At 35.6% G+C, this 260731-nt stretch overlaps 5 protein-coding genes and 1 pseudogene across 5 annotated transcripts; 3 read left to right on the top strand and 3 right to left on the bottom strand.

The window, feature by feature from the left end:
* Window positions 1–28440: 28440 nt before the first annotated feature.
* On the bottom strand, window positions 28441–47365 carry LOC124363295 (integumentary mucin C.1-like). The gene is made up of 3 exons (XM_046818520.1): window positions 47234–47365; window positions 36909–37028; window positions 28441–29160 (listed from the first exon to the last, which is right to left on the bottom strand). Exons 2-3 carry the CDS (start codon window positions 37000–37002, stop codon window positions 28913–28915), a joined length of 342 nt encoding a protein of 113 aa, XP_046674476.1. The 5' UTR covers window positions 37003–37028; window positions 47234–47365; the 3' UTR covers window positions 28441–28912.
* On the top strand, window positions 32354–36577 carry LOC124363294. Its single transcript, XM_046818519.1, has 2 exons — window positions 32354–32503; window positions 35787–36577. The coding sequence occupies exons 1-2, from the start codon at window positions 32441–32443 to the stop codon at window positions 36414–36416; spliced, it is 693 nt and encodes a 230-aa protein (XP_046674475.1). The 5' UTR covers window positions 32354–32440; the 3' UTR covers window positions 36417–36577.
* A 14472-nt stretch (window positions 47366–61837) lies between the features above and the next one.
* Window positions 61838–69475, top strand: LOC124363293. Its single transcript, XM_046818518.1, has 3 exons — window positions 61838–61959; window positions 63338–63724; window positions 69046–69475. The coding sequence occupies exons 1-3, from the start codon at window positions 61878–61880 to the stop codon at window positions 69321–69323; spliced, it is 747 nt and encodes a 248-aa protein (XP_046674474.1). The 5' UTR covers window positions 61838–61877; the 3' UTR covers window positions 69324–69475.
* Window positions 69476–85529: 16054 nt separating this feature from the next.
* On the top strand, window positions 85530–92542 carry LOC124363292 (glycine-rich cell wall structural protein-like). Its single transcript, XM_046818517.1, has 3 exons — window positions 85530–85716; window positions 87954–88392; window positions 92455–92542. The coding sequence occupies exons 1-3, from the start codon at window positions 85656–85658 to the stop codon at window positions 92465–92467; spliced, it is 513 nt and encodes a 170-aa protein (XP_046674473.1). The 5' UTR covers window positions 85530–85655; the 3' UTR covers window positions 92468–92542.
* Window positions 92543–101366: 8824 nt separating this feature from the next.
* Window positions 101367–210032, bottom strand: LOC124363291 (solute carrier organic anion transporter family member 74D-like). The gene is made up of 9 exons (XM_046818516.1): window positions 209607–210032; window positions 134903–136161; window positions 123401–123526; window positions 121208–121274; window positions 119913–120075; window positions 117937–118162; window positions 116594–116722; window positions 112931–113088; window positions 101367–110754 (listed from the first exon to the last, which is right to left on the bottom strand). Exons 2-8 carry the CDS (start codon window positions 136143–136145, stop codon window positions 112934–112936), a joined length of 2109 nt encoding a protein of 702 aa, XP_046674472.1. The 5' UTR covers window positions 136146–136161; window positions 209607–210032; the 3' UTR covers window positions 101367–110754; window positions 112931–112933.
* Window positions 210033–219487: 9455 nt separating this feature from the next.
* LOC124363290 lies at window positions 219488–247048 on the bottom strand (annotated as a pseudogene).
* Between the last annotated feature and the right edge of the window lie 13683 nt (window positions 247049–260731).

The raw sequence follows: 260731 nt of genomic DNA, 5'->3' as shown, positions 1-260731 counted from the left end.
TTTGTTGTTATTGTTCTTTGTATTGTTATATTATCTTGACTAGTCTGTAAAAGGTTCTAAGATCTCTAATGTCTTTCGACTACTTCAAGTCTCCACTAACGTACGGTCTACCATTACCATTATTTAACTAAATCTGATTACAACCGATTGTTCATATTTAATGTTCAACTCTTCGATAATTCTTGCAGTGCACTCATTCACTGCTTAGCTAAAATGAGTACAGCCAATTTTTACAAATCTGTAAAGGGTGACAATCAGTAGCGTAGCCAGAAATATCGTTCGGGGGGGGTCCGAAAACCCGGGGATCCGGGGACGTTTTGTGTGTTATTTGCCAATGAGTTCACTGGTAAAGGTAAATACCAAACATATGGAGCTTTAGTAACTACTACGCCTTATAGAAAGTGGAAAGATGTAATAGGCAAATTAAAATCTCACAGCAACTCTAGTACCACAAATCTTCTTGTATAGCTACAGAAACTTTACGAAGTTTCGATTCTGGCCGAATAGAAGGCACCAACGTGAAGTTGGATTCACTGGGTAAGAAAGAAAAAGAACAAAAACAGAGCTTCACTCAAGCGTATAATTGACACAACTATATTCTGGGGAGAAAATGAAACACCCCTTCAGGGACAAAGTCGTTTTCCTAGCTCCGCGACTGGGCTTTTTGCGCTGCGTGCTCCGTGCTCCGTAACTGACAAAACCACCGGTTCTCTGTAAACCAATGGAGGTGTCTTCCTAGCTACGCGTTTGCGTGCTTAAACCTTAACCGCGCTGCGCGGTCTTTGCTGCGCGACTGGGAGCACTGCCTCGAGAGCAGTCAATCACGCACCGCGCAGCAGGGCTGACGACTTTTTATTGTTTTGTTGAAGTTCTCAACATGTGCGACAATCATATTAATAGTTTTTCTAATACTAATAACATTAGTATTAATTAATACTAACTAATTGATCTTGTCTCCGAATATGACATAATATGGAAAAGATGAGCCATCCCGATTTCAAGAATAAGCCGAAAAAAGGGGCAAATTTTGGAATGTGATCGGCCAAAAACTTAACAAAACAGATAAGAAAATAAAAACTATAATTTTCACTCATATTAATAATAATAAAGTATTTTATTTTTCGAAAGTTACTATACAGTTACATTACATTACCAGAACAGCATCAATGCCTTGAGAAAGCATTCATAGTCCATCTTTGCGTGGGAGGGGATTCCAGTACACTTAAAGGTCATAATAGTTCTTAACATAAAGTCACAAAACGTCGTCACACACACATATACACTTCATGTTTAATTTGAACAAATGTAGACTAGATGAATCAAATTAATACTTATAGTGAAAAGATGAGATAATGTACAAGTTCTACTGATGGTAATGCAAATCTTTAAATTTGGCGTTTTTAAACCTGTGGTAGTGAACATTAAAATAAATAAACTCTCTTCCCCTTAATTACTAAGCTACAAAGTTTACTCACATTACAAAGTTTTTTTTCTGATACAGAGCTTTCATTTTATTTGAGTAGTAATTTCCATTAAAGTAATTCAGCAATACTGCTTCTTACTTTAAACCCTTCTGCTTTAGCACAGACTCCGACATAAGCCAAAGGGATCATGTTTTGTATAGGAAAGTTCGTGCTGCGGATGAGTCGCTGCTCCTTTGGGGTTGCGTGCAATAAAGTCATCCCTGATCCAGTTATGAAGACAGTAACTTACGAATATGACTAAGTCGACTGTTTCTTGTTTCAAGTTTATTGGTGTGAAAAAATTCTGAAAATGTGACATAAAATACCAAATACATTTTACTCAGTTACTCTTCTAGCACAAGTGGCGTAGTTAAAGTGTCGTTTATGAACATCTACGATTGCTTGTTTGTGCGTGTAGGGTTTCATGACATGATTATCCTGTTTAAATGCTTCATCTCCTACTACACACAAATGGTAGCATAATTTCAGAAGAAGGTAGGTTTTCAGGAGGTGGGAAAATAGTTCCTTCTTGAATCAATTTCCTTCCCCATTTTAGACTTATTAAAAGAATCCAGCATCTCCTTCTTTGCCGTATGCTCCGACATCGATCAGTACAAAATTGCAGTTTGCGTCACCCATAGCAAACAATACAATGTAGAGAAGTTCTTAAATTTGTGTAAAGGGGATCCTGAATGAGCTGGTGCAACTAACCTCACGTGTTTTCCGTTTATTGCAGATATACAATTTGGGAAATCCCAGTTGTCCAGAAATTCTTCGGCTTTCTGTTTCCAATCAATCTCCGATGGTAGTGGCAAATGCACATGTTCTATTTTGTCCTTGACAACTCTCAAAACGCCAGGGACAAACTTGGGAAAATGAAGATTTAGTGACCAGTGATCTAGTTGATGCCACCAAAACAGAAAATCCGGCCGTAACTTGAGGAAGAAAGATAAAAAACATGAACTGATAGTTTGATCTATTGCAGCATAGGAAGGAAGAAAAAAACAAATTAGTGAAGGGTGTGGAAAAAATGACTGATATGGAAGAAAAGTACTCAAAAGAAAATGAAAATTACTTGTTTTTTAAAAGTATGGCCGCCATTGTGAACAAACTAGACAAGAAAAAACCAAGCTATTGCAAGGAGCAAGGTTTTCAGAGTTGTCAGTGATTTGGAACTAGCCAAATATACAGCTCCTTCCTCCGTATCTACCACACCATCCGGGTCCTCTTTAGCCTCTTGGACACCAGCACCGGCCTCCTTTGAATGTGATCAATTTCGGGACAGTACATCACAGCAGTATGTGTGGATGGGTGATGGTGATCACCTTTTCAATGGTGACGGCAAGTTTAATTTCTGCTGTTATGGGTTCAGTTACCCTATTATACTGCTTCACAGGTATTTCCTCCTCTCACCAATCCCTGAAGAGTGAAGAACTGGTCCCGTGTGAGTCTAAAATACTCCTTAAATTTTCCCTCATTATCTATTAGGTGTTTCGTTATCAAAACATTATAAGCACCCACCGTTTAAACAATTCACTACAGGAACCGCGAGAAGAAAGAAGAGTAACAGCAATGTCGACATCGTCGTCCATTTCCTCGTCTGCGAAGAGCAATAACCTTGCCAAAAACATTCCTTCTCCGGTCCATATCAATGAAAACTGTACATTTTTTCAGAAGATGAAACTGGACGAGGAGAGTGTTTAAGTTGCGCGTTACGCTGCGTTAAAATGACAAATCCTAGGAAAACACTTTTGCGCTGCGCAGTATTTAAGTGCGCTTCAACAAAACACGCTGCGCACTTGGCCTTAATTACGTAGCACGCAGCAAGCCCAGTCGCGGAGCTAGGAAAACGTAGCTTCAGACGGCCGAAAACCCTCTAGAAAAGGAGGGCAATTTTAGCGTTGCTCGGGTACAGATCAAACTAACGGTCGGAAAATGCACAGAAAAACTCTACTAATTAGAAGTTCGGCTACTTTGGCTTTCACTGCTTGAGGTATTTTGAATGAGTTATAGTGACGATTTTTGTATCATTACACTGTAGTCGAGTATATAATTATCGGAAAAAAATAAAAAAATCACTTTCTGTCGGAAATAAAAATACACCTGAAAAAACTCTAATGATTAGAACTTCAACTACTTCGGACTTCGGTTATTGAGGTATACGTGGTATTTTTGATTGAGTTAGGACGACGATTTTTTGTTATCATTAAACTGTACTCGACTACCTATATAATTATCGAGAAATAAATGACTTCCGGTCGGTAAATACCGAAGAAAAGCTCTCTACTGATTCAAGTTTTGACAATTTTGGATTTAATTGGTTGAGAGTGGTTGAAATAAAAGTAGAGTACTTATAATTATGTTAGGACATTGATTTTAGGTATTAATTCAACGCCGACTAATAAATATTTAGTTATCGAGAAAAAAAACAAAAATATCACTTCCGATCGGAATATATTAAGGAAAATGAAATAACATCTTAGTCAGTGAAATCCAAAATAGTCGGAACTTTCTTATCAGTAGAGTATTTCCTGTGTATTAATCGACCGGAAGTGATTTTTTTCAATTTTCCTTCTATAATTATATAGGTATTAGTCGGGCGTTCAATTGATACCTAAAAAATCAATGTTCTAACATAATTCTAAGTACCTCACTTTTAATCTCAACGACTCAACCAATGAAATCCAAAATCGTCAAAAATCTGAATCAGTAGAGCTTTTTCTCGGTATTTTCCGACCGGAAGTGATTTAATTGTTTTTTTTTTCTCGATAATTATATATGTATTAGTCGGCGTTGAATTATTACATTAAAATCACCGTCCTAACATAATAATTATTATAAGTACCACTTTTACCTCAACCACTCAACCAGTGAAATCCAAAATCGTCAAAACTTGAATCTGTAGAGAGCTTTTCTTCGGTATTTACCAACCGGAAGTGAATTTTATATCGATAATTATATAGGTACAGTGTACAGTCTAATGATAACAAAAATCGTCGTCCTAACTCAATCGAAAACACCACGTTTACCTCAACCACTGAAGTCAAATCAGTAGAGTTTTTAAAATGTATTTTCGACCAAAAGTGATTTTTTATATTTTTACGATAATTATTTACACGTTTACAGTTTAATGACATCTAAAATCAACGTCGTAACTTAATTCTCAGCAGTCATTTTACGTCCTCAAGACGAATTTGAACGAAGTGGTCGCTAATTTAAACTGTTCGCCGTGTTACGGTTCAGGTTACTTTGCGACGTCACGTGACCCCGCGCCCTATAGAAATACCGTGATTACACTACACTATCCGAAAGGCCGAGCCCAAAAAGTATCGTTTGATACTTTATGATTTAAAGAAAGGACAATTATTATTTTTAACAACGGTCACTTCAATCAATTAAATCAATCAATTTAATGTTTGTAGACAAGAGTAATGATAACTCTCCTTTTTTTACTCCTGCTCCATGCTTTATTTTTTAATATGTCTTAAAATTTCGGGGGGGGTCCGGACCCCCTGGACCCCCCTTCGCTACGCCACTGGTGACAATGGAGTCTTTAAAACAACTGTTTATCATTTTTTAAACGACAAGAGATAACACAACCCAATTTGGAATACCGTTACTGGTAGTAGTAAGCTATTTTCTCTATACATGGTGATCGGATGTGCAGAGGGGAACGTTTTGAACACCTACCTACTTTGAAATTAGTAAAGTATTCCCTTTAACTTGTAACAGATACAGTACTAGTTATTTCTTACGTACAATTTATTAAACATTTTTTTAACTTTAAACAATTATTTCTTCCAACTAGATCGATCTTTTGGAATCCGGTTTGCGGCATTGTTTTCAGTTCAAATAGACCTTTACAATGATCTACATCTCAACATAGGCTGTTAATATGGGTTTTTTTCTTACCCTCGATGGGCCGTCCCCTAAAGGTGACATCCAATGTTCACAGAAACACAGCTCACTATTTACCAGTAACGGTATGCCGAATTTGGTTGTGATATCTCTTGTCGTTTAAAAGTTATAAGGTCGTCCTAAGTTTTAATTGTCATCCTGTACAGCTTATATAGTTTTGTATTCACTGAACTCACTGCGGTTCCAAAAATAATTACTGCTACAACTGGATCGGTCGTGAAAGTCAGCAAAGCATAATGAAATTCTTTAACATTTGTAAATCAGTTTTGGCTTACAAAGGAAATATTTCAAAGGAAGCAAGGAAATTTTAACATGAAATTCTAAACAAAACCATATGCCAAAATTTCACGGAACTAATATATACCTTGATTATAAATATTGATGTAACTGGCATATAATATAAAAATAATAAGAATAGCCTGTACAGAAGTATTAAAGCGCTCACTTTTTTAGATACAAATTTGTGTTTTCAACCAAAACTCTTGCTTAGCTCGGATATTTATTAATACTCATTATAAATTCTATAAATTCGAATTCCTCATTATCGAAAAGAAATTTGAGAAGCAAACCTTTATCTGACCTATTTTAAAACAACCCAGTGTCTGGTTTATGGTACGCCATTTTAATTTATGTAACACACATTTTAGACCAAATCTGGATTATACCTACTGAAGATGTTTTCCTTTGGACCGTTCTCATTATCGAAGATTCGTCCACAGCTCACCGAGTCCTCCTACCGCCACCAACCCTCCTCCTACCTCCTCCTACCGCTGTCCCTGGCTCCGTAGGACGCTGACCGGATGTCTGTCATGGTCACGTGACGCAACAACCCACATTCCGCCATTGTTCCCCAAGCAAGGTCATTATAACTCGTTATCATTCTTCCCTGGTTCTCCGCAAATACTCGAAGGCTGGTATGCAGAATCTGCTCATCTTTCGCTCAAATAATTTGGCGGTACTCCAGACATTTAAAGAGCTTTCAGTCGCGATAAAACAATCGAGTTTTCTGTTATCAACCACGAACTTCAACAGACTCATTGGACAAAAGATGGTGCAATAAATAAAGTGATCATTGTGCGAAAGACAACAAAGAAAACAACAAAAGTCTGTTTCTTTTTTCCTGTAAGAATTCAACAACCTTAACAGCACTTGTGTGAAGGTCTTTCCGAACCAATACCGTTTTAGGACACCATTATTTTCCACAGTTACTATACAAGTTTCTCGAAGATAATATGATCTTTTAACTATAAAACAATAGTTAGAAGGTGATTATCATAATTACCTCTTATAACGTGTCATCAGGTTGCCGACTAAATTGCTGTAAACATATTGTTCAAACATGTAATTTGCCCTTTTTCAATAATTGAATAGGTTGGTATCGGCTTGTAAATTCTGAATAAAAAATGGCAAGTTAGAGACATTTGGTCTATGGTCAGTCATAAGTGAAAATAATTAATAACATATACACATTCGTTCTTTAGCGGAAGTAGAATAAAATATAGTCTTATTTTGATATGCCTTTTTCTCAAACCACAGAACGAGTTGAAACATTTACTACAGCGAAATAACAGAACATTGTAGTTTTCAATAATTTTATCCAAGTATATAGATTGATTTATCTGTATTTTTATCCAAACTGTACAAAAACGCATTTAGTTTGTGTAAAATAAGTGCATTACAGCAATATAAAAGAACATTTAGTTCTCCCTTTTAACAATAATTATGTTTCTGATTTCCTAAACATGGTTTCTGGATCCTCTTAAACAGATTAATTTATCTGTACTTTTAGGTCAAAAACCCATACTGGACCCACTCATTGGGCTATCAGCCTACTATACAGAATCGGTCAGGAATATAAATAATTATTAATATTATTATTTTATATAATTATTATTAAGCAAATAAGTTTGATTGCAAAAATATACTTTATTTAATGCACTTCTACTAATAAACTTCAAAACAACAAATCAAATTTCTTACCAGAGTTGTTAAATCTAGCTTGTTCATTTCATAAATAACTTTAGTTCTATAATCGTTCGGTATCAAACCTGTCACTTTTTAAATCACGAATTTGTGGTATATTCATAATAGAACCCGGTTTTTAATTATTATTTAACCAATAGAAGAGTATTATTTATTGATTGTTTATAATCTAATTTATAGCGGTACTGATCACTTTTGGAAGGCTCCACTACTAATAATTAAATACATTATACTTGAAAATATGGTGCTACTAGCTACGTTATAAATAAAAGGACACAAGTTTAATTTTAAAACAATCTATTACATTTCATTTTAACCAATGTATTAACACGTAATATTCAAGCAAACGTACAGTATAACATTATCTAATTATAATAATAATAATACAGTATTTAACAGTTAAAATGTACGTTGATCATTACGCAAACATTTATCAACACTCTAAGTCTATCTCGAATTTAGTTTAACTCAACGTCTACTCTATTTTACTTATTAACTGAAGGATTATTATAGTCGAAAAGTCGAGAGACAATTTACATTGTAACCTATAAACTCACAACCTGGTTGTTTTCTTAAAATTGGTAGAGGAATTTTGCTTAAGAAAATATTTAACTGTCAGCAGTGCTATTTCAGCGTCACCAGTGCTATTTCAGCGTCACCAGTGCTATTTCAGCGTCACCAGTGCTATTTCAGCGTCAGCAGTGCTATTTCAGTGGAGGCAGAATTGGAAGGGTGTCGAAGGGGTTAAAAACTAAACGATATTGTTTCTATTCCTGTGTTCTATACGCATTAATGACACTTATATTATCGGCGGACAACTAGATAAAGAGACTGAAAGTTTTCACTTTAATGGTCTGTATATCATTAACTGAAGCTGATTTAAAATCTATTTACATGCCTGATGGTTGTTTATAAGGAGGGGGGGAGGGCAAGCTAAGAAATCTAGGATCTCAAAAAAATTATCATTTCATAATTTTAAACCATTTTAGGGTCTTTTTCGTTTAAGGGCCAGCACCTTACAAACATGCTATACCTGACTGACAGTGCATTTAATCGTTTTTTTTTTGGTGTTATTAGTTCGTAGGGCAGTAGTCCAGGTACTACTTCTAGTATAAACTCGTCTTATCTCATCAGTGATAAACGCGCGCCGCTTATCTTTTGCCTGTAATGTAACCTGCGTTAGTTCTGTCTGAGTTTTAGCGTGGTGAGTTGATCTGGGCTTGGACTTTGCAAGCTCGAGTTAATTTTTTTTTCTAAAAGAGCAAGCAGCGCAAAGCGCTGCGCAGCGGGCAAGCATCGCGTGATCGAGTTTTGAATAGGCAAGCTAGGGTCTTTTGTGCTGGCCCTTAAACGAAAAAGACCCCCATTTTATACTCGACAATACTTTTAGGGAAAATTCCTCTATTAATATCAAGAAAAACCACGTTGTGTTCTTGTACTGTGGAAATTGGCTCTGGGCTCTTAGACTATTAGGTTAGAATGGAATAAAGCACTGAAAACTCTTCATCCAATAACTTTACTTAATCACACATTAAGGAGTATATAATTTATATACCGTACTAAAGATGATTCTCCCTCTTGGGTCAACACCTTTGATCAGATTGTTATCATAAAAAATACATATTTTAGAATACTTACAATTTAAGCTTGTGTGTAGGCTTGTCCTGTCTCGCAAACATATGTTTAATGTAAGACGACTGTAATAAATATGACATTGTTTTATTGAACATCAGATTAAATAACAACAAAAAAATGGAGGATGTGCATATTTTATTCTTAGTTCTTACAAGAGGAATTTCATTCATTTGGGGGGGTTACCAGGAGTGGGCACCACCAGAAGACGGGTACGGCCCTGTCGCTCGATGGGGGAGGTGGGGCTCGTACGCGGCCGTACGTTCAGGTTGGCGGAGACCACTATCTCGTCGAAAGCTGGGACGATCGCAGCTGAAACAGATAGAACTTATTTGTAGAGGTGTCGCCAACTAGTATGTCAACACATAACGCAGCTATGGTGGGAAGGACCGATTCAATGTGGATGTTGAGTTTAGTTCCAGTTCACCTTCCTCTTACGTGCCGCAGAAATCTGAAGCTGATGCTGACTTGACTCCTGAAATCTGTGTCTGATGTCGAACGAAGGGTGGGAGGGTTCGTTTTGGGCTTCTTCGTTCTTCGTCGCCGACTATTGTTGGAATCCTTCAGACGAACATGAATCCAGATTTCAGAAGTCTGCAACAGCATCAGATTTCAGATGCTGCACTTAACAGAGAAAGGTGAACTGGAGCTAAACTAAAAATTCGCATCATATGTCAAGGTAGTTAGTTCATACTTAGTACTGGGAAAGAGGAGTTTTACATATTAGCCTCCACCAAACCACTCTCAATGTTTTATAAGGTTTGTATAATTTTTAATATTTAATCGCTCTTTCAGCCTTTTGTTATCAGACGGTCCAGAGTTTTATTCTGCTATGCGATAAGCACTATCTCAAGCGATGTTTATTTTTCATCTCCACCAGGTGTTCTGCACTGATACTGGATGCATTGGTAGATAAGGTACGATAAGATAAGATAGGAACATTACCCGACCTCTAGTCTTGTAAAACAGGGTAAATTATACTTCAACAGAATATAAAACATAGTTAGTTAATAACGATTGCAGTGTGAGGGTTGAAAGGATTGGTGGACTAACAAAAAATCCGGAAAGATTTTGTGGGTCTTTGCAATTATCCTCGTTACACCCGTTTTATTGTACGTTACTGCCTTATTATGATGATTATGAACAGAATGAGTTATAGTGATGGTGAGTAATTAATGATATCATATCCAGTGACGTATGTAGCGAGTGAACATGAGGGGGCAACACCTCGTGACTTAGACGTTTATACAAAATAACAAATATATATATTATAAATACAAAACAAACAATAATATAAACCAAAATTCTTTTAAAAATTACCTATACTATTTAAAAAAAAACTTGTTTATTTTAGTACGACAATTTTAGGTATCTAAAACTAATTTTTATCTACATATTTGGTATTAATCTAAAGTTCTTATTTCCTACATTTGCCTTTGTGTATTTGATATATATCCGACTACAACGCACAGGTACAGCTATAGTTTTTTTTATGATAGTTTTTTAATTTGTTTATTTAAAACTGCTGATTATAATTGTGCAATTCAAAACAATAAAATTAAGCAAGATATGTGTTCTCAATATTTTAATAAATAATTCTGGCACTGAACACTTTTTGTGGGCTGTGAGGAGAAGGTTAGGTATTTTTATTTTCAAAGTCTGTATAATCATCCAAAAAACATAAAAATACTCCGCCGTAAAATGTTTAACAATATTGAGAAATTGCATTAGCAATGTTAGCTAACTCAGTTTTCAGCTAATAATAGTTAAGGTAGGCTACTAGACTACATGTCACGTAACAGTCCTCGCTGAACTCGCATGCAAAATTACATGTTTACAGCTCATTTAATTCTACAGATGTCCTGCGGGCAGACAGTCGGCCAGACAGCAGACAACTTTTGCCAGCCTTCTGAGTGATAGAACGCTCAGCCAAATCCCATGAGTAAACACACTGTCATCGAACTTATTCTTATCTATGTGAAAAAGAAGTTACATGAACAGTTTCAAGTTCATAGCTCAAGGAATTTTGCCAGAACTTTATTGATAGCAAATAAAAAAGATAAAAACAAGTCAATTTATTTTCGAGACATTTTTCCTTTGATAACGCTCAGCCAAATCCCATGGATGGACACGCACCATCGTCGAACTCATTCTTATCTATGTAAAAATGAAGTTACATGAACAATTTCAAGTTTGTACCTCAAAGAATTTTGCCAGAACCTTATTGATAGCAAATAAAAAACAAGTCAATTAATTTTCGAGACATTATCCTTTGCTAACGCTCAGCCAAATGCCATGGAGGCTCATACGCCATCATTGAACTCGATCTTGTTTATGTACAAATAAACATATTCAAAGGAGTATCGACAGATCCATTAGAATGTATCGAAAATCTTACCGACCAATCCAACGAAGTAAACCCATTTCATTTGTTATGTGTTACTGTATCATAATATGTTATAATAGAGTCTTCATTGCATAGAGACCATTAGCAATTAATTGCATGTGTCAACAGAGAAAATTTAGTAAATACATAATTAAATTACGTTTTGTCTACATAAAAATGTACAATTCTTGTTCTATATCAGAACTGGATGGTTTCATGTTTCTTAATATTTACAAAATATATAGAATTTTCAACCCAGCGGCTCTTCGTCATCAGATTGAAACGCTTTTGATACCCGGAGGTTGTTTCAGACGAGATTTTTTTATTCATTGAGTTGTTTAATATCATCAGGGAGCCTATCGTCTGACACCATCTTGAAACGGCAAGCGTTCAAAAGCTGTCGTCCTGTGTTGTTCGATTCGAAAGTTGCCTCTCCTTCTTGTTTTGTACTAACGGACATCCCTACTCAGTACAAAGTCAAATTTGTGTCGACAGAACGGAACGACCTCGAGGATATAGAGGCAGGGTAAAGTCCCTAAAGGTCCAAGCAAATCCAAGCTCCATAAAGGTTTCTTTGAACGACTCTCTGAGGTTTAAATTTAAAAGAATTCTGACAGCTTTTTTATATTTAAAAGTTAGTATTCAGAACATCTACCCTATAATCTTAAGCGGTAAGACAAATGTGGACGTATTAGACTGTAATAGATAATTCTTAATACATCCTTAAAACAAAATTTCTCAAGGTTGCTCAGGACATAATGCTCAAGGCAACCTTAGAGCGAGTGATTTCAATGTGGTGGTCCCACGTCAGCCCTCTAAGAGGGTGCATTCTAAGGAACTTGATGGGATCAGCTTCTTCCACAAGAACGTCGTCCACCATTACCTTGGGTAGAAATTCTAGCTCCTGTTTCTGGTTAAGATAAATATTCATTAAGTTTAATTTTGGTGTTAACATGTGATTGTGCTCAGTTTGTCTAAAAATTTGTTTGGTCTGAGATTTTCTCGTTCCCATAATGGTTACCAATAAGACTAGTGTAAAGATTTCCGATAAGCGTTTAGCTACATACCATGAAGTGATATGCACCTGGTCAGTTCGTTCTCGAAATATATTTGGGGAGATAGAAGTCAAATCAACCTTCAACGCCATTTGAAATGAGGTATGGTGTTCCTCAGGGCTCCATCCTCAATCCAATTCTTTTCTTGGTCTTAGTCAATGACATAGGGTCATCACTACTGCACGGAAGACTCATGCAGTATGCTGATGACACGGCAGGCTCTCTGTTTCAATGGAAAGTCAAGTTTTGGGACCACAGGCTTTTGTTGGCCTGAACAACTGCGGCCTATACTTCCAAAGCCCCAATCTCACAACAAACGCCTCAAAATCCAACTTTTTTGAACTTCTTTTTGCGAAGTGGAGGTTCTGGGTGTGGCCCTGCCATTATGTTGGCAGACTCCGTTCTAGAAGAAACACAATCCACCAAATTCCTTGGAATACACCTTGATCAAGGGTAGACATGGAATGTTCACATCGACTCAGTTTGCACTAAATTAGCCTTAGGTATGTGTGTTTTGAGGTTTTTAGCTAAGTACTGACCAAGCCAAGTACTAATTTTGGCATATGGTCTGATTTACCCACACCTTGCCTACAGATGTGTTGTGGGGGCACTTGCGCAAACAATCAATTTTTAAGAGCGTTTGAACTTCCAAAGAAAGCGATTCGTATCATTTCCAATAGGAATTTTCGAGAGTCGTGTCGACCAGACTTCAAAAACTTGCAACTGTTGATTTTGCCCATCTCTACATCATGAGAACAGTATGTCCAAATGTACCCCTAAAAAGCGTGGTGAGTTTCACGGATACGAGACTAGAGGCAGAGACACCTACTAATTTAAAAACACACAACGGTAGTTTACGAAAATTGCAAGCAGATGTCCTTTTTATCAACAGATTGGCAGCTTACAGTAAAAATGCACCGACGTCTAAGGTGTAATTTTTAGCGACTATGGCATTTTACAATGTCGGCGAGTTTTTATCATGTAGGCCTAACTGGGAGACCAACAATTTTTGAAACTGACCCTGACGTTGAAGATGTGAAAATTGGCGAGTGACTGGAATGAATGAGTGGAAAATTTGTATGAGTGAATGTTACACTGTGGTATACATCCAACATTTTATATAAAATGCCTGACTTTTGTCATATAGTGTATATTGTTTACGGCAATAACATATTTGAATTTGAAGCTGACTATAACTAGCTGACAAACCGAAAAAGGAGGGAATAAGTATGTGGTACTTATTATATAAGTCTGCTTGGTTTAAGCTCACCAACTGCGTTTGTTCAAGACATTGTCTATTTTCACACAACGCCACATTGGTGATGGATAACAAATCGAAAGCACAACTAAAATTTTTAAGAAGCAAAGGAAGATAAATCAACTGCGAACTGATAGTGAACAATAGCAAGTAAATTAGACCGCATGGCTTGCGTAATATACAATCGTATTTCTGGTTACTAGCGATCGATAAGGTTTTTATCACCTCATTGTGGAAGTTATTATCGTTCTGTTTACTGCCGTTACTGAGAGAGATATTGCTGGAAATGCACTAGTCGTAAATAAGATTCTGCACATTCAGTTCAAATCTGAATTACAAAGCTGAACTTAGCCTTTGTTTTGAGAAATTCATCAAATAATTCATGCTTATTTGTTGTACTTTGATTCAATGTTATCTCTATTCTGCGTACTTTTGAAATTAGAAGTCAAATTGTTAATGATTATATGATGTTGTATCCAAACATTGTGTTTGTTTACAGTTTGTTACTGACGATGGAAGGTTTGAAAGGATAACAGGATTTCGGACATAGGTTATAAAAGGTATAACACAAACGTTTCGAAGATTGGAATCTACCCTCTTCGTCAGGTGTAGGAGATATTAATACAAACAAAAATAACGACCAGAAAGACGTAAAGAAGGGAAACAAAAGGGTTCCTTCTTTCTGTTCGTTCCTTTTTTGTGTGTATTAATACCTCCCCACCTGACGAAGAGGACATTTTCCAATCCTCGAAACGTTGTGTTATACCTTTTATAACCTTTAACGATAGCAAATGTCCGAAATGCTGTTATCCTTTCAAACATTTTGAATGCGTTACTTGATACACTTTCTATTTTGTAAAACGCCACATCATGTTTTCCTCATAAGTACACAACTACATAAATAATCTTAATAATCGTAATAAACCTTACTTCTTTTTTATATTTATTCATAATGTGAAATTAATTTTTTTTAATTAGCTAACTAAAATTTGGATTCACTGGTGCTGTATGTTATAAGAAGTAAACAATACTTAATAATATTGGTCAAATAATAAGTATTTAATTAATATTAACAAACTTTACTTGGTTTGAATTCATTTTATTACAATTTATAATGATGAAAATATACATAATACTCGAATATTTAAATACAAATGTATAATTTTTGTAAGTTACGAATATATTATGTTATAGAAAATTTTTTATAATTTTTTAGAAATGATTTTTAACTTTTGATGGAATTTAAGAACTATGAAGTGTAACATAATGTACAGATTATTAGAAACTATCTTAATATATTTGCATATCACTACTTCCTACTTATCTTGAATATGTAAGCACTTACGCCTATCGGGGTAGGCGGGGGCGGCCCAGGCGGCGGTGGAGGCGGCAACCAACATCAGTGTAACGGCCCACATCGCATCTCGACTAGCTCGCTAGTGATCTGCAACAACTGACCGTGGTCAGAGGGTCAGAGGTCAAGGGACCTTTGGAGATAAGATGTCATGAGTCATCGTCAATGACGACAGTTGGGTTAAAAAGATGAATACAGTTCCATGATCAATTAAAGATTCATCCAGAATATCATGATACAAAATTACGCCATTCTTAAAACTGAAGCGTACAAATCGATAAACAAAGTCAGGTATTTATACATAAGAGACTTAATGCTATCACGCTCTGGCATAATGTCAAATTGAAGAAGTCATGTATTCCATAAACACTATCACTTTAAAAGAGCATACATTAAGGGTTTCAACACAACAGTTTACACGCATGAAATATTCAGGATGCGTTCAAGGGTATCGTCTTATGGGAAAAGTATTTCTCTTGGTAAACACACTGGATCATTATACTATACATTACCTTCAAATGCCCCTTTTCATATTATTTTCAAGTATTATCTCATTTCTCCCCTCTACGGTTCAGTAAGTCATTTTTACAATTCTAGTTATACATTGTGTTTACAATAATGTTCTAACGGTGACAATTTTGTATGATCAAAGTTGGATAAAGGTGAAATGAACTGATTCTGTAGTCACCAACTGGTTGTTTGATTGCTGATTGGTGACTAGGAAAGGCCTGGACCTTTGCTTCACAGGGATTCACAAACTTTTGTTCCATAGCACGTCCAAATCAAGTTTGGCTAAAATCACAGGGATTCACGAACTATTGTTCCATAGTACGTCCAAATAAAGTTTGGCTAGAATCGCAGGGATTCACAAACTATTGTTCCATAGTACGTCCAAATAAAGTTTGGCTAAAATCACAGGGATTCACGAACTATTGTTCCATAGCACGTCCAAATTAAGTTTGGCTAGAATCGCAGGGATCCACGAACTATTGTTCCATAGTACGTCTAAATCAAGTTTGGCTAAACTCAATGCGATGCCATGATTTCTGTCCATTGTTGTTCCTATCTTCATCACATTACCCTACATAGTTAGTACACGTTCATCCTTTTCATTCCAAACACTTAGTTTTCCAAAGCTATGCCGTGTTGTTTCTTCTTATACTAATACACAAAATTTGAAGAAACTCTTTCTCTGCAAGAGGCCTTACACGGCAATGGATACCAAACAGTGTACTGGGTGTAATTTCTGGATGACTTGTGGAGAGAATCGAATTAATTCAAGAAGTAAATTTGAATACATTCTTATATAAATGTCCACTGTTAATGGAAAGACGGCAAGAAAGATTCAAGTAATCACATTTTTTTCTACTATTCAGAGTACAGTGCATTACACTACATGAGTAACTGCAAGATGGAAGGAAAGTTAGTATTGTAGGTATAGCCAATTGGGAAACGCAGAAAAAGGAGGGGATATATTCTGGGGAACTGGAAGCAGAAGTACGTGGCAAACCGTCTGTAAGCAATACACCCTCCCAGGAGAGTTCCCTTCTGGCTGGTTTATATCTTCCAGTGGAACATACACTGGTACAGCAAAAACCGACGTGTTACTTAAATCTGGGCAACCTTATGGATGTCTAGGAACAGTACATCACTAACTGTAAATGTCGAGATTCTGGGGTGTAAGAGTAGATCGATAGGTCTAGTCTACTGCGGGAGATGACTGTTGGAGTTTGTGGTGCTCCCTAAGTGTTAAGGGCTGTTGCTAGCCTAGCCATAAGAACATGCCACCCCTTTGACTGGAGAGGCTGGTACAGAGCTGACTTCCCCTTCTTCCAAGGAGACATGACTTGTGGACACTTAGATCCTCAGAAGCGGCACTTGTTTTCCTTATTAGTTTATAGAGGAATGGTAGTTAGGCTATAATTTACTTTAAATTTTCCTCTTGAATCCAAAATTTACTTCGAAAAATTAAACAAAACTACAGGTTCTAGCTTTGATAATGGATTGATTTCACAGTTTAATTTTCATTTCTTACGTATTAATGTGTATGTTGAAAAGATAACGTTCAAAGTACAAAAACTCTAATATTAAGAAAGAAGGCATATAGACCGAGCATTCTGGATTGAATGATTCTTCACGTTCACACAGATTGATTGATTTCACAGTTTAATTTTCATTTCTTACGTATTAATGTGTATGTTGAAAAGATAACGTTCAAAGTACAAAAACTCTAATATTAAGAAAGAAGGCATATAGACCGAGCATTCTGGATTGAATGAATCTTCACGTTCACACAGATTGATTGATTTCACAGTTTAATTTTCATTTCTTACGTATTAATGTGTATGTTGAAAAGATAACGTTCAAAGTACAAAAACTCTAATATTAAGAAAGAAGGCATATAGACCGAGCATTCTGGATTGAATGATTCTTCACCTTCACAGCAAGAAATATTTATTATAAATACTTCTTCAAGTTTATTAGAAGCCATGAAATGAAACAGCTATTCCAGCTCCCATTATTAGCCATTTTTATAATTCCTTACATGTTAAATCGAACATGAGTTATACAACCTTCGACCTATAAAGTAAAAAACTCTGCATTAAAAAATGCATCTGCATTCATTCTATCCAAATATGTAAAAAAACCATTTTGACCAAAATGTCAGTTATGGGGTTTTTAAAATTCACGATTCAAATCGAATATGAATAATACAACTTTCGACCTATAAAGTAAAAATCTATGCATTAAAAAATGTCATTGAATTTTATAATAAAACAGAGGCACAAACATGTACAAAACATGTAAAATTAAAGGTACCGAATGTAAAACATTTTGAGTGATTATTCATTTTTGTCCATATAATTGACTGGTTTCTCTGGAATGTTATTTATATAATCTAGATTTTCTTCATTTAGGTTATAATATTGATCCACAATCACACTTATGATCTGAAAATACAATTCTATTTTAATACTTCTGGTATACTTTGAGTTATACTTATGGTTCACTTACTCTAAAAGAACGCCATACGCAATGAAAAAGTATTAATTGTTAATAATGTAAGTGTTTAAAAGAGGTTTAATTAATAAAAATTCAAATACCGGACAAGATACATTGTGTAAAACAGTGTACGCTTCAATGTTCAGTTAGCCATAGTATAATAAAGTTGTAATTGGTATAACTATAATTACTATGTAAGTTGTCAAATTTACATAAGACAACTCCAAAAATATCATTTGCTTCCTTATAATTTACCAAAAGGAGAACAAGTGCCGCTACTGAGGTGTAAGTGTCCACACAGGTTACCATTTGATGGGCCTGTGTGGGTTAAATATAACCAACCCCATATTTACTATTTACAGGTAGAGAAGTGAATCTCTTTCGACACCTAGTAGCATCGGTCCTCCCGCCTGCAGTCCCCGCGGCCTGTGTATATATGGCGACACTACACGCTCGCACTCCACCGAGAACTGAAAGTTAGAACTCTTGTTTTTAAATAAGGAATTAGTAACACATCATGCTCTAATTCATATATATCTTTATTTTACTCTTTTTATTGGGGATGTTTGAAGTTATAAAAGGCTTATAATCCAATTATGTACTTAACTATCTTAAAAATCTAAACTTAGCCTTCAAATTCTTAGAAGACGTGGAATAAAAATATGTATTATTTATTAGAAAAATATTATAATCGTTGCCTAAATCAGGTAAGGAGAAGACATTCCTTCATTGATGTCTAATGTTATGAATGCTACATTTTGAAGGCTACGAAACAAAAAATTTTTGGAAGATTATAAATGGAATTTATATGAGCCGGAAGCACCAAACGTGTCTCAGTTGAGAGATATCAGTTAAAAATTAAAAATAGTTAATATTTCTAAAATTGTTATAACCTATTTAAAACAGCTGATGTCTATCAAAAGTAAAAATTTGCGCTGCTCACGGTTTGTGAATGCGTACATTTAAAGTGGTCGTGCTCGCTTATGCATTGACGTGTTTTGTTCAAACAAGGAACTGTAATGAAATTTTGAAATGGTTTGCGTGTAGTATATATTTTATTTACTACATATTATACTGTTTTTTTATTTAACTTAAAACTTGCTAACATACATAATTTTTTTAATAATAAAGAAAATAAAACCATTAAAACAATATTTTTTTATTTGTTTAAATCTAAGTGAACAATTTTGTTTCTTTAGCTTAACTTTTTTAAAGATAATAATAATTTTATAAAAAAAAAATACAAAATGCCGGTTAGCGGCTGGAAGAGACATTTCTCGACCTATGTTTATACGTTTATTTGAAACGATGAGTACTGTACACACAGAAGTTTTTGAATCCTTTTGTGAACACCCTGTATTGCAGTAACATAATATCTTCAATATCTTTCATATCCATCCAGGGAAGCTTTCAGTAATAGAGAGGATTTATTGACAAATACCAGCAGATTGGAAGGAAGCGCAAAATGAAGGGGACTTTATTGACATATCAAATTCAAAGTTTCCCTAAAACATCATGTCCTTGACCGGGCCTACTACACGGTTGAAGAATTTTTAAACGAGTAAAAAAATGTAATTTTGAGTTTTTTTTCACCCACAGCCACATATATTTTAAGTTAGTACCTATAGCCTCAGAATTTGTAAATGATTGTTTTGCTACAAATGATGTAATGTTGCCAATTTGACGTTTCATATGTTTACTTGAGCGTAGTTCATTTTTGTAGACAAAACTGAATAAACATGTTTGAATTTCAGTTTGAATATCCGTCCGGTAAATATCTATATTTATTCAGATAAGACTCCTTTTACTTCTGTTTTATAATTGCAATTTGTTTTTGTTGTTTGTAATTTGTTAGTAGTTCAAGATACCCATTAGTAAATACTATGTTTCTACATTAATAAAACATTTAGTGCACTAACTAATGCTAGGTTTAGTATTACCTTGGCCGTTTTTATACAATTTAGTCTTTATTTAATTGATACAAAAATATATTAAAATATTTACAAACCTTAGATTTAGTAATCAATGAAAATATCTAATATATAAAAATAAAACAACAACAACAACCGAAACAATATAATTTAATAAGGCTATGCAAACAAAAAACCCATTTAAAGAAAAGATGTAATTAAATTAATACAATTTATTTCAACTACAAATTAAATACATGTTATTTGTTTCAAAGATGTAAGTAGTTATTTATAGTCTGGCATGCCCATTTTTTTAAGAAATGCATTAAAAAGTGATTGACAGGTAGCCCTGCTACTCTACTCGTGAGCACCATACAGTAGTTTAATTGTATAATATAGGAGTGTCCGGGTTATCAGTATGAAAAAATTATCTAATAACTCAATAAGGGTTATTTTGTGCTAGGTTTAGTGTTACTTTCAACGTATTTTCTTACCTATTTTAATTTATTCTTCTGTACCGGGGTCACTTTAATGCTGTTGATGTATACCTTTGAAAACTAAATAATTGAACGAGACATATTAACAACAGTTCACATTTGCAAACTTTGTTTAATACCCTGGCAATATGAATTAGTGAGCACGCTAAGGTTTCAGTTCTCGGTGGAGTGCGAGCGTGTAGTGTCGGCATATATACACAGGCCGCGGGGACTGCAGGCGGGAGGACCGATGCTACTAGGTGTCGAAAGGGATTCATGTCTCTACCTAGAGAATGAGTCCCTACCTTAGTTAATGTCTACACACCCATACAGGACCTCATTAATGATGAATGGCAACCTGTATGGGACACTTACACCTCAGTAGCGGTATTTGTTCTCCTTTTTGCAATTTTATTTGCACATTTTTTGTGTATTCTGTGTAAGTTTCTGTAATAATAGCGATGTAAGGTGTACATAATTTTGTATTTTTGAGGGAGAGTTGTCTATCTTTTCTGTAAAATTTTTATTTAATAAACTGTATGGGTTATGAAAAGATCCGACAGAACGCAAAGATGTTTAAATGTTCTTTTAACAATAAAATCCAACAAAAGAAAATCATTTAATATGTTGATAACTAATTGAAAAATTTCATACGATTAACCTTCAAATTTAACCAGAATTTTACGAATACGTCTGTCCTAAGTTTTTCTCTCTGCTATAGCGTGTACATAAATATTATGTAACATGATAGAATTTTATATTGAACTTTGATTTTGAGCTACTGCCCCAGAACCAATAGTGGCAAGAAGATCCTTTACGAGTTTCAAGTCTGAAGAACTTTTTTACCATGAATTATCACATAGACATTAACAGAAACGACGCTATTTTAAGAAACACTTGTTTGGTTCTCCGTAAGTAATTTAAAATACCAGTCCAGACTAAAGGGTCTGGCGACCTTGCTGGTCATAACAGAGGCCCAATCCTACCGACCTAAGGACCATGAATATCCCTGACATCGTAAGGATATGTCAAGGTGCAAGCAACCTTTCTGGTGTAGTATTTTTCTGACATTTTTGGGAAACAAGTGACAATTATAGGTTTCAACTTTTATTATGAATAATTTCAATGGTTTAGTACACATTTCGGGTCTTTTTCGTTTAAGGGCCAGCACCTTACAAACATACTATACCTGACTGACAGTGCATTTAATCGTTTTTTTAGTGTTATTAGTTCGTAGGGCAGTAGTCCAGGTACTACTTCTAGTATAAACTCGTCTTATCTTATCAGTGATAAACGCGCGCCGCTTATCTTTTGCCTGTAATGAAACCTGCGTCAGTTCTGTCTGAGTTTTGTGTGTGTAAGCATGGTGAGTTGATCTGGGCTTGGACTTTGCAAGCTCGAGTTAATTTTTTTTTTCTAAAAGAGCAAGCAGCGCAAAGCGCTGCGCAGCGGTCAAGCATCGCGTGATCTGAGTTTTGAATAGGCAAGCTAGGGTCTTTTGTGCTGGCCCTTAAACGAAAAAGACCCTACATTTCTTAGTTATGCTACAAAAGTGGGTAATTTTTAAATGTACAGATGAGTAACTTTGAAAATACGAAAACTTTGGAAGTGTATTAAAAGATATGACACATAGACCGGGCAAACTGGAATGAAGCATACTGCACGTTCAAAGCAGTCAGAATGTGAAGTATATTTATTATAAGCTCTGCTAAGAGTTGCTTACACGACAAAAAATTACCCATGAAAAAAACAGTCATTCATACACAAGTTATTAACTGGTGTCTTACGTCTCCTATATCTTAAATTAAATGAGTTATTCAATTTCTACCTATAAAGCAGAAACGTATACGTTAATGAATTGCTTTGAAATTGATTTACAAATCGGAAGGCGTCAGTATAAAACATGTTAAATTAAAGCTACTGAATGTAAGTTCAACTAAATCAGTAAACCATGTTTATGACGATTATTTTATTTTCATACCATTTGAGTGCTTTCTTTGGAATGTCATTAAAAAAAACTACTTTTTCTTATTTTGGGTCAACAAAGTTTGTACGTAAACAAGCTTGTGCTCTGAATATACTATTAACTTAGAAAATTGTATTTGTACTTCTGGTTGAAGAATTTTCTTTCAAAGAACGCTATTATTATTAACAATGAGAGAGTATTAATAATAATACATAATATGTAAATAACATATTTAATGATCGTTCATTTATGTCCATAAAATTGACTGGTTCCTCTGGAGTGTTATTTAAAGAATCTGCATTTTCTTCTTTTCGGTTCACTTTCACCCAAAAACATGCTTATGATCTGAAAATAAAATTGTATTTTAATTTATAGTTATATTTCTGGTTCATGATATTCCTCTTAATTAAAGAACGCCACACGACAATGGAAAAGTATTAATTGCTAATAATGTAACTGTTTAAAATAGGTTACAATGGATTTAATTAATTAAAATTCAAATACCGGACAAGATACATTGTGCAAAACAGTATACGCTTCAATGTACAGTTAGCCATAGTATAATAAAGTTGTAATTGGAATAACTATAACTACGTAAGTTGTCAAATTTACATGAGACAACTCCAAAACTATCATTCGTTTCATTATAGTTTACCAAAAGGAGAACAAGTGCCGCTACTGAGGTGTAAGTGTCCAAACAGGTTACCATTTGATGGGCCTGAGTGGGTTAATACAATATCTCCATTATTACTATTTACAGGTAGAGAAGTGAATCTCTTTCGACACCTAGTAGCATGGTCCTCCCCGCCTGCAGTCCCCACAGTCTGTGTATATATGGCGACACTACACGCTCGCACTCCACCGAGAACTAAAAGTTAGAACTCTTGTTTTTAAATAAGGAATAGTTTAACATATCATGATCTAATTCATATATGTCTTGATTTTCTCTGTTGTTTTATTAAAGGGGATTGAGGTTATAAATGACTTGTAATCAAATTCATTTACATAATTAACAAATCTAAACTAAAGCCTTCAAATTGTCCGAAGACGTGGGATAGAAATATGTATTATTTATTATTAATTATTATAATCGTTACCTAAGTTTAGTAAGGAGAAGACATTCCTTCATTGATGTCTAATTTTATGAATAATACATTTTGATGGTAACGAAACGAAAACATTCTTTTGAAGATTATATATGGACTTTCTATGATTTCTTTCCTAAGGCATTGGGGATATTGTGCAAGATATCTTTGATTTTTATGGATAAACATTCTTAAAATGTAGTCAAAAGACTAAACGTTTAAGCAATGACACAGCACTGAGGGATTGTGTTTCTGGTTTTTTTTTTTTTTTTTTTTTTTTTTTTTGTTTCTTTTACTTTTCTACTTGTAATGTGGCGTGATTAAAAATATAAAAATGTATGTCAATACATTAATTTTCGTCTAAAATTACTATATACAGTATGTAAAGGAAATACACCGACAAACTTTAGGAGGTTGATTCTTGGGGTGAAAAACAAACCAAAAAGTTACTATAAATGTTTGTCCTAAAATGCATAATTTCCTGTCTGCCCGTCTGCTTGTGTTTTTATATTGATTTTTTTCCAAACAACAATCAAAGGTAGAAATTTCAAATTTTCGACATTGAAAATAATTGAAAAATGTAGTCAACAAATTTCAAAACGGGACTTGTTAAAATCTTTGCTGGCAAATTTATTAAAAACCACTTCCACTATAAAAAATGTACTAGAATCACAAAATGTCTTGTAAATGTTATTCTAAAACAAACGGTACCTCATTTATTGAAATCGCTCAAAAAATAAAAAGTTTTGGCATTATTTAACCTAGTAACATATCATATTTGCAAGTTTTTCCAAGTTTAAGAAAATTAAACGAAGAAAAACGAAATCTTCAATAAATGCCATACAAAGAAATTTATGGGTTTTACACACACACACACACACACACACACACACACACACACACACACACACACACACACACACACACACACACACACACACACACACACACACACACACACACACACACACGAAACAGTGTCATTGTTTGGATAACTATATTGCCAGATCTTAACCCCTAAATTTCGTTATATAGAATCTATCGAATATTTTGTATATCAGTTAAGAGTGTAAAGATTACGGGAACTAAGACATCGGTTTGTGAAGTTGAGAGGAACGCCAGAACGCTTGTGGGCATCGATTTGACTGCGTGGGAGTGACATATGATCACATAGAACTTTACTAAGTAACATATCAATCTTTGTTTGTATTACAATTGATGTGTAAGCATAGTTTTTCGATAATAGAAAGTCCATTGTTGTAATTAATGTGCTAGTTATTTGTTGACACCTCTAGCCCGGAAATCCGGTATTCTAAAATACCTATGAACCCGACAGGTATAAATAGTGTCGTTATCTGTCTGTCTGTCCGTTTATACAAAAACTCTTGATAAAAAGGTTCCTCGGACTTAAAACTCGTAAAGGGTCTTCTTTCCCAAGGAAGAACATTATTGGTTATGGTATCAATAGATCAAAATGAAAGGTCAATATAAAATTGTGTAATGTTTACAGGAGTAATATGCAAACACGATAGCAGTCAGAACAACGTGGAATAGAAAAGAATCATAAAACTGGTTATATTTTTAGGTTAATCATATGACATTTTCCAATAAGTTACTAACATATGTGTTGTATTAAATACATCACATAGTTTATATCTTCAATTTGAAAAAAAAAAAAAAAAAAAAAAAAAAAAAAACCACTTTAACTTCGTTACGTTCTGTCGGATCCTTTGATAATCAGTTTTTATCGTGTTTTTAAAGTAAATATTTTACTGAAAAAGATAGAAAACTCTTCCTCAAAAATACAAAATTATATACAATTTACATCGCTATTACCACAGAAACTTACACAGAGTAGAAACAAAAATCTCAACTAAAATCGCAAAAGGAGAACAAGTGCCGCAACTGAGGTGTAAGTGTCCACACAGGTTACCATTAGATGGTCCTGGGTGGGTGACAATCTTTCTATTATATATTTACAGGTAGAGATGTGAATCCCTTTCGACACCTAGTTGCATCGGTCCTCCCCGCCTGCAGTTCCCGCGGCCCGTGTATATATGGCGACACTACACGCTCGCACTCCACCGAGAACTGAAAACTTAGCGTGCTCACTAATTCATATTGCCAGGGTATTAAACAAAGTTTGCAAATGTGAACTATTGTTAATATGTCTCGTTAAATTATTTAATTTTCAAAAGTATACATCAACAGCATTAAAGTGACTCCGCTACACAAGAATAAATTAAAAAGGTGCGAAAATACGTCGAACATAATACTAGAACTAGCACAAAATAACCCTTATTGAGTTATTTATTTCTTGATACTAATAACCTAGATAATCCTATATTATAAAACTACACTACTGTATGGAGCACACGAGTAGAGCAGCCCAAGGAATGATCCCTCCGCCTGTCAGGGCTCCCTGTCAATCACTTTTCATGCATTTCTAAAAACATTTGGCATGCCAGACCATAAATAACTACTTAATTTTTTTAAACAATTAACATGTATTTAATTTGTAATTGCAATAAATTGTATTAAATTAACTACACCTTTTCTTTAAATGGGACTGTTTTATGTATGCATAGCATTATTAATCATATTGTTTCCCTCATTGTTCTTTCGGTCTATTTTCATTGATTAGTAAGTCTAATGTTATAATTTTAATATGATTATAACATTGTTTAGTACTACTCATTGTATTGCTACTTTTGTAGTTATACTTTATTACGTACTTTTAAACTAAATCCGTAAAAAAGGTATTGTTAAACACAAATAAAAAATAGTAGGCCCATTTTAATAATTACTATAAATTATGGAATTAAGTTAAATAATACGTACATATTTCGATAGGCACTATTGATATGTTAAACATATGACAATCTATATATATATATAAATGAATGTTTGTATGTTTGTTCTTTATGGAATCGTGAACTATTGGACCGATCATGATGAAAATTTGTACGTATATGTATTTTTCCACGGAGAAGGTTTATAAGCTATGCCCATCCCTTTCCCGATTAAGGATTCCGCCCCACTGGTTACAGAAATACCCATAAGAAATGCATTGCAGCAAACATATGTTAACGTCTTTTCAAATTTTTAATCAGCTGTTCTTTGTAAACATATATTACACTTATAGTTTTAAAGCATAGAGTAAGCTTAAGAGAATAGAATAGAAACGACAAATTTTGTTTAAACTGTTTCTGCAATCACTGTTAAACATAGACTTTACTATCCAGATAATACAATTCAAATTTGACGTAAAAATTCACCTTTAACTGCAATATTTATTTAATATAAACCATGCTCATGCTTGATCAGAAGAGCAATGCAGATATCATAATTACTATCTTACGTTGGCTACAAATATAAAGAATGTTATAAAATCAACCTTAGTTGTTTTTTTTGACAGAAGTATGGTTCTCAAAACTCCGTGTGTACATATTCTCTCGATCGAGACAACAAAGCAAGCTCAATCGTGGCATCGGAGATATAACTAATTTAATCTAAAATTTATTATAGTAAAAAAAAAATTTACTAAGTAATATAAGGACTTCGGTTCTTAAGATTTGCGTGCGAAGCCGTGGGTAACAGCTAGATAGAGGCAGGAATATGGTACATACCTTCATAATACGCCCAAGAGGCTCACGATGGAACGACTATCAATTATCTCAGCAATGTTTAGAATGTGATAGAAAAAGAATAAGTGAATATAGTGTACTGTTTTCAACGGGAAATTGCGTGCGAAGCCGCGGGCAACTTTTGCAAAAAATTATTGAAATGCGCAGCAAAGCGCGCCGGGCCCGCTAGTTATCTATAAATTTCGAGATTTTCTAAATTAAGAGTACTGTTTAAATAATACACCAGGTTAACTATAGCCTACTGTTAACGACGACTAAAATGACACTCTTAAGATGAATCAGGCTCATGTACACAGTGCGACCAACGAGGTGACACTGTGGTAGGCTGGCATTACGGTAAGGGGGGGGAGTATAGAGGCATGTTTTTGAAATGGCTGGTTAGAGGAATTCACTAGAATCTACCCCGCTCCCCCGTACCCCTTGCTACACAACTCTTGAGCACCATACAGTATATCGTCATATTCCACAGTTACAAAGCGAATTTCCCATCTCCTGAATAAAATACGTTCTTTCTTGATTGCAGAAATGTTATATTTTAATTTTGCCATTGCGGAATTTGACGTTATCCACAGCAAAAGTACAAAAACGTCAAATATAAACTACAAGTTTCAAAATGCCCATTTCTAGTATGCTTATTAGTAGTTGGAAGAAATAACAAATTATTATTCTTTGTTTTAAGTTTGTTTTTGACGATGGAAGGATTGTGAAGGAAACATGATTTTTCCGGACATTTGCCATCGTTCAGTGATACAAAAACTCAGTAACACTACGTTTCGAGATCTGCAATCTAATGTCTTCTTCAGGTAAATAACTAACATACCACATAATTACAATGTAGGTTAAAATAAACTAAACATACCAGAGCGTTGTGACACGCCTAAGTCAGGAATCACAACCACCATGTTGTGTGTCAATTTCACTAACTCTAAAACATGCACTTAATAAACAAACTAAACACAACACTAATTATTAAAACTGAACTACAGAACACAGGCAACGATAGGTCTGCATTCGTTGATTAACCACTTACGGCCAAATTGTTATTGAGCAGACATGTGTATAATCTCTGTACAAGTGGCATAAAACTAATTAGATTATTAATTAGACTATTACTCAAGTACTCCTCCCCATACGCGATCCTTGGTGTGCGTAAAACACTAAAAATATGGGCCTTCAGCTCGCCAGTTGATGTCTTAAATGGCCGAGACTGATCAATCATAAAATAAACTCGCTTTTTTGAATGAATATTGTAATATTTATGAAGGACTCAAGGTCAGATGCGTTTGAATAAATAAATGAATACATCAGCACAAATATTTTTAATAATAAAATATAAACATTCTTTTAGTGGTGTAAATTACAATGTTTAAAACGTTTTAAGGTTCGATTTTACTGTAATATCATACAAAAATTACTATCCATACAAACAAAGTAAAGTTGTAGAACTTCAAACGACCTTACTGCCTAAGTCCATAAAAATTCTTTACGATTAACTAATAATAATAATTACAGTTATATTAAAACTACATTACAAACTTTTTACTCTTTTGTGTCACCAATCAACTTTATTTTTTAATCTTGCGCAAATTATAGAATAATTGTATACAAGTAAAAAGTACAGCCATAAAGTTAATAATATCTAAATTAATTAACTTGATTAAGAAGATAATTTAATTCGCTAATATATGTTGAATCTGGTAAAGCATCTTTAAAACAGTAATTCACATTTTATAATGTAAGTTTAGACGAAAAATAATGATTGGGAAGACTCCCTCCTCAGGATTTCTCGGTGGTTGACGTTGTTGTAGAAGACGTTGTGGTGGATACGGTGGTGGTGGTGGTGGTGGTGGTGGGGTCGGTGGTGTTGGAGGAAAGTGAGGTAGAGTTAAGGGGGGTGCCGGGTGTGGGCACCACTAGTAGACGGGTACGGCCCTGCCGCTGGGTGGGGGAGGTGGGGCCCGAGCGCCCCCGCACTGTCAGGCTGGACTCAACCACTATCTCGTCAAAAGCGGGCACGAATGCAGCTGAAACAGAGAGAATTTCCTTTAGTCTTAGGCTTTGCTCGCGGTTGCCTGCGATCAGCCAACTCGCGATCGCTCGTGTTAACCTCTCCAACTAAATCGCGCCAGAAACGATCGCCGCAAGTCGCCTCAATTTTGCATGCGCAGTCGATTAAAGGAGGCTTATGGCAACTCTGAAGAATGTGACTTAGAAAGTTACACACATATTATTTAATTAAACAACTAAAGTTTTACATAACCACTAAAAATCGTTGTACATTCTTATATCTGTATACATTTTTATCTTTCGAGGGTTTAATTGTAATAGATTGGCAAACGTAGTACTGCAACTGGTTTTGTAAACGGAAATTCACTTATAAGTTAAGTTTTGTAGCTTGTTATATAATCTCCAAAGACCCTGAAAGTATATTTATCATCTGGTTATAAAGGCAGGCACTGGAAAAACCTGTTCTGAGATTTAATAATGGAAGACATTATAAGATGATGAAGAAGATGGGGCCGGTACCTTAGTGAGTTGTCCCCAAGCGAAAATACAGTATATCGATCTTGTTAGTGATGAAATAAATGAAAATCTTGAGGTGCCTTTCCAGTGAATTTGGATAACTTAACATACTCCCTTCTCAACCAATTCTTCTCAAGCATGTTCCTCTATTTGTTTTTGTAGTTCATAATGAATTTGAGTTCCTAAATTGTAGAGTCATTTAAAATAATGCTTCCTCTGTTTTTGGGTATTTGTTACCTGGTAGAAGGACTGCATACTAATAGTAAAAAATTTCTTGGATAATCACGAAGTTGGGGAGTGCTTGGAAGGGTGGATGTAGCAAGCATCTCATGTGTTTAGACTGTACAGTTATTGTTAACTTTATTTGTGAAGTTTGTTACTCTCAAATAAAATGTTGTGATTATTGGATAATGCAGGAATCCAAACTTTATTTGGAAAAAATGGAGAATAGCTGCGATAGATATCAAATGGTGTATCCAAGAGAAATTTTTCTGCAACAGCAATACCATATGGTATTCATTGTTGTCGTCTGCAATCGCAATCTGTTGATTTGATTTTGGAGTAGTTTTTTACAGTCGTTTAATTCAGATGTGTTTCGATTCATCAGCATCACGTCCATAACGACCAAGCATTTTTTTTATAAAACTAAGAATTTTTAATCCCATTACCTGTTTAAATAGGATTTAGAACTCTCAGGTTAAATTTTTGCACAAGCAATGGTTTAATATATATGTTTCAAGATTCGTGGAAGAACCTTTCAAGATGGTTCTAAAAGTTAAGTTTCAAGATTGTTGCCGTAAAAACATACAATAACTTCAATACAATACAAGAAAATACGTTAGTAATATTATTAGATAAAACAACTAAAATAAGTGCACATTTTTGAAACCATATATCTTATTAAATCTAGTAAGGTTCCAAAATGCTGATAATTATTAGGTTTTAAAGTATTACATTAACAAGCCAACCATTAAAATGTCGACACTCCATCAGTAACGAAAACACTTTAATTTGATGTATAAAGCTGGCATATCCAAATTATTTCTACTTTTATTCCGAGTGCGCTGAAAGGGATTTTTTAAATGAGCGACTACATCAATTTTAAACCAGCAACGGAGTACAGTGATCTCAAGCGGTCCACCCCAACTCTTAAGATTGTCTATACTTCAAAAACGCTTACTCAGATCACTAGGTCTCGGCAGTATTATCGTTTACTGTTTTCTGCCATGGAAGCGATAACAGCAACCAGCTGGTCTGCCCAAACTCAATCTCCAACCACTGGACGATAGATGTCTTTGTCCAAACCTTGTGATAAATTATATTTCTCTTACACCAACTATCATTACAAAAAAGGAAGGGAAAGAAGCAAAAGAAAACGACGGGTAAACAATGTAAAGGAGAATAAAGGAAGTAAGTGGTACAAAATCCTGATCTCTTCATCATCTCCCAGTAAGTGAACGTTAGACAAACCACATGTCCCTATACATATAAAGTTCATACAAGTTCTAGTAGTCGTAGCAATTTTGTTCAATTTGCTAAATTTCATATGGATATCTTCAAGTACCATGGGAAGATTCCTAAGGCTTTAATTGTCCAAGATCACAGCTCTCTGAGACAAGATTCTGTGGAAAGATATTTGGACAATGTGGGATGACCTTGCTGAGATCTTCATTTTTTACAGATAGCTAAACTTGGAATCTAACAAACTTCGCATTACACGCATTCTGGTTACCTCTTGAACATCAATGACTAGTTTAAAGACCATTTTAAACCTTCTTCATAAGAATGTGGATTCAGGCAGAAATTCACTTTGACTGACATGGATGGGTTGCCTCACACTGATAGCTGTTGAGACGTGTTGCAGTAATTGGATGTTTGCTATCCATGCCTCTCATCTCTTTATATAAACTTTGACCTGTGCTATGGGAGTAAGTCTCAATGACCCATAAACTTCTTAAAAGAACTTGTCACGATTCACTGAGCGAACATTAATCGAAAAAGATATGATTTTTTTATAATCTACTTTATACTCCTTTATCCACTCCTATCCAATCCCATTTTAACGACCACCACATTTGTTTTCACTGAAACACAACATTCATAACCCTTAGAAAAATATTTTAATTTTCACCATCGCCACATGTTCCAGAATGTATAACACGACGTTTCGAGAATAGAAATCTATCCTACTCATCAGATGAAAAGTAATTAGTCCATTACAGAAAAATAGTCTATTAGATTAAAAGAGGAGAAATGAAATGGGTCGAACATACTCGAAAACTGCTTGGAGTCCAGAAAGGAGAAAATGAACCCAGGCGTTGTCACTGCAAAGGATGCAAGGCACGAGCACAGGTCAGGTATGTTTGATCCATTTTCTTTATCTTCTTCTTACCTTTCTTTTTTAATAGACTCTTTTCTCACCTGGTGAAGAGGATAGATTTCGATCCTCGAAACGTTGTGTTATACATTGTGTAACATATAACGATGGCAAATGTCCGAAATCCTATTATCATTTCAAACCTTCCATCGTGAATAACAAACTTTAATCAAAGACTTTTCACCGGTTATGACAATATATAAAACATAGACATTGATTCAGTAAATGGTTTTGCCTATAGCGCAACCTCTTTGTGATTGCCTCGGGTCGATTGGCGAGTGAACAAACAAGTTGTGCAGTTCTAATCTCATTCTTGACCGCGCATACCCAAGAGACAATGACCCAGGCAGTGCCCTCGGTCCGCTATATAAGTGACCCGGTCATCTGCTCTCCACTTCCACACCATGGTCGAGTTCGCGGTCTTCGTCGCCTTCCTGGCGGTCATCGCCCCTACGGTGCTCCCTCAGGTAATATTTACCCTTGAGGATTGAATGAAAAAGTCCTAGGTATGTTTCAAAATTATAGAAACCTATTTAGCGTTGCAAATGTTTTAAACAAAAATGTATATTTGATAAGTCACCATACTATCTTTTGATAACAAGTATTAATTTTACATTTTTTCTCCTACAGGAACAGTTATCCTTTACTTCACTCCACTATAATGGGCAATAAAACGAAACATCACATAAAATCATGTATAAAGCAATAAATCTTTTGAAGGTTGATTTTTCCAAAGTTATTGCTTTGAGGCTCGGTATAGTATATAATACGTATTGTTTTTTTTTATATTTCTGGATCCCACCTTATTCAAAACCAACAAGATGCAAACACAGAAGTGGTTTATATATTATAGAGTTTGTGAAACACTAGAGTTTCAAATTAAAAACAACACAAAACTACTTGATTCGTGTAATATTGAAAAAAAAAAAAAATAGAAGAGAAAGTGCTTTCCCCCTGTATGTTCAGTTAAAAAATCTTGCCGGTAGAACATTTGTATGTATATAAAGTATTAAGAATTTTTTATTTGCGCAGTGGGAATGTTGGAACAAATGATTTGTTGCACAGGACCAGAAGTATAAATAACAGAATTTTCAGAATACCAAAAGTAAACAAAGAATCTTTTAGGAAATCCATTCTGTACATAGGACCAAAGCTTTTTAATCAAATTCCAAGCGAAATAAAATTATGCAATGTCTTGAATTGTTTTTCTAAAATGCTGAAAGCTTGGCTTTTGACACATCTTGATATTGGTGAATTGACAAATGTTTTGAGCTGAATATTCGACTTTTTAATTTTTTCAAATAGTACCAAAATTCTTAATTTATTTTATTTTACCAATATTACAACTTTTTGTAATTTTTCCTTGTAATTAATATTAGCCAAACTTGTAATCAATATATCAGATTTATTGTGATTATAGGTTAGTGAATGGTAACTTTGTCTATTGTATTCTATATTTATGTATACTATATGTATGTATGTATATATATGTACTGTTTATCATTATATGGCTCTGGACGTTTTAGCCAGATACAGACGTCATGGAGAGCAGCTTGTTGGCTGGAATATTGTTTTTTACTACGAAAGGACTCTTTTTATTTTATTTTGTAAGTTGTTTTGTTTTTGTTACGCTGACCAGCTACTGGTTTTTGGTCAGTGTATTTCCAAAGAATGTAAATTGTTTTGTATTTGTCTTGTAAATGGTGGAAATAAAGTATATTATTATTTATTGTAGTATCACTAGATAAAGGAATACAACATTTTCCAACATATTTGTGAAGTGCCTGATGATGGAATCTTTGATTCAGAAAGGCCTTGCACAAAATAAAAAATTATATGTTGGAAAATGTTGTATTCCTTTATCTAGTGATACTACAATAAAACAGTTTTTCCAATGCTTCAAGATTCTACCTATATATATATATTTTTTTTTTCGATGTTAAACAATCTAATTGGTTAGTCTATATGGGAAAATTAACGACAGAAGGTGTTTAAAAATTGTAATAATTTTCCACCATACTGAAACGTCTAATTGGAGATAATTCACTAAATGGTTTAGGCATACTAAATACCGTTATATCAGATATTACAAACTTCTGGAAGTATTATCAGGTTACCATTTTGGGACACAAAATTTTGCAAATAATTTGAGGTTTTTACATTATTTTTTAAGTTTTACTCTTTAATGCTTAATAGTTATAAAATAGCTTATGCATTTTCAGAATGTTTCTTTCAAATAATTTCTTTTTTTCAAAAGTTTTCTCTTTTTCTTACTTTTTGTTCTCTTAGGACAAGAAACTTACAAAATTATACCTAATCCTATAAGTACATTAGCGCTGCTTCCGGAGTGACAAGATATTCTGGATGGTTAAGGTCCTGGTAGGGGCCGCCTCCTGTCGAGATTCACGAGGGAAAATTTAGGGCATTAATCTCAAGTCATGTCCCTCCGGAAGAAGGGAATATTGACATTTGCGGTTAATGATGTGCAGCTCCTGGACATTCGAAAGGTTGCCCAGATTTAAGTGACACATCGGTTTTTGCTGTACCCAGTTTGGTTTCAAAAGTGAACCCTCTGGGGTTTTTACTGTTTAAAAAAAGTAACTGAGTTAAAAAAAGTATAGCCATAATGAGAGTAATGGGACGGCCATTTTGAAAACATCAATTACAATAGATTTGCTAAGAAAACTTATCTAGACGTGTGTAAGTTTAATATGAAGAAGTAAAAATACGGCAGTGATCGAGTTAGGAAACCCTCATTATGCTATAAAAGACCATTTTCGACGAATGTTGTATTTGAAAAATGCGTATTAAAACAGCATATACATACAAATATTTTTAGTAGATGTTACTAAAACCTATAAAAATGGTAATTAATTGCTATCAAAATTTTTAAAAGAAATATACTTTTACATAAAACAGATACAATAAGGAGCTGTGTGTTATGAGTTTTTATTATTATTGACATAATAATAAGAGAATGTGAATGAACAGTTGTGTGCCAGTGTAAAACTATCGATAAAGTTTTCCGGTTGTTTAAACCGTTTCGAGATATTGCTAACACGATTAAAATGACAATAAGCCTTTTTATACAGGAACATCTAAATTAAGAGCAATAGTACTGTACATAGACGGTTTTGTTTTGATTTTAATATTGTTATTCATAATATATTAGCAGAGTATACTATTTTTTAAGAGTAATATAATACAGTATTGGGTACAGTATAATATTGTTCAGCTCCAAAGTTTGCCCACTTTCTCAAGGATTTTAACTGCCAGCTATCATTACTCTTTTTGCAACTCTTCTCTGTTCCCGACAAGGAACCAAGGAACGACTTTCGTGTTTCCTCCTGTCTAGGTTAGGAAATTCGACGGTCTTAATATGGTTTTTTTTTTTCCTTATTTAGTAGACCAACATAGTGCAATTACGAAGTGATTTTTAGTATGTGAGGAATGGATTTTTCGTTGGAATAAATAAATAAAATAAAAAAGATAATATAAATTGAAAATTTGGCTGAAACTTTACACTTAGGATCAGGAAAACTAGAGAATCTGAAGCAGTCCGCCTGCCCGACCATTGGCTGAAGTTTGGAAGTCACCTTAAAGCCGCTGGTCCCCAGGTTGTATCAGACACGGCATCTTAGCCCCTACTTCGCCTGGTTATTCCTTAACTTTTTATAATGGAAGTGACTTTTTATATTACTATGTAGATCGTACAGGCACATAACTACAGAGATAATTCAATTTGTCCAGGAAGTATCGAGCACTGTGAAGCCTGAAGTAGAAGGTGCTGCCGACTTTGACTACTTCAGAGCGGAGTCCAGATGGACAGCTAACGCACTTCAAGCAATGTTTGACGAAGTGGACACTCGATTGGGAGATTTTATTGATGAACTGAAGGTCTCAAACAACGCTTCTTCAGCACTGAAGAAGTACAGCGAGGCCGCAGAAGCTGTGAAGGACTCCCCATGTGTCACGACCAGCGAAGAGTTCAGGACAGCTCAAGATACTATAGAATCTGTTATAGCAACTTGTGTAGACGCGGTACCACAAGAAGACAAAAACAAATTCAGATCCCTCATCAATGAATCGATCAATAAAACGCGGGAAATTGACAACTCCTTCCGGCAAAACTCCATAGTCTGCACCTCCCTGAGACTTCCCCCACCCCCCTCTTGCAAGGCAACCGAGAAGAAACTCCTCGCTGACATTGATGAAATCATGTCCTGCAATGAAGTTGACACCTTCAACTACCACATCGCTGTAACCACTGAGAACGCTAAGGACAGTATCAATGCATGTGTAGAGAATGGCGCGAAGGATCTAATCATCAAGTTAGAGACAGCATTAAAATCCTTGGAAAGCTGTCAGTCAAGATCATGAGGTAATAAAATAGCAAGCATTAAAAGTTCATATTTTTTACTACCTCGAGCTTGTCTATACCTGCAGGTCTATTAAACTTAATCTAACTAAGCAAAAGATAAAATGCTTCTTTTTTAGAATTACAAACATGCATATCTGCAATAAAGTAACTCTGGTTCTTATATTTCTTTACTCCCTTGTAACATTCCCAAATTCTATTTTTTACATAGTGATCTCGTCAAAGTTACAAAGTTAGGGTTTTGTAACGATAGTGTTCACAAATACATTTTTCATATATACAGCCTACACGTACGCTTTACAATACATTAAAGCACGTCTATTAAGGGGTGTGTTTGATTTACCTTTAAAAATGTTATGGCTAAGGTAACGCTCATAAGTTCGGAATTTTAAGATATCTCTACTCTCGCCATATACTAGATGAATAAAGAAGATGGGACATGGTTTCTCAAAGTTTTGTTGAAGGGTAGTATCATGGTGTCCATTGGTACTCACATTTATTGGGGGTGGCAGGGGCGGCTGTCTGGGGGCCGGGGGCGGCGCAGACGGCGGTGGAGGCGGCAACAAATAACAACGACACAGCCCACATCACCACTCGACTTGGTCGCTGGTGATCTGTAACATTCATTCAAGTATCTGTAACAATCTGTAACAATCAATCTGTAACATTCATAGAATCTTCAAAATAAGGTGTGATGATAGGTTACCTCCAGTGACGATATTTGTATAAAAAAGAACATACCTTTATTATTTCTGTATGGCAAGTCCTTTCTTACTGATTCAAAATGAAGTTTGCAAATATAATCTTTAGATGCACAATATCCTTTTAAATGCCAAGCAATGACAGTACCTGAAGATGATTTTGATTCATTCTAATAATCAGAAAGTCTTATAATACCCATTAAAATATTAGTTATAGTAGTTCTCCAAGGTAAGCTGTTTAAGAGAACAAATGACTACCGTACTAAGCTTTCAGAAACAGTGCAGACTTATATTACTCATCCTCCTAACTCGTGTGTGCGAAGACAGATGAGATGAGAAGAGATAAACATCTAAAATGTAACGCGCATTCCAATGATTCAGATTTTTTTATGTCTACGAGTCATTTTTCTCCAACTGTGTCTTTCCATCATTCTCTCTCCTCCAACTCCTTTCCCACTAATCATTTATCTGTCATCCCCATTCCGTCATGTCCTCCACTGAAGAGGAATTGTAATCTCTCACACCTTCTCTCCATCATTCATACACCAATCCTTGCCTAACCCTTCACACTTCTCATTCCTCATCGTCTCGCACATAATCCTCTGCACATTCCCTCTCTGTCACTCTCTCAGACGAAGAATATTAAGCAGAATGCTGAGCTTCGACGGCGCTCCCCAGGTCACCCCAAAAGAATATTTTGACAGTCGGTCATTTGTAGATGATATTAACAAGATCCAATCATTATATTCGGATCCCTCAGTTGACTTATTTTATCCAACTACACCATTACCTGCCCCCTTCATACTCCTGTAAATCCGATGGAGTTTGGATGCACAAACTGCTACAGAGGTTTTGAAGCCAAGAATGGAAGAAAAGCACATTTTGAATAGTTTGATGCATAGATTCACGCTCAAGAAGGTTCAAAGGGGAAGATTTTCAATTTATTTTCTTTGCCACATTAATAAATCAACCCCTACCTAAAACTTTTCTCGTTCCTCACCATATACCCCATTCTTCTCTTCACATTACTGATGTCAATCCGATGTCCCCATGGCTCATTAAAAAACGCTGCAAGCATTTAGTGAGACCCTTAATTGAATTAGTAAATTATTCATTCCAAACAGGAGTGTTCCCCTCTCTCCTTAAAATTGCAAAAATTTGTTCCAATTTTAAAGAAAGACGACCCAGCCTCTATAAATAACTACCGGCCTATCTCAATTTTGCCAGTATTCAGCAAAATTTTTGAAAAGCTTTTTCTTATAAGAATGCTTCACTTTTTAGGACAAATACAATCAGCTTTCAAATGAACAGTTTGGGTTCAGAAAGGGTAAATCGACAACCGACGCAGTCGTTGATCTTGTCGATATGATTTTAGAGGGGATTGAATGTCGGAACCACACAATGAGTGTGTTCCTGGATCTGTCCAAAGCATTCGACTGCGTTGACCACAATATACTGCTCGACAAACTTGAGTCCCACGGCATTCGAGGCGTGCCTTTTAAATGGCTTAGCTCATTTCTAAGCCACAGATCCCAAGTTGTCCAGATATCAAATAAATCATCCAAACCAATAGATCTTAGCTATGGAGTCCCTCAGGGGTCATCCTCAGTCCTGTGCTTTTCCTGCTTTATGTCAACGACATAGAATCATCGCTTCTGCATGGAAGAACAGTGCAGATTGCAGATGATACGACTCTTTTTTTTCAATGCAAGATCAAGCGAAGTTTTGGAACAACAGGCTTTTGTTGATATCAACAACTGTGTCCAATACTTCAACAGCCTCAACCTCACAATAAACTCTTCAAAAACCAACGTTTTAAATTTTTCTTTGCGCACTGCGGGCAACCAGTGCGGACCTGCCATCGTTGATGGCTGACTCCACACTGGAAGAAGTCTACTCTTCAAAATTCCTTGGAATGTACCTTGATCGAGGACTGACATGGAATGTGCACATTGATCATGTTTGCGCCAAAATCTGCTCAGGCATCTTTGTTCTGAGGTCTTTAGCAAAATACTGCTCGAGTCAGGTACTGATTACGGCGTATTATGGCTTGATATACCTCCCACCTGGCCTTTGGGGAGCTTGCGCTAACACTCAGTTCCAAAGAGTTTTCAGACTCCAAAAAAAAGCAATTCGAATCATCGCAAAAATCAAATTCAGAGAGTCGTGCAGGCAAGTTTTCAAGAAATTGCAGCTGTTGACTCTGCCATGTTTCTACATATTGGAAACAACTATGTTTTGTGTGAATAAATTTGCCTTAACCAGAGGCCAAGACATACACATGTATGAGACACGTGGCAGAGCAAACTACCGAACTGGTAGACACGGAACGGTGGTTTATGAACGCCTGCCTTCACAAGCGGGTGTTCAATTCCTCAACAGACTGCCCAATTCAATCAAAGATGCTCCAACGCCAAAGACGTTTAAGACTCGCCTAAAACGCTTCTTGGTGTCTCAAGCGTTTTATAATGCAGGTGAGTTTTTGGCTTTCAACTGGGAGGCCGCCCAATTAGAAGAATGACAACCGCTGTTCGAAGTGGGTTGCATTGGCGATGAATGAAAGAGGTGTTATTTTAAACATTGTATGTCTGTATGTGTATTATAGTATGAATGATTGAAATTTTAGGATATTATTATTAATTGACGTTTGCCATACGATGTATTATTGTCTCAGCAATAAAACAAAAAAAATTACATCCCTTTTCTGTCATTTCCTATCCTATCACTCTTTAACGGACTCACCTCTTCTTACTATGTCTTCTTTTTGAAGTTGTTAAAGAAGTGACACGAGCTTTAACAAAACACTTTAAGGAAGCTTTGACAACTGGGTATTTGTAGATGAGATTAACAAGATTCATTCAAGATATTAGAATCCTTTCATCGAGTACTTCTCCCAAAATTCAGGCTTGCCTTCTCCATTCAACCCGTTGGAGATCGATGCAATTTAAATGCCCGAACTACTACATAGGTTTTACAGCTAAGATCGGCCTTATTTATATCCTTACACCCATCATTCTCATTACGGCCAGTTCAAATAAAAAAAATATATTGTAGTGCATTGCTGTGAAATACGTTGATTGAAGTTGACGCAGGTTCTAGTCCTAAAGTCAGTACATGACTAGTGTCGCAATGAACGGTTCAAGGAAACAGTTACTCTCGTAGCACGATCTGATTATGTATGTTTTCTTGGATATTGTCAACAGACGGTTGATGACGTGTTCAAAACAAGTTGATTGTGAGAAATTCCGATGTTTTCAAGTCAAACAAGAGCCATTGTCTTCCTTGCAAGAAGGCAAAGTCTGATTCAGGTGCAACTAAATACATAATTCATTACAAGAAGGCTATTTGGTAATTAGTTGGGGAAACCCTACAAGCCCCAGGACAAAAGGGATATTTTAAACCAGCTCAGGTAATGCTAATTGCGCTGTTACGTTGTTTGGCACTGGGCCGGGCATGAACAGCTAGCCAGCCAGACCTCTGGTGTGTGGAGGTCGCAGAGGATGGGTGACAACCGGTCCAGCCACTCACTGACTTACATCATTCTTCAGCACATGAAGATTCGGTGTACCCCAGACTGTAACGGGTAAAGAAAATACTTTTTTATGCGATCTTATATAAAAAGGTTTCAACAATTGCCAGCTAGACCTCTGGTGTGTGGAGGCCGCAGAGGATGGGTGACAACCGGTCCAGCCACTCACTGACTTACATCATTCTTCGAGCACATGAAGATTCGGTGTACCGCAAACTTTAATGGGAAAAGTAAATACTTTTTCAGCGATCTTATAGACATGGGTTTTAACAATTGCCAGCTAGACCTCTGGTGTGTGGAGGCCGCAGAGGATGGGTGACAACCGGTCCAGCCACTCACTGACTTACATCATTCTTTAGCACATGAAGATTCGGTGTACCGCAAACTTTAATGGAAAAAGTAAATACTTTTTCAGCGATCTTATAGACATGGGTTTTAACAATTGCCAGCTAGACCTCTGGTGTGTGAAGGCCGCAGAGGATGGGTGACAACCGGTCCAGCCACTCACTGACTTACATCATTCTTCGAGCACATGAAGATTCGGTGTACCGCAAACTTTAATGGGAAAAGTAAATACTTTTTCAGCGATCTTATAGACATGGGATTTAACAATTGCCAGCTAGACCTCTGGTGTGTGGAGGTCGCAGAGGATGGGTGACAACCGGTCCAGCCACTCACTGACTTACATCATTCTTCGAGCACATGAAGATTCGGTGTACCGCAAACTTTAATGGAAAAAGTAAATACTTTTTCAGCGATCTTATAGACATGGGTTTTAACAATTGCCAGCTAGACCTCTGGTGTGTGAAGGCCGCAGAGGATGGGTGACAACCGGTCCAGCCACTCACTGACTTACATCATTCTTCAAGCACATGAAGATTCGGTGTACCGCAAACTTTAATGGGAAAAGAAAATACTTTTTCAGCGATCTTATAGACATGGGTTTTAACAATTGCCAGCTAGACCTCTGGTGTGTGGAGGTCGCAGAGGATGGGTGACAACCGGTCCAGCCAGTCACTGACTTACATCATTCTTCGAGCACATGAAGATTCGGTGTACCGCAAACTTTAATGGGAAAGGAAAATACTTTTTCAGCGATCTTATAGACATGGGTTTTAACAATTGCCAGCTAGACCTCTGGTGTGTGGAGGCCGCAGAGGATGGGTGACAACCGGTCCAGCCAGTCACTGACTTACATCATTCTTCGAGCACATGAAGATTCGGTGTACCGCAAACTTTAATGGAAAAAGTAAATACTTTTTCAGCGATCTTATAGACATGGGTTTTAACAATTGCCAGCTAGACCTCTGGTGTGTGGAGGTCGCAGAGGATGGGTGACAACCGGTCCAGCCACTCACTGACTTACATCATTCTTCAGCACATGAAGATTCGGTGTACAGCAAACTTTAATGGAAAAAGTAAATACTTTATTAGGCGATCTTATAGACAGAGGTTTCAACAATTGCCAGATAGACCAGATAGACAACCGGTCCAGCCAGTCACTGACTTACATCACCCTGCGAGTACATGAAGATTCGGTTTACCCCAGACTGTAACGGGAACAGCACTGCACGTCAAAAATAAATACGTTTTACGAATGTTTAGTCATTTTTCTGTCTCCTACGCAAAATGGAAAAACGGAAGAGTGTAACTCTACATTTTCATATTGCATACTATATCCAGTATCCCGAAAGATTAAGGAAGACAAAATACGGAATACAGTGCCGTGAATCAATTGTATAATTTCTTATTTTGATTTATTGTTAATATTAGTCCTAAAACCAGGGCTCAAGTCTACCTGCCAGTGTTAAGGAAGCTATCCATATTGGTCAAAGATATAACATATTCAACTCTGATTGGTTGACCTTCAGCCAATCAAGATTACACATTTCTATAGTGGATGTGCATTACTGGCTCTGTCAGTTTCGGTTTAACATTTGTTGACTGATCTAAGTAGAGACGCCGAAATATCTCAATATTTAAATTTTACTCGTTGAAACCTTAGATAACAGTCATAGCACCGTAGCGTAAATTTAATAACTACAATTGCGTATTCGGTTTTTCACTATCGGATTTAATTTTGATTCTGACAGTTTGTCTAGTCAATCAATCAATCAATCAATTCATTTATTGCCAAAAACATAACATGCATAGGCATTCGTCAAGAAAATTATAATATCCTAACTTAAAGTATAGACTACTGACAGATCAAACACTCAACAAGACCAAATCAATATAACAGGAGTGATCTACAATTTATTATCCTCAACGTATTCCCGGACACTGTAATATTCTCTCGAAATAAGAAATTTTTTCAGACGATTTTGGAAATTCCCTATCGTCCACAACAATTTTTCAAGCAGGATGGCAAAGAGTTAAAAAGGCGGCATGCAGGAGTAAAGACTTTGTTTTTCAAAAAAAGATGTTTTATGGCAGGGTAGGATTAGGTTGTTTCTTTTTCTTAAGGAGTAATTATGGGCTGGATTAACGTTGACTGAAAAAAAGGTGGGGATACTTTTTGTAAAAAGAAAGACACTGAAGGATATAAATGGATGGGAACGTAAGGATATTATTACTGCGAAAGTAACCTCTACAAGACTGGGAACGACTCAACTTGAAAATGATCCGTATAGCTCTTTTCTGGAGACGAAAAAAACATATTGAGTTTTCTTACTCTCGTATCCCCATATAGAGACTCCATAGCAAAGGTAAGGATAAAAACAGCCATAGTAAGTAAGCAAAAGAATTTCCTCACTAGCAAAACAGGATAGTCTATACATCAAAAATATGCAGCTGCTTAGTTTTTTCGTGACTTTATCAATGTGACTAAAAAAAGTTTAGCTGATCATCCAAAACAATTCCAAGATATTAACATTCAAAGAAGGACACATTTCTGACTCTCCAATCATAATGTTTTGAGATTCAATCAACGTTTTAGCAGACTTTCTAATTCCAAAATCAAGAAAATTGGTTTTTAGATGTATTTACAAACAGAGAGTTTTCACCCAAACCACTGCAGCAAATTACTGGCCTGAACAAAGGTTTGGATTTCAAGCTCGGCTCGATTGCAACCAGAGATGACCAAAGAGGTATCATCAGCAAACAAAAACAACTTGGAACCATTTCACGCTTTCGATGGATGTCATTTTATGAATAGTAAAAATAATAAAGGACCAAGTACGGAGCCTTGGGGAACTCCAGTGCGTACTTCTCGCTCCTCAGAAAATTGTTTTCTTAAAGCACCCTGTATCATCAATAAAAGGAATTTCAACAATCTGTCTACGGTTCAGGAGATAAGAAGCAATCCAATCAAAAGCTTTCCCTCTAATACCCAAGTTTTCAAGTTTTCTGAGCAACAACCCGTGATCCACAACGTCGAAAGCCTTCGTAAGATCCAAAAATAGGCCAAACACGTGATTCCTGTTATCCAATGAGTTTGATACCTCAGTTAGAAGACTAAAAATTGCATTGACTGTAGACAACCCCTCACGAAAAGCCATATTGATGGTCATGTAAAATTCCATTGACAGACAGGTAGTTGGAAAGTCTGGTCAGCACAAGCCTTTCAAGAACTTTTGAAAATGTAGAAAGGATCGAAATGGGGTGTCGGTAATTGCTAAGTTCATTTGGACTTCCTTTTTTCTTAAATATAGGTTTTACAATTGAGAGCTTCAAGTGTGATGGGAACTTCCCAGATTCAAATGACGAGTTCGCAATCTGTGCAAGAGGATCAGCCAATATATCTATACAGCTCAACAAAATCCTGGATGAAACTCCATCAAATCCTGCTGAATTGCTTGTTTTCAAGGACTTTACGACTGAGATGATTTCATTCTTATCAGTTGGAGCAAAAAATATAGAGGAACTCATACTTGATGAAGACAATGATCTAGGGAGGAACAAATGAAGAATTACCCTCAGAATCTCTCAAACTTGGCTTATTTCTGCAAAATGGATGTTGAATTTCTCTGAAATCATCCTAGGATTGTTTCATCAGATCGCCATTCTCGTCATTAAGCGTAATATGTGTGAAGGCATTAGCTTTTCTTATCAGGGAATGAGATCCTTAACCACATTCCAAGCAGCTCGCTGTTTATTCTGAGCCCCGCTGATGTAGGTCAATACTTTTTTCGCTTTGGCGGAATGGATGCGATTCCTAAACTCCTTCTTGGTTTGAATAAAAGAAACTCTCAAAGGATGAGAAGAGTCAAGATGCTTAGACAGCGAGTAGAGAAAACAAAAGGCGATTATGAAGTTTTTTTTAGATCTTCATCCAAAGGAATCCTCATCTGAGTGCCCCATGTACCGAACTTAGTCTTTTTTGTAGGAAAAACACAATCAATATAAAATGACAAAATTGCAAGAAATGAGTCAAACATTTCATTCAACATCAGCGGCTCCAAAAAGCTCATGCCATGATTCACCCTCCAGAAGACTCCTCAAGACCCGAATGCCGTCCGGGGTGAAGCACCGCTTGAATGTAAATTTAATAATATTGTGGGTTGAAGGAACAAATGAGGCAATGTCTCCAATTTGCGCATGATGATCGGAAATTCCAGTAATTAGAATAACCTGAGGTGAAAAACATATTCTTTGGAATATTGCTAAAATATGTTGTTGTCAATGAGTGAACTGGAACCATTAAATTCTCGAGTGAAAGTGTCTATTGTGCTCACCAAGCCGAACGAATTCATCAGATCGATAAAAAATTTTAGATGACTGACTAATGGTGGGAAAAATCTATATTGAAATCACCAGACAAAACAATCCATCTGTCAAGATGGATACAGGTTTCCAAGCAATGCTGAATCGATAGAAAAAAAAAAGTAGTACAGATTCTTAATTCTTTGAGAAGCTTTAAATGCATAGAACGTATACCCATTTTTCAATAAAGGTTCCAGAACCAAGATTAAACGTTAAACTAGCGACCTCCAACAGAAACATTATAAAACAGTGATTACATTTTGCCTGACCACAACATGAGTCATGACAGTATTGTTTTACAGGAACGACATGATTAAGCTGTAAAACAGTTGTAGAAAATGAACAATTTTAACGGAGCATAATTTGTTATCACGCATTAGGGCCCCTTTTATTAACACACATCGGGACTACGCGAAGGGTTGAAGTAATTTAGATAAAATGCAGTTTCAATTAAATTTTTCTGGCACAATCGTGTTTTAAAAAAGTGCCGAAAATTGCAAGCTTAGAAATATACAGCGCTCTTCTATTTATAGCACCTGGTATGATTTTCACCTTGTCATCAATGTGATGTCATCACCTTAATTACTACTATTCCCCTCTAATTATCTATTTTATGTTTACAATTGTGTTCGCACCTAAGTGTAATTGTAAGGAGACCCATTATATTTGTGTGCATGACGCTAAAGTGAGGTATCCTTCCTGACTATCCCACAGAAATCGAGCACTGAAACAACACCCAAACCGAGCGGTATTGTAGGCGTGAACGGTTGAGCGGTTGTGGCGGTTACGGCGGTTACGGTGTTCGGTAGGTTGTACTGTGTACTTGGCTTGTCCGCAAGTCTCCAGTCATTAGTATGGTAATGAAGTCACACCTCAAGGTCTTCACGTTGTTGTCAGGTTTGGCCACTACGTGCGCTGCAGTCGACAACACGGACCTTGCTCTCAATTAATTGTTCTTTCTCCTTGTTGCAAATATTAAATGATATTAAACACATATGAAGCATAAGGAAAATATCACTCGCACTAACAGAGCCATCTTATTAACACATTACTAAAATCGTAGTAAATTCCATTAGGCAAAATAAGCAAATTTGGTAGAACCTTTACTTTTCTTGCGAGAAAAATAGTACTTAATTCATATTTTTACTTGAAAATATAGTTCTTTTATATTGACCACTTTATTTATAAAACAAATAAACCATAATGACTATTTAATGTACAGCTATAACAGGAAATATGATGATTAACTCTCCAACAGTAAATCTATTTTAAAAACTGGAAGAAATACAGTTACTGTTGTATCACTTAATAATATTAAATATGGGAATTTAAAATATTCTTTTCTAGATTAAATAAATGCTTTCGGTTTATTAGTAAAAACACGATTGTGCAAACATTAATATGAAAAATAAGTAAACTAAACTTGATCCCTGGGGTAGTCCAAGCACAATAAATGTTTCTGGTTTATTAGTAAAAATACGATTGTAGAAACATTAATATAAAAAATAAGTGAATTAAACTTGATCCCTGAGGTACTCAAAACACAATAATTGTTTTTGATTTATTAGTAAAAGTACGATTGTACAAACATTAATTTGGATGATAAGTGAACTAAACTTGATCTCTGGGGTAGTCCAAGCACAATAAATGTTTTTGGTTTATTAATAAAAAATACGATTGTACAAACATCAATATGAAAGATTAGAGAACTAAACTTGATCCCTGAGGTAGCCCAAACATATTTTATTTTGTGATTGTTTACAAATACATATAAGCATGTCTATTACTACATAAATCAGTTATATTATAGTAAATACAATTAATTTTTATATATATGCTGGTTCTAAAAATAGCCTAAGAAGTTTATTCGCATGAATGGACTTACCGGAGTTGACAAGAGGCTGTTGGTGACTGAGTCACTTTCCCAGTGAAAGCTCCCTGGCCACCGCACCTCCGGGGTCTATCGAGCACGTCTCGTTCAGTCGCGGTTTCCTTTTTGGGAAAAAACTATCGCAACAATCTGCCACTTGTAAACAACATTCAGACTTGTTCGTGAATGAGCCTAGTCCGTATTCGGTGTATACATTCTAGTCAAGACGCAGATATATCTACTTTCGCTCTCTATTATAATTTTAGGCAAGCGATATCAGGTTAAATGACTAGAGTTCTCAGGTAAAAAAGAGTACCGTCATAGCTATTGGGAGCTGCGTACCGTCAGGTAATTCTTCCACCCGGCCTAACTTTTGGGAGCTGGGTGAATTAAAATGGCTCGGTGTTATCGTACCAGTGCCCTCTCCATTATCAAGGACCCGGCATGTTCTCTTAAAATCGAATCGTTGACTGCCCATGTGTGCAATAGTTCTTGATAGAAAGGTCATATAGACTTGTCACTTAGTACATAGGTTCCAAGTAAAAATACGATGTACAAACATTAGGAAGGAAAATAAGTGAACTAAACTTGATCCCTGCGGTAGTCCAAACATATTTTATTTTGTGATTGCTTACAAATACATTAGTAAAACTGCAAAATAAGCTCTTCTTGGTTCAAGGAAAAACCTTATTAACTTTTGGGCCAAGAGGTAAAAGGGTAGTCCATCCATCTGTCTGTCTGTTTGATAACTTTTTTGTTACGGTCTGATAGCACCTTAGATACTACGTTGTATAGATGCATGTTATAACATATAGTAATAAAGCAAAATAACTATACAAAGTGTCCCTTAAATCTCTGGACAAAGGTATACCACGTTATTTCTCAGGTCAAGACAAACATTTCACCAATATCAACATGGGTCCTCCAATGCTTAGTTTCCCATCTTTTTTTTTTTTTTTTTTTTTTTTTTTTTTTTTTTTTTTTTTTTTTTTTTATCTTTATAAAAAACTAATATCTTCAAATATAATCAATTAAATTAAATCAAATCTTGGCTGAAAATAATAAGATCAGTACCTTTAGTGCCTTTTCTAAAATATTCATCTCAAACCACCAACATCTCGTACCTACTCCAATAAATGAGTCGTTAGGCTCTCAAACTAATCGTAAGTAAACCAAAATCTTTTGCATTGGGACAAATTCATCATAGAATATTTGAAGACACGGCAGAAAGGTCAGAACCCAGTATGATTATGGGATATTTTAATTTATCACTTTTGCTCAATAAATTGGAATTCTCTATTAATGTTCTCTATATTCCTTCATCAAACTGAATGATTTAATATGGCGTGGTCATAATTCAGTAATCCCACCAGATACTCATGTACGGTACAAGTCCGCTATAAGTAATAAATTAAAACTAAGTTCAAAATTGATCTAAAATTATTTAAATAATAGCAGTTACCCGCGGCTTCGCTTGCAATGGCGTAGACTTTGCACCTGTGTGAGCACTTCTGGTTCGAAAGAATTATATTCCGACGCCAATATCGGGTTTGCCTTGTTGCCACGATAAAGAAAATCATTCAAAAAGTGTATATTTATGGCCATTGCAATTTACTCCGGTCTTAGTATTGTTAGATCCATATTTGATTTTGCCTTGTTTTCCGATCACGAATAAAATAAGCCTACTTCTACAACGTGACAACTAAGAATAGTTTTAACATTCTTTACATTTAAAAGGACTGTGAAGGAAATGGGATTTTACGGACAATTTGCTTTCGTTCAGTGATAATATTAACATAGTTAAAATCTGTGTTAGGTTAGTTATGTGCCTGAAAAAGAGATCAGATTGCATATCTCGAAAAGTAATGTTACTGATATTTTGTATGTTTATTATTATTGATTTATGATTAAAATATTACAAACTGTAAACTTAATGAAGCTCCGAGTCCAGAAACTATTTATCCTAAAATCCCGTGGACATTCCTTATCTGGTAAAAATTCTTTCTTAAAGTTAGGTTTGCCTAGGTTAGGCACTCGTTAATACTGTAAATTCGCCTGAAAAAGAGATCAGATTCGAGATCTCGAAACGTAGTTTTAAAATGATATTTTAAATCTATTATTGTTATTATTATTATTATTATTATTATTTATTTATTATGAAAATATTAAAAACTATAAACTTAATTTTGAAGCTTCAAGTCCAGAAACTATTTATCCTGAAATCCCGCGACCATCTCTTATCTGGTAAAATTTATTTCTTACAGTTTTGCTTGCCTAGGTTAGGCACTCGTTAATACTGTAAATTCGCCTGAAAAAGAGATCAGATTGCAGATTTCGAAACGTAGGGTTACTGATATTGTTTTATTTATTATTATTGATTTATGATTAAAATTTTAAAAAACTATAAACCTAATTTTGAAGCTTCAAGTCCAAAAACTACTTATCCTGAAATCCCGCGGAGATCCCTTGGCAGGTAAAATTTTTCTCACAGTTTGGTTTGTCCAGATTAGGCATTCTTTAATACTGTAACAATTCCGTGCTACTTCACTTGTAACACTATGTAAATACATTGAAATACAATTCTTCGACGTAAATGCAAACACTACTGATGCCCCAAGCATCAACAATTTGCGAAGCAGTAAATGAAATCACGAGGAAATTGTTTACCGCCCCAGAAGAATGCTCCCCACTTGGTATTCCTGCAGACTCCTGCAGACCAGATGTCGCTCACGATGCAAGCCGCGCCCCTCAGCTTCCTGTACGCGATTTATGCCCGGGGGATCTGCCAAGGATGGGAGGACGTGTCCCAGTTGTGATCTGCGATCGTCACCACCGCACGAGCTCTGTGACATCACCGATTCCACGGGGTGGCCGTCACAGACAATCGAATCCGGCTCCGCCAAAGATGCGCTTTTGGCAGCCTTCGGCGATTCCCCCAGAAGCATAAATTCTCGCTTTAAACCGGACGGTTGAGCTGAATCTGAATGAGGAATCCTGCTCGAGGATCGCCCGTACGAGCTAAGGACGCTCCTGTGACCTCGATTACCTCCACTTCTCGCATGTTTATGTGGGTTCACCACCAACGACGGAATGGTGGAAGTCGACCGAATCCATGATGTACAAGGAATCGACAAATTACTTGCCCTTACTTCACCATACACAGTTTCTTATCATACAAATAACAATAACAGTTTTTTTTATTTTCCCAGTTTTTTACAAACAATAATTTCTTAGAAATCAAGTCTGATCTCAAGAATAAAATTATATATACTTATATAAATACTTACATACAGAACATGAATCAAATCATCTAAAATTTGTAGACAAAAAAGTAAATACAAATTTCAATTAATCACTAATTCTACAAGTAAATATTAATATATTACTGTACATAGTTTTAGAAAATGTAAGGCTAAGCCTGTTCCATCATTAATAATAAAATTTTTAATGTGAGATCAGACAAAATTATACTTTTTTTATAAAGCGGTCTAAAACTAAAAATAAATCTATGCCATTTATTTTTAAAATTCCATCCACCTGTCTGTGTGAACGATAGCTCTTTTATTACGTTCTCTTGTTTCCTGCAGTTCTCCGTTTTATCGGTATATTTATATGTTATAACATATAGTAATAAAGCAAAATAACTATACAAGGTGTCCCGTAACTCTCTGGACAAAAGTATACGAGTCAGGTCACGTTATTGCTCAAGTCAAGTCAAACATATTTCACCATATAAACATGGGTCTCCGATGCTTAGTATCCCATCTGTCTATCTGTATGTGTCTTTTATTAAACAATTAATACCTTAAAAAATTATAAATTAAATTATACCAAATTTAGCCAAAAGTTTAAAAATAACAAGATAAGTTACTAAAAATATCATGAAATTATCTTTGGTATTTTCAAAATGGCGTTCAATAAAACTATTAAACTTAGAATATCATAAAAACCAGCAATTTTTTCAGTAATTACAAATACAACAGTTTTTAAAGGATTTTGTCACAAATATAATGACACCAAAATTATTTAAATCGAATAATAAGTAACAGATTTAGAGCAGATTTACGGTGACAAGACGAATCCATGACGTACAAGGAATCGACAAATTAATTGTCCTTAACTTCACCATATGTTATTAGTTCCTTATCGGACTAATAACAATAATATTTTATTTTCCCAAATATATGTACAGTTGTTTCACATACAATAAATTCTCAGAAACCAGGTCTAACGTCAAGAATAAAATTATATATGTTTATATAAATACTTACATATAGAACATAAATTAAATCATCTAAAAGTTGTGGAGAAGAAAGTAAATACAAATTCCAATTCATCATTAATCTTACAAGTAAATATCTATATATACGGTACATAATTTTAGAAAATTTAGGGCCTCTAAGGCTAATAATAGGCCTGCCCCATCATTAGTAATAAAATGTTTAATGTGCGCTCAGACAAAATTATGCTTTCACTTTTTTTATAAAACGGCCTAAAACTAAAAATAAATCTATGCCATTTCTTAAAAAATATATATTCTTTTATAATGTAAAACATGAAATAATAATAATAACAATAAAATAAGATTTCTTCCTTGTACTACTGTTTTATAGTTCACTTTACCTTTAAAAGTAACTTTATACCTTAAAATAAATCTCAATACTTAATTATACAATATATACAATAGTGTATAATCATTGCTGTATGAGCAGTATTAGTTCAACATCAGTTTCAAGCAACCATTTTTTGTAATTTCACAAGGACTTTTTAAAACTTGTTTAAAACTTTTAAAACATTCTAAAAACTTTTACTAGGTGAAGTTTTTATGTTTTCTGACAATTTATTATAAATTCTAGGTAGGCCTCCTTTAAAGTTAAAAGTTTTTGTAAAAAATGTATTGTTTAGCTTAGGAACCGTATAGTTCTTACTGCACAGATAACAACTGTTTTAGACATTTAAGTTGGTCCATAAAGTGTTTTACTTTCCTCATGACAAGGATGTGAAAAATAAGCTGGCACACAGTTCAATTTTGTTTAGTGCGCTAACCTCAAACCAAGAGCGTACCCAGGCCTAAATTTCGGAACGGGCCTAAGTTTAGTTTACCATTATTAAAAACAGGATATATTGCCTTTTAAGAAAAAAATGCAATTTTAGAAGGAGATTTAGAAAGGAGAGAGAGGGGGGGAGAGAGAGAGAGATAGAGAGAGAGACAATTAGAGAGAGATTCTTTATTTAGAGAGAGACCTAGAGAGAGAGACAGGCCAACAAAGAGAGAGAGAGAGAGAAAAGAGAGGGAGGGAGGGAGGGAGAGAGAGAGAGAGAGAGAGAGAGAGTGAGAGAGAGAGAGAGAGAGAGAGAGAGAGAGAGAGAGAGAGAGAGAGAAGAGAGAGAGAGAGAGAGAGAGAGAGAGAAACTAATAATTACTAATAATAACTAATAAACAGTGACGTGGTAGACTGGCTTTCTGGTCTTTCTACCGAAATATAGTTTCTGTGTAAAAGCTTCAAAAGCTTAAAGATTTTATATTATATTATATCATTATAATATCTTTAATTTCCTCTATACAAAAAGACATTTTAACTCATTTTCCTTTTCTCTGTGGAATTGGTTTTACAAAAACTTCCAAAAAAACATTCATTGTGTGTTGAAACACTGATTATTACATCATTTTTAGAGTTTCAATTGTATTATACACTAATCCTCAATATGGGCTCATCTTTAATTTGTATGAACTATAAGCTAAAGAGCTAAGCTCGAATGGCACAGGCTTAGGTGATGTTTCTTAAATTGAAGTACAATTAATTCAGTCTTGCAATAATTTGTGCAAAACGTTGTACTGTCGTAGCCTACATAAATACGTTTTATAAGAGATAATGTAAACATATTTATTAGTATTGTTGTATTTTACACTTATAATACTTAATTCATTCGATAATAAAGCACTAGAGTTTCAACATAATTAAATACATTTATATTAATTACTACAGCGAACTACGCGAGCAAATTATAAATCGTACTAGTGAAGCCGTTGCTCTAAATGAAGCAAATTTCGGGATTTAGATGACCCCAAAATTTTTAATAAATCTAAAAATAGATCCCCCAAATCCCCACTTCACTTCCCACGGCCGTCTCCTCGACGAAGGCGCTTGAAGATTATTGCGTAAAAATTAGTTGAGATAGCCGTATAACATTGTAAAAATTACCGTTTACCGATATTACCGTTAACAAAACCAAGCTAAATCGAGACGATGTTATCTACATGCTGTGAAAAACTACAATAGAAACTAGCGCTTCTGTGTAAAAAATTCTAAACTTTTGAATGCTCTATAAGATTAAGAAACTGAAAATGCTATTGCGTCGCCAAACCAATGCCACCTTGATACCAAGGCCTGACAGCTCTGACGTCATGTGGCGTTTGAGTAAACAAAGATCCATTTAGGTTTTGTTTCCAAGTAAGGATGTTCTACAAGTTTGTTTCCAAGTTCTGCAAAAATATCGCTAAAAATACACTTTTTAGATCTATAAATTAAATATTTGATGATTTCCAAATATCTCGACATCATCAATGAAAATCAATCATTTCAAACTTTTGGCGAATTCATGAGGGAATGCGTAACATGATTAATTAAAAAAAGTAAACAATATTAGGACCGGCTTGTGTTCTTCCACCGAAGTAGTCTTAAACCTTTTTAAACTCAATTCTAATAACTATATCTATAGTATGTATTCTGTAACTAATAACTGTAACAAAACTGTTCAAAAGTATAGTATTATTAAAAACGTAGACTTTTTAAACATCAACTCTTAATGTGGTAATAAAATAGTCAAGAGACTGTTGAGTTTAGCTCCAGTTCACCTTCCTCTTAAGTGAAGGTTATGGAAATCTGATGCTTGCAGACTTAACTCCTGAAATCTGAAGTCATGTTCGTTTGAAGGGATCCAAAAACAGTCGGCGACGAAGAACGAAAAGGCTCAAAACGAAATCCTCCTATAAAAATATTCGTATTAGAAAATGCAGTCCCTTTTACACTATCGACAAACCGATCAGTCTAATCACAAAGGAGGTCGCCCATTTCCTACAGAAAGCGTACTCTCTGGAATGACTTAAAGTTGCATTCATTTAGATTTTTCATCTTGTTTGCAGATGTTCCATGATCTGCAAATCTGCATGAACAAATGTTACAGTTATATGGCTATGGAATGTAAAGTTTGTGCATATTTTGCGCTTCTCCCATGAGCAACGAGCATAAAATCAATGTCTAACACGAGTCCTTAAACCCAAGTAAGTAAACATAAAATTTTTAAGTGTCTCTAATTAACAAATTCCCAAAAGTGAAAGTAGCATGTAATATGAGATTAAGTTGTCATCATATTATGTCATTGTAATAAAACGTGTATAAACGGGTAAAAGATAAAAATTTAGTAAATAAATAGCAAACCTTCGCAAATTCACTGTTGTAAACATTGACTGTTTGCATGTATTCTATATTGTTCATCTATTTGAAAATACTGGTTTTAAAATATAACATAACAAATAATATAAATTAACCAAGAATACAAAAAAGGGTTGTGACCAATGATCAGTTCAAAATACGTTACTTAAGAATGTATGTAACGTTACTTTGTTGTTTACGAATTGTTGCAAGCTATATTGAATTCTTTAACTGAACTTTAATTTAAAGTTACAATGTTTAAAACCTTTATACTACTGTTTTTATTATTAGGTATTATGGGTTTTGATCCTGTATTAACTGAATGACAAAATTTAACTTTTTTAATTTTTTAGCCAAACTGAGATCATTAAGATGGGTTTTTGACGTGACAACATCTTAAATTAGGTTGTGGCTCGGAGTCACTCATGAAAAAGTGTAACGCCCTGTAACGTTACGATGCCCGTCCAGTGGGTCCGCCGCACGGGATCCGCACGGGATAAAGCAGTAACTGTGGGTCCGCCGCACGGGATAAAGCAGATAACTATGTTTATTCGTGAAAATGTGGAGTGCTTAGATTCGTCATTTACAACAACTACAACAATAAATGTAAATAATTGTACACTGATATTTCATTATCGTAAACTATGATTGATTGATTAATTGTTAGATTGACACAAAAGTTGAGAAACTGAGTTTATAGGTTATGTCATACTATTGACAAATGTTGATAGTGTTAAGTAAATTATTAGTTTAAATCACTCTGCAATCAATCGTAATTCAGTCGATTGCCCAACGAACTAAACCGACCAATCACCACGCGCGGAGTTAGAATTTAACTGTGTTTAGCAAGAATTTCAAATTCCAATTTTAGTAAATGTTTTATTCAACTTTACCATTTACAATAACAAATTTTAATTAATTTCAAATTATGTACAATGTTTTAGTAAACAAAATATATTTCTATAGTTAAAATTTGTGCAATTCTTATTTTCATTCAATTCCTTGTTCCTATTGTGCAATTTAATAATATTCATATCAATAAATATTCTACCGAGAAAAAGACGTTGTCACGTAAAATCTTCGCCCGTAAAACCGACTTTACAGGCAACCATAATTTTTTTTACATTTTAAGATTTTAAAATAATGGCCCCACAATGTGTACATAATATTTAATTTGTTTACACTACTTATATGTTATTATGATTCTGGTATTAGGGGCCCACTCCTACAACTTATGTCAGTTTTGGGTACCTTACAGGTGCACTAATGTAAACCAGGAACGGTTTGCTATTTTTGCAAACAATGGCCATTCTGTGCTATACAATAATTGGCAGGATTCTCGGGTGGCAGTTACCACGTACAGCCCGTGTCCCGATCAGATAATGCATGTTTGACACTGATGGACACAATACAGGCAGGCGCGGGGCGGGGCGCATGCGCGTGGCACGACACGGACTCTCTGCGCATGCGTAATGCTCAATAATCCGTTCAGACAGAACTCGCTGGACAACGTCTAGACGACACGCCCTTTAGCGTTGCAAAATACGTTGTCTTCTCTCATACAGATGTTTAATACGCCTTACAACTGCGTATTAGCAAGTTCTCTAAAATTACAGCTGTCCTCGTAGCAACACCCAGGCTCGGTAGGGTGACACTTGTTACCCTTAGTAGCCACGACTGTGTTAAGGGTACTAGTACAGACCACGTTTGTTCCTCAGTTTTGTTCAATTTTGGCACACCTGAGCTATAAAGCAAATTTCATCAACCAGACAAGGTTAACCAAAATAGTTTTTGAGAGATTAATTTACAACAATTCCTTATTCAGAATATTTAGCATTTTGATTTTAAATTTCAACATTTTTTAACCCCGTAGGATTTTGATCATGAATGTATTGTGTTAGTTTTTATCAAATATTAAACCATAAATAAAAAAGCTGGCCTAACAAATCTGATATCTCAGTGTTCCTAATGAATTAAAATATAAAATATATACTTATAATATGTTTTAAATTTGTTTTTAAATGTTAATACAATATACATCTTTATTCATGGTTGGTGCTGACCACTCTTATGATACTTATATGAAGTTCATTATATAAATTTTGATACCTATATAAATAGAAATATTTAACAAGTGTTGTATACCAGTCAGAAGCTAAAAACTGTTTTATATTTTTTTATTGTTTTATAAGTAAAGTTATAGAGTTTTCCAATTATAATTCAATTTTTTTGTTCAATGTATGACCAAAAATATTATTAGTTCAGTATAACATAACAGTATCTATAATACTTTTACTATAACAAATATTGGTTAACATTCAAAATTTTATAATGGCTAATACAAATGTCTTGCGTTTTGTACAATATTTGTAAGTTTCAGTATACAGTAACATTAAAATTGTTTGTATAGCATACTTTACAATTTCTTATAGATTATTTTCTATAATTTGGCCACTTATTATTCTAAAATGTTTTGGTACGAACTAGGGAATCCAAAAGTTGAAATTTTGAAGTCGACATAATTATGTATTGTTGTTTTTTTATCTGTTCATGATATAACCAACTTCATTTTATGCTGTAAAATACCCTACTGGGCAGCAGAATTTTAATTAAATTCAACATGTCTCAATATAGCTTTAAGAAACTCAAAATCAGCTCAAACAGGCCTGTCAGCACATGATAAATACGAGGCCAGAAAACATTTGGATTTTGATTTTTAGTTTGGTAAAAACAGCGCATTGTTTAAATATTCAAAAAAGTCCCCCAAATCTTCAAATTTTGCAATTACTTTTTTAGCAAACGATTATTATTATTTACATAAATCGGTGTTACTGACATGAACTGCTGAGAGATCGTTCTCAACATTAAAACGGATCAAGAACTTTTTAAGGAACAAAATCGGGCCTCACTCTCTGTCCACTACAGGAAAATATCAATTGTCTGGACCCCCAAAACTTTCTCTGGCTACTTTCTTGTCTGGTAGTAGTTCCAGTTTGTAAAATATTCAGTTATAGAGAGGTGACATACAACAGCAGCTGCTATTGTTTCACATCCTATCCCAAACCAGAGAGTCAGTACAAGTTATTAGACCAAACAACATTTTGGAACTTTTCTCAACTCTCAAACTAAGGTCATGTGACAGAAATGTTTGTTCAAATCTGCTTAGTAAAAACATGTGGAATACACGGATAAAATACCGTCCAGCGGTCTCTTTTGACAGGTAGTACAGTATATCGTTCATTGCTTCTCAAGGGATTAACACTATGATACAGTGTTCTGTGAACCGTTCCATGTGCTCATGTCATTAAAATGTTTGGGTCTAGTAATATGTGATTATTATCAATTGGGTGATTGATTACGTGTCCCAATCTATTACAATGACCTCGTATTACAATAATGTATAACCATAACTCTGACCTTTAATGACTTAAAGCTTGTATGATGGTGCTTGACAGGATAACAAGATTTCGGACATTTGACATCAAAACACATTTGACATAATTTGTGTTATAGTTACAAAAGGTATAACACAACTTTTCGAGGACTACAATATATTCTCCTCGTTAGATGGCGGAGGTTTTAGTACATACAAAAATAAAGAACAGAAAGAAGAGAAGAAGGGAAAGAAAATTATTCAAACGCACCCAAAAAATGCTTGGAGTCTAGTCCAGACGTTGTCACTGCAGAGAATTCAAGTCCCGAGCACAAGTCACGAGTACGAGAAACACAATCACGTTTCATGCCGGCACGTATTAAAGAAGGATCCCATGCCTGATACTAATACCTCCCCCACCTGAAGGAGAGGACAGACTCCAATCCTCGAAACGCTATGTTATAACTTTCGTAACCACAACTATGGCAAATGTCCGAAATCCTGCTATCCTGTGAAATTTTCCATAAACAAAAAGAAACTTTAAAGTTTGATTTTGTTTAAACAAAGAAGTAAAGTTTGGTAAAGATCAATTTTCAATTATTGTAGTTTCGCTCTCCTCATCCATCCCACCTCGCTAAACTATAGCCCAAATTTGGTGAGCTATAAAATGTATTTTTGTGCCTTTGTGACATGGAGGACAAGCTTTGTTTATGCCAGTCGTGGAAAAAGTCAAATGTACGAGTAAATCACACCCTAAACGACATATACGAACTCACTGAAACAATCTCGGATTCCGATAGAATTCCATTGTCTCATCTGCATGGCAAAATGTCAATGAGCATCCCTAAAGACGTTAGAGGCAATTACACATACCAGTATTACCATATTTCTACTTCAACTGGGTGGAACTAAACCCAGATGATCAAAATGAGCTTGACTATGACTCTCGTCTGGTTTGCAACATCTCTGCAAGTCTCGCAAAGTTGGTAACTCTCGCCTCTTGCTCGGGTAAAATTTACACTTCCGGTTTTGTTAATAAAAGCACTTACCTTTTGCCCGGGCAACATTTACGCTACCGGTTTGGTATTTAGGAATGATTACCTCTTGCCAGAGCAACATTTACGCTACCGGTTTGGTTATTAGGAATGATTACCTCTTGCCAGAGCAACATTTACGCTACCGGTTTGGTTATTAGGAATGATTACCTCTTGCCAGAGCAATATTTACGCTACCAGTATGGTATTTAGGAATGATTACCTCTTGCCAGAGCAATATTTATGCTACCAGTATGGTATTTAGGAATGATTACCTCTTGCCAGAGCAACATTTACACTAAAGGTTTGGTTATGAGGAATCATCACCTCTTGCACGGGCAATATTTACACTACCGGTTTGGTTATTAGGAATCATCACCTCTTGCACTGGCAATATTTACACTACCGGTTTGGTTATGAGGAATCATCACCTCTTGCACGGGCAATATTTACACTACGGTTTGGTTATGAGGAATCATCACCTCTTGCACGGGCAATATTTACACTACCGGTTTGGTTATTAGGAATCATCACCTCTTGCACGGGCAATATTTACACTACCGGTTTGGTTATGAGGAATCATCACCTCTTGCACGGGCAATATTTACACTACCGGTTTGGTTATGAGGAATCATCACCTCTTGCACGGGCAATATTTACACTACCGGTTTGGTTATGAGGAATCATCACCTCTTGCACGGGCAATATTTACACTACCGGTTTGGTTATGAGGAATCATCACCTCTTGCACGGGCAATATTTACACTACCGGTTTGGTTATGAGGAATCATCACCTCTTGCACGGGCAATATTTACACTACCGGTTTGGTTATGAGGAATCATCACCTCTTGCACGGGCAATATTTACACTACAGGTTTTGGTTATTAGGAATCATCACCTCTTGCACTGGCAATATTTACACTACAGGTTTGGTTATGAGGAATCATCACCTCTTGCACTGGCAATATTTACACTACCGGTTTGGTTATGAGGAATCATCACCTCTTGCACGGGCAATATTTACACTACCGGTTTGGTTATGAGGAATCATCACCTCTTGCACGGGCAATATTTACACTACAGGTTTGGTTATGAGGAATCATCACCTCTTGCACTGGCAATATTTACACTACAGGTTTGGTTATGAGGAATCATCACCTCTTGCACGGGCAACATTTACACTACCGGTTTGGTTATGAGGAATCATCACCTCTTGCACGGGCAATATTTACACTACAGGTTTGGTTATTAGGAATCATCACCTCTTGCACGGGCAATATTTACACTACAGGTTTGGTTATGAGGAATCATCACCTCTTGCACGGCAACATTTACACTACCGGTTTGGTTATGAGGAATCATCACCTCTTGCACGGGCAACATTTACACTACAGGTTTGGTTATGAGGAATCATTACCTCTTGCACGGGCAACATTTACACTGCCGGTTTGGTTATGAGGAATCGTCACCTCTTGCACGGGCAACATTTACACTACCGGTTTGGTTATGAGGAATCATCACCTCTTGCACGGGCAACATTCACACTACCGGTTTGGTTATGAGGAATCATCACCTCTTGCACGGGCAACATTTACACTACCGGTTTGGTTATTAAGAACTCTTGAGCAACTTCTGTACGAAATTTTGTTATTCTCTTCCCTGTGTTATTTTCATGCCATTGTAATGCGACTTCGTACCCGCCTATTAAGGAGATAAGCTGCAACATTGTTGTATTGGATGCATTAGCCAAATACCGAGGGTTTTTTGTTTAAATTTAAAGCTAGATAATAATTAATGGTGTTAATAATAAACATGTTTTAGATAGAAATCTTACATTTATTTAATGCATAATAATGATCACTTACTTCTTTCAGTATTGTAATAAATTAAATTGAATTGCAACTAAATAATTTATTATTACATTACATGTATACAACATAGTAAATGTCTTTTAATTTTTTATAATAGTCAGCAATATAAATTCCCATTAGAAAAACAGCTGTATGACAAAGTTAACAACCATGTACTGGTTATTGTGCAAACTTGCGTCGCAACATGTGAGTTAATCCCCTTGTTATGTTTGCATAATATGCTGATATAAACTTTACATACGGACTTGCTGTGGTTAATGCACTAATGCACCTTTCCAATAAGTTTGTCTTAGTCAATGGGGACAAGAACTGTTAGAAGACAATTTCTCAATTATAGTTGTCTTTATGATCAACCCTGGTCCAGCATTATACATGTCTCGACATTGCCTACATATTTTGTATTTTGACAAATTGTACACTTGTAGATGTATTAAAATTTAACTTTGAACATTTTAATCTGCCACGATTTTATAATGAGTACCTGCAGAGAGTTAATATTTTGTACCATTTTGTAGCTCAGTGTGACGAAGGTTTCCAACGAGACTCATGATTGTAATTATGTGTTAGGTTAGTTATTCACCTGAAGAAGCGTTCAGATTGCAGATCTCGAAACGTAGTGTTACTGGTTTTTTTTTTTTTTTGTATTCCTGAACGGTGGCAAATGATATCCAGTATGTTTTATAAATATTCCTACTTAATAAATCATTAAATATATTTAAAATATATCTTTTTCGCTGTTGGGTTACTCACTACGCTACTGTTTTCTCAATAACTGTAATTTTCGACCAATCAATCAATTCCTCCAGCAGCAGCACACAGCCTAGTGCTGGAGACTCTGCCAGTCACATCCGCACCCTAGTCACGTCCCCCGCTGTGGTGGGGGCTCTATATAGGCGAGCCCTAGGCACCCCGTGTCATGGAACCCTAGGTACTGTACCGCAAGCATCATGGTACCCTCTGTGGTTCTCGTGCAGCTAGCTACTCTCGCCAGTGTGCTTGGCTTCCCTGTCATAGACACCGTTCTCGGAGGTAACCACCGCTTCTTTCTGTCTTTGCTAAAAATGTTTTTCTTTTAACACTTTATTGTATTATAGTAATTATTTCGAAAAGGCAAATCTTTAAAACGTAAATTAATTTTTTATTTACCGAAAGATAAATCAATTTTTTACAATATGTTGCTTGTTCAGTCGTATTAGACAGGTATGTTAAACTGTATATACTAAACTAATCGTACTAAAGCAATAAATAAAATATTTAAACTTTTCTGGTTATGTGATGAAAACGATATTTTTATGGTGTTTTACTGTTTTTTTATCTTTTATTTCCGAGAACTAATTGCATTGCGTGGGCTGCTTAACGGAATTTTAAATGTTGAATACTACAAAACTATTTAACAAAATAGTTCATTCGTGGTCAACATTTTTCCTGAGTTATTAATTATTAAAAATAAATAATCAATGTGGTTTCAGTAATGTTGATGAGCGTTCTGCATTTTTTAAAGTTATACTTACGTAATATCATCGGTTTTGGCAATAACTTTGACTTGATATCAAGTTTTAAAATAAATTTAGTTCAAATTGGAGTGTACTTTTCCTTAAGAATAATATATTGTTCACGTTTAAGCTTAGTTGGTCAATATTTGTAGTAACACAACCAAAACAATATCTTTTAGTGTCGAAATTAAACTAAATTTTAAAATAAAATAAAAATAAAATCTTAAGATCCAAGTTGTACAACCCTAAGCATGTAATTCTTCTTCAACGAAATGAAGATTTCTGCTTTTAGTTCTGTATGTAGTAATAACAAATTTGGTAGTATTGTTCTAGTAATCGAGAGTGGATTTGCCCTGTATAAGCAGTCAACCTGGTTTTTCTTGAAAATCTTAGAGGAATCTCTCCTAAGAAACAAATCAATCACCAGCCGCACTAGTTTTGGCAGAGGTCAAAATGTGATGGCACCGAAAGGGTTATAAATATAAAACAATATTTTTTTCCTCGTATCAAATTTTCCTTAGCATGAAATAGAACCGACTATTACACATAAATAATAGTTGTCAGCCTTAAAAATAGACCAAAAGCTACCACTTTAACTCAATTGGTCGGTATGTATATTGTTAGCTGGCCTGATTTAATATTTATTTTCTTGTTTTACAGTTGATTAAGTGTGTCAAACTAAAAAAATAAGATTTGTGAAATATTATCTTTCTGTACTTTTAACCCTTTTGTTCCCTCTCATTATGACCTCTACCAAAACTTGTCGTAATGAATCGACCGATTTCCTTTTTTATGGGAAATTCCTCAATCAATCTCAAGAAAACCCAGGTTGTGTGTCTATAAAAAGCAAATAGGCTACAGGTTCTTGGACTATAGTTTAATTTTTGGATTTTCACCCGACCGTTGCCCGGCAGATATGAACGCCGCCGTCCTGGTCAGGGACAAGAGGGACCCCAGTCGTTCCCTGACCTTTAGCGGGTTCTTGCCGGGGAGTGGAATGTCTGCCTTCGCCTCCAGCGCTGACTACAGCCCTTACCCTCGATCTCGGCGGCCATGGGGTCCCCAAGTCCAGGGGGGCGAGTACCCTGAGGAGCCGTCCCCAGTGGAGCAGCCGCCGGAGCGGGGACAGGCCCCCTGGCCGCAGCCGGAGGAGAAAGAGAAGGATGACAAGGAGGAGGGAGAGGAGGAGCTGGAGGAAGAGGAGGCTCCTATCACCCGACCACCCAGGAAGAACAAGAAGAAGTACTCACCTAAGGAGACGACCGAGGATGAAGAGGAGGATGACAAACCCAGCAGAGGAGGTCAGTTCTAACATAGTCCTGTAGGGGAGGTTCGTTATCGGTGCAGAAGTTATATTTAGTAGGAACTCAACAAATATTTAAGCCATAGACAGAAGAGCTTGCAATTACATGTTATCCCGTCATAAACACTTCCCACCATACAAACCAAAGTTCCACAATTAATTTCAGTAATAAACTAACTTTTTCTAAAATAATTTACCGTATTATTATACTTTCGTACACTACTACATATTATTATTAAATTCTAATAAGCCCACTCTATCATCAAGGTATAAACCAGAGATTTTGCTATGCGTGAGCTTGCAATGTCTTCCACTTCTGCTTTGAAAATGTCTGAAAATATATTTACTTCAGTTAGTACAAACCCAAACACAGGAAATTAGTGACATCTAATAACAAAAAAGGTTTTTACGTTTGCGGTGACGTCTGTTATAGTCAATTGTTTTGCTATGGACGATAATGTAACGAGCTTCAGTGTAAAATAAACGCGGATATTTTATCCCAACATAGTTTTACTTTTTACTGTTAAAAGAAGCATTATAAAATCATATACAAAAATAATAATCTCGTTACTACGTTACAGTTTGCATCGTTATAAACTCTTGCATTTTTACTACATTTCGATTCGTTATAACACCGTTGTATTTGACTTGATAACAAAGAACTAGGTAATAAAACGAGGTAAATACTAACTAATATTGCTTTATTTTATATAATCGAATTATTATATTAGATTCCTAATTATATTATTTTTATTTCAGGTATTTAAGAATAGAATGTTTTATTTTGTCACAACGAGCTTGACGTAGAGAAATAATTCATAAATGAGGAGTAATGTAACTTTAAAATATTGGGTAGCATTAAAATAAAAGTTAAACATTTAGTATTTACGCTGCATAAATACATAGGCCCGTTTTATTTGGAGAAATATTTGGAACTAATTCAGGATCTTCGCGCTTCGATTCCCTAAAACGTAAAAAAGAAATAACTTTTGAAATACGTAAAATATTTTCAAATATGTTTTATATTTAAAACATCTAAAACTGCGATATATTTTGTTCCTACCTAAAAATAGCAATATTTGTATAGCCAGTTGTCCAGTTTTTATGTTAGGTTTTTGATTGAATTTTTTAGTTGTACAGTTCTAATTTGAGATTATTTTATGGATTTAATAGCCTTTTTCTGAAAATTATTAAAATATGTTTTAAATAAAGTATCTTCAAAAAATTGTTTCTTAAAATCAAAACTCCAAGATTACTTGTATTACCTTCAAAAATTAAATTTCCTTTTTTGTGATGACATTCCCTCTACATGAGCTTCCCATATGGTTATTGAAAACATTTTGCTCTCTACAGGACCAATTTTAGAGCTATGAGTTTTTTCCACACCTAAATTATAATTTTTAATTTTATATGCTAGATTCAATATTTAAAACGGGTTTCTTAAATTGGTTTATTGCTGTATTTTTGAGGTTCAGAAACCAATGGTTCTTAAATTTCTCCATCTCCATTCGAGTTTTATGGACATTTCCTAAATAGCAATTGCTTATCTATATTCCTAGAGGAATGTGTCTTTCCAAACAAAATTAAGAAACAAAAAAGGATTAAATATGTTCACATCTGTTTTAAATATGATTAGTTTTTTTTTAATAAAAACCATCGCTATTGTTATATATGATGAATTAATACTTATGGTCAGTGACGAATATTACGAGGACAATTTTAACAGTTTTTATTTTAAAATTGTTGGGATTTAGTCTGCTTTTAGTTGACCAAATCTCTATTATAACTCCTAAAATGTTTTGTGCCTGAAAGGTAAATTGAAATCACGTTTATATATTGTGTCTTTGGTTAGATAATACAATATGTTTTAATCCGTTTCTCAAAAACTTACTCGCAATAAGTAATTTTCCGAACAAATTTCACTTTAAGATTTTAAATTAGTTTTAATTTTTACTATATTCATTTTTAAATATTATACCTATTAAAAGTAGGTACTATAATCATTGGCAACCTCTTCAAGAAATATCTGTTAATATCTATCAAGATTAAAATCCATCACAAAAAATATGAGGAATATTCAAATAAGGAATATTTGACAGGCATTTTATACCAATTGATAAATATCAAAGTAACATTAGATATCGCTTTGTCCAAGTTACATGTAGAAGTGGGTGAACTTGCAATGATTATTCCCTCAGTAAAAGTTTTTGCAAATCTCTGTAATGTCTTTATTAAATTTTTTATTTTTATGGTTAAAATCCATTTTATTGCTTGGTACCTTGTTTATCTTTGTATAAAATTCATTAGGATCGGTATCGTATTTTTTCAAGCGGTTGTAGATTTCATAAAGAAATTAAAGACTAATTGAAATAATCGAGTTTTTTGGTGATGAATTTTTTATTTATTTGTAGGTTTATGTGAAAAGATCCTTCAGACAAGAGGCAAAAAAAATCGGAAAAGTAGTGGCAAGGCCGATGTTTATTTTACCAAGAAGGATAAACAGTGAATACGAGTAGATAATACTGAAGGAAACAGGATTTTTCCGGACATTTGCCATCGTTTTCACTTAACGATGGCAAATGTCCGGAAAAATCCTGTTTCCTTCACAATCCTTCCATCGTCAAAAATAACCTTTAGATAATACTGATGTACTTCAATTATTTTATGGACTTTATGGAATCCGTAATATAGACATGATTGCAATTACAGTTTTATGGACGACCTAGTTGAAACATTCTAGCTATAGAATTACTAGCCTTGTGATCGATCAATTATTGTCTTAAATACGCCATATTATAATAAACTTAAAACTAATATTATAAGTCATTAAGAACACTAACATAAATCAAATAAAAATCGTTTGTTCTAAAGAAAAATTCACAAAAGATACATAATTCACAATTGGCAAAAGATATTTTTTTTTCTTAAAAAATATATCATTAAATTAAATATTTGATTTTTTTAGTGTAATGTGTAAAATAAATTTTATTTCTAATTTAATAATAATAAAAATAGACGTTTGATTTATAAATTATGAATCGATTTTCTACAACCTATAAACTTTAAATTGTATAGGCCTACTATGCAGATCACGGGCTACACCATATTGTGTAGATTTTATAAACGAGCAGTCCACACTCGACATTCCCTCCCTACTCAAAATCTTTGGACACTGAAAACTTAAAATATTAAAATTTGAAATATTGGAATTGTCAAGTAGGTGTACAAATAATTTCATTGCGAAACTATTGAATCCCGTATTTTTTCAGGATTATTTTATTGCTCGTACGCAAGTCTGCTTTATTCCTTGGACTTTGATAGAAATGTGAATTCAATCTGATTAAATGAACGGGATGTAGTAATAAATTAGCATTCTTCTTCCCGTACTCTATCCAAGGCTAGAAATTATTATGGTATTCGTATTTTATAACAATGAACCTAAGTATTATTTTTGTGTACGTGCGGCTTCTGCGTTTTTTTATTTGCCGCATTTCTAATTATTGTGTGATAGTACTTTAAGATTTCAACTGAACCGATGACTGCTGTATAGCTTATTGGGAGGTTAATAATACTGAGTGTTACTTATTACTTACTGAGTATTAAACATCTAAAAATCTCAACTAATCAAACCTCGATTAAAACACCTCCTGGTGTCAAAAGCGTTTTACTCCGTCAAAGGGTTAATGATGGGCCGCTAAGAAAATATTTGAATATTATAATTGATAGTGAAAGTGAAATGCCAGTTCTGATATCTAAAGCGATGCTCAAAGCCTTATTGTTGGCGTTGTAGGAATCGTTTTATCTCGTATAGTAGGCCTAGTATTGACGCATGTTATGCTGCTGTACGACTATTGATGCAATAAAGGATATTATTATTACGAGCGTATTAGTATACGTCTAGAGCCGCAGTTAATGTGTTAAGAGAGAAAGAGAGGAAAGCAATGGTAACTATTTCCTTCTTGCTTTCTCTCTTAATATCGGGGTTATTAAAGATCTTATAATTAAATTCGATCGTATAGTAATATTCTCCAGTTTTAGTTCATGTAAACTGTCAATGTTACAAGATAGATGATATAAAGTACGGTACGTAGCAAGGTGTTGAGATTGCATCCATTATATTCTTCTCAGACAGGTGTAGTGTACCTTAGCTTTCTTTGAATTGATTTGTCTTTGTTCTTAATGTTACTAGTAGGTTAAAATTGAATTGTAGAGCAAACTACTAACATTACTAAACTAACATTAAAAAATTCCTTTCAGGTTCTGAATATCTCCAGCTACCCATATTTAGTCATAGTAATTCCAAAAGAAAAGTTGCGCTACACTTTAATCCATGAATGACCCCTTATTTGTTCCACCCTTAGACATGCCAGGGTCAAACCCATCCTTAATTTGACTATTATAAAGCAAAATAAGACAGATTTCACACTTCATCCCTCTCCTAATATTTATTTTAGGGTTAATATAATGTATGGCGAATGGTTTTGACTGACGAGTATGGAGGTTATCCCAAACCACCCGAGTCAAACTGTAATGAGCGTGGATGACGCTGAACGAGCCAGCCATTTCTTGGACGGTTTTTATTTACACTAAACCGGGCTTTCTCTATGACTTTCCTTAGTTGCAGTTTTTTAGTCTGGGGTTACACGGTCGTGAAGAAACATAATTTTGTGAACAAAATCTGCTGCGGAACAAATCAGGCTCAGCTCGGCGATTAAGGTGGTGGCCTTTTCATATTTCGACAATCCCTCACTGGTCTTTAATGTTGCGAAAAAATATCATATTGGTCTTCAAGTTGCGATAGAGCAGCAAATATTAATTGACATTTAATCAACTGTTCTGTGCAAACATTGGGTTATGGCATCACAACAAAATGTTAAATTATTGTAACCACTATTACTAATTTGTTTATTTTTAATTTTAATTAAGCTTGATCACAGTAACAACATTTCTTATTTTAACCTTTTCTAGAACCGTTGTTGGGCACAGAGTAAGAAAAAATCTAAATAAGAATATTAGAGATGTTGGTAAAATTATATTTTTAACTGTAAATTTTAACGAATATTACGTATACAGTGCTTGGTTATTGCTGTAATGCAGATATCAAAGATAAACTATAAACTTAGACTGTTAAACTTCCATCTTAGCTGTCTATTGACAGAAGTATTTTATATTTTCTTGATCGGATAAACAAGACAAAACTAACAGTGGTGTCGGAAATATAATTCACTCGAACCAGAAGTACTCATACTCGTGCAAAGCCTACGGAATTTAGTGCGAAGCCGCGGGTAACTACTAGTTATATGTATATGTATGTTACAGGTGGAAACGCAGCAGCGTCTTTCAACGCCTGGTTTCCAATCATGTTGGGCATGTTTCCGAGCAACGGGGGTTATCCTTGGCAAGGGGAGGAGGGAGGTTACTCCCGGGGAGGTCAGGGGCAAGGGAGGTACCCCCCGGCCAGCCACACCACCGTCATAGCCAACAGCGTGAGTCACGGCCGCAGTGGTGTAGCGTCCAGCCATGCAGTGGCGTACGGAGGCGGGGGGTCAGGCACCCCCCATAGCTCCCCTCACAATTCCCCCCCTCACAGACGCTGATCCCTCCACCCCACCATACATGTAATCTTGTACAGACCCACCAACACGTTATCAGATATAAATAAGTGTAACAGATGTTTATAAGCATAGTGTTTAAAGTTTATATACTAGACGTATTAGTTAAGATGAAAATAAAAAGCGTTTTAAAGATTTGTTGCGTTTATTATTTTTCCAATACTTCCTAAATGTACAGTAATCATAAATGAAAGACAGTTACATGCAAGCAATACATATTTATAGTATAGAAAATAAATCACCCCCGTTGAAAATATTAACGTTCCTTGTACTGTATTTTTACTCCCTGTATGACATGCAAACTATGGTATTTCACCAAGATTATGCCGCATATATTCAAGTCACTACCATTAATATTTCATATTTTCGTTTTGATAAATTTAAATTTTAACATGTACGCTTTTCTTTTGAAGACTACGATGTGGTTTAGTTATTCTTATTTCTTAGTCTTGCGATGTCGATATAATAACATGAAAGGTTCAAAAAATTTAACACATTTAAATTAATAACAAATTTCTGCCTCGTTGTAGAGAGCCATTTTCAGTCAAGATATAGTTAAGCCGAACTTTAAAAAAAAGTAGTAATACACATCCACTTATACATGTGACTTTAAGGGAGTGAAGCAATAACATATTGGTTGAAAATAACAACCAATATGACCATACAACGAATGACTAATAAGACCAAAAAACCATCAATGACAAGAACGTAGCCAGGAAAAATATTTAGGGGTTCAGAAAACTGATATTTTCCCATATTGGACCCATTATCAGTAAGGCTCCATTTTGTTCCTTTAAAAGTTCTTGACCCGTTTCTTTGTTGAGAACGATCTTTCTGCAGTACATGTCTGTAATACTGAATTATTTAAATAATAATAATCGTTTACTAAAAAAGTAATTGAATGCATTGAACATTGGGGAGGTCCGGACCCCTTGGACCCCCTCGCTGGATACGTCCTTGATCAATACAGATTCTTTATCACTGGTTGTCAGCTATTTAACAATTTAATTCAAACTTTCTTCTTGAATAAACGAGATTAAACGTACTGACACCTCTAATTCTTGGAAAAAAAATTGTAAACTTCGGTTTTGACGTAATATTACGTCATAGCGATTAGAAAATTATGCTACCGACGTAATATTACGTTATACTATTCCTGTTTTACTCTTTTGTTTGCCGTAATATTGCGCACTTCCATGATAACCGCGCGTCGCTCAAGTAACTCTAGCGTTTTCTGCTAGATATCAGCACTCCCTTTGTTCTCTCTATGAGCGTTTGCACCTTGGTGAGTTCTCTGTAGTGATGCGCGATTGCGAGAGGTTAATACAATCGAAATGTTCCTTCTCGAGAGGTTCTGCTTAACGATTGTTTCGATTGCTTAGCGAGAGGTCTTTACAATCGAAAGGTTTCTCTCGATTGTTGCATTCGTTAAGCCAATTTGTTATTGTTTACTTTTCACGAGCCTGTCTCAAACTATTTTTCATACTTACGTTCCATATATTGGTTTGCACCACTCTCCTCTCCATTAATTCCAGTAGTTTACTTTATAGTGTCTAGTCAAAATGTAAATTATAATTCTTCAAGCATTAAGATTGAGTATATTATCTTGAATTATAATAATAAATAGCTTTTCTTGGTTATTATTTTAAAATATTAAATGTTTTTATTTTGTACCATGTTATTTTTTGGATGTTTTACCGTTCATACGTCATTATTGTAACGTGAATAAGCGTTTAATGTAATATAATGTTAAATGTAGCTGCTAATATAATAATTCATTAAATAAACTTGGAAATCAAGTCAGTAAAAAAAAGTAACTGAATTAATTAATATTTCAGTTAAATCCTTCTGTCGATCGGCAAACATATCTCCCTTAGAATTTCTATTGCCTAGTTAAAGAATGGAATAGATCGTACACGTAACGAAACAATCGCTAGAAACCTCTCGGTTGGAACCTCTCGTCAAGCGTGTATGGTGTATCGCAAAAACAAAGTTATGGATCATGGAATCAAACATTTCGTTTTCAACATTTCGTCAAACACTTCGAATGCCCGGTACGAGAAGAGATGTCGTGTCGCAATGAAACAATCGCTAGGAACATCTCGGCAAAAAACCTCTCGGTAAGAACCTCTCGTTAAGGGAATCACAATCGAAATGTCTCGAGAGGTCCAAAACAATCGAAACGTTTCGATTGTAACATCTCGTAATCGCGCATCACTAGTTCTCTGTAGTACAGTGCAGACAACTAAAGAGTATTATTGTATGTAACTCCTCCTGGAGTATTTTATGATTTTATTTCTAGTGATTGTTGAACAATTGAAATATCCAACGCACAAATAGACTGTTGGCTTTGTTCGCGTGTTGATAACACGGACATGGATTAAGATGACTTAGTGAACAATATTTATAAAATTAAAAAATTGTAAAACGACACTAAAAATAAACTTTTTGCAGAAAAAGGATATATATATTAACCCTACAAACCTGTTTCTGTAACAAAGCAAACACATTCAGCAAAACGTCATAGTTTAAGGAAAAAATAGTAAACCGCTAAGAGGTTGTAATAAAGAAGATAGAATCAAACTATCAAAATCCTGGCAGTCATAAAGAAGCTGTATTGATCTCTGATAGATTTAGATTCAACTAATCACAATTTGGTTCAACCCGTCTAAACTGTATGTTTACAGTACTCTGAATGTAGATTTGTTGGGTCTACTGCTTGTTTTGGATACCGAGTCCAAACACAAATCCTATTCAATATATGATCTAAAATCAAACTCTAACAAATCAATAATAAATGAGAATTTCTAACAACACCATAGTGGTAAGCATCAGAAACGGTGCCAGAGAGTTTGTTTCTTACGTTGTTAATAAATACATTTCTAAATGATCATACTACTTTAAAAAGACCAGCTGGAATGTTTTGAAATCAAATAAATTTTCTAAAAATTCAAAGATTTTTAAAATAACCAAAGACCCCATTCTGGGTAATAAAAATTAATATAGATGTCTCCTGTATGGTTTCTTGATATGATATTCTATAAATTTAGTACATTGAAACTAAAATCAAATAACCACATTTATAGGATTGTTAAGGTGAATAGATCATGCAATCCAATCCAGAGGTGTACATTTTAATCGAAATTTATTTTTTAAATCCTTCTTTATAAGTCTAAGTTGATCAGTGGACGACATCCAACGCCCGCATCAAAATATTAATAAGACTTCTACTATTGCAGTTTAAATAAATATATAAATGTAAGACAATTTTTCCCCCCAAAAGTAAGGTTATTGGCCGAAATTCCCAGTTGAATGTTATCAGCTGCTCGGAAAGCATGTATTTGGAAAATTTGAAGAGATGCTAGTAGAAGTCCGTAAAAGGTCTCTATCATCTGTAAAAGTTTTTGACACATCTGTAAAGTTTATTGCACCTTTAAAGAGGGGTTTTGGGTCTAAGAGAGTATGAGGGTTGAGCGTCGGTGAGGTGAGTCTATTAAATAATTAACTGGTGCCACATTGTCCTGCAGATCCTCTCTAAGATCTTTGACGAACATATAGTGAGACTACACCGGCTATCCACATTCATTCTTCACACCAGTCATATCATACAACAGGTTTGAACTGTAATATGTAAAAAACGTTTATTGCCACTGTTTTTTGTTGTAAAAAACTGTGATGTTTACATGGAAGAATGTTGTCATCTGCAATTATTTGATCATTTTATCATTGTTAAATCCTAAAGTAGAGAGAAACAAAAAAAATCTGAAAATATTTATTGTTCTATATAAATACATGATCATGTATACGAGAATATAAACAAGTTATGAACACCTAGTGTGTAAATTAGAACTAAAAAACTAAAACAGTATTTAAGAAACCAAAAACTATTCAATTATTTAATTTAAAAATTATTAGAAAATAAATCCTGATACGTACAAATTTATAAATAATAAACTAAAATGGAACAATCATCTCTAGGTTGAAACAAACCTGTTCTTACCCAAAAAGGAAGACTCTTCGGCCGATTTTGACCTTATTCAATATACGTGTTGATTTATAATTTCATCAGACTGGCTTCGTTCGGTGACTCTTGATAACTACTTACCAAATAGGACAATATACTCAGCTAAAATTATTCAACGATCAACTTTAATTCTTACAAAAAATAATTTCTTAGCAAATATAATTAAAACAAAACTGTACCTTTTAGTAAAAAAACTCTCAATCAAAAAATGTATAATAATTTACTGCTACGTCCTGTACAAAATACATGATTTTTTAAACTATATAGAAGGTCCTATCAAAAGGTATTACTAAACGTTTTTGTTTGATTTGGCATGTTATCGAAAAACTTTGGTGCAGGATAACAAAACAACTAGTTAAACGCTAATACATTTGGTTTAGGGACAAAAACAATATAACAGTTTCTCAGAGTTTTCGATCATCATCCTTTAAGATAACTTTCGTATCCTATCCTTTCCACTTTTATTTTTTAACCATTTTAATACCTTAAAAATATATGAGTTTCTGAAAGGCAGAATTCTTAGATCTCTAAAGAAAGGATCACTATGTAAAATATTCTTCCTCCCTAAATTAATATTTTGGGCTTATCAACGCATGATGTACTGTTTTTAAATCTCTTTCTTGCAAACAGACTTAAGCATATAGAACATTTTAATATATTTAAATATTTGAATATTGAGTTTAGCTCCAGTTCACCTTCCTTTTTATTGCAGGGTCTGGTATCTCACGCTATCTCAGACTTGACTCCTGGAATCTGGAGTCATGTTCGTCTCAAGAGATAAAATAAAGTCGGCGACGAAGAAGCTCAAAACGAAACTTTACATCGTTTCGACATCAGAGACACCTGTGAATAGGCGAAGTTTGAGCTTCTTCATCACCGACTTTATTTTATCTGAGCTGAGACGAACATGGACTCCAGATTCCAGGAGTCAAGTCAGAGACAGCGTTAGATACCAGATGCTGCAATAAAAAGGAAGGTGAACTGGAGCGAAACTCAACATTCAAATTGAATTAACTCTTCGTACCATAGCTGCGTTATGTGTAGAAAACTCGGGTGCTCCACCGTGCTTAGAGATCGTGGATCAGAATTGTAGTGTGCTTAATTGTGCAACTGATGAGGAAGTGAGACTGCCACTTCACCTATGCATCAAGAGTAGTACACCTCATACTTACGGACACATGCAGGGCGTGTACATTATAATTTGTGTTATCTTATCTTGTGTGAAGTACCTTATAATAATTTGATTTAAAACAAGGGAGTCAGCTTGAAGTGAGTGTGTACATCACTTCAATTCCACCTCAAGGAATTTGCCAACAGAAGACTAAAAGAAAAGAAAACATAGGAAAACTTGTATACAATTTCAATTATCTCGATAAGAAATCATTGTCGTGTAGTCAAAACCCAACTTCTGAAACATTCACTAAAATTACATCATTCACGTGGAAGTGGGATGGCTTAACCTACCGGAATAATGCTGTTGGTGAGTTCGCTTTTACTAAAAAACATCTCTCCTGTATTTATCTCTCCTGTATTTATACGTTTTAACGAGGTAGGCCACACCTTGTGTCGCGTAACACTTCGCTAAGGTTGCATGCTAAATTTTATGTTCATAGCCATTTCAATAGGCAACATGTGTTAATATGCCTCATGTTGAAATGCCAGATGATTGTACTCTGGTTGTGTTATCATGCAAATTTTACCTTGCCATCATGATTTCTCACCAGAATAACTAATGTAAAAATGTTCGCAAACGCTCAGAAAAATCCATGGAGTGACATACACCATCATCGAATCAATGTTTCTCATATAGAAAATGAAGCTTCATTCGAAATTTCAAGTCAATAGGTCATGTTTTCTCGAGATGGCGTGAAGATACACAAACAGACAGAAATAACACTATTCAGCCCCTCGAGCTATAAGCTTCGCTAACGCTTAGTCAATTACGAACACGTTGTTACATATCACTGACTAAAATGTTAGGAACACAGTAAGGTTTTGGTTATAGTAGTTAGTAGTTGATTTATTTATACGATCACAAAGTTCTTGTTCCGTAATTCTTTGCCTTTACGGTGAGTGTTACGAGTAATATTTAAATACGTATTCGTGACTTACAAGTTTTAGATAGTGTAGTCAAATGTTTTTTAATTTGGTTCCATTTATTTTAAATCCACTTCTTCCAACCTAAAGAGTAACAGATACCGTTTTACCGAGCTATTTATAAATATCTAAATCGTTTAGTGAAAATTGGCGGAAAATTTTTTAAATCTTCAGAGTACGCGTAATATGTTTAATATGTCATATAAATAATTATATAAGTGATTAAGTCATCGATGATTATAAATAACATCGATAATTACCAATGAATTACTTGAACCTTATCAAAGAACCCCCTTATTAAGGGGAGGGAATCCCTATTAATAGAAGTGGTCCAATTACAAAAACCTGTGGTACCCCTCAGTTATAGAATGAGACTGCAACGGTAATTAGGTATTAACTCACTTTTTACTATGCACCAGCATCTACTGGATTATCTGTATTATCTGTAAGTACCGCAAATTACAAGAATGTCCAAAACAAACAGAAGTCCAAAAATAGCCAACTCATAATTAAAATAATAGATGATTTTTCAACTATGCTCTGGATAACAAGTATAGATGTACAAGATGTGTTTAAGCGTAATCTGATTATTCAACTGTGTCCATAAAATATACAACCACATGTAATGTTATTAATTGTTAAAGTAACCCTTATCATGGTTCATCGATACACGAGAGAAAACAATTCGTACCAATTCGAAAACCATCTTAGTAGGAAAGGTCACGGAGGTTGTTATAGTAAACCCAGGTACAACTGGAGGGCCAAGGTCAAATTTTGAAAGAATTATTAACTGAATTGTTTTAAGGCTTTGCCGTGAAGCCAAGTTCTATTTGAATTTCTCATCTAAGTTCTATTTGAATTGCTCATACACGTGCAAAGACTACTATATTGCGTGCTACGCCGTGGGTAACTGCTAGTAAGCAATATTCAAGAAAGGAAAAAGTCAATGTAATTCTAGTCTGGACCAAATGAAACACCCCAGAGGTTAATTTATCTCCATAAGGTAGTAATAGTGGAATTTGCTTCGTCAAAATTCAAATTCAAGATCGCCATTGTTCTTAGTATATTTCTATGTTAAACCAAATTGAAGAGATTTTGATTGCATCATGGGTAATTTTATGGTTATACACAAAGGAGTAAAAATAAATTTATGTCGCCAAATTATATTTGTTTACTAAAGTTAACACAATATAATAATATTTCATTTTGAGTGCCTACTGAATCGTAACAAAGTCGTGGCCATTAAAAGTAGTTCAAAATGCCGAATCATTTCAGTTGTTATTGAGTTTTTGATTCGGTTAACGAATCAAACAGTCGAGCTGGTTGAATAAGTCTTAATCATGTTTCAACTCAATTAAACCTGAGGATTGCGAATTTTACTCTCGAATTTCCTCTTTGAAAATTGAGCAAAAGATATGCCAATCTGTAATCACGTGCGTGATTACAAGCTGTAATAACATGATAGAATCCTGTTCCATACAAATTAGAAAGCTGATGACGTATGAACAACTTTTTCGCCGGAGGATATATTATTGGCGAGTGCTGTGCTTTCTCGTGGTTTTGAATTCTGGCAAACAGTAACAGGACTGCAAAGCGTTTGAAGATATTATTTTATACATCCATCAGCGTTATTAAACCATTTTGGAATTTAATATAGTACCAAATACTCGATCTTTGAATTTCATCACAACCCGTCCACCGTCCGTTGCCAATTTTAGATTTTGTTAAATTTGAAAAAGGTTATCTTTCGTACAGTCCAAAATCTGCAAACCATACACACGCCATACTTGTGAAGGCCATCTGAAGTTCATCGGCCTCAAGGGGTCGGAGCCGGCTTCTGTCATAAAATGATACATTATGTGCATGAATAGTGCATCCGACATCCCTGAGTACGTGAGACAACCTCTGAGTTTCTGGCAGCGTTCGTTGGTCTTTGGAGACCGCACATTTACACTTTGACGCGGCACAGACACTTGGGTAGACCTGTCGGAACGTGCCTCGAATGTGCTGAGTGGCCTTCGGTCAGTTGTCCCAAGCGTCTTCGCATTCCGACTGTAGCAGATTGTAATTGATGGATATATCACAGCCTCTATACCTCTATGATCGCTTAAAGATGAATAGTTTTTAAGGACAAGCGGATCCCCTTTTTCTACCCGTCCTCATGGGCTTCTGCAAGACAAACAAGAGCAAGAATACTGATAAAAAGTTCTACAACCACGTACAGGATTTCAACCCGAGCTATGTCCAACTCAGATCCAAATTCCAACGTCTTATAGCGTGCGGCCATCGGGTCACCCAAACCAAAATACTGTTGCTTGGATCAATATTCAGTCGCTTAGATCAAAATCCAGTCGCTTAGATCAAAATCCAGTTGCTTGGATCATAATCCAGTTGCTTAGCTCAAAATCCAGTTGCTTAGATCAAAATCCGGTTGGTTACATCAAAATCTAGTTGCTTAGATCAAAATCCAGTTGCTTTGATCAAAATCCATTTCGTTTACCAGGACATATAACTGGATTTTTGCAAGATTTGAATGTTAGATTGAGTTAAAGAGGAAATGATGACGAAAATGATCTTGACTTCTTGACTTCTGGAGGGAAGAATCTGCCAATGGCTCGTCAAGCGGTGCACGGAGCCCGGGGGAATCACGTTCCGGAGATCAAGGACGAGCTGAGCGGCTGGGTCAGGAAGAGGTTGTCGACCGTATTGCCAATATACGAGATGGCCATCACTCTTAGATGAACATTTAGATGAAAATGATTCAGTTATTTGTTTCAAAAAAGAACAATGATGCGAATATAATGGTGCAATAATAGTGAGTGAAAGATGCCAAATGAGAAACCTTGTTGCTTTTTCTCCCTACTTTCACAGTAGGTTTAACCTTTGATTGTATTACTGACACGATAGACTCATCCAATGGTAATAATTGAGCCACGGAAAGATTTAGTGCTCGGATTGGCAATCAGAGGTGTGATAAGCTCATGTAGCACAGTTAGTAAGCATTTGAATGGTAAAAATCAAAGTTATGTGGCGTAGCTCTAACGGCGGACCTCAGAACTAAGTGAAGTTCCCCGGAACTTATCACACCTCGTCCTAATAAATTATACTTTCCTATGTAACTAATACAATTCGCGATATGTCCTAGATCACTCTATAGCATATCATTATATTCAACATTCATTTGCAATAATCATTACATTTAGAACCTTTACTCAGACATACTTTTGTCGTGTTAAAGAGATTAGTTCCGACGATTTGATGGATCGATAAAAGTTCCATGAAATATTGAAATTTAGTTCAGTTTCCTCAGATAAATTGAGTCCTGAACGTTCGTTCAAATCCAAACTACGCAAACTACAAACAAAGGCGTATTTATTTATGAATCATCATCATCATCAATGAACTTACATTGATGATGCTGTCTCTAACGATCCAGTTTTAAATCCACAAACAAAGAGTATTCAACTGTTCCACTGTTATCATGACGTCTCTTAGTCAACATCATACAGCAGAGCACAATACAACATTCAAAACAGTGAGCGTTGATTCATCACTACCTCCAATAAAGAATCCCTGACGGCGATGACGCACGTCTTTGGCTCTTGAGAGTTTGACAGATGCCGATTCTGTTCTCCGAAGCAGACAACAAGGCTGAGGGAATCTGAGAGTTTCAGCCAAGGTCAAGGTCACTCTGCTGGCTAGGGACCTACCGGTTTTCCTGTTGTGGAAGAAGACGCGCTAATACTCGTGTTCACAGCCCGGAGTTCCCAGCTCGCTGTGAAGGTTGGTCATTCATGTAAATGAAGCACTGCACTGGTGAGTCACGCCACAGGAAGCAAGGATTGTAGTAATTAGCTAATGACATGTGCAGGCAGTAGTAGTAGTACTTTGAAGAGCAGTTGGATTGTTCTCTAAGTAAAGTGGAAATACCAGGACATTTTTTGCTGAAGGTGACGAATCACACTTTTACGTGCTTGTAGTAACTCCAGAAGTTAAACGCTTCAAACCGGATACTGGAAAAATCCAATAATATTAAGGCCAACTACATGTTATTTCACCACTGTGTAAATCCTTTGGTTATATAAGTTATTAAGTATCCTAGAGTACTGCATATGATTATTTCTCTATCATATATCTTGCTGTAAATGAATTAACACGGGCTTGAGAAACCTCTCCAGATCAATTTCTTCAATAGTATTCCAAAAAGGACTGTTTCAATATGTTGAGGTCACACATTTCGAACAATCTGTCACTGAAGTATTACATCTCAAGATTTGAAAATAACAATATTCATGAATAGAATTTGAGCAGTCCACGGTTATTTGAAACTATTTTGTACATCAAACGAAATACACATGTCATAAAGTCGTCCTTCGGAAGTTTAAGCGTGGGTTACGTCCTTTTAGAGGACATAAACCACAAAATGTTCAATTTAACGAAGATTCCTCAAAAATTTCATTGAGATCCGATCTATTCATATAAAGAAAAACTTTCTACCAGCTCTAATCCATGTATAGTAGAGCTCCACCCAACAATGTTCTAATATTTTTGACTCAATATACTCGTACTTTACTAATTTATAAAATTGGATGAAGACCTGGGGAAGATATACTATGTACCAAAATAAGCAAGTTTTAAGACGTAAATACGATGTCAGAATGGTTAAGCTACAGAGAATCCAGAAGGAAATTTCTGGATTGTCAAAAACTGTAAACTTTACTCTGTCTTTGTGTGCTTGAACAGAATGTGCTTACATCCGGGATATCTGTATTACCAATAAAAAACGAGAAGGGTGACCAAGGTTATACAAAGGGCTTTTAACACATATCTGCGGCACGAACAACTCACCTTCAGCATCTCAATATTTAGTGACAAGTTAGAGCTAGGAAATCTCCTTGGTAGTAGAGATAAAACATTTCAATGCCAAAATTTAATTTAATTGAAACTTTGTCTTATACTATCCATCCAAACAGCCTATTTTGTTGATTATATTTGCTATTATCTTCTTTTATTCATCTTCTTTGTCGAAATTACTTTTGTCTCGGTTAGGCCTATTTCTACAGTTTCTCTTACCATATTTTAATAGATGTACAGAATGTTTGCTAAATACCTTTCTTTTGGCGAAACATATTGCATCTTGGATTGGAACTTGTGTACTAATGCCGATTGTACTATCTGCATGATTTTCTAAAGAACCATATATAGAGTTCGGAATAGTATGAATGTTCATCACTGCAGGAAGGCACTTTGTCACTGCTCCAATGATTAAAATCAATCGTTATGGCTTGACTTAGATGGCACACAGATGTGACTTAATACAAGTTTTACATCTAGGAGATCCTTAGCCGGATATGGAGTCTAAAAGTTACTTGGGATGGTGAGAGAGAGTGTTGCCATACTTAAGACGTTCGCTCTTTTGATCAACATCTTTTTGAGGTTGTTACTTTGAGCATATCTTGATGCAGTCAGGAATGTCAAATTTACTTCTCCTCATTGAAGCAGCAACCCAGGACGGCTGTAGCTATTAGCGAAGTATATATAAATATATCACACAGGAAACAGTACATATTTCCTCTCCTTTCTTCATTCAAATGCTTTAGAAGTCCTCCCTCGGCAGCCTTGTCGTGTGTCTAGTCGTAACACATAAATTTCATCTCAACAAATCCTTAACGCAACTTGAGTGAAGATTAACTTTATCCGTGTATCTTCCACAAACAATATTTACTTTATTTCAACACCTTAGACTTGAAAATTCTTCTTCTTCTTTCCTTGAAACGTGACATTGCTTTGTAAGAGCATCGATTCCTGTGGTGGCTACCTCCGTCAAGGGATGTTCTTATGGGTTTTATCATGCTACCATTCAGGAACATCGACTTGATGTACAATGCCTGGCTTTCATCATACCCGGTTTGATGCTTGGGAGGCCGCAAAGTTTGAATTAGACAAAATGCCAACGGGAAAATTGAAAAATAAGGATCTGCACAGTTGTGCTGAGTTTGCATACCATTGTATCTAACTCTAACTCTTGGATTCACAAGTAGGGTACAGTACGTTCACCTATCAAGGACGTACACGATGAGTACGTAACATTGAATGTTTAGTGACGAATATCACGTGTAATAAACAAAGATGCGATCACGTGATTTAACGCCCTTTATCCTATGCTCATCGGATTGAGACATAGAAGCCTTGCTTGACACTGAAAAAGGATACTATATAAGCCTGACATGATTTATAAAAAGAAACAAGGACTTGGGTATCATTTAAACTCAGTTGGTAACTAGAGTACATGTGTTGAGTAATCGCATGTTGTGAAGGTGATAAAGTATCTACTCATTGAGGCTGGCGCTGTCTCAGAAATATAATATTGAGGCAAGTGAAATCGTGTTCTCGTTTTGCACGATTATTTATAATGAATATGGTGAACTCAGGGCGCAAATCTTTTGGCTACTTTGGGCCAAACAATATGGTGCAATATATGAAATTCAATCCCATGGAAAAAAATAAGGGGAGTACCTCAGGGTTCAGTGCTGGGACTACTATTTTTCATTTTTATTTACCAATGACATGCTAGTAGGCAGTATGTATTTATTGCTTAGACGAATCTCCACCACGGTTCTCCAAGGTAGGCATATAGACACAGGCAATACGCTTACCACCTGTATCTCGCTTTTTTGTCAGTTTTATTGGTACATATTGGTGGGGAAATGGCAACCAAAGCTGTAGAGAATGAGCGGACCGGTATTGAGGTATCAGCAACCATCCCTCACTTAGTTTCTTGCTCCTAGTTATTTCTTTTCCATTTCGTGTTTTTAAAAGTTTATCTTGAGCTTTTTTATTTGGGCATACTAAAAATGCAGTATTCCTTACTTGGAATCTCTTGTGGAAAGATTAAAATATATTCTTCTTTTTGGTCTTCAGGGGAGTTATCGTATATCGCTTTGACTAACTATAAAGTATTGTGCAGGCATATCCTAACCAAAAACCAATTTCACCTTCTGAAATAAGTGTTTAGAATACTATTTATTTAACTATAATTAAAAGTAAAACAACTTAAATATCATTTTATAAAAACATTAGAAAAATTTTACAAAGAATAATATATTGTAAATAATACTTTCTTTTATTATTTACAATATGTAGGTAAAAAAATTGCTATACGCTAATTGTAGAAATAGAGTGAAGAAGATTAACTAGCTGACGAAATTGCATTTAAAATGTTGGCATATTTTCACCTGTATGACGGTGTAATTGATTTCATTTTACCAAAGAGTACGTTCTGTTCCATTTCTCCTCATTTCTCCCACCACAACTCGACGCCAGACTGCTGAACCGATACGTGTGTCATTAAAATGGCGGATAAGCAGACACAATGAAACATAACCTAAAAACTAAGTACAAACTATCTAGATTTGGGTTGTTATATTTAGTTATTTAATTGGAAACCAATTTAACATTTTATAGTAATGGTTTACAGTAAAAAGTGGCTGACTTAAAAAAATTAAACGAGTCCCAATAATGAACTATTCTTGGTGGTAAATATAAAAGTTATAAATTAAAGCATTGTAAGAAATTGATGTAATTTCATGAATAGAGAATGTGCTCCAAATGTCACCTGTACTACGAAAAGGTACACAGCTTACGTTACATATTAAAATGTATCATGGAATGCGCTAGTTTTTTGGAACGAGGCTATCAATTATTTTGGTTACAATATGCACGTATACGGTAATAAATTCCTTGTTTTCCAAGCCACATTTCAATCAGAAACGTAAGGCTAAAACTAATTTCACTACCATGAGGGTTTAATTTGGGAAACGAATGTAGTGAAAATAAAATAAATTCTATTTGGTCTAAGACTATCCCAGCTCACTATTCATTATTTTAAGTGTTGTTTTGACGAACATATTACCGACGCTACTGAGATAAGCCATTCGTTATCGGTAAGGACATAGAAGTTTGTCGAAATCTTATTCCATAAAGTCCACACATTCGGATTTTGGTAAACAATACTTGCTTAATTATACGAAGGTTGACCTTGCCCCCTCCCACGCCTTCCGCTACCGTACATCTCCATGCCAATACGCGTATTCATCGTACACTTCCTCATTACTGAGCCAAACCAAGCTTCCGGACGAAAATAAACCTGATCTAGGGTATAACTTTTATCAGATAAACGGACGAAGATAACTCTTATCTATGGTATATCTTTTATCAGACAACCGGACGAAGATAACTCTTATCTAGGGTATATCTTTTATCAGATAACCGGAAGAAGATAATCCTTATCTAGGGTATATCTTTTATCAGATAACCGGAAGAAGATAATCCTTATCTAGGGTATATCTTTTATCAGATACACTAAACAATACGTCCTCAAATATTATTTCTAGAGATCAGTGCAATATATAGCAGTAAATGTTGCTATATAACTTAAAAGTATGTTCTCTAAAACTAAAATATCTAAGCATAGTTATAAACCTTAATTCACAAACATAGATTTTGAATTTTCATACTTTTGTTACTTAACGAAGAAGAAGCTCATAGTTTTATCTCATTAAGCTCGGCGTTACTGTCTCATTGTCTCATCAGGGGAACACCACTACATCTAGATTGCATTTGTTTGTAGTCTAGGTCTCTCTGATGTCAAAACGATGGAAAGAGTTCGTTTTTAGCTTCTTCGTTACCGACTGTTTTGAATCTCTTCAGACGGATATTGATTCCAGATTCCAGGAGTCAAGTCTGTCACAGTGTTAGGCTTCAGACGCTGTACTGGGTGGAAGGTGAATACGATCCCAAGTTGGGAATTCCTATTAATCAATCATCCCCACCATTGGTCTACGTTATGTTTATGCAACAATTATAACATATTCGATTAAATTTGGGCATTCCCCTCTATAAATTCAGCGCTTCTAAGTTTATGAGTATAAATTAATTAATTCTTTAAGGTTTTTCCACACCTGAAAAAGAAAATACGTATATTCCAATCCCCTAGTGTTCTTGTTTTGCAACATCAACAATGGCAAATGTCCGAAAATCTGTAACGATAACAGTCGTTCGAATGCAGCTCTTCTGTGTTGTTGTGCTCCTAAGTTGTGCTATCTTCAGTAAAGATAGATATATGATACGGATCAATGCGTACTTTGATCGGCGGTTCAGAGGCACTTAGCGATGAAGAGGGAAGGGAAAGTCAGGGAGCCAAAGCATCTGTTAACACGTTGTTACACAGCATTCTGGAACATACTTTTGAAATGATTCGGACAGTGTTTTGGAGTACGAGGGCCTTAGCCAATTCATCTTTGGCCGAACTCCCCTAGAGTCTGATTCTGCGAAAAATCATGATAAGCCATCCATAATATATCCACAGAACAAGCGTTGGCAATATTAAGTCACTCTTGAACATACTTGTTTGATTGGATCCTCCTAAGGAACCTGGTATGTTCTGCTTCCTCAGTGAATTCCTCATACAGCTATTTACAGCAGCTCTATCTCAAACCTGTTGTTGGAGGTGAAAGTCATGAAAAGTGGTTGGAGTTGTTTTTGTGACGATTCAGTTCAGGAATATTAAGTCAACAGAATGTATCTCATCTTTTCATATATTGTCGAGAGCAAGGCTAATTGAGCATTGCTCTTGGTTCCTTGAACAAATGAATCTCAAACGCAAAGATAATGCTTCGCGCTGACTAATGGTTGAATAGACTATTGATTGACTCAGTCGCGGAAATCCAGTAGTGTCAATGATATCACTCACATTAAAGCTTTTACAGCTTCATGCCTTGCAATCATCATAGTCACCAATCATCGTAGAAAACCGGCATCGTCCCGCAAATTGCCCTAACCTCTCGATCTTTTCCTCGTCCATAAAGGGAGAGAATGACGTCAGTCACAAAGTGGATCCAACGTATATTTCACGATCCCAAGGCTAAATTGCAAATTGATCCGGATTTTTTGCTTTTTCTGCAGAACCTAATGGCCACTCGAGTTCGAAGACGATCCTGAAATAGCAGTGGAAGCCGTGACGCACTCAGAGAGTCACGTGTAACCTTGAGCGACTCGCGCGACTGCCTCGGAGTAATGGCAGAAGACGGACGGACAAGCAAACCGGTGTGTGGATCACCCAGAGAGGGAGGAAGTGCTCAGGACCCTGCGATATAAAACTGCTCCCACACCTCCAAGCCTGGTAGTCCACCTGTGCCATGAGGGTGTGTGTAGTGTTGGTGTTTCTCGCGGCAGCCGTAGCCTTAGCCTGGGCTCAGGGTACGTTCTTTACAGTTCTTATACGATAAGTTAGTTCTCTAACTGTGTCGTTTTATCACACGAAAAGAATTTTTCTCATTTGGAGTGTACGTAGTTCTTTAGACTGCAATACTTGTCAACGTGGATTGAATTGGGTGTATTTAAGATGGTGCTGTTGGCTTTTGTTTGGGTTGTTGTAAATTTGGCATCGTCCCAGCCTTTTAACTTTCCCTTTTTTTTAAGGTAGAGATAGTAAAAATATTTTTAACGGCCCACAAAGAACTGCAGGTATTTCAAATAGTAATTGTTGCCAATTTTGTTACCAGGCCTACTGTAAACGTCTGAAGACAAAGGTACTACTAAGTCTGTTAGGGATATTTGTGAATTAAACTAGGCGAATTATATAATATGTTTTCTGATTTAAGAAGATGATATAGTTTCAAACGAAATACAACTTAATGAAATCTTATGTTGTTCATACAAAAACCAGCAATATATTTCATACCATCCGCCAGCAATATTTATGTTAAAACGTAAAAAATCATATCCTTATTTTCAGTCATTTTTCCGCGGTCCAGATTACTATTTCAAGTGCTTCGTGGAATTATATAAAAAGTATATTTCTGTTTGTTCTGTCTTCAGAGAAATCGTCTTAAGGAACTAAAATTTTAAAAAAGTTAAAACCAATGGAACCATCTAGTATAGAAGGAATTAATACATGACGTGTGTTCAAAAGCAATTACAAGTTTGCCAATAATACTGCTTAAGAGGTCGTTTCAGAAGTTCAACCACACAGGAAACTTATCTTTATTCCAAGTACCCGGGATTTCTGCTACTGGAATCACCTGCTCACCACATTGATACAAATAGTTGATAGTCTAGTGTGTGTGCATAGCACCTTTAAATAAGAAACAAGTCAAAGATAGTACGTTTTTAAATATATTGTAAATATTGATTATTTATTTAAGTTTGTTCCTTAAATGGATCACTCTAGAATTACTGATTTACTTGAAAGAAGTGAAAAAGACGTCCAAATCCAATGAATATGGATGGCTCCTAATCAAACTCAATCACTGTGTAATTAAAAATGTAGAACTATCACATTTCTTCCTAATCAAGCTCAATCACTGTGTAATTAAAAATGTAGAACTATCACATTTCTTCCTAATCAAACTCAATCACTGTGTAATTAAAAATGTAGAACTATCACATTTCTTCCTAATCAAACTCAATCACTGTGTAATTAAAAATGTAGAACTATCACATTTCTTAATATACCAAGATACAATTAACAAAATAATTACTATACCATTGCAAAATATACTCGTAATATTAAAAGTCAAAATTTTTAAAGATGACCAAACTCTTCTTTTACATGTTTTGTTGTTTAACCTTACCATAATAATCTAGAATTAGCATCGTTTCTTTAGATAGTTTTAAGATTAGATATAACACTCTGCTGATTGAAATCCAAACATCGCCTAGCACTCAATAACTCAACCATGGACATCTGACACTTAACAAGAATGTAAATTAAGCAAAAACACATCACCATGAGATCATGAGAATAAAACAACCATCTGTCTCCATCTCGACTATTTATGTATCCTTGAAATTAATTCCTGGATACACAAATGAATTCACTGATGTAATACATAAATTTAGCAAGCAGACACTGAATTCTCTGTCCGAGGACGTTGTCTTTTTAACTGTAAAAAACAAAAGCAGATCCATTATTGAACGCCGAGTATAAGAACCAAACATTTAGAAGACCCAACTGTCTAATTAGATACAATTTTCTTTTAGTTTATGAAAGAATTGTAAGACATTAGCAAGGATGATTGTTCATGCAAAACCCAATATAATTGCTTCGGAAATATTTTATCACGAAAAAATAAACATATAAATGGTGATTCGTTTTTAACAATCATTGAGAAAGGGTTTAGTTAAATTCTCTCAGAATTTGAGACAAAATAAAAGTGTATATTATGTTTGATAAACAACTCTTTAAATATGTTTTTCTTTCAAATTGAATTTGAAAATACCTTAAGCAAGCTTGAACTCAAATCGACTTTGATTGGAATTCAAGTAACAAAAGTCACTTTTCTTGTACTCTATTAAAGTGGTATTCTGTGAAATTCACCAAGTTCACTCCTTAGACCGTACAAGTCTATTGTTTGGAAGAAAGGGCAAATTTTGTATGACATAACAAAGAAGACCAATAATTACAAGATCTTTAAAGGTATTTCATTTTCCAGCTCGTCCCGCCCAGCAGCGTGTGGTAAGGGCGGCGGAGGCCAAACACCGCAGTAAGGCATATGGAGGCTACCCAGGGGGTGGGTACGGAGGGTATCCTGGCGGTGGCTATGGAGGCTACCCTGGTGGTGGAGGTTATGGAGGTGGCTACGGAGGTGGCTACGGAGGTGGCTACGGAGGAGGTTATGGAGGTCATGGGGGTCATGGGGGCCACAGGCCCAGGCCTAGCCACTACAAACCTGGTGGCTATCCAGGAGGAGGCTACGGGGGGTATCCAGGGGGTGGATATCCAGGAAGACCCTCCGGATCGCAATCTCAGAGTCAGGCGCAGAGCTCGGCTCAGAGTTCCTCCTTCGGTATCAACACACCGATCGGACCCTTCAGTCTCAGCCAATCGCAGTCCCAAGCCAGTTCCTCAGCAAATTCGGGAGGATTCGGAGGGTAAGGCAGCTCTTATTTACCTGATTTTGTGCCTGGAGTTTAGTTCTTTTCAAAAAGAGCTATACCAATACAGAATGATTCAGTTCCAACATTCTCAATCAATTGCGTTTAAGATACAATTATTAAAAATGTTTATTTATTTTAAAGAAATTATGTTAACACAGTAGTTTAAATTTAATCACAGAATGCTCCAAAAACAATGTCTAATATTTCATTCTAAAAATAGCTAAAAAAATAGATCATCTGGTACTTATTTGTATGCTCTTTTTAACCCAAAATATTAGTCTAATGAGAAAAAGTGTTGTTACTTCTCTTTGTTACAACATGCTAAAAATATTCTATATGATTCTCAACGTCATATAATTTAATACAACGTCAACTAAAACAAAAAATATTGCAATTTTTATTAAATAAACTTTTAAACGATGCAACACATACTTAATCATGTCTTCAAAATGTGTCCATCTACTTTAGTAACATGAATTTGATATTAGGCTTTGTCAACATGAAATTTTTTAAATTCACAAACTCTTTAAAACTAAATTTTCCTTGCACGTTTAGTAAAAGATAAAAAAAACAAAAATTTTTCATTAATTTTTCTGCAACATTTTTTTAAATTTTTTTATTTACTGTAGATTAAACCAATTTGGAAAAATCCTTTAACGATATTTTCAATCTATAAGACTTATACTTCATTGTGCAACATGAGAAATGTAAATATCTCATTATTATCAATCGATAATAAAAAAAAAGTCTACAGTTAATGTTTTATCAAAGCGGTTTGACGCTTAAAAAATGATGTAGAAATTAAATTAAATGTGTTTATAGCAAATATCAACTCTAAAAAATATAGCTTAAGGTAAATAAAACTCTTTTTTAACATTATTGAAAAATATTACCTAAGTTTGCATTGTACATTTTTGCTAAACTAACTCAATTTCTTGTTTTTGGAACTGTCAGTAGTTTATATTTGTTGAAAATGTTTCCAAATAATTGTGAAGGAATTAATATTCCCATCAATCAAAGATGTTTAAGAATAAGTTAAGGAGAAGCTATTAGTCAATGCTTTTTTAACAATACACATATCGTGATCATGGCTCTGTGATCTGGCACAACTTATATAACTATCTATTTAATGCTAGACAACATTTCCTGAGAAACATTCTTACTGTTTTTGCTAGTTGAAAACCACAATATGCTAGCCATTTTCCTTATTGAGGAATGTTATTTCCCTCCTACTGTGTTGTAGGATGTTATCTGCCAGATCTCGTAGTCACTAATCCATGAAATTATGCATTAAATTAATCTCTGTAAAGTAGCAGTTTTTCCTTATTGCTTCCTCTAATATTCTTGTATATTCCAGTGATTAGTTTATTTTATTTAATTCACGAATTGCATGGATAAAAACTTGTAGGAATTGAGAAGTATTCAAAACAATAATTCACAACAACAATTAAATTCATGCATTTGAAAAACATTGCAAATATGTTTAACCCTTATAGTGCCAGAGTTTGTATATGAAGACTGTGAGGAATACCGAGATAGTATAAATTACTGTTAGATTTTGGCACTCAAGGTGTTAATCTAACTGTTGAAAGAATGATATAAAAATATTTCACACTTTAGCAGTATTTGAAGTGAAATTATTCAAAACCTGCAAACTTTACAAACAAATTAAATTATAACATTTACTTTAGTGCATACGTTATTGTATGAAAAAATGAATTGTTTTATATACAATGGAAAATTTATTTTTATATTGAAGATAGAAAAGTACATTAAATATTGTGATATTTCTCCATAAACAATTTTTACTTTTTTTGTTAATTTTGTTGTCATAACAATCAAAATATTTATTTTATTAACTAATAAATTTGAAATTTGTTTTTAATTTTATAAATGCATTATTTATTCAAAAGCTTAAATGCTTTATCTTAAGATAGATTAGATTTTAGTACCAATTAATTATCTTTCATCTATATTGCTTTAGGACATAAGTTCATGTACATAACATTAACCTTGTACCTTAATCTAAAACTTTTATATAAAACTATTTCTGTAAAAATCTGTCAGTTATGATCTACTCTAATAATGTGTTACTAAATGATGTTACTAGATTAATTAGAATTAAATTTACTCTGAAATTATCACCAGTGTAACTTAAAAAACTTGAGTTACTAACTAAAAAAACTAATTTCATATACAGAGAGTTCTTCTTCTTCTTAATAACATCATATAGCCTACATCATGTTAAGTGCATGCAAAATATATACTTCTGTTTAAAAAACAAAATAGAAATTACTGTTTGTTCGCTCAGCTCAAAAATTTATATTTATTGGTTTATCAACAATATAATATCCCATTAGTTTTATTTGTATAACAGATGTTATACAATTACAACATTGTAATTGCATATTGTTATAACATTACTTTTATAATTGTTTGAATTACAGATATTAAGATTATGTTCCATGTTTAACCAGTTTTGAGATACTGTTACCAAAGAACTAAATTTGTAACCTTTCAACATTATATAGGATTACCAGTCATTTTTACATGATATATATAGGTCATGACTTCTTCATTTCAAATCCCTCATAGAGACAAGAAATTTTATAAATAAAAATAATGGATTAAAACAAAGGTGTGCAGATTATGATTTAAAACGTTCATTAAAATTATTAGCCAGCACAAAATAATAATACGTTTTGTTAAAAAGTTTAAAACATTATTTGTTTTCAAATAATACATATTTGTATTAATAATATTTTTTAACTTATTAATCGTCCAATAAATAAGGTTAAATATTTTATATGTAAATACTTTTTTAAGTATAATTTATAAATTACTACTCCAATTTATAATTATTAAGTATTAAGTTTGTTTTCTTTCTAGGAATTTTAAATTGGATGGGAATTGGATATAGCATACTTTAAGAAATAGATACATAAATATGTTTAAAAGTTATAAGCAAACCATTTAGGAAGAGTAATTCAAACAATTTAAAAATGTGAATGGATATTGAGGGAATATGTGGTGTTCTAGAATAAATCAATAATAAAATGTATAAAAGATTTGATAGAGTAAAACAAATACTGCTCTTAAAAAGTTACATTTTTGAGCATGATAAGTAAACAAGTAGTCCAAATAAGAAGAGTATGTTTGCACAAAAATTCTTCATTTTGTACAAGCTTTCAAACAGAATATTACAAGGCACAGATTATGGTTTAAATCTTTTTAAATTATGGCTGTAAATTATGGGGGAAAGAGTACGATCATTTCTTATTAAAAAATCTTTGTTGTCTAATATTTCATAATAGTCTCCGAGAAACAAAAAGGGTGTTTTTCAAAATTGTAACAAACATCGAATTTGGATGTATTAAAATACACCCTGTTATATCAGCTCATTTCTATCATTAATCAAGAAGGCTACTAATTTAGTTCAATCCAACATGGATAAAAAAGAGGATAGAACATTATCCAGAAGCTTTACGTAGACACTTTAGTTAAATTAAATAGCTAATTATTGCTGGTATATTGTAATGGTGGGTGCACCCTACTTGAGCTCTGACCTAACTTGACATCATCTTAATCAACGTGAATCAGTAAAAATACATTAGTTCCACAAGGAAGCCTTTGAGATTTTATTTATTTTTGTGAATGTCAGAAAAATGTGGATACTGTTGTATTTTAAATAAATTAAAATTCTTTAAATTCACCTCAGTCTAATTTTTTTTATATTTTAACTATGAATTTGTCAATATTAACTGTCTGGTAGATTGGCACATAAGAATGATAAGATAAGGATGATAAGATAAGGGCAATAAGATAAGGGTGATAAGATAAGAGTGATAAAATATATTCTGTGTTTAAGAAAAACACCAAATTTATATATATAAAGAAATTGGTCCTCATGAGAATTATAATTACTATTTTTGTAATTTTGATAATAATACAACTGGATAAAAAACCTTTATACATATCACTAAACTATTTTAAGAATATGTTACTGTAATAACCTTTTTAGTTTTGAAATTTACACTAAAAATATTTTTGTTTCAGTTTGGGTCGATGATTCTCTTGGATTTCCTCATCTGTCTACTCAACTCTTCTAAAATTCTCTTTATTTATAAAACAACTTTTTTACAAATATTTGTATTTTCATTTTTAGAATCCCAGTTATTTATCTCATTTTTATCTCTTATCCTATATATTTCCTATTGCCTATCCTATTTTAGGATTAGATTATGTTATCTGTCACAAAAGAATTTTTGAAAGAAGTTAGGTGACGTTATTATGCATGATTAGACTCTCTGGAATTATAATCCCTTACCTGACTATCTTAAGGGGATTTTTTCATTTGCTGCCATCTAGACTTGAATGAAATTATTAAATAATACTTTAACGTCAGTATAATGTCAGTGACAGTATTGGAATGAACATTTTAACTTTTTATTTACGGTTCATAAACATAAGCCGTGAATTTAGAAGCCTGCATTACAATACAATGTAACAATCATTGTCCGAAAAGTGGCAAAATAGACAAAAATGGGAGCATCAATACAACTACTACCAAATATTTCTTATAGTAAAAAGTAATTTTTTAACCGAATGAAATTTTATTTCATAATGAAAAAAGATTATACAATTTATATAGCTAATATAACACAATTCCAAAACAAATTATTTGAGGAAGAATATTGTAAACCTTATTTTTTCTGAATGTAAGGAATGATCCAGATGGTTTTCTGTAATAAACAACAATTAAACATAAAGACTTTATGTTTAATTGTTGTTTATTATGTTGTGTTATTATATACTTAGTATATATGGTGGGAAGGGTTTATTCCATGTGAATGTTGAGTTAAGCTCCAATTCACCTTCCGTCTGGAATTTGACTCTGTTACAGACTTGACTCCTGAAATCTGGAGTCATGTTCGTCTGAAGAGATCCAAAAAATTTGACGTAGAAGAAGTTCAAAATGAACTATTTAAATAAGTTCGATATCAGAAACACCCAGACTGTAAGATATACTGCAGTACAATTTAGGTGAAGAGGTATTCTCATTCTCTCATGAAGTACACAATTTAGTGCGCTAAAAAGGAGGTGAATTGGATCTTGACTCAACATTCACCTGGAACTCTTCCCACCATAGCTACTTTATGTGTAGAAAACTCGGTTGCTCCACTGTGCTTAGAGATTGTGTCTATCATATTGCAGTGTACTCAATTGTGCACCTGATGAGACAATGAGAATACCTCTTCATGTAGATTGCACTATATCTTTTGGTCTAGGTGTCCCTAATGTCGAAACAATGTAACAAGTTCATTTTGAACTTCATCATCACTGACCTTTTCTTGGATCTTTTCAGATGAACATGATTTTGAATTTCATACCCTAGATGCTGCACTAAGAGGAAGTTGAATCGGAGCAAAATTCAACATTCACAACTATTACGGTTTGTATATTGTGTTTTAAATATACATGGGCTTAATATACATGGTTGGAGGTCAAATACTATAGTAAAAGAAGACAAATAGTTGGTTAATTGGTTCAGCATAGAAACATTAAAAACACAGAAGAAATAAAAAATAACCAGTTTTAAAGAAAATACGCTTTATGAATTGCGTGACTGAGCAGTTTGAATTCTTTTATTTATTGTGATTTATATTTGCTAACTATCACAAGAGCAGGAAAGTGTCACTGAAACACGCTTTGAAACATGACATGATGGCCAGAACTGTAAACTACAGAAAATCCAGTTTCCTTCACATCTTTTAATAAAGTCTGGGTCCAAAACCTACTGAAATTTAAAACTATTAAAAATGAATGGTGAATTTATTGAAAATAGAAAAATACAAATTGTAAAATATCTGCCATAAACAAGAGTAAACTCAACATTACATTTTACAACATATGAAAAGGTAATTTAAACATAAGCATATTTTGTTCACTTTGTTAAATTAAACGTTCAAATTAATACGGTTTAGTTATATATTGAAAAAAAATTAATGAGGGTAAGAATTACGGAAAACATTATTTTCTTATAACCATGCACTCTCCATTAGATTTTGTTCACTTAGGAGAAGACACAGAGAAACCCTTTCATTGCACTTAGTCCTAAAATGACCTTTGTGATGATCTAAGGGTGGCAGGATATTCAGGATGGGTTGAAGATGGAGATGGAGGCCCATGAGAAGGTGTATAAACAGGCAATATGTCAGCCATCTCTCCTTGAAAAAAATCATATTTAAGTGGTAGGTGGAGAGTTGAGTAAATCCAGCACGCAAACTGATACGTGTTCACACTTACCGTACTTCAGAGTACAGGATGTTGAGTGTGGGTGATCCTGGCAAGCGTACAGGATGCTCCGATACCATCTGGTGACCATTTAGCATTCATAAGGCAATATGAAATCTCAAGGTCGCAATCTTGTCATTATTGGCAACCGCACAACATTCAGGTCACGAGACTGCTTCTGGTATATTTGAGATTTGTCATTTATTCATCCGGTGTACGATTTCCTCTTGACATCAGTAAGACAGCTCTCTGCCTACAGGTTGATTCATTTCATTTCATTTAAGTATCAAATTCAGTTCCATTCATACATTTCTCTCTATTGTACAGTGCATATGGAAGTGTATGAGCTACCAAGTAAGATATTACACTGGTACTAAAGCTCTCAGGGTTTTAATAGGTAAAGTTCAAAATGGCATAACTTCAATAATACTGACTTGATTTAATCGAAATAAGCACTAGCGGAATCAGCATATTTTTGCCAATGTGTTACAAGCCAATTGATTCCTTCAATGTGAATATTTGGTGCTCGGGATTTGATGAAGTCGACGAAAACCGTTTTTGCCTGGTCTCGATTAGTAAAGGTTTTACCTAGGAGAAAGTTATTGCAGTGCTGGAAAAGGTGGTAGTTGGTTGACGAGAGGTCTGGGGAGTATTATGGGTGATACAGAACTTCAATATTCAATTCATTTAATTTTCGGACGATGATTTGTGCAACGTATGGATGGATGTTGTCATGGAGAAAGATAGGACCTCTTCTATTGACCAGTTCCGGCTGCTGCTAACGCAATTTTCTGTACATTTCGATAATTTCTTCATAAACACGACTTTCGAGTCAACCCAATGCATTGAATAATTAAGGTTTAATTCTCAGTTGATATGATGTATAAATTTCCAATACAGGTCACAATATGTTAAACTTGTATTTAGGACAATTATGGAATTTTGTTATTGTTAATGTGAAACGTTCTTGCATTGGTTCTCACCACAATTTATTATTATCCAAATAAAAATTATAGCCTACATCAAACCTGTTATCATTTCGCTAACACAATGAAAGAACATTTTTTGCAGTGTATTAAAATGTTAAGGATATTTTATATCTTCATTGACTTAGCAATAAATATTTATTTAACAGTATATTAATAACAACCGTAGTCAATGATTGTAAAATAACATTCAGTCTTTTTTCATATAATATTGAACAGTTCTTATATGGATTCAGTGTAAATCTAACGCAGTGGTGTATCTATGACTTGGCTTTGGAAGAGGGAGCAAATCTGATTGTAGAGCACACCACACTGGGGGGGGGGGGAGTATGGAATAAACCTGAATACATCTAAATACACATTAATTAGATAAGCGTAACTCAAGAGAAATCATTTAAGTTCTGTATTTCAGGAAATTTAAATTTATGTTTTGTGAATATTTTATTTATTTTTGGGGCACTAGCGAGGAAACTATTCTCCTCGTCCTCACTTTAGTTAAATCACTGATCGAACATAGGTCTTATAAACTTTGTGAACACACAATTGAGGTTATGATCTTCAGGTCAGTGGAAAAGTTATAAAAAATTCAGCTGAGGAGACAAGGCTTGTATGTAAAGTTAATTTATTTTATGATTTAAGAATTTAAGATAATTTAGCCCTAATGTACAATGGATATTTGGTGATTCCCTCCACAAATTAGTTACATTGCAAACAATTATTTCTAAATATTTAAACAGTTGGCACCTTGATCTTCAGACAGTTTGTTACATCACGTTTCGTCAAACCAATTTGAATAAAACTAAATAAAAATTTATGCTTAAGATATGTAAATAAGCCATCACATCTTTATTTGTAAAAAGAATATTTTTCTTTAAGAAACTTTGTGACCAGCTTGTCCTTTTGTTCTGTACTGTATATGTCGACTAATTATGAGTCTTAGATTACAGATTATGGATTTGAATCTAAAAGGTTAGGTTGTCAATCTAAGAGTTTATTATTGATTTTAAGGCTTTATGCATCCAGAGTCATGTCTGTCTTCAAGGTCGTCCAGTTCAAAACATTTTTAACACAATTGAAATTATGAAATATTTTGGCCTTTTTTTACATCTGATGATAGCTCTCTTCAACGAGTCTGAAATATTCAAGATTGAGTTGTACTAACAATTTTGTATGATTTTTGAACTTGAAAATGTTAATAATAAGGGTTTGTTGTATTGTCCATGGATAGAATTAAGGGGAGAACCTATTTCAATTCCTTCCCTAATTAGAAGAGTAATATGTCCTACTCTAGCAGGATCTACTTGCTCCAGAGATTGATCTTCCGGGAACTTGCTTCTATTAGAGGCTAACACTAGACAGGCATGCAGAATATTATATATCAGACATAACACTTTATTAACATGACCTTAGCGAACACTTTGTTAACATGACATTAGCAAACACTTTATTAACATGACCTTAGCGAATGGTAATTTTGTCAAGTATTACAGGTTTTGGTTTTGATAAGATTAACAATAAATGAGTTGAGGTCAGGAATTGTAGAATTCCTTCTGTGTAGAAGGATCTCTCCTGTAGCCATTCAGTCAGAGCTCTCTTGAAATGGTTTGGATGCTGTTGCTTCAAGTTGTTCAGCAGCTTGTTGAAGTACAGGGCGTATTTGTATGAAGGCTTCCTTCCGTAGAGGCTTACATGGTGGTATGGATGATTGAAGTTTATGGCATTTCTTGTATTGTGTTAGTGTACGTTGTTATGCCCATGTTGTCCATAGTTGACTGTTCGAAGGATCATACCCTTAAAGTACAGAGTTACAACAATAAGGACTTTGAGGTATTTGAATGTCTCTCTGCAGCTTTCTTGGAGTTGCAGTCCAACCAGACATCTGATAGCTCTATTCTGATGTTTAAGAACCCTCTCAAGATTGGTGTTGGTAATATCGCCCTGTACTGCCAAGCTTTATCTTAAATGGGATTCGAACAAGGCAAAGTTGGCAGTCTTAGCTGTTTCTATACCACTTACATGCTTAATTCTGCGTGTAACATAAATGCATGAGCATAGTTTTTTGCAGAGTTGGTCGACATGCCAGTTTAAATTTGTGTCAACTATGATGCCAAGATGGTTAGTGAGGGATTTTAGATCCAAGCCAGTTAACGCAAGATCCATATGATGAGCGTACTCAAGTTTCTTGGTTGCAGGAATGGCATAAGGGATTATCACTACATATTCTCTTTATTCCTCAAGTGATCATGTCTAGAAATAAAAGCTTATCCCTCACCGGCTCACAAGCAAAATGAAGTTAAGCACTCAGACCCTCATGAGCCTCTTGCTTTAAGACCCGATTGACTCTCTCTTGACCCAATACAGCATGGGTCAGCGTCAACAAAGTTTATTGCAGTGGCTTAACTAGGACTTGGCTTGCGAGGAATGATTCTGATTGAAGAGTACACTACACCTTAGTATTGGATAAATCTAAATTTGAATAAAATTAGATAGGCCTTAATCGCAATAAACGTTTTATTGCTGTATTTCAAACCAGTATAATTTTTTTTATAATTATTTTTAAGGCTCTTGCAGGGGTTCTATCCCTCTTATCCTTCCCCCATAGTTGCACCGATGGTTCCCTGAGATAATTTATTCTTCAGGAAATCAATCAGCCTTCTCTGTCTCTTCAACTTCTTGTCAAGGACGGATCAAGTCCTAATTTTTGGAGCGACCTACCTGGGTTTTAGTTTACCATTATTATTTTCTTATGGCAGGAAATTTTGCATTTCAATACCACTAAAAATTAAATACTTATAAAGGAATTCATTCATACTCAAAGTTAAATAAAGTTTATGATATCTTGCAGAGTTATAATTCGAGAGTAAATAAGATTTTTCTGTAACAAAACAAACACCTTTTGCAAAATCTCTTAGGATAGACCACTGCCCCCTTCCCTCCGCCACTAGACTTTGTAGCCATCTTATCTGAACATAAATTCTGAAAGAACCATATGACAATTTTAGACTTGTCATGAGAAAAAAGCCGAGCTGTTTGACTATAAGATATTAGAGTATGCTTATTAATTTATCTCTGGCTGCAAAATTATACAATTATTTCCTACCCATTAAAAAGACCTCTTATAGATCCATCGACACAAAAAACCAGACTTATTATATTGTTGCATTTTTAGTTACACAATGCACCAAACCAAACAATATAGGGCTTTGATGACAATGTATGCTTTGTTTCTACAGATCAGTATAATATCTAATACAAGATTTAAGAGGACTTGGACATCAAAAAGTGACTCATTTATTGTATTATTCATTTACATGCCATGTGTTAGCAAATCTTGCAGGGAGACATTCCGGACTTCTACTTTTAGAAACTCACAATAGTTCTTGTTACCCCTTTTTGGGATAGAATGCACAATCAACACAACGATATACATACACACAATTCTTCAGGCAGCAAGGTGCTTCAATAGGTCAATTTGGACCCAATTATAAACAATTTTATCAGTCTCACTATTTTGTAACTTGTAAATCTAGAAATTTTGAGATATTATCCTACTTTGTAACCAATTTTTTAAGATTTCCTCTTCATTTCATCTATCCTTGGAGGTAAAACCCAGAACTAAGCTGTCCTTACATATATTATATGAAAGAGACCAGTTTTTTAACCAAAGTATGAAAATTTACAATTTTGAATGGCCGCCATTTTGTGAAGAGACATTGAAAGACATGTAGGTGACACTGGAATTCATATTTATTCTTTTCTTTACTCACAAATTAAAAAAAGGATGCAATTTAAAAGTTTTAGCTGTCCCCACATCTCTATTTTACAATTACATTTTACAGAACCATATCCCCATATTAATCCTCCATGGCAGCACAAAAACACATTTTGGTCTTATACCATTAGGCTATAAACTGCAAGCTCACTTGCTTTGCTTTATTTTACTAGGTATTGCAACAAATTTTCCAAATCCTCATTATTGTAATTTGATTAACCCCCTAACAATTTTATTTTTGTACATTAAACTGTGATATTTTGCACATGTTTTTTGCTTTTTTTCCAGAGACAGGTTTGTAGAGTTTATATACAGGGTGTATATAAATGAATATCAGGGTTTTAACAATTTGTAGTTTTTTTTTACATATAACTTAAAATTATAATTCATATATCAAATCAAAGAGCAACTCAAACAATTTTGCTTGTTGTCACCTGTGCCCATATGTACGCAATGTTTCCTCTACCATCCATTAGAAAGTGCTAGTAGCAAAAATGACGACTCATGAACAGAAAGCTTTTTGTGTTCGGCAGTTGGCAAAGGCTGAATCTTTAGTAACTGTGCAATGTGCGTTCCGTATAAAGTTTGGTTGTGATCCTCCAAGTGATAATAACATCCGTAGATCTTAGGATCAGTTTCAAGATACTGATTGCCTTTGCAAAGGGAAGAGTAAGGGACGACCAACAGTTAGTGAAGAGAGTGTTGAGTGAATGAGAGTTTTTCACACATGACCCACAGAAATCAGTTCGGAAGGCCAATTGTGAATTAGCAATGCCAATGACGACTGTTTGTAAAGTTTTACGGAAACGCTTACAACTACATCCTTATCGTTTGTAGTTGTTACTGACTCTAAAGCCTGCTGTCTAAGGTTTACATTCCAATTTTGAAAACAAAATGTTGCACGATAATGAAGATTTTCTGGATCATGTCATTTTCAGACATGAATCAACAATTCACCTTAGTGGACATGTGAACAATCACAATGTGCACAACTGAGGTTCAGAAACCCTCACGAGATGGTACAATTGCAGCGAGTCTCCCCTAAATTGAATGTTTTGTGTGCCATATCTAAGTGGCAAGTTTACGGACCTTTCTTTTTTGGAGAAGAAACTGTAACTAATATTTCTTTATCTTGATGCTCTAAAGCTATGGCTATTTCCTCGATTGGAAGAAGATGAACCACAGAGCTTCATTTGGCAGCAAGATGGTGTACTGGCATAACTCAAAACACGATTAGTTGAATGTCAATGTAACCAAGCGTTGTATTCGTGCAAGGAGCCTAATGACAGAGCTTGTTTCGCATGGCCTCCACGTTCATCCGACCTGACACCATGTGATTTCTACCTTTGGAGATTCATATTGTGTATATGTGCCTTCACTACCAGCTGACGTACCCGACTTAAGGAACAGGTTTGAAGCAGCTGTTGCGACAATCATCCCAGACACATTCATCAAAGTTTGGGAAGAACTGGGCTATCGACTTAATGTGTGCCGTGTGACGAATAGAGCTCACATAGAACACTTGTAAGCTTGCAAGTATAACTAATTGAGTTGCTCTTTAATTTCAGTTATTAATTATAATTTTCAGTTTTATACAATAAAAACCGTTAAAACTCCTATATTCATTTATAAACATACACACACACACACACAAAATACACACATGTGCAATCACACATGCATGCACACACACACTCATGTATGCACTAATAAACACATGCACACGTGTGCACACAATATTAGGATAGACAACAGAATAAAACAAGAACAATATAACAAAGTCAGTTGCACAACTTCAAACAATGGTTGTAAATGTAATATTACATCAAAAACCGTGAAGGGGTTAATAAATTACGAGAAATGTTTGATACATTTTCTACTACTAATCGAGTGTGTTCGGGTATTAAAAATAAATCTTTCACAACTATCAAAACATTTTAATTATAAATATTCGTGGATGGGAACAAAGTGGGCAGTAAGGAAAACATAACCTATGGTATTGTACATAAATGCTTTCAACAGGAGTGTGATGTTTCGTTCCTAAAAAAATTACGAAATATTGTCAAGTTTTACAAAATATCCAAAACTACTTTACTTATCAGAACGCTTATCCGTTTATCCACAGGTTGTACTTCAAATGTGAAACCTTGAAGACAGAAAGCACTGATTTGAGTTGTACTGTTTACAAAATATTTTTCAGAAGTTAGGCTTATATACAGATGATGTATACAAAACTACACGAGCACTTGGATAATTGACACCACATTAATTTCCCTCAGTCACTCTTGTATAAGCAGTAAGCTTGTGTATAAAAATATAAAACTGCTTTCGCTACAAGATGTTTACTTTTACTGGCATTATTATAAATCTTTAAGGACTTGATGTTGTAGTACAAGTTTAGGAAGGCAAATATCAATCTTTTACTACATAAATTCTGGGTAAAGACTAAAGCACTTTTAGGTTCAGTAAAATTTTGCACACTTCTTGTAGGCATGTGCCTGTAAAAATCAATAGTTTCCCAAATTTTGATGTGTTTATAGTCATTTGAAATCTCTGTTAGAAATATGGTCTAGTTCCAATTCTGAGTACTACTAATGGAAGTTAAAAATTTCTAATTTGATATTAAGTGTTTTAAGATACACAAGTATCAAGATATTTTGTTAGACTAAGAACTAAACTATGCCTTATAATTCTTAAATGTCTTTGAAAATAATGGGGAAATCATTCAAGTAGATGATGATATAAAAGGATATTCCTACAAATCTGCCATTGATGAAATGCGAATAAAAAATGTAGTTTTAATTTTTAATTGGTTTAAAAACATAAACTAATTTTCTGAGTATAAACAATACAAATTAATTTTCCTACCTATATGTGTAGGTATTGAGTTTGTGCTAGAGTTTATATAGTTGCAATAGAGCCGAAGTTTTCTAGTATACAAGACTTTAAGTATGAAATGAGGTATAATTGTTTTACAACCAACTTTACGAAAATAATATTTGTTTAATGATTGTGATATTGATTTGAATTCTGCATTAAAAATAACAAGAATGTTAAGATCCAGCAGTAAAAATGACCTTGAGTTTTATCCCATAAGAGCAATATTTACACCTTCATTTTTGGTCATAGAATTACGGAAGATGTCTTAATTTATAGATAGTTATGATATATGTACGTCCAAACGTGTATACTTTTGAATATTTAAACAACAGTGTTCAATAAAACAGGAGTTTTCTCGATAAACAATAAAAATAACAAAACTAAAATAATGAAGTAAACAGCTGATTGCATATAACTTAAATAAATAAATGTTTCTGTCTTATATCTATTTTCTTTCTAACCGGAATAATTATTTTCATGCATGATTTTTCATTCAGTGATCTAACAATGACACAGGTATTTTGCCCAAGCAAATATAAAACATAATCTGTGATATACTTGCATTTTTAACAATGATCAGTTCAAAATAACTTTGTACATTCATAAGTATATGCATATATACAAATATTTTCTAACTCTACAAATTTCGCTATAAGTTACTTAAATCTCAATGTATTACATCCAAAACATTTAAAAATATTAAATTTATAATGTAGGCTTATAGTAGGTATATATATTTTAGCAGTGCTATACAAAATAGCCTATTATAAAAATAAAAATTCTTCGTAAAGACTACTAAAGATGGGTCTATTCCAATTCCTTGATTCCCGAGTATAGGTGTTACCGATTCTTTTGTAATTCTTAATTATATCTTAAAGCAAACATTACCAATCCAACACTTAAAGAACCACCAATGCCATTCTATTACTTAAAGCCAATTTATTCGACTTTGTCTATATCACTTTTTGGTATTAGAACTAAAAACTCTATCTCCAATTTTACTATTACTATGGCATTTTACTATATGGTGCCATGTTATATTACAGTTGCTCAAGTATGAATATTACCAAATGGCAACAAACTGTGACACATTACAGTATAGCAACTCACTGTACATTACACCAACTAATAACTTAGCATATGTTTTCGGTAGGTTAGTTAAATAAATATTTAGGTTCAAAACAAGACCGGGTTTTTCGGGCCACACGTATATTTGAAGGAACCGTGCTAAAGGATGACGGAGTGGTGGAACGTGTTAGGGCCCGGCCAAATATATTTTTCAGGGCACACCAAAGCTCAGTACAGCCCTGGTTTCAAAACAACAACAATTACCTAACCTAACGACAACTAACTCACCGGGAGGTTTACTTTTGACCAATTTATACTTTCCACTTGAACCTACACTGGACACAGCAAAAACCATTTAGTCATAAATCTGGGAACCTTATGGATGTCCAGGAGCAGTACTTCACTAACTGCTAATATTGAGATTCTGGGGTGCAAGGGTAATTCAATAGGTCTAGTCTACTGCGGGAAACGACTGTTGGAGTTGGTGGAGATAAGTGTTAAAGGCTGTTGCTAGCCTAGACATAAGAGCGTGCCACCTACCTGCTTTGACTGGAGAAGATGGTACAAAAACTAAAACCCTCTTCTACACTATGTGTCTGGTAATCAATGAAAAACAACATTGGAACTTTAAATGTTCAATGTTTGAATGGTTCACTTTTTACGTACAATGAGAACTGTTTAGTATAGAGCAGCAGTTCTGGCATTATAATTGAAATTGTGCTCAGAATTCAGATTAATACAATAACTAGGGATTCAAGATCACAAGAAATTGTGTTTGGAATAGATCCATCCCTATAAACACAAATCAAAACTTTCTCTAACGCTATTTACAAATGCATTGCAACGTTTAAATTAAAATCATTAATATTTAGAAATGTACTGAAAATCATTTTATATGTATCATTAAATAAAAATTCATTTCAAAGTTCTTGTGTTTATAAGAAAACAATGTATTCACATTTTAGTAACAAAACTTTTTGTTTCAAATAACTCATATAAAATGATACTCAATTTTCCAAAGTAATTTTAAATCACCAGCAATTTATGTTATCTCTTAAAACTTCCGGCAAAATATTGTGGCGAATGCGCGGAATTTTCGTTTAAAAGTTACCAAATCAGGTATTCATTAAAATTTTGGAAGTAACTTTTTTATTAATTAGATTATTCAGTCTTGACAGGACTTAAAAAAATACTTTGAATTCAAAATTTTCCCCATTAAATTTGGATATCTGTTCACATAAATCTATTTTAAAGCATTTATGAACACAAAATGTGGTAACTTTTCATCTAACGAACAACCTATACTGATTTATATTGTACCCTAAAAACATACTTTTTTCCCTCGTGATTACACTAAATAAATATACATTGAGAATAAAAGCTCGAGTATTTCCTAGTTTATATCCTGATATTTTGTTAGACATTTGTTAATTAATGTGTTTGTAAATTTGATTGTACATTACATTATTTTACTCAGACTAGAATATGTAATTTGTTTATAATAAACTTATTATTCTATTATTCTATTGTTACTTTAAAAGTAGAATATTGTATACAGGGTCTGCACTGAAATACAGGTGATGGAACAATTATATGAATATACTGGTAATGAGCAATAGAAATGAGGCATAACAATAGAACCTTGTCGGAATTAAATGCCCAATAACTATTAATTAATTATCTCATTAGGAATCATAAATAATAATTCCAACTCTAGCCTCGGGTTACAAACCATCTTACAAACAGTATATATCAAGTACTTCAGCTATAATACGGTACTGTATTTCATTACAATTTAGCTTAACAAAATTTATTATTTTTAACTAATTTTTAGTAGACTATACATTACTAAGAAACATAATAAACTTCAAAATGTTACATCTATATACATCAACGTATTTAACTAATTAATATGTACGAAGGGAGGGAAAGCTACTTCATGCTTTATGAATCTAACGTAATTTGTTAAATCAATTATAAATATATTTTTTTATCAGCTTTACGCATTACGTCTATTAGAGCCATCACGAAGGATGAGGAATCCATACATCTCTTAAGCTTAACTAGAACTGGAAACGAGTTCAACAATAACGTGAAATAATATGAACTACAACGTTTGTAAATAAAATTCTTGCGATAAAAATAAACAAAAGTTCAACAGCACACACTATTTAACACAAATGATCTCAAACCTCAAAAAGTACATAATATATAACAAATATATAAAATTAACTTACATCAAAATGGACACAGCCCGAGTATTCTTCGTAGAGGCGACATCACGTATCGTTACATCGTTGTGATGTAGATCTATCCTTAGATTCTCAGGGAACTCTACATATTTACATAATGCTTATATTTTACATCTCTTTACTAACTACTTATGCGACGAATGATAATAAGGTGAATATAAACTTTTAAATGTCGACTAACCCTAATCCTTATCTACACTTAGGCTACTGGTACAACAGTCGGCCGTTCGGCTTCAACAAACTACATTATATATGATGTAGTATGGTTTTTACTCATTAGAATATACTTGTTGCACTTTTATTACATATTGAGATTCTCGAACGCCAGAGTTACATTCTGAAGAAGCAACACACACTGTGTTGACAAGCGAACAGCAAAATCGTGTTTATCTTCAATTAATAAACTAATACGACTGCGTTAAACATTGCATTAGTTGCACTCTATTTGTGACATGAGTAACAGCACAAAGTAGGTTAGATTTCAACTATTTGTCTGACACTATTTCTATACATTTTATTGTGCACTAATTGAATAAAAAAAGAATATTTTGAAGTCTAGGAGATGCTTGAATCACACCTGATACTGCTTATTTAAGATTATACACTCTAATTAGGCCTACGAGTATCGTTAAAGACATCATATTTTGTAATGTCTTCTTTTCATTACAAGATTCCCAGGACGTTGTAATGCACGTTTTCATTCATACAGTAGCACAATATTCTGCTCTAACTGGTGTATTCGGGGTATTTCAGTAGAAATCATCAATTTCAAATACAACGTCAATTTGTAGAAAATGTACATTTTTTACAGTAAATGTATTATTTAGATTAGTTTAGAGAGAACTAAAAAATTGGAGTCTGTTTCTGTTGTAAATTCTCAGGATCTCGTATAATTTGGTAGGTACTCTGCTTAAGAGTTCTCGTAACACACCAGAAGTAGAAAAAGGCTAAACCACTACTGCAGTACGTTTTGTGAGAAATATATAACGGCTATGTTACAAATCTTACAATTCCAATTTCAGACAAAATGTTTGCATACTATGATAAAAAAACTTATTCAGTTTTCGCTATTAACAAGCTGCCAATTAATTGAAGAACATTTAATAAGTGGATATTCAAACTAAATGTTTTAATAGACAAAGTTTTAAGTAAACATGGTAGTATTTTGATTGACAGGAGAACAGACCAGTGAAGAAAACCTAAGTCGCAACAAACAATATTATTACCCGATTTCCGGACGGAGGAGGAGTTATAAAACACAGCTTAAACGAGAGTTCAGGCTACCAATAAAAATATAAGTGACTTACAGAACGTGCACACCTAACGCAGGATTAACTGATTTATCAATGTTCTATTCATGTTGATCATAGTCTAGCCTAATCCAGCGTAGGCCTACTTTATGGTTTTTTCGTATTTTCCCTAACCGTTTACTACAAATTTATCTCTGTGCGTTATGAAGAAATTTGTAAACGTCAAGGCACATAAACTACCAACAACTCTAATAACAATTCTATCAACTGGACGAGAAATGCTTTTAATGCTGTCTGCTCTGTTTGTTATCATTTACGTCAACTTCAAAAGTGCCTGTTTTGTGTTTATCCGGCCTTATCTTGTCCATTTGTAAAGTAACTAAAACTCTGTTAGGCCTTCGACACTAGTACAAAACACATAAAAGTTGTCCAAAGTTATCTAATCAACATTCATAGAAAACTTTATGTACAAGATAGAAAAATCTAAAGATAGGCTCAGTATTAACACACATGATACGATTCTACAGTTTACACATACATAGATTTTCTGATTAGGCTAAATTTCAGTTAAAATTGCAGAAGATATCTACGTAATTACCTGACTTAATATTTAGATTTCTTAACTTGTTTGAAAAACAAGCACTCGAGTTGTCTCACTTTAAGATGAATTCAAAAGAAAGCCATTCTTTCGATTCCCGTATTTTTGGCCTTGTTAAGTTCTATATAACATTGTTATTTCTATTTTGATTCAGTCTTTTATGGTTACAAATCAAGATACAAAACCTATCAGGATCGATTTACCGTTTTGATAATTTTGTATAAGCATTTGGTACTAAAATCCTTTGCATTAGCACAGAAATGACTGTTTAACGAAGACAAACTTTGGTGTTTAAAATTTATCCAGATAGTGTGTTTTAGTTGTTAAATTGTAAGTTTTAGATGTACATTTACAATGTAAAAATTACGGTAATAGAACTTCGTCTATCTTACAAGTTCTTGTTTACTAATGGCCTGTTTACATTCTGATTACATTAAATAGAAGCCAGATAACGTAAGTAGATTTCTACTGTAATTAAATTATTATCCTGTTTCCATGAGCATGCAGGTAGCAAAACAAATAATATTGTTAAAGATAATTATTACCTATTAACAGTAGGTACACTATATGATTTAATCTATTCTGAGATAAATAAAAGTATACAGCATTAAAAATTGTACATGCAATTATCGGACATTACAAAATACTTGAAACTTGCAAACATCAATATTGCAAATTAAAATAAAACTCTTATTAACACTTTGATTGAGGATCGTTTTTAAAATGTAATGAAATTCTAGAATATTGGCGATATTTTCAATGATCTTACCTGAATAGTTCTGCTCAATTTGAAGCATCAATAAAGGCATTTGTTACACAATTCATCATATAAAAATGCGCAAAGTGTTAAAACACTTGTTGTTAAAAACATGTTGTTTATTTATCAGCTCAACCAACGTAAAGTTGAAAAATTAATTGCGAAGTTCAGTAAAATTATTTGGAAATGTCTCATTGTTAAGTATATTTTCCGAGTAGTAAAAAAAACTGCCAATGGTCCATGTGAAGAGCCAACATTCAAAGTGCTAATCAAACTCGTCAGTTTGAATCTAAATGTCTCAGAGCTGTAAAACTGTAAAATTGTTGTAAAAACAACTTATATGTAAAAATCAATTACTTAATACTATTTCATGCCATATAAAATTTGTACTGAGAATTTCCTTAAACAATAGGTTGTTGAGTTTGTGATGCTTCTTTAGAGCTTTTTTTAGCTTAATAATTAAAAACTTAATCAGTTAAAAATGCTCCAGGTAAGTTATTAAAATCCCTTCTCAAGTCGGGAACGTAAACACTACAAATATTATTTCAAACAGATAATGATTAATTATTTTGACTAACCCTTTCTTTAGGAAAAAGAAGGTTTAAAAGATGCTGACATCCATGAGCTATGAAAGTTGGTTCAAAACCACTCAATACTTCTTTAAGACTTCTTTATTTGATATAAAAGGAGAGTTGAGAAGGTGTTATCTTGTTTAACAGTCATATGAAATTGGACTTTTATCGTCATGATAACAACAACCCCATAATATTGTGTATGTGTTTGGCACATAGGTGTTGGAAGCATCACAATTGGAACATAAAAGTCTAAAGTTACAGAGACAATCTACAGGTTATACTCAAACACTTAATATAGTCACGCATAGCATCAATATTTAGACACATTATTATGGGTAGAAAAAACATTTAATTGATAACTAAAATAAAAACTTAAGTTCAACCCTTTGTAATATAAAATAATAGACTATTTAACATAAACTTCATTATACATAAACGTTAGGTAAAATATGTTAAAAATTAAACTATGCAATAAAAATATGCAATTTTTAAGCAGTAAAAAACTTTGTAGCCTCAAAAACGCTGTTTTTAATTTTTGTTTAAACACCACTAATTTGGTTTTAATTATTTTAGATATATTTTGGTTGTAATTGTAGCTTTGAAATTAGTACTTTTAGTAACGAGAAATTTAAACTGAATTTTTTATATGTCCCTCTGTATATTTTACAATACACAAATACGATTTACGACAGTTACAAATTGTGGAAAGGTACAAGAAGCACACACTTCCTATCAAAGCTCAAGCATAGTCAGCATTCGATTCTGTATGTTACTAGAAATCAATGGTAGATATCTCTCGTCAGTCTGTAAAATCAGATCCCTGAGACTTCTGGCAGTGTGACGGACAAAGAGGTATTTCGGAACGTAAACTTCTACGTGTGGTACGTATCACGCGGCAGTGCACAGTTCAAATGAGAATTGAAATCGTTATAAATAAAAAATATCATACATAGCAGTTGGACACTATAGTAATAAAGATTACATGAACACAATGTAAGTAACTATACAACTAAATATAACATTACGGTCAACTCTTAGTAACACACGTTAATAAGTCGGAGAACTATAAAAATACTGGAGTAACAAAAACGCCACTGATTTTTACAATGAAACAAACATACAGCACATCATATCCATTCTCAAATCAATCATAATCACCTCAATTAATTAAAACTGTACCTTTAGAAAATTAAAATAATCCAAACACAATAGATAATTACAACAGTGTTTACACTTGTGACAAGAAATTGATTGTGGATTTTACAAACCAAAGATAAACACCCCTGATCCTTTCTGAGGTTTATAACTAACAGAATTTGCGCTATGTGCCACCAATGGTAATACTAGGTCTGGCAGTTGGATTCAACTGTGAATATCGTTCTATTGGTACTTCTGTGCTCTATATTTTCTGTGTTATAACGATCGCTCTACATCCATTAATGGGAAACATTAGGTCCAATTAATTAAATAGGTCTGATACCATTTTTTTTGTAGCATTTGTCATAAAACAGCCAGACTCAGCGTGGCTAGATTTCCGTGGACCATATTTGAATAACCCAAAGATTAATTCAGAGCGATGGTGTTATTCCGTAGTGTTACTAAGTTTTGACCAAAAACGTATTTTTAGAACCTAATGATTAATAACTTAACTGGAGCATTTTCAAGTTATAACCTAAGAGTACAATCTTGTCTTAATTATGTGATGCATCGTTAGTTAACCAGTGATGAAATTAACTACAGTCTAGTTTTGCACTGAACTAACCTAAAGCTTACATAAGCACATATTTACAAAAATAGACTTTCTAGAGGGACAGTGGAGGAACTATCTGGAGTGATGCTTGTGCGTGGGTGTAAGGTTGGCATCACTGAGGTAGTGGACACTGCCTGACTCTGGTAACGTTGCGTCCCTAGGGACTTGTCACTACTGCAACACAACACGTCTGTTAGCTAATCTTTAATTCATTCACACAACACGTCTGTTACGTAATGTTTAATTCATTCACACAACACGTCTGTTACATAATCTTTAATTCATTCACACAACACGGCTGTTAGCTAATTTTTAATTCATTTACACAACACGTCTGTTAGCTAATCTTTAATTCATTCACACAACACGTCTGTTAGCTAATTTTTAATTCATTTACACAACACGGCTGTTAGCTAATTTTTAATTCATTTACACAACACGTCTGTTAGCTAATCTTTAATTCATTCACACAACACGGCTGTTAGCTAATTTTTAATTCATTTACACAACACGTCTGTTAGCTAATCTTTAATTCATTCACACAACACGTCTGTTACATAATCTTTAATTCATTCACACAACACGGCTGTTAGCTAATTTTTAATTCATTTACACAACACGTCTGTTAGCTAATCTTTAATTCATTCACACAACACGTCTGTTACATAATCTTTAATTCATTCACACAACACGGCTGTTAGCTAATTTTTAATTCATTTACACAACACGTCTGTTACGTAATCTTTAATTCATTCACACAACACGGCTGTTAGGTCATCTTTAATTCATTCACACAATGCGTCTGTTACGTAATCTTTAATTCATTCACACAACATGTCTGTTACGTAATCTTTAATTCATTCACATATTTTATACTCCTCTTAACCTCTTCTTCATACTATCACCACATGATAACTGTAATGAATCCAGAAAAATTGATATTTTATAAATTAATTACTTTATTTAAACACACCATTAAATCAACATTAAAACCATGTCAACAAAACAACTGACTACATTTAACCCTTTAACTGCTGAGCAATTTATGCAGCCTTCTCTTGGATTAATAAGTTACCCGAGTTGGAAATTTAACAGTAGATTAACCAGTAGAGCTACAATAACGGAAGTTACATTACAATTTAGCCTGTTTATTTCTGCATTCAGACGAATAAAGCAAATAATTTACAAACAACAACTTTCAGTTTTGATGTCGATAAAGACATGAAAAGGGTATCAATTGTTGGTACTTGCACTAAACTGCATCTTTGAAACTTCTGACCTGATGAAGACCAAATTTATATACAAGATTGGTACAAGTGTACCGTTTTTAAATATTTTATTACAGAATTGAAAATGAAAAAGTCTTATTATATTACTGTCTTAAATTTATTCTTGAACAGCAGGTTAAAAAAATGCCGAAGTATTGAGTATAATGAAGCTCCTAGGTAGAAAGGTGATAACACCTACCTCCTCAGAAGGACACATGGCAATAATAAAGGAATTGTTTGGTGCTGAAATGATAACAAGTATGTCAGAATGCATTTTAAAGAAATAATCCTTTTGATAAACCAAACAATGTTTCGAGATAATATTAAGATAAATGGAATACAAAGGAAAGCCTACCCTACCAAAGGTGTTCTGTAAGTTTTATACTACAAGTTCACAACTGGATCCAATTCCAGGGTTTGGTGTATATGAATGAGTCAGGATCCAAATTGGTGGTGTCCTTTGGAAAATATTCTATGGTGCTCCAAGCAAGGCAATTGAAACATGTGCCAAAAGGCAAACAGAAATGTTTATCTCTTCGTATGCTAAAACTTGGACTAGTCTACAAGATCTAAGTAAAGAAGAATATACAACTAGTACTTGGTGTGCTAACAGGACATTGCCCTCTTCGGAAACATCTGATGAAGGTGGGTCTAAGCCAAACTGATGAATGAAGACTCTGTAGAGAGGAAGAAAAAATCAGTGGAACAAATATGGTTGAACTGTCCTGCTATTTCTAAAACCACCTAAAATTCCTTGAGGCTTATCTTTTGAGCACAATGGACATTAGAGAACAGGAGCCCACAAATATAACTGGTTTTTGCAGAAGTCTCAGATTTGTAGAACGTTATACCAACAATACCTTGTTTTGGCCTTTATTTGATGTAAATTAGTCTTGATTGTTTGAAACACATATTGCTCGTGGATAAGATAGTTAATTAATTCACTATCAATCTCTACCACATTAGGGCCTCCTAGAGCCCTCCTAAAGTATATTCACCATTCAACGCTTAGCCTTACTTTATAACACTCTGAAAACCATTTTGCACTGAAATATAATCAAACGTGAACGTAACCAACTTACTTATCAAACACTAGTCTCCGAGCGTGATTTTCCCGTCATCGGGTTGAGCTCTTCGTCCTGAGCTGTCGTCTGCTCATCAACAAAGTTGATGCTGCCAGCCTTGTACCACACGATGATATCTACGAAGAACGCACACAACATGATCGCCCCAGTTGTTCCTGCGTACAACACATAACATGTATAATAACCTTTGCGTACAAAACACAATGTGTAAAATAACCTTTGCGTACAACAAATAACATGTAAAATAACCTTTTGCTGGTGAAAAAGCAATTACAATGTGTTGTAACATAATGACAAATAAACAGATAAATAATATTATTATATGTTTTATCTTTAACACCTTCATTTCAGCTCTTTATTGAGTGAGACAGGCTACTCTCCGCAGTAAGGCGTCTGCCGTTGTCAACCTGTTAAGCCAGACATTGTTTAAACTCTTTTGGAGTGATCAGTGTTCGACACGTCACAATGGCATAAAGACCACAAAAAAGATCAAGTTCTTGAAATTGTTATATTTTAAGCAAATATTTATAATATCACTTAATAATAATGTGAATGCAGCCAACCCGAAGATCTAAATTGAGCCTAACACTCCTAGACTGTGTCCTGAACCTGATAGTGTAATTCTCGAAACTCAGAAAAGTAACAGAGGGGTAGGGTAATAAACATCCAAAAGTTTTGCACACGAACATGAAGTCATTGAACACAAAGAAATGAGCTACCTCGTGCATGATTTTTATTTTGATGTCTTTCCAATTTCCAAGACCTAGTTCCATTCCAACACCCCTTCAGACTACTAGATAATACCAGGTTACAAATTGCTAAGGAGTGATCGCTCTGATGTCAAAGTGCTGGGACATATGCAGGGAGAGGTGTGACCTTTTACACAAATCATGACATCGCCCATGAACAATACTCACACACTGAAGAATCGGACCATGGTTTAGAGACTCTGTGTGTAGTTGGATGGGTGAAAGAAAAAGGTTTATAGATCTCCATATGCTAGATTCACTTCTCTTGTAGCTCCATTTAGGGCTGTATTCAGCTTTGGCGAACCTCAGAAAAGATATTTGGCCAGGCCCCATATATCTCTTCAATAGATGTGTGGGGTCAAGGACGTAGCTAGTAAGTGGATCCAAGGAATCTGGACCCCCAAATTTTTTCAATTAATTTTTTAGTAAAACAGTTATTATTATTTAAATAATTCAGTATTACTGATATGTACTGTTGAAAGATCATTCTTAACATTGAAATGGATCAAGATCCTTTTAGGGAACAAAATGGGGAATGAGCGGTTGACTGCACTTGCCTTACTTTCTGTCCACTTGTGTGGCGGGGCCCAGCCCAGTCCCAGATAAAATTGTCCGTAAAAACCGGTCTGAGTATGGGCCTGGCTCCGTTTTACCCTCTCTTTGAAAACCTGGCTGTTGAAATCAATTCAGTCTTTCTATTGGGCGATACAAATATTGGTTTCTTATTGAACAGCTGCAGTGAATTTAAATACCCATCCTGACTCTTGAAGAACACAAATAGTACAAAAAGTTAAAAGTCAGTTATCAAGAGGCTGTCTATAAGGTTTTAGAAATAGACTTGAGCAATATTAAAATAATGAGGAATGTGGACTTAATGGAACAGTACATATCTTCAAACACATAAAAGCTTTATGATGAGCAAGCTCCAGTTGTATTTAAGCAAGAGGAAATTCACCACCTGTGACTACCAGGAGGAAATTCATTGTCCTGACTACCAAAGAAGTCATAACATTCTCTTTGCTATTGCAGGAGAATCAAAGAGCAGGTGTTCAGCAGTTTCTTCCTGCTTACATCTACAGAGCTGATCCTCCCGTAAAATGACTGTGACGATGCTTCCTCAAATGACCTCATTAAACCCACAACTTGAGAAGACACCGATCTACCTAAGGAGGGAATTTCAGATGCCACCCTGAGGGAAGGCGACTGCAGGAATAAACTACTCATCCTCAGATCCGGATGCAGCCTCCATCTTTTCTCATGTTCAGTGTGAACCTACTTTGAGACAGCCCTAAAGGATCCACACCTAGAAATACCAGATAATGGTTGACGGTCAACCAGGGCATCAGCTGATTCGTCCCCAGAGATCTCCTCATGACCAGGAATTCAACAGTCATATTTTTTACTATGCTGAGGGAAGAAATTACTTGATGACTTGACAAAATCTTAGACAAGTTTGGAATTGAACATACACGAATCCAATGCTGCCTGCTATCTGTGTAAATGCTAATAATCTTACTCCTATACTGCAATCGAAGATTCTCACGAGCAGATTCCATAATGGTTGTAACTTCCGCCTGAAATACTGTGGGATAAGGACCCATAGGAACCACCAGCTCCCTATATGGTCTCACCCCCACAATCCTAGCACCTGTGCCACTCTTTGTTTTAGAGCTACCCATAAACCACTCAGGCTCCACTGATGGAAAAAGTTTCTTTCCCTCCGACCACATCTCCTTAGAAGGTATAACAGCCCTGAAGGGTTTCTCAAAGGATAATCTTTGAGGCATCTGATAAGAGGTTATGTGCAAAGCATCCTCCTGAATCAGGATGCTAATTTAGTAGTGCTCACTGTTGCAACCCGAGACTGACCAAAGCCACGGCTGCTGAAGTCAGTAGGCACTCCTAGCCATATCCTGAATGACTGTAACGATGCTTCCTCAGATGACCTCATTAAACCCACAACTTGAGAAGACACCGATCTACCTAAGGAATTTCAGATGCCACCCTGAGGAAAGGCGACCGCAGGAATAAACTACTCATCCTCAGATCCGGATGTAGCCTCCATCTTCTCCCAGGGATAAGGTTCAGGCAGCAGTTTAGTGCTGCACCTGGCGTACTTGGAAAGGCCTAAGTGATAGCAAGGCATCAATCCTTTAGATGCTAGCCAGAGATATTAAAAAGGTTATAGTGTCAATGACAGGAGAAACTAGGGGTGGCATGATCTGGGGGGAGGGGCATAGCCTGACGAACATCATAAAGTAAGTCACTAACCAAGAACGTTGTTTCTATCTAGTTTTGAAAAATGTATTACACTGATTTTTGACACAATATTACATTCATAGTGATTGCTTATAAGTGTGCTACTGGCGTAATATTACACATCATTATATTGTTGTCCTGCATCCTGTTTTATTCTGTTACCTGCTGTAATATTGCACAAGAAGCAGTTGTATAAAAACCATGCATTGTGCAAGTAGTTCTGGAGTTGCCTACTAGATGTCAGCACTTACTTGGTCCTCTGTCATGAGTGTTTGCACCTTGGTAATTTCGTTGTAGTCGCACAGTGCATACAGCTACCGCGTTGTTGTTGTTGTTGTGTCACCCGTCCTGGAGTATTTAATGGTAATTTCTAGTATTTATTGTACTATGGAAATATTCAACACACAATTAGATGATTGGTTTGATTGTGTGATGATGTCGACATGCAAATGAATAGTGAAAATAACTTAGTGGATGATATATACCAAATTTGAAAAAAAAATTACCTTTTGCACAAAAAAATATATATTTAGTTTACAAATTTATATCTGTAAAACACAGCAAACAAAAAACAGCAAGCAACTTAGTTAAAGGTACAAAAAATCTGTTACGGAGTTAAGCTAATCTGTATATAACATTTGTTGTAACTGACCGTGGAAGAAGAGGCGGAACATCTTGGTATCGTAGAGGCGACAGGCTCCTTGCTTGCCGCAGACTGTATCCCACAGCAGACATGCCGAGTCTACGATGGCACCATACACTATCGGACACGGGACGTTCCCTGTACAGGCAACACAGATGTAATGTATTAAGAACAGCACATAAATGACAAGTGTTACATCTATGTGCTTGATCAGCTACTGTCTGATATCAGAGATTGATAAAAGTGTGTCAAAACCACTCATAAACTGCTTCATGAGTTTTCTCCAAACTGTTTTCATTATGTATTGTAAATACGATACTGAATGTACATAAAAAGAGTTCATACGAACCAATTTTTTGATTGAGCGGAATGAAAAAGCTTGTTCAGCTTGAACAATTCAAGCTTGAACTAGTTTTACACATGGAATTATTTGTTCCGTTAACCACAATGTAGTAATCACATTAAATCTTTGACACGGTAGTTTTAACACAAGGGTTTTCATAGTTTGATGTTATGGTTTAAACGGTTTCTTAAATCTAAAAGCTATTATTATTGTTGTTTAGTAATAAATGCCTTGCAAAACATAAAATAACACAAAACAAGTAGCTATGGTAGGAAGGGTTGATTCAATTGAATTTTTAGTGTAGCTGCAGTTCATTTTCCTTTTAATGCAGTGTCTGGTATCTGACACTGTCTCAGACGTGACTCCTGGCATCTGGAGTCATGTTCGTCTGAAGAGAACCAAAGATAGTCAACGACGAAGAACCTCAAAACAAAACATCTACATCGTTTTGACATCAGAGACACTGATAAATAGGTGAATTACTAGTCTCATTGTCTCAATTGTGTACCTGATGACAGTTTTGAGTCTGGTAAACTTATATAAGAATATACTGATCTAGTTAACTTACGACCAAGGCAACCATTGTAATTTCAAGGTGGGCCCTATCACCAGACTTTTAGTGACTCTCATGTCAGTGTAAACCAGTGTAAAACTCACGAACGTCAGGTGTGGGAATCGAATTCGTGATATTAAGGCCAACTTCCAGAGTTACGTTTTAGGAGAATACGGTCACCATGACTTGACGTCTTCGATGTTCAGATAACTCACTCACAATTTTGGTACACCCTGATTCTCAATAAATTATATGTCAAACCGTTGATGGTAATATATTTTAATAATGTAAAGCGTCTATCAAACCATCTTTAGGTGTAATACTCTATTATGGATAATGCAAAAATAATTCTGAAATGGCTTGTTTAAGCAATTTAACTAGTTTAAATTAAAATGATGTCATATTTACACTTATCGCAAACATCTGACCATAACTAAACCACTACCGAGTACTTACCGAAGAGGCCTATAGCGAACTGGATGAGGCCGAGGGCCATGGCCTTGTCGCGTGGATCCACACAGCGCAGGATCAACAACATGCTGCCCACCTCCGAGGTGGAGTGTACGAACACAAACATGGAGAACAGGATGATGTACCACACGAAGTTGTTACACTGACTCTCGCAAACGCCGATGCGTTCTGTCGTTTGGTCCTCCGATGTCATACACGAGCAGTCTGTGAACTGGACCAACAGCGTCAAATTACATTATACTATTTAACTACTAATATTAGCAAATCAACCCACATTAACCTAGTAGTACATGCATAGGACACCTCAGTATGGTCTAGTAACTGTCTCTATTTATGAGAGTTTCGATACTCCAAATACACATGAGAGCTAAAATCATTGCAGAATTTACGATTGCAATCCTGAGTTCACTTTTTAAACAGATGTCTCATTAAAATTATTTTAAAATTATGTTCCTTACAGACTCAAATGTACAAAATACATGACTTCATTCATAAAACTTCATGTCATAATATTTCCAGATTTCTCTAAGTAAGATGTAGGGCGAGAAAGAGTGTTATTATTCTGATAAACAATGTTAAAGACCAAGCAATCACTTTTTGACACGTGAATGGCTTTAAAGCAAAAGACTAATTTATTTTCTAAAAGTCTTTGACAGTAAAAGTTCCAACCTTTTCATGTTAGATTTGGGATAGCACAATCAGTCCATCTTTTCCCACTTTTTTTCTCCCTTAATTGATACACTGGCATTACACGAGGCCACAATTTATACAGCGTGACAGTGGACAAGTTAGATTAGGTTATCATACATATGTTACTAGTAGTACTAAATTTAACGTTAATCTTTACGAGCACTCACATGGTCCGAGCTTGAATTTTGGTACTATCTCGAGGGATGTCAGAATACTGTGGACGATCTGGGACGTGATCTGAGGTTGGGAAAGTACACATTGGATAAACCCCTGGCCATCAGTGCAAGGCTTTCGTGGCCCTGCACTTGTGGTGAAAGAAGAAAAACATCCATCGAGATAATACCAAAATGCAAGCTCCGATCACATAGCACTCATATAGGTTAATCTTTTCCTATTTATAATAGGTGTGTAAGTATTTATCTACTTATAATCGGGTAATAACAATCATTAGATAGGATCAGAGTACAATACCAAAGTACTGATACACCACTGTGTAGTCTCATTAACCCATTGAGGAATCAATTAACTTAGCCTCTCTTGGACTAAATGTTAGAATTGATTTTGGCAAAAATGCATGCATGTACTAAAATATTAATAAAATGAGTTTGGATACAGATAAATTAGCCAATTTTTCAAGACATTTTAGTCTATTTGGTTGCTCTACAATATAGTGTTTGTTGCTTTCTCCAAATAATTTTTTTAATACATATTTACAATGTTTTTAGTAAGAAAAACAAACAAAATCAAAAGCAACTGTCAATATTCTATTACTTTTTTGTTCATCGGTTTTAATATTTTTAATTAAAAACAGCACAGTGTTTTTTACATGGAACACCAGTTTTTATTGGATTACTTAATTATAAAGCATAACAAATCAATCAAAATTCACTTAAATTTTTCATTGTTTTAATGAATTTATGACAAGCTGCTGAATTAGTTGTCTGGGAGATGAGATAAAACTGTTTGTTACATGCAACTGTTATTATTAAAATGATAATTAAAATAACCTATTTACATTACATACAATAACCATTCATTTACAATTTATAATTCACTTATGTTTCAGTCTTTGAGTATCTTAGAAGACTCAATATCACTGTCCAAGTATCTATCTACTTCTAAAGTACGCAAATTGTCTTGTTCCATGAGGTAGCGGAAGAACTAAAAACTCATTCAACAACTATAAACAGTTTAAGATGCAATGTTGTAAGTCCACCTTACTGTAACAATAAGAAACTGATCTATCACAACAGAACTCTTACATTTCTTACCTGATCTACAATAAAAGAATCCTTAGTGAGGGTGAAGTTGTGGCAACCTGCATGGCAGGGCGAGTAGTAGGTCAACTTGTCGGCTCCACAGACAGGGTTGAACTTGGTCATGTTGCAGTTACAGTCCAACTTGCAAGGTGACTCGAATGTTGCCAGGTTCACCCTGTCCAGATCGCACATCAATTAGAATTCCATTACTGTTGATACTCAAGATTCAATACATAACCGTAATTTTTTAATTCATTAGCACCAAGAAACTAAAATTTTGGTTTCTGAAGGGAATGATTTATGACTGAAATAATGCAGATTTAAATTTATCCCTGAGCTAAAAATCGAAGCCTCAGATACGCACTGACATTTGACTAGTGTGTGCTCTTAATTTAGATATTTCTAAATATTAATAAAATTTAAAAAGCAATAATGTTTCAGTGTTCTAGTTTAAAACAATTCATGTTTGATTTTTGTATTTGTTTGACTACACCACAATTACTGTATTGTACCGTACTCGTTTCTGTTTATCATAATGACTGCGGTGGGTGTGTCTTCTTCCTTAGGGGTGGCCTATTAACATGCACTTGAGCCTCAAGGACTTTTTACGCACCCCCGGTTCCACAAACCGCTGAAAACATCTGATTAGATCCCCCCCACCCTTGTTCAGACTACCAAAGATGGCTTAGCAATCCCTTGCTATTGTAGGACAATCAAAGAGCAGGTGTTCAGCAGATTCCTCCTGCTTGTCACACATTCTACAGAATGGATCCTCCTGGGGAATGCCAGCTCTGTGAAGATGCTTCCTCAGAATTCCCTAGAAGACACCAATCTTCTTAAGGAGAGAATGTCAGACGCCACCCTGGGAAGGCGACTGTAGAACCATTCTGCTAATTCTCAGACCCGGATGCAGCCTCCACCTTCTCTCATGTTCAGCGTGAACTCATTTTGAGACAGCCCTAGGGGATTCTCAAGTAGGAATACCACAGAACAGTTGACGCTGAGCCCAAGTTGGCCAGGACATCAGCTCTTTCATTCCCAGAGATGACCAGAAACCCAACAAACAGTCACATTATTGATTCTGTCAAGGGAAGAAACGACTTGATAGCAATCCCAGACAAATTTTGGAGGTGAACACAAAAGTGTCAAACACCTTTAATATGGCTATATTAAAAGGTTGTATCATTAGTTTTGTCTACCTTTACATGTAACGACCGTACGTTTATGATGTACCTAATAACATTTTATTTCTTTTTCCACATCACTGCTTTGCCTTTTTGAGCATGCAATTCTACAAAATCGCTTACCCTTCTCCTATCTTGATGCCTGCAAAATCGTCCATAGGACATCCTATTGTCATCAAGATGCCCATTCCTATAACAAACATAAACAATTATAACACGAGTAGTTATCTATTTTTACTTTATGCTTACTGTTACGTTATCTGATAGTCCCTAATGCTTATGGTACTTTAATGGCTTTGTAGATAGAGAGACGAGACAATGTCTTAATTCGCGCTTTGCCGAGTCATATTTAGTAACAATGATACTGCATGTTTACACTATTGTAAATTTTACTCTTATCTCAGTCTGCACAAGTTGGGCGTAAGCTTTAGTTCTTAACTCTAATAAAAACAATGAGGTTGTCATCCTTCAAAACCTCATTACTAGCATTAAAAATGTTATGAACTTTAATTTAAAACAGTGCCTTGTGATAATGATTTTATCCTTTGAAGAGATCATACATTATTTTGTATAATACTATACGTGAAGCATCTAGGTTGTTTGTGCTACATAAAACTGCGAATGGGAGAAATTAAATTTAACAATTTTGTAAATTAAAAACCTTTGACATTCAAAAAATTTCCATGTTATGAATGTAATCCACTTTTTTTATTTACAGGTAAAAAAAAACTTTTTCAAGGGCTATTCAAAGGCAGGAATATTCACAAGTAAAACGTTACAAATATTCAAAACAAACAATATTGACTGTTGTTAAATCAACTTGCTTAAAAAACCCCATGTTAAAACTTTATATACCGTACAGCCTCAAAATTTAGAGTTGAACTAGAACTACGTTTATTTTTTCAAAACTATTATTTTGTGCATATTAGTGCTTTACATTGAATTACAGTTACAAGTTAAAATTCTTCTACTAACAACACTGAATACATTAACACTGAATGTCCTAAAAGTCCTCTGTAATTGAAAATATCTAATTGATATTTAGATGTGTATTGTTTAATATATTATTAAACTTAACAGTTTTAAGTGCTATGACAGGTTAAAAATTCATAATTAATTTGTAACATGAGTAAAAATTAAGATTGGGATTGAAAGGATGCTTCTTTAAAAAGTAGCCATTTTTTACAAGGCCACCTCAAAAAATCGTGCTAGCATCTACCCTCAAAATTTTCCAAAATGAACTCTTGTCAACTGGTATATCAATGGAAGGATTATCAAAATTAGCATTAGCATTTTGGACATATAATAATTATAAGGAATAAAATCAATAACATTACTTTCATGCACTTTTAATTTATACACTTTGAAACTTTGGGTTGTTATTAATACATCCCTAACCTAATCATCTCGCCTAGGCCTACATTGTTAACACTGTTGACAAACACTATAAATGTAAAAAATATGTGTACGATGACCGGTTACACATATGATAACCTTCTGATGAGATAGTGGCGACTATATATAAAGTATTTAATTGAGGTTCAGTGTTTTCTGCACGCATGCTGGCGCCCTCACAGGAGTGCCAACCTGCAGCAAGAAATAAAGCTCCCGGAACGGCCGCATCATATCGGATAATGTATACAAAACAACGAGCCAGACAGTTTAATTGTGAGGAGCACGGCTTGGTCACATTGCACAAGAAGCTATTAGCTATTTAATATGGCCGCAGGAATTGCAACACTATGATTATATGTACTAAAGCACAAATTGCTAATCACAAGGTTCGAAGGGTCTATATAACCACGGGATGAAGGCAGTCACCATTAGCCAAATGATACGGGGCAGTGCGGTACCAGGGTGTCCGACTATAAATCAACTAGGACTTGCTCTTCGCTATTTTTAAACCTCACGATTACAAGTGCACGTCGAGCGATTATCTGGGACTATTTTCAATTACGTAAATTTTATGGACTCACGACCATTACAAGAGGGAGTGGTTTTAGTAGTGTTCACGATTGTGTAGCTGTCTGTAATCGTAGTATTTGTCTTTAAAATGAAAAATCGTAGGATATACATCCAATTGTTAATAGTTCTCGCTCTTCATAATTGTACCGTGGCCACAATCCAGTGACTGACGGATTCAAAACATAAAGTTCTAATAATTGTTCATCTATTTTCTATATTCTTATTGTTATGTTTTGTTACTTTTCTTATTGTTTTGGTATTGGTAAAACTGAATGTATTGTTTAATTTATTTATACTCATACATATGAATTTCCCAGATGCTAAACAATTACAACCTCAATTTCCACTTACCGATGGCGTAGACTACGGCGGTGAATGCTATCCAGGCGGCGACAAACCTGGCGTTGGGCTTCACCCTCAGGATAAACACCCCTGACATGATGATACCCAAACCCATCACTAGTATACCTCCGATACCTGCAAAATACACAGTGACAGTCAGTTTCAAACCTGGCGTTGGGCTTCACTCTTAGAATAAACACCCCTGACATGATGATGTCCAAACCCATCACTAGTATACCTCCGATACCTGCAAAATACACAGTGACAGTCAGTTTCAAACCTGGCGTTGGGCTTCACTCTTAGAATAAACACCCCTGACATGATGATGTCCAAACCCATCATTAGTATATCTCCGATACCTGCTAAAAAAAGTGACAGTCAGTTTCAAACCTGGCGTTGGGCTTCACTCTTAGAATAAACACCCCTGACATGATGATAACCAAACCCATCACTAGTATACCTCCGATACCTGCAAAATACACAGTGACAGTCAGTTTCAAACCTGGCGTTGGGCTTCACTCTTAGAATAAACACCCCTGACATGATGATGTCCAAACCCATCACTAGTATATCTCCGATACCTGCAAAATACAGTGACAGTCAGTTTCAAACCTGGAGTTGGGCTTCACTCTTAGAATAAACACCCCTGACATGATAATACCCAAACCCATCACTAGTATATCTCCGATACCTGCAAAATACAGTGACAGTCAGTTTCAAACCTGGCGTTGGGCTTCACTCTTAGAATAAACACTCCTGACATGATAATACCCAAACCCATCACTAGTATACCTCCGATACCTGCAAAATACACAGTGACAGTCAGTTTCAAACCTGGCGTTGGGCTTCACTCTTAGAATAAACACTCCTGACATGATAATACCCAAACCCATCACTAGTATATATCTCCGATACCTGCAAAATACAGTGACAGTCAGTTTCAAACCTGGCGTTGGGCTTCACTCTTAGAATAAACACCCCTGACATGATAATACCCAAACCCATCACTAGTATATCTCCGATACCTGCAAAATACAGTGACAGTCAGTTTCAAACCTGGCGTTGGGCTTCACTCTTAGAATAAACACCCCTGACATGATAATACCCAAACCCATCACTAGTATACCTCCGATACCTGCAAAATACAGTGACAGTCAGTTTCAAACCTGGCGTTGGGCTTCACTCTTAGAATAAACACCCCTGACATGATGATAACCAAACCCATCACTAGTATACCTCCGATACCTGCAAAATACAGTGACAGTCAGTTTCAAACCTGGCGTTGGGCTTGGCTATCAGGATGAACATGATGGTATCCAAACTCATAACTAATATACATCCAATACCTGAAGTACACAGTGACAGTCAGTTTCAAGCTTGAGAACTCAAATCACAAATTTCCATTATGGTTTATTCCACATAATCGAAAAGCTTTTTGTTACTGCTAAAACATATATTATACGTAGTATATACATTATCCAGCACGTGGGTACCCAGGAATTTATTTTTTGGACGGTTTGTGGATGTAAGTGTGTGTGTGTGTGTGTGTGTGTGTGTGTGTGTGCGCACGCGTTTTAACATATTATTGGAAATATTAACAGTTTTAAGCATGGCCGATTAAAAATGAGATGAAATGGAATTTCGGGGGAGTGTATTCATCCCCCGTATATTCCCCTAAGTGCGCCCCTAATATCTGATATACAGGTAATTTTATCAATAAAATGAGCAAAATTGCATAAGCGGTGCCTTAATTCCGATTGTTCTATCAATACTATGCCAAACATATCCAGTATTCTATTATACGCTCAATATTTCAAGCTAGAACTTGATATTTTCATGATTACATCAAGTGAACAAACGAACATCAACAAGTTGAAATAATATTAATAATGAAGTGTTGGTTAGGCTAAGTTCATGAAAACTATAAATTAATTTGTTATTTCTACATTTACCAGAATACCTGTGGTATTCGTTTATTGCAGTGTTTTTACTTCTTGCAGATTGTATTGTTTCTTGCAATGTCTTCTAGATTGTTTAGTATTGATAATAGCTCTATCTTTTTCCGTTTATTCGTAGTATAAGCGCACACTCAATTTTCAGAGAGATTATAAAAATATAGTCCTATTTAAAATAAATTAACAGTGTAATATACAGGATGTATAGCGAAGCGAAAGATATTACGTAAGAGATGCGTGAATTTTATAGTGCAGCATTATTATTGTAATATATTTGTTACAACTTCCTACTTAATAGGGTTAATGTCTTTTGTTATCTTTTTAGTGTGGCTCGACATAGAATTCAGTACTAAAATGTAACGTACAGTACTTGAATTTTTATATAACATCATATTACTGATGTCAGGTAGTATCAATGCAACAACAGGGGGCACTTATGAATTTAATGCAAAATTTCCCTTAATTCTCATCAAATCCCACATGTTCAAATATTCTACGTGGTTACCACTAAATTTTGATACCCTGCGGCAGATTCTTAAAAACTGAACAATAATGATTAATTTAGCTGCAAATCTCGAGGGAAATTTTCTGTCGACGTCATCAGTGAGGGGAAGCGCCGAAGGTACTATGGCAGTTCGCGATGGCAAAGAGGGTTTAATCACAGACTGTTTGGAAAAATACTTTCTAACCTCCTTCAAAGTCATTTTTCTTCGTTTACATTTAATCAGTAAAAGTAGTATCACAGAAACGGACAACAACGGAATATGGCCCCGATAACTAAATATTATGTGTTATGATTCTCAAAACATGCTGTTTCGTGCCGGTATTAATACTCAGGACCTCTTCTCCAAGACTAAACTGGAGCTAAAAGACACATTCCATTCGAGTGTTTACATCCGCCACAACTGTACACCGGTCTCCTACACCGTGCCATCCTTTTGTTTACCTCTCAGATTAGAGGATCTCCGCCCAACAATCCTCTTCCGCTTTCACCAGATGCCATTTAGATTGCACAATCTCCTTCGCCGCAATGGCTTTTGAAAAGTGAAACCCTTCATCATGTGCGAAAACTGTAAAATCGCAAATTACGGAGGCGTAATGAGATGTTGGAACGGGCGATTCTGGAAGACAGTGGTTTTAGATATTTTCAACATCAACTCTGGAAAGGTAAAACCCTTCTATTGTCCATTACATAGTGCTTTAAATGCTTTTAAAAGGTAGAATTAATTTTAACCTTTATTTTCAAGACACTGACGTACACACCTTTAGTAGGGTTATAGTTACTGAACCTATTTACAAAATAAGTTTCAGTTGTAAACCTTTTTACGAGCTCAACTTGATATACTATAGGATAACATACGCTTAAAAAAAGGCGAAACAGATAACCTTTGCTTAAGTGTGGTTTTTATAATATTTAATGAACCTCATAAATTACAATAAATGCATATTTTAAAGCGTAATTAATAAATATTGTGAGGTTTTGAACCATAGAACTGAGATAGCCTACTTGTCTTCATAATGTCTTAACGATCTTGTTTCATTTTAATAATTGGAAGCATATATCTTGAACTGTTCGCAATAAAATATAATCTGTTTTCTTAGCAATTCCAGTTTTTTATACACAAAAGAACACGCCTTAATGGCCGGGCAAGATTACATGACCCGTCGTAGCACCGTGTGCTAACCTATTGTTTTTTGACATAACCTAGAAATTTATCAGTTTCAAGAGACGAGAGGGCGTTGACGCCATGTTGCCATGACCCAGTCTGACCAACTCTGCCGTATAAATAGCACTTGACAACTACAGATAAGTCGCACCTGTATGTAATCATTCAATCCCACTCGTTTGAAGGAGTTGATTGTTTAATAAGTGTTAACCTAGTTTTTACTTTGTTCTTTCACGTTCTCTGAATCATTTGGTTATCAAATGGGTGCATAGCAACGGTCGAATATTGTAGCTACACAAACTGAATCTTTTCGACTTGTAAGCCTTGTCGGTTAGCAAATAACCTTATAACCTTACTTGGTGCTGAACCTCAATTACAAACGATCAGCTCCCCATGCAGACCACTTAAAAATCGCCGAGTAATAGTCGATTGAACGAGTTAAATACAATACTGCTGAATCACGCTCGGAGATTCCACTTGTTATTGTATGTGTCTGTCTGAGAGACTTTCCTGTTTGGTGTATCTGTTATTGTTGGGGTCGAGGTCATTTACCGCTTTGGTCGGAATATTCTTTTAAGTCGAGAGCATTTTTCATTCTTTGTGTCAATCAATATACAGTCTTTAATTCGTTATTGAGTCAAATACTCGAATACGTCGAAAATAATAATAAATCATTGTACACATTTATGAAATCGTCAATAAAATACTGTTTGCAACCAACAAATCTCGATGTCAAAATAAAGGGTCGGGATATAAAGCCACAGTTGTTGCATGTATTGGAGTGAATTTATTAAATTTTGTGTCAAAGATCATTTTATTGGCTGAACTTTAGCGAATCATATAACTCACGGGGCTGGTAAAATGTCATTTCTGCATGTCTGTCTCGAAAAAGAACTGACGCATAGATTTATAACTGTGCACGAAGCTTCATTTCTGTATAAGGAACGCCTAGTTCGATGATGGTGCATGTCACTCCATGGAATTAGGCTGAGCGTTAGCGAATACTTTAGCACAAGTCTTATGGGTAACCATGATGGCAATGAGAAAAATAGCACAATAAAGTACATTTAAAATTCTGCACCGAAACCTCAGCAAAGCCTGTTAAGACACGTGATGTGGCGTACTTGTAGCCTGTAGTTATGAAGGACGCAGTAACCTTAATTCGATATAATAAAGAGACGACGATCTGTGTCACCAATAGGGTTTTTGCAAGCGCTGAGTGTTTTGTACACTGCGAAAGCGAGATGACATCGTCTCCTTTCGAGATGCATCAGACTGTTCCTGATCACGCAATTCTTAATAAATTCACTTCTCGACTGCTTAGGAGACTCATTATTAGGTGCAACCCTAGGGACTTTGGCAGGTACAACAAGACTAACACCAGAGATACAGGCGCTGCGCGGATATATTAGTTTACCCGAATATCCCAAAATTGGAGTTGGATGAAATGAAAAGATCACCACTTTGGGTTATAGCTCCGTTTCTATGTATAAATTAAACTCATATTTGAACAGTAATTTCTTTTCCCCTATAAATTTACGTTCCTCTCATTTATAAGAAAGAATATGTCCTGGATTTGCGATACGTTTTCTACAAATGTAAAAAGTTTGGCGACCATTTCGTTGCCTTTTTAGTCTTGTTATCAACTTCAACCATCAATTTTACGAAGATAGTATTCCAACAATTATATTATTGTTGTTAATAATAAGAATTATTGAAATTAACACATTCCACATTCTTGTGTTTATCACTTTACTATGTTCATGGATTGGATTAGTGCTTAGAAAATAATAGGCATACTGTCCTTGTGAGTAAATTAGGCGTTTACTACAGGCGATATGTCAACCATTACATGAGGGCATTTTTAGTTTAATTTTGTTGCGTCAAATCGACATGTAAATCGAAGCAAAAACGATAATTTTACTTAAAATATTCGTTCTACTTATTGAGTAGTATCATTCCATCTATTGACGTTACTACGTCAGTTGCTTCCTTGTTTGTCTGGATAAGGACGACCCACTTCTGCAGCAAATTTGCTATACCAGTTGCTAATTGATAGCTAATTGTGCGCTTACTAATTGTGTTAAGTTACAGAAGACGTTGACCACAAAGCAAAGAATAAGACGTCAGTCACCACCGTATTTTTGGATCCCTGGTCTTCACAATGGTTGTGTAGTGGTTGTGACACAAAAATACAGATTGACACGTTTGTCTGTGTATCTTTTGGGACACGTCATAGTTCTTGCACACAGGGGCGTACACACGCATTTATTGTGGGGGGCGGAGAGGGTACCGAGGGTTAATAATCACTAATAAAAAATAACATTAAAGTTAACGTTAAAGTGTGAAAGTTTAACATTATGCATGTATATATACATTAACATTTTATGAGAATTGTTTCTATACCAATAGTATTTAAATCGTTTACAATAAAAGGTGGCGTGTTTGATTTTGGTTTTAAAATATTTCTTATGTTAAAATAATGGACATTTATATTTTTCTATCACTTCTGGGGAAATTACGGTAATTGAAAATAGGAAATTCAGAGAATTTAGTGAACAGAACGGCTGAATACAAAAATGTGAAGTTTTCACCGTTTCTACATGACGTATAGCTTTAGGAAGTGAAACAAGTTTTGTATTTCATTCAATTTCGGTAAGAAAACATATTTCAAAGCACGTCAATTTCTCGAGTATGTATTTAATTTTTTTTTAATATACACTTTCCCCAAGTCAAAAATTAATAAAATCATATCACTGCCTAAAGATATGTCACGCACATACGGCACTGTAAAAATTTACGATTTTATTTTCCATCCGTTTTTATTTGGGCCTGATTGCAAAACTGTCTATATTTTTTACTTACAATTCCTGCAATTTTAAGAGTACAGTAGTGATCCAAAAATGTTATCTACTTTTCTGCATTCAGGGACGTTGTCTTAATTGCTATAAATTTAACACAAAACATATTTTCCAAACCAAAATCAATTGCATCACCTTCAGAAAAAACTATGCAAATTTTGTAGAACCTTCCCGGAACTAAACCATGACTGTGGTTATAGAGCCGCAGCATTGCCCCTCTGGTGAAGGAATAACATTAGGATTATTTCATATTAATAATCTCATATCCTTACCTTCCCCCGTATTTTCTACATACCTAGCAACAAGATACTCTAAAAATACTACAGGGTGGGCCATAAGTCAGTTGTCAAAAATGCATTTGGTGCAATAATATACCAAACAAGAGAAAATACAAATACATTTCTTTTACTATGTAGTACAAATACAATTTATTAATACAGGAAAACATGTAGTATTCAAAGAACCTACAAAAGATGCTCAAAGTGGTCTCCATGCTGTTCTAAGCAAAGATTGCATCTTTTTAACACAGATTTACAAATTTTGTCGCAAATGTTCCTGGACTGTAAGTTTTCAAATTCTGATTGGATTCGTTCCTTCAAATCCTTCAATTACGAATCTTGACTGAATAAACCTCATTTTTTAGTATACCCCCCACTGAAAAATCCATCGGTGTTATATCTGGGGACCGTGGAGGCCATTCAATAGTACCCCGTCTGCCAATCCATTCATTAAAGTTATTATTTAGAAAGTCTCTCACAATAAGTCCATAATGGGGGGATAAGTCCATTCTCAGATATCGACAATAAACAAACATAACCTCAAACTGCTAGTGTTTGACTTAGTCAAGTTCACAACTACTACGCTAGGAAAAACAAAGTCTAAGGATTGCTAATGACAACTGACTTATGGCCCACCCTGTATTTTAAATACCGTCCTATAAAATTATTTCGGACTTTTGCCATCGTGATGTTACAAACTGAATAACACAGCGTTTCAAGGATTGGAATCTACCCTCTTCGTCAGGTGGAAGGGTTATTAATACATACAAAAATAAATAACAGAAAGGTGCTTGGAATCCAATCCAGGTGTTGTGCTATGTTCGGGACTTGCATCTTATCTTTTCTTATTTCTGTTATTTATTTATATATATATATATATATTAGTGCCCTTCCCCCAACACCTGACGAAGAGGATTGATTACCACCCTCGAAACGTTGGTTTTCATTTTGTAAAATATCACGATGGCAAATTTCCGAAATCCTGTTATCCTTTTTAAACCGTCAATAAACAACTTTAGACAAAGAACGGTCCTGTAATTCGTTGTGAAATTACCAAAAACTAATTGTCTGTTTATCCTCTCTTCGGGAGCGATATAAAGAGCAGTGAGTAAAATGATTTTTTTCTTTTGATTATCTCAATCGAACATCGATTGTACTGACTTAACACTAGAAACGTTGTGTTATAACTTTCGTGGCATATCACGATAGCAAATGTCCAAAATCCTGTTGTCCTTTCAAACCTTTCATCGTCAATAAAAAACTTGAAACAAAGAATGGTTCTGTAATTCGTTGTGAATAATACAAAAAAATAATTGTCTGTTTATCGCGTCATCGGAAACGATAGAAAGAGCAGTGAGTAAAATGTGTGTTTTGATTATCTCAATCGAACATCGATTGTACTGACTTAACACTCGAAACGTAGAGCTATACCTTTCGTGACATATCTCGATAGCGAATATCCGAAATCCTGTTATCCTTTCAAACCTTTCGGCGTCAATAAAAAAAACTTTATGCAACGAACGGTCCTGTAATTAGTTGTGAAATTACCAAAGATTGATCGTCTGTTTACCGTCTCTTCGGGAGCGATAGAAATAGCAGTGACTAAAATGTTTTTTGTTTTGGTTTGATTAACTCAATCGAACATCGATTGCTAACTTTAACACTCGAAACATTGAGTTATACATTTCGTGACATATCACGATTGCGAATGTCCGAAATCCTGTTATCCTTTCAAACCTTTCGACGTCAATAAAAAAAACTGTATGCAAAGAAATGTTCCCGTAATTTGTTTTGAAATCACCAAAAATTAATCGTCCGTTTTATCGCGTCTTCGGGAGCGATAGAAAGAGCAGTGACTAAAATGTTTTGTGTTTTGGTTTGATTATCTCAATCGAACATCGATTGTACTATCTTAACACTCGAAACGTAGAGCTATACCTTTCGTGACATATCACGATAGCGAATATCCGAAATCCTGTTATCCTTTCAAACCTTTCGACGTCAATAAAAAAAACTTTATGCAACGAACGGTCCTGTAATTAGTTGTGAAATTACCAAAGATTAATTGTCTATTTACCGTGTCTTCGTAAACGATTGAAATAGTAGTGATTAAATGTTGGTTTTAGTTAACTCAATCGAACATCGATTGCACCGATTTAACACTCGAAACATTGTGTTATACATTTCGTGACATATCACGATAGCTTATGTCCGAAATCCTGTTATCCTTTCAAACCTTTCAACGTCAATAAAAAAAACTGTATGCAAAGAAATGTTCTGTAATTTGTTTTGAAATCACCAAAAATTATTTGTCTGTTTATCGCGTCTTCGGAAACGATAGAAAGAGCAGTGAGTAAAACGTTAGTTTTGATTAACGCAATCGAACATCGATTGTACTGACTTAACTCTCGAAACGTTCCAGGCCCCTACCCCCGAGCTTCAGGGGTTTCATGCCCCACAGGTCACCGCCCTGTATTGAGGTCGCTTTTAAAACGCCTGTGACCCCGGCACTTTTAACAGTTTCCCTATAACATACGAGTAAAATGTCTTGCTGCACGTATACATGAAATACGGGAACTAACAACCTGGTTTAATACTAGATTACAATACCTTTCGCAACCATCTAAAGTAACAAAATCTTTATTTATACGATCTTTTGATCATGTTGGACCTACATCAAAGACATCAATCGACTGTCTTTTGAAATAAAATATAGCACTAACTTTAAGTAATATGAAAGTTCAGTAATTTTATAAGCTACTAGCTGTTTCCCGCGGCTTCGCACGCTCTTCGTAAGCATTGCCCGTGTATGAACACTTCTGGTTCAAGCGAATTATGTTTACAACACCGATGTAGATTTGACCTTGTTGCCACGATCAGGAAAATCTGTCAAAAGTGTATGTTTTTATATTTGTATCCATACATGTATTTGATTATAAAGTGGTCTTCTATTCAAGTTTTAAGTTCAATAAATAACTTATTTTTAAGACAAGTGTACACCATCTTAGCACCTTCAAATAGTTTTTGGCTACTTAATATACGTAACTGTGTCGTGATTGCAGTTTATAACTTGCAGGCGCTTTCAAAACTTTTATGTTCGCAGCACTGCCTGGTGGCAAGTTACATCAATGGGCATACAATATAAACCTTCTCCATGGAAAAATACATGTACATACAAATTTTCATAATGATCGGTCAAGTAGTTTACGATTCCATAAAGGACAAACACACAAACATTCATTATATATACAGTATATATATACTAGCGGGCCCGGCGCGCTTTGCTGCGCATTTCAATAATTTTTTGCAAAAGTTGCCCGCGGCTTCGCACGCAATTTCCCGTTGAAAACAGTACACTATATTCACTTATTCTTTTTCTATCACATTCTAAACATTGCTGAGATAATTGATAGTCGTTCCATCGTGAGCCTCTTGGGCGTATTATGAAGGTATGTACCATATTCCTGCCTCTATCTAGCTGTTACCCACGGCTTCGCACGCAAATCTTAAGAACCGAAGTCCTTATATTACTTAGTAATTTTTTTTTTTTACTATAATAAATTTTAGATTAAATTAGTTATATCTCCGATGCCACGATTGAGCTTGCTTTGTTGTCTCGATCGAGAGAATATGTACACACGGAGTTTTGAGAACCATACTTCTGTCAAAAAAAACAACTAAGGTTGATTTTTATAACATTCTTTATATTTGTAGCCAACGTAAGATAGTAATTATGATATCTGCATTACTCTTCTGATCAAGCATGAGCATGGTTTATATTAAATAAATATTGCAGTTAAAGGTGAATTTTTACGTCAAATTTGAATTGTATTATCTGGATAGTAAAGTCTATGTTTAACAGTGATTGCAAAAACAGTTTAAACAAAATTTGTCGTTTCTCTTAAGCTTACTCTATGCTTTAAAACTATAAGTGTAATATATGTTTACAAAGAACAGCTGATTAAAAATTTGAAAAGACGTTAACATATGTTTGCTGCAATGCATTTCTTATGGGTATTTCTGTAACCAGTGGGGCGGAATCCTGAATCGGGAAAGGGATGGGCATAGCTTATAAACCTTCTCCGTGAAAAAATACATATACGTACAAATTTTCATCATGATCGGTCCAATAGTTCACGATTCCATAAAGGACAAACATACAAACATTCATTTTTATATATATATATATATATATATATATATATATATATATATATATATATATATATATATATGAATAAGGAATAGCATCCTTATTTTGCCTTATTTTACTGAGTTACATTGCTTTGTTGCAGCATTGTAGAACAATTATGTCCTGAAACACTTTATTTAGTATTGGAATTCTGAAAATGCTTTGGATTCTAAAAAAAAGTTGCTGATATACAATTTACGGCTTTAATCTGTTGTGAAAATCTATGAAATGGCAATAGGGCTGCATAGGTATACGGGAAAGTATGAATAGGATGATTTTCCCCTCTCTGGTCATATTTCACATACTTACTGTAGAAATTTGAAATCCTTATCAAACGTTTTCCATTGGGTCTGATTATAAAAAGACCCAAATTGACTACTTCAAATGTCTATAATTTCTCGTAAGGTGACGAAAAACATTTTTGGTTCTTTTCTTGGAATTCAGGAAGGGTATCTTGAAGGATTGTGGCTATTATATTTAAAACGTTTTACTCAACCCGAAATCCATTGCACGACCTTAAGAATATTAAGATAATTGCAAATAATCAAACGAACTCACCAGACACCATGTTAGCCGTGTGGGCCGTCTGTCGGAACTGAGACTCCAGGTACTTTGGAAGGAAGGTGTAGAGTCCTGCGATGGGGAGGATGTGCAGGACACTACTGGCCGTACGGAACATCAGGATGTCGTTCTTCAGCAGCCTCTTGATAGCCTTCGGGAAGTCCTTCAGGCTGGGGTTCTTGCGTTCGCGCTTCTTCACGGAAGGAGCCACGACTCTACAGGTACTCAGTCTTTTGGGGAACGCGAACATCGCGAGGGAAGCGAGCATGAGTAGTGCCGAGATGCAGACCAGCCCTAACCACCAGGCCCCGACCCATCTGGGGTCCTTGGGCGTGATTCCGGGGTCCACCGACAAGTCCACGTACAGTAAAGTACACAATGACCCGAGTATGAACCCTAAGGCAGGCCCTAAGATCCGGACACCGATGGTGATCGCGAAGTAAAGAGGCGATTCCCTACTCGCGACATTGTCGTCGATGTAGGGTATCCCCAGCGTGTACACCGCGGTCTGTCCCATCCCCACGCCCAACAGACTCACGAAAAATATCACCAACACTTTCTTGGTCGTTTGTGTCTGAGAATGCTGCTCCTGGAGAGCTTCTTCCTGGCACTCGTCGAGGTCGTAGACCGACATGTTGGAGAGGCCCGTGACGTCCGCGGCGTGGCAGACGTTGGGCTGCACCACGCTGGAGTTGTGGGACGGCGCGAGGTTGGCGAACATGGTCTCCCTGCTCTGCATCATCTGTTGGCCGAAGATGAAGTGCGGCAGGGAGCACGTGAAGGAAGCCACGGCGAAGAGCACCATCCCACAGGCTATCCACTTGGGCCTATGACCCTGCCCACCGTAGTAGGTCAGCAGCAGGGATGACCCTATCTGGCCGATTTCTGTGGCGCTCATGATGACTCCTGTCGTTTTGCTCTGCAGTTGGAACAGCTTCTCTATGGTGGTGATGACGCTGACGAAGTACGTGTAGTACATGCCTTGCAGCACCCATGTGATACAGAAAGTGACCAAGAAGGCCTGTTTGGAGGCGAAGACTTGCAGCCAACTCGGGGTGCACACCCCCAGCCCGCACTGGAGGTCATCCCCTGTTCGCTCTCCTCCACTTCTGCGCGGTGTCTCAACGATGGCGGCGCCATTGTGGTCTCCCAGGAGCGCACCTCCACCGTTCGTCAACTGCTTGTCCCACACCACTTCCTCTCCCCGTGATGGCGCTACCATTGTGTCAGTTTCTGGCATACCAAGAGTACACTATCTGCAACAGAAGAAGGAAACAACTCGTTAGAAATCAGCATTTGCTCCAAAACTGCAATGTATTTATTTACTTCGCTAGTTCTGTCTCCGAGGCACTTGGTAGTTTCAAATACCACTGTCTCCATCATTCAACTATGCTTTGATACCTCATGATTGGATTTGATAATGGTCCAGTCCTAGAAATATCAACTAGGTTCACGAATAGAGAGATATAGTTTTTCCCCTTGGACAACAATGGACTCATCAATGCAACCATTTCCAGCTCTTCATCAATGAACATCCTTCAAAATTGTGTTCAACCGTAGATGAGTCACACAGAAAACAGAATGAGAGGCAGCAGCACTGCTGGACACAAATAGCGAGCAGTGTCTAGCGAAATGTGGAGGTCTATAAATACCTCGTTGCACTGTTGTCCGAGTGGAAGCAGGTCAATGGCATATCCAACACAACTCAAATACTTTACTGGCTAAAGTAAACAGTACAAGTCTTCGCACAAGGGCTTTCACTCCTTACACGGTCACTGAATGCTTCGTTATATACAGTGCGTTTTGAAAACATAATCGAAAAGTGAAAGTGTAATTCATTTTTATTGAAGAGTTGATAAATGTGGTTTGCAAGAATGAAGGTCTGTGTTTGTGGACAAGACTTTGAAAGACCATACTCAATACACTTCCACATTTGAAACAATAATTAAAATTATAAGTTTAAAAGATAGAACTGTATACGGATAATTCCTTAGAAGTTAGAAAGTCTCGTAATTATTAAACGAGTTATTTACTACTTAAAAGTCTTTGAAGTCTTTGGTTGCAGAACAGGTTCTTTCAGGTTCTGATTTTGTTAGGGGCATAAATGTTTCACTAAAACGATTCGATTTCTTGAACACGTGAGACTAAAAGATAGATTATTCCTGTTTCCTGTCGAAACATGTGATAATGGACTGGAAAACTAGAGAAGATTTAAAAATGAACGAACAGATCGTATGAAAATGGGATGCAGGATCCCGGTCAACAGTATGGAAAACATCTCTGCGACCATTACGGCCTCCGAGTGCATAAATAATTCCAACTTCCTGTAGAAAAAACAATGTTTTACCGTTTGCCCAAAGTGAGTAAACATTAATACACTAGGATGGAAATTGTGATCTGCTCGTTCCTGAAGTATGATGACCGTTCAATTTCAATATTGGTACAGCTGAAATTGTTCAAAACTGTCATTACTGGATGTCCTTCAGAGCCAATTACTTAAATTGATTGCTCGCGTTATGCGGAACATTTCAACGTCCGATAGGCAGTCAAAGAGAATAGCTAGAGTAGAGCAAAGCTTTTTCTTTTCTACGGTACAAAACCCAACCGTTACCAATGTCATCTGATCATCTGAGCTTTTCGTGTACCCATGAGACGTGTGGTAACCATTATGTCCCAATTATTTATGTTACTGTACAATTTCGCTAGCAATAAACACAATTTAATGCCACCTTCAGATATAAAATTAGGTAGCAAGGACTTTCAGAGTCCACCTTTTCACAGTTTTCATCTATCAGTTTTCAATGCATTCAGATATAAAATTAGGTAGCAAGGACTTTCAGAGTCCACCTTTTCACAGTTTTCATCTATCAGTTTTCAATGATGCCGTAGGATTTTGATGATTTTTGAGTACTCGTTCCGCCTGATATGGTCTATACGCCAGTGATATTCCGGCCGGAGAAATAAACATTCTCCAAGTCCATAAAATCTACTTCCGACTCATTTGTGATTTGAACCCTGAAAGTCAATTGCCAAATGCATTGACTTTTGCATAGAACCGATAGGCTTGTAATGGGCAATATTCTTAATTTGCTTATAGATTTGCCTTGCCTTATCCCAAGCACATGGTTCTTTTCCTGCTCACATGTTCCTCAACCATCAATAAGACCTGTCTATTCAGCGTCAGGCCTCTGGCAGTTGCGCCAGAGAGATGAATGTACCGCACCGTGCCTCCTCATCGGCAATTTGATGATGAGACAACTGTTCGATGCGCTGCCTTCACTGCTGATGTTCTCTTTACCGTCATGGTTGTGGCTACGCATTATTACTTCTTACTGCTATATTCCTAAACATTTCTAAAACAAATATTACTCCATTTAAAAAATCTGCCAACATCCCGAACCAATCTTTTATAGACACTTATATTCTGAACAATATGCATTCTACAAAATTTCCTGTGGGTTCGTTTAGATTTCAATCTTAAGTAGGACTCCCCATTAACTCGCTTCTTAAAAATTCTTAATTCTGCAACTTTTGCCGTGAGGTGCCTTTCTAGATTACTCAACAAGGAAACGATCAACTTGGGTTTTATAGTGGCTCATTCGATTCAAATGTTAGCCTCGTTAGTGTATTCTGAGGTTTCTACAGTGCTCACTTGCTCAGTAGGATTTTCTGCAACCAAAGAACCAAAGAAGGGAATTAAGGGTTGTCTGGGGGCTGGCCAAGCGGAGAGTTCTTCCAATCAAGTGGTACTTCTACCCTGGAAAGCCTCCTCATCCATCACATAGTAGTTTTTGTGTTTTAAACTATGGCTTTTCAATTCAATATGACTGATAACTAAAACACTGGACACAAGGAAATTGGTTGATCGATTTAGTCTTTCCCTGTCTCAAAATTGAATTTTTAACAAACCTAATATTTTCAATTCCTTTCAACATTCTTTAAGAAATGCTAATAATTTAGAAACGTTTAAATCAAATTTAAAAACCACTGGGAAAGGTTTTTATAGTCCTCAGGAGTATTTTAAGAACAAACGAAATGAGATCAGCAGCTCTCTTTCCTCTTCGGAATTTTTATTTATAATTGATTAATAGACTGTGATTTCGTTTCTATTATCTAAAACTAATACAAATGACTATTGTACAAATCCTTATATTATTTTTAAGCTTAGTGATATAAAATTTGACTGTAGTTACTTTCACAAAAAACTTTGAAGTTACAACTGTGTAAATAAAAGAAGTTTGAAGATTGATTTCAAAGTAGAATCCTAAAACGTTAGTTCAAAATGGTTTTGTTATTATAAAATATGTGTAAGTCTGATTGTTTAATTAAGTTTGTCAGCGAAAACTAACCTATTTAGCGAATATAGATCATGTAATATTTACAACCTACGACTTTTAAGTTTAGCTCCAATTCACCCTTCTCATGGTGCAGCGTCTGAAGATTCCAAGAGTCAAGTATGTAACTGTCAACGTCCGTTGACGTTGACGTTAAATGGACTCCTTGCATCGTGTCTACGCCAGACACCCAAAAGTTTGTCTGGTTTGCCCAGCAGTAAGATCCCGATTAGTAGGCGTTCTAATTGTCTAATCAGGTGCAAATTTACAACGTATACTTCATAACAATGCAGGGCAACATTTTCTATTAAGTGAAAATACATTTAATGAGCGTAAAGTCTTTAGTAATGCTATCCATATGCCAATTCTAACCGATTTATGCTGGTACTGCAATTTCTCCTACCAAGGTTCAGGTCATCATAACGGTTATACTTTTATGAGATTTTAGTTTGATTTTTAAATCTATTTCTGTAAAAACGATCTATTTAATTTTGTTCATAGTTTTTTTTAAACATTTTACATTTACGTTAACTCACGTTAACACAGTTTTCCAATTTTTCTACTCAGTCGGTTATGCCTATTTCTATATTTGTATTCCTTAAAAACCACAAGCAATACATTTATTGTTCATAATATACCGATGTTGGTAACACTATCGATTAAATTGACGAATAATATCCTACACAAGTGTTATTGAACTCGGTGCTAAAAAGGAACACAAGTTTATGTTGCTGGTAAGTCATTGAGTCAGTTAATTATCAATTTGGAGAGTATAACTCCACAGAATATACACTTCTTATAAACAAGGAGGATATTTTTAGGGACGAAATGCGACCCATTTCCTTATCTCCAATAGAGCGGGTTCATCGGCATGAACAGAGATTGCGCTACGGTCAATCAGTAACAAATTCACTGTAATTCTCCGAGATTCCGACAGAATTCGCTAGTCGGTTTGTGTTCCGCCGTTTACAGTACAATATGTGCTCTGTTTAGCTAATATATATTCTCCTGGATTGCTTGGTTACTTAGTGACTTTACATATGTTTCTAATTCATTCTCTGCTACAGTATATTACGTTAACTGCTGAAGGAAGTTCCATTTTATGTTTTCAGGTCGTACTTTTTAATCTCAAACAAATGATTCTTTATTATTAGAAACAAAAACATAGGACAAAATGTATGATGAATTAACTGCTTCGCTTTAGTGTATGTCAGGTAATTTTCTATCCTGGCCCACTTATTCAGGAATAAAAATACAATATCACTCATTATACATCCTATTATTTTTTATTTTTATTTCTCTTTGAGTTCTACAACCAGAACGGTCTTTATAGGCACGATTATTATACGGATGTACTAAAAGTCCATAGCCTACTTGATCTTAGATAATTTTATTTTGTGCTTTCTCCACTTTAATAACTTTAGATACGTTGTTGCCACAATGAATTATAAATGGATTATATGCCTACACATAGAATTCATACTCATTTTCTTCAACACTGGTTAATTATACAGGGTGATTCATGAAGTTCTCCCCCCACTTCTACAGCACATTGTACTAGTAAAAATAATGAAAAAATGTTATATAAACATAGGTCCGAAAACGCTTCGTTAGCGAGTTACAGCTAGCGAAAGATTTCGCCTGAATTCCTGGGTAAAGAGTAAAATAAAGCCATACTGAACTTTTGGAAAGGTGAATTAGTAGTAGAAATATCGTGGATTCTTATGTATTTTTTACCTGATAAAGCTAATAAAATAGGTTTCAGAACTTTACCTGTAGTAGTTTTTGAGGGATTCAGGGTTAAATGCAAAAAATTGGGGCACGAAACAATGTTTTTTTAAGTTTGATGTACAATAACTTTGTTAAATTGGTAATAAATACATAAAATCAACAAACATTAATTGTAGAGAATTTAATTCTGAGAAATTGAATATAATCAAAGTCTAAAAAATAAAACAGAAATAAGTACCAAAAAATCGATTTTATTCAGTATAATACATTAATAGCTGTAAAGAAATACCGTACGGTATTTAGTTAAAATAAAACAAAAACAAAATGTTTGTTCCTTAATGATGAGATAAATTGAGAAAACAAGATTAAACTGTTAAATAAATTTGTTTGTAAATAAAAAATATGTTTTAATTACGTTGTATTTTTTTAAAATAAAAATTTACATCAAATGTTTGAAAATAAATGAAGCAAACATTTTCCCATTATTGTTTACTAATCATCGAAATGCAGTTTTTTGTTTTATTAATTTCTAAGTTGGTAACGCACGAATAACAGCTGATCAACAATGGTATTCTGTACTGTTACGTTAGAAAACTGTGTATTAGTGGTGTTTTGCAAGCTACAGCAGGAGATCGGGTTCTGTGAATCGTGTTATTAAATGCAATTTTTCTGTGAGTTATAATTCGATTGTTTATTCAGCGAAAAAAAATGCCTTTACTTATTTACATCAGAGGAATACGCTGATATGGTTTTTATTTTGGGTTACTGTAATGGTAATGCTAGAGCTGCTGTAAGAAGAATATGAACTATGTTACCCTAATAGGAGGATTCCAGATACCAACACAATTTCAGGAACTTTTCGTACTCTTCGGGAAACAGGATCACTACCAAGTACTAGAACCAATTATGAACGAGCTGTCTAACTTGATGATGATATTGTTATTAATGCCTGTTCATCGCAGTCCAGGTGTAAGTACACGACATATTTCTAGGCGGATAGGAGTTTCGCAGTCAACGGTGTGGAGGTCACTTAATCGAAACAAATTTTATCCGTTTCATAAACAAAAGGTTCCAACATCTACAGCTAGGGGGATGGTCCGCTTCGCTTGGAGTTTTGCTACTTTTTGAATATTAATAATCAACTCTACAAGCGTATTTTGTTTACGGATGAGGCACAATTCACTCGGGATGGTGTCAATAACTTGCACAATGAACACTCATCATGGGCAGAAGAAAACCCCACATGAGGTAGTGGAACAGAACTTTCAACACCGATTTAGCGTCAATGTCTGGTGTGGCCTTTTGCACAATCGGCTGATTGGACCTTTCATATTACCTGGACGCCTAAATGCTGAGTTCTATTTGCATTTCCTTCAAGAAGAGTTGCCGCAGCTGTTAGAGAATGTTCCTTTACATCTCAGACAAAATTTGTACTTGCAGCATGACGGAGCACCTCCCCACTTTTCACGTGCGGTTTCTGCTTACTTAAATCATCAATTTCCTGGACACTGGATTGGTCGTGGAGGGCCTCACCCTTGGCCACCAAGATCACCAGATCTATCTCCATTGGATTATTGCATCTGGGATGGATGAAAGACATTGTATACAAGACAAAAGTGAATTCTCGTAATGAATTAATTGCCCGTATTATGGATTCGGCTGTGCAGATACAGTGAAGTCCTGAAAAAATTAAGAAACGCAACAAAAGCAATACACAAAACGTGCTGCAAAATTTATTGATAATGATGGCATCATTTTCGAACATCTATTATAAAAAAGGTGCGTACGGTTGGCCCAACCTGATTAATTTTGCTTAAAACTAGTAATGTGTTATACTGAATAAAATCGATTTTTTGGTACTTATTTCTGTTTTATTTTAGACTTTGATTATATCAATTTCTCAGAATTAAATTCTCTACAATTAATGTTTGTTGATTTTATGTATTTATTACCAATTTAACAAAGTTATTGTACATCAAAACTTAAAAAAACATTGTTTCGTGCCCCAATTTTTTGCATTTAACCCTGAATCCCTCAAAAACTACTACAGGTAAAGTTCTGAAACCTATTTTATTAGCTTTATCAGGTAAAAATACATAAGAATCCACGATATTTCTTACTTAAATTCACCTTTCCAAAAAGTTCAGTATGGCTTTATTTTACTCTTTACCCAGGAATTCAGGCGAAATCTTTCGCTAGCTGTAACTCGCTAACGAAGCGTTTTCGGGCCTATGTTTATATAACATTTTTTCATTATTTTTACTAGTACAATGTGCTGTAGAAGTGGGGGGAGAACTTCATGAATCACCCTGTATACAATGTTATTAGATATGCAAATTGAAAGTCTTTGAATTATTAGAAGAATAGCCTACAGAAACAAATTATTCAGACATTTCTTAATGTATGGCTTTCCAAGCGAATATTCAGGGAATTAATTCTAGTTGTATTATTGAATAGTTCCCCAATGCCAAGAAGTGATTCGAATGAAGTGTATTTGTTCTGATGGCCAAAATAGTTCGAATAATTTGTAGGAAATACAGTATCGCCAGAAGTGCTAACGGAAGTAAATAAAATGATCGATTAATCTGTTAAAGGCATCGATCGAAGTTAATCGATCGATTAAAGTCAATTAATCTGTATCGATATTGATTCGAATGTACATGCAAATAAAAAAATCGATATTCGATCATATGTTTCTGACGTGAAAGTATCATTCAGTTCATTACTCTATGAACAGTGTGAAACCTTCTCCTATATAATACATATTACCAACTGACGAAATCTAATATATAAGGCTAACCTAAGGGTTACAGTCGGAAGTGTTACGTTACCGCACAAAATACCGCATGTCAAGATTTTGAAACGCTAATAACCGGTATTGCTCGAATGCTATATGACAGTAGCATGTGCTGCTATACCGCCGGGAGACACGGCCATAGCATGTGCTGCCTGGGCAATTCATGAGGCTGTACGTACAGTTTCCCCATCTATCAATAATGTATCACTCGAATAACAAGTCGGTATAATACGAGAAATTGGAGATGCCTGTGGGTTCACTGGAGCAAAGACCGGCAGAGTTCAATATACTCCGGGCGCATGCGCGGCATCATCTGTCTGATTGACTCGACTTCGTTTGACGGGGACACAAATTTAACTTGACAACTTTGCCCTATTTTGTAACGATTATTGGACGATAACCTCCTTTCCGACCGTAGTTATCGAGAGTTCTGTATCTCGCTGACGCGACTTTCGCTTATCGCTTTGGGTGACCGAAGATTGAGGTTAGGACTAGTGGAAGATTATCAACAGAACTGATCGTTTTGTTCGAGAGGTTTTATTAATAATCTGAAGAGTTATCAAATCAATACACTCGTGTTTCCTTAGGTGTCTTGGTGAATTGCGTCATATTCACAGTCATAATAAAGTCTACTATAAAGAACTAAATTTTATAACCATGCATATTTTGTTTAACAAGTTTCCTTAGAATAAAAATGTTGGAAACACAGTATAAATAGATAAGGATGCTATAAGGTTCCATTTATGTTTATGTATATGGTGTTAATTGATTAATAATTAATACTAATTATTTTTAAGTTACTCCAATCACTCCAAATTAAAATCAATGTTTAATTCTTTTGAAAACAATTTTTCACATATTTTCGGAAACCCATACTTTGAAGCTGTATTTATAATTTCCTATATGAGGTGTATAGTGAAAAAAATCACATTTCGTACTTGCTTTTTTGTGCTATGGCATTTATTTACTTATCGAATTATTACATGAGTTGTTTTTAGTTCCGACGTATTTTATACCTAGGTGTTTGAAATATGCTTTTGTAATACACATTGCAAAGGTCAGAAAATGGTACTAGTATGAAATTTAATGGACATCTAATACATGCGATGGATTAAGTCGCATATACTTTAAAAGTCACGAAACGAAGAATTGTACCTACAAATTAAATTTGAACTACACAAATTTGTGGGAAATATTTTTGGATATTGGTAATTGCTATTTGTGTCATTTTACATAAGGGGTTTATTAATACCCTGGCTCAAAAAGTAAATTTAAGATAAAGAGAACCAAAACATATTATTATATCGTCAGCGAACCTCCTATCAATACTTTTAATCCAATACTACTTTGTTTATTCACGCGTCCTGCTAGTTTATTTCACAGCAGACAGTGAAAACCAACTGAAAAATTTATTTGGTTCGTTAAAAATGTTAATTGTCTCTAAAACAACTCAATTCAAATGTTGTATGAACTCCGAGCTTAAAAAAGCGTCTTATGAAAAAACATTATCATAGGTGTCGTAGGTAACCATATATAAACCATATGAACTGAACTTAAAATTAAATAAACTTTGATTAGGAGTAAATTTCTTTCTAAACATATTATTTGTTGTATTGAAACGCAACATTTTCTGATACAATAAAGATAATCGTAAACTAAAACTAAAGCCCCTCCCGAAAAACAGCACCTCAGACCAGCACCTGTGCTCATGTGATAATTATGTGATTGTGATTCGCGTACTCGGGACTTGCATCCTGTGCGGTGACAACGCCTAGACTAGACTCCAAGCAGCTTTTGGGACGTTTGAACCCTATACTTACTGTTCTTTATTTGTGTATGTATTAATACCTCCCCTACCTGACGAAGAGGATAGATTCCAATCCTCGAAACGTTGTGTTATACCTTTTGTAACATAACGATGCCAAATGTCTGCAATCCTGTTATCCTTCCATCGTCAATAACAAACTTTAAACAGAGAATTACAAACTGATCTGAAGACTAAAGACAACTACGCAGTTAATATGAATGGGCCTCTACCACGCCGCGCCTCACCGACTGACGAAGAGGATAGATTCCAATCCTCGAAACGTTGTGTTATACCTTTTGTAACATAACGATGCCAAATGTCTGCAATCCTGTTATCCTTCCATCGTCAATAACAAACTTTAAAAGAAAATTACAAATTTTATCTGAAGACAACTACGCAGTTAATATGAATGGGCCTCTACCACGCCGCGCCTCACCGACTGACGAAGTGCCGGCCTTGATGCCGGCAGCCAGGTGGACGCGTACTAGGTCACGTGCTAATACAGGTGTGTGCCTGTCCACACCGGTTCATTTCACTTTCAAAATTGCCGGCCAGTGGAGCCCCGGAGAGGCCGCCCGGACTCAAAAACAACCGTCTGGAAGATTCCATGAGGAACTATTATAGAGTTAGCCTACAAGTTCTAGTCTTGACCTTTTAAAATCGGAAAGACTCCCGACGCGAACCGATTACCGGCGTCTGTTGACTCTTAAAGTCCCACTTTGCAATTCAGATTCCCGAAAACAGTGTCCTCCTTTAATGCGACTAGTCGGTCTTCTATTGAGAGTACCCCTTGGCCGGCGTCAGGATGGCTCGCCTAGTCAGCAACGGGGGGAGTTCTTGTCACCAGGGCAAGGATGTGGCAGACATACTTTGGTTCTGATCAAGCTCCACTCAGACCATAAGAGCTCTTGATTAAAGACACTTTGTCTGTCTTAGACATTAACGGCTGATCTTACACGTCTTCGGGAGGCCTTTCAGCTCACCAAATGTCATTGTCAGTGGGCAAGACTGCAGACATACACGTGACTTTGGTTTTGATCAAGCTCCCTCAGATCAAAATAGCTCTTGATTAAAGACGTCTTGTCTGCCTTAGACATTAAAGGCCAATCTTGCACGTCTTAGAAAGGTCTTTCAACTCATCAGTAGGAATTATATATTCCGTAGTACTCCAAATAAGGTCGACTAGTAAGTGCTTTTGAGAATTCGGAGACTTTTCATTCTTGTCGAAACAGCTAACGGTGACTGCACTGGGCTGATTTCTTGTTAATAGTGATTGTCAACCCACGTGCCAAAAGGGACGTCTGAAATGTTTTGAAAGTCCTCCGAATTCCCACTATGGCCGATCGAAGTCGGAGACAAAGCAACTCCTTATGGATGCCGGTTTTTGGGAAACGACAGAATAGCGATCATAAGGCCTCCTGATTCTGGGATTCACCAAGGAGACTTATGACTAAGGAGGCCTTCGGGCTTCCGGGACTCGCCAAGGTATATGAATGTAGGCTACCTACCATTTTTGGAAGCTAATTACCGAACTCAGTATATATCAATTCTCTATACACTAGTTATTCTTTAAAAGTGGTTAATTTGTTATTTATATTGACAGAGAACAAAGTAGATTTTAATAAATTATCCATCCATAAGCAATGTCAGAGTATTTGATCAAGTCATGATGACTAAATAACTGTTGAGGATGCAAGTTTTACAAATATTAAAACTACTAACATTTTTAATGAAGCCAATATATTATGCAGATTATCTTAAATGGGCAATTACGTAACGCATCGACGGAATACCAAGAAAAATATCAATTACGTCGTCTGCGATCATTTGGTGCGGCATCTTGTGAGTTCTTTGTTTTTTGACATTTTATGCAATATGATACAAATGCGCCAGAATAACAATGTTATGTGCTCAACGCTTTGTTTATGAGACACCCTGTATTTTCCAGGAAGTTACTGGTCTATTGCGTTTCTGATATTTTACGTTGTGCTTATAAAACTCATTCAGATAAACTGCAGAAAAGCACGAGTAACAGGACATTAAGTAAGGAAACAGACGTATTATGAAGTTTAGTTGAAGTACGTGATGGTAGTATACTACGTACTTAACCCTTTCAGTCCAGTTTTCGCAACTGCTAATATCTATTGTACTCTGTAGGCTACGTAAATATTTTTTGAAAGGGTTTGTAGGTTGGTACTACAGGAATAATATTAAATTTATTTTCTTGGATTTAATTTTTATATACATTATAAGATTCGAAATTCGAAACCTAAAGTAGGCATAATTTATGATTCATAAAAATATCTTTCCTTTTGAAAGACAGCATGGTTTCTTTTTAGAGAATTCCTCGCATTTTTATCGAATGTTGTGACCGGTTTGGCCATTTATTAAAAGATTTTAAGTATGTGATGTTCAAAAAATTGATGTACGCTCATTTTTTAATAAATGCAAAATGTATGTTGGTTGTATTTAAATTATTTCAAATTCCGTTAAAGACTAAGAATTAAATAAATTTGTCACGTAAAACCAACTTGGTATTTCCGAACTAAATAAAAAATCCGAAAATTTACAGATCCATAAATTTGGCATAATACAAGAGTTGACGCACATATTTGTAGTAATTACTCGATTAATCGTTGGACTACTACGATTCCTACAATCGTAGCTAGAGTTTGACATAGTGAACAAATACGTTGTCCCTAAGTGAGGTTTGTTGTTATAAGATGAACGCTTTTAACTAGCCAAACACCGGATTGAGGAGGCATCGCGTCGGGATAATGAAGCTTTTAACCCGAACACGCCGTCTTTGAAGTGCTGGACGGGGGCCAATGGGAGAAAACCGCCGAGCCAGAAGCAGGCAGCCATTAAATGAAATTACCATACATTGTCAAAGCTCGGACGAGTTCGGAGGAATTCGGGAACACTCGGTCTTGTGAACGCATTGTGTCGTATGTCCAATTGGGGACAACGAAGGTCAGTCGAACAATGACTGGCGTAAGTCTGACTGACATTGTCCAGCCTGAGTGTTGCCGAAATGGTTTAGTGGCCACTTTCTCGCGGCAGCTAGTCCAGTTATCGACTACAGTAGGAGATATCCTCTGCGGGAACAGTCGCTCCTGTGAACGCATTGTGACGTAAGTCCAATTGGAGTCAACGAAGGTCAGTCGAACAATGACTGGCGTAAGTCTGACTGACATTGTCCAGCCTGAGTGTTGCCGAAATGGTTTAGTGGCCACTTTCTCGCGGCAGCTAGTCCAGTTGTCGCTACAGTAGGAGATATCCTCTGCGGGAACAGTCACTCCTGTGAACGCACTGTGTCGTATGTCCAATTGGAGTCAACGAAGGTCAGTCGAACAATGACTGGCGTAAGTCTGACTGACATTGTCCAGCCTCAGTGTTGCCGAAATGGTTTAGTGGCCACTTTCTCGCGGCATGCTTTTCGTCCAGTCGTCCAAGGAAATATTCTTCATGGGAATTTGAGTTATATGATACCATCGGCAACGATCAGAGATCACTAATAAGAGGTGCACAAACACACAGTCTAGGAGCTGAGATTTAATTGCACTTCATAAGCACACACCTGAATCGATTGAGAAATTCCCCTAGGAAATGAATCGATCGACAGCTGCGCTTTTGTTGGTGGAGGTCGAAATAAGAGAGTACCAAAAGGGTTAAAATATGAAATAATAATACTTTTCTTTTGTCATATCTTTCGCTTCGAACCAGACACGTAAATAAATTTTAAATCGGCGTCAGTTACCCATTCACAGACATAGAGACCCTAATAGTGATGATTTCTGTCCCTATCTACTTGCCTGATGGTGATATGACTTGTAGTATGTGGTTTGAAGTGTATTCAGATAGAAAATATATAATATGGACAAAAAATTATCGTTTCATATTTTCAACTCACCGATATCGTCCATTTCGACCTTCACCAATACTATCGTGACTGACGATCGTTTTTTTTTTTTCATACGGGAAAATTCTTTAACAGATTTCAAGGAAAACAAGGTTGTGTGTTTATAAATTGAAAATGGAATTTCGCTTCTAAAATAATATTTTGAACGCAACTACTCAGTTATTGTTCTGAACTGGTAAAAGCAGAATCATCCGAAGTAGTTAAACTTGTGACAAATTCAATAAAATTGGTAACTTTCGACCTATAGAAGAAGACTACCGTGGTATATTGTCTTTGAAGGAAAATATCTTTGATATTCTGGGTATTGTGCTGTAAAAATGAATTTGAACGCATCTTTGTTCTACATAAAACAGCTTTTAGGATCGTCTGGGGACTAAGTAGGAGGGATAGTTAGTTTTGTACAATTATCCATGTTTTCCAGCACATAAATTAGTTTCCATCATCACAACATGGATACTCTACCCGGCACAACGGTAACCTATCAGTCAACAAGTTTAAACTTAGTTATAAAAAACTCAATTTTTCTATGTCTAAAGTTTTCAGTCATTTCCACAATACATTAAACATTTACTTTCCATTAACATTTGAAACTCGACTACGTCATCTGGTCTAGAGGGTTTATTATAGCCTCGATAAGACTGTTGTGGTTACTGATTAACAATACAATTTTAACACAAGTGAGATAAGATAAATGACCACCGATTTTGTTAAGAGTTGTACACACTGAACTGTTTATTTGTGTAATACTTTTTATTTAATATCCAAATTACATTTTATTTTTTAAGGAAACTACTAGAATGTTTATAGTAAAATGTTAAACACGTGACTTGCACAAAAACAATGTACTAATGTTCTGTTGTGGCAATAAACAATTTGAATAGTAATATAAATGATTAATTTCTGAAAATTAAACTCCGTATATGCCAAGTAACCCTGCACTACGCAATTCTTCCATAACTTCCAAATTCTTCAATTAGTTGTGTTATTATTTCTACCTACAATTCGTTGCATCGAACCATTCAGGTCTTGGACCGAGTTATACATCTATTTTAGCGTATATGCAGCTTTTAGAATTATGAGAGACTATGAACAACAGGACTGTAACAAAACTCTAAAATAATAAATATTCACCATTCATAAAAAAGGAAAAAGGTCCCAAGCAGATGTAAAAAGGGGAGCATCAGTACAGTTCTTTATGGAGACACGTAAGGAAATAAATTGTTTTTTTCCAAAATAGAGTAATGGTTTTTGGAAGAGCTGTAATCTAGGTCTAAGAATAATGCAATTAATTTTGGTCTTTGTATTATCCTGGCGAGAATATTGAGGATATAGGTTTTAATTATTGACAAAATAAATGGAAATAGATTTGACGAAAACGAAAGTTAAGATTCACTCTCGTTAAAACAGTAGACACGAAAGAACTACTGTTTTACGTAGACAGTAGAACCAAACAATAATACTTCAGAATTAAATGTCGAAATGTCATAATTAAAAAGTTTGTTTATATGAGGATCGCCCACTAAAATAAATTTAATATATGCACTTGAAAAGTATAAAATACACTCAGTAAAAGTGGGTGTTAAGTAAAAAGTGTTCGAATACTTTGGGGGATTTTGTTCTACACATAAAAATGAGCAACAAACTTGAAAGTGTGTCCTAAAACCTTTAGTTTTCCATCTATCTGTCTGTATGTGTTTTTTATAAAAAAATTACATGTTTTGAATCAGTTAATACTGATCTGTTAAAACTTGAGAATTGTATTTACATTTGGTTAACGATTTTTAATTTTAAATATTAACAAATCCTTTTACCCGATTCAAAATTTCTGTTTAAAATGTTTAAAGTCAAATACCAAAAAATTGTATCGTTAAAAAAAATTCCATATGGTACCATATATTTAGTCATTTTTATACCAATTCCAACAGTATCTTTTCCAAAGAAATCCGTCAACTCATAAGCGAGCACGATCACTGTATGTGCAGCGAGCACGATTCTATTCAGGTGTGCTTGTACAAGCCGGGAGCAACTAAGATTTTGTCTTTTGATAGGCATCAGCTGTTTTAAATAGGTTATACAAATTTGAAATAGGTAATACCAACTATTTTGAAGTTTTCATTACAATTCCAACGGTACTTTTTCAACGAAATCCGTTAACTCATAAGCGAGCACGACCACTTTAAAGATACGCTTGTACAACCCGGTAGCAACCAAGCATGTATCAGTTGTTTCTTCTGTAGAACAAAATCCCAAAGCATTGGAACACTCTGTAATACACAATATGGTTTTAAACTGCTCAAAAAAGTTAAAGAAATGTATATTTAAAGGACTTCTCTCTATCATTTTATTACTACAACGTAAAAAATAATCTAGACCTTTAATATTTGTGATTCTATTTAACATACTATTTTTACACATTATTTCTACTTAAGTAAAAGCATTTTTTAACTAAAAGATACTACTGTATATGTGTTACTATTAATTTGTAAAAATACATTATACAATAACATTCTTTCATCCTAAAACAAGTTATTTTATATTTACTAATGCCTCATTAATTTTGATGTGCTTACTTAACCAATTACCGGAGAATTTGCTAGTTTTGTGTTTGTACGTAATCACTGATTTGCTTGTACTGCAAGAGTATCCTAATTAGTTTGCCGCACAAAATTAATCCTAACATAGGAGAGAAATCCTTAGATAATTTATTTACTGGAAGGAAAATCACCCCCAGTCTGGAAAATCAACACAAGTCTAGATAAGAAACGATAAAGAATTGTTTGTTTATCTTGGCTGATTTTATCACCAATGTTGAAAACTTGATACATGTTTGTATCTTTAAACTGATAACGCTTGGCCTTGCACAATTACAGATTATTTTCGGTCCTGTAAACAACCATGACCTCTACTCTCACACTGACGGACCTGGAGGCTAATGCCATGTCATTCAATGATTCACACTGACTTGGCCAAGATGGTGTAATGTTGCGATAGAGGATTTTTCACGCCTTCAATCCAAAAGAATGCAAACACGCTGCGCTATTTCTAAGTTATTTTAAAACTGCTAAATTCTAGTCCGTGCTCCAGGGCAATCTGGCTGAATTTTATAAAAGTTCTAGAATTTGGCATTGTTCAAATTTAGCTTTAAGTCATATGTAGGCTGTTCATATATGTACGTTCAGGTTTAGTCAGAATTCTTTCAAATTCCATACACAAGCTCATTCCTTCCTTACTTACACGTGAATTCAAATTTAACAAAATATTAATTTAATTTCATAATTGGTATTGCGGGTTTTCCTATCAAACAATTAACAGTTACCTGCTCTGTTGGACATCTTTATTTCTGATCCATAAGTTTGATTACACATTTAAAGATATGCAACAACCTTTTTCTAATTTTGAAGGTGCAAATTAAACGCATCCGAGTTCATTTTGGTCTTTCCATCGGCATTTCGGGTTGTAAAGGAAATACATTTTTAATTTTACAACGGGAGTATATACTCTTAAGGAAAAAGTAAAAAAAATAATGAGATGTACACATGAGTGATACAATTCTTAATGGTTTTGGGTAAAAATGTCTCCCCACACTACTGTGACCAATAATATAGGTGTATATGATTTCAAGGTCACTCTGTTTTTATGCAAAACTCAAGGTCATACAGCAAATGCTGATTGAAATTCTTTTTGTGTATAAATCCAAATGGGTATTTCAGACTATCTTGGGTGAAGAATACGGGTAAATGTGTGAATTAGATGGTTTGTCACTACTATCTATGAACAATTTTGGAACGGCTGGAAGTTCTAGTCTTGCCTTGCAGCTAATAGCTTCTACCCCGCCATCTCCTACGTGACCACGGCACATCCACAGTGACCGGGTTATTCACTAACTAATGCGAAGTTAACGTGACACACGAAGCCCGATTGTGATGCACCACTGCAGCAAGTGTTCCTCAAATACCGGCATCGGAATAGAACTGCACCACTTGTTCTTAGAAGACTTATTTACCATCACCATTTTTTACTACGAAGATCATTTATATTGGTTTCAAGGAAGTGACATTTTTACCCACTATTATTAAGGATCCCATCAGGGCGCTCTTAAAATCTTGTTAACTCCATCCCTAGTCCGTCTGTGCGATAATGCTTGATAGAAAGATCCTAGAGACTTGATACTTGTTGATGCAAGGAAGACTATTATTGATTTTGGAGTTGTTAGGTCAACATTAGATGTAGAAATGAATTCGAACATTTTTACATTGGTCTTCTGGGGTAATCATCGTGGCAAAGAGAAAATCGCATAATAAACGAATTATATCTTTATCTAATCGTCCGTCTGTGCGACAACTCTTCATAGAATGATCCTAAAGACTTGATACTTGGTACCTGTTGATGCAGGAAGACTTATATAGAGGGGGTCGTAAGGTAGATGTAGAAGTGAAAGTTAAACATTTTTTACATTGGTCTGATGGGTAACAATTTTGGCTCAATTTTTTCAATAGATATATGAAATGAAAAACTAGTACATAATAAAAACTCCGACTATTATTAATTAGGGCAAAAAGAATAATTTAAAATACTTCTTTCTTTTAATATTTTTACAATCCACAGGACGAAATAACAACCCAAACAAAACACAACATTACCTTCCAACAATGATTTTTTTCTATATATAGAGTTCCTGCGTTTTCCGAACAAAGTAAAACTTTTGATACGTTTTTTATCGCCAAAATATGATACTCATTGGGTTTTTGGACAGGGAAAGCTGAGACCCTCTGACACTCCGGTCTGTCACGCAACTTCCCGGGTGCGGGGATTTCCAAAATTTCTATCCGGGCCTTTTTTATTTCGGCACTTGTGGCGGCGCGGCGCGGCTCGCCGGAGAGAGCGACCCAATAAGCCACATCCATATTCCATGGGCGACCTCGATACATGCGGGTTGCACAACTAACTGACAGAGGTGGTTTCACTTTTGCACTGGCACAGTCCCAAGCTGGCCGGCCGCGGAGTGCTGTCACCTCGCCTCGGTGTCGGTCCCGCCGCGGACACCTCCTGTACACCGCGGGCTTGGGAGTTCTCCCCGGAGTCTCGGGGCAGGAGAGGCTGGAGTCTGCTGACTGTTGGCTTGGTCCTGTAAGCCTACACAGGCTATAATCAACCGTTTGAAGTTTGGTTTTGACGACAGAAGGATTGTGAAAGAAAACAGAATCTTTTCCGGAATTTGCCATCGTTCAGTGACACACGGCGTTTCTAAATCTGCAATCTGATGTCTTTTTCATGTGAATAACTTTTTTTTAAGGAGAAGCCAATTCCTTTTTAAGCCTTATTCCTCATTGTGCCGTCCTCATGGGCCACTGGCCTGTGCGAGGATCTTATCAAACAGAATAAGGGGGAGAGTCGATACAGTACAAGGTCGATGGTACTGATAAGTCACAGACAGAATTTGAACCTGCGCTCTATCTCTTACTCAGACTCAAAGTCCAACGTCTTAGACCGCTCGGCCATCGGCACTCCCAGCACATAACCTAACACATAATTACAATCTGGGTTAAAATAAACATTCCCTAAACCTATTGTGACCCGCATTCTGTGGTTCCATTTAAATAATTAGTTATGTGTTTCAAATAGTACCAGAGCGTTGTGACATGCGTAAGTCAGGAATGCACGTAATAAAAACAGAACACTAATTATTAAAAGTTGACTACAGGACGGGGTTCATTCTCTCCAGCCTGGACTTCACGCAGATTGTCAGGTCTCACTAGTTATTTTAACATTGAGTGACAGTCTATTGCCACATATTTTAGTTTTTAATGGTCTTTTTAAACCTGATGAAGAGGGTAAATTTCAATCCTCGAAACGTAGTGTTATACTTTTTGTAACATACACCAGTGACAGATTTTCGAAATCCTGTTATCCTTTCAAACCTTCCATCGTCAATAACAAACTTCAAACAGCAAACACTTAGAACATTCTACCATTTTTTCATTTCCCCCTCCGTTTCCCCGTTTGTTTCGTTTAAATTTCTGGCAAACAAAAACCAGTTCAATAAATTCATCCATTAATTCAAGGTTTTCAAAAACGAACTCTGCCTCGTTGACAACGTAAAGGATTAATTAACGCCCGTTTTTGACACTTGAGATTTTTCACACTCGTGTCACATTGTTGGGGCTTGAAATAATGAAGATAAACCGTATTAAACTATATTTCCCCTTACACAAACCAAAGCTACTGCGGCTTTCTGAACTGATGACGTCATAGCTATATCTGCCTGTATGATTCAATCGCATGTTAATGCATGTAGGTAGGCTGGAGCGGGCCCAAGCACAGAGGTGGTTATAAAACGATAATGAACAATGCATTGTATTTAGTCTCGGAGCCCATTAGTATCCAAGGCATACTGTGTATGGCTGTAGGAGGCTGAGATAAGCACAGAATCTTATTAAAATCTATAAAAAGTTCAGTAGGAAGTGGTCAACATGTGTTGTAATATGCTGAAGTTTTAGGCAACAAAAGTGATCAGGTAGCATCTAAGCATTCTGGTCCCAGGCTTTTCCCTAAATATCCACAACAAAAGAATGACAATTAAGGTTTCAAACTGTCCAAGTATTCTCTACATCGTTTCTACATCAGAGATTTGTCCCAATGAGAACACTAATTCATCTTGATTACACTTTTTTGTAGTCCAGGTGTCTCTGATGTTGAAATGATGTAGAGATTTAGTATTGAGCTTCTTCGTCGCCGACTGTTTTGAATCTCTTCAGATGGATGTTGATTCCACGTTCCAGGAGTCAAATCTGTCACAGCGTTAAACTTCAGACGCTGCACTAAGTGGAAGGTGAACTGGAGCTGAACTTTACATTCTTATTGAATCAACCCTTCTCACCATTGATCTACGTTATGTAAAGTACTAAGTAGTATTGCCAAGGTTCTCCACTGCTTCCGTCTTGCTGGATCCTTTCAGACGAACATGACTCCAGATTCTAGGAGTCAAGTATGTGACAGTGTCAGATTCCAGACGCTACACTAAGCGGAAGGTGAAAATGGTGCTAAACACAACATCACATCAACTAACTCTTCCCGGCATAGCTATACATGATGATATGGATAGATAAATGTTACAGCACCTATCACGGAATTCTATGGTAAATCATCTTACAGTCTCTGGAAGAACAGGTAAGGTAGGATCAGAGGAGAGTTGCCCAGTTATAATGCCATTGGTTTGGAGTGCCATTTTGAACTCTACCAAGATTGTAAAATGATCCCAACCTCTCCTTAGAGAAATGGTGGGAACTGTTTCAAGGTGTAATGTAAATAAATTCACAAGAATAAATGTACTATTTATCTACATTTTATTGAAGCACTGTAAAAACAGAGTATATCGATTTCATTAGTATAAATATTCTAATATTTATGTAAATATTATATACATATATTAGAATGGTAGTAGAACGGTTTTAGATAAAGGATATGAAATCTTTATAGTACGTACATGAAAGACGATTGGAATGAGTGACATGTTTTTATTTACAAAAAAAAAATTCTTGTATAAAATTTGTGTTCTTAATTTTATATAAGAATTTCATTTGTTGTAAATAAAAACATGTCACTCATTCCAATCGTCTTTCATGAACGTACTATAAAGATTTCATATCCTTTATCTAAAACAGTTTTTCTCTGTGCCTTATTTAATTTTTCAAAATTCTGCTTCAAATGCTACCGCTACTTATTTATCACAAATTGTTCATTTTTCTTGGCTTCAGAAATGGTATCTTACAAGGCTATGGTCAAACTTTTCTCGAAAAATAAAAATATCGTTATTCAAACCAATAAAACCCGATTGCTCCATTTTAACATTGTGTTCCACTTGAAAGCACAACCGAAGAAGGGCGGTCTTTATTCGTTATGTCACGCCAATTTGGAATAATTTAAGTTTTATAGAGATCGTCACGCAGGGCAAGGACTAATTTAGGAGACGAGCAGAGGACAGTGGCACGGGGTCAGGTGATGAGGAACTGCCCACTCTACTTTGGGAGTGCCGATGGCCGAGCGGTCTAAGACGTGGCACTATGAATCTGAGGCAGAGATAGCGCAGGTTCGAATCCTGTCTGTGACCGCTGCACTTTTTATCAGAACCATCGACCTTGTACTGTATCGTCTCTCCCCCTTATCGTGTTTGATAAGATCCTCGTACAGGCCAGTGGCCCATGAAGTCGGTCAGAGTAAGGTTTAAAAGTCCACAGAGGGTTCACAACTTCTGGCTGGTTTATACCTTTCAGTTGAACTCACACTGGGTACAGCAAAAACCGACTTATCACTAATGGATATCCAGGATCGGCAAATCACTAACCGCAATATCGAGATATTGTGGTGCAAGGGTAGATCGATACTTCTAGGCTACTGTGGGGGATGACTGTTGGAGTTGGTGGGGCTGCCTAGGTGTTAAAGGCAATTGCTAGCCTAAACATAAGGGTGTGCCACTCCTGCCCACTTTGACTGGAGAGGCTGGTACAGACTGGCCTTCCCTTCTTCCAAGGAGACATGACTGAAATTAATGCCCAAAATCCTTCCTCGTGGGTTTCAACAGGAGACGGCACCTACCCCAAATCTTACCCATCCAGGAAGTCACCCCGAAAGCAACTCAAAAATCCTTTTAGGACTGAGTGCAATTTCTAAGCTTCTTGTCCTAAAAGAACAGATCAAACGGCAATGGGCCTCTTCTTTAAAAAAATCATCGTAGGCCGACGCAGTACGCTTCCTACTTACGATTGTCTTCACATACCTATAAGATTATTTCGTACACAAAACTTTGTGACTAATCCTTAATATCAAAATAATATAATGATTTTCTAGTATCTGAATGATTTCTAAGGAATGGTCTGGTAGACGTCTGACAGCAGTAAGCGATATTTGACTATAAATTAAAACGTTCAAACAGTAACTGATTGCACTTAACCTTTGCTACCATAAATCAATTGTGGCGGAATTGGCTCCGTCCTCTGACGTGGACGACACCTCTGAAGAGTCGCAGTGACGTCATTCACGTGCCTGTTTCTTGGAATTGGAGTTCCGACATCAAAAATAACAGTGGGACTATTTCTAATTGTATAGTCGTGTTTCAATTGGTTGCTAACCTTTGAATAATAATAATAATGATCATTTTGTTGATTTTACAACTTGTGTAACCAATGTCGGTATTGTAATACAATCTTTTATTTAGATATATTTTTTCCTACGTATACCTTGATATTGAATAATAAATAAAAATTCGGCATATTCCTGAAGATATACAAATATTTGTAACATGTATAAAATGCTAATCTTAAACTACGAATTTAATTATTAATACAATGTTAGGTTCCATGAATTCATCTACTGTGCAGAATGCTCTGGAAAACAAAAATGGTTTCAGTTTTCTTTTGAGTGATTTGTCATCCATTTCTAATTGTACATTCTTGGAGTTAGTTGTAAAATCTGACTTTTGTTTCTATTTTTGGATCTCTTCAGACGAACATTACTCCAGATTTCAGGAGTCAAGTCTGCAACATCAACAGATTTCAGATGCTACACTTAAGAAGAAAGTGATCTGGAGCTAAACTCAACATTCGCATTGAATCAACCCTTCCCACCATAGCTGCGCTATGTGAAGAAGACTCGGTTGCTCCACCATGCTTTGGGATCATGTCAGTCAACATCGTAATGCGCTCAATTTTGCACCTGATGAGACAATGAGAATACCTCTTCACGTAGATTGCACTAACTTTTGTACTTTTCGGTGTCTTTGATGCCGAAACGACGCTGAAGGTTCGTTTTGAGTTCCTTCGTTCTGCGTCGCCGACTATTTTTGGATCCCTTCAGACTAACATTACTCCAGATTTCAGGAGTCAAGTCTGCAACAGCATCAGATTCCACATGCTGCACTTAACTAGAGCTAAACTCAACATTTGCACAAGGCAAATGACTTTATTTGTATCATATACATAAAGTACAAAAGGGCGAATTTCGGGCCATAAAGCCCTGTCTTACAATTCTCTAATACAATGATGCTTCTTAAATCAAGTAAAATTAATAAATTTCAATAAAGATATCTTTAAATATCTAATACGAAAACCCATTCATACACACATCCATTAGCACTCTACCCGTCCTCCAAGACCTACCCCAACTAAACCATCGATGACTTCATTTCGAGCAATTGAGCTTTCAGTAAGGCTGCAAACCGGTTTCGACTCCCTACTGACTTAATATGGTTAGGAAGGGAATTCCATGCTCGGCAAGCAGTAACGACAAATGATTTATTATAAGTTGTGGTTCGGTGGGGAGGAATAAGAAGCATTAATGAGGCCATTCTTGTCTCTCTTGCGCTTGTTTCAGAGATCAATTTGAATTTGTCAGCTAGACATATAGGCTATCCACAGTTAAGATTAGAATATACCAAGTTTTCAATAGTCTTATATACACGGAATTTTTCTGAATAAATTAATTCTGTGTTGCTTAAACCGAGGGATTTGATTATATCTTGTGTCGTAATCGTGGTGATCCTTTCCCTTAAATGATTTATATTTAAATTTCGAATGCAGTATTAATATAAAAATGAACTTTTAATAGTGGTATTAAGGGACTATTAATGCATGTGCTTTGTAACTGTTAATAGATATTCCAGAATACCTTTAGAACACATCAATTGCAGTTCTTGTCTTTAAATTTAGAGATTAAACACGACCGTATAATAAAACACACACTTGAAACATGCCTAGTAAAACCGATCGCCATGCTCGGCCGAATGATTTTCAGTTCAATGTACGCTATTTTGTTCGTATGCTATTGCAAATGGTATACCCGTCAAGTAGAGCATAATTTCAAGGTCAACTCTTTTATTGACTGAGCGTTAGCGAAGCCTATCATTTGAGGAGTTGGAAAAATAATTTCATTTCTGTCTGTCAGACCGCACCACGATATCTCGAAAACGAACTGACCTACATACTTGAAACTTTGTATGAAGCTGCATTTCTATATGAAAATACTGAGTTCGATGATGATGTATCAGTCCATGGGATTTGGCTGAGCGTTAGCAAATATTTTTAGATTGGTCTTATGGGTAACTAAGATGACAACGAGAAAATAATAGGATAAATACAATTTTAAACCATGTGCACTCTTATAATATTTTTAAATGTGACATTACCACAAAAATTAGATTTCAGCGCACTTTTGCGTTGCAATGCCTTCTCTACCCCATCGGAATTACGTTCATTACTTGAACATTGCTGTGGAAACCTAACTTCATTGGACCAAAGTGTGAATGTATCATGTGGCAAGATATTTAGAGAAAGGTATCATCTGCAAACTTTAAATTTTGCATGAAACTTTTTTTACATTGACAAGAATGAGATCTATGATGTTGCATACCCACCCATGAGATTCGACTGAGCATCATTGAACCCTATCACTACTCAGTAGGCTGGCACAATTTCTCTTTTGTCTGTCTGTCTGTCTGTCTGTTCCCAGGCTATTTCAAGAATTAAATGAGCTATGGACTTGACATTGTCCATACAACGTCAGCATAGCATGCTATGCGACCTGTGGTGTAGCATCTACTCCTACCTCGTTTATTCCGAACTACAACAGGATTCCGTTGAATCCTAGGAATTATATTCCGATTCCTCATTGGGATACGAACTCTAAGTACGCGTCTGGTGTCTCCGGTCACGTGATAGGTTACACAAGATAGACAAATCCACATTTTACAACATTCGCTGACATCTTCCGAGATAGCATTGATGCCTCTCTAATCCGGAACTTTACGACATTCTCCTATTTCACTACAATTATCATACAAACTGTTGTGCATAGAAATCCGTAAGCTCACTCAGGTTCAAACCCTACAAACCGTTGTGCGGGTATCACACATCCAGACAGAAAGTAACGAAAGCGTTACTAACTAATCCAACATAGTAACTTTATCACATGCGTTACTATCTCAGGTGATAAACTGTCTTATGATTGTACTCAGTTTGTTTATTCCGCGAATGCCTCTATACCATTATGGTTACCCATAAGGCCAATGTAAAAATTTTAGAATTTCATACTTACCTTTAATTGTAAACTTTTGACCCCAAAATTAATAATAATATTAATTTTTATTGCGTAGAGAAAATTAATAACTGTCAAGACTGATTGACGTAGTGCATACGTCAACAGAGTAAGGTATGGAAATAAACAATTTAAATGATGTTTGTCATCATAAAAACGTACAATTCTTGTTATATATCAGAACCGGGGTTTCTTGTTGATGTTTTCAAAATTTCATCCTTTTCATGAACTCATCAACAGAGTAAAACGCCTTTAACGCCAAAGATCTTTCAGACGAGCATTGAATCATTGAGATGTTATCAGGGAGCCTATTGATTACTCTGACACCAACTTGAGACGGCAAACGTTCAAAAGCTGCCGTTCTGTGTTGTGCGATTCGAAAGTTGCCTCTGCCTCTTGTTCTGTACTGATGGATATCCCTGTTCTGTACTGATGGATATCCCTGTTCTGTACCAATTCACATTTGTGTCACACAACAGGATGACCTTGAGACTGTAGAGGTAGGGTAGTCAGTAATTCAAGCCCCTAAAGGCTTCTTTGTACGACACTCTGGGATTGAATTTTACTATAATTCTGACAGTTTTTTCTGAGATTTCAAAACTCTTTCAAGTTTGTATTTGTAATAGAGTTCTTCTTTGGACCGAGAAGAGCCTATATAGCAAGTTTCAAGTCTCTAGGATTTCTATCAGGCAACATGACTACAACAAGGCATTGTCAAGTGCTAGACAATATATATATATATATATATATATATATATATATATATATATATATATATATTCCTTCCAAAATGGCGGTGAATTATAAACTATGCCAGTTCCCTGCTAGTTGCAGCCTTTTACCCTCGTACCTCTTGCGTAAGCGGTCCGATTGTTGCAAAATGTTACAAGCTGCATGCCTATAATGATGTGGTGGATTTTGCGGATTTGGTCATCACTGAATGTTTCCAGGAACCAGAAGAGTCCTTATATTTTGAAGGAGTTATACAAGGGTGTCCCGTAACTCTCTGGACAAAGGTATACCACGTTAATGCTCAGGTCAAGACAAGCATATTTTCACCATATGAACATGGATCTCCGATGCTTAGTTACCCATCTGAGTGTCTGTGTGTGCTTTTTATAAAAAAATAATATCTTAAAAACTAATAAAATAAATTATACCAAATTTGGCTCAAATATTTATAATACTAAGGCTAGTTAGTGAAAAAGATATATCGTAAAATTATCATTAGTATTTTCAAAATGGGGACTATTTAAACTTATAAACTTAGAATATCTTAAAAACCACCAACTTTTCTCCAGATTTACAAATGACAGTTTTTAGTATATATCATCACAGATCTAATGACACCAAAACTACAAAAATCGATTAATAAATAACTGATTTAGAACAGATTTACTGTGACAAGACATGGCCCACATTGATAGATGTTGTTTATTCAATTTTTGTATTGTTGGCTATTCGCTGAGAACCTCAATGTGGGCCATGTCTTGTCACAGTAAATCTGCTCTAAATCACTTATTTATTATTCGATTTAAATAAAGTTGGTCTCGTTATATTTGTGATAAAATCCTCTAAAACCTATTATTCTTGTATTGCTTGTGAAAAATTGCTGGTTTTTAAAATATTCTAAGTTTAAAAGTTGATAAAGGACCGCCATTTTAAAAATACTATTAGGTATTTTTAAAATTTAGATATTTTATGAGACAGTTCAAAGTGGAAACAATTGTTCTTTCCACGAGGTGTGAAGCAGAATTTAGGAGCTATAAGAAAATCAGTCTGAGGTATAGATATGGATTGTTCACAGTACTAACGTAAAAGATGACTGGAGGACTGGTAAATTTAATTAAAACCCATGTAATATTCTTAAATTATATTTAATTAAAAATATAATTCTCTTAAGTGATAAACTATTAGAAGGGATTCCCTGAAGATATCACTTATGTAAATATTGTAAAATATTCACATCTCCATTTCCAGCTGTTTTTATTTAGCCTAGTTACAAAATAAAAAAATCATTGATCTAGATTTTATCTTCAGGAAAGTCGTTTACAAGTGCTGTGACTTTGCAATTTTTTTTATGATCCAAAGAACAAACCGATTACACTGCGTGTAAAAAAAACACTAAGGTGTTATTCACAAACGGATTTGTGCGGAAATGACTCTTGTTTGTGGCCACTTCTGGCTCGCGTTCGGCAGGTCTTTGACTTAGAGTGGGCCAGAGCGATGTAAAGTTCCCCGTCCGGACGAATCCATTGTCCTCACTTATACTTCTGATTGGTGCCTCCGATACATGAATCACGCCGAGGTCCGGCAGCTCGTGCCCGTCCCCGCGTTAACCGGAGTGTGAGAGGGCAACTCGCTAATTTCAGCACCGCGCCCGTAGGTAGGACGGTTTGACACTGGCACAGCCGGTCGTTCACCTTCGGCCACAAGTGACAGCTTCCGAAATAATACACGCCCTTGAAATTGTAAGATGTCAAAATCTTAGTACGCTGAAAATTATCGCATTATTCTGGCCAATTTACAATTTCCTGGTAGAATCGCCGATGTTCACAAGTGTGCATTTTATGAAGAGCATTGATGAAGGATGGGCACAGCCGAAGTTCTGTTAGAAACTGATTGTCAATCCAGGAAGTACTGAAGTTTTGTGCAAGTCTGAACAATATTTTGGGTTTCAATATTAAATTGCATGTCTTTACCACATAAGGAGTTAAATCCACCTAAGGCTACACACCAATGCAGGAATTATTGTTAATGTGAGGTTTATAAAACATGGATTCCAGTAGGCTACATGATGATCTGAAAATCAGTGACCCCCAGTTAATGTACAGAAACAGTTCCAATTTCCGGCAGTTAAATTTGATACCAGAGTACTTACGACGTTGGCATTCAAATCAAAGTATTATGACTTATCACAACTTATCTAAGCAATCCGTTAAACATCATTCTTTGGGTGTAGCAAGATAAATAATGTGGCAAAGATAGATCTAAACCAAGATGAGAACACACAACACTCTTATCTTCCTTCCATGTAATGAAAGACGGATAAAATAGGTAATCTCTCTATGTGTGAACAGTGAATCTCGACGAGCCAGACTGAGCTGGAAGTTGTGTCTGTGCGGGGCTACTGCGATCTCACATGACCTTGGTCTACCAATCAGCTATTTATCAAACCTCTGAGACACATTTGTTGCTGTCTCTCACGCACAACTCTATAGCAGTCGGTATGTCCGCCAAGGACTTGGGGCCGGTCTGTGTGGAGTGTGGAGAGTGAATCTCGACGAGCCAGACTGAGCTGGAAATTGAGTCTGTGCGGGGCTACTGCGATCTCACATGACCTTGGTCTACCAATCAGCTATTTATCAAACCTCCGAGACACATTTGTTGCTGTCTCGCACGCACAACTGTACAGCAGTCGGTATGTCCGCCAAGGACTTGGGGCCGGTCTGTGTGGAGTGTGGAGAGTGAATCTCGACGAGCCAGACTGAGCTGGAAGTTGTGTCTGTGCGGGGCTACTGCGATCTCACATGACCTTGGTCTACCAATCAGCTATTTATCAAACCTCTGAGACACATTTGTTGCTGTCTCGCACGCACAACTGTACAGCAGTCGGTATGTCCGCCAAGGACTTGGGGCCGGTCACTGTGGAGTGTGGAGAGTGAATCTCGACGAGCCAGACTGAGCTGGAAGTTGTGTCTGTGCGGGGCTACTGCGATCTCACATGACCTTGGTCTACCAATCAGCTATTTATCAAACCTCCGAGACACATTTGTTGCTGTCTCGCACGCACAACTGTACAGCAGTCGGTATGTCCGCCAAGGACTTGGGGCCGGTCTGTGTGGAGTGTGGAGAGTGAATCTCGACGAGCCAGACTGAGCTGGAAGTTGTGTCTGTGCGGGGCTACTGCGATCTCACATGACCTTGGTCTACCAATCAGCTATTTATCAAACCTCTGAGACACATTTGTTGCTGTCTCGCACGCACAACTCTATAGCAGTCGGTATGTCCGCCAAGGACTTGGGGCCGGTCTGTGTGGAGTGTGGAGAGTGAATCTCGACGAGCCAGACTGAGCTGGAAGTTGTGTCTGTGCGGGGCTACTGCGATCTCACATGACCTTGGTCTACCAATCAGCTATTTATCAAACCTCTGAGACACATTTGTTGCTGTCTCGCACGCACAACTGTACAGCAGTCGGTATGTCCGCCAAGGACTTGGGGCCGGTCTGTGTGGAGTGTGGAGAGTGAATCTCGACGAGCCAGACTGAGCTGGAAGTTGTGTCTGTGCGGGGCTACTGCGATCTCACATGACCTTGGTCTACCAATCAGCTATTTATCAAACCTCTGAGACACATTTGTTGCTGTCTCGCACGCACAACTGTACAGCAGTCGGTATGTCCGCCAAGGACTTGGGGCCGGTCACTGTGGAGTGTGGAGAGTGAATCTCGACGAGCCAGACTGAACTGGAAGTTGTGTCTGTGCGGGGCTACTGCGATCTCACATGACCTTGGTCTACCAATCAGCTATTTATCAAACCTCTGAGACACATTTGTTGCTGTCTCGCACGCACAACTCTATAGCAGTCGGTATGTCCGCCAAGGACTTGGGGCCGGTCTGTGTGGAGTGTGGAGAGTGAATCTCGACGAGCCAGACTGAGCTGGAAGTTGTGTCTGTGCGGGGCTACTGCGATCTCACATGACCTTGGTCTACCAATCAGCTATTTATCCAACCTTCAAGACACATTTGTTGCTGTCTCGCGCGTCAAAACAACTACCACTTTAAAATATCCAGTCGCAGTTTACTCTAAATAAACTGGAACACGTACCGATAAACAAATAAAATTATACAGTCTACTAGTGTAATTAGACCACTGGCCTTTCGATTTAGAGTTCAGGATGTTATTTTTATGGTTAAATCCTAATTTTCTTTCACATTACATTATGTAAAATTCAACCGAAAATACTATTTAATAAAATACTAGCATAAGTATAGTTACACACTTATATAATTCGTATATACATATGAAATAAAATATTGCTTGTGTAAAAGAACGTAGGCCTACTTATTTTTTTGAAAGTTAATGAGATTTTTTAACCGGTCCTAAATCACAGTTTACTAGTTTAACCTTATGCATAACCCAAATAACTCACTCAATCATTGACCTATGACAAAACGCAAGAAGTTGAAATTTGGCATGGTGGTTCCAGTAATGCTCTACATTGTAAGAAGATGGGCTTCAGAAAATAATGCGTTAAAGCATATTAGGAAGGTCAAATCCTGAAATCATATTATTCAATCCCTAAATATAAGAAGTGAAAATAACTTTAAAGCTGAAACTGTTATTTTCCTGTTGGCAATTCAAATTTTACGTGTGAAACTTCAATAAAATTTCAACGATATATTTTATGGAATATCTATCCCAAAAACGTAATTTTAAAATTGCCATAAGAGACAAGATAACGGACGAAAATTATTTTCGTGATCACCGTCTTCCTTCTGATTGTTTCAATAATTTCTAAAGTTAAATAACACAATAACACTGTAGTGTATTCCACTGTTTAATTCGTTGTACTGCACTGAACACAAAGAGGGTGTTTTACTCAAGTACTCGTATTGTTACACTTTTTTACAGTTTAAAGTTGTTTTGTCTATAAAGTTATCCTACTTGTGGCCTAAAGTCGATATCCAATCTTTGTGCGTCAACATGAATGTTCATTTGAAAAGTGTACTTAGGTCGACAGTTTTTTTAACCAAGGCTACTTCTTAAAATACAAGAAAAAGGCGTTAACTTAGAAAATGAAAAGTTAACATTTATCGTTAACACAGTTATCGTAGGAAGGGTTGATCCAATGAATGTTGAGTTTAGCTCCAGTTCACCTTCCTATTAGTGCAGCGTCTGGTATCTGATGTCGAAACGATGTAAAGATTCGGTTTGAGCTTCTTTGCCGCCGACTAGCTCAGGCCGCATCTCTTCAGACGAAAATAACTCCAGATTCCAGGAGTCAAATCTCAGACAGCGTCAGATACCAGACGCTGCACTAAGAGGAAGGTGAACTGGAGCTAAACTCAACATTCAAGTTGATAAAAATATAGTGCAGTCGACAAGAATCAAAATTTTAAATTGACCAAATTCATCCCACTTTAAGCACATTATACGCAGATAATTTTGAATGCCTGAAGGAAATAGTCACTCAGACAAAAATGGCATAGTGTCAAGCACTAATGGGCTTTGTTTGTCCTTGCAGTTGGGCAGTTCACTACCCTCTAGAATGTCTCTACACTTTGAATCCACCTGAGATTACCCCTCACAATCAGTTGAAAGTTAGCGCTTCTGCGTAATCTGATTTTGTCGAAACTTTGCAATGGCACGTGCTTGCAGGTTTTTGCTTTGCTCTGAAACCTTACTGAAGCAACTGTATCCATATATTGTGGTGAAGGAGGAACAGTTGTTCTTTCAGGAATTCCTTTGATTTCATCGGACCATCATATTCAGTTTTTAAAAGTGGCAGCATTGTATTTAAGGACTAACTGTATTCTTTGTTTTATGTTTGTTTGTAACGATGGAAGGATTGTGAAGGGAAAAGGATATTTTCCGGAAGTTTCTCATCGTGCAGTGAAATCAGTAACGCTACGTTTCGAGATCTGCAATCTGATATCTTCCTCAGGCAAATAACTTACCTAACACATAAATACAATCTAGGTGATAATAAACAAATCGTACTAGAGCAAAGTTGTGACACGCAGTCAGGAATGACTGTATCCCTCGCGGCAAATTCTTTGTGGCTTGTTCGCGCCTAAGTTTTCCTGAGAGAATGGTAATCTTTGTAGTCTGAGGGGAAAACAGAAAACATTGTTCATCAGGTCTTATTAAAGTCCGTGTTTTTGTCCAACAATCCACTATCAGAAGTCGCATTTTCCTGCCGGCGTAAGTAAAAACATTATTTTCCTTTTTATTATTTAGATGAGATCAAACACAAAAATTAGCATGACACACGTAATATGTATGCGCTCCTTGAACGTAGCGCATCACAAATGTATCAGGTAGTGTTTGTAAGTATACAATTTCGATAGTTCTTCGATCATTTGAAATTCTCAAAAAAAGGTTTGATTGGGTATTTCTGTTTTTGGTTGTGTTTTTTTAATCCGTTTTAAATGTTCTTCCTGTGATGTGTGTAACAAAAAACTGTTTTCTTGGTTTTCGAGTAAATTCGTCAACATTCTCGGTAGAAAACGATGCGTTTATATTGGAATTGGGTAGTGCTGTTAGTTCTTTTGAAAAATGCCCATGAGCGTTATTTTTTAAAAGGTTTTCGTAAATGTGTATTAAATCTTTCTTTCGTATGTTTCAATAAACTGTCAATCAATTTGGATAAGTATCCATTATAACTAATCAAGATCTATTGTTTTAGCATTTTCCACCACACTGACAAGTCAGTTATAAAATACTACATTCGTGGTAGACCGCATTATCCGGGTGTAACCTAGCAAACGTTATCTTCGTGTTTCAAATCGGAGAACGTGAAAATTGGCTTTGGGTATCCTTATGAAAACAAAATGGACTAAAACATAAAAATAGCCTAGAACAAAGACCTATGACATACTAATTTCAAATATAAAATATCCTCGCGAAAAAGAACTAAAGTTTAGTTTCCACACGAAAATTTAAGCATGTTGCGAAATATTGGAAAATAGTTTTCGTTTAACACCAACTTATGCAATGGTGACTTTTGTGTGGCGCAATCGATTTTTGTTTGGGGAAATAATTTTAAAATATATAATTTAAGGTAAGTAAATATGTGAATGTCGAGTTTAGTTCCAGTTCACCTTCCTCTTAGTGCAGCGTCTGGGATTTGACGCTGTCACAGACTTGACTCCTGGAATCTGGAGTCATGTTCGTCTGGAGAGAACCAAAGAAGCTCAGAACGAATTCTTTACATCGTTTCGAGATCAGAGACACCTAGACTACAAAATATAGTGTAATCTAGATGAAAAAATATCAACTTCTTTCAAGAACGTTAAATTTAATAGTTACTATGGTAGGAATGGTCAATTCAATGTGATTGTTGAGTTTAGTTCCAATTCACCTTCCTCTTAGTGCAGCGTCTGTGGTTTGACGCTGTCACAGACTTGACTCCTGGAATCTGGAGTCATGTTCGTCTGAAGAGAACCAAAGAAGCTCAGAACGAATTCTTTACATCGTTTCGACATCAGAGACACCTAGACTACAAAATATAGTGTGATCTAGATGAAAATTGATATCACTTCTTTCAAGAACGTTAAATTTAATAGTTACTATGGTAGGAATGGTCAATTCAATGTGATTGTTGAGTTTAGTTCCAGTTCACCTTCCTCTTAGTGCAGCGTCTGTGGTTTGACGCTGTCACAGACTTGACTCCTGGAATCTGGAGTCATGTTCGTCTGAAGAGAACCAAAGAAGCTCAGAACGAATTCTTTACATCGTTTCGACATCAGAGACACCTAGACTACAAAATATAGTGTAATCTAGATGAAAATTAATATCACTTCTTTCAAGAACGTTAAAATTTAATAGTTACTATGGTAGGAATGGTCAATTCAATGTGATTGTTGAGTTTAGTTCCAATTCACCTTCCTCTTAGTGCAGCGTCTGGGGTTTGACGCTGTCACAGACTTGACTCCTGGAAATCTGGAGTCATGTTCGTCTGGAAGAGAACCAAAGAAGCTCAGAACGAATTCTTTACATCGTTTCGACATCAGAGACACCTAGACTACAAAATATAGTGTAATCTAGATGAAAATTAATATCACTTCTTTCAAGAACGTTAAATTTAATAGTTACTATGGTAGGAATGGTCAATTCAATGTGATTGTTGAGTTTAGTTCCAGTTCACCTTCCTCTTAGTGCAGCGTCTGGGATTTGACGCTGTCACAGACTTGACTCCTGGAATCTGGAGTCATGTTCGTCTGGAGAGAACCAAAGAAGCTCAGAACGAATTCTTTACATCGTTTCGACATCAGAGACACCTAGACTACAAAATATAGTGTAATCTAGTTTAATAGTGTTATAACACTTCTTTCAATAACTTTATATTAATGCTTTGGTGGGAATAGTCGATTCAATATGAATGGTGAGTTTAGCTTCAGTTCACCTTCCTCTTAGTACAGTGTCTGGAAGCAGGAGCTAAACTCAAAAAAATCCACTGAATCGACTCTTCCCACTATAGCTACGCTATGTGTAAAATACAGATGTGTTAATAATCTGTTCTTAGAAAATTACTTATTTTATTAAAAAATTGTCACTCTTGCAGTCATTTTTCATGTACACACTGTTAAAATGCCATAACCTTATCTTAACTGTGTGTTTACCTGACTATAAAATGCCTGTAGGTTTGTTTCACACACTACTTCTCGTAGAATAACAAACAGTTTTTCCTATCATCAGAATGTTATCTTAGAGGTCTGTGACAACAATTTTCTTTGATAAGAAATATTCCATCTGACAACCGATTGGACAACCTTAAACAACTGTTTCCTTCAGCTAGTCACGCATGTAATAATATAATAACAGGCTGGAATTCCAATACCTCCAATCGAGTTACCATAAATGTGCCATAATTGGATGAAACTGCGGAAAAATGTGTATTTCTGAGAACACATCTAATACAAACATTGCTCACCATTAGTCTTGCTGTAATTGAGGAAAACCTCTTCGTTTTTGTGAATGGCCTGCACTACTCTGGCGTTAATTTGGACGAAGCCGTGCGAAACGACTAGTAATAAATACTGAACACGTTTTATTGTAAAAATATTAATATAAAATATAAAACATAGTAATTTTAATCAAGTTATATAATAATTCTTAAGGATTATTGAAATGAAATGTCTTATTGCGCAACGTTCTAAGACAGCGGCGGCGTAGGCACAACAAATGCTGCCATCCACCCACTATTTCTAATTATCCAACATATCCAACACAACATTAAAGATCTTGTAATGTTGAAGATTGAGCTTGTATTGGCTACTTGTTAACTTATTTACATTGAAATACATAAACCAATATTTAAAACTTTTATTTTTGTGAAGCCTTTCGATAGCTAGGCTATCTTCTATCACTTTGGTGATGTGTCTGGCGAAGATAGCCTTGCTATCGAAAGGCCTCACAAAAATAAAAGTTTTAAATATTGGTTCATATGTTTGAATGTAAATAAATTAAAGATCGTGTTATTGCCTCAAATCAAATTTGTAGGCGAAATTGACAAATTAAATGATAGTAAATGTTTTTTAACAGTTAACCACTCAAAAACAATTTATGATTGAATTTGAGAATGTTTATACCGTTTCTTTTTAGGAAAAGAATATTTCACAGTAACGTAGCGTCAAAAAATTACAACCTAATGTAGGCTATGGTAATTAGTAAAATCAGAAAAATAGTAAAATGCAATATCATCTAAAATGGAACGTCTAAGTAATAAATTGAATCTGCTATACAATACTATATAATGCCACTGTTATTGAGTTAATTAAACATTTAAATGGACGCTAATTATGACTATCATTACAGCAGTGGTGGCAGTTCCTCTACAGTACACAGTAATGTTCGACTGTGATAAAATTGAAACCCCCAGAGAAAAAAGTTATTCTAAACCCAAAAAAAAACTAAAAGTATGTGTGTGAAGTACCTGACAACGCCTTGTCGAGCCGGAGGCACACATCTCATACAAACACACGCGGGCTTGGCCTGAGCGGCGGCAGGCGGGAGCGGGTCAATGGCCGAGTACTCAAGGTATTTCCGTGCGCCAATACTGTTCACTGTTCGGCTATAAACTACCAAACGCGAATTTCCGGCGTGGGTGAAGAATGTAAGAGAAGTTCCTAGAAACTTGCGCATGCGCGGGCCGCCGCCTCCGTGAAAGTTAGGTTAGGCTACGTTAGGCTAGGCTAGGCTATAGGCTCCGCTGTTGATTTTGAAATTAACACGCGACAAGCCTTTCCTGTCGGCGTATCGCGGATTTCGCAAGGTAAATGTACATCCACAGATAAGGCTGTTGCGAAACCATTTAATTCTGGGCGTGAACATTGTTTTAGGCAATTATAAATAGCCTATTCAAGGATTCAAAATATTTTACGAGATTTAAAAATCCTACTAGGCTATCCTGACTGGTATAATCTGTGAATGAGACTGCCTACTGTAATAAACTACTAGTTCCATTAATAACCAACCATTCAGCTAAGGTACACTCCACTCTGTGCGAAGATCCATGACCCCTGAGTGATTATAGGCCTTAGAGCATAAAACAAAAAATAGATGAGTGGAAAGTCAACGTTAAAAGTCGTTACAAAGATTCGATCTTAACGTACTCTCACGTTATTCTAATTGGGCAATTGTTTGATATTGCAATTAATCATAAACATACAACATTAATCGCCACATAACGCAGCTATGGTGGGAAGGGTTGATTCAATGTGAATGTTGAGTTTCGCTCTAGTTCACCTTCCTCTGTAGACTCGGTTGCTCCACCGTGCTTTGGGATCGTCATCGTAGTGCACTCAATTGTGCACCTGATAAGACAATGAGAATTGCTCTTCTCCTAGATTGGACTACTTTTTGAAGTCTGGGTGACTCTGATGTCGAAACATTGCGGGGGTCTTCGTTTTGAGCTTCTTCGTTCTTCGTCGCCGACTATATTTGATCCCCTCAGACGAACATGACTCCAAATTTCAGGAGTCAAGTCTGCAACAGCATCAGATTTCAAATGCTGCACGTAAGAGGAAGGTGAGCTGCAGTTAAACTCATCATTCACACTAATCGCCATGCAAAATAAAAAGGTGTCAATAACTTAAAGGAACTAATAAAACAGGGTATGTATCACCAAACACAGTTTTCAATAAATTAAATTAGACATGAATAGTTGTGGCAACGTGGATACATCAGGGTAACACAACTCGTCAACAACAAAAATTGTACAATAAGTAAATAATGAATTAGCACAATGTATTTTTACTGCAATATAAGACGTAAACCAATCAGAAACGAGGTACCATGTCTATCGCTCCTTTCGGTCTGGTAACCAACTAGCGTCCATAACTGAAGAAGTAATCATGGCCTCGGTCACCACATGTGAGTCAACCGGAACTGTTACAGACCTTTTACTTCTATGGTGGTAAACGTCCGGAAAAATCCGATTTCCTTCACAATCCGTCAAACACATAAAACAAAGTAGTGATATATATTAAAACGAAGTAATTATGAATTCCACATTGACCTCCTCATCATTACCATCATCGCTGATCACCTTGTTCTAGCTTCAAAAACTCTGCCTTGGGAAACTCTATTCGTGATAATGATAAAAATACCACTCTCTAAAGAGACCCAAGTCACGTGATCGTGTGAAAAAAGCGTACTAATGAGACAGCCTATACACTAATATTTGGTATTCTTGGCATTCTCAGGTACTCGCGAAAGGTGATGACTCTGAGATACAGTTAGCTAGATGAAGCTTGACTTCACAATCATTAAACCTGGACAGCTCTTGCCGGAAGGCAACAATGAGATGTGCATCGTAATGTTCTGCCGAAACGGATCCGGATGTCTTCTACCTTCTGAGTCCATCGGTGAACTCTGCGCAACCTAGACTACTCGGCTGTCAGTCACATTATTCAGGTACAAGATTAAGCATCAGTAACTACAAGGCGACAATGAGATGTGCATCGTAATGTTCTGCCGAAACGGATCCGGATGTCTTCTACCTTCTGAGTCCATCGGAGAACTCTGCGCAACCTGGACTACTCGGCTGTCAGTCACATCATTCAGGTACAAGATTAAGCATCAGTAACTACAAGGCGACAATGAGATGTGCATCGTAATGTTCCGCCGAAACGGATCCGGATGTCTTCTACCTACTGAGTGCATCGGAGAACTTTACAAGTTAACTAGACTTATATTAATGTATTTCAAAAATTACTATCTTTCCCTTTTTTATAGTTCCTCCAGAGGCTCTTATTTACATGGTGACCATTCAAACGATCGTGCGCGCATGATTACAAAACAATCCTGTAAAACATTATTCAGGTAAAATTACAAAATGTGATTAAATAAGTATAGAACCTTGTAGAACGATGTCGCCGAGTAACAGCAACTGCTGACTGGATATTGTGGCGGTAAATTGGAAGCTGTCCATTATCCTCAATCTTCTCCCACCGAGCGAACTGTACTGACAGGCGCTTTGCTAATCCCTGATTGCAATAGTTTGTTTTCTCTTAGTAGATGGGATTAAGACGATTTACTTGATATTCAAGGCTGTCAGGTTGAGACAGAACACGATAAATCCTCTATTTCCCTCAGTATGAGCTCAAGGCGGAGCGAATCTGACCGTTCATGTCTTCTCATTCTTATATTATAAGAGGATTTAGTAATAAAGAGATGAAGTACAGGCCGGGAGTAAGCCAAAACCTGATATGCCCTCCAATTCCTTTCCTTTTTCTATTAAAAGAAGTTCCAATATAATCTCAGAGGGAGACAAAACTGATAACTTCTCCAATTCCTCTTATTTCTCTATTTATATAAGTTACAATATAATCTCAGAGCGAGACAAAACTGATAACCTCTCCAATTCCTCTTATTTCTCTATTAAAAAAGTGCCAATATAATCTCAGAGCGAGACAAAACTGATAACCTCTCCAATTCCTCTTATTTCTCTATTAAAATAAGTTCCAATATAATCTTAGAGCGAGACAAAACTGATAACCTCTCCAATTCCTCTTATTTCTCTATTAAAAGAAGTTCCAATATAATCTCAGAGCAAGACAAAACTGATAACCTCTCCAATTCCTCTTATTTCTCTATTAAAAGAAGTTCCAATATAATCTCAGAGCGAGACAAAACTGATAACCTCTCCAATTCCTCTTATTTCTCTATTAAAAGAAGTTCCAATATAATCTCAGAGCGAGACAAAACTGATAACCTCTCCAATTCCTCTTATTTCTCTATTAAAAGAAGTTCCAATATAATCTCAGAGCGAGACAAAACTGATAAGCTCTCAAATTCCTCTTATTTCTCTATTAAAAAGTGCCAATATAATCTCAGAGCGAGACAAAACTGATAAGCTCTCAAATTCCTCTTATTTCTCTATTAAAAAGTGCCAATATAATCTCAGAGCAAAACAAACCTAATGAGTTTTCCAATTCCTCTCATTTCTCTTTTAAAGAAGTTGCAATATTATCGCAAGGCGAGACAAAACTGATAAGCTATCCATTTCCTCTCATTGATCTTTTAAAAATGTTCCTATATAATCTCAGAGCGAGACAAAGATTAAAAGCTCTCCAATTCCTCTTATTTCTCTATTAAAACAGTTCCAGTGTTATTTCAGAGTGAGAAAGAAAGTTATAAGCTCTCCAGTTCCTCTCATTTTTCTATTAAAAGAAGTTCCAATATAATCTCAGAGCGAGACAAAACTAATAACTCTCCAATTCGTCATCTTAATTTGTAATATATTGTACAATAGGACAATGAATCCGTCTATTAATCTATTATTGCTTCCATAAATTTATTATGAGGAGTTTTAAGAGATGACCTTAGAGCAGGACAAACAATGAAATGTCTTCCATTCACACCCCATCCCCAAAGAAGTTTCCTTAATGGATGGAGAACTTTGCATAATAAACTACATGCTTACTATACATTAAAAAAAGCTTTGTACATTAAAAAAAAATTATTTTCTCGTAGCCAACAGGTATTGTTTGTTGCAAAACATTGTTACTTTACAAATTATTGTACTACTATAACATTTCACAACCACTTTCATATATCCAACCTTTTTATAATTAGTGAATCAAGTAAATTACGCACATTAACTATAAAATTACAGAACTTTTTTAAGGACGAATAGGGCAAGATGGAAAGTAAAGACAGTTAATCCAACTACCCCAATTAGCTCGAGGCTAATAATTTAGCAATGTCGCACTGCACTGTTGACTCAACAATTTCGCTGTAAAGAATATAAAACTAATTTGCTTGCCTTTCCCAGTATGATGTACTATTCTTATTGGAACAGAGCTAAAAAGGCTTCAATCTCAATGGTACTCTTCGGATAAATGTAGAATACAGGCGAAATCCCATGAAGATTGACAGTATAAGTACAATTTAATGCCAGCAATGATGTCAGTTCTTTGAGCACTTCAATTTTCAAAATTCATCATAGTTTCAATACCCCATGGATTACTGCTAAAAAGAACATCGAAACTGGTTAGGATAAACCGATCATAATGGTAAGCTCGTAGTTGATTTGCGAATGAAACAAGAAAAGTATTCAACATAAATGTAGACTGTGTACTCGTAGGTGAAGAGAACGAAGTAAGAAATTAAAAATAATTATAAGGACGAGAATGTAGGGGAGGGTAAAGAAACTCTGGAGGTGAAGTTCATCTCGTGTTAAATGCTTTGTAAGGAAAGTAAGGCTTTACATCTAGTGGTAGATTGGCAGGGTAAAGACTACCTGGACTTCTTGAGAGATGGTGTTGAAAATTCGAACACATTGCAAAACACTGCGATCACAAAAAGATCAGTCGCTTCTGGTGTGGTGAAGAACACATGTGTGGGAATTCAGAGAAAAGAATAACAAAGATGTGGTAGCAAATGTCAACCGTAAAAGAGAAGGTTGTAAAGACCAGTGCTCTTGATGAAAATTGTGGAAATAACCCTCTTATGATAGAGCTGTCAAAACAAATAATTCTGGAACTCAGATAACAGTACCGAATATGAGGAACTAACCATGGAAGAATAGAAGTGAAAGAGTAACAGTAAACAGCTGATGATTCACAGCGCTTGGGGCGTTGAGGGAAGGAGAAAGTGGGGGCTAGTGTAGGGTTAAATACAAACTCGAAAGGTGAAGAAGTATTCAATGAATTGAAGATACAACGAACCGTTACGAATAGGTCTTAAAAATGTGATTATTCCGGGGAAACGAAGGCTTCGGCCTAACATCTGAAAAGAACAACTTTACACTTGTGCTTGTGGCAGACCTCACACGATAAGGGCACGGGAAAGTGTAAAGCACGATAGTAGGTCAGTGATAACGTGAGGAACCGGACTGATAAGTGATAAGAAACAAGTCACGTGATAACAAGAGCGTAGAACACTACACAGCGTTAACTGTGTCTGATTAGGCCCGCACTTGTGCCATAATTGTTGAATACGCTGACGCAGATACTTGATAGTGGAGATTATTATTGTAATGAACCATTCTTGCCCAGATAGATTTCTTTATCTTTAAAATTAAACTATTCCTCTGCAATATAAACAGATTCAAATTTGCTGTACCTTTGCAAAAAAAATGAATGAGAACTATTCACTTGGGGTATAGTATGATAAGCGGACCCGGTTTTTATATAGATATTGACAAACGATACTATTTAATTATACCTTTCGATATAACCAACCGATACTGATTTTTGAACAATAACTAACTTGTTTAAACTATAACCACTTTTTCATATAGTAATGTATTTTCTTTTAAATATAGTAACAAACACTCGAAAGCTCGTGGAGGACTGTGAAACGAAGTTTAAAAAGTGGCACATCAGCCGACCTGCAAGCAGACCATCTCTACGAGTATTTGTACAGAACAAAAGTACAGTTCTCTAGAGAAGATGCTTCAACAACTTCTCGAAAAGAGTTAATCATTACTACCCGGGAAATAACATATAAATAATTATGCATATTTCGTATTATTATAAATGTGTTTTATATTGTTATTATTTATGAGCTTTTTACATTTCAAGTTCTAATTGTTTATTTGATCGTTTTAACTCATTTATTATGCATAACTTATTACTTTGTGCATGACATTAAATACTTTAATTTAAAATACGATTGTTATTATAACTATAGATAGACATGTTGATATGATTTATAAACGCGTATTCGATAAATGAAGTATCGATGATTGTACTAATCGATATAAAAACCGGGTCCGCTTATCGTACTCTGCCCTCAATTTGATGTGACAAACAAGTACATGCTGTAGTTGGAACTTATACTGTTAGATTTCGGTCTTTTGTGGCCTTCGCTAATTGGTCACATCGGTCAGTGGTATGTTTCAGCCAATCACTGACAGCGTGTGTGCACTGGTGGCGCTGCCAGTTTTGGATGTGTTGACCAAATTCCACAGTGAACATTTTTTGACGTGGTGTCAGTGTAAAAACGTAGACGACGACCATGAAACTGGCCACAGTTAAAATTTCGTTTTTTGGTTCCCAAATTAAACCTCCTATCCAACACGGGCACTCCAGATTTCTCAAGCTGTGTCCATCATGGCGAGGGACGGCAAGTGAATATTCAACCAGCGTGAGAACCACGTCATCAAACCACACCACCTCAAGCCCTGATGTCCGAGTGGGTGGAATACAGCACAAAATACTCCTAAGAGTCTTGAGGTTCATTGATTGACACGTCCCAGACCGGTCAGTGTGCAAAGACCAGAACAAAGGTCGGGTGGACGTTGAGAAAACCCCGGGCGAAACTAGAACTACTAATGCGACTTGTTCCGCCGCGTACGATGATGGTTAATTAATCCAGTACAGCTGCACGCGCGTTTTGGCGGGAACGAGACAGGTGCAGCCCAGGTGGTTATGTTCTAAGTGGAGCTGAGTGCAAGCGTTAGTGCAGTGTATGAGCACACATTCTGGTTCTTCTTACACTCGTTAGCATCGTTAGAAGCGTATCAAAAGAGTTGAACATGCTTGAAACATTTCAGCAAACCATCAGACACGTAATTAAATGTTATATCAACGTCAGCCAATCGTATGTAAACCGACTAATTGTCCACTGACAAGCGCGCGCACACACACACACACACACACACGCGCGCGCGCGCACACACACACACACACACACACACACACACACACACACACACACACACACACACACACACACCATTTTCACAGTAATATAATTGTTATTTCAAAATTGTGTGTCTGTCGGTCAGTTTTAAGAGTATGAAATCATTGGATGACTTTTCATTAAAATAATTCAACAGCATATGTACATTTTCTTGTTTATGATGTGTATATATTTGTATAAACGCGCTCAAAATATTTAATACAAATTTTAAGTAAACGTGTGATGTCAAACATGTAGTAGTTTATTGAAATGTTAATTTTTTACACTAATTTTCAATGTTTATAGTCTATTTAAGAGAAGACACTTTTTGTGTTGGCTTTTTGTCTTTGTGTACTTTTCAGTACACAAAGACCTTTAGTTTAATAAATTACTAATCCGATTAAGCAGAATTCATGAAAAATTATAAAATAGCACAGATTATAGAAATATTAACACATACCAATTTTATTACCGGTACCAGTTGTTTTTTTACCCAAATTCAAGAGAAACCTTAACAATTATTCAAATACTCGGAAATAAGTACACGAATTTCAAGTTAATGGATTTCAAAATAAAATTTTAACGATTTGGATAAATAATGTGATGTATTATAATATATAATTGAAAGTAACAAATATAGTACATCCAAATAAAATTCACAATCTTTTGCAACAAATAGGTAAAAAAATAATGCCTCTTCAAGGTCACTAACGATGACATTGGATTTGGATTAAGTATACACATTAGAGCCGGATTTTATTTGCCCTTTTTCGTTCTTAAACAACTATTTCGTCTTGATGATATGTTAATTATTATAAAAAGCTTAAGATAAAATCTTGTACGCCAGAAAAGAATCAAAGAATTCAAACGTAACTTAATAACCAGCTGTTATAAAACGACCTTCAGTTTAACAAAGTTAAAACTTTTTTCGCCCTTGTCGTATTTGTTATGGGAGTCGTCTCAATGTCAAGCTTTTTGAGTTTTTATCTAAGTGTATACTTTTTGAATATTTAAACTATGAAGTAAAAAAAATTAAGATTTTTTTTCCTGAATAACTACTAAAAATATCGCAAAACACTAAAAAAAACGTAAAAAGGTGCGCCTTAATTATATCACTCTGCGAGAATTTTACTATAGTGTACACCACGATTCTCGAAGTAACTTTTGGATCTACTCTCCTTAAAAAGGTTTTATGACTAACGAAACATCAAAAGTTTCTGAATTCCAAAAATACGATACGATTTGTTTGTCTTGTTGTGCTCTCAAGGTTGAGATCTACTTGTTTGACCAGATCTACTAGCTTTAACACTACTCTTATGGGACTACAAACAAGATGGCCGACTGTACAGACCGAAAGTACCGAAAAAGGAGTACTAAAATCCACAATAATAGTCTTATAATTTAAATTCCCAGACTGAAAGTACCGAAAAAGGATAACTAACGTCCTCAATAATAGTCTTATAATTTAAATTCCCAGACCGAAAATACCGAAAAAGGAGTACTAAAATCCTGAATAACAGTCTTATAATTTATATTCCCAGACCGAAAGTACCGAAAAAGGATAACTAACGTCCTCAATAATAGTCTTATAATTTAAATTCCCAGACCGAAAATACCGAAAAAGGAGTAACTAAAATCCTGAATAACAGTCTTATAATTTATATTCCCAGACCGAAAGTACCGAAAAAGGATAACTAACGTCCTCAATAATAGTCTTATAATTTAAATTCCCAGACCGAAAATACCGAAAAAGGATAACTAAAATCCTCAATAATAGTCTTATAATTTAAATTCCCAGACTGAAAGTACCGAAAAAGGATTACTAACGTCCTCAATAATAGTCTTATAATTTAAATTCCCAATAACAAAGGTACCCGTAATCCTGTCCTTTTGATGTTTGTGGCGAGTTTCATCAACATAAAAAAACGTCCAAGGCCTTCCACACAATAAATCTTATGTCAACATGCACAAGTGTATGAAGAGTCTCAAGATCACAAACAGGATCTAGTGTTCTTCATGTGCTGCAATCTTCGCGACAAATCGGCTGAGTCAGTTACTCTAGGCTCAGGGCGACGAACTCCGGACTTCCACTTCCAGCGGTCTCCACCCTCCAGGACTCCACTCTCCAGGTCACCCGGATCCTCTCACCGCGCAAGGCCGGCCCGCCAATGTCGATCGTTGCCCCAGCCTTGTCTCTGGTCACCGCCCCCCTGGCAGGCTCCCACTACGCAGTTCGCACTCGGCAAGAATAATCCCGGCCTCATTTGTAAAGCCGTCCGTTACGCAATAACTCTCCGTTATTTTAGGCCGCCGATGGTGGAACAAGCAGCACTCGACCTTGAGAGCTCACCTGAGCGTGTAGAACCAGATAAACAAACCGTATCGTATTTCTGGAACTCGGACACTTTTGATGTTTCGTTAAAATCTGAAAACCTTACAGGAGAATAAATGCAAATATTTTCTTTGGGAATAGCGCGGTTTACACTGTAGGAAAACAAGAACGTAGTCAGGAAAAATTTGTGCGGGTGCAGACAACTGATATTTTCCCGTAGTGGACAAAAAGTGAAGCCCCATTTTGTTCCTTAAAAATGTTTTGAGCCATTTCTTTGTCGAGAATGATCTTTCAGCAGAACATGTCAGTGATACTGAATTATTTAAATAATAATAATAGTTTGCTAAAAAAAGTCATTAAAAATTTTGGAGGGGTCCGGACCCCTTGGATCCCCAAGCTGGCTACGTCCTTGTAGGAAAACTCGTCACTATTTAAATCAAATGAGGCGTACAATAATTGTAATAGTCTATTGTTCGAGAGCTAAGACAATCATACTACACACTGATCAGAACATCACGAAATGATCAATGCCATTCTGATCATTTCATCTTTGTGAGATAAGAAAAGTTTCGCCTTAAAGAATTGGAGGCGAGAAATTTCTGACAAAATTGTTCACAATTACCGCAGGGTATTATTTTACACCATCACTTAACCTAACCTCAGTACTTGTAACATTCGACCTTTCCGCAAGTTGGTCTTTAAAATCTGGGTGGGAATGAACCAATTTATAAGCTTGTAAATTATATGGTATAGAAAAATAATGTAGTCGGCTAATTTCAATGGATAAAATTGTCAAGAGTTAATAATGCTTGTATACCATCACCATTACCACTGGAGCAAACGTTGACCAGTAAGACTGGATAGTTCTTGTCAAAATAAATAAAACATTAAAACACTAATAACATTGTCAAAAGGTTAAAATAAACTATTTACATGGAACATGGAGGCTGTTAGCGACCTCAACTAAATGTCCGTCATGTTGACCTCAAAATATTCTTCAATTTTATAAAAAGTTTTTGACCTAACCCAGCCCACCACTCGACGTCCAAAACTGTTCCTATCCAGACTGCGCACTTCTAGGGGCAACTTGTTGAACACTCGCAGAGCCGTGATTTGGTGCGAACTCTACGTCTTGGTCAGTCTACAGCGAGGCATGTCAAGAGCTGACTTGCTCCTTACATTGTGGCTGTGGACATCACTTCTTCTTGTAAATGAATCTTCATGTAACTTAATATATGCTAGACAGTCCACAATGTATTGGCCAGCAACAGTGAGAATACCTAGGGCCTTGAATAAAGGTTTGCAGTGATCGGTGTAACCACTGGATGTTAAAATTCTCACCGCAGCTTTCTGCAGAAGGAGCAAACGTATAAATACAACGGTAATCCAACACACCTTGTACCAAATTATTTGCTAGATAAAAATGTACGAGAAATATCACGACGCATTTACTACTTTGCTTAGTTTACTTACTCGTACTGCCTATATAAGGTTTCCTTAGAGAATGTATGAATCCTAACAGTTTACTTAAAGTTGTTAAATTTGATACAGTCGTCTGTCAAATTTTGTGTCAACACATATCTTAACTTACTGCTGATAATGACAAAGTTAGCCTACTAGTTTCAGAAACTGTGGTAATTTGTATGCCAATTTGTCATGCCAAATTACACGAAAAATCATAAATATGCCATCATAACCTAACCTCAATATCTTCAAGATCTTGTCGAGAATGAACCAATTTACGATTTCGTAGTTGCAAAGCTATTGTGATATTATTTGGCATTATAAAATAGTGTCGTCAGCTATTTTTATTCAGATCATAAATCCCTTTTAGGAGAATAGGCATTTTATGAATTATGCACTGGTGAGACAAAGAGAACATCTCTAACCTACATTACACTATATGTTGTAGTCTATGTGTCTCTGATATCGAAACGATGTAAATAGTTAAATATTGAGTTTCTTCGTCGCCGACTTTTATGATCTCTTCAGACGAACACGACTCCAGATTATAGGAGGCAAGTCTGTGACGTCAGATTCCAGACGTTGCACTAAAAGGAAGGTGAACTTCACCTCCACATTCTCACACCTTAAATTGAATAGTAGATCAATCTAGTTATACAAATATTAAGGAAAGGAGTACAATTACATACACAAATAAATCGACGTATAATGCTATAACAACTTTCAGTTCTTTAAAAACCGCGATGTTTTATGTAGACGATTCACAGCATTCAATATTTCGTTTCGCAAACATTAATATGACTACCCTTAGTCGTCATATACCCTCTTAATACGAATGTAAGTCAATATTAATATGATACTTGCTACTTGAACCTCTTTACTGATGTTTACTCTTCATGTTAGTCTTTTTATTAACATAATGATAATAATAATCTAATTAATAAAACATACTTATTACAATTATTTGTAATTTTTTCTTGCCTTGGTTTTATTTTCTAGTCATTGTTCTCACCCGTAATTGCGTAATAATTATTCGCGTATGTGTATATTACTGATTAATCTATAGTTAAAGGTTATTTTAAAATGTAGTTTTAAGATTCACTGATTGTAATTCTTTCTTCTGTTCTTATCAAATTATTATGAAATAGGCAGTTTCATTTTTTCTATGTTGTGGAATAAATTATGAGCTTGACTTCTGGGCATTTCAAGAAAGCCCCACAACAAATTTTCTTTGAAGTTTGTTTTTGGCGATGAAGGGATTGTGAAGAAAATAGGATTTTCCGGACCTGCGTGTCACAGCGCTCTGGTATGTTTTGTTTACTTCATTTACCTGAAGAAGCGATCAGATCGCAGATCGCGAAACGTAGTGTTACTGACTGTATTGTATCACTGAACGATGGCAAATGTCTAGAAAATCCTATTTCCTTCACAAAATATTTTCCTTTAAAATATTTGAAACTGCTTTTTTCGCAATTCTCAAATCCTTCGTCCGTTTCACATTTCCAAGTGTTAGCAAGCTCAAAACGTTTTAAGTTTAAATCCTCCCATAAGTTTAGCTCCAAGTTTCCCAAAAGCACCGCTTTAGGTACTCTTAACAGTTATCTTGAAAAATCAAAATATACTACCTTCGAATATTACAAACAAACATAGAAAATATCTCATCCTTAATAAACCAAGTATCTTGATTACATACTTTCCTCAAGCCTGCATTGAAACGTTTGAGAAATTAATTTACCGTTCATAAACATTACCCGCGGAATTCATCAGAGATAAGGAAATTTGAAAAAACTTCTGTGTTGCCCACACAAGTTGTAATTGGTGTTATTACGCTGTACACGTGTCGCAACACATTAGTAAATATGACATGTTAATTAATGCAGGAAATGCACAGGTCCCGCGCGATGCTCCCGAGCAATTAACAAATTAACGAAACATATGCGATCCCATTGTTACTTCAATATAAATCCATCTCCCCACAGGAAACATTTAGTCCAATTAAAACCATACGCTGGTCGTTAAAATGATGATAAAATCTTAATTGATATATTCATTTCCCGTCATACTTAGTAAATCTGGGCGTCCGGCACCATGTATGTATTTATGTTTTTACAATCTCTACAGTGCAGCCCTGGCAACCCTCAGTTACTAATTGATTTTTCACAACCAACTTATTTTATGGGTAGTTAAATATATGGGTTATTAAAAAATTACATAATATCGGTCACAATTTTAACGCTGCTTTAGGTTTTGGTGTGACACAGCAGTTAATTAATCATTATCTGCCATTATTCTAAGGTAGAGAACGAGCGATGAAAGACATTAGAATAGGTCTGACTTTAACACATATTTCCTTCTTTCGTTTTCTGATATAATTCATATAAGATGAGTAAATATATAAATATAAAATATTTATGAATAATGAGTATTTTACTCAATAGACCCCTACTTTTTGGTCCATTAATTATAATGCAAAACTCATTCCATGTCAAAAAGATATTTTGAAGAAAATCACCATTTTTACATCATTTCCATACGCATTGGCCATATTTTTAGATTATTCTGTACATAAACCATCTACTGGACAGTTTTTTGGTTATCGTTTTAATCTATAGCACGTTTTAATTTCACTCTTTGTCATTAGTTCCTCTGTATGCACTATTGTGTTTAAAATTAAATGTATAATACATGCATTAAATAGTTTCGTAACAATAAATAAAATTGGGTTTAAATTGTCCAAGTGTTTGAGTTGAAAGCAAATGTATTGTCAAACTATCAACTCTTTTATTATTTTTATACAGTTCTTCTTTCAAATGTAGTTTTAAGTTTTATTTAATAATTTAATGATATCGAAATTATGCTAGTATTTAGATAAAATATTGTAGAACGTCTGCTTCCCTAGGGAACTCACTGGCACTGTTACACTACAACTACAACGTTGATGTCCCATCATTAAGCCTTACTACATATTTGTGGCCATATGTTGGCACGACTGTTTCAGAACCCTTAAGACCCCAGAAGACCTTAATAACGCGTTCCCTCGGTGAGTGACATGCGAGGCCCTGAACTCTCCAAGATCTATCCAAGATCCAAGCAGCGCTATGGACTCCGGAGGCTGTATTTGTTCACCAGGACAAGAAACTCACGATACCAGTACTACACCTCCTGCACAGCTTCTGGAATGACAAAATCCTGCAGAGGTCTCGCGGTACAGTCACCATGAGGGGAAAAAGGAACACTATGTCACTTATGCCACCCTGGAAGAAGGGGGTCTTCCCTCTTTTAGACGCCTCCACTCGAAGTGGGCAGGGGAGAGCTCTCCCTAACGTTGAGACTTATTAACACATTTTAACACTAGGGGAGCACTATCCAACCCAACAATCATCCTCCGCAGTAAACAAGACATATCGACCCAGTTAATCTTTACCCCAATATCTCGATATTTGCGGTTAGTGATGTACCCCATTGCTGGGTATCCATGAAATGTTTCAGATGAAAATGTCACATTCCTAAGTTGCTGTACCCAGTTTAAGTTCTCTGGCAGATTTAGACCATTCAGGAGTGGACTCTCCTGGGTAAGTTCCATTTGGGGGGAGGGGTTCAACAGTATAAGTTGAGTATACTTTGGGTACTCCCATGAACCTCCATCAGTAAGTCTTTGAATTTCCTGACACAAACAAATCGCCAGGCCAACAAAATTACAGTTGATTTGGTATATGTCCGGCTCAGAGTGTGACCATGTTTACCGGTCGAAGGTCCGAGTTCCGAGTTCGGTGAACCGTAGGTCCGCCCCCCTCTACCCCCCCCTGTCATATGTTCGTACTTTGGTTACATATTGACATTTGGATTTGGGGTCAACAGTGCCGAGTGGCGTGGCAGCCTATGCGGGTTGAGGAGGCGGTCCCAACCATGCCAAGGACATCAGTGACGTCATTAGGTACTGGGTATTGCCCAGGTACTTGGGACCGTTGAGCACAGCGGCGCGGCGAGCCCTCTAGTGAAACTGTATACGTAAGGTGGTGCAATCGACTTTAGATCGGGTTGAAATCCCGTGTGTATGTCGAGTTTACCTCCAGTTCACCTCCCTCTTAGTGCAGCGTCTGGAATCTGACACTGTCACAAACCTGACTCCTGGAATCTGGAGCCATGTTCGTCTGAAGAGATCCAAAAAGGTCGGTGATGAGAGCTCAAAATAAACTCTACGTCGTTTCATCACCAAAGATACCTAGACCATAGCATATATACGCCAAAACTAGTGGAATCGTTTGTTTAGCGCTTGTTTAGGTTTGTTTAGCTATTTTTAACGTTTGTTTGGTATTAATGTGCGAAATATGCAAAAAAAAAAACAAAGTGGGTGCCGCTAGCTTCACACCAGCGGCACCAATTAACGAAAATACGCAAAAACTAGTGGAATCGTTTGCTTAGGTTTTTTATACTACCTCCGGATTTTTATTTTATTTTCTAAATGAGCATATTTTCAAAACAAAGGGTTAGCCCTTTTCCATTATTTACGACTTGACAAGCAACTCCATTCTTACCAAATATTTATAGATATTTTTAGGTCGCTTAATATAGTTTTATCTGACAATAATTCAATATGTATCCAATCCTTGGGCAAGAACCTTTAGAATTAGATTCTGCAACTTGGCAGAGGGACGTGTGGCAGACGGTGACGGTACCCCATGGCTAGTCGGACGCCAGACAAACAGATTAGAGGTCGTGTCTGGGTCGGAGGGGTGGTTTTTGTCTGGAGTCGGGGCCAGCAGACGCACAAAAACTACCCTCACTAATCTTCCCCACCTCGGCCTCACCCTGGCTCGATTGGCTTTATACTTGTTTTTGTCAGCCAGGCATGGTGGACTGGAAATAAAAAGGGTCGTTAGGGGAGATGCCGTAGGTTCGAGGCCCGTGATAATGAAAAAGAAAAGAATTTCATGATTATAAATGTAGCCTCGAAGAATGTTTGTTATAAATATACAATAATGGATACTTTTTATATATTTTATTGTACAATGTACATTTCGAATTCAATGAATTCACCATTAGGAACTTGTAGGTAAAGGTAAATGAAGGGTTTTTTTTTCTTTTTTTTCCTACTTCTCTTTTAAGCCTCAGCACTTGGCTATGCTGGCTTGTTTTTGGTCACTGTGGCTGTTATGCGTATCATGTTTGGATCTCCCCGTGATTTGAACCCGTGATCTCTCAGTTAGAGAGCCGTGACTGTATCCACTCGTCTACGGAGGGAGGACATATAAATGAAGTAAATAAATAATTGAAACCAAATTATCATATGTTTTTAACTACCTTTGTGGCTAAATTTTATATTTAGTTTCATACGTGATCAATTTATATAGTTTAATAATAATTTTTTGTTGGAAAATCTTTGTCATTTAATAGTACATTGGAATTAATTTTGGCACTTTTGTACATTTCAAAATGTTCTAAAGTTGACCATAGGTGACTGTTTTTGCACGTGTGTAAAATGTCAAGATTGTCTTCGATGTTTTTGTATGTATGGCCGGTGTTATTTAAACGTTCAGCATACTTTGAATTTTATGATGTCTTCAATGCTTTTATATGTTCATTAAAACTAATTTTGAAGGATTGGCCGGTTTGTCCAATGGTTTTGACAAACATTGCAATTTAATTTGTATATTGCTTGTTGAATTACTTTGATTTTGATTATAAGGCCGAGGCTGTTAGAAGGTTTGAAAGCCAATTATTGATATCCTTGTTTATGAAATGTACATTGTACAATAAAATATATAAAAAGTGTTAAAAAGGTTTATTATTGTGTATTTAATTTATTTAATTTTAAATTTAGATGAATGTGAGGTTAGGGTCTATTTATTCCATACAGCGGAACATTTAATACTTTTACTCTTTTTCACACCCCATCTAAGTGTGAGGGTGAGCAACATTGTGATCCTAATACAAAAAACTTGTTTTTATAAATGTTCTTTTGAAAAATGGCGGATGTAAAAGATAAAAGTAGTGCAATTTGTGTTCAGTTATTTTTTAAATTAAAATCGTTTAGTCACAAACCTTTAAAATATATTTTTTAGATAGGAAAAACAGATATTTTTTGCTATTCTGCAGGGGATTATAAGCATTAAAAACAAAAGTTGAGTACATTTTCTGATCAGGCCCACAGAAAAAGGCTGGAAATAGGAATATGAACGTCTTATATTAATGGTGACTAAAGGGAATGTTATATTTTAAAATTACTTTTTTAACTAATTTGTGCTCGCTGAATACTTTTGGAAATAGTCACCTTGACCACCGGTGGTCTGTGCTGTTAAGACTTAAGAAGAAATGGTGTATACTAATATTTTATTTTAGGAAAATGTCATTTTTTAAATTATTTGTCGAAAAACTCACTTCTAAAAGTCATAAGTCATAAAAATTGTACTCTCCGATGTCATTATCAATACAAAAACTACAAAATATTGAAGTTCTTACTTTAAACCGTTTTCCCTTAGGCATGGTTGTACAATTGCACAGAATTGTACTTTAAATACTTGTTATTCCTCAAGGAGTGATGGACGAAAACATTATCTCAGAAGGACTTTGAAAGTATAAATAATTCCAAGAAATTCCTATTGCACAATCTTACCCATTAAACCAATTTTTTATAAAGTTTTGTTTATGTGTGTGGTCTGCTAATCCCTACAAGCTGTTAAGCATGTTGTAATAGTTATGTATTTAGTTTTTTAACAAAGTATGAAGTGTTTGACAAATAAAAGTTTAATCCAAAAACGGCACTGATGATTGTGTTTAGGTCTTGATATAATTTACTAGGCGCGAAATAAATTAATTGATTTAAAATCATGCATGTAAAACCTGATCAAGCTATAATGAACTTTAATTATGATTAAAGTGGCATTGCAATGTCAGTACATAGCATTCATTGATTATATTACAAATGCAAGAATCCGTGAGGAACCAAATGAGCACGGGCAACTGTGCTAGGCGTGTAGGAGAAGTAGTGCAAGAGAGATAGGCAATATTCCCACCACAATTTCTCTACATCAGCTGTGTATAGTACGATAAAAATCTAACTTATATTCACTTTTCGTTTTGTTTGGATCACAAGACTTTGTAAATGATGCAAAAACGGTCGAAGCACACGTGTCGAGTTTGTTTCGTACAAGATGTTGATTTCATAAAAAGACTACTACGCTGTTTGGAGAGGGGGAGCGATTAATGCGCATGCGCAAACCAGGCGCCAAGCACAGTGGCCAGCACTGTACAACCTAGACTTCGGTGCTGTGTAAAAAGGGAAATACAATTTCTAGTATGTACAGAAAGAAACTTTTTGTAATGTTTGCTATATAATTTCGACTATTATATTTTATTTCAACAGGGCCACCTTTATTAACACAACAATCAGTATATTAGCATGTTAAGGAACTGAAACGAATTAATTGGAACGTTCGGTTTTAAATTTAATATTGATAATTATATCAAAAAAGCAAAGAACATCTACATTGTTGCTAAGAAGTAGTTTATACTGTAGATTAGATTTGTGTGTGAATAAGACGTTTTTATCATACAAACTTTAGTAATACGTGTTTAGGATTAATTAGTAATAATTTGTGTATCTACATACACTCCACTGTTAATTAGGCGACAAATAAGTACTAAGCTATATTTTTCAACTGTCATGTGGAATTTGCCGAAGTGTTTTGAAAAAAATTTTACTTTCGGTCTTGTTCAGGATTAATTAGCCCAAAACGGCTTATTTAATTCCAAAACTTTTAAATTTTTTGAAGCCAAGAATACGTTTATTACAGAAATCCTTGATTTTGATTTAAATTTTGGATTTAAAACCAAGAAAAATACACTCATAACTGTGTTTAAATCAAGCTGGTAATTTATATTAAGAATATACATCGTAACACAACTAGACTACTTATAAAGTAGGTGAAAAACACTTTTAGGTTTTTTGGTTCATTTTCATAACTGATTTATTTATGAAACAGTGTATAAAATGTGCGTGGTGATACATTATACAATAACGACATGAACTGCTTATGAAGAAATTAGTGAGTGGCAAAGAAAGATTTGGGTAATACAACGTATCTAATATGTATACTGACTTTTCGTCTTTTTAGGACCTCAGGTTGGTAACACTGATGGATTAAAATAAAGCCAATGTTTACGAGCCAATAATGTAACAAACTGATTTACACTTTTACCAACAGAACACAATGTACACAAGTCGTGTGTTAAATCAAGTGAGGTTTATCTACGTACCACAAGACTTTGAGGTTAGGACGAGTTGACGGTGGCGGGAATGACGGGTATGACGCACGCCACAGCTGGTGTTGAGGTTAGGACGAGTTGACGGTGGCGGGAATGACGGGTATGACGCACGCCACAGCTGGTGTTGAGGTTAGGTCGAGTTGACGGTGGCGGGAATGACGGGTATGACGCATGCCACAGCTGGTGTTGAGGTTAGGACGAGTTGACGAGTTGACGGTGGCGGGAATGACGGGTATGACGCACGCCACAGCTGGTGTTGAGGTTAGGACGAGTGACGGTGGCGGGAATGACGGGTATGACGCACGCCACAGCTGGTGTTGAGGTTAGGACGAGTTGACGGTGGCGGGAATGACGGGTATGACGCACGCCACAGCTGGTGTTGAGGTTAGGACGAGTTGACGGTGGCGGGAATGACGGGTATGACGCACGCCACAGCTGGTGTTGAGGTTAGGACGAGTTGACGGTGGCGGGAATGACGGGTATGACGCACGCCACAGCTGGTGTTGAGGTTAGGACGAGTTGACGGTGGCGGGAATGACGGGTATGACGCACGCCACAGCTGGTGTTGAGGTTAGGACGAGTTGACGGTGGCGGGAATGACGGGTATGACGCACGCCACAGCTGGTGTTGAGGTTAGGACGAGTTGACGGTGGCGGGAATGACGGGTATGACGCACGCCACAGCTGGTGTTGAGGTTAGGACGAGTTGACGGTAGGGGAATGACGGGTATGACGCACGCCACAGCTGGTCGAGGTTGACGGTGGCGGGAATGACGGGTATGACGCACGCCACAGCTGGTGTCGAGGTTAGGTCGAGTTGACGGTGGCGGGAATGACGGGTATGACGCACGCCACAGCTGGTGTTGAGGTTAGGACGAGTTGACGGTGGCGGGAATGACGGGTATGACGCACGCCACAGCTGGTGTTGAGGTTAGGACGAGTTGACGGTGGCGGGAATGACGGGTATGACGCACGCCACAGCTGGTGTCGAGGTTAGGACGAGTTGACGGTGGCGGGAATGACGGGTATGACGCACGCCACAGCTGGTGTTGAGGTTAGGACGAGTTGACGGTGGCGGGAATGACGGGTATGACGCACGCCACAGCTGGTGTTGAGGTTAGGACGAGTTGACGGTGGCGGGAATGACGGGTATGACGCACGCCACAGCTGGTGTTGAGGTTAGGACGAGTTGACGGTGGCGGGAATGACGGGTATGACGCACGCCACAGCTGGTGTTGAGGTTAGGACGAGTTGACGGTGGCGGGAATGACGGGTATGACGCACGCCACAGCTGGTGTTGAGGTTAGGACGAGTTGACGGTGGCGGGAATGACGGGTATGACGCACGCCACAGCTGGTGTTGAGGTTAGGTCGAGTTGACGGTGGCGGGAATGACGGGTATGACGCACGCCACAGCTGGTGTTGAGGTTAGGACGAGTTGACGGTGGCGGGAATGACGGGTATGACGCACGCCACAGCTGGTGTTGAGGTTAGGACGAGTTGACGGTGGCGGGAATGACGGGTATGACGCACGCCACAGCTGGTGTTGAGGTTAGGACGAGTTGACGGTGGCGGGAATGACGGGTATGACGCACGCCACAGCTGGTGTTGAGGTTAGGTAACGAGCTCGTGGACATGGTAATAGTGACCCATTTGCGGCACTGGCGGAAGTAGTAAATTGTGTGGTGATAATGGTGGAAAGTAGTCAAGGCCATCGCTGCTTCCGGTCTTCTCCCATGAGGGAGAGAAGAGGAGCGAACTAAATTTAAGAACGAGCTGAGAGCCTCCGAGACAGACTGGAGATGGAGTCCCGATTTATCCATCCTAGGAGCAGTGGGCATCCAAGATTGCGGTTTTGGAAGCCTAAACTGTGTTTATTGTGTTTCTTGTGAGAGAGCAAAGATCGTCCTCTTGGAAGAGTTAAAAACTGTTTGAATTGTAAATAAAAAAATCTAAATGACGGTGACAGCTATTTATTTACTTGGACCATATCAATAAATTATGTTTATAAATAAGAATTTTACCTTGAAATTTACAAACTAGTAGTCAACATTTAGGTTAAATTGCAAGAGTTCTTTCTTCCAGGTAAGGACAATATTTGATCTTATCTGTTTCTGTCTATTATTATAACCCATCTGTATTAACTGCCACGTTTATGTACCGTAGTTTTGTAACAAAAACTATGGGATGCGGTACTTTCCAAGAATAATTCCAATCTGGTTCTTTTACGTCAAACCACATTTAAGATACTGAAAGATATAATCTTAAGCGGTTAGCCGAGGCAGGCCCGGTCTGAGATGCTGTGGGCGTGACACTGGCAGAGGGATGAATGTGAGATTGTGTGTAATAAAAGTTAGGACTTATTAGCAATTACTAGTTATAATAACTACTTTAGTTTTATATGCATATTAAAAGTACAATATTGTATTTAATATTTTTAAAGAATTACAAAAGTTATTAATTTATTAATTTGTTAAATTTTCATTTTTACGCTTAAAAATATTATATTAATTTCTCTACGTTGTTTAAATGTAACCATTTCTTTAATTTTTACTTCTTAAGATAATATTGTATTCATTTTTTTTAAATTTTACACTGTCGTAGATTAAGTGTAAGAAAGGGCCATGGGGCTCTAACTTTGCCTGTATAAATACAGAATTTGTCATTTCATTTCAAATATGTAGGCCTACTTACCGATTCGAAGACGTACGAATTACTTATTGAACAAGGCAATGAATAATACAAATTTGCCACCTTCATTGAGTGCTCGAGGTCTTTTGCCGCAGCCAACGCATTAATCAAGGAAATATTATTTTTCTAATAATTTTAAAATATTCTAATTATTAAACAGGTTTATAATCAAACGATTTAAATTATGAACTTAGATTACGATTATTCTGATATTGCATCCAAGTAATCACGATACTTTAGGCTGGTCGCTAAACCGATCATACTTTTTATCTTGTGTTTTCTTCCCGTATTTACGCTGTGTAGTCGTAAGCATAAAACATCACTCCGGAAGTAAACTTAATCAATTTTGTTGCAAAAACTTACACATTACTAAGATGGTATATTCCTGACGAAATCTTATTGCACGCATTTCCAATACGTTTGTCTCACAATACAATGTTTTATATACCCGACTCTATATAATTATAGGTGGCCGATCATTTAGAAGACACCGCAAATGTAAGAGTGTTCCATAAATTAAGTAAGGCATCTTGTATCAGCCCACTCCAAACCTTGCAGTCATTAAAACCATCGCACTGTAATCAATATTATTACGATTTTTTATTCTGCGGTATAATTTACCCTGTTTCACAAGACTAGGAGTCAGGTAATCTTATCTTATCGTATCAATCAATGCCCCAGTATCAGTGCAGAGCAACTGGCGGAGAGTAAAGAAAAACATCGCTGGAGATAGTGCTTATCACTTAGCAGAATAAAACTGTAAACCGTCTGATAACAAAAGGCTCAAAGAGCGATCAAATACTAGGATGTATACAAACCTATACAACACTTTGAGGGTGGTTTTGGTGTGGGTCAAAAGATCCTTTTATAGAAATTAAAGCTAACATGGGTGAGATTTGATTTGTAAAAATTAGAAAAGACCCAATTATTTTCCTCAAGAGCTTGTAAATTCTAACGTTTCAACACATTACGCAATCAGTCAAATCTAGCGCAGTTAAAGAGCCATTACTCGTGAAATGGTAAACCAGTCGCCGCAACTGTGTGAGGAGTGAGTAGCGGGTCTAACGACTGCGAAGCGATAGCGAGTGATAAGGAGTGATAATGAGGGCACAAGGTCAGAGGTCACGAGTCTAGCACGGCCCTGGCCCGGCCTGCGATTCACGTTAAGTTCGTTGCCTACCCGAGAAATAAACAGAGAGATCATAGCCCCGCCTCAATTCGATAAACAGTAGATAATCTACCCTAATGTGGTTTTGTATTGTACAAAATATTTTTTGACTGCTAATTCATTTATTACTAATTATGCAATAACTTCCTGACCTAATTGTAGCTTTGTTTGATTATTGAGTGTCCAAATAATCAAACAATTTTTAGGCCTGGGAGTTGTGTAATTCTCTTTAAAAGAAAACGACCTGGAATGTTGACACAAGAAAAATTTTAAACGTCAGACCTTTTTAATTCATTATTTTTGTATCACCGAGTGATGAGTCTGACTTTCGTTAGGGAGACAACTTAAGCTTAGTTGTGCAACGAGGATGTATGCAACACAAACGAGTTCGGTCGTTTGATATGGAAGTCTTAATGGGCGAATCGGACGAGGCAATTTCGAAAGCAGTACTAAGAAGTAAAGTTTAAGATACGACTTACTACTTACAACATGTAAGCACTTCGATCAAACAGACTGAGAAAGAATCTCACTAAGGCCTACAACTGTTAGTCAGCTATTAAGCTATATATGGATAGGTTGGTCTGCAGAGTTTGCGCTAATCAGACCGTCTTGCAGAGACTGGACACAGGAATTTGAATAGCTGGGGTAGGTATTACCTTGTTCAGTGTAGACATAGAATTTGCCACTGTTAGGGCTCGAGAAGTTTTCCGAGATCGACCCTAATTAGGGGTTAATATTTCAAAATGCCTATAAAATGTACTACCATTGTTCACCTCGTATTAATTAATTACACCATATTGTGTAACAATTAAGCGAGAAATAAGACTACACAGCGTATACACATCCCTTCCACGGCATACTCCCATTATTTAAATAGTAACAAACGCAGTTAGGAACTCGTCTAGGTGAGAGGGGGGGGGGTGAGATTTTACATCGTGAATTAGTTAATACAATCGCACAATAGCTGACGTTCCCATAGTTTCTCTTGTTACTACTAAGCCGGAAGGTTGGTAAGCCCTGGCTCGTAATATTGGCTTACGTGCTGATACATTACACAGTATTATTATTATTTATTCAATTTTTTTGAGGAGTATCAAGATTCTAGAATTTAATTTAAAGTGTTTTTGTGCACAAAAATGCTTTGCCTGAAGTGAGGATCGAACCCGGGTCCTTCGAGTTTACAAACCGATGCGTTAACCACTCATCTAAAAGGGACGATGGTAAAGACACACTCAATTAGTGCATAAGCAACCAGAGCTCGTTTAAAACAAGCACCGGCTGTGTTGTTTTTATGGATTTTTGTGTAACACAAGGAAAAAATTTAGTTGTGAGATTATTTTTTAGACTGATTGGTTGAGCTCATTTTAGGTAATTAATTTCCACAGATTGGGATTAAAATGTTATAATAAAATGTAGAGATAAGTAACAAGTAATGCAATAAATATACGAATTATAGTATTTACCAGTATTTTTAGTTTTGCATTACTATTATTTATTTTATAGTACAGTATTGCTAGTAGTTAGGTACACGAAACAGGCAAAAGATAACAAAACCAATATTTAAAAGTGAAACTCGGATATTTGCATTACGAATCAACCTAATTTTGTTTCAATACCAAATTAAAACGTTATTATTGCGGTTTGGTAAATTAATATTTTTGTTTAACAGTTACGGTATTGTATTATATAATTAACTACATTGTTATTCTAGAAATCATATTCCACTAGAAGAAATATGATATTCCACTGCAAGTTGAGTGGTCAAAATCTCACCATCAACCTGTCGATAAGGTAAGTCATCTTTTGACACTGCAATTAAAATTGATTCTTTTAATGGAGATGAAATAGTTAATAATCTATACTCAAATCTTTATTGCAGTAACAACATAATTGTACAGCAACAGTTAAAATAAAATTTGGTCCAGAATTCAGTCACGCAGACGTATATTTTGTTCATTTAATTTCGATTGATTCATCGATTCATCGATAATTACTCCTACTACAATACAGGATCATTATAATCATGAGACGCCAAAAACTCCAGTGTAATCTGTGAACGAGATCAACCTTTTTACTGTAAAGGAAACAGGATTTTTTCCGGACATTTGTCATTGTTCAGTGATATAAATTAATCAGTAACACTGTTTCAAAATTTTGATTTATGGCTGATTTAAATTAGTTGTTACTGTAATTAAAATGCAACACTAAAACTGTACAATTAAAAAAGTTTACAAGTCAAGAACACGTTTGTATAAATGACCAAGAAAAGTGAATCAGAACAGGTTTCACTGAAACAGCAATAGGCAACGAGTCTACAAATTTTAAATACGAAATTCAAACACTTGCCTCTGTGTTTATCATTGACAGAACCTGTTCACCTTCAGCCTTATTTTTCCTTCCTTACATATGAGCCACCCCACGCCTGTAGGGACGGGGGGAGGGGGGAGCGGAGAGTAATGTCTTGGAGGGGGAGGCCGCCCTGACATTGACAAAACTAGTTCCGATCAAATAAATTGGATGAGTTAGCAGAAGTAACACAATACTAGTTCGCTCATTTGAAAGTCAAGCGAGGCAGGCTAGTGCGAATGGTCTCACCTGGATAAAGGCTAATGGCAGGGCTACCAACTGTCGCTAGGCCAAAAGCCAAAATAACCCACAACAATGAGCGTTTCACAGGTGGCAGCACAACTAGTACACATCTCAGTACATAGTGCCCTCAGAACAAACAGGTTTGTGAGTTATTTACACGGGTTCGAGTCGCGTCCCGATAACGTCGAGGCGTCCTACAGAGCGGTTCCTACAGAGCGCCTACTCCTAGAGCGTGAAATGCGTGGAGAATCGGCCCAGATAAAAAACACATTGGTGGTGATTTAGTGGCAATAAAGGCTCTTGACAGAAACACTAATATTACAATGTATTGGTGAATGAACGTGTAATGTTCAGGTGCTGGTGTTCACTTACCCTGTATAGTAAGTCTGAGACCCTATATTTGGTGGATATTCGATTGGTTCTTAACAGCCTATCCTAATTTCCAAGTCGTTATTCGATGTAATACATAAAATTAACTCGAGAACCTAAAAAATTGTGTGAAATTACGTGGACACTGGGAAGACTTAATTTTTAGGAAGTTTTATTATAATTTGATGGAATGTACGATTTAAATAATTTTCCTTTTCTGTACATTTATGAATAGTTCAAAGGCCATAAAATAACATTATATACTTATAGGCCTAATATAATTTTAATAATTAATCGACGTACACTAATTTCAGTTGAATAAGAAGAAGAAGGTTTCAATACTGGTCCACCCTACAAATTGACAGTCAAAATTAAATTTATGACTATAAATAAAATTGTGTTTTCATTGAAGATCCAAGTATTTTACTGACTTGTAGAAGCCTTTCACCTCGTTTCTCACTCCCACCCAGGTCTGCATGTATTTGTTCTTTTTCTCAAAATGAAGGCTTTACTTATTAGTCATGTAGCCTCGAAGTTCACACGTTAGTCTCTTTAGATAAAGGTGTTAGTCCTAGATGACGGTTGGATCATTAAACGTATTCTTGAGCCTATAATTAAAATATAATGGCAACGTCGTATAAAAGTACCACAATAAAACTAATGATCATGGTGGCACTGGCGAGCTGTTAGTGACCTAAAGTTCTAGTCGGTTGTGTTTAGTTTGAAGTTTACAAGTTTTTAGTTCGTTATGTTTCTATCACTGTTGAATATAATATCAGACAAGTTAAGTATTGGGAAATTGTCTATCTCGTATACTCGGGATCTAAATACACCGCTTGCAGTTTATCTTTCCGAACATAACCTCAAAACCTGTCATTACAGTTATTGCAGTCAGCTGTGTCATTGAAATAAATGAGAAAGAAATGTTGAGAGATTTTGCAGGTTATGTTTCCAAAGCTGTTATTTCAAGGATTGTAGTGTAAAAGTTTCATAGTGGAAAAATTAGGAAAGAATAAAAATTAGCGGTCGTTGCAGGACAGTATGCGGATGAGATTCTTTCTTCTCCCAACTTCACCCAGAACATCATTCACGTACGAAAAAGATCGATATTGGTGTTAGAATTGCGTATGCAATATGAAGCTAAATTAAATTTGTTTAGCAACGCCCAAGTCTAATATAAAAATGGTGATATGTTATAAAAGACAATACCTATATAATTTAAAATGAAATTTTTATATCCTAAGAAAATCTTTCTAAAAGTAATAATATTTTACCTGAATTGCAAAGGAACAATGTATAAGGAATATTCCTTATTTATTAACTGTACATATGACAAATGTCCTCATAATACTATTACATGACATTAAAGTCGTATACGATACCATAAAATATACAAAATGTTGCAATTATACTTTTATGCTATAAAACTATTTTAGGTTCTTTATATGTTTTCAAATATTTGTAAAATATTTAGTAGCATCAAATATAAATCACAAAGAATAGATATAATTTTATATTTAAATCATTTAGCACCCGGTGATTAGGTAACATTCTACTTTGTATGAGACTTTAAAGCGAAAATCGACAGAAGATGTCTTGGAAAACATCGCTGGCACAATTAGTGTGGAGCACAAGTGGAAGTGATGCACAATCACCACACATTGCAGCACAGTGCTGAAGGTTCACCGCCAACTACGATCTTGCATCTCACGTCATCGGTGAAAAGAGGACTGCGGTTGAAGAAAGGACGCGCAACAAAATTGAAGGACACAGCGACAGACAAAAAGATCAACAAGAACATGACGGCATACCACCGTGGGCTTCTAGCCGACACCGAGATACGAGTCAAACAATCTCTATGATTATAGTTTGTTACGGTTTTGGGGTAAAGCTATATTTTGTAAAAGAGAACACACTAAGATTATTTTATTTTTTATATGCTACTATAATATCAAACACAGAAAAGAACATTCAAAGATTAGACGAGATTACCTGTGTTAAATAACTGGGTATAATTTTACAACCATGATACTTGTAAATGATTGTTGGTTCTCGCATGCACATAGGTCTACCACGAATATATATATTTCTATGTCAGGGTTATAAGAGTAGGCCTAACAGGACGGTAGTTCATGAACGTTTGCCCTCACAGGCAGAGGCTCATCTCATCAACAGCTTGCCAAATGAAATTAAAACTCGCCTACGCATAAAACATTTAAAACTCGTTTGAAACGCTGTTTAGTGTCGAACGCGTTTTATAGCGTGAACGAGTTTATGGCGTATAACTGGGAGACCGCACAATCAGAAGACTTACTCTCGAATTGAGAGGGGGGGGGGGAAATTGGCGACGAATGGAGCGGAGTGAGTATCAAAATGTGTGTATGAATGAGAGTTCTATGCAGCATGTGTGTCAAAATTATTAGATACTTGACGTTTGCTATACAAATGTACTTTTTGTCTCCGCAATAAATATTTAACTATGGACTATAGAACACTGGAAAACTCTGCACTTGCGATCTCCACTGAATCTACCTGAAAATGGATTCAATGAGGCAGACATGTTAATGTTTAATCCAGAAGGATTAACAAAAAGCCATTTTTATCAGGCAAGATAAGAAGGAAGGTGGTTTAACACGGTTTAAAAACTACGTAAAATTATAGCGTTTTATTAGAATGACGTGTAAATTACAATAACTCGGTCATAAAATTTCACATTGGCCAATAACATTCAATATACGCCATAAAAATATTTCTGAGGATGTGTATGTGCGTGCGCGCGCGCGTAGTTACTGTAAAATACAAAATTTAATGAAAAACCTATAAGATGTAAATTGGAACAAATTTGCGAATGAAATTTAAATGATTAACAAATTTTAAATGTTATACAAATTATTACACCTATTACATTTTGTATGTTTAGGATTACACACGGATGATCAGAGAAACCATTGAAATAATCAAGAAAAAATAACAAATCTGCAAATAAGACAGCGTCAAATTATGAAAAAGCTGGCAAACGATGATAAGAAATGTTATATTGATAGTTGATTGGCTAGCTTACAGCCAACCACGTTGTTTCCCCGACCCAGTAAGCTATAACTTGCCCGTACAGCTGTTTTATTGGCAGTTTCGTTTTGACCTGTTGACTGAAGAATGGCTCTCCACGGGAGGTCGAAATATTACAGGACGTAAAATGTGCTTACAATGTTTCGACGTGGTGTGAACCGAAAAAACTTAGTTGTTAAAAATGAGGTTAGGTTAGTCGGAGTGATTGTTATGTTTACAATTTTTAACATTTCTACAACCAAACTGGATCTTCACTGCCCCTCTTAAAATCATTTAGAAAAATACAAAAAAGTCAATGAAACATTTTATATAATTTAATCGTTTATTGCGATGGTATACTGTCAACTAGCTTGGCAAGCCCTAACGTCTGGGAAACCTGAGCAAGGAATTCTTTATTGTTCATATATATTTGGAAATAATTAAAATTATTTATGAGTTTATAGATTCTAGGCGTGCCTTCTGCTGAATAACACCTTCATCAGAAAATTGACAAAAATGAAAAATTCCATCCGATTGACAAGTAATCTACTTATGAACCGGACTTCGGCTGAAGGTAATTGTAAATTTTGAACTAATGCTAAATTTGGGGTTAGTCGCGCAGTCGCAGAGGGTCGTGGTACAGAGCAGGCGCGTAGTCTTTGTCATTACTTCATACCAACATTCAAAAACCCATACATTAAACAATTTACAAGTTTTACATTTTTAAATTGGATACTCCAGACCTAACGCAGTGTATGTTTTAATCTAAATAAATGAGTTGTTCTGTGAAATAAAAAAAACATGGGAAATGGAAAATATTTTCCATAGGTAATAAATTTTAAACATTTCCTACAAATATGCGTACTTTATGAATATACTGGCTAAAGGCATGCATACAATTTATCTTTATAGTACGTCTGGATTTTGAAATTGGTTAAAATAGTTCTATTCTGTCTAAAAGGCCATATGGTAAAAAGTCTATTTTGAGTACCAGGAGGACAAAACAGAAATTTTAAAAGCCACTACCAAAAATATTACTATCTGAATATGGAGAGCTAACATAGAACTGACTATGTTTATATCAATGGTGTAAACAGCAATAATTTCATACCAGTCTGTTTCGTTATTTTAACCCCTTATTTTGAAACATTACAATGAATGATTTGTATTTGACTCATGCTTCATTAATATAGGAAAGAGTGGAAGAAGTTGGCAGTTCGAAAAAAGGTTAGGTAATCAACAGGGTTACAATAGGTTATGTACCTCCCCCTCCCATAAAGATGTGGGAGAGACCAGATAACCTATAAATGTCTGAATGTAATCGAACTTCTCGCCAAGTAAACGGTCTGGAAGTTATAATCCATTCGGTAAACAGTGAAAGTTACTATATTGACATAAAGATTTACTTCTAAAGGAAAGGGCATAAAACTATGCCTACGCAACGCATGTCCGAATGATCGATTACTCGTTGTAAACCGATTACGCAAACTTAAACACTGCCGAAGGAGCGGTTATTTCGATAAAAGAATATCGATTTCTTTGACAACGTTCCAGAAATATTTTGTAAACAAGCCGAAAGGTGGGAGGGGAGGGGAGAGAGGTGGGGGGACGAGGTCACGCATGTATTGACCGCCGCGTGTCACCATGGATACGCAATACACGCCTTTCAGGGCCGTATCGACGGAGGGCGCAGGGGGCGCAAGCTCACTGGGGAGATAGAAATAGTGCAACTATCGTCTCCAATTTGTTTCGAAAGACACTTGTGTCACTTTTATTACTTGGCAACGTTCTCCAGCCTTCGTATGTTTGTTTTTAAAATACTAAAGCAAAATCAAAATAACATATCGAGCTATAAAAAGGGCATTAAATATCTTTACAAACAACAAGGCGATGCAGTATATTTCATGGTTCGAATTTTAATTATTTACTCAATTGAACGTAACTTATTTTTAAACTTTGAAGCAAGTCGGTATTAATGAAGAATGAGAATGAAAATGTAACCCCCTTCCCGCGTTTGCTAGATGCGCCACTGAGGTGCTATAGTTGAAAGCGTTCTATTTGAAAGCTTTCCAAAGTGTTCCCACGCTGCAACACTAATATAGAAATAGTTTATTGTATCTAAATGAAAATACAAGAATTGCAACACAACCCCAGCATTTGTTCATACATCATCAGAATTATAAGGCAGTATTATTAACTATGATACTCTCAATATTCTTCAACACTCCACTCAGGGATGTAACCAGGAAACAAATAGAAGGTGTAACCTCCCACCCTCACGAAGTTCCTGTATATATTATAACTATTTTGAGCCAGATACAATTAAACCCACTTGAAAGGTTAACAAAATGTACACATCATATTCTTATTACAAGGTTTACACTTATTATATTCTTAATACGAAACATATGCCCTTAACCCTTATATTGCCCCCCCCCCCAAATAAATTTCTAGGCACGACCCTGACACCATCTATATTTCAACATCTTACGCATTCGCGTATCGAACAGTCATTAACATTGTAATGACGCGTCGACAATATCATGTTCGCAAGAGTTGTGATAGCACGTTTATTTAGTCTACATTCACATACGCGTAGTATTGTATTATTAGTTAACTAGAATACTCCTATAGTGAGTTTCCAGTCCAAGTTTCGCTGTTACGCGAACAAAATTTATTTCCCTGTCACGCCCAAATTGACGAACATGTCACGCGTAACTGTTATGTGCCAACGTTCGGCACCACAAGTGCGTCCGGGGCCACGGCACCACAGGTGCGTAGGGGGCTACGGCACCACAAGTGCGTCGGGGCCACGGCACCACAAGTGCGTCCGGGGCCACGGCACCACAAGTGTGTCGGGGCCACGGCACCACAAGTGTGTCCGGGGGCCACGGCACCACAAGTGCGTCCGGGGCCACGGCACCACAAGTGCGTCCGGGGCCACGGCACCACAAGTGTGTCGGGGCCACGGCACCACAAGTGTTCGGGGCCACGGCACCACAAGTGTGTTCGGGGCCACGGCACCACAGGTGTGTCGGGGCCACGGCACCACAAGTGTCCGGGGGCCACGGCACCACAGGTGTGTAGGGGCCACGGCATCATAGGTGTGCGGGTCCACGGCACCACAGGTGTGTCGGGGCCACGGCACCACAAGTGTGTCCGGGCCCATGGCACCACAAGTTTTCGGGGCTAAGGAACCACAGGTGTCTCCGGGGCCACGGCACCTATCTTTCACACGTATTAGCCGTTGGATGACAACTGAGCAGCTTCATTATCAACCGAAACAGAAAGTAATTAAGTTTTCCTCTCTATGCTAATACAGTCTTAGTCTACCTGAACCGTCGTAAATGGTCTGTCGTAGTCTACTTTACGATCTTGCTCTTCCGACCCCGGCCGTAGTCTGTCCTAATCAGTCCAGGGCGCGAATAGGCCCATCCAGTTTACGATCTATATATCAACATTCCGATCCCTCATTCTCTCTGATCTCTCAGATTCACTCCCCACCATTCAAACTGTATACCCTGTTATACTGGCGTCCTCCTCCTTCATTCCCAGTGCTTTTTAAATATACAACAGTGGCAACAGTTTTGTTTTTTGTTGAATACTGTTAACCCATGTGACAAAGTAAAGGGTGGTCATTAAAGACGTGGTCAAGGAAGTGGTTTTAATTTGTTATACGTTACCCACGAAATTGCTGAGTTTTAACATTATATTCCGATAAAATATTTAATACTGTTGCAGGAATGCTTGATCCTCTACAACACACTATATGTTGACACTGTGTTTAGCTTAGAAGTCTAATTTCATTAAATTCTTTACACATTTGATAAGTTGCATGTTTTTTTTTTTAACTCTGTCACTAATATGTTGAATACCTTACTTAACGTTTTGAGTTTTAATTTATTTTTTTAATAGGAGTTTTCACAAAGAAACTTTATATTAATGCATATTAACTTCGATACGATTTTGATTACGATATTTATTTGTGAAGATTTATTTTTTATTTGACGTTACCGGAATCCAAACATAAACTTGAAAAATGTTGTTTATGACGGCATATATCGAATTCCTTTCGTAATAACAACGTTACTAGTTTCAAGTAGTGTATTTATTTAGAAGCGATCAATAATTTTCTCGCTGTTTAATAGTAAGTAATAAAATTACGGCATTCGTTCGCAAAACGGATACAACCCGACATTTGGGTTGCGTCGGGAATGATGAAGGCGCTAACAAAACATTAACATGTAAAGGGTACTACGCGATTGTAATGGTTCAATCGAAAGTCTCTAAATAGAAAGTAATAACCTCAACAATTACTGTAACGCGAGTTCATTGAGTATTTTTTTTTTACTGCAACTTCAAAAAAATGGCCCCAGGCCTTGAGGCCCAGTTGAAGCAGTGATGTAACCGACATTACCAGTTAATATCTCCGACCAGAAGTAGGCCATAACAACATCATAGGGTCTCGACAGATTGGAGTCAACGAGTAGAGCGTCTCTGTCTAGCGGCAGACCCAGAGCAATGCCCTACAATGGTTACTGGATCATGATTATCACTAGATCGAACTTTCACAATCGCCCGCCAGGCGGCACTGGCGATCAATCTATTCAATGTTCACTTCTGTATTATTCATTCCTTGTACTGTATTAATAATGTATGTTAAATCACGTCTTTAAATCGTGGTAAACAAAAAGGGGCGTACATAAGGAGGGGGGGGGGTAAATTGAGGTACTGTAAATTATTAACTTGAATTGCAGTACAATTTAACCATCAAATATTTATCTATAGTAATAAATATTTAATTCAAATAACTTATTACATTACGCACTTTGCCAAGGACTAGAATGTGAGAGGTTAACATTTCAGCGTTTTGGATGATTTAAATAAGCTTGTTGTTCACTTATGGTTCAATATTGAATTGCAGGCTCCAGAATTTATACGAATATTGAATTGCAGGCTCCAGAATTTTATACAAATATTGAATTGCAGGCTCCAGAATTTATACGAATATTGAATTGCAGGCTCCAGAATTATACAAATTTGCATTACAGGCTACAAAGTCTATACAAATATTGATTTACTGGCTCCAGAATTTATACGAATATTGAATTGCAGTCTACAGAATTCATACAAATATTGCTTACAGATGTCTTCAAAAGAGGTTCTAAAATAACGCATTTATGGTCTTAAAATCAACCATTTTCTGAGGAGGGCCAAACGGACCTCACTTATTTTGAGGGACATTCCATACCCTTAAACGTCCGGTGAGTTATGCCCCTACTAAATACATTCCTGTGCACGGCACTGATAACAATTACAATCAGACTGTACATTCTTATTACATATCTCTGCAATCACCTAAATGTTTCGTGTGATAAATACACCGACCTTTCCTAAAATAAATGTATTCTAGACTATTTTTAATAATCAAAGAAACTCAGCCGGCAATGATCTACATGATGGCTTAATCCACGTTACTCTATGAGTGTTATATCGTTACCACCTTTCTTGGTGTTAGCCTATTCACTGAGTGTTTTCGATGGCTGTCACTCGAGGGGCTGGAAAAAATTTCATTTGTCTGTCTGGAATCCATACGATATCTGGAAACAGAATTATAACCTTGAAACTCTGCATGAAGCTTCATTTCTACGCAGTTATCTATGATGGTGCATGTCAAAAAATCTGATTTGGACGAGTGCTAGAGAGTTTTAATTAATTTCCAGTGGTCTTATGGGTAACCACGATGGCAACGTAAAAATCGCAAAATATATAAATTTGTAAGTAAAGCGAGTTTAATCATGTTACAATTTAAAATAGCAGAACATGTAGCCTAACTATCGGAATTAAATAAGCTATTAACTAGAAGTATACATGCAACCTCAGCGATGCCTGCGCGTGACGTACTCGTACCTTACAGATTATAACTCAACACAGATAAAAACTAGAAGGCACTGGCGAAACTGTCAGTCCCACTTTGTTTTCTCCATCAGCTGATCCTCGATACAAATCTCACTTTCCCAGCCCAGCTGTGAGACATCTTCCATCAACTAATCATGTGACTTTCACTAATCGGTGTGCGCGCGCAAGGCCGCACTTCCGGCAAAAAGCCGCATCCTTTACTCGTTACTAGTTTGACGCATCCTTTACTCTTTACTAGTTTGACGCTTCCTTTACTCGTTAGTAGTTTGACGCATATTTTACTCGTTACTAGTTAGGCGCATACCTTGCTCGTTACTAGATTGACGCATACTTTACTCGTTATTAGTTTGACGCATCATTTACTCGTTACTAGTTCGACGTATCCTATACTCGTTACTAGTTTGGCGCATACTTTACTCGTTATTAGTTTGACGCATACTTTACTCGTTACTAGTTTGACGTATCCTTTACTCGTTACTAGTTTGTTTGGCGCATCCTTTACTCGTTACTAGTTTGGCGCATACTTTACTCGTTATTAGTTTGACGCATACTTTACTCGTTACTAGTTTGACGCATCATTTACTCGTTACTAGTTTGACGTATCCGTTACTCGTTACTAGTTTGGCGCGTACTTTACTCGTTATTAGTTTGACGCATCATTTACTCGTTACTAGTTTGGCGTATCCTTTACTCGTTACTAGTTTGACGCATCATTTACTCGTTACTAGTTCGACGTATCCTTTACTCGTTACTAGTTTGGCGCGTACTTTACTCGTTACTAGTTTGGCGCATACTTTACTCGTTATTAGTTTGACGCATACTTTACTCGTTATTAGTTTGACGCATACTTTACTCGTTACTAGTTTGACGCATCATTTACCCGTTACTAGTTTGGCGCATCCTTTACTCTACTACATTTTGTTTCTTTTCCAATATTCCATGAGAAATATTTATATTTATTTAACTGATTTCATTATTATTAGCCTCATACTTCAAATTGATTCATTATCTTGAGATAAAAAAAAAAACACGTTACGGAATAGAAAGACTACAGCATATTCCAGACGCTGCACTAAGAGGAACATGTACTGGAGCTAGATTCAACACTCACATTAAATCAACCCTTTCCACCATAATTACATTAAATGTATGATACATTGTTTGGAAATACAATTAATTAAAATACAACTAAACACAATTTTAAAATGTAGCATTTCCTTTAAGAAAATAGAGTACTTTTGAGTTAAATGTGAGACTATTACTTTAGAAATGAATTTCCTTATACTTATCCACCCATACTTTTAGTCAGTTGAACCTTTGTGTTTCTACTATTGATCATAAGAGTAGTTGTGGTAACATTACACACATTTCATCTAAAACTGATGCGTCCATTCTAGTAGCTAAGCCATTGAGATAGTTCATTCATGCAATCATATTTTTAAATTATTAAATCGTATATTTTATGTCATTCATTAGAAAAATAACGCACATATTTCATATTTATATGTTCATCACGAAAATTGGAAATTGTTGTTGTTTGTGTACAGAAGAATTCAATTGCCTCTATGCCACTGAGAGCTATTACGAGAAAGAGTTGGTCACAAAAATTAAGAGTTGGTCACAACAATTCCCTCGAGGGTGACAAGTGCTTCTCTCCCTGATTATCTCTCAATTACCCCCCACCCTCCCCAACACTAAACATACACTGCACGCCTTAGGTTTACATTTTGAGTAATTTTTCAATGTAAACAATACTGATATTTTAGTAAATTCTAAATACCTTAAGAATATTTATTTCGCTAACAGTTATTTGCAATGTTCTTGTTTAATCGAATTTCCTGAAACAGCTGATAAGTTATGATCTGCTAATACATGCTTGTTAAAACATATTGTTAGAGTCGAGCTCAATAATTAAGAAACTATATTCTAATCACCAATCACCACAAGTTTTCGGCTCCAGAGAATTTCAGTTGAATGTTTGTTTACGTAGTTTGAGCCAGGAAAATTGTCTTAACCCTCCATTCCGTGACAAATACAGTGAAAAAAAACTGAGAAGAAAATCAAATCAACATTTCACTCCATAGTAAACACTTTATTACAACAAACACATGGCAAAACTACAAACTGTTTATCACAAACTAAATTTGTATGAGGTACAAAACATTCTATAAATCAATAACGTAACATAAAACGTTCAGAATAGCCTACTACATCACTGTTTAATGACAAGCATAACAATTGTTTGGTATTAACAGAATAAGCACATGCTGTGTGTTAGGTATAAGCAATCTGATCATTAACATTAAAAAAATCATTTACAGAAGTCGTACCGTAAAAGCAGTGATATCTTATTCTTCACGGTGGCTCTGGAAGGTTTGAACGGTGTTCCCGCCTCTGGCACAAGCGATCCTTGGGGTTCCGATCAGGCCGAAGTAGATAACAGATGTCATCACTGTGATCAATATGATAACAAAAGTGGAGTCGGGAAATTGTCGGACAACTGAGCGAAATATGTCGGCGAAACTGTCGTGGACTGACACCGCACCACCGCAGCAATCTAGGGACATCAATGACAATACAGCACCGACTGGCTAACAGCTGTGGCCGGAATACGAATACACTTTCACCACTACAACATTCTTGGAGCGATCGAGCTAAGCCGCTGTTATGTAATCGAGTTGGACAGTGACGGCTGCGCGGTTGGCAACACCTCCGCGACAGTGCTGCTCCCAGCAGAGAAACTCTCTACTACTTGTCAAGTCCCGTTCAGTGCTGCCATCTAGATCCAGTTCGTGTGTTGGCCAATGAACTCACCTGATTAAAAGCATTGTTGGTACTTCCTTCCCCCGCAGCTGTGCAAAGATAATGGCTTGCTGGGGTTTTCATAGGTAATAGCTCCATTGTTACTGAAAAGAAGCTCTGAAGAGAATGAAATTGAGGTGATTATCTCTGTTAGTATTTGTAATCGGGCATTACGAAAATTATTTTTTCTCCTGAATATTAAACTTTCCCATACTTGTTCTGCTTTTAACTGTTTTAATTACATGTAGAGTTAATAAACCTTGTTGCATTATTTACTGCACTTGATTTGTAGTAGTGATTTACAATTTGAACTAACTACAAAGCTGAGATGATTTAATGAACAAACTGAGCAATAAAACTTGTTTGTAGCCAATTTGTAACTTATTTCGGTGTATAACATTTCTACAGAGTTCTCATTTATTACACAATTCATGTTTGGCCCCACAGTACATTGCCTAAAGTAAAGAATAAAAAATATAGAATGGAAAATTCATATCAAAATCCAATTCCAAAATTTGATCACATGTTCTCTCACATTGTAATGTTTACCCTAGCTTACCACAAATGGTCAATCCGATTGTTGTTTATTGTCAATTGATTTTGGTAGGATTTTCATTCATTGCCATACAATACAAATAGTGTCAGTTAAATAAGGGAGTTGCAGCAAAACATTTTTGTAGCATTTAAGCACTGGTTTACAATGCACCAATTAAAACATATGGATTATTTGGCAATGCAAATACATCATGTTAACAACAGTTTAATAATGAAATCAGTAAAAAACATAATTAGAGATTAATATTATTAATTTATTTATGTTTGCTGATACTATGGCATTTATATTAAAACACACATTTTCTATCTTCTTATCTAGACAAAATTGATAAAAATAATTATATGCATGGAAACTCTGATTGTAAAGATATAACCAATAATTATAAATCAATTTGAAAATATTTTGGACTTTTTTTAAATGATTAAATAGTCAGTACAACCATATTTAAATTATAGCCAACTAATAATTTTAGACTTTTAAAAACAAAAATAGGTGTTGTATATTTGTTATTAATGTGAATATATACTGTTGTGTTGCTGGTAATGCTCATTATTGTATTCAAACCTATTATTTTCAACTGTTATTTCTGTACAGTTATATTACACCTTCTTATATCACTCACTGAAGATAATACATTTTATTTTTTTAAGTTATGGTATTTGGATTGAGGTTTTCTTGAAGTAAGAGCGGATCACAGGTTAGAAAGAGTAAATAAGTTTCTTTGTAAAAACAGTTCAAACAACACTGATTAAGATATTTAATGTTATTTTAAACTAATGTCTCTCTAAACTCTACAGCTTTGTTAAAGTCACACGTAAGTGTAGTTAGAAAGTAAACGAGTAATCTGTCATAAGAATGAGTACAAGCAATATTGGCATCAGTGTAAAAACGAATTCAACTGTTACGTCTTGTAAATTGAGAAATAAGCTAATGATTAAAATACGGAAAATTAAAGAAAACTGGACCTAAATCAGAGCCTTGTTCTATATCAGTAGGGTTGTGAGTTTAGAATCTAATAAACTAATCTAAAATACTATACCAGTGTGTTATTCATTTAACAATAGTATTGTAGATGTGGACATTCTATCAGAGTTTACATCATTCTGGTTACAAGGAGAGGATGATGCAACATAATAATGATGCTGGTACATGTCCAATGCTGCAGTACAAGATTACGTGAAAGAGCAGACAAGGTCAAGGCCATAAGGCCTAAAAGGGGCACACAAAATAGAATATTTGTTTACATGATACTTTTCATACAACTAGGGTTATGAGTACCCTTCGTTAAGAAACATTAATTATTACAGTAAAACAAGAACATAGCAAGGGAAAAATTCTGGGGGGTTCCAGACAACTGATATTTTCCGATAGTGGACAGAGAGTAAGACCCCATTTTGTTCCTTAATAGGTCCTTGACCCGTTTCTTTGTTGAGAACGATCTTTCAGCAATACATTTCAGTAATAACGAATTATTTAAATAATAATAATCGTTTACTAAAAAAGTATTTGAAAAATTGAAAACTTGGGGGGATCCGGACCCCTTTGCTGGCTATGTCCTTGCAGTAAAATTAGATTTAAAATAGAGATATCATTTTATCTGAATCTCGTAAAGGCGCAAATTTTATTTAATAATTTACTAAACTGTTAATTGAGGTAATGTCAATATTAGCCAGACTTTCTAGTATTGTATAGTACCTAAACATTCTGAATTGAATTAATCACAAAATATTACATTAATTTATTCTACTTAACTCTAGTGTACAGTAGAAATACTACAATTAACACTTGATCATGGTCTGAATTGTATCACACAGAGGTATGGGCAACAGATAACAAAAAAAAATTATAACGAAGTGATGACAAAATTAGGTTGGGGATAGGATTTAATCAGCTGTTTACCATACTGAAATGGTGTTATAATTCAATGTAGTTTTCTTAACATTTTGGTTTCATTTATCTGTTTCTTTCTGAAAATCTCCCCAGAAGGTCCCATAAGGAGGTTCAAAAATATTATAAAAAACAAAAAATAATGGGAAAATTCATCCAAGCCTTAGCAGTCAATAATTTGCTAATCAACTAATATACCCCTGAAATAACACAATGCTTTGGAATTGTTCCATTCTCCATACTTCCAAACTCCCAATAAAACCCCCTTTGAAAATTCTGACTGCGTCACTGGCAGCCAACATGATCCATGCTAATTTACCACCAGTTTCATCTTCATTGAGATCATTGTTGAGTGTTTAAATGGGACATCCAGATTGTATTGCGTAAATTTTTTGATCATTTGACGTAGATTTGATGGTCATCTTCTTTTTCGTTCTCTTAGAACAAGAACCTGATAAATCACACTTACTCCTAAAATTACCTTTGCGCTGCTTTCGGAGTGACAGGGTTTTCTGGATGGGTAAAGTTGGGGTAGGGAACATCTCCTGTTGAGATCTATGAGGAAGTATTTTGGCCATTACTCTCACTTAAGTGTCTTTGGTTAAGCCAGCCAGCTCTGTACCAGTCTCTCTAGACAAAGCAAACCCTTACGTCCAGACTAGCAACAGCCCTTAACACTTGGGGAGCGCCACCAACTCCAACAGTAATCTCCCGCAGTAGACTAGACCTATCAAACTACCCTTGCACCCCAGAATCTCGACTATCGTGGTTAGTGATGTGCCGCTCCTGGACATCCATAAGGCTGCCCAGATTTTAGTGACACATCGGTTTTTGCTGTGCCCAGTGGTAGGTTTAACTGGTAGTTATAAACCAGCCATAAGTGATACCTCCTGCAGTGAATTAGTCATCATACAGCACAGGATCTTGGCCTAACATATCAGCTGTTTAGAGGTATTAATACACACTGTTTTAATACCAACAAAAGTCAACACTTTACAAGAGAAATAAAAAGCATTTGGATGGGTATTGATTAATTATCTCTTTGAAATACCAAAAATTCAATAATAAAATAAGGTGGTTCAGTGTTTGATAATTAACATTGTTATGGGGTAAAAATCAAGATCATTTTACTACAGCAGGCTTTAGTGTGAATTAATAATATATTTTATGTATTTACACTACCAAATTTCCAAACACAATAAGATTACTGTGTCAGAGCTCCAGATTAGGTTTGCCAATCTACCAGTTGTACTACCGTAATGGCTGGCCCATCAAAAAAAGATTGTCTTCAGTTGATTCAGCTACGTAAATAAAATTGATTCATAATCAATTCGCAATAAATCTAAAGTTAGAGTCTATATTTTTTTTATTTTTGTGATTTACAAAATAAGTTGGGAGATAAAGATTTTACAATTACAGAGTCTCAAAAATATGTATACTGTCTTTACCCCTTGTTTTTGACATAATATTACATTCACAGCGATTGCGTAAACGTGTGCTACTGATGTAATATTACACATTGTTGGTAATGAACTTTTTATAGATATTCTTATCACTTTGTAACTATAGATATTGTATTAGGTACTATACTATATATAAGAAACGTTAGCCTGCTGAGAGAACTTAAGGAAGGAACTTGTCTCAAGTTTATGTTCGGAGAATTTCTGGATTTTGTTGCTCACTGGTAGGCTAGTTCTTAACTGTGAGGTATTACAGTCTTTTGGTAGTAAAACTTTGGATTTAAAACAGTTATTGATGTTGTAGCTTGCAGCATGTTGGGAAACTGGTTAATGCAATATCAACAGTCACCGTAATAACAGTATCAAGAAAAAGTGAATTGGCAATCCTGCTTTCCACATTGACTCTGCAACCTAACTAAAGAGGCTCTGTAGACAACTGGAATGCTCTCTATTGGAGTAAAATCTTTGTATAGTTCAAATGTCAACTACTTAAATGACTATAACCAATCTCGTTAAAAAGATGGGCACAACAGAATATTTCTCTTCCACAAAACAGCAATGGAGTATACAAAATGGTAATTTGTTCAATACTGACGTTAAAGACAGAAGGCTAAGTATAATGAATATTACATTAAACTTCCGGAAAATAGATATAAACGTGGTCAAGAATTGAGGCATGCTGAATTATAAAATATGCCGTATTATTTTATATATATCAGGGAAATAATGTAGACATAATAAATAATAAGCCTAACCTAGCCTCCTCTCCACACCCGCTTAAACACTGTGTCCACCATGAGTGGAGAAAACATTATTGCGTATTAAACTATTAATGTTCAGGAAAATGTTACTTTTCTAAAAGGCAAACCGAACTATAGGATGAAGCATGTCATCCTACAGAAATTGGAACCTCTACGAGATGATGGCTGTGAGATAGAATTACCGATAATTAAGTTAAAGTAAGCAGTGAATTTGTGGTTTTAGAAGGGTTTGAGTGCTATCTAGTACAGTAGGAATTTTGTTCTTCAGAAGGCATTGAAGGATTATTTAGAGAGGCTTAGAGAAGTACCTCTATTGAATGCCATTCCATTTCTGACTAATACATTTAATTACCGTTTGTGTATGAAGGTATGTTTTAATCTTTTAATCCTATCTTGACATGTAATAACAGTAACTTACTATACATTTGTATCTTGCCTTTGCATATACGTAAATCATTTCTTTGCTTACTCAATTTTATAATTGCCACTTTGCTTATGGCAAATTTACTTACTTACATTGTTCATTAATATGACATCAAGCATTCGCTCTGGCCAGTAGACATTTTATGCATTACAAGGTCTCTAATGAGCATTCTATGTCAGTTTCTGAATCCAAGGAAGTTTGTGCAATAAACTTGATCTATAATGTAAAAAAATGTGTGCACTGATTCTTTACTTGCATCATCAGCATACAGACCAGAAGTACTTTTTTTTATTTCCAAACCATTCCATTAATTTTGTGTACAAAGAAAAAGTAAGTGACCTAATTTGATCCTTTCGATCACATAATAACTGGATCACAGCGGGTATCTTAGTTTCTAGAGAAAAAACTAAAATTTTTCTCCGAAAATTTACAAAACCACTTCAAACGAACAATTTTAAAACTTTTTTTCAAGAATTACAAAAAAACATACAGGAAAGTGATCCAAGCTGCAAAGCAATATGATGTCTCAAAATCTATTCTTTCTTCCAAAAATGTTTCAAAAACAACTTGGGGCATCATTAATAATAAAACGAAAACTCATAAATCAGTCAAAATTAAAATTGGGTCTAGGCTTGTGGACGATGAAACGGAGATTGCCGATCAGTTTAATAACTTTTTTGCATCCGTTGCTGATGGGCGGGGTCCTCGGCCATCTGAACCTCAAGTACGCCCCTTGCAAAAGACAGAGCCCCACATCGTCCAATGGTGTTGGCGCCCGTCGTTGAGGATGAGCTTCACCGAATTATTCAGCAGCTCCCAGCCAAAAAATCAAACGACCTCAATATAATGTCTCCATGGCTCATAAAAAAAATGCTGCAAGCATTTAGTGAGACCCTTAACCCAATTAGTAAATTATTCATTCCAAAAAGGAGTGTTTCCCTCTCTCCTGAAAATTGCTAAAGTTATTCCTATTTTTAAGAAAAGACGACCCAGTTTCAATTACTAACTATCGCCTGTCTCAATTTTGCCAGTGATTAAGCAAAATTTTTGAAAAGCTATTTCTTATAAGAATGCTTCACTTTTTGGACAAATACAATCAGCTCTCAAGTGAACAATTTGGTTTCAGAAAGGGCAAATTGACAACAGACACAGTTGTGAGTCTTGTCGATATGATTGTAGAGGGAATTGAATGTCGAAACCACACAATGAGTGTGCTTTTAGACCTGTCCAAAGCATTCAACTGCGTAGAATCGCGGTACACTGCTCGAGCAAACTTGAGTCCCACGGCATTTCGAGGCGTGCCTCTTAAATGGCTTATAGCTCGTTTCCTAAGTCAGAGATCCCAAGTTGTCCAAAATATCAAATAAATCATCCAAACCAATAGACCTGAGATATGGGAGTCCCTCAAGGGTCCTATCCTCAGTCCTGTGCTTTTCCTGCTTTACGTAAACGATATAAAATCATCGCTTCTGCATGGAAAATTGGTGCAGTTTGCCGATGATACGACTCTTTTTTTCAATGCAATGTCAAGCGAAGTTTTGGAACAACAGGCTTTTGTTGACATCAACAACTGTGTCCAATACTTCCCACAGCCTCGATCTAACAACAAACTCTTCAAAAACCAACGTTTTGAATTTTGCCTTGCGCACTGCAGGCAACCAGTGTGAGCCGGCCATTTTGTTAGATGACTCCACACTGGAAGAAGTCTGCTCTTTAGAATTCCTAGGAATGCACCTCGATCGAGGGCTGACTTGGAATGAACACATTGACCATGTTTGCGCAAAAATCATCTGCTCAGGCATTTTTGTTTTGAGGTCTTTAGCCAAATACTGTCCGAGTCAGGTACTGATTACAGCGTATTACGGCTTGATTTACCCCCATCTTGCCTACGGAGTGGTCCTTTGGGGAGCTTGCGCAAACACTCAGTTTCAAAGAGCATTCAGACTCAAAAAAAAGCAATTAGAGTAATCGCCAAAATCAAATTTAGAGTCGTGCAGGGAAGCTTTCAGGAAATTGCAGCTGTTGACTCTGCCGTGCCTCTACATTTTGGAAACAACTTTGTTTTGTATGAGTAAATGTGCCTTAACCAGAGGCCAAGACATACACATGTATGAGACGCATGGCAGAGCAAACTACCGGACTGGGAGACACAGAACGGTAGTTTATGAACGCCTACCCTCGCAAGCGGGTGTGCAGTTCCTCAACAGACCTGCCCAATTCAATTAAACATGCCCCCAACGCCTAAGGCGTTAAAGACTCGCCTCAAACGCTTCTTGGTGTCTCAGGCATTCTATAATGCAGGTGAGTTTTTGGCATTTGACTGGGGAGACCGCCCAATTAGAAGACTGACTCTGCTGTGCTAAGTGGGCTGCATTGGCGAAGAATGAAAGAGGCGTGATTGTAAAATTGTAAGTATGAATGTGTATTGTGTGTATGAATGCCTGGAATTTTAGAAACCCCGTATTGACGTTTACCATACAATGTATATACAATGTCGCTGCAATAAAAAAAGATTTTGATTTTGATTTTTTCGAGGAATTCCAAATAGTACTTTTCCCACTTCTGAACAAACCTCATTTTTGTCCCACAACAATAATTTGTTATGTTCTGTCCTGTGTTTTAATATATTCCAAAGAGAATGAACCTTCTCTTGATCCTATTGATGAACCTTCTCAAATATCAGGTTTTAAAATGATGACAGTTAAAGTTCAGAAGGCTGGTGGCTACTATGTTATGTAGTAACATTGGAATTTTATAAATTATTCCAAAAACAGTGAGGAGAATAACATTGCCATATTAGATAATAATTTTCTAACATTACTACAAGAAACAGTACATGCATTTTTTTCTACAAGGTTCATTAAATAAATAACAAGATAAATGCCCTTAGCACTAGACTGGTTTATTTATGCAATAAAACATTTTTGCTAAAAGGCATATTTTTTTTAATATTCCGTATCCGTTTTGAAACGTCCTGCGCTTATGCACTGTCTACCTTCCGTTTTTTAGCAAGTCAAATACCCAATGTACGATGAAAACGGATTGTTTTTCACCTTTTAGTGCATATTGAAAATGCCCTGTTAAAACTGAGAATCCTGCCAACTCTGTAGTACCCGGTTATTTGTTTTCTTACTGCTGAAGACGTGAAAGCAGTTGAAATTCACCGTCAGTATTGTGAAGTGTACAAACAAAAAATTGTGAGTGATGGAATGGCATTCAAATATGTAAAAGCTTTGAAAGACGGCCAAACGGATGTTTATGAGAAACACAGTAAATGACCCTCAATGGTCACCGATGATTTGGTGCAGAAAGTGAATGATAAAGTGAAAGTGTACTGACATTTCACAATTTCTACACTATCCAACAAATTTCATCATATTTCAAGAAGTTTCCTCTATGACATCTTTATCAAGAAACGTTATGCTGATGACACTGTCTGTTTATAAACTGCAAAATAAATTCAAGGTTTCATCACAGCACAATGCTAGGAACAACAGCTCAATTTAACGCTGTGACTGGTTTTTTTCTTCAGAAGAAACATCTTGAAGGTCAGCGGCGTGACAACAATAGTGTCAAAATGATCGCGTTGCAGTCACTGTTACATCAGTAACAATCTTCTATGACGACAGTATACAAAATGTTGTTTTTAGATGTGATAAGTGACAATATTGATAGCATTTATATAGAATTTATATGGTTATTACTTAAAAAACCACTTAATACACCTGTACGATCGTTCTTCTAATTTGTGCATGATCCTGTCATACAATTTTGTTTCTTTTCTTTCTTTTTAAAAAAAAGGAGAGGTCGATCCCCTTTTAAGCCTTACTCTGTCTGTCCTCGTGGGCCACTAGCCTGTGCAAAGATCTTATCAAACAGAATAAGGGGGAGATTCGATACAGTACAAGGTCAAGGTCGATGGTACTGATAAAAGTGCAAGGGTCACAGACAGGATTCAACCTGCACTATCTCAAAGTCCAACGTCCTAGACCACTCGGCCATCGGCACTGCCACAACAATTTTTTGAGTTAATCTCAATGTCACTTTTGCACCTGATTTTTAACTTCTTCATTAGATTAAAAATGTTTTCCATTTGGAACCCCTTTTAAGGGATTAAAATTAACTTCTTAATTTGGACAGAACTTTAAATATTTACAATATTATAGGTAAAAACATAATTATCAAGTCCTTTCTTCCATTTACCTTCCAACTCTCCTCTCACTTCTTCTCCTCTTAACTCCAATAGATGCTTTTATGAGTAGTAGCAAATGCAGATAACACACTCCCGTCATTTGGTTGATACAATCAATTTGAAACAAGAAACAAAATCATACTTTTATTAACAAAATTAACATTTTTATACACTGATCATTCACTACAATCACGACTTTCAAAACTGGAAATCAACATTTTTAAGGACGGCAGAGTTCTCGTCGTAGTCAGTGAAGTTCTTGACTCCCTGTTTCTTGACTCGGAAGCGCAGCGTGGGGCTGACATCCTGCGAGGGCTGGTGGGTCGTCACCACCACAGATGAGCCACGATCAATGATTCCGCGCTCATGTGCTGCTGCCAGCTGACTGACCACGCGCCTCTCCACCTCGTACTTGATGCTGCGTGCGCCGTAGTGCACATCGTAGCCCTCAGCCAGCACACTCTCCACCCCTCTCTCCCACCGCAGGGAGATCATGTGCTTGTCCTTAGCCTACAAACATTACGTAGCTATACTGGGAAGGGTTAATTCAATGTGAATGTTGAGTTTAGCTCCAGTGCACCTTTCCGATAGTGCAGTGTCTGGAATCTGACGCAGTCAAAGACAGGAATCTGAAGTCATGTTCGTCTGAAGAGATCCAAAAAAATTCAGCCATGAAGAAGCTCTTTACATTCAACATCAGGAACACCTAGACTACAAAATATAGTGTAATCTAGATGAAGAGGTATTCTCACTGTCTTCTCAGGTGAACGATTGAATGGACTACAATGATGTTTTACACACAATTTCTAAACACAGTGGATCAACCGAGGTTTCTTCGCATGACGCTGCTTTGGTAGAATAGTGAATGTTTGTTTAGCTCTAGTTCACCATCTTCTTCCCCTACATAACATATTTTGTAGTCTAAATGATGTAAAGAGTTCATTTTTAGATTCTTCGTCACTGACTTTTTTGGATATCTTCAGACAAACATGACTCCAGATTCCAAGAATCAAATCTGATCTGTGAAAGAGAGGTCAGATTCCAAATGTTGCACTAAAGAGAAGGTGAACTGGAGCTAAATTCAACATTCTAATTTAATTCATCTTAGACCTTAGGCTTGTACTGCCAGTGTCATGTAAGATTTCTGGTTCACACTGTGTTAACAATGTTTTGTGTACAGTGTGAACCGGAATACTTACATCTTAGGATTGTACACCCAGTGTCACATAAGATTTCTGGTTCAACACTGTGTTAACAATGTTTTTGTGTACAGTGTGAACCGGAATACTTACATCTTAGGCTTGTACTGCCAGTGTATATATTTGACTACATTGGGAGAAGTGCTAGAAATCCCATGTAATGTAAAGTTTTACCATTACAAAGTGCAAAGTGCTAACTAAAAACTCGGTGTATCATCAAAGAGAAATTTATGTTTTAAATGTTGTGACATAAGATATCACCGAATGCAGGATCGAACTATTACATTTTTATTATTAAAAATATATTTCGTATTCATACTTTTTCATAAAGGTGATAAAAAAAAGGTTCATGCACTTTCAACATAATTACCTTGTTATCAACCATTTCTGGAATTCATAAAGGACAAACGACTTTTTTTGTAATTTAAAACTAAACACTCCAAAATGGTTATGTTTTGGCACTACTTTGTTGTTTGTGAGAACTTGGAACACAGAATTGTGAATCTCTTATATGTCGAATGACTGTGTGAAACAATCTGTCTCTTCTACTTTCCGGACAAATTCACCGGAAATAAAAGACACAGACGCCCTGGTCTTAACCTTATTGTTGAACAGTATGTTTATAATTTTTTAAATTGACAAAACATTTTGCTACTTTCTAGATTCAATGAGTGATTGAGCTATACATAATAATTAGCTAATAACAGATTTCCACAGAACTAGAACAATGTTTTTTTACATTTTTGCCAAGTTTTTTTATTTTATTAGAGCCGGAAAAAAGTATACAACAAACTGTTGCATCTCACTAAGGTCACAGTCTTGGAGCATCTGAATTCATACGCTTTTACACCCATGGTAAGGTGACATTGTTTCCAATCAATACTTTCTCTTATTCATTTGACAGTTGCACCAACTCTAAGATTAACTTGTATCATAATATATTTCAACCTTGTAAATATATATTAAAAAAACTCACTTTTTTTTGCCCATGTACCCAACTCCTTTGACACCAACTTGTTGAGTTCAGAGTTTGAAAAGGGGAGGAAGTAGACAATCTCGTTGATCCTTTTCCGAGAAATTCGTCTCTGCCGAAATGTTTCTTCAAGATGGGTCGGACCACTTTATCCTTGAAGTGGCGGGAGATGGTTATGTTCGTTGATAACGCCTCATCTGGAATTTTTAAACGTGATGGAACCTCAGTCTGATGTAGTAAGAAATGCTGAATCAAAATTTTCAGGAGGAATACAAATTATTTAAACTTTAGATCAGAAAGTTAAACAGTTTGAATTATAAATAATTACAAATGAGAACTAACCAAATTTGCCTTCGAGCCGCTGATCCATGAGTTCCTTGGCCTCACGCCTCAGCTGCAAGGCATGCTCTGCGATCTCGTCACTGGCCAGTTGGATGTCATCACAAAGATTTGCATCCTTACACTCTATTGTCTTTCCCTTACCGTCTGTCAGTCTTCCCTACAGCAATATTACACTTATATACATACAGATGTACAGTATTCCAAAATTAATATTTAGCCCTTAAAGCGCTTGAGGAAAACTTTTTTGGCATAGATTGAGTTAGTGTGAATTCCACCATGTGCTGTTAAAAAGCTATTTTTAACACAAAACAACTAAACCATATTTTTTGAAAACTTCTGTAATGTTACTAGAAAACACTTAAATAATGTTTTGATTAAAAAATTACATATTTTGCAAATTATAACTAATTCCAATAATATAACAATACAAAATAAACTTATGACAAACAAGTGTTGAATTTTCGGTCTTTAAATAACTTAAATGAATGCAGACTAATAGTTTTACAACACCAACTGCAAAACTGCCGCCATCCAAACAAAACGAAAGACTATATAAGTGGTTAATCATTTATTCATGGTCCACACATTCCACTTTTATAAATTTTAATTTATAAAATAGGAAGATACAGTGATATCCGTATCTGATATCATATGCTACATTCCAAAGATATGGACATCCATATGGCGAATGCCAAGTGGTTTCTTCTTCTAAGATAGGCAGCCTACTGTCATCATGCAGGGGACCTTCTTGTGCACTCCGAAGTTATAATATGATAGCCTGCCAGTTTCCAAATTTTAGCAGTTCCACAAAATACCAAAAACGATTAATTACATTCTCCTAGAAAAATTCACTAAACAATTGTTTACTTATATGAAAAATATAGACATCTCTGTACAGCAAATAATTGCTAATACATAAATTGTTCAAAGTGAGTTCTGGTATTTTGTACATTTTTGTTTAATGTATATTTATATTTTAATATAATAAAGATCTATACGCATAGACATAACAGATAAATGTCTTGTATAAGTTCACTATGTCACAAATGGAAAATCAAGTCCAGTTATGAGATGCCCGGCCGAAACTAAGTAGCATGTTGAAGGTTGGAAGACAGAATAACAGTTCTCAAAATGTATGTTTTAGTTAATTTTTAACTATAACTAAATTATAAAATGTAAAAGCAAAAAAGTATTTAAAAACATTTGACTTAAAATTAGCGTATTTATTGATAAAAATAAAAAGAAGAACTATTTACAAAACTGATAATTTAAAATAAATTTTAATTTCATTGTAAAATGTAATTAAAACTGAAAAGTGTAATTACATTTTACCATAAAAAACAATATTTTTTAACTAATCACAACACTACCACACACATGAAGACTAACAACGAGATACGTAGTAGATGCGCACTCATGACAACCGAGAAAGCAGTAATACAAGCAACAGATGTTTGGTTATGGCTCTGTAGGAGCAGTCACCCTGCCATAGAGTGAAGGTTGTTTTTAAATACTTTCTTGGCAACTGCGATAAGCATGAAGCGTGCACCGGACATTTCAAAAGCCTTTTGTAAACTAAAACACCTCTCCAAGAGACATAATCTATAATATCGGATATAACTGTAATTTAGCGTTTTGATCAAAGTCTGCCATTCTAATATATCCGTCTACGGCTTGAGAAGAAGAGTTAAATGATAAATGTGTCCACTATCCCTTATGAGAAGCTAGTCAAATTGGAAGATAAGACTTAACGGTCAATGTAAAATATCAGCATTACAATAATAATCATTTTTATTATAATTTTGTATACTCTTTCTGATCAATAAATTCTTACACTACCCTAGTTTATACTTATTTATCAACAAGACTATTACTATCCTACAAACCTCGTCAAACAGCTGAAGCAGGACTGTGAGCACGTCAGGATGTGCCTTGTCTACTTCGTCAAACAGTACAAACAGCAATCCGGACACTTACGGAGCCGCTTGGTCAGCTGTCCACCGTCGTCATGGCCCACGTACCCAGGCGGCGCACCGATCATCTTCGCCACCTGCACAGGCCTGCCAACATTACTTTAGCAAACTTTCCAGAACTAGCAAGCTGGGTATTTGCAGAACTACTGTTTGCTCTTGTACCCCCCGTGTAACCAGACAATGCACTGATCGTATTCACCATCTGCACAGATCAATTTAAAACATCTTTTGCAAACTCTCAGGACTAAAAAGGGCTTGATGCAGCTTGTCCTCTACATCAAACCCTATAGCATTTGGGTATTTGCATACCTCAGATGCCTGCAAACACTATTCCGGCAAACCTTCCAGAACTAGCAAGTCTTAATGCATCTCATCCTCTCCGTCAAATATCACAATAATTTCTGGACATTTGCAGAGCTACTTTATAAGGTGTCAATCATCTTAGTTTGATCATCTTTGCCCTCTGCATTGTGTCAACTGCAACATTATACCAAACAACACTCATGCATTTGTCAGTAGGTAAAGACTGTATCACATTGAAATACACATTGTAATAAAAATGTTATGGTAACAAATTGAGGATCGAACGTTTGCATTACAACATTGTACATTGTTTAATGTGGCCTAACATAAGTAATAGTGGGTATTGTCTGTGGGCTAACATTATACAGCGTTTCAAATGTTTTGTTAAAAACAAAGGTGTGGTTACGAAATATTTATACTAAACTTTAAAGGGTTGTAAGTGTACTACTGTTTTGCCTAATCAACTTTTAGAACCTCCATGGACTGTCCAGATAGTAACAGACGTTTTTATTTTGTTTATATTTTATTTTTTATTTTGAATAAATTGACAAAATGAAAGGAAAAATTTTTTTATTTTATACATTTGAAAGCTATTTTACCACCAAATATTCAGTTTATTGTTGAGTGAGACTGCATTGTTATTTGGCTTCATTTGTTATTTACTTTTAGTATTGTTCTTTATAAGATTATATCTATTTCAATCAATGATTTTTTTACTTTATGTTAGCCCAATTAAGTTTTACTTTTACTTGTAATCCTGAACATATGTTCAACTCCTGAAAACCTATACATTTTGTAAAAAAAATCCATATTTTATTAAGTGTGATATAATAATGAAATTTGGTGTTTTCCCATTTTAAACTTTACATTTGTATAAAGTGATCTCTATGAGTGCTTAATATTTTTTCATACATCTCTCGTAAATAAAAAAACAAAAAAATATTTGGAATAAGGTTTTTTTTAGTAAGTTATTTTTACTTTAATATGATGCATAAATAAATATTTCCCACAGTTAAGTATAATTTTATACTGAATAAAAAGAAAATTAGATCTTGAAAATTAGTTAGCATATATGTTAAAAAAACAATACTTTTACCACGGGTATACAAAATGAGCTACAGTGCTAGGATTTTTAGCAGATACATTACAGTGAATCACAGGAAGTTTTGGGAGATATATTGCAAAAAATGGTCGGGGTCAAAAGGGGTTAATCAACCTTTTCAAGCGTGTCTGTTCCAAGTTACCTCATGTTTCTCCTGGTACTCAGACATGTCCAAGCGGATGAACGCGTCGACTTTGTCCTTGTGGATGTAGTGGGCCAGCTGTTTGGCGAGCTCAGTCTTGCCAATTCCCGATGATCCCAAGAACAAAAACACCAGAGGATGCTCATCATCTGCCCACCCATTTTTCTTTTCGTCTCACCGCTGTAATTTACAAAAATTATATTCACAGCTAGGCAAATAAACTCATTGGCCTACTAGTATTTCCAGCCTCTCAACTCCACAGTAAATCCAATTAATTTGGCCCAAAATGGAGAATTTTACTTAAAATTCCATTACTCTAGTTGTACTGTTTAGATTTTAATAAAACTTGGGATATTTAATAAAAACATCCTAAACTATATTTTTCACAAAAAAAAAATTAAAAAGTTAATGTTAATTTTTTAAATTTTTGTTAATTTGTGTTAATTTTATGTTAATTACAAAATAAACACTTTTTTTTATTTTTTACTGACAATTATTTATTATTACAATGTTTTTAAGTATACAAATACTGTCGACTTAAAAATAGTAAGTTAATGTTAATTTTGGTTAATTTTAAGTTTAATTTAAAAATAAAAATCTTTTTTTGGAAATTTCGTAGACAAATTTATTTTGTTTTATTGTTTTAAATTATTTTATAGCTGATTCCAAGAAAATATCATATAATTTTAATTTCAGTATTTGTAAATTTTTAATTTTGGGTTAATTTTTACATAAATTGTTTAGGCCTACGTCCATCTCTTCAAAATCAATATCTGAGAGGGGCATTGTCAGACTCACCGTCGCTGAATTCTTCATCACTATCAAATCCTCCACTCTTCTTCCACATGATTAGAACCGATTTCACCATCAGATTCACTTAAAATAAATCCGTCATTGTCAATATAACGATCAATTTCACTACTACGTAAAGCTCCATGTCGCGCCATTGTACACACGCTTAGTTTGTTTACTCGAGTCAGCTGTTTACTTGTTTCCGATCGTCTGTTTATGTTCCCCTTCCTCAACTGCAGTGTTGCCAAGCTGTAAAGTTAAATCATTCAATTCCCATTATTGCATAGAACACAGAAACGAAGTTAGGAACTGAATGGTGCTGACATCTTGTGAGAAATAGGCGAACTACTTGGTGGCGAGATGGTTTCGTCAAAGTATTTTAACCGTGCATAGCGCTAGCGGCGAGATGGTCTCGTCGAAGTAGGCTAATGGGTTAAATTATTTCATTCCGTAATATGTTATTGTTTGGAAATGAACTTAGTTATTTTATTATTCCTAGTGTGAATCCTCTAGGGCTGTCTCGAGTTTTATTCACACTGAACGTGTTAATGATGAAAATTGCAGCCTGGCTTACAGAAGAATCACCTTCCCCGCTGAGTAACCTGATCTCTCCTTAAGTGGATCGCTGTCTTCTCAGGTTGCGGATCTGATCACTAAACACCTGGCATATGAGACAATATGGCATTGCATTGACGAAATTATTCACAAACTCTCATTATAATAAAACTTTTCAGAAATGTTGTTGGGAATAAGCTAGAATCGTCTTTCTTTAAAATTGGAATTACTCTCCATTTTTCAATGTAGAAGCAATGTACCTTTCAAAAGAGAGAATGATCTATTTTGTCTGGGGAATCAAAATTTTCCAGTATCATTGTTTAGGCGGCCACATTGATGTCACATCTATTAAAACTGAAAGCTGTAATGACTAGTTATTTCTTAGAGTGACTGGATTGATTTCTTACCCATGTATTGGGAAAATAATCTTGTCTATCGTCACTATTGTTTTGTATATATCAATGGTTTCAGGAAATGACCAAGTTAATTTTATGAATGTAACAATAGCAGAAACAAGCATACCAGATGCTACAATGGCAATAGGTCCTTCTTGGCCGACGATGTTCTGCTTGAGTCTCTGCTCCATAGGAAACCTCCTCCGCTCCTCTATAGCCTTCTGCCTCTGCAGCTCCTCGAACTGGAAAAGAAAACATTAAAATTGTCAAGGCACTACGAATTACAAAACTTATGAAATATAAAACCCATACTTCATAGCTGACAAAACAATAAACAGTAATTCGACTCAACCTTCATTAGCACATTACATTTTACACTGATTACAATGAATTGTAACCAAAAATACGTAATATGTCATTTTATAAAGAAAAGTAAAACTATACATTGTCATCTAAAAACTCTCACATTATAGCCTAATATGTTCTATCAAATTACAAACTTTTTTATGGAAACTACAAACCCTCTTTTTAATTAATAGTACAAGGAGGGGCAGCTCATTATAAATTTTAATTCCCATAAAAAAGATCGCTACCTGATCAGAAGTACTCTGAGGAGTCAAGAATTTTTGGATGTGATGGGCTACCAGCCAGTCGAGAGGATATCTAGCTAAGAGTCTTCATAGGCCTTTGTTTCAACCTGGTGACCATAATGTCATGACAGCTATGCCGATCTCTGAACCCTGTTACTAGTTCTCGAGCACTACAATGAAGATTAAGGAGCTTACGGGGTGCCTACCAGTCGATCGTAGGACTGCACCTGGCAAGATCGTGATTCGATACCCAACTCAGCCATTAAGATCCAGGTACAGTGCGGGAGTTCTCGAAAGGAACACCAAGTTGTAAATATTATAATTAACAGAATAGAGCTTACGTGTATATATTGTACATAGCTGGGGATAGAATTTAATAAAGTAAACCAGTGTTTCGTTTTAAACTGAGTTTCTCGTTTTACTTTAGTGATCCAGGATAGAATTACATAAAAAAAAACTAGTGCTGAGGTGGATTTTCACACAGGAAAGAACTTGAGAGCGGAAGGGGAAAACTCCCTTACGCAGTTCATAATGTTCCCCCAACGATAGCAGCCCTAAACGGGTGAATATAGAACAGCATTGATTGAAACTGAATAAAATAAAACTAGAACAACATATAGTCCATTCGAGCTGTAGAGTCGGTTAAAAGGGGTGGACCAGCTAGTCAGCTTGTAGAGTCGGCTTGTAGAGCCTTAGAAAATCGAAGACAAGCGGCAAACACATGAGGGACCAATGTATGGTCCATTCAAGCTGTCTGGGTCTGACTACTTACATAATATTACGAGTGCAAATTGTCAAATTTATCTGTGTTTTTTGTACATATCTGCTGCGCTTTGTTTACAATAATAATTTAAAAGGATAGCCAGAAATAACAACTCGTTTAAGTAATGCCTCACCTTCTCTTCATACTCCTTGAGCATGTTCTGTATCTGGTTGTTGTTGGTGGCATAACCACGTGCTTTCATTCCGATCTCGTTCTCCAGGGTAGGGTCTGCTCCGTTCTCCAGCAGCAACTGGACTGCAGCAGTGTTGTCCATGAGCACCGCATACATGAGAGCCGTGAAGCCGCTAAATGTTGCCCGGTGGTTTAACTGGTCACTGAACTCATCTTCCCGTTTCTGTAACACTGCAAGCGTTAAAAAGCACGTTAAGTTAAGGTAACAGAACTCAAGAATGGGGTAGTTGAACAACACAATTTTTATTTTTTTAAACCCTCTGTATACTAAAGATTTGCTTGAGGTAGATAGTACCAGTGTCTGACATCGACATTTAAAATTTTTGTAGCACGTTTCTCTCTTAATTTTTCAGTGTTTTAGCTAATATAGTTCGAATCCAAATGTTTCAGTCTATCCTTTTTCACTCTTTCTCCCTGCCTCTAGCTGGCATAACTAGGTTTTTTCCAGTAGCATTCTAGTGATGTTTATTTTGTTTCAACCGCCATCCACCAAGCTGCGTATGTTTTGCCTATTACAGTTCGTAAATTGTACGAGCGTGATAAAATACTTTGTGACTATTTTCAAGCTAAATATTTTGGTTACTACGTGCGATGACAAAATTTGTAAACAAACATTGTTTTATAAATAAATCTGAAGCACTTGATTTACCGTTTTTCTTTGAAGTTAGACCTGGAATTGTCTTTTTAAATCTTTAACCTCCACGCTTAAAAGTATAATGTGCATTACTAGAGTTTTGCATAAACTTCACGCCCTAGTTTGACTTGTTTTCAAACAACAAGGCGTTTTATTTCAAGGATGGTAGCTGGTATACTATGTTATTTAAAATTGGTTATTTGTGGATCCTATTCCGCTATAAATGAGTAGGAATTGTTGTCTGGTTAGTGGTGCAATCTTGTGGATATTAGTCAAATTACTAAAGATACCACATGCAATTAAAACTTCATAAACATGCCACTTTTTTTTACCATAAAAATAAAAATGTTATAGTGTGAAACGTCGTTTATAACATTTTGTACTATTTACGGATTTGAACCAAAAGAAAGTATTTTTCTTCCATTGTATATTTCCTCAAACTAGATCAAATTTTTAAAACTGGCTTTTTTCAGAATTTAAGTTTTTTTATTATTATTATTTTACCAGTGCACTCCCACCACTTTTGAAAAATATTTTCAAACCATATGTGATACAGGGACAAACTTATTGGCTGAGTGTTAGCAAACTTCTCACATTGGTCTTATGGGATGCGATGATTTGAATGAGAAAATAGCAGAATAAATACATTTGTAAAACAAGCTGAGTACAATTGTAAGAGATCTTAACGTATTGTGACATATTAATTAATGTAGCTTTATTCAGACACTTAAAAAAAATACAGTAGAAATTAAATTTTAGTTAAAAGTTGTAATTTAGTCTTTCACATGTATACAATAAGATGTTTTTCTTGTACTTGGTTTTTTTTAAATTCCAAAACGTTCCTTACTTTCTGAATAGCTATGTATTATAAGGTAGGAGAAGCCACATCAAGTGACAATTGACAGACTTTACTGAGGTTGCATGCATAATTTTAAAATATACAGCTTATTTTCATTAGATTATACATATTACTATGTCACGTCATTCTTTGTTTGAAGGTTATTTTTGACGATGGAAGGATTGTGAAGGAAACAGGATTTTTTCCGGACATTTGCCATCGTTCAGTGAAACAAGAAATCAGTAACACTACGTTTCGAGATCTGCAATCTTATCTCTTCTTCAGGTAATAATAACTAACCTAATACAAAATTACAAACTAGGTTAAAAATAAACAAAATCATACCAAAGCGTTGTGGCACGCCTAAGTCAGGAATCACAACCACCATGTTGTTTGTCAAATTCACTAACTCTAAAAACATGCACTTAATAAAAAACTGTACACAACACTAATCATTAACCCTCTCCCCGCTCACATTGTTTTCCAGGCGCTCACAGTGCTTCTAACCTCAATTAAATTCGCTCTGCCAGTCGCGCTCGGTCAAAATACGCAGCAACACTTCAACTTACACATGTTCTGTCATTGTAATTAACTATAATTATAAGGGGACAAAGTCTCCAAGCAATCCAAAAGAAGAGACGGGGATGGACCACCTGGGGGAGGTGGAAAAAAGGCGTAAGTATGCGCCTAATACAGATAAAACCTACACCATGCAAAGGGCACAACTGACATCTTGGGAAGAAGGTTTATATCTCAACAGGCCTGGTTATCGCCCTAATCCAGGGAGCCTTGGGATCAATAGAGGTTGCATCAGAGGACTGACAACTCAGGTAGGTAATTCTCATTTATGATCGAACAATTGAAAAACCCAAGAAACTTGTATTCTAACTTCAAAACTAATAACAGTCTTTCCGATTACAGATCTAATAACAAGAGATCTGGTGGCGGCTACAGTGAAGGTAGCTTCACTGCAAGGGGACAGAGAGGTTTACTATAAGCCTCAGCCTACTTCCCCAACCGGTCAACAAGCTGCCCACCGAAAGAATTAGAAAGACTATTGCAGAGCTGCAGAGACAGAGGCTCGGCCCTCATTCTCAGCTGCGACTGCAATGCTCACCATACGTATTGGGGAAGTACGAACACAAACAAGGAGAGATGAGGAACTTCTACAGTTTATGTTCAGCAATGATCTAGTGTTAGAGAATAGGGGGTCAAAGCCCAACCTTTATAACTAGAAATAGGAAAGAAGTCCTAGACATAACCCTATCTACAGGACTCAAAAAACTTAAACATAGTAAGGTGGCACGTCTCCAAGGAGGCCTCACTATCGGACCACTGTCCAATTAGGTTCGACATAGAGGAGATAGGGGAAAGATACGTGACCCACAGGGTTCCTAAATCGACCAACTGGAGAGTTTACAGAGAGTCCCTGGCAGAAGAGTTGGAAGAAATAGGACCCTTTCAGAAAAATGAATTTGAATTAGAAAGGTCTGCACAAATAGTAGAGCAAGCTATAATAAAGGCCTACGAGAAAAACTGTCCTCCCAGACAAAACCGGTTGAAGAGGGATGTGCCGTGGTGGACTGGGAGGTTGGAAACATTAAGAAATAAAACAAGGAAATTATTAAAATGGGCAAAAAGGACAGACGATTGGCTCCCTTATCTACAGGCCCAAAATGAATATAAAAAAAGAACTTAGAACGAATAAAAGAAGAACCTGGAGGAATTTCTGCAAAAATATTAACAGTCTTCCCGAGGCATCCAGGCTTCAAAAAACTCTCCAAACGGAGCATACAAATCCTATGGGGACTCTAGTAAAGGACAATGGAGACCTAACAATGAACAGGAAGGAGACCCTAGAACTACTTCTGGAGACACACTTCCCAGGGGGTCAGCTAACTCGTAATGAGGATACTTATTCTCTATATGGGGGAGGATCCAGTTGGGAGGTGGCAAAAGCCAGACAGTTGTCTAACAGACTATTCACACACGAAAGAATTAAATGGGCGATAAGATCCTTCAAGCCATTTAAATCTCCTGGGGTGGATGGAGTTTTTCCAGCCCTTCTTCAAGAGGGGCTGGACATTCTATTAAATACCCTTAGCATTCTATTTTAGAAGCAGTTTCGCCCTAGGATATATACCAAAGAACTGGAGGATAGCACTAGTGGTGTTCTTGCGGAAAAAATGACAGGGATCCAACAAAACCCAGTTCGTACAGACCCATAAGCCTAACCTCCTTCATGGTTGAAAAACTATGGAAAAAATAATAAATAGACACATAAGGGACGTAATATTACTGGAACACCCACTTAGTCCCACACAACACGCATACATAGAAGGAAAATCAACCACCACTACTCTCCACAGTTTAGTGAGAGAGGTGGAGAATACCTTCGAAAAAAAGGAAGCCCTAGTCAGCGTCTTTATGGACATTGAAGGAGCTTTCGACCGAGTAGCATATCAATCCATGAAGACTGCGATGGAACGTTTTGGAGTTTCCCCAGACGTAGTCAAATGGATAGTAGCCCTCCTAAAAAGCAGACAGGTGAAAGCCAAGTACGGGGACGAATCGGCTGCGATCACGGCCCAAAGAGGCTGCCCCCAGGGGGGAGTCTTATCTCCTCTCCTGTGGGGGATGGTAGTGGATGATCTCCTAAGAAAAGCAGAGAAGAGGGGGATAAGGCTACTATGTTATGCGGACGACCTAGTGCTAATGATTAAAGGGAAAAACATAGGCAGGCTGGAACGCCTAATACAAACAGAACTGAACTTCATAAGCAACTGGTGTCATGGGGAAGGTCTGCGGATCAACCCATCAAAAACTAATATGATTACCTTTACCAGGAAAAGGAAATTCCAGCTAGCAAAACCGGTCCTGGAGGGAATCAGCATTAACCAAACAAAAGAAGTGAAGTATCTGGGTTTAATCCTGGATGAGAAGCTCACTTGGAACTCCCATATTAGAAACAAGACATCCAAAGCAATAATGGCCCTTGGGGCCTGTAAGAGACTCTTTGGATTTAAATGGGGACTTAAACCCAAAATGATATATTGGATTTATGAAACCATAGTAAAACCAATGGTCACATATGCTGCTCTAGTGTGGTGGCCGAAGGTCGAACAAACAACAGCTGCAAGAAGGCTACAGAGTCTTCAGAGGTTAGCTTGCTTAAGCATCACGGGAGCAATGAGCTCCTGCCCAACACTAGCAATGGAAGCGGTTCTGGGTTATACTCCTCTTGGCCAGGAAGTGATGAGAACAGCTGCGATGAGCGCAATGAAGCTTCTAGGAACAAAGGTAATAAATGCTACCTCCCTAGAAGGCCACATGAAGATATTGGAAAATTTTCCTGAGGCTGAAATGCTAACCAAAGTATCTGATACTATGGTTAAGAAATACTCCTTTGAAAAACCATACACGGTCTCTATCGGAAGTAGGGAGGAATGGATTAAAAGGGAGGCCTACCCTAAAAAAGGAGTCCTGAAGTTTTACACCGATGGTTCACTCCTAGATTCAAGGGCAGGATATGGAATACATGGACCTGGAGTTGACATGGCTGTGCCCCTAGGAAGACATGCCTCAGTTTTTCAGGCGGAAGTCATGGCAATAGATTCATGTTCTAGAAGACTCACACAGTTGGGGACAAAAGGATTATCATACCTAATACTCTCTGATAGTCAGGCTGCACTGAAGGCACTGGATACCTGTTCGATTGATTCGAAAGCGGTCTGGGAATGCAGGAATGCTCTAGCAGAGCTAGCAACAAATAACAGAGTAACACTCGGATGGGTGCCGGGTCATGAAGGAATTCATGGGAACGAAAAAGCGGACATCCTCGCCAAAAAGGGAGCAGAATCCACATTGGTGGGGCCTGAGCCAGGTTGTGGAATATCCTTCTCCAGCATTAAAGCTCTGGTTAAAGATTGGGAAAAGAGGACAAGATACAAGAATTGGAGCAGAGCCTCGGGTTTAAGAATATCCAAAATGTTTATCTCTCCTTATGCAAAAGGGTGGACAGCTCTCCTAGACCAGAATAAGGAGGATATAAGACTGATATTAGGAATGTTGACAGGACATGGCCCTCTGAGGAAGCACCTTTTGAAGGTAGGCCTTAGTCGGAGCAGCAAATGTAGACTCTGTGGAGAAGAGGAGGAGTCAGCAGAGCACATTTGGTTGGATTGTCCTGCCATCGTAGAGACTAGGAAAAGATACTTGGGAGCATATCTCCTCAGCCCCAAGGACATCAGAGAACAGGAGCCCTTAAATCTGATTTGGTTTTTGCAAAAGCCTCGGTTTTTGAGGGCACAAATAAAAGTAAGGGAGGCGCAAAGGTCCTTTTAGGACTAAGTGCGGGGACAAAGTGTCCTCTTCCCTCAGAAGGGGGAAAAAAAAGAATGAAAAAAAAACTATAATTATATATATTAATTATTTTACTATATATTGGTTCAATGAAGTTGATTGAACGAGACCAGGGAGTGGGCACATGGACACCGGGTTGTTTGTTGCGCAGTTACTTGGTGAAGGTCATTGTCTGGCTCGCCGTCACTGCCACTGCCACTGTGATCACTCCGAACTACATCCTCAATGCCACCAACCACTTCACAAGGCTCTGGTACATCACTTCACTCACTTGAATCGTCGCAATCACTACTAATAACGAGATCGATTTCACTGTCACGAAGTGTACGACTACAACCCGCCATTGTTTCCGCACAACTAATATAAATAGCAAAATAATGGAATAAATCTACTGTAAAAGTAAAGTAAATGGTCTCCTGATAGCAAACAACCCATAGTAGTACAATATATTGCTACTCGAGAGCAGCACTTATCGGCTCTAGTGGATAAAGCAGTGCGTGCCGATCTGTGTGGTTTAAGCTGCAGTGGCTATGTGGTAGCCGTGCCGCTTCATGCCTTGCAAGCGGGAGAGGGTTAAAACTGAACTACAGAATACCTCATGTCATGTTGTAATGACTGTACTCGGTTTGTTTACAAATTTATTTATTACATGATTTTCTCGTTGCCATCATGGTCACCCCTAGGAACAATTTAAAAATGTTTGCTACTGCTCAGCCACGTCCCATGGAGTGACATGTACCGTCATCAAACTCGATGTTGATGATCAGTTCGTTCTCAAGATCTTGTGGGAACTGACAGAATGACAGGAACGAAATCTTTGCTCAAGTGATAAGCTTCACTAACACTCAGCCAAAAAGGTTTAAGCGACAGGAAACACTTAATCAACAAGGAATTTACCACATGTGGTCTGATAATATATTTTTAACTAACTAAAAAAATTACAAAGAACCCAAACTGAAAACTCTTAATTGCTGTTTGAACAACAGCAAAACTGCACAGACATTGGCTACGGGATAAAATATATACATACACATACTATACAATAGACTTATGAATAGCAATTTAAATTCCTAGTAACAACTATGAACAAGAATGTACATTCATTCAAAAAAATGCTCTGATAAAATTGCTTAAAACACAGACTCCTCCAACAACAAAACTGAGTTTCTGGTTAGTTCAGAATAGCCACACCACACAAGCAATAATAACACCTTAAACATTGTATAGAGATGCAAGAAAAATATATATCTGAAATTTTAGAGAAATTAGATATGTTTACCACTATTAACCTCATTGGAGGTTATTTATAGTTCTGTTAAATAGAAACAGAAGTCCCATTGTACTAATGAACAAAATGTGTACTCCTAACATAATAATGTGGTCTTGCCCATTCAATTGGATGTCTGTAGATGAAGATTGCTGAGTACTGATTATCAAAAACAATGGGGGAGGGGAGGCATTTGGTTAATAAATATTGAAGATAATCAAGGTTTTGTTTAGGGGAGTGTGGTTGATAGGACACAACTAAAACACACTATTGGACCACTACAATATGTTTTAATGACACACTAGCGCACAGTGCTCCTGGACTAACCTTGATTCACTTGCATTGTTTTATAATTAATTTTAAGTCTGTCACAAAGATTAAGCACAAAACATTTAAGTTTCATTCACAGTACTAGAAGCAACACAGCACAACAAACAACACGGACAGTTAAAAACCTGATATCAGCAATACAAAGTGAGGTTAGGTGTACAGGTGGATGTGGAACAATCAAACAACCAGACAGCGTACTTCTGATCATCACTTGTTTTTTTTTAAATTAAGTTAACCGCTTGTGTAATGTAAACAACTTTTTGAATAATCAGCACTACTGTAAACACCTTAATTTCAAAATAAAATAAGACATCCACGTCTTGTGTATGAGGTAAAACAATTCACAAAACCAGATCAATTATTAATCATTTAAAAATTTAATTTGACATTAGTTCCCTTTAAAAAGCAATCCTTCTACTTTGTTTGATATTTATTAATGACTGTAGATAATTTCAAAGGGTGACAAAATTTTGGTTATTTGCTATAGTTATGTTTAAAAAATTGAACACCACATTTTAAGGTTAATGATTAATCCTCTTCTTCGGGCGTTTATAAAACTTAATAAGCACGTTAAGCACTCCTTAACTCACACCTGTTGTAGCTATTCTCGCATCAGATCAACATTGCAATCTGTGGTGAAAGTGAAGATATGCCCTCACACACTAAAATGTTTAAGAATAATCTTCAGCAAAATGTTAATGTTCCTCTTGAAAAAGAGGTATGATAATATTTAATTGAAAGTGAATCTGGTTATTACTTATTTAAAATTAAAAAATAGTAGAGTATATCAAAATTAGCCTTTCAATTGTACATTATTTAATTCATGCCATGTTTTATCAAATATTTTAAATGACTTTACTTCCATTCATTAATTTAAATAATTTAATTGTTTTCATAGAATATGTAAAGATGTTTAACTGCCATTTAGTGCCAGATATAATGCAGACATTGCAAGGAGGAAGGGGTTGTGCGTTGGAGTGGTAAGACGGCAGGAGTCCTGACACTGACAACTCAAGGCACGAAGATATTGCAAGGAGGAGGGAGTTATGGGTTGGAGTGGTAAGAGGAGAGGAGTCCTGACCCTGGCAACTGCAAGGCAAGGTACGAAGACATTGCAAGGAGGAGGGGGTTATGCGTTGGAGTGGTAAGAGGAGAGGAGTCCTGACCCTGGCAACTGCAAGGCAAGGTACGAAGACATTGCAAGGAGGAGGGGGTTATGCGTTGGAGTGGTAAGACGGCAGGAGTCCTGACACTGACAACTCAAGGCAAGGTACGAAGATATTGCAAGGAGGAGGGAGTTATGGGTTGGAGTGGTAAGAGAGGAGTCCTGACCCTGGCAACTGCAAGGCAAGGTACGAAGACATTGCAAGGAGGAGGGTGTTATGCGTTGGAGTGGTAAGACGGCAGGAGTCCTGACACTGACAACTGCAAGGCAAGGTACGAAGACATTGCAAGGAGGAGGGGGTTATGCGTTGGAGTGGTAAGACGGCAGGAGTCCTGACACTGACAACTGAAAGGCAAGGTACGAAGACATTCAGATCACATACACAGCTAAATTCATGGAAATCAAACACAGACACGACGTGGTGAACATAAAATTTGAACATGCCATTTTATTTTAACATAATGTATAATAAAATTATCAAGGGACCAGATATTAAGGTGAAAATATCTAGGATCGTCAATTAAAAGACGTTTAATTATTCATGTCCCATTACATAATGACAAACATTGACTCAACATACCAAAGCTTTTGGAATAATCTTACCCATATTGAATGCTCCAACAAAGCACACACCCTTTTATTAGGAAGCAATGAATGAGATATCCCGGAATAGAAGAGCATGCAGTAGAGGCTATCAAGATAAGAAAAGATAGACAACCATGATCGGTACCGTCAAGCGTATAGAGACGCTTGGCTGCAGCCACCTTGTTGACGTTAGAGAAGTCGTCGGGTATGTTAGGGTCAGCTCCAGCAGTGAGCAACACTTTGGCGTTGGCCATCTTATTGTTTATTATGGCCACCTGCAGGGCAGTCCATCCCAGAGGGTGTTTCTGGTTTACGTTCACCTTGTCCTCCACAATCATCCTATGAAAAAAATACACAAAGTTTACTATGATACAACATAACTACATTGTATCATTGAAAGACCTTAAGCTAATGTCCTGTTGTTGTTGTGCACGCATGCCAGGTACAGTGAAACTAAACAATACTTTTTTCTGTCAACTGAAAAAAATCCCTTTTCATTATTAGTAATACTGAAGGATATTTAGAACATTGGGGGATGGTGTAGTTGTTTTTCTGAATGTTAGAAATGGAAAATTATTAAAATGTATAGTTTAATTAGTCAAATATTTAATTCGACCCAAACATCTTTATTCATTGAGTAACATAGTTGCGTTGGATAGTGTCATATTACCAAATATAGGTTATAAATTATGTTAAAATTTGTAAGTTAATTAGTTTAAGTACGACTTGACATGTATTTATTAATTATAAAATAAATTAATGTTCTTAAATTATTTTATTATTTAAGACTATTCTACATCTATAGTTAACAACATCTAAACACAAAAAAAAACCTCAAAAGAGTACTATACCTTATTAATCAGATGTACTTTGAGCTTCCTCTTAAAAGTATTTGTTTTAGTCTGCTTTAATATTTTGCGGAAGAAATATACAAAATTTAGATCCAGAATTTTTTTTATTGTTTGCAATAAATTTGGTGGTTGTGAGCAGGCAAAACCAGTTCATTGCGGCATCTGGTATAATTATGGAAATTTCTTAATAATTTTAGGTTTAACTTCTGTTTGGCATTCAGTATAGTTTCATATACACCCTTAAATTAAGCCCTGATACATCCGGATATAGTCCAAACGAATTGAGATACCAATGTAAAATCTTCACCATACCTATTAAAAGTACTATTTGGCTTTTTGGAGGGTAAAAATATTTCCCCCTCTCTTTTTCAAATTAGGTTAGGGGGGATTACTTTAAATTTTCAAATTGCAATCCATATCTTGTGAAATGTAATTTGAAAGGTAAATTTAACAGAAATATAATGACATGAACAAAACATCTCCACGATGATCCTAGCAAAAGTCATGGAAAAAACTCCTTACCTAAGGGTGTAAATTAAATCCTGACACACCTGATTATATTACAAACGGATTGAGATATCAATGTATAACCTTCACCATACTTATTAAGTTACTATTTTGGATTCTTTGGAGGGTAAAAAAAGTAATATCCCTTTTCAAAGAATTATAGAAGGATGTAACTTTAAATTTTCAAATTACAACCCTATCTCGTGACATGTCACTTTAACACAATGACACTAAGAAAACATTTCAACACTGTTTCTAGCAAAAGTTACCTACCTAGAAAAAGACACCAATTCAGGTTCTAATCAATAATTGTCAGCCCTAAGAATTTAGTTGCACTGATTTTCTGTTATAATCTGATTGTAAAAGGTAATTGGTCAGTACAAAATGTCTTTAGATTGGTGTTTTAAAAACGTATGATATTAGTTTTTTCTGCACTTATTAGCAAATGGTTTTTAGTAAAATAATTGTTGAGGTTTATCAAATTCTCATTGACAGCACTATTTCAAAGTATTTTTACATATTGTGGCCTCCTTTTATGGGGTAGTGCGAGTGGCATGTAATTCAGAAGACAGTTGTTAGGCTGTTAGCCGTAGCCGACAACATATCACACTGTAGAACTTTGTTTGTCTAAGAGAGTGCTTTAACAATTGTAAATATGTACATATATTCCCTTGCTTGCAGCATGTCAAAGTCAAACTACCGGATTTAACGCTAAACGATCACGTGCAAGGACATAGCACCAGAAACAGCTCTCAAATTTTTAAACCTTTCACTACACTAGCTAAAGAAGCCAACTCTTATGAGGCTATGAGTGTAAAACTTTTTAATAGGTTGCCTGCAAGTGCTCAGCATGCTAGTTTTAGGAAATGAAAACAAGTCGTTTATGAATGGTCGTTTCCTAATCATTTTTTTTTTAAATTGGATGAACTCCTTGAGGTAGATACAATAAATATAAATTTTCCTAGGTTAAACTGATACATCTGAATTGAATAGGCTGTGTATACCTTATTTTTAGTTGGTTCTGTAGTTCTAATATATGCTTAACCTAGTACAGCCTGACTTGAGATTTGTGCCTGATATGTTTTACTTTGCATAGTTTGCTCTGTATGCGTATCTTCTCTTATGCATGCTTTATTGATGACGAGATTTAATACAGTTTATAACAATCAATAAATTCTATTCTATTCAACTTCCTCCCCTGTTGGTGCAGATATTTCTAAATTTGTGTCATCTGTACAAAGAGAGAATTTAAGGAACTCATTAAATACTGGAAGGTCTGTTTGATAACAGGTAAATAACAGCGATGCTTATTGTGATATACTCGGAATTATGTTGTGCAATACAGAATAAATTATGGTCACACTCGGCCAGTATTTTTCTCATTTACAAAAATGGCTGCTCACACTTGGAAAACATGGAAAAATCCTGCCGGTCTTGGACTGTTATAATTTGTCTCCTTCAAAATAGACCACACATATAAATTTTAAACATAGGTAATTTCATTGGTACACACACAATGAAGACAAGGTAACATTATAGTTAACTTTGTAAGTAGCATCACTATATAAAAAAGGGTGCAACAAATTATTTCACACCTAACAGTGTTTAGCCAACTGTAGAAATCAAATAAAAATAGTTTAGGATGTTCACTTTGTGATTTAATAGCATTTCTTCACTATTTTTTACATATTTTTTAATAAATTATATAACTTACTTTCTGTTTGTATCTTATAGCACAAATATTTCCAATAAAGTTTAATTTTTTATACATTGTACCATTTTTAGTTTCCAGAATCATCTGAGATAATTTAATTGTATTATATATTTCTATGAAAACAATTAATTTCCCTCAATTTACCTTTTTAGTTCTTCCGCAGGCCCGTACTTTGCAGCTCTAAAGAAACGAATGTCTGAAAAATATTTTAAATCAGTAGAAAGTATAATAAAAAATATTTAGATCAATAATAATTATTATACAAAACTAGAGGAGCAAAACATATTAAATTTCAATAAATTAGTTAAACTGCAGTAAATTAGGTAGTACTGTGGTTAGTATATTTAAGAAACCAAAAAAACTCACTTTAAGATTCAACCATAGGACTATAAGTTTTGATTTCAAAACACCACCAAATAGTAGGATAGATATGCCATCTAAACAAGTGCATCTATTTGTTTTGAAAAATTAAATCTCTGCTCAGGCAAATTGTTCAAATGGACATAAAACACTTCTTTCAAGAACCTTAAACTAATGCAGCTATGGTGGGAAGGGTTGATTCAATTTGAATGTTTAGTTTAGCTCCAGTTCAGCTTCCTCTGAGTGCAGTACCTGGAAGTTGGAGCTAACTCAATATTCACACTGAATCAACCATTATTCTTATATGATTTACTGGGAAGCCATAAAAGAACAGAACTTCTGAGGGATCTTAATGGGGCAGGTACTCAGGTAACCATAGCAAATAAAAATAGCATATCAATCGGTTAAATGAAGAGATGGCTGCAGTACAAGACAATCAATCAGTGAATCTATACTGAAATACCTACACTATCAAATACAAAAATATTCTATAATTATTTATAATTAATTTTTGCCAGTTTCATAAGTGTGTAGGTTGCAGTTTATAATAAGTGGACACCAAAATAATTAAATTAACTATCGATTAGAAATATCTAAAATATCAAACATAAACACAATTGACCTATTGCAGATCATCTCAGTGAGTATTTGTACAGAAGAGAAGTATGGTTTTCTAGAGAAAATGCTTCAACAAGTTCTCTAAAGCGGTTAATCATTGCTAACCGGGAGAAAACATATAAATAATTACGCATATTTCACATTATTATAAATGTTTTTTTATGTTGTTATCATGTCATTATTATTTAGGAGTTTTTTTATATTTCCAGTTAAAAACTGCAGGCTGTTTTTATTTTACAAAATAACAACATTTTTTTAAATTAAGTTAATAAAACAAAGTAGTGAGTAATGATATTGGCAAGAACAATGCCGATAAGTATACGGTTTCAGCGTAAAAATGTATTTTTAAACATTGACCAGCGTTTCAAATGGCTACAAGATAATGATCTTGCTTCTTTAAGTCAAAAGTGTCCAGTTTGTATTGAGGAGATGAATTAAAGGTGGAAACCAGTGTTTCGTTGCAATAAAAGTCAAGATAAACACAATGTTACAAAAAACACATTAGTACAACCATCAATACTTAATATTCATTTATCGAATATGAGTTTATACATCATATCAACATATCTATAGTCATAATAATCGTATTTTTTAAACAAAATAATTAATATAATGCACAAAGTGATAATCTTATAAATAATAAATGAGCTATAACGATCAAATAACCAATTACAAACTGGAAATATAAAAAAAACTCCTAAATAATAATGACATGATAACAACATAAAAAAACATTTATAATAATGTGAAATATGCGTAATTATTTATATGTTTTCTCCCGGTTAGCAATGATTAACCGCTTTAGAGAACTTGTTGAAGCATTTTCTCTAGAAAACCATACTTCTCTTCTGTACAAATACTCACTGAGATGATCTGCAAGCAGATCAGATGATATGCCACTTTATAAACTTAGTTTCACGGTTGAACACGAGCTTTTGACTGTCTGTTACTATCTATAAAAGAAAATACTTTTATTATATAAAAAAGTGTTTATAGTTGATAGGGTCGGTCGGGGTAAAATGGGTACAAAAACATGCTCTCTTTTTAACTTTAAGGCCTTTTAAAAAGTTTCTTGAAATAATTACAAAATAATTACAGGTTCCAGCTTATCATTGTGACCTCTTAGAATAGTTTAATATGTAATAAAAGTTAATAAACTATTTAGTATAAAAGTAATTATTTTTTTTATAGTATACCTATTTTAACCCCATGGTTTGGGGGAAAACGGGTATAGTAATGTTTTCATAGTAAAACACAATAATTACAAGTGCTGTACTTATTTTACCCCAGTATTTGTGTAAAGTAGGCACAGTAAAAATAACTAATGAAATATTTTGGTCACAAAAAATTTTATTATTACTAAAAATATCAGTTAGACAAGTAATTTATTTAAAAAATTAAAACATAGAAACAGTTCGTTGAGAGGGGCACTTCACACAAACTTGAAAAATCTTCCATTATAATCTGGTACAGAAAAAAACATTAGAAATTTGTCCTAAATCAACCCACTCAATGTCTTCTTTATCAGGAAAAATGTAACGCTCTCCTTCACCTTTGCATTTTGTCAAAAACTTTACGGAATATCGCTCCTTGTTGCGAAGATCTTGTGCAGTAATTTGTCCCCTGTACTCCTTCACAACCGTGCCACATTCACTTTGGTAGTTTATACCTACCCATGATCCTACAGTGGGTTCAGTAGGTTTTACGTTTTTAGGTAGGCTGCTTTCATCGTCACTTTCTGCCGTATCAAATAAGCGTTTAGTAGCTCTAGGTTTTTTTTGCGGCTTTGCTTGGACCAATCCAGGCTCTTGTTTTATTGTTTTTCCTAAGGCTGTAATGGGTTTAGGCCTATTAGTTTTACTTTTTATTTTCTCTTTTCTGGCATCTTCTTCTTCTTTCAGTCTGTCCATTACTTCATTTGTTGTCATTACTTCACCACAACTTCCTTGAACTCGTCGCCTTTTTGTCTTAGAATTTTTCAATGCATCTTTTACACTTGATGACTGTTCAGGTGACAATGTACTTAAAATTGCTTCTCTCAGTTTCTTCATTGGTGAAGGAGAAATTTCAGGTAGGCCTGCTACAGAACTTGATGGGCCGGGTAAATCTTGTACAGGATTAGCTAACTTTAATCCAGTGGGTTCTGGTCGGCCAATGGGTGCCTCTGCGATGTCTTTGGGTGTTTCGATGGAGTTTTGCTTAGGTTGTGCTCCACTTTGTAAGTCCATTGGCCTAGTTGGTTGTACTGAAACAATCCTTTTTTCTAAAACAGACTTATTCACAGGATAGATCCCAGAGCCCTTAAAACCACCAATAATGTGCTCAGATTTGAATGAAGTCGATACCAGTTTACTTAGAAGACTTGGAAAAACAGCCTTGTCAACATTTTTAAGCCGCGATTCACGATACCAGTTCTTCAAAATTTCTCTCCACGCACTTTTCATAGGAGCAAATACCCCAACATCCAATGGCTGAAGTGCATGGGATGTATTTGGGGGCAAACACAGAAGAATAATGTCATTGTCTCTTGCCACTCGGGTTACGTTATAGGTCAAGTGACTTCCATGTCCGTCAAACAAGACAAGAACTGGTTTTTTCAAGATTTTTTGTCTGATTTGCAAAATTAATGAGCCATTTCTCAAAAATGAAATCTTGCATCCAGCCAGACTGTGTGACTCCATAGAGTGCACCTGGCGGTCCTCCTTGAACCCAAGTACTTTGCAAATCTCCCTGTCCTTTAAAAACAACACAAGGTGGGTAGCGTTCACCGGATGCACTGGCTACAAAAAGAACACTGTATTGCAGTCTGCCAGCTCCTCCTGATCTTGAATAGGACACTTTTGCACTTTTAGGGACAAAGACCTTACCCTTAGTGGGATCTGTGCCTAGGCCAGTTTCGTCCAAGTTGAAAATACGTTCTGGGTGATTTTCTAACCCATTTTCCACAAGAACTTGCTCATAAATTTTAAAAAACTCATCTACCACAAACTGAGACAGTCCTTCAGCCCTTGCTTTTGTTAATATTTCGGGTTTCCGTTTTGATAGTTCATGTGCCCACCTTTTTTCAAACCCTCTTAAAAAGTCATACCCTGGCATATCGTCCTTGAATGGCGTCTTTCTACCCACTGATTTTACATAGCTACACACCATATATTGCAAGTCTTTTCTATCTAGTGGATAACCACATTTTGCTGCATACAATAAAGCCTCCACAATATAGTTCTCCTCTTCTTTTGATAGCACTGTTGCCTTTCCAGAACCAGGAGTTTTAGGAGGATTTTCACTCCACCGCCGAAGGGTTTCATAAGGAATGTTATATTTTCTTGCTGCAGCATATACTGAGCTTCCATTGTCAACTTCCTTTACTGCTTCCTTCAAAGAATCTTCATCATATTTTTGGGTTTTTTTGTTTATGTATGTGCGTGGCATGATCTAAAACAAAAAAGTGAGGTTAGTTTTCAGTTTTTAAAATATTATACCTATTTTACCCCATGTTAACAAATTATGAATAGCATAAAACCTATTAAACTTTAAAACATTAAACAAGTTAAAAGTTAAAGTATATATGTGTAATGTATACATACCTGAATTTGAAACTTCTATTTGATTAGGTTAACTTTTAACAATGTCATCAGTTAGGTTGTCTTGGTTACACTGACTCCTGTGAACATATGTTTTTTTCATTTTAAGAAGCTACCAGCAGTTTAGCCAACTCACTTTCAGTATAATATCATATAAGATGATGTTATACATTTATGGTATTTTTTTTCTGATCCAAAACATCAATAACTCAAGTTTTATAATATAAAATAATGTTTATACCCGTTTCACCCCAGTATACCCATTTTACCCCGACCGACCCTAAACTGTCTACAGATGACAGTTCTCAACATAATTTTTGTCTATGAATAACTTCTTTTAAATAGAAAAAGATGGTTAACTTTAGAGAACTACAAAATACCACTTGAAGTCAATTTACTGTGTCTTTCTCGGTTTAATATGTTTGTTTTGTTGTTACATTTTTTTGTTTATTTAAATGACATTTTTCCTATCACCTGTCTTAATTTTATCGTTTGATTAATGGTTATGGTTCCATTAGTATTTATGACATTACATAATTGTTTAAACTATTTCTATTCATTTGAAACATGTGACTAATTTAGTATTTTAGATACATTGATATTGATTCATAGTTCTGTTAATCTATACATAAAGTATCGATAATTGTAATAAGCAAGATAAAAACCGTGCTTATTGTACTCTGCCCTTACTTTTAAAGATATAAAAACAGCCAAAATAAATTGTAATTTGAAATACCTATAATGTTATTTGTTTCGAAACTTGGCTTTCAATAGTGGTAATGAATATTGAGGATCCTATACTCATGAATATAGATGATTCAAATAGCGTGGTGGCCGCTTATTATACTGCAGCCGAAGAGATATACTAGGCTATTTTAAACTTACCTTTCATACTTTGAGAACACTGTACAAAAAGAACAGCAAGCCCACAAGCAACAGAAATTGGGAATAACTTTAATCTTCCACCCTCTTTCCACGTTTTTCTAAATTTAAAAAATTGCATACATATAATGGGAACATAAAAGTTTCTCATATACCCAAATGTAATATGTGATAAACACTTCTCCATGAAAGACGAAAATACTGATGAATTTTTAATGCATGTACATTTACTACATGGAAAGAATTTGCCACTTAGGTCTCTTTTCTGACACAACTTAATAGTTTCTGAGGTTGTGACTTTAAATTTATCTATGAACATTAAATACCTGCACTTGTGTGTCAATCTAGATAAATACATACTGTGCGTGTGTAACATAGCTTTTTCTACGAAAATAATACAAAAAACAAATTTAGAACGCTGTGCTGTACCAAAAATTTAGACTTATTTTTAATGGTTTGGTTACATCATAAACTTGACAAGCCTTCTCATCAATCAACTGCATCAACCATCTCCAAGTCACAATCACACAGGCTACTTGAGATATTCATATTATCAATATCAACAACGTCAAGTTGACTAAAAAACGTTAACTACAGCTGTTTGAACTTAGGAAAGGAAAACTAAACACTTTACTTTGATTGTGCCTCTCTGCTGTCGTATTATAGTGGTCTACCGGGCTGGGAATACCTGATTTTTTTGTTCAGCAAATTATGTACCTGAGTAACGTGAAAAGAAATGAGCCATTAGAACTTTAATTTCCAGGATAATATTAAAGCATTAAACGTCATTGGTATCAAGCATAAAATAAGTTATAATTATGAAAAAATCTAATTGTAAACAATTTTATATAGCTCAAGAAATTAGTTGATGCGTCGTCCCACAGTAAGGAAACCCCCAGTTTTGTTGGCAGAAACTTTAAAAAAGAACTGTGAATCTTCTCGCAATAGGATGGTTTTCCTCACCTCCACTAACCCAAAACATGCCTCCCATAATGAGATAAGCATGTGACACAAAATCTTTGGCACACACTCATAAAACATTTATATTAACTTACGATTATAATTGGCTTCCTCACGGGTTCAGATTTACATTTTGCTATGATTATGTACATTGTGCGTGAGTTTTAATTGGTTGCGTTTAATTGGTTGCGTATACCTACGCCTTAAAAATATAAATAAATATATGGTACTGTAAAATATTGTGTCAGAACTAAATATTTTTTTTTAAGACATAACATTTCACAGGATTGCTAAAGATCGTCATAGTATAAAAAACTTGTTTTGCATATTTTGGCACTACCTTATGTTTATTTAGAAATTATCTAACGAATCATGAAACTTTAAAAAAGTCATTTCCTATACCTTATCAAACAAATTAAAATATTCAATAGCAGATGTTAAAAAAGATGCGATTTCTTAGTTGGATCCTAATAAATTAAGTACTTTCATTTTAAAATGGACTTCGATGGCAGTTACTCTTGCCATTCTTTTTACTAGCAACATTCGTTGGAAATAACTCTGATAATTCTAGTGTGCTAATATCATCAACTGTGCCTTTCCTATTGGTGATTAGGAACCCCTTACTATAAAGGATGCACTTTCGGTTTCTCAAAATGCTCGATCATCCATCACCTGCGTTATTTCCAGCCAATAAAAAATTCAGTTTGTTAAGGATTCAGCTGAAATGTCTTAAACTGAAAAGAATGGGATTATCAGCGAGAAAGCGAATTTGGAGAACGAATCATTAATTACAGATGGAAATGATATTGAAATATATTTTACGCTTAGTTTCACGATAATTGACTGCAAACTGTGCAATTCTTTAACGAAGACAAGTCCACTCAGAGGTGTTACATGTATGGAGCTGGTTCAAATGAATTCAACTGTCGTGGTATTTTATGTTTGATCGCAGGAATTATTATAGACTTTTTCCGCTTGAATGGACGATGTAAATAAACACGACCGAGATTGTTAAATTAAAAGTAAGATTATTATTAATTTAAAGTAATAGACACAGTGTATTTGAAATTATAAAGATACGACATTACAAATTTGGTCTATAATAGCGTTACAGTTATTATATTGAGCTATTTCGTCCGTCGACACAGTCCGTTCAATTAGACATGTGGCGGGACTCGGTCCGATCCCTCTAAAAGCCAGTGCCCCGGTAAAATTGTCCGAAAAACCGATCTGAGTACGGGCCTAATATTGTTATTTGAATGAGCTTTGACTTATCTGTACTGCTCTGTTAAATTAAATACATTGAGTACCTTCTTCAGGTTGGTTATCGACACCAAATGAGAAAATATAGCAGGCGAGGTCTGAAGATAACGAAATATTAGTCCAAAACTAGACATATACAAAGATAATTCAGACAGACTAATTAAGGAGATAATTTAAGGCCTTAACTCCAAAACTTATGAGTAAACAGCCGTGACTTGTGGTTTCAGAAACACGATTCTACGTCTTACACTGATTGCATATTAATTGAAGTGCTCTTTTCATGAAAAACTGTTGTCATTCCTCGACCATGTTCATTGGCCAGCACGTTTCCCAGATCTCGCAACTAATGTGCTTTTCCTGTGGTGCAACTTAAAATGTAAGGTAAATTTATGTAAACATCGAAATATATATTCAAGAGCAGCTATTCCATACGACAGGACATCACGTGATGACAGTCTTTGGAAATCGTCAATTGTGTATCGACAATAATGAACGCCACTTGGCAGAAATAATTTTAAAACCACGGTGAATAAAGATTATTTTTAAATAGTATTTTATTTTTCAATATACAGTTTTTATCTGTAATATTTTGTGTTTAATGACTTTTAAAATGTGGGTAGCTTTTTTGGGTATGTGTTGTTTATTCAGTAGCCATCCAGTGTAATATAGATTGTCTCATCAGATGCACAACATATCAAAAGTCGTTTCGAATGACTTCGTCGCTGACTCTTTTTTATCTCTACAGTCGAAAGTAGATTCCAGATTCTAGGAGTCAAAGTCTGTGACAATGCCATATTTCAAACGTTGCAGTAAGCGGAATGTGAAATGCAGCTCTCAACTTATCATTCACATTAAATCCATCCCTCCCACTATAGGTACGTTGTGTGTATCAAATACGAGTATAGTTGTAAAATACCATTACACTGCCCTGTTACATATCAGGGGAGTCGAGAGAGCTCTTGTACAAACTTTGTTCTCAACACAAATTGAATACGTTGCTATCTTTACTGTAGTATAGTTAGTTTAAGTATTGGAGCTGAATCACACCATCTAATGCTCGAATGTCTCGTAATTTAAAATGTTTGATTTTATATTCAAGAAAAATAATAAAACTTCCCTTAGAAAGGGGTATTATATTTATTTGTAACTTAATTACCAACTAAAGCTGTACGTTTCACATCCTTACAATAAAATCCTTAAACAAAAACAAAACTATTGAGAGTTAGTTTTGCGTTTGACACGTCCGCAGAATCATAATAACGGGACTAAATACCCGAATGATTGCGATCAGTTAACGCGAGGAGAACAGGGGGACTCTAGTGTTGAATCGTGACACTTGTAAATATGCAAATGTATGTAAATAAATAAATATATATATATATATATATATATATATAGTATTAAAATGTTTATATTTAATATAAGTCGATGCCTGACTGATTTAAGATATAATGATTCTGATTTGAAGTGATATATATATATATATATATATATATATATATATATATATATATTAGAATAATAAATCGTAAACTAAAACCCTTTTAGATTCTTTTATTTCAGACACGTGTTTCGGTATAAACCATCTTCAGTGTGAACATTAACCTCTAATTTTTTTTTTTTTTTTTGACTTTAATTTATTTACAATCTGTTTATATACAACAAACAATAAGTAAATTTGATGATAAATCTTAAGGACATGGTTAATCAAAGTTCATTAACCTTAATTAACATAAACATTTAAGAGATTGTTCATCTTTAAAATCGATCAGCTAAGTTTAAGAAATCATGTCTTTTTAGCCGAAATTGATGGTCACTGTTGTCCAGCAGATTGATAGCCAAGTAGTTAGGATGAGAGTTTAATTTGTTTTGATACTTGATGCAGAACTTTGGAATTTCTTCAGTAACAAAAGGGATATTCGTGTCTCTGTGAATGACTTCATTACGAACATACCATGGGGCCTGTAATATCTTTCGGAGAACTTTAGATTGGAAACGCTGTATAATTTCAATATTTGATGTAGAAGCAACTCCCCACAGTTGAATTCCGTACGTCCAGATGGGCTTTAGAACAGTCTTGTACAACAACAGTTTGCTTTCTATTGATAAATGGGATTTGTTCCCAAAAAGCCAATTTAGTTTTGAAAATTTTGAATTTAATTGGAGCCTTTTGTTCCATATGTGTGGTTTCCAAGTCAGCTTCCTATCGAGATGTACACCCAGATACTTAGCTTCATTTTCTTTGAGGAATTTGAATGTTGTTTAAAAACACTGGTGGACAGGTGTCATGTTTCAACGTAAATGTGACGTGAACAGATTTAGTTTCATTCACTTTAATTCTCCAAGTTTTAAGCCAAACTGTGATAGAATTTAAGTTAGTTTGTAGAATTTGTGATGCTACAACATGGTTGGAGTGGGATGCCAGTACGGCAGTGTCATCGGCGAATGTTGCTGTCAAAGAATTTTGATTAGTTGGAATGTCTGCAGTGAAAATTAAGTACAGCACTGGTCCTAGTACACTTCCCTGAGGTACACCAGAGTTTATTTCATTCAGATCTGAAAGACAATCATCAAACTTGATTTGAAAATACCTTCGTTCTAAATAAGATTTTATAATGTTGTAAACAGTGTGAGGTAGATGACTTTTTATTTTAAATAGAAGCCCTTCATGCCACACTTTGTCAAAGGCTTGACTCACATCGAGAAATGCTGCAGAACAAAATTTTCTTGATTCCAAATCTTGCCTTATTATATTAGCTACTCTATGGACTTGTTCGATAGTGGAGTGGTGCACTCTGAAACCAAACTGATGATTGGGAATTAAATTGCATTCAGTTATAAAAACCTGAAGTCGTTTTAAAAATAACTTTTCGAATAATTTAGGAGGTATAGGTAGTAGACTGATTGGCCTGTACGACATTACTTCGTTTTGAGGTTTTCCTGGCTTAGGAACAACAATAACTTGAGCCACCTTCCATTGTGATGGGAAGTATTCAAGCCTCAAAATAGCATTAAATACGAAGGTAAGAAAGAGTGTGGCTTTCCTAGGAAGCTCTTGTAGTATCTTACCTGTTATTAACTCATAACCAGGGGCCTTTTTGGGATTAAGATTTTTAATCTCATCATATATTTCAGATGGTTTAAAGGAGCCAATAGGTAGTGAGAGTTGGTTAGGTGAATCAAGAAACTCCTTTACAACATGTCTATTATCAAAGTTGTTATCTACAGGGTATGGTTTGAAAACATTACTAAAATATGCAGCAAACAAATCAGTTTTCTCTCTGTTACTTTTCGCCCAAGAACCATCTGGTTTAGATATTGGAGGAATGGGCACTTGCGGTTTCTTTGTGCTTTTTGTTACTTTCCATAAAGAATAGTCTGTTGCTTCAGTTGGGGAGAGATTTGAAGTGAATTCTTGAAACCATATGTTTTTTAAGTTTTTAAGCAAAATCTTTAACTGTCTTGATGCTCTGTTAAACATTGTTTTATCTCTTACATTTCTAGAATTTTGCCATATTCTTCGTAAGCGACGTTTTTGAGCAATGTGCTGCTTAATATATATTGGGTAATTGATATTGCCACACGTTGTATTATTAAGTTCAGGCGTTGCACTCCAAGCAGATTTCTGAACAGTATAATTAAAAATTTCCACAGCGTTGTCTATTTCCTCTATTGTTTTAAGTGATATATTAAGACTTAAACTGTCATTTAACGTTTCACGAAACTTCACCCAGTTTGTGCCTTTATTCGATAAGGACGCTGCCTTTTCTTTCAATACAAATGATGAACTTATTGATAGGATGACCGGAGAGTGATCGGACGACAAATCGAGAGATGAAACAGCCTCCATATAGTTAGGAGAAATACCTCCCGTAACAAAGAAATCAAGAAGATCTGGAATTTTGTTGGGATCTGAAGGCCAATAGGTTGGTTCCCCTGTAGATACGTAACTCAAGTGATTGTCATTCATGCAATTTAACAAATTTCTACCTCTAGGGTTAATCAACCTTGAACCCCACATGACATGTTTGGCATTAAAGTCACCACCTGCTACAAAACGAGGCCCTAAAGTTTCGAAAAATTCGTTGAATTGAAGTTTGGTAATATTGTGCCTCGGGGGACAGTAAACACCAGAAAATGTAAGTGGTCCCATCCAGTCCTCAACCACTATGCTTGTAGCTTGAATATGATCTTCTTGAAATCTAGGTAATTCATAATGTTTTATTTGTTTTCTGATTAGCACAGCGCTACCTCCATGCGCCGTATTGTCAGGGTGGTTTGTAGAATAAAAAGTAAAATTTGGGATTTTGAAAAAATGTAAGTTTGTAAAGTGGGTCTCAGAAATTAACATAATATCTATTTTGTGTATTGAAATAAAAAGTTGAATATCTTGGCCATGTCGGGCCAAGCCATTGGCATTCCAGAGTCCAATCCTATAAAATCTATTCATTTTAGTTTTGATATGACAGTTGTCAATAGGTTAATCAATGTACCTATTTGCTGGGCTTGTTGAGACATCATCATTTCGAACTTATTTAAAAATCCATCAATTATTTGATTCAGATTGTGATTTGCTTCTACATTTGATTGACCTGATGCCACTCTAGCATAAGATAAGGTTGGTGATACTGGTTGAGACTGATTACCTGTTGAATTTTGAGTACGAACAGATATAGGTCTATCTACTTCTCGATCTTGCACTGGAGGAGGAGTGTCTTTTTTTAACGCTGGTCTTAGAGGTGGAAAAGCCTTTTTCTTAATATCTTTGTAAATAGAGCAACCTTTATAGTTGGCTGGGTGCTCACCACCACATAATACACATTTGGGAGGAACATTTACAGATTTATTACAGCTGCTAGTATCATGATCTGAGCCGCATTTTACACAGCGGTTTTGGTACCAGCAGTAAGCCTTTGTGTGCCCATATCTTTGACACTTTTTGCACTGCACCACATCATTACGTTTGTAAGGGGGCTCAAGTACAATTTTGGCATTTAGTAGGAATTCAATTTTAAAAATGTCTTTGTTGTTTGATGTTGGCTCTAAGTCTACAAAAAAAATTGACAGTGGATCTTTAGATTTGCTACTTCTAAGGTTCGACACATTCCTAACTTTGTGGTTATAAGCTTCTATAGCTGTTTTAATTTCCTGGGGTTCCGTAGAGAAGTGCATATTCTTAAGCACTACTCTATAAGCTCTGTCACCCTTTATTTGGTATGTATGGAAGTTTACTTTCATGTTAGTTAAATGTTTGACTAATGCGCGGTAGGCTTCAATAGTATCAGTGTTAATTTTTACTTTATCTCTAGCTATGCATTTAAATGAATATGACTCTTTTTTAATTACTTGTTCAATGTTTACCATCATTTTACTTATGTTGACAATGTTGGGGACAAATATAGGTGGAGGCCTCACCTTCGTCCTACATTTGTCGTCGTTCATCGTTTCTTCTTCAGAGCCTAGGTTGGCGTTACTCAGCATTTCAAATCTGTTGTGCAATTCAATAGGTCTAGCAGTTTTTGCAACGTACTCTGTAGGTCTACAAGGTTTCTTAACATCTGAAACGTTGGCTGTTGACAAATGTCTTTTGTTTCTAGTTGTTTCGATTTGCCACTCGTTTTGATTATTGACATCGTCATTAGAAATAGTTTTTCCTGAAATGATGTTCATTGTTTGCTTATTAGAACAATAATTGTGATCATTAGTTATGGTATCAAAATCCAAACAGTTTGAGTTGTTTGAAGGGGCAAATTTTAAGTTGTCCATTACCTTCTCACTTGAAAAACTACTAATAGTAAACAAACACTGAAAACAATTAAAGTTAACGGGTAAGGTTAGTTGTAGGAAAAGTACTGGAAAAAAAAAGATTACGAAAAAAATCTAAACATTTTTATGTAAATTATGAACAAAAATTTTTTAAGAACTGTTTTATATAGTTTTAGCCACTAATTGGGTAAAAAAACTACATTTTAAATTAAAATAAAGGACACAACACTGAAACAGCACAGCTGGGGTTCACACATTTCCTCTAACTGAACCTCTAATTAAATTATAAACAAAACAAATAAATATACACCTGTCGACTATTTAAACAGATGTTAAACTTATATGACACAGTTGTAATTTTGATTAAGATTCTGTGTTTGATATTTTTTTTTCAAAGATAGGATTTGTTTTATTTTTTAAATTGCTATTTAATATGTTGTGAGGATCTTTTTTATAATTTAGATAAATGTGTAATTCTTCTTTAGTGTTTAATTTTTCTCCTTTCCTTTCGATATCCAAAATTTCCATGTTCTTTTCAATATTTTTGTAGTTATGTCCAGTTTCTAATAAATGTTCAGCGAAATTTGATTTTATTGTAGACATGTTGTTTGTTTTCAAAGCTTGTATATGTTCTTTAAACCTTTTATTAAAATTTCTGCCAGTTTGTCCAATATAGTAGCTTTCACAGTCACTACAGTTAATTTTGTATACTCCACATTGTTTGTATAAATCTTGTTTGTCATCTTTTTGGCTTATTTTGTTTTCAATTAGTTTAAACGTATTATTTCTTGTTTGGTAACTGATGGAAAATTTTGAATTTTGAAATATAAATATGTGAGTAGATATGAATGTGAGGGTTCTAGCTCACTTTTGGGACAGTCAGAAAATCAACGTAAAATACTGTTTAAAGGACAATAAACTAATCTGTAACTCACGAATGAAAAATTAACCGAATCTATAGCTGTTTTACTGTTCAATGTTTGCTTCTACATTTATAAGCTGTTTTAATGAAAAAATCCAGAAATCTTAATGAAAAATCTATAAACGGAAATAATGAAATTTGCTAACATTCGCTCAACAGAAAATAAGACGATTTTTACTGAATTTCTTTAATATCGTTCTTAATCACATCATAGGCTAAAAATTTCTCAGAGACAACAACAACATAACAAATCGCGTTTGTAACAGCTTTTTGAAAATCCATATTGATAATTATATCGTTCTTTGAACCAGAAATATTTGTCAAACTCTTTGTTGTATCAATGACATAAATAGGTCTATTCGCTAAAAATTCTTTAGGATTGTAATACATTTCCTTATTATTACAGTAAACTTTCTTAAAATCTTGATACATCTGATACATGATTCTGAAAAGACCTCCTGAAATGTTTAAATTTTGTAATTCATCTGGATAATAAGAACCGTTCAATTTTACTCTGATATTTTTTACATCCAAACTATCAAACTTTGAAGGATTTTTTTCTTGATTATTCTGTCTATCTGTTTGAAAACCTATGATAACGAACTTGGGATTGAAGATATTTCTATAAATATTTGTGATATCGAACGAATAAGTTGTTCCGGAAATACCTTTTTGTTCAATACATTGCCAATCTAGAAAATTAAACATAATGTTTTGACTTTTTGTAATTTCATCAATCAACCTTATTTTACTCGTGATTTTATAATCAATCATTGGAACTCTAATAAAAAAATCTGTAATTGTTATTTTTCCATCAACAGGCATAACATTTCCAGTTGCAGTCTTCAGAATCACATCATCGTCTTCTGCTCTTATAAAACTTAGATAAAATCCTCCTTTATAGATCGGAATAGTAACATTTTCAAAAAATCCTAATCCAAAATGAGATAAATTTCCAGCTGCTTCAAAAACACCAAATTTAAAATCTGATTCAAAGCCATTAGAAGTTTGAGAAATAACATCACTTTTTGAATACGAAATAGTTCCTTTAATTGTGCTTAATTGGCCACAGTTTTCGACTTCTTCTATCAATTTATTGTGTTTTCTTACTTCAATCTTAGAAAATAAAAACGGTATAAAATTATCGATTAATCTAACATTATCCAAGATATGCTTGACCATCTTGTTTTGTTAAAGTTCCAGAAATATAAAACTGGAAGTTAGACGAGCAAAAGTTATCTCCAAAATCAATATTAAACTCAGTTCTTTTATTCGGTTCATTCAAATGTTGTTTACTAATTGGATAGAAATTTTTAAACTCCGCCCTTTCAATATCACTAGCATATTTTTCTGTAGTCCGCCATTTAATAAGAGAAAATTTAGAAATTTTAAACATCGTGTATCATTTTTTCATCGATCTAATGTACGTTTTTATAAGAAAAAGATATAAATTTTAGTAAAATAATTAAAAAGATTAGAGTCATTTTTAATGATCTACTTCGTCATATTCAGGATTCTCTTCCTTAAATTTTGCGATCTCGGTCACATATTTCAATAAAATCTGCACAGGATAGTAACCGCTATCTATAATATTATTCCAATCAACTGTATCTTTATTTTCATCCAAAAACTTTATACTCAAGTGTTGATAGAGACAAAGAACAGACATATGATCTTTTAATTGATAATGTATATTTTCTTGAATGAACTCTGATGATAAAGTTTGATATTTAGCAATGTTATACCAATTCAATTTGTTTACGTATAATCTCATCATATCTTCGGATAATTCATATTTTTGAGAAATGTCATCCCAATGTTCTTTTTTCAAATCTCTTTCGTGTTGCATGATAAAAAGATCGAAAGCACTGTAATGTCCCGCCATCTCTATTTATTAAGAAAAAATTTCAAAATCAAGTTTTTATAAATTGGCTCTTTTTTGCGTTACATTCAGCACATTTTCCAGAAATTCTCTTAACTCCATTGATATTTGCGTAATATTTTATATCATTTGTTGCAGTTTTTTCTTTACATCTCACACAATATATGAGCGCCATTTATATAAGGAAAATTAGTCATCATAGCCGCCTAATCCATTAAATCTGTTATCAATATTTTCAAAAGTTTTATCGACATCTTCTTTAAATTTATTAAAGTTTTCTTCTAGTTTATTTACTTTATCGAGATATAAAGAGTATCGATCATCTATTCTTTTAAGTAATTCATTATTATGTGTTACTTTCTCATTGAAACGTGTACTAAAATCTTCAAAAAAGTTTATTTTCTCATTAAAACTTGTATCAAAATTTTTCAGAATTTTTGTAACTGCTACACTAATTATTTCATTAACAGTATTTTTATATATATCAAAGTTTTCTTCTAGTTTATTTACTTTATCAAGTAATTCACCAACATCGTCTACTGATCTTCTATTTCTGGCTTCTAACTTGTCATAGACTTCTGTTGTAAAATCTTTAACATGCTGTTTATGATTCTCGTAATTTTTGTTTAGTTCATTAAACATTTTAATATGATCTTCTAATTGAATCATTACAACAACATCAAATGGATTAATTCCTTTACTAACACTGCTAATTCTTTTTCCTTTAAAATCTAAGGCATTTTTAACATTCGGATCATGTAAATCAACAATATCGATGTTTTCTGATAATTTTAGAGGTTTTAAAATTTGTTCTTTAACAACAACATCATGTTTGTCAATACCAGGTCGAACACCGACAATTCTTTTCTTATTAGCCAAACTAACATAATTCTTTTCAACTTTGATCGCTTCAGTAATTTCATCAGCTTTTTCGATATGAGACATTAAATTGGTAAATAATTTTTTTTACACCATCATCAACTTCTTTTTCCAATGTTTTTATTTTATCAGCAACTTCATTTGAACTCATGAAATTTGCAAGTTTGTTATCATATTCTGCTTTAAAATCTTCAATCTCGACAGCAAATATATCTGAATCTGGAAAGTTTTGTAATACATTTTCTAACTTGTTATCAAACTCATTTCTCAAACTATCAAAATTCAAACTATTATCTACATTTTGAATAATTTGTGTTCCAAATACGTCAAAAATATTTTGTGAATCCATATTTATTAAGCAATAATTTGTTAACAACTTCTTTAAAATCTTTACCAGTACTCAGTTCATTCAAAACAAAAACACACAAATGACCACAAATTGGGGGATCTTTATAGTCTTGAATCTGAGAATCATTGTAGTAGACGCTTGATTTTTTCAAATATTTAATCAATTCTATAGGTGGTTTGTCCTCAATTCTTCCATACGAATCAAAATAACATGCATTCTTATCATTTTTATAATAACAAATCCAATGCGTTCCACTTCCCATAATCGAGTCTAAATTCACAATTCCACATTCAAATTTCTTAACTTTTTCAGGTAATGTATCTCTCATGAAGATTCCTCTAAAATGTTTAATATTTTTGCAGATTTCTTCCAATTCCCCGAATGTTAAAGGTTTAAATTTTTTTTTCAATGTTTGATTTCACGTAATTCAAAGTTTTTTCATCTAATCCAGATCCTGTAACATCTTCCAACTCTTTATCTAACCAATTTAAAATGTTTCGAACAATAGGAATCACATCTTTTTTAACGATTGGAGCAGCTTTACGAACATAAGGAACAACATTTTTAACAACTGGAATATTTTCTCCAAAATCTAATAAATCTTTCAAAAGTCCACCATTTTTGAGTTCTTTCAACTGATTATAAGAAAATTCTATTCTGGTTCCTTTATTGTTTTTCTTATGTTTTTCGAGTTTATTGTATTGTCTATTTGTTAAAAATATCTTATCTTCGCCATTTTTTAGTTGATCTATTTTAAATTGAATACTAACGGGTATTTTCTTCTTAAAAGCGGATTTTATTTTTTTCTTTCTGATTTTTGCTGAAATTTACATTCACCTCCATTTATATAGTTAAAATTTCAAGTTCTCTTCGATTCCCATTCCTAGTTTTCTCTTCAAAAACATTGCTCCAGCTGTTGGAAGCGCAACAAATCTTTCACCTAAACTAGCATCTTTTGATAAAAATCTATCCATTGCCTTATCTTGCAAAACTTTATCTGCTATATGTCTGGAATTTGTGTCTCTATGTTTTGCATAAAAAATATCGTGTTCCATAGCAGCTTGATCTAATTTATTTATACCAGGATCTCCTCTTTTTAGTCTTTTTTCGAGTTTTGTGCCAGGCCCCAGATACTGATAAGTTGGTACGTGTAATTCAAAAGGTAAATTGTTGATAAAATCATTCAAAAGTCCACTACCCTCAATCATAGATGAACTTATTGCCGGCAAAACTCGTTTTAAATATTTAATTCCATCAGGTTTTTCAATCATTTCGTCAAGTTTTGTTCGAAATAAAATCTTTAATCGCTTTCTTTTCGTTCAAAAAATTGTTGTTTCCAGCCTTTTCTTGAGCATAAATATAATTAATAATTCCATCGAGTTTTGTCAAATCGTCGATATATCTGTATTCAATCTTATTATCACTGTATTTTCTCACACCTGATCCTTCGATTCTTTTTTCCCAAATTGGTTTAATCAAATTGAGATATTTTTTACCTTTACTTGACTTTGGTTTCTTAGTTGATGGATCATTATTTTTGTAAATTGAATCAGATTTCCATAAAATTTCAGTATACTTTTTCAAGTCTTCTTCAGAATATAAACCGTCTTTTGGAACATCAGTGCCTGTTAATAATCTCCATAAACCTTGAGTTCCTTCATATGTTTTTTCATTAATAATGATATCATTATGCTCAAAATTCACGGGCAAATTTCCAATCATAAAACTTTTCTTTTTTCTGTCCCAATACAAACCAAATTTATCATCCTTTGCTCTAGGAAGAAATTTTTTACCAATTTCACCAATTATTATATCCGTTGTTCCAGGACTTATTGGTTCAACTATGGTAGAGTCTTCAATGATTCGAGGTCTAAATGGTGTTGAAGATGGTAATTTTGGCAATTCAAACTCAGATTCTGGTATCGAAATATCAGCAAATTGTCGTACAACTGGAACCAAATTCATCAAATTTTGATTATCGCTTAAAACATTTTCAATTTTGCCCTCAACATTTTTTATTGCAGATGTTACAGGTTGATTAATTTTTTGAATAAATTCTTGTTCTTTTTCATCAATTCGAATCTGTTCTTTAAATTCTTTGATTAATTTCTTTTCTATTTGATCAAGTTTTTTTGCTTCTTCTGAAGTTACGTTCGCCATTTATTTAGGAAAATTTTGAAACGTGGAACGTAAAAACGTGAACGTGGAACGTAAAACGTGAACGTGGAACGTGAAACACGAACACGAAACGTGGAACGTAAAACGTGAACGTGGAACGTGGAAACGTGAACGTGGAACGTGAACGTGAAACATGAACGTGAACGTGGAACGTGAAAC

This window comes from Homalodisca vitripennis, chromosome 5 (genome assembly GCF_021130785.1).
Source record: "Homalodisca vitripennis isolate AUS2020 chromosome 5, UT_GWSS_2.1, whole genome shotgun sequence".
In the NCBI taxonomy this organism is placed as follows: domain Eukaryota; kingdom Metazoa; phylum Arthropoda; class Insecta; order Hemiptera; family Cicadellidae; genus Homalodisca; species Homalodisca vitripennis.
The sequence above is the reverse complement of the archived record's forward strand: the minus strand, read 5'-3'. Positions and strand labels throughout refer to the sequence as shown.

Bases quoted from the DNA above. Each gene is read 5' to 3' on its own strand.
- LOC124363294 (XM_046818519.1), top strand. From the start codon at position 32,441: ATGGTCGAGTTCGCGGTCTTCGTCGCCTTCCTGGCGGTCATCGCCCCT. The intron at 32,504-35,786 runs GTAATATTTACC...CAATTTGTCCAG, and splicing joins CCCCTACGGTGCTCCCTCAG to GAAGTATCGAGCACTGTGAA.
- LOC124363295 (XM_046818520.1), bottom strand. From the start codon at position 37,002: ATGTGGGCTGTGTCGTTGTTATTTGTTGCCGCCTCCACCGCCGTCTGC. The intron at 29,161-36,908 runs GTGAGTACCAAT...TCTCTGTTTCAG, and splicing joins CCCTGCCACCCCCAATAAAT to CTGCATTCGTGCCCGCTTTT.
- LOC124363293 (XM_046818518.1), top strand. From the start codon at position 61,878: ATGGTACCCTCTGTGGTTCTCGTGCAGCTAGCTACTCTCGCCAGTGTG. The intron at 61,960-63,337 runs GTAACCACCGCT...GTTGCCCGGCAG, and splicing joins CATAGACACCGTTCTCGGAG to ATATGAACGCCGCCGTCCTG. The intron at 63,725-69,045 runs GTCAGTTCTAAC...TGTATGTTACAG, and splicing joins TGACAAACCCAGCAGAGGAG to GTGGAAACGCAGCAGCGTCT.
- LOC124363292 (XM_046818517.1), top strand. From the start codon at position 85,656: ATGAGGGTGTGTGTAGTGTTGGTGTTTCTCGCGGCAGCCGTAGCCTTA. The intron at 85,717-87,953 runs GTACGTTCTTTA...TTCATTTTCCAG, and splicing joins AGCCTTAGCCTGGGCTCAGG to CTCGTCCCGCCCAGCAGCGT.
- LOC124363291 (XM_046818516.1), bottom strand. From the start codon at position 136,145: ATGCCAGAAACTGACACAATGGTAGCGCCATCACGGGGAGAGGAAGTG. The intron at 118,163-119,912 runs GTAAGAAATGTA...CTGTTGGTCCAG, and splicing joins ATTCTTTTATTGTAGATCAG to TTCACAGACTGCTCGTGTAT. The intron at 116,723-117,936 runs GTAAGTACTCGG...TTGCCTGTACAG, and splicing joins GTTCGCTATAGGCCTCTTCG to GGAACGTCCCGTGTCCGATA.